We start from the raw sequence: 288,358 nt of genomic DNA, 5'->3' as shown, positions 1-288,358 counted from the left end.
GTGAGAGTTTAAAGAAACATTTGACAGCATTGCCTGCCCAGAAACACAGTCCTCAAAAATGACTAACTGCCTTCTGTTGCCAAAAAGGGTAGCTGGAGTTACTGACAACACAAAACATAACTCAAGGAGGCTCAGGGAGTAGGCAAAGGGAGAAGCTTATTAACACATCGAGACTATACACTTTCCACAAGCTTCCAACTTCACGATTCAGAAGGTTTAAGAGCTCACCTGCAAACCTATATACTGCTCATTAGAAACGTTTCTGCATTCTTGTAGCCCAGTATCAATAGCAAGGTGGTCATAAGAGGCAACTAAGAATGGAATAGTAAGGCACGAGGCAGAAAAAAGAAAACTGTATTGGTTCTTAGCAAAAACACTGCACAATCACTGAGAGACCATTATAATGAACTAAGCAGATGTTCAGAGTATTGCTGTTGGGGCATATCTAGACTTACTCAGTTTAACAGGGCTATATTCTTGAGAAGCCTGGAAGAAAACGCAGGTATAATAACCACAGGAATGTATGATCTTAATCCCAAACGAATATGTTATTAAACTAAGATTTAGAGCAATTAGTTTCAGGGAAGCTAGCACTGCCTTGGAACCAAAAGAATGTTCTGAACCAAGCACTAACCCAAAAAAACGTTACACGTACTTTAACAGCATCTTTGGCATCAACAACAGCCAGGTCTCGAAGTGCCCATGCAGTCTGCCGTTTGTAGAAATCTCCCTTGTCAGATTTTTTCACTTTTACCACATTTACTTGCACTGGTCGTTCTGTTGTCACTGTTAAATGAAGTACAAGAGTAATCTCAAAATGCAGAAAGTGACATCATTTTCTGCTGTATTTCAAATTCCAAATAGAATTACTTGTAAGGGAGTTCAGTTCCTGCGGTTTTCCAGAGCCCTCTGCCTTGAATTCTTATCAGCACTCCTTACTGCATCTTATTTACACTGATCAGCCTAGAAGTCTAACAGATGTCCCTTCTGAGCACTAAATAAAGCCTGCTTCAGAAGCTCACCAGTCTCACATAAATAGTTTTTAATCTTTAAGTCCAAATTGCATGGAGATCTAGGAGTAAAAGTACAGAGCTCTCCTTCTTTCTTAATAGAAGCAATAACACTAGTGTAAACTACAATTGATTTTCTCCATTAGAAATGGGGCACTACTTATACAGGGCAAGAATTAATGCTGTCATGTGCTGTAAATAAAACTAAGAGAAATGTAACTGAATAAAAAAGGCAAAGACACGCAGTACAGTGCAGTATTGCTACATACCTGTGGCACACAGAAAGCAGTTTCTCTTCTTTTTGCCTGCTTTGCATACGTTCACAATGCTCAGTAAGCGCTCATCATTGGGAGTGAAAATATCCCTCTGTAAAGCATGCTTGATTGCAGTCATTTTCTCTCAACTGAAAGATTTTATGAAGACATAATGCATTCAGACATTTAACGCACCTAATGCAAAACATCTCTTAAAAGTCTAGAAACTTTGGGTTTCTTTGTTCTGTTTTTGAAGTTTCACAACGACCTGTTTCAGTGCTCTCGCCAGAACATACTACTAAATGGAGCAGGTAGTTCTCAATCCCCTCTATCCTCACATACAGGCCTATCAATTGTCACAGCAATGCAGAATAAAGTACATCATTGTACCTGGCAGAAAGTTCCATTTGAAGACCTAGGTCAAAAAAAAAAAAAAAAACCCAAAAAAACCAAAAAAACAAAGCCTATGATCTTTGACTAGTTTGCCAACTTTCCCTTGGTATATGGACAAAGCTCAGAAATAGAAAACATTTTGGTTTTTATTTATGGTGTTCCTCAATCTGCCAAGGGAGCAAAAGGATATTTCACACAGAGAAAAAGAAAACAAGCACGTATACGTAGGAAAAAAAAAAATCAAAGAGATTTCTTCCAGGAATCAGATGGCTACCTCAAACCCTAACTCCAACCAAATTCTAAAAAAGCCTTCTGCTGACAGGCACCAAACAACCATCGTTTACTCATTCTCACAGCCTGTGGCAATGAACGCAGGAGAGCATACAAGGAGATGAAGGAGTGCCATTTTCACCTTTCTGTGCGGCAGCAGATACAGCTTAACATTAGTGATGTAGTCACATACAAAACCAGACCATCATGCTGCCCAGACAAACTGCACTGCCACTCACAGTCCTAGCAACACCACGAAGTTTACTCTGTAGTTTTTTTTCTTATTAAGAACAGGGTTCTGGGTTGATGGGGGGCACATAGAAATGCAGACAGATGGAGAGGGGAAGAAAGTGACACTAGAGGCTGTTCAAAGGGCTCACTTCCATTCCTTGCCCCAACACACAAATGAATCACTCTTGCAAAAACAGCAGTGAGAAAAAGGAAAACAGTTAGAAGAAGGAGAAGCAGGAAAAACAAGCTGTTCAGATACGTGGGATGCATCAACAGCTTTTTTTTGGCTGCTTTTTTTTTTTTTTTCCTCTGCTTTAAAAACACAACATTCACTAGTAGCTCTGATTTTCTTTGGCAATGACTTGCAACATGATCAGAAGAAACATTTCTCTTCAGAAGAAACATTGCTCTTCCAGCAAATTAATTTATGACACTTAACTAAACATGCACTAAACAAGAATAAAATCCTGAGAAAGTCATAAAATTATGGAAGAGACCTCAGTATAAACAGGTGATTCTCCAGCAAAGGCCGCTGTAATTCCCATAAGAGTCTAGAGAATCTGAGGGAGAGGGAAAATACACTTTTTTGGAACTTACTTATTATTAAGGAATTAGTACCATTCATCTAATTCAGAACAGGTCCTCACATTACAGATTGCTCCAGGTGGAATAAGAAGGGCAACACAAAAACGTTTCAATGATTTTAGTTAAAAAGTTAAAAAGCTTGCACCCTAAAATTCTAGTGTGCTAAGAACATGAACAACACATACTGCATGCTACTTGTACTGCTTCATCATAAGGCTGCAGTTACATTTTAGGTTGTTTTTCTCTTGGAGATACTTGGGTTGCACTCCCTAACAAACACGCAGCAAACAAAAAAGGGATTTCCAGTGCAACTGAAAGGACACTGACTTTACTGCCTACAGTCTTTTATGTCCCACCACATCTCCCAGCTTAGGGAATTTGGCAATTTTAAATATCACTAACTAAAGGCTTTGAGAAAATAGAGGCCAGCATGCTAAGCTGGAACCAGTACTGTGAAGAATACAGAAGTCACAACATTTGAACCAATGCTGTTCGTGACACCCCTATGCCTCTGCAACACTCTTGTCAGCTGCTAGCCAACAGCATTCCCACATTCCTTCCCCTTCATCAAGTGCCAGGCCAAGCTTCTGTTTCCAAACTGCACCAGGTTGTGCTTTTCTTACTCATCAGCAGGAACCCAAACATGAACACACAAAGTACTGACAACCTTATGCACTTCAGAAACATCACTTTTCCTTCCCGATTTAGGATTTTACCTCCTGTTCTAAACCACAGATTGCTGTAGCAGACCCCGCCGTTTCAGCACTGACAGCCACGACGAGCTCTGACACACAGCCCAACCTTTGCTGCAAGCTTAACCCCGAGTCGCTGCCACCAGAACCTTCACACGGAGCCAGGATGAAGCACGAGCACATTCTTTATACCCGAGCGCCGCTGTCCCAAAGGAACCCCAAATAAGCAGGAGACAAAACTGCTTCCTCAAAACAATGCTCTAGGATAACTGAAACCAAGCCAGCTTCTAAGAAACGCCCTTAGACACCGCTGTATCTTTCTCTCTATAGTGACGGTGCAAACAAGGCCACTTATACGTGACATTCATAAGACACGGCATCGCGCCAGGTCCCGACCCTCCCCTGCTCCGCCACCGCTCCCCGCGGGCCGCAGGCACAGCCCAGCCGTCCCGAGCCGACGAGAGGCCGGGGCCGCGGGGAGCGCCCCAAGCACGCAGCGCGGGGACGACTGGGGAGGGGAAATGACGAGGGACGCCGGTAGCGCCTCGCTCTCACCGCAGCGCCGTAGCTGAGCGGCACGGTAGAGGCGACGAGAAGGTACCGCTCCGCGCCGCCCGCAGCAGCCCCGGCCTCGCCTTCACTTCCGCCCACGTGACCACGCAGCACGGCTGCCCGGCCGAGGCGCGCGCCCCCTACTGGCGCGGGGGCCGCAAAGGCCGCGGAGGGCCCGCAAGAAAGGGAGGGCGGAGCCAGACCAGAGGGGCGCGGGCAGGGGCGGGGCGGCAGCGCGGTGTGAGTCGTAGAATCGCAAATCGGTCATTAAGGTCGGGAAACACCTCTGAGATCTGGTTCAGCCAATGACCCGTCCCCGCAGTGCCTGCTAACCACGTCCCTAAATGCAACATCTGCACGCTCCTTCAACACCTCCGGGGACAGTGTCTCCACCACCTCCCTGGGCAGCCCGTTCCAATACATCCCCACTCTTTCTGAGCAGAACTGTTTGCTGACATCCAACCTGACCCTCCCCCGGTGCAACGTAAGGCCGTTACCTCTCATCCTGTCACCTGCGATCCCCTCCTCGCCACAACCTCCTTTCAGGTCGTTGTGAACAGCGATGAGGTCTCCCCTTATTTTTGTATTGCTTAGAAGCTACTACCGTTTATTCTTTCTAATTCTTCTACAGATTATCGAGGCAGATGAGCGCACTTCTATTACTAACAAATAATTCCTAGGAAAACCATTATCACATCCGGATGAGTGGCACTTGATATGGTAAACAGCCACCCAAGAGAGAGCGTGATTAGTGAAGAGTACATAGTCTGGAATTTCAGAGCACACTGAAGACCAAACTGGAGAACAGCTGGAGAGATGCACAGGGCTGATGCACAAGGCTCTTTTTCACTTCAGTTTTATTTTTGGAAGCAATGGATGGCAACTATTTAGTTATTGAATAGATGTTTTTGTTTTCAAGGAGTGAAAGGATGATGAAGACATTTGGCACATAAATGAACGTAGATGATCATCGTCCCACTCCATAAAGTGCCATGGGAAAGCTCTGCAGAGCTGATCTTCAAACAGCAGCTTCTGCTGCTAGTGGGGCAGCCTCGAGTAGTTCCCACATGCATAATGCTGAAGTGAGCTGGCTCCAAGGTAAGGGAATTTGCTCTTGTGTAAACGACTTTGTATCCCTTCCAAAATTGACATGTCTTTCTTTACATAGTTTTAAATTGTTAGAATAAAACTACAGTACTTGTCAAATGCCTAACAGTCAGTGTAAGAGCACCAAAAGGAAGTATAGGCAGGAATTAGATTGAAATCTTTGCCTCTAAAATAGCATTAAGCCCAGACAGCACAGGACAGGTATAATGTAATTGAAAACACTTTTGGAAGTGGAAGAAAAGGCTCCTCTGAGCTTCTATTGCCTTAGGATCAGCAAGAGAAAAGAGAAGTTGGATCACAGATGCAGTGGGATATTGCGAGAGTTTCATTTACACTCTGCTTGTTACATTCACTTCCAAATAGTGACAGTCTCCCTAAAGAGAAGCCAGTGGGTTTCTTCGAAAAGCCTGAGCTGCCTGTTTCAATATGTAAATCTCCAGCCAAAGTGAGAGGGGGTGAGCCCTTGTATCATGTTATAGCTCCTTTGTTAATGTTTGCATCATATGAGGAAATTCCATAGCAATGTAAGGAAAACCTTCTTTCTTTTGAGGGTGACAGTACAGGAAAGTGTTACCCATGGAGCTTGTGGACTCTCCTCCTCTGAAGATATTCAAAACCCACCTGAATGCTTCCCTGTACAACCTACTGGGAAGAACCTGCTTTAGTTGGACTGGATGATCTTCACAGGTCCCTTCCAACCTCTATGATTACGTGATTGTGTGATTAATGCCAGCTCATGTTCTATAGCACTCCTGGGGCTTCCTTTTCAGCTGCAGATCTCCTCCCAGCACCCAGAAGTAGATCAAAATGATCACAACTGTCAATAGCACAACTGCAGGTGTAGGAGGAGAACAGTCAACATCCGTCTGCCAAAGCTACAGCTGTCCATGTCACTCAATACAACTTCTTTGAGAAGGGGCTGCCTTCAAAATCAAATTGGGTCGATAAGCCTCCAAAAAGAGCTGCCCATGCTATTACTGTGAAGTATTCATCAAGCTGGATCTCAGTTGTTTTGGGACCCAACTCTTGCCCAAGTCGCACTGCAGGCCTGCTGTGGCATTGGAGATACCATTGCACAGAAATCTGAGCAGAAACACTTTATTCTGTGGCAAGTTTTAGACTTGGAAAGTAAAGAGGCTTGGGCCAGGAGCAGCAGCAGGATCATATCCTACATGTATTGAAATGGCCAGGATGGTGCGGAACGAACAGGACGTGGTATGTTAGGAGGATGTGGGACGTTAAGAGGATGTGGTACTTTAGGAGCACATGGAACGTTAGGAGGGTGCAGTATGTTAGGGGAGTGTGGTGCAGCAGTTTGCATGGGCAGTTGGAGCACCCAGTGTACCAGACAGCCAGAGGCAGAAACGCAGACCAAGGGGTGTGTTGTGCACCCAGATGGGCTTCCCAAGGAGCAAGAGGGCTGTCCAAACCTTTGACTGTAGGGAGCTCTGAAATATGGGGGCCACCCATGGGACCGAGGTAGACGAGGGGTGTCATGGGTGCAGAAATGGATGATCTTCTTGAGCCAGCAGTTGAACTGAGAGAAGAGGTTGCCAGGCTGAGATGCATGCAGCAGAGAGGGAAATTGTCACCTGGTATCGCATGGCTGCATGGGCAGACAGACAGCTCTGTCTTTGGGCCCAGACAGGGGAGGGTGATAAACAGGCTGAACTGAGGATAAACACAAGCAGGCTGAGGGGGGCTGGACTCTTGCCTCTGCTTGGAGCAAGAGGGTCTTGGTGAAAATTATCTGAAGTTCATGAACTCCTAAACAGTGCCTTCACTGTGTATTTTTTGTTGATATGGAAATATATTATGTGAATGATATTGAAAATGCTTTTTTGTTTGTTTGGTTGGTTGATTGTTGAGGTTTTTTTGTTTGTTTATAGCATGGATCTGCAGGAATCTTATTTTTCAAGTATGGAGAAAAAAGACAAATGTAGCACCAACAGATCAGGAAGTCACCAATTGCAGCTGTATTTCAAAAGAATGCTCTGAGGTATCAATTATTAGAGATTCTACTTTTTTTATTACCATATGAATGATTCTTTCATCCATAAAATAATTCCTTGTGCCTAGTAAGCAAAGAATTTGTTGACTTCACAGAAAACATTGTTAACTTTACAATAATATATTCAAACAAGACAACGTGGCACAATGTATAACTATGTCCTGCTTTATACATGCTATTGTAAAATGTCTTTGTGCGGCCTGGATGTTGGGCAAATACTTTTTGTAATGATGGATCAAATGCTGGACTGAGTTATCTCAAAAACATTCTGGTAAGAACAACTGCATTTCATAAACAATAATTATAAATACAATCCTTTTCTCAAACAATATTTAGGTGACAAATGTAAGCTGTAAGTTTTCAAAAATTGCTGAAAATTAGTGTTAATCCATATAAACTGCCTTCACAACTGTCAAGGTATAGATAATGATTAAGTTTTGCGTTAGAATGTGTGTAATTTACAAGTCTGGAATAAATATGTAACTTATTAAGATAATAAAATATATGGCCTTTTTATATACAAGCAGTAGGTTAACATTTTAAAAGAAAAGTAGAAAGCTGTACATTTTATACAGTTTTTCAAATATACCCTCACTTATTTGATTTTATTTCAACTTTAAATCCAAAGTACATTTGCACAAATGTTTTCAAAGGTAGGAGTCCATGTGAAAGGCTCCCAAGACCAAGTCATGATCTCCTTCCACAAAAAAACCATGATGGCAGTTACTCAGAGAGGAAATTAATCAGCTTGTGATTTTCTGGGAGCTATTTACATTTATCAACTTTGCTACTTAGCTGGCTTAATCTAGAGCTACTCTCTCTGTACTCTCTAGGCTGCCAATAGAGAAAGTGAATTTTCTCCTGCAGGAATTTGTGACCAGAATGGCACAGAATGGGATGGCATTGCTTTCTCTGTTGTCTCTGGAGGGGGAGTAGCCAGCTAGATCATCTGGGTGACACCAAGAAATATCACTGTGCTTCTTGCTGAAATTGTTCCTCTTCAGCTCTTGGTCAATACAGCTTTAATTCATCCTGCATTTCTACTGTAATATTATACTGTCACAAGTCCAGCTGTTATTTTTCTGTTATGGGTGAGATCTTCCCAACCATTCAGTAGAATCCACCACACATTCAATGCAAATGTAAATACTAACACACATTTATGTAGTGCACTGAATATGCTAACGTAGCTAGACACTGATGAAAGTTACTCTCATAATTCTATGATTTTTGAGAAGTCCATCAGTCACCTACAAAGTAATTGTAACTAAACGCCAAAAACTACTGTTCATATAGGATTTCCAGTAGTATGTTTGTGAATCCTTCTTTGTTTTTTGGCTCAAAGCTTGCTTCCTGAGGTATTTCTTGTGATAAGACTCTGAATGATTTGTTAAGGAGGCAAGTGATGGGTGCTAACTGTGTGACAATGGATATCGCTTTGGGAACATTTGAAAGCCCCTTCCTCCAGAACTGCTTGCTCTGTAGAAGAGCAGATGAGAATGCTCAGGAGTGTTCACTGGCGGAAGATCTGGCCTGTGACTAAACTGCTCCAGTTAGGTGTGGGAAAATTGGGGAACGATACCATCGTGTTCTGTGAGAAACAGGATGCAGATGGGCATCCCTGCTCCCTCTTATCTGCTGGCAAGGCCCAGAAGATGGGAACAAAGGAGTTTCTGCTGAGATCCCAGAGCCAGAAGCTGCCACTCAAAGGAGAGCTGACTCAGCCACTATGAAGCACTGAAAAGGGGCCATCCTCGTCGTGCTTCTTCGCCGTCATCAATAGAACAACTCTGCCTGACGACCCACCACTATTGAAGATCAAAGACTGAACTACGAACCTCACTGGATCCATGGTGGTGACTATGTCCCTCTTGCTTCCTATAAAGACTCCTTGCTTCTTCTTTTCTATCGCCCTCCTTCCCTTCCCCATTACCCTAATTCATAATAGTGTCCGTCCTCCCCTTCCACATTTCCCTAATTAAGATTTGTAATAAACTGGTCGGACCAACATTTGAACGGTTGCTTCTTAATCTCACGCCGGGTATATAGATAATAAAAGAACCTCATCTCCCTCCTATAAATTGGAGCTAGACAATGTTGTTAACTTTTAGTCCTGAGGCAGAGAAGAGACATAAACAGGTGCTATTCCCTAACCAGGCCTGTTCATGTACATAAACAAGTTGCAAGAAAGAAACACTAGTGATGTAAATAAAAAAAAAAGTTTTCAAAGGTCTGACAAATAAAATAATTCTGCTTGAAAATATCCATTTTATGTTTCTATGACAATATCATAAGTAATGGAAAGGTCAAAAGGAGCACTTGATATTCGGGAGGAAAAATCACTGTAAGTGCACAGGTAAAAACTGGTCCCACAGTACACAAATGCAAAACTCCATACTTCATCAGGATGAGTATTTGATTCATGTATTTATGCAGGTGTGATCTCTTTAACAGAGTTCTGTATTTCAACATATTTGAAAAATGAAAACATGCATCATTCTTGTGCAAAATTCATTTTTCTTGCTTTATTTTTCTACTTTAGGATGTAAATGAACTGCTAATGCTCTTAAAATATTTACCAATATTTCTAGCTATTCATGAAAAATGATTTATACCTCCATAAACATATAGCAAACGGTAAACTTATCTTACATTAACAACCACCACTGAACTTAGGAATCACTCTCCTTTTTTTTTTGAAAGCCTCATGTATTTCTATTTGCCAGTAAGGCCCTTCTAACACATATAAATTAATGGTCAGATGGATATTAAAAAAAAAAAAGAGGTTCCTCTGTGGACTTATAGGTAAAATTAAAAAGCAGATATCCCGTATCATTTATTGTTATTTTCATCAGATAATTTATAAAATGCTGGTTAGCAAAATCAACCAGACCCCTTAATGTTATAAAATACATCTTCAGGACAAAGGACACAAGGAGAGACATAAAAGGTTGGAAGCATAGAAGCATATTCTCATAAGTACTAAACAATCCCTATTGTTGGATGACCAGATCGAATCATCGTTTAGGTAGGTGCTATCAAAGTTCACAATCTTCAAGTCCTTTTTAAGATACGTTTCATTCAGATTGCTTAGCGTTCGAGCAAAGGTGTATTTAGATGCACAACTGTATGCCTCCATACTGTAGACTTTGTGGAAGTGCATATCAAAATATGGATTATCCTAAAAAAAATTGAGAACAAAATTATTACATGCATTATAGACATCAGAATGGCAATTTCTTGTTTTCTGTTTACTTACTTTTAGGGTTTCTTTTTCTCAGTTTTATGGATTCCAAAAAGTATTAGCTATGGACTTTGTGTATTTCTGCTATTCCTATTAAAGAGTCTTGTAAAATTTTACTAATTAACTGTTTATAAGTAGCTGCCTTTCTTTGCCATTATGAGTTTTGCCTAAGTAAAACTTTCAGAGTTTGTCTAAGGAAGACACTGCACTTTATTGTGATTATACAATGCTGTTTTGAAGTGAACCAATTTGTCATGTTGCCTAAAACACACTTGCCTTCTGACTTGCCTGTCAGAAGAAGAATATTGATTGCTCTTCCTGCCCAAACTGTAATTTTGTGTGCTTTCAAGCTCTTGGCACAATTAATACTAGCAACAGCTAAGTTGTATTAAATTCCATGGATATGAATAGCAATATGATGAATATTTATATCAGTGCTAATCACTGTGTAATGAGGAGTTTGAGGCTCATTTATGCTTTTCTGTAACCAAAAATAAGATTCTGAACATCCTAGTTGTGGAAGGCTGAATAATTTCTGAAGTGTATTTGAATTTTTTAAAAACAAACAAAAAAGAAACCTTAAAAAAAAAAAGTTGAAAGTTACTGAGTCCATGTAGGCAAACAATAAGTAATCTTCTGGCTGCCTTATCTGGTAAAGGGATAGGAACATCTCCAGCTGCAAGATAACTTGGAGAGTACATAAAATATTATTAGCTTTGGCTATTTTCCCCTCTGGCTTAAGCTGCAAAGAGTTCGTGTGATTCGTGGATACTCTGAATCTGATCTCACCTCCACAGTCTCTTAGGTTTCTAGTTTTAGAGTTGAGAGCAACGCACAAGGGACTGCAGACAGCTGCAGAGATTGTGGCTGGTTGCCCATGCAGGAGCTGTGGAAGACTTTTTGAAAAGAGAACAGTTGTCAGGATGGAATGAGTACAACTGGAGTCTGTCATTTTTCCTTGAATCAAGACTCTGACGTCCCTTTTGTCGGCTCTTGATTTCTATGTCATCAGGACAATATAATCTCAATTCTATTTTATGTTCATTTGAAACATGAAAGGTAAAAAAGTAATTTTCTCCGAAACGACATTTTATATGCATGGATGCCTGTTGTAACACTTTATCTACAGTAAGACATTATCTTCAAAGCACTCTTATAGCTTCTGTAAAATAGAATTTAATTCTACTTTTGGTGTTTTGTATAAAATTGTATATTGTATTGCAGCCTCATTTACCCTTCTGTAATTGAATCTGAGAGATTATGACTTTTTTAGCAGTAATATCAATCATAGCTAGCCAAAGCTGTTTGATTCAGTTATTCAACTGATGCAAGTAATGTGATGAAATTTAAATTATGTGAAAGATGATGTTTTACATATTGATACAAATTCTCTTTGTTGTACAAACAACAAGATCCTAAATTCAAATGGAAGGAGTCTCCAAAAACATGTTTTCAAATACACTGATCTCAATTCAAATTCAAACCAGGAATTGAGTGTTGTGAATTTTTGTTCCCAGTTACAATGAACAAATGAGAAAACATCCAGATTGTCCCTCAGATCTCAACAGGAGAGATGAAAATTAAAATAAACAAGAAAATCTCTCTTTCTCCCCACACCTCGAGCAATATAAATATAAATGCAATCGGGAACCTCTCGCATGCAATAAACTCAAAAAACCATGGAGACTTTTTGTTTTGTTTTGTTAAAAAAAAAGATAATCAGATAATGTCCTTCAAATGCATTTCAATACTTGTATTCCAACTTGCAACATAATAGAATTATATTCTGTGTATTTAATAATACATAACACTTACAGTATCTGCTTCTTTTCCATCAATCATCTCCAGATCTTTTAAAAACCACTTTTCAACTACTTCATATTTCTCTTCTCGATCTCGAAAGTGTTTTACCATACATATTTCTACTTCTTCACTTTTAGACACTGCAAAACAAAAACAGTTATGATATGCAAGCAAATACTTCCCCAAAGTTCTAATAATAAAATACTTAAACTTCATTTAAAAAAATAATTTAAATGACAATATGAATAGAAATAGGCCAGTGTTCTCAGCCTACGAAACCTATCTGTCTTAAACAAATTGAGTGTTTAGCTTCCCCATCCTGTGAAAAGGCAATCTTTCCACTGCAAAAGCCTCTGCTTTGAACTCACCAACAGTGCAGTGAAGACCCAACTCCAGCACTGGAACCGTGGGGATAATCCACGTATCCTGATTACTTTGACAGTGAATCCTTGGGGGTACTAAAGTCAGAGAATTGCCAAATCACTACCAAGGCTCTTGTGAGTATGACTGCTTTCTGTTCTGAGGATGACGTTTTCTTACGGACTTATTTTTAAACAAAACTCTCACTTCCCTATCAAATGTATTTATGTCACTTAACCGAAGTAACACTGAAAATACTTCTTAAAGCCTCACATGGCTCAGTGCTGTCTTTGTAGAAGTAACTGTTTTCTGACTTAGACAGGAAATGGGAATAAAAAGAGTGTGCAGACATTCCTTGTAATAACTACCATTATTAATTGATTACACTGAGTGCTGTGTAGAAGATCAGACTTCTTTAACACGAAACAATTAGTGTGAAAAGCACTGCAGCCTGAAACAACTTCTGCACATCCAGCATAGCAGCTGCTGGGCAGAGCACTTCCCCAAGCCACCTTTGAGATTAACGCGGCTCTGTCACCTCTGACAACACAATGTGATGCTACAGATGAAGGACCAAGATTCTTTCTGATCTAAGTTCTGCCTGGAATTTTGAAAATCCATTCTGAAACTCAACTAGATTTATCTTATTTATGTTAAAACATGCTTTGCTTCTGACTTTTTTTTTATAAGATGGTTAAAAAATAAAGACAAACAAAGGATTATCCAGCTTCTTTCCACTGCCAATTAAAAAGAGGAAAATGTTTAAATTAATTGTAATTCCCTCAGCGCACGGCTTCTCAAACAGCCTGCTGTGAAACACACACCACTAGTTTGTTTGTTTTTTTCCCCTTGGTTCTAACAGTCATAGTTGCACAATGATTTTTAATTGAAAGATCACTGGAGTGTTGTTCACCTTCTGTGAGCAATGTTTTCACTTATTCATCTAGTAGGCTTCTCATAGAAAGTGCTTTTTTCACTTTGATTTTCTCCCATTTTGTTTGCTGCCCTGTGAAGCAGTATGTTGTCTCCCTCAGAGTTAGAAGAAAACAAATCTAAACCCAAAAGCCCACAGTCTTTTCAGAAATAGATGTCCTAGGCACCTCTCAGACCCACAGACTACCATTTCTCTATCACTCATGTAAGAACAGAAATTGTTCAAAATAAGGACAGAGGCAGATGTGTTTAAGAAACTGCTGCAGTAAGAATAATGAAGCCAGGAGCACGTTCTGCTCAGTGGTGAAACCTGGGTGGGCAGTTTTCACCTATAAAATCTTAATTTTCCTGCATTTTAGATATATCACTGGGTCCTGAATTCAGTTGACATTTTAAAGACAACTATATTTTTGATAAATAACATGAGTTCAGATCTACCATTTCACTCATTGAACTCTCGAAGATTTTCTTGTGGCAGGAATGGTTATGACAGTGCCCTCAAGAGCACAAATTATTTCTTAATGATTCCATGGATTGAAGACCTTTCTGGATTTTCTCCATTCCACTGAACAGTCTGATGTTAGTCTGCCATTGTTCTCAGGCAGACCAATGCAGACTTGTGAAAGTTCGTAAACGTAGCTGCATTTCAGCTTTGCATTCTTCCAGGGCTCACAAAGAAAGCATTTAATGAAAGGACACTCTTGTCTTCACACAAAAACCTAGATTTGCTTTTTTGAAAAAAGGAAGGGAAATAAGGTTGGGCATATGGCACAAAAATAAGATTGTTAATAAGAAGTTATCCATGCCAAGAGTTTATTTTAATATAGATTTGAAAAGGCATATATACTTCTAAACATTTGCCTACATGTGGTTTGACTAGGTTTTGTTGTTGCTGTTGTTTTTGTTTTCTCTTATGTTAATTTGAAATACAGAGGAATACAGTGAAGATGTATTGTGGGGATAAGATTTTAGAGAGTACAGAATCACAGCAGATTACAGTAACTGCTGGCAGATGAGTGCAACCCATTGTTCAGAATTAGAGTGCTACTCTACTCACTACTCAGTTGAATATGCCTGAATATATTAAGAGAGTTTAACACTGGATACTCTACATATATTTTCCTTTATGTCTTCAGTGACAATCAATCAGTCAAGCTGATTAGAGCCTTTCTCTAATGGCTTGTTCTTCTCTACCTTAGGAAGAAATTTTTTAGTTAAAATTGTATAGATAGCAAATGTTTTTTCTCCTCTTTGGAAGTTTCTTAACACCAAACTGTTTAATTCTACTATACAAATCTAATCACACTTCTACCAAATTGTTTTGTAAACTATGAATCAGGTTTGTATTTTTGTACATTTAGAAGCTCTATAATACTCAAGAATCCATATCTTAGAACTATTTTTGCAGTTCTAATATATAAAATCTACTAAATCTACTAAAATCACATCTGCTGTGAACAGATCTTGCTCAGTATGTCCATTAATCTGTAAAATACAATTGTTCAACAGATGTTTTCAAACATAAGGATCACAGAATATATTTGCCATCATCCCATATTGGCCAAAAAAATTCTGAAATACAGAGATGATTTCTATCTGCTTTGTGTGTTTTGATCACCAAGAGGAAACAGACTGCAAAAAGCATTCCCTTCAACCCAACTGCTTATATCATAGAATCGCCATGGCTGGAAAAGGCCTCCAAGATCATCTAGTTCACCTGCCCACCTATCACCAATATTTCCCACTGAATCACGTCCATTGGTACAACATCTGAATGTTTCCTGAACGCAAGATGCATGAGAATTTCTCTCTTTCCATCAGCTTCCACTAATACAAAAATAATAATTAAAAACATAACGCAAACAGCCCTAGAACCATGTTCTAAAGTCACCAAGAAACACTTGCACTTGAAATCAAATTCAGTAAAGAGCCAAATAATTAATTTTGTCAAACAATCTTGCTTTAATCACGGTTCTTGCTAATTACTAATTCAAACATGTATTTGTTTAAGCCATAAGCCCAGTTAATCATTACTTAAGTAACTGGGCAGTATGCAGGACTTTAAAGTATGACAAGAGATAGCACAGAAGCTCTGAAAATGACGAACACTTCCTGCAAAGAGGATGTATCGTTACGCTTTGTTTTATAAAAAACAACAACCTCCTAGTAGAGGAAAGAGCATTCCTCTTTCCAACAATCACTCCGAGCGCTGCCACGTCCCGCACGTTTACCAACAGCTGTGCGGAGATCCTCGAGTCTCCCCGCTGGTCAGAGCGCTCATGCTCTCAGGAAGGAGGAGGAAACAGCAGCACGGACAGCGCCAGCAGGCACAGCCGCCGCCGGGCAGCGCGGAGCCAGCCGGCATCCCGCGCCCCGCGCCCCGCACCCACCGCGGGCAGCCCGGTACCTGCGGCGCACAGGTAGCAGCGCTCCGAGCCCGAGCCTTCCACCTCGATGAACTCTTGAAGCCGCAGCCTCCGCGGCCCGAAGAGCCTCTTGGCCAGGTCCTCCTTCACCAGCGAGGACATGGCACACGCCCGGCAGCGAGCGACGCGCCGCGGGCCGCCCAGGCTGCCACCGGGGGGACATCGCCAGGCGCAGCCCCGAGGGGCCCCGCTGCCGGCCCGCAGCCCTGCGAGAGCCGCGAGGCTGCGGCACTGGAGCGGCCGGCTGGCACATCTCGCCGCCCCGCCTCCTCCCGCCCCGGGACGGCCCCTGGACGAGCGGCGGTGCAGATGTTTGCAGCTAGGGGGGAAATTACCGCGTGCTGCTCTTTACATATTGCAAATGAGAGGGCATAAAGACCCGTGCAACAGGAGTGTTCAGAGGGTGGGTGCAGTCAGGGGACGCAGGTGTGTTTCCGTGTATGAGAGGCTGGATACATCAATGGGAGCGTTTTTGGAAATGGTAGCAGTTCTGCCACGCTGCATGTGGGTGGGTAGCATCTGGTGTACATTTATTTCTCTAATTTATGGATCTGCAGTTGCCTGTTTTAGAGTCTTAACTCCTGGCTGCATGTAAAAGTTGAATGAGTAAAAAAAAAGAAAATAATAATAATGAGGTTTTTCCAATATTATTAGAATAGTTCAGCGCCTGAGACATCCAGGTTCTTTGCTGATATGAAGTGAATGAAAGCAGGTAACTGCTCCTCCATTGTGTAGGTGTGAAACTAGGGAGAATAACCCTGTCTTGTAGATACTAAATATATTGCATGGGCTTTTTGGTCCCGTGTATTTAGAGAGATACTTGTGGTTCTTGAATCTATTGATGAATTTTCATCTCTGCTTTGGGAAAGCAATATTACTCTAAGCTTTAGGTTTGGGATATATGTTATCAGAAAGCATGAGCCTGCAGCCTTTGGTTCCTCACCACTGGTGTTACCAGCATCACAGTCAAGTCAGTGCCAGTACTAAGTGCCAGAGGCCTCATTGGGAACCTGGTTTTCCCTCGATCTATAGCTCACATTGCATCTCTGATACTTGGTTGTTCTTGCACAGGTTTGAAGCAACAGATGAAGAGATGCTAAAGTACCTTCAGAAAAGTATCTTCAGCTCTGGAAGAATTATCCATCAGCTTTCCCTTGTGAGAGGTTCAGCTGATGGCAGTAAAACTGCCTGGATGGTGAGTTACGTGGCACTGGCATCCTGGAAGTGACTGAGAGAGCTGAGGTAGTGGCTATGTGGAGCTCTGCTCTTCCCCTCTTGGATGTTCCTTGGATTATCAGAGAGACATTTTGAATTAGGCTTCATTTTTTCAGAATTATATCAAACTCTAAGTCATTATGCCTCAGTTTTCACAGGAGTGTTTTTTGGTTTGATGTATTACCATTATTTTTGTCTCTGGGGATATTCTGCAGTACTGATGCTAAGCTGCTCTGGTTAACAGTGTATGTCTGGTATCAGCATGTACCTTTAACAGCTCTGTACTGAAAGCTGTGTCTGGCTGTTGGTGGGGCAGGGCTGTTCAGCTGCTATCTGAGCAGTACTGAAGGGTGCACAGCTGCTGGTTTATCTCCCTCATTCTTGTATAGGCAGAAGTGCTTGGAAGACCTTATGCTGTGATGTAACTGCTTTGTATCTCCTCTTAAATCAAATTACATTAAAAAAAAAAAATTAAAGAGATTAAATTACATCTGCAGTACGCGTTAGTACATTCTCAAATGCTACACCAGGACACTAAGTGACCACACTGAGTATGTAAAGAGATGTTACAGTGATGATTTTAATGTTGAATATTTTAATAAGAAACAGGAAAATCTGTAATTCAGAGTTGTTCTTGATGAGAACACAGCAGGACAGTTCTGGTGAGCTGACAGTGGGATGGCCTGTGGTCATTTGGACAATGACAATCAACGTTTTTTTCTTATCTTTTGTATGCTTTATAGTTAGTTTTTTTCTCTCTTTATGATTGTATTACATTGTGGAGAAACATCTGCCCTATTTTCGAGGTGACTCACAAAATAACTTTTTTCCAATTTCTCTGCTATTTTACTGACTTGGGTGGAAGGGAAGTAAGGCTTAGTAGGCTTAGGAATCCTCCCTTTCCAGCATGCACAAAGGCAGCTCTTATGTTTCCATGTCTGGTTACCAGCATATTACAGATTTTGTAGGATGATTCTTACAGAAGGTAAAGAGCATCTGCAATGTCTGCACTTCTGTACTTCTTCCCTGCTTACACATTCTTCTGTTGTTTTTGTTTCCTTGTTCTGTTTCTTCCTGTTGCTTTTCTTCTGGTGTTATTTCTGTTCTCTTTCTTTTTCCCACTCATATTCAGAAACATACAACTCTTAAGGACTTAGAGGATCTTTTTATGACTCACGCAGTCCCTCTTATTTCACACACAAACTGGGGTTTAGCTGAAAGCAGGTGAGTATAGCCATAAGCATGTATGAAGAAGCATACACAAATCATACTACTGCAGGAAATCGTTCTGTTCTGCAAATTGAAGCTTTCCCATTTGACTCAAATTTAACACTACTCAGAAACTGTCAGTAAGAGCTTTCACCTTAATGTGCCTTTTTGCTGGTGTCATTATTTACTGAGTAGAAAAAGCCATGCTGCCACAGTGTTATAGAAGATAAACAGATGTTTTGATCTATGAGGTTTCTGTTCCATCTTAGCCATAATACTGTAAGTCAAAATCCTGACAGTTCGTAACTTAAAGTTAGGGAGTAACTTACCCAGCCAGCAAGGGCACATGGATGGTGGTCCAGGACCAGGCTCTGCTCCTGCTGTCAAGCACCACTGTCAGCCCTCCCTACCTGAGCTCTTCCCACTATATTCACAGATAGAACAAGTAAAACTTTTTGTTACCAATGCCATAAACAAATTGAAATCCAATTTAACATGGATTTTTTTTTTAACTGTCAACATCACAGATATTTGTGGAAGCTGCATTCCCCGTACAACAGTCTCACTGTGATCTACAAAGGGCCTCTCTACAAAATGAAATATTCACCAGGGAATTGTGTTAGACCTTTCTGCCAAATATTAATTATTCCTGTTCCTTTCTGTGCCCTGCCATTTGCATGCAAACTTACATTTTTTCTTTACTGTATACAGGACATTAATTGTAATAGATGTAGTAGCAGATCCTAATAGGTAAATCTCACCATTTTTAATCTTTGTTATTTCTCAGATTCACTGTTCTGGGAAAAAGCAATTCAACAGCTTCAGAAGCAGTTTTTATGACGAGTCTTTATATTCCTTTGTATCTACTGATGTGCATTAGTGTATACATCTAAATGATTACCCTGGGGCTTGATCCAAAACCCATTAGGTCAGTAATAAGATTTCCTTTAATTTTGGTGGGTTTCAGAGTAGCCATTAGTTGAGCAGCACAACAGTCACCATGTTTTCTGTTCACAAAAATGAAAGGATTACCAGTGATGTTTGCAACTGTTTTTAATGAATGAACTTCTAGCATTTATGAAAACAGTCTTAAGAAGCAAATAATGACTGGGCTAAGGCAATGTAGAAAAGACCAATTTGCTACCTTGTTATCCTTCCACCATCAGTAGCAGAGGGGCTGTCCCCCAAGAAAGGCAACTCAGGAGCTGAGAGTGACATTTCCTTATTAAAAATAAGCACATTGACCACATCCTGCTGACTGGAATAAGGCATGAAAAACATATCAGTAGCTCTGCTCAAAACAGGTGGGAATTTGCTGTGTTCTGCATGATGAAGCACTCTGGAGGTGTACATTTGTTCTCACATCTTAAACTCCCAGCAAGTACCACACCCTTATAAAGCAGTGTTCACTGGAACATTGCTCCTTGCTTGACAATATTATCAAACAAAAGGAAAGAAGGAAAACAAACCTAGGCTGAAAAACCTTATTTACCATTTTATTTATATGAGGATTTATATTGCTCTAGCTATTTCTGTTTGAGGTTTCAGCCAGTTGTGGTTTTCTCAGCTTGTACTCAATTCATTGTCCAAAAGTATTCTTCACATCTTAAGGGCTCTTGACTGTGTATTTAACATCTTAAATGAGGTTTTAGAATATTTTTCAACATTTCCATTTCATACTCTACAGGGACCTGGTTGTGTAGAGAGATTTGTGAGGCAATATTCTGAATGATCATTACTTTTTTCCCTTTTTTCAATGATTTGCTTTTCTCAGGCTTGTTTTCCCACTGATGTTTACCTAAAAGATCTGACTCCAAGCCATGTCTACTTTTTGGTATGTTGTGACAGCCAGGAAACGTTGATCTCTGTGCAGTGAAGCATAAAAGTAGTTAAGTTGTACAGAAAAGTGTAAGCAGCAAAAGTGGTAACACTGTTTCATGCAGAAATGTTATTCAGTGATGTACAGCTGGAGTTACTGGTTCAGTTTTAAAGTAGAAGTGTAGACATACACATGAGAAGATAGCAGTTGGTTAAATTGCACTGTTTTTCTCCTGAATTCCTTTTGTGATCCCATTGAAAGAGTGCTATACTGACTTAATGATATGTGGATGCTAAAGCAGAGGATGAGTTAAGATCTCATCAATTCTGATAAATAGCATTAAAACTCAAATATAATTATTTTCCTTAGTGATGTAACCAGTCAATTAAAAAAAAAAAAAAGAAAAAAAAAAGTAGCATTATTCTCTTTTCTTGAAAGGAAGGAGAAAGAGTTTGGGATTTTATTTAACTAAAGCTCTAATTTGTCAAATTTATTCAGAGCACTGTAATTCATCATTCTGAAAATGCAGTCAAGACTGTTGCTTGGAAAACAATACAACAGCATGCCAAAATTCCACCAAAAGCTTTCCTTTAAACCACTTTTTCATAGAATAGTAAATAGATGCTATTTTATGGATGAAATTTACACAGGTTGAAACCTAAAATACACATAAGCAGTAACTCTATGAAAAATGTTGAGTAGCAACACATTGAATAGTACATATTAATGAGTGAAAAAAATGAAGACCTTCAGTAAGTTAACCTATATAGTAAGAATTAGTTTTGTGTTCAGGAAAGCATATAACAATGCAGTGATGAATTGGAGGCATATTTAATCAACAGCATAAAATCCTGGCATGATGGATTCAGCATTTTGTTATCCACATATATTCCATTCAACATCATACAGTTTTCTTTGTGAGTGTAAAATCCTCAAGATAGCCGTGAAAAAAAGGGTAGTTAAGGAAATTAAAAATAATCTTAGGCCACTCTAGGCATACAAATAAATGTTAGTTTTTACACAGCTGGAAGCTTTTGAGAGCTTAGTTCAGGATTTTGACATCTGTGTCAAAAACAGTAACTCCTGGTGGCATGTTTTATAAAAATATAGAGGAAAAAAGCCCAGCAGAGGGTTGTATTGACCAAGAGTCAATAAGTATCTTGATAAATATGTTTGAAACAAATTAGGCTGTGAAGCCAACCCAACTGCCCTTTTATGTTCTTATCTACTTGCATTTTTTTTAACAAACACAGTTTTTCTTGAAGAGTTACCCAGAGCAACTTCAATAGATATTCTTTCAAAAGCCTTTTCATACTTTTTAATAATGATTTTCATCCCAACTTCTGTTGTCTCTAGTAATAAATTTCATTTGTCTTGGCACAAGAGCCATTCTCTTCCCTCATGAAAATTGAACATTATTATTAATGTAGATAGTCAATTACTTCAGATTAATGTGGATTTATATTTAAAATCAATGCACCAATGTGATGCAGAGCGCTCTTAAAACACTATAAGCTTCTGCTGGATATCTAATCCATTTTTTAAAAATTCATAAAGAGCTGGGAATCTCTACAGCTACATAATTTGTATGGATATTGTATTTAGGGGATGAGCACATATTTGACAGCTGTGTGGCATAAAATACATTTTATTCTACACAGATATTTATATATTCTTATAGTGTCAGTTACTCAAAAAGGTTGATGTCAAATACACTTAGAGGAGAAATATAATACAACATTGTTGAGAATGAATTCAATTCATCACACAAAACCTTGGTAAGGGAATGTCAGACACAACTCCAGATGCTTTCAGAGGTGGCCGGCATTGTAAAAGAGTAACTTTAATCAGTTATAAACTAAAGGCTTTCAGTCTAAGGATGATTAACAGAAACGTAATGATTCAGCAATTACAGATTGCACAATCCGATCTTAAACTTTGTGGAGCCAAAACATTTTGTGATAATTAAGGCAAGAGGCAGTTCTGAATTGTTTGGTTTCATGGGAGTCCTGAGCATGGAAGGAACTACTTGGATCTGAAAGAAATCTCCCCATTCCAAATTGCAGCACTAGAAGAATTCTCAGCCACTGCTATTCGCCTCTTTGCAAACCTGACATCTCTAGGGTTCTCTGGCTGCATTGAGAAAATAATAGGTATCCAGGGAAAAGTTCTGACATCTTTGACTTGGGAGTGCAGTAATATTTATCTTAGTCTTCATTTAACTCTTACATTCCACCCCTAAATTTAAAAAGTTGCATGCTAACGCTAAATTCAATAAAATAAAACTACAGTGTATTTTTCTTTCTTGTCAGAATTTTGATATAGAACTGGAAATGATGGCAAAAAGATTGGAAAAGTATAGTCCAACCTCCTTACGTCTTTTCCGTACCTCAGTTCATAATCCAGGTCACAGTAACTTCACCTGTCCCCACTTCCCTTCTCATGGCAGGGAAGAGTCTTGACTCTGGGTAATACTTTTCAGTGAGCAAATGTTACTTTACAAGTATAGTGAGCATTTTCCTATAATTACATTTAATAGTTCCCTTTTCTCTCCTTCTGTAGACAGATATCACGATGTCAATAATCATTTTTATTCCCATTGGGATCTTGGTAAAGATCTAGATGAAGACAGGAATATCCTTGCTCCATAGACATGAAGAGCAGGACCCTGCACATGATTTGCTGTGTTGATCTCTGCCAATGAGTGGACATTGCCGAAGGCATAGAACCAAATCAGTTGACTACTGTTGACCTGGTGATTTGTGAGGAGAAAATCACAAGTTCTGTCCACTGGAAGGTCTGTTGCATCTGCAGCATCTGCTGTGCAAAAATAGATGAATCTGTCCAGTCACTCTTTAAGGATAAAATTGTCTTCACCAAAATATTTTATGCTGCTAGCAGAAAAGTTGCTGTAGTAGTGGAGATAGAAAGTTTTCAAGATTGGATCTTCAGGAACCATACTGTCAGGTAGCTACGTCCAAGCTCAAAATTCTCCAGCAATGACATTTGAACCCTTTTTCGTTTGTTTTCACTAAGAGAGGTCTTAAAAACACACTGATGATTTCATGTAGCATCTGCAGGGAATTTGTTAATTATGCTGTAATTACTTTGCTTCCATTAGAATACATATATCTGTAACAGTTAAAATTAGAAACTAACAAGGCCCTCTTTTCTGTAAGAAGCCTGAACTTCTAATTCTGTAGTTAAATAGTTACTTCAGTTCCACAGTGTTTATTTCAAGTATGATCAAATGCATGTAATTGTTAAGGATGAGTGCAGAATTCTTAGTCACATTAGTCTGAAAAACTGTCTGGTTTTCTAGCTTTTCTCCTTGCTGTGTATATGCCTCATTGAGGTCATATGTTAACTGATTCAAATTCGTATTTATTAATATCATGGCTAATGTCCCTTTGGTTTGTTGTCTAAAGCCATTCATGAAGAATAACAAGAGTAAAATTATTTTATATTGCAGACTTAATGACTACTGAAATCAAGTGTTTCCCTTTCTACTACTGGAAAATTAGAGCTTGAAAAGATTCTGCACTTCTACTTGCTCCTCTACATGCAGCATTATAAAACAAGCATAGGCTTATGTTGATAATGCTGGCAGTGGGAAATTGGTGCTGTACTGTTAAGTGGCAATGACACCTCTGTTTCTATCACATGCAGTATATGCTGTACCTGGATTTATGGAAATACTAGTTTACATGAAATTTTTCAATAAGTTATTATCTAAAGGAAGTTTTAGAAACAATAGCTATAGGAAGTTTTAGAAACAATAGCTATAGGCCTTTCAAGTTGAAAATACATGTGCAAAGTGACACGTGTATGAAAACTGTAAATAAATGACTAATGTTTTATTGTTTAAAAAACAAAGATTGAATTGTGAAGTCCAAGTATTGTGACCATATGAGTAATTGATACAGAAAAATAGGTGGCAAAACTTGTATCCATAATACAACAATGATATAAATACAGTTTTTCTGTTACTTTATTTCTTAGGATACACAGCGCTTTGTCACATTTAAAAATATTTTCAGCAAAGAATGTTAAAGTATTAAAAGAACGTTAAAAATATTTTCAGCCTAACAATATCTTTCATTCCAGCACACTTTTTTCAAAATTTGGAAAAAACAGAAGTGGTGTTCATTAAGGAAAAAAAAAAAAAAAAAAGCATTATTTACATTGGTCAGAAGGTGATTAGAAGATTAATTCAAATTTACTGTTCAGTCAATCCAAGCTACAGACTGTCTTCCTTCCCTTCCCTTCCCTTCCCTTCCCTTCCCTTCCCTTCCCTTCCCTTCCCTTCCCTTCCCTTCCCTTCCCTTCCCTTCCCTTCCCTTCCCTTCCCTTCCCTTCCCTTCCCTTCCCTTCCCTTCCCTTCCCTTCCCTTCCCTTCCCTTCCCTTCCCTTCCCTTCCCTTCCCTTCCCTTCCCTTCCCTTCCCTTCCCTTCCTTTTTTGGAACATTTTCTTAATTGTCTGGGAACAACACTCAATAAAAGTAACAAATACATTCTCCCCTTACATGATTGAAGTATATTGCAACAGGATAATGAAGTGTCACTGTGTCTGCCAGATCTAAAAACATTTCAGAATCAAGTTGTTCCATTGAACTAATTAAATAATTAATTAATTCTGGAACTAATTAAACTTAGTTTCCAGAGAGCTTCTGTCTGGTGTCTGGTTCATTTTGTAGCAGAGTTGCACGCCGGACATGTGGGAGCTATTCCCTGCTCAGACATCAGACTAAGCCTGTGAAAGCTATTGTGAATGTCCTCACCACAGGAAAAGCTGTGATTACAATTAATGCCTTATTGGACACCGGAGAATCCACACCTCTGTTTTATTTCTTCTGGAGCAGCACTCAGATAAAGCTCAAACTATTGCTCTTACTTGTGTGGGTGCATTCTCTCTTGTGTAGATTTTCAAGTGGCTAGAACATTTGCCTGCATAATTCCTCCAGGGGACCACTTAAGTCTTTAGCAGCCTGTTTTCATGAATTTTGAGTTGCTCAGTGCCCACTGGGGCAGCTGCTTTGCAGCAGTTTTCAGCAGTGTTAACCAAGAGATGAAAAAATTAGATATGTGAGAATAGTGATTGTGTGCACTTCCATCCTTGCATTATGTGCAAGCATAGATGTCATGTTTCTGAGGCTATAATGTTTCAGATTATGATGTTTTCAATAATAAATGTATGCTTTAAATAATGTACACACTGCAACACGTGTGCTCCTGCTTCCTTGGCATTCTTCATTGCTTTGCTTCAGTTCCCTCCAGCTGCCTATCCTTGAAGAATACGAATAATCTCACTGGATTAACTGTTCTCATATTTAAAATATAGCACACATACAAATGTTCAAGCCTTTTTGAAGCTTTTTTTTTTTTTTTTTTCCATTCAAGTATTCTTGTACACCTTTTCTTTTCAGTATACATTGGTTGGAGTCCAGAAGCGAGCTGGGCAACTTAGCCAAAAAAAAAAAAAAGTTCAACTAAGATTATTCCATTCTTGAAGAGATCTATTTTCAATGCCAGTGACTATTTTACAGATAACCTGGTTGATATTTGTAATGTCTAGGTATTCTGCATAGTAAGAATGCATAATATATGGTATCACTAGCTCTGATACCAAAAAGATAGAACAACCATACTAGACAAAACTGAGATTTCCCCTATTTATAGTATCCTGCTTTCTTTGTGGCATAGAGTATTATCACAAAAAATAATCTAAAAGGTTATATTGTTTTCTATGCTACACTCCTGTATAGAAGGATCTTTTCTAAGCTGTAGCTGACTCCTGGCAGTCAGCATCTTAGGGACTTTCTAAGACCGAGACTGTATTCATTATGTTCAGTAGCCATCACTAGACTTGTCTTCAATGAAATAATCTAATTTCATTTTAAAATGATTTATACTTTTGTCCTCCATGCCATCCTGTGGCAGTGAGTTCTGTAATTCAGATAATAAATCGAATAAAGAGTATTCCCTCATGTTCATTTAAAACCTCCTGTCTGATATTATCTTTGGATAACCCACGGCTTTTATTTTATAAGAAATAAAAAATAGTTATTTTCTGATTCCAGTCTGTTTGGGATTTTCTAGGTTTTTATTCTGCCTCTTAATCATTTAATCTGCAAACTGGAAGACACTAATCCCTTTAACCTCTCCTTATGTCAATGATCAGTCTTGCCACGTTGCCACATTTCTCTCAACTTTATTTTCTTTTTCTACTTCTCAGACGAGCATAGCAGTACAGCAAAATTCCATCTGTTTGTCACTCACCATCAGCTTGTTTCATCAATGCATTTTGCTACCTCATTATTTACTCCCTCTTTTTTTCCAGTTCATTTGTCCTATTTTGGAGAGCTCATGTCACAGTTCTGATCCCCAATAGACCTGACCGAGCATTTTTCACTACAAAACCTGACCATTTACTTCCACCTCTTGCTCCCTACCTGGAGAGATGATGTCGCATTCTTCTTGAGACATCATTCTCCTTGTTCTAGATCCTTGAAATAAAAAAGTCCTACAAAATATTTCATAAGAATATACGTGTAAGAAAATAACTCCAAATAATTGTTATTGAATTCCCCATGAGAATTTATAGCACTGTAAAATGACTATCTTCATCCTATTTAAAATAATTTATTACTGTAGAATTCAATGATGGTAAATCAGTAACACAGCTTGTGGAAACCATTTTTCAGTTAGGGATATTGAAAATTCAGTGCCTCTGTTAGTCTAAGTAGGGGTTTAACTACCCCCACTATAATGGGGGGGGGAAAAAAAGAAATTGTCTCAACTGGCTGTTTCTACTTGGTCACTGAACACATTTCAGACCTGAGCTCTGCAGTAGACCAAGCAGAGAGCAAATCAGCTCCTGTACAAAGCAGATGCTTATAGTGGAAGGTTGTAGATGCTGGCTGTTTTTATTTGTTGAAGAAGACATTCCATAAAACTATTTTATGTGTTACCTGTACATCACAGTATTTTATAAAGAATCTGTTCCATAAATTAAGACTTATTTCAGTATTTTTTCTGAAGCAAAGTTCATATTTAATGTGTTTCCCCACAACTGCTGTAGAATCTTTAAGTGCTCATGGAGAGAGGTGAGACACAATCCACATAAATGCATGGGCAATATTTGCATATTCTGTTTGTTTCTGAACAAAGATTTTGAAAAGCTTTATTGTTTACTGAATAGTTGCTTTCAGCAAAGAAGCCAGCAAGACTGCAAGCAGGTAAGTAAAATAGATTTCTGCTGATAAATAATTTATCTGACAATACTGATATTCATAACCATGGCATTTATGCAAATATTGTTTAGAAGAAAGAGCTTTTGCTTGTAGTGTGCAACATTAATAATTGCTCTGACATTTCAGACTATTTCACTTGAAGCTGTCACTCCTGCCCTGAGTGTAGGAATACTAATCTGGCTGAGACCAGTTTCCTGATCTTGAGGGACCTGCACTTGGCAGTCTTTGTTGTGGTATGAAGGAAGAGCAGATGACAGTATTGATCACTGGCAATATGGGTACGCAGGGGAAACTTGGCACTTCAGTATATATTATCAAGCATAAATACTGCAGAACTAAAATACGTTGGTACATTGAGATAACTGTGACTACTTATATTGAAGTAGCAAAGCAGGTTGAGTTGTTTGCTCCTATTTTAATGGGAAAAACATTCTGCAGAGGGGGAACAGAAAGAGCAAATATGAAATGATATAATTAAGCATGTATGAAAACAGTTGTTTGATTTCAGGACAGTGAACATTCAAGATGGAAGATTTATTTTAGAATACATGAGGGTTTTTTAGAGTTTCAAATTAATTCAAAGATGGTCTCCAGAGGGTTGCTGAGTATTTTCTCCCATTTAGGCAGGGCAAGGACATGCCGAGACAAGATATTTTTCTGCACTGTTTGGTGTTTTAATATCTTAGTTTAAAAGGAGCAAACAGAATCATAGAATCATGGAACTTCTTGAGTTGGAAGGGTCCCATAACAATCATTGAATCCAACTCCTGATCTTCTTATACAGTGATAAGCAAAGAAATCTAGATTCTATTTTTTTACTGGGAGTTCATAAATTTCTATTTAGTTGCACAAACAGGATAAAACTTTTCTGTAAGCATGAGCTTGCTGTATACTACTTGATAAATACTGATGCTTCCTTTAAGAGATTGTCGCACTGACTGTCTCACTCATCAGAAGAACGAATGATAAACTAAATGTCACTTCCATTATGCACCAAGAGTTTTCCAAGCCATTTTTCCTTCAGTACATTCAATTGACCATATAATTACTGTTCTACCAAGCCTTTCTTAAACTTGCAAATGTTTTCATGTGTCCATTACAAGCTCACACTGATGTGATAATTTCCAGTTCAGCTAACTCAGTGAGTGGTAGGTTGCTCTTAGGGACCATTTAGATTTTTGGACATACAAACACACTTCTGACCACTTTACTATGAATGAAATTGTCTAAAGGAGGTGTAGCAAATTGCAGGTCACAAGACAATGAAGTGGGCATAGCAGCAGATGATACAGACCCTCTCCTTTTGCTTCAGATGTGAGAGAAACCCTCAGTGGGGACCTGAATCAGGGATGGTCAAAGATGAACAAACTCAATGGTGGGTTTAGAGTGATAGGACACATAGGGGATAGTATGCTTTCTGTGGGAGGAAGGTGAAGGAAAATGTGGCAAATGAGATTTTTAAGCAAATTTACTTCCTTATGCAGTGGCTGATCTAACAATGGGGAAAAAAAAAGGTGCTGAATGAACGCCAACTCACTCTTGCACTACAGTGGAAGTCAAATGGTGCTGAGGTGCTGAGCCAAAAAAAAAAAAAGTTTGTTTGGATTCTTTTTTGCCAGTGAGTGCCTGCCTGCAGGCAGTGTTTAAATTCACAGTCTTCACAAGGTACCTTGAGGTTGCTTCGTGTATTCTGCTCTCTCCCACAAGAGCTTGCACTCTGCTTACTATAAAACAGTATGTAAATATATAAATTACTGTGTTACAGCAGACAATCTAAGATCTAGTTTGTATGGCAATTGCACTACAATTTGACATGGAAGTCTTTTTAGAGGTAAGGAATAAGACTTTATATATATTCTTATATACATATATTAGAAATAAGGAACAAGTCATACTGTCCATTCTACGATTCTTTATTTCTAAATCACTTAGTCTTCAACCAAAGGATGAGTCCCTGAAGACAGAAGTCCCTCTAAGTAAATTTCTGATGCTGTTTACCAACCGTATTCTTGTTCTAATGAAAGCTGTAGTTTTTATATCATGATGTGCCAGGTACCAGAGATAATCAATAATGTTCTCTGTAGGGAACTTTGAAGTAAGAAACCTGATTCATCTCTATTGACAATGGAGAAATGGGGGAACTTACTGACCCTATTAGAACACTGCAGAGTATCTGTAGGAGACTTTGTGGTATTCAGTGATAGCCCAGAAGTACATTTGGTTATTAGTGTGCTTAATGACATGCACAGGAAGGCAAGGAGAGACTTCACAGAATTATTTAATGGAATCAAATAGTGGTTCTAGATGGGTATAAAAGGTTAAGTATTTTGAATTGGACTCTTTTGTCAATACTAAGCAAATAAAAGTCAATATTTAATATATGTGAAGATAAATCAAACTCCAAGTAATGGCCAAGCTACATTACAATAATGTATCTCAATTTGTAAATGTCAAATGAAATATTCTGCAAGTTTTAGCAATGTGTTCATTATTTTCATGGTTTTGTGGATTTTTTTTTGAAGAGAACTTACTCAAAACACAGAAATCTAGTTTCTTCTTGTTGCAAAAACTGTGAAAGTAATTTATGTTCTACGATAATCTCCTGTGTTGCAAAGTACTCAACAGACAAAAATAAGTGTTGTTCCATATGCAAACATTTTAGGCAGGAATGGAGGAGAGGAAGCAAAACTGATCCACTGACTTTTCTTCACTATGGAGGATATTCCACTGCTAGTGAAGACAATGAATGGAATGGTGCTGATGTAACTTATGTCTGCCATTTCTTAGACAGTTTTATTACTTGAAAGATTTGCTCTGGGTTTCAATGGGTATTTATAGGTGCAATGTGTTAGTACTGCATATACAGACTTCATGTTTTATATACTGTGAGACTACAGTATCCTTAGGAAGTAATGGTTTGTATAGCCACCCAGTGTACGTTGCTTCTGTTTTCACCTTTCATCTTATTCAGCAGCGTTCACATTTTTCAGTGCTGTTAGTCCTTGCGTGTATGTATATGTATGGGAAGGAAAGAAACAAATAAATGCAGAAACAAAAGAATGAGCTCCGTCCAGGCAGAGAAAAAACTTGAGGAAAACACGGCAGAGATCATGGAAAATCTGCAAAGGCCTTGAGGCACAAAGCACATAAACTGTTTTTTTCCTTCCCTCCCCCCTTTTTAAAAAAATGAATTTGAATTTCAGATAATATCATAGTTACTGAACCAGAAGAAACTCTTCACTGTTTCACTCTAAGATTCAAAGTTGTTGGATTAATTTATGATTTTAAAGGTCTGTTTGAGACAGAACATCTCAAAGGAACAGAGGATGAAGTATCATCCCACTTAATCATGTAACAAGAACGACTAGGAGAGAGCATCCTGTCTTCTGAGATAAAGAATCATACACTTATGGATCAACTCCCCTAGTATTAACTATTTAAAAGGTGAGTAGCATTTCTGGTTATATGATTGGAGTGTCAAAATCCTTATGTGATCATCCATGGAAAGAAACATCTAATACATTCGAAACCTGGGTAGTGTGAATGAGATAATAATCTGGATGACAAGAGTATTCACCCAGTTTTCCTTTACAGATGAAAGGATAGGCATCTGCTCTCATACAGTGCACCACTATTAACACTGAAATAACTAGAGGCTCATTGCATCTACAATCTTTCACCTATCTCACAATATTATAGCTCCCAGGAGGAAGCTACCTTGAGTTTGAGAGCCACATAGTAGCTCAAAAGCCAAGATATTGTTGCACATGGAAAACAGTTTCCTCAAAGGACAAAGTACTTCCTTATGTTTGGAAGATGTGTCTCAATAGCTAACTAAAGGCTATGTCTTCACTCTAACTACAACGAGAAGCTAACCCATCTCCTCAACATCTCTATCCTTTCCTAACCACACCGTTATTTCATTCTGTGTTTAAAAGACATCTGTGCACTACGAGACTCACTCTGGGACAGTGAAAATCCTCCAGAACTCCAGAAGCCTGACTTCAGTCTTCTTTGTGTCTCTCACAGTGTTGACAAATATATGAAAAAAAAACCCCACACTTTCACAATACCACTTTCTGTTATATTTTCAAGATGTTTAGTATGTCCATAGCTAGACAGCAGTAGCTTAGCCATTTTAAAGGGATGTTCCTCATATTTTTTGCTCCTTATGAGTTTCATTATGCATATTTTGACAGTGAAAATGCCCTCCAAAGCAGAGAGTGATATCTTCCTCTCTCATGGTAGATGTCCATCTAGTTTTTATGTATTATTAACATTATAGAGTCAGCAGTACTTGTGGTTTGTTTCATAAAGAGAGAGATAGGCATTTAAACTCTGTGAGAATTTGTCTATTTACGATAAAAGAAGTAATGGATTACAGAAGAAATGTCTAAAAACCTTTTCAGCTCTTGGGATTTGGAAGATCTGGTAAGTGCTTTCTTTTCTCACCTCTCATTTCACCAGAAATGAACGCCACAGGCAATGTATTAGAGATGGGAGTTAGAATCAAAAGAAAGATTCCAAGATCCTAAAGCAATGTCGTTTACTGTAAATTCTCCATTCTGTAGTATTTTGCTACATAATCATCAGTCTAATTTGGGTCTAATTTGGGTTCTTTTATACTAAGGCTTTATGAAACAAAATTATACAAAGTTGGATATCCTACCATCATTATATAGTTGCTCTTTTTCATGTAATATAATAGATTAATCTGTGTATAGTTATGTTACACTTTTCACTAGCAAAGCTGACTAAAAATCTCCATTTGAGAAAACAGTGTGTGCACCATTATGCTAGATAAAATGCTATATAGCTTCATATGGTTTGTAAATAAATGCTAAGCAACTGTTGGGGGACTGGTTTCTTCATGTCTGTGGTCTTTATTCTGCCTCATCATAAATTTCCTTCACAAATTTATTAGTGGCATGATTGAGAAGGAATTGTCTTGGGCTGCATCTCTGAAAGTTGCTTCAAAAGTAATGCCTCTTAATTATTTATATGGAAACTATAACTGATACAAAGAGCATAATTACTGTGCCATGCTTATAAAAATCTGCCCCAGCAGAAGTAACTCACTGTCACTGTCATCACTGTGGAAATGTGTCACCCACCATCTCACTGTGCTCACATCCACTGTTAGGTCTCCACCATCACTCACCAAGCATCAGTGAATGTTAGTGGGTGCCATTTTTTTCTATGTGGAGGAATTCAGTGACACAGCTTTGCCTCATATTCACTTCCATGTCAGACATCATTTTGTCAGACTCCTCTTCTGCTGCCATCTGTCACATGGCAACAAAGTGAAATGAGATACTAGTGGGAAGATTCCACCTCTACTGCCATACCACCAACATCTGCCTCTAATATTTTTGGCCAATGTAATAAAATAAAAGGCTCTACTTTTGGAGCAGCCTTAATAAAATGTGCAATATAATTAATGTACATAAGTAACAAAACTTTTTTTTTTTTTTTTTTTAAATTAAAAAAGAAGGCAACAAAGCTATAAAACCGATGGGATGTGTGATCTTGTTTAGGTGAAACTAGCACATCAAGCAGGTTCGATTGGCAGGGGTAACAATCCTTAGCGAGCTCTCAAGGCTCTCATCAGAGATTTCTGATGAAATTTTATTCTTTCTGTGCTTCATCCTTGAGAACAGTTGTTCATAAATGTACATATTGCCAAAGAGCAGTGACGTGAATGAGGCATGACTGTGAAGCAAGGGATACTTCTCCCTGGTAAGAGAGGACTTATAGAAGTCTGGTAAGGAGATGTGGTCGGATTTTTGATTGCAAGTCTACATATTCCTTTTGAAAATGTGCAGGTAATGTATTTATGTCAACTGAAAATATAGTCGCAAATTTAAAAAATTGATCATTTTTTTTGCCACTCTTGAAACCTGTTCTCAAATTCCATTATTTCTGTTCACAGGACTGTGTTTAGAAAATATATCAAAATGCACATGCATCACTCAGGTTAGCACCACACTGCATACCTTGTGCCCTAGTTTCAGCCCAGGCAGTGCAGATAGTGCAATGGCTGCTGCTGAGCAATGGGTGCACACCCAGGGCTGGGCTGGGCTGGCTGGGGGGGAAAAGCTGCCACCATGATGGCATGGGGCATGGGGTGGCTGCAGAGCAGGTGGGGTGGACAATGTGAGGGCTGTGAGCAGTGGGTTGGAAATGCCTGAGTTAGTACATAAAATGAATGTTAGGGGTACAAAAGTGTCTATCTTGCACAGCCACTCTTCTGGCAATAGCTACACTTTAAGCAGTTCTCTGTTTGCTGGAAGTGCTGCAGTAATGCACTTTCATCAAGTGCATTTTGCTACGTTCACCTTAGTTAAAATTAACTCTGATGCAATGCTTGCTGTCACCAGAAGTGGATTATTAAATTGCCATAGGACCCCTTTGGTTATATGCTCTGCTGCCTGCTTGTGGAAAAGGAATTCCCTCTGCACTTCTTTTTGGGTCTGACTCTTAAGAGGGAAGAATGTGGTCAGTACATTTCAGCCATCATTTGTTTCAGTGGGAACTGAGAATTCAGCGCTTACAGAGCTGGCAAGCCTATCTCCAAGTATCACAGGATTCAGCTTTGGAATTTTGCAAGGACTTAAATAGCATTTAAAAATCCGAAGCATTATATGCGTGCTTCAAAAAAAACACCTTTATTAACTGTAATGATGAATGGAATAATGGAAAATAAAAATATCCTACAGCATATAGCTGGTGGGATAATGGCCACTGGGAATTCTTGTGCTTCAGATGCGTAATATGTGGGTGGCCTGTAAAATCTTGGACAACAGCAACAGTGTGTGAACTGAACTGGACACAAAACTTGATAGCAGTGTTTAAAGATGGTGACAAGTTTCAGAAGTGAGAGTTGTGTTATGTACCTCCTAATCCAAATATGTATTTCCTTTGATATCCAGATTTCAACTTTTAGCTTGGATTGAGCAATAGAAGAGAGCTGTGACTTTCAATTACTTTTTCTTTTTTTTTTTTTTTAACCCATAAAATTGTTTTTATTTATTACTGCTGTTGATTCAGTGCTGAAGATATTTGAGCACTAGCATCCCTGGCTGAAAAATCTGCTGTGGAACTGGGTCTACCAGCTTCAGCTTGGTGGAATTTATGGGCACCAAATAGGAGACTTTTCTGTAGTTCTTGGGCTGCTCTTACTTTGTTCTACCCAGCCTAGATGTAAAGTTAGCAACTTAGATATCTGGCTCAAAATACTTAAATCTAAGATTATATTCTTTGCTCTGAAATCTAACATTTTGTGATGAGTTTGAAAACAGAATGCCAGAGAGCATTGTCTGTACAGACCTTCAATAACACATTTTTAGAGAGTAATTTGTTTAATCCCAGGAGACAGTTGCAATAATCTAAGGTCATTTAAGTGAAAAAAGTCAGAGCAGTGCCACCTGGGTCAGGACAAACATTTAAAGAAGCAGCGTGTTAATACTTAAAGGATTTATTCATGCATTTTTTATAACTTCTTGCTTTTGTAGTTGAATGTAATGAATGGATCTCCAAGAGGTTGAGTCATCATGCCCGTAGCTGATGCCAGTTTCCAGGCATTAACTTTAATTATTGATGCTTTCCCTAATAGACCTGATGGCACATATTTAAAGTAAAGGTTCTGTCTTACTAAAGGCATGCCTTGCTGCCAGGCGTGCAGGCTGTCAAAGCAGAGGTAGAGAAGTTTCCCCTTGCTTTTTCTTTGTTTCCCAGTTTTTGTTCTTTAATTAGTCTGCCCAGTGCTTTTACTTGTAGGCTGTGTTTTATTGGAATAAATTTATAACTGGGAAAGCAAGCTAAGTGTGAGCGGTTTGATGGGTCTTTCAAAGCCTTTGAGTTGGCTCTAGTACTTCTGGAGGCAGCATGATCCTTGGCTTTTTGCTTCATTAGGTTGTTGATCAGCGATTTCCTGACTGACACATGTGTCCTAGGTATTTTCAAGGCAATGTTTTTGTGCTTCATAGTGCCTCACATTTGCAGCCTTGGGAATTTTCTTCACTATACCATTTTGGGTGGTAGCTGCATATTCCTCTCATTAGATTGAACAAAGGGGCAGTGGAAGGTGCAATGAGTTAACTATCAGCTTCAGAGGTAAAAACTGAGTTAAAGAACTGTTGACACAAATTGAGACAAAAAAAAATGCAGATTAACTTATAATTTCACTCCAATCAGTGCAAAGTCACTTATAACTCCTCAATTCTGCACCTGTGCAGGTGAAAACACAGGAGAGAAACGGTGCAGCTTTCCTTCTGGATCTCAGTAAAAAAACTGACCTGATACAAAAGGCTTAATAAGATAGACATATAACAAAAAGGAGGCTATGGAACATGAATAAGTCACTTTCAGATGTTGGCCACCTCACATTTGTGCAACATCAGATGGACACCAGATGGATTTTCCTACAGCTTGCTGCACAGGTTCCCTCTGTGGTGTGAGGTTCTTCCTTCCTGGTCATCCAAACTGTTATGAGATTGTAACAGCACTCTGCAAAAAGGATGATCACATGACAACTTCTTTCTGGACTTTTAGAGGAAAGCAAAGCCATGCTGTTGAAGCAATTGCTGGTACCATGAGGGAGCTGTGTGAAGGCCAGACGCTGGCTGGGGTTTTCCTGCAGCCCAGGGATACATGCCTCACAGCAGAGCCTGGGTGCAGCAGGTGTCAGCTGCCAACTCAGGTTAACACTATGTGGATCACTAACATTCGTGTATAATGGCCTGCTAGCAAGAATCAGCGCCCCTTCTGTCTGGAAAAGGTAGTCTTCCAACTCCAGAGTGAGTGACCACACGCAGACTTTCACCAGCACGATTCAATCACATGTTCTGGTTACAGCATCCTTGCACGCAAACTTTAAAACGTGTGTGTAAGCCCGTTCTCTTACTTGGGTGATTTTTTATAAAAGCTGTGAGCAGAAATGTAGTTACAGATATATTTTATTGTATCAGTCAGTGCTCAATACAATTTTGTGCCAAAGGTAAAAGCATATAAAGAACCGTGATTACCAATGAAATAAGGCAGAAAATTAGCAAAAGAGACTGAAAGGGGACAGGATGCCCAACTTCAACTTGAATCCTGCCATTACATGGTCATCCTTATCAAGCCTTTTAGCCCTGTATGTCTGTTCCCCCTTCTGTAAAAGGAAGTAATTGGTGTTCTTCCTTGGGAAAATTGATTTTTTACAAGCCTTTCCTAGGTACATCTGGTTTGTGGATGGTGGCTTCCCACTGTTTGGTCTCTGTGGTATCCTGTAGAGCCCAGAACACCTAAAAGTACATCAGCTTTGTCCCTGCTGGTACACCCAGAGATGTTTGAACAGAAGGGTCTGGGTTTATGGCGTGGATTGGTGCATAGAAGTTTCTTAGCCTTTCTCATCATTCTCATTCCAGCAGATCTGGCTTCTCACAGTTTCAGTCATTTTAATGTAACAGTGATATGTTTCTCATGTCTTGGAAAGCATTTGAGTCTTTCTGGATGTTTTTTGGTTTTGTTTTGTTTTTTAATATGCTAAACAATAGATGATAGAAAATTAGCTTAAAGGAGATATGCAGAGATTTCTCATGCTATATGACTTACTAATTGTACTAACCATTTACTACTATTTGATCACTGACTGTTGCATAAGAGGCAAATACTGATCTGATGTCTAAATCATCTTGTATAGTAAAATAAGACATTACAGAAATGCGTAGATATGTATGATATGGAAAAAATTCCTAGAAGTATTATTTTTTCTGAAGAAATTATAAAGGTTGTGGATGGATTCTGTGAGCCAGTAACTGTTTCTTGATAATTTTCTTTTTCCTGATTCTGCCTTCTCTTTTTTGATTTGATTTTACTGATTTTCTTTCAGCCTTGTTAAAGTTCAAAATATGTGTTGGGGATTTTGGCAACCTCAGAGGAAAATGTGGCAGGTGAGGAGGGTAAATCATGTGCATCCATAATGCTTAATGTACCGTTACCACATTTGCTATTTGTAGTGTTAGGTTTTTTCTAACTGTGTTAGGTCTATTTGTAATGTTAGGTTTACACACATTATTAATGTATACATGTAGTTGGAACCCTAGTGTGATGTGGACTTACTTTTTAAGTCAACTCTATCAGCCTTGGCTGAGAGAAAAGGATATGTTCTGGGCTCTGCTTTTGTAAATGTGAGGTGATGAAACCTATTTTTAGATTTTTTTGTATCATATTATTTTTCTCAAAAGTTTACCTTTTTCTTTAATAAGACTGACATGAGTCAGGTACTTTTCATAGCAGGTTATGACTGAACTTGTTTATTTACTGTTACTTTTTAAAGACAAAAGACTAGGTCAAATAATAATACTTCTGTTTCATGCACATAATGTCATAAAAACGCACATTCTGTATTAGATGCAAGATTTTTTGAAGAACCTTTATAAGTTCATTCTTGGGATATACCATTCTGGGCATAAGCGTTGAACGAGACTCAGAGAGAGATGCCACATGGAACTGCTACTGTTATTGATCCATGTAATCCTGTCCAAATCCCTTCTGTTTACAGGTGTGTTACCAGTGTTATTATCCATGTGTAGCGAATTAGTTTTCCCATCTCCACAATGCAAGGAATGAGAGAGATAATGTTTTTTCTTCATTCCCTTTTTTTTCCAGTGTTACCACTATTTTAAGAAGTTTGCTGTTTGCACCTTACTGGCATGATACTGCCTCAGATGAGGTGGCAACAAAAGCTTTTCCACTCTCCCAAAGCTTGATTTATGGTCATATTAGTGCAAAAACTGTGAAAACTGACATCATCTATAATTTTAGCTCTTTTGGCATATAACTTTAAGCTAGCTCTTTGGAGAGCCAGTTAATGAGATTTCCTAAGCAACAACAAGAAAGATTAGAAAGAGTTTTTCTCAAACATAAGGGTGAAGAGACTGAGAAATACAGCATTTTGCTTTCTCCCAAGATGTAGAACTATGAACTTGGCAAGAACTTAGTGAGCAGTCATTTAGTATTTGGTGATGATTGAGTTTCTCTCGAAACTAGAAACTAGGATAGGCAATGCTTGGATGAGGCATTTCATCCCCTGGGGGCAGCTACCCAGCAGCTGTTGTTCAGAGGTGCTGAGGTGGGCGCTGTTTGGCTGAGCTTGGTCATGCCACTGAAACATGCTACTAGAATGTCTGGGTAAGGTCTGGCACGGAGTCCCTCAGAAATACATCTCCTGTTATACTTGCAAGCGTTTATACACATTTAGGAGTTTTTGGCTCTGTTAGGGGCCCGGCGTGTGAGTGGAACGTTCATGAGCTCTATGTCTGTTGATATTTAAGATACAAAAGAGAAACACTACAACAAAATGAGGGGAATCAACATAATGGATAATCCCAATGAACAGCATAGTAATGTAATAATCTGTAGGAAAGCAGCCATCAGATGGTGCTCTGTGATACCAATGAACCCATGGCCCAGCAGGACAGGGCAAAACTGTCTGGCTTGACTTGGTGAAGTCTTTCCAAAGGGACTGACATTTAAAAAAATATCAAGAAATCGGAGCTGTACCTGAAGTAATAGCTAAAGTGAACTATTTTTTTTAGAATAAATATGACACTTCATGAACACATAGCTTTTGTCAGTTTTCTCTTTTTTTTTTTTTTTACCTATAGTCATAAATCTGCTGAAAATGTAAGTGAAAATGGCAACTATATCCAATAATGCATTTTAAAGATATTTAAACATTATATTAGCACACGAAAATGTATACTCTGTATTATGTCTCACATCCAACAACTGCAGTAACATACTGATATTTTATTAGGAGGCTGTTTCGTTCCAAAAAAATATGTGGCTCACACGTGATAAAAATTTATCATGTGTTTATCACTTATCCATTTCAGTACGATAACTTGTTAAATCCTAATGAGTATATATTTAAATACAGATATTAGTAGCAGAAACCACTTTTGTTGCTGAAGGAAGTCTGATGTAATATATGATGTTGGCATGAGGTTGCTGACTAATATGACATATGTTACGACAATCTTACAAGAACATGAATCAAAGAAGAAAAGCCTGTGGCTCCTTAGCTAGTTGAAAATGAGAGAATGGTGTTCTAATTACTGACAGGAACTATTTAGTGATAAATCAACATCTGCAATTACAACCTGTCTCCTAAGCTTTAAGTAGAAGTAAGCCTAAATGCACATTAGGTCACACATCTGTTCTGATATGTTTGTGCTTTCTAGGTCAACAAAATTCCTTATTTTGGACAGTGTTTGTTCTGCATTTTGAAAGTTCTTATGTTGAAGCACTCTTACTAACCTATGAGACCTCTTCTGATTCCTTTAGCGTTGTGCTACCTGCCTAAGAGCACCCATCAGATTGTGGTTGCCACTCAGGCTTCACCCACTGTGATGCTGAAGGGTAAGAAAATTCCATCTGGGGGACTCCATCTCTGGGTACAACCTTTCCTGTTTTACGATGAATTTGGACAGTCTCTGATGAGCATTTTTCCTGAAGAAGGTGCCAAGAAAGTCAGCTGAAGTGACCTTCTATTCATTCGTCCCTTTCAAATTTTCACTCTTGCACATTTCTGTCCTTGTGCTTCAATCACATCCTGATTTAACAAAGCTTCAGTTTGAAAAGGCTTGGATAGCCTTATTCATCTCACTAAAAGCCAAGTCATTGAGTTGTGCTTGATTTAATTATTTGTGTGTAAAGGCCCCATAGAGGAATAGAAGAACTTTGGAAGTTTTGTGATCTTTCAGCAACTAAACCAGGCTCGTGGGTCTTTTTATTGTTGCTGTCATGGTTTCAAAGAAGTGGAGGATGTCTTTTCCAAGACATCTCCTTATTGCTGGTTTTTTTCTCCTGAGAAAAGACATTTTCATTTCATTCAAAAACTCTTTGACCTTTTCTCGACTACCATTGCTACATGCTCTGACTTTCTTTGTGTCCATGTCTACTTTCACCAACATTTTTCTGCAGTTTTGAGTTCCTACTGGTTTTCAGCAAACACAAGAAGAGGAAGGATTTGATTAGAATTAGCTGTATCCCATAAAATATGAGCTATTGGCATGACATTATATGCTTCTTTTTTGTCAAGCCTTTGTCCAGATGAATTTGGCAGTCATTTCCTTTACACCATACCAAACAAAAAGGCTGTGGTTTTCATTCTTCATCTGGCATATTTGAGTGTTGCTGCCTGCTAAGATTAATAATTGCTTGCCCAAAACTTGATCTTCACTTCATAATAAATGTGAGAAAAGATTGTAATAAATGAAGAATTAGTTTCATTTATATCCTAAGACATATCACTCGAACTCTGATTTTTCTTTTGTAAGGTTGTCTATTTCTAAAATAAACAAACAAATAAATAAATAAGGAGGAAATCTCACAAAACTGAATTCAGTTTGAAAGTAAATCTGTTGATACATATCTACTAAGTTGAAATCAAAGATTAATTTTAGTTGGAGTTTGTTTCTCTCAGATGTTCTTTTTAGCCAGTCACCACAGAAACAGATTTATTCACACTCGCAGCAGTATCTTCTTGCTTTCAGTGCTCTCACACTCACTTGACTTTCCTTCTATGCAATGCATCCATGACTTTAATCACCCTGTGACTATATCATTCTCTGCCACTGGGAGTCAGCGTTACTCTTGCTATTTGTGCAGTATTTCCTAGCTAACAAATTCAGCTGTTGTACTTCTGCCTCAGCAAGGCAATGTTTCACTCGTGGAGTCTTAAGGCTTTAGTATGCTTCTCTTTAATAAATGATCTTGAATGCTCTGAGACCAAAGTTTTCAAGGAAATTCAAGGTGAATTAGTACATGGTGTCTGCTTGGTGTATGTAAGGCCTATAGAAGGAGTTAATTCAGGGGAATGAGTGCCCTGTGCTGATTCAAATGTCCTCTCCCAACTTTGCAGATTATCTGTCTTTCACCACAGTTTCTCTGGGCATATGTTTTCATATTGAGGTTTATGTTCATTTTGAAAAATAAAATAGACTTAGGTGATTATCTGAACAGTTTAAATATTTGAGCAGGAATTAATTTCTAAATGAAAAAGGCTTTGATTTTAAAAATGAGTACAATTACTCTTTTACTAGGTATAACTAATAGGTGCAAAAAGTACATGGCTATATTCTCAAGCATGATAACTGTTTATCATTAAATTTATTCTGCAGTTCCTTTCTTTATTGCTACTTTTTGACGAATATATTTACAGTAATATATTTGTACCCATCCCACTGTTATTTAATGTATATTACAGAATAAAATTTCACACAGTAGCTTATTTAACAGTGTCAAAACTAAATAAACCAATCTCTCATATGATTGTTATATTCTGTCACGTCGGTGCATTTTTAGTGATTTGTACAAGATGATGTAAAGTCAACTATATGTGTAGGTAGAACTTTACTTACACCTAAAAGCTGACCAAGGACAAGCATCACTCCCTGATAAATATACAGCCTATTCTTCTATCATTTAGAAAGAAGCTCAATGCTTGATTGCTCTGTAAATCACTTTGAACTCATATTTATGAAAATGTTATGAACTGTAGAACATCTAGCATTAGAAAATAATGAGCTTTGCGGAAATCAACATATGAACTTGCTTTTCCAACCCAACACAGCTACCACATTGCTCTGACTCTGTAGGACAGTATCAGCCTGTGTCAGCACAGCCCTGGGCTTGAGGGCACGTATCCCTTGCAGGCACAGTCAGTGCTAACATGGTTATGCAGTTTCTGGACTGGTGTCTGCACATGACTGGCTTGAAGCACAGGCAAAGCAAGCACCATTGCACCCATCTGGATAGAGCTGCCCTGAGGTACTGAAAGGGAAGGTACGGGAACAGCCTTAAGATACCAGCCAACCTCCCCTAACCTTCTGAGTTTGCCCTGATTCATATGGAACTTGTTAAGCTGATGGCTGAAATTACGTATGTTGCTTCCTGATACAGGAGACTGATCTGGATAATGGAAGATTTCCCCATCTTTTGCCCAACAGAATTTGCTATGGCTTAGCTGAAGTCAATGAGCTCAAATACAGCGAGAAGAAAGCCTTATTGTTGTGATGGCATTGATGTGTTATAGGCTCCCTGCTGCGATCAAGCACAAGTGTGCATTCTGCTGCCTTGCTGGAAGTTGGGAAGGTCTTTCAGGGTAAGCTTCCACAAGCTTATCAGTTATGTGCAGACCTCCATATAGATGTGGTTACTTGCCGAACTGAATAAGATGGGATGCAATTTCATTTCTGTGTTACAGAAAAAAAATGAGGGTAAATGCATCTGTGCATATGTGTGTAGCATAAAAAAATCAAATTTTGTTATAAGTGTATGCCTTGAGCTACTCTTTCACATCAGGAACTTTATGTCCCCTGTTCCCCTTACTACTGAAGTGGCCATGAAAGTCAAACATAAAATTATTCCATTTTGGAAGTCTCACAGACACAGTGGTCTCACAGCTGGCTCTGTATCCCACCACATGCAAGGTGCCTAGAATCAACCTCTCTCTGCATGATTTGAAAATCGTTTGCTGTTTTTCATTCCAAAGCAAAAAGCTGCCAACTTGTGCTTTCCCACTCCCTCAATTTTAACTTGTTATTGGGAGAAAAATAGTTGACTGGAAGGGAGGAAAACTTCTCTCACCTGACATTTCTTAAAAAAATCTTAATGAAAAGCCAAACATGCTCATTCCTTTCCTTGGAGGCTCCCTTTCTATCCTTTCTATGGCAGGGAGATTGCTATGCCTTCAGGTTTTGATGATTCTTTTCTGTTCCACAGGCCTGTATCTAGAAAAAGTTGTTTGGGAGGAATGACACCAGGAAAATTAACAGATTGAGTTGTCATCTTTTTGCAAAGCAATTCAATTTTGGTTCATTAAGCGACAGATGTATCATAAAATAGGATTCATAAAGCATTTATTTGGTCATTCCTAATGTCATTCCATATCTGTCTAATCTTTACAGGGAGATTTTCTTCCTCTCCCTGGTCCAATCCAATTTAAAACAAAAATAGTCTGGATTTTGCAGGACAGAAACCCTAAAAAAATTTAATTTTTTAGGGCTTCTGGACATTAAAAAAAATTGAATCAGGCACCTCATGAGCACATTGGTCCTTCCTCTGCAGATCTCCTTAAATTTGTCAGATTATACTGTAATTTCCAGTTACTGCTGCTTGCTTGGAAAAGGGTAGGTCACATGGAAACTGATATAATTATTAAGATACAGAATGTTACTGTGACGCAATTATGGGATTTAATTATAGTAAAATAGATAGTTTTATCAAATGCACACCAGTGGAATGCAGCATATTATGCACACAAACTTTTGTCTGTCTCCCCTTTATCTGATGCTCTCCTCAACTTCCTACCATTTGTCCTTATGTGTTTCAAGGACAAGAGTGGCTGCATGGAGCCATCCTGAGTGCTGCATGGAGAGGAGCAGAGTAATGGTGGTTTCTTCTTTTCTACTTCAGGAACTGCTTGGCCTCATTTCTGTGTATTTGTTAGCACACTACATACCTTGCTCTCATCCTCCCAAGGCCACCTTCCTTGTTAGCTGTTTTATGTGTTGCTGAAAGACCTAAAGGCCTCAATCAAATGTTTTTAATTCATTTTTATTTCAGTAGAAATGTAATTTCACCTAAATGCTTCAGATCAGGCTAGGAGGTTTATTAACAGGCATAATGCCACTTTTTGGTTTTCAATAAGAGATTCACTGTGTCCTTTTCAGAGTCATCTGAACAAAAGAAGGTCCCCCAGTCACTGCTCTGTGCTGACATATCGCAGACTGTTGCTAGTAAAATGCAACATAACTAAATATTAAAAAAGAATACTTTTTATTCAGAAAAACTAGAGAGAATTTGCTAATAACTACATGTAAATGTAGCCAGTACTAACAGTGCAGGAAGGATTTTATTCAGGAAATGGGAAATGTGTTGCAGACTGTCTCAGCTGTGAGTTAGCTCTCTTTACGTAAAAATTTATGTTCCGAATATGCACAAGGGGGAAATTTCAAAGGAGCCTATTGCCTTGGTGCCAAATTACAAATTTACTTCATTTTTGGTGCCTTCAGCCCCCAGGTATGGTCCAAAATCTCCTCACAAGCCATTCTGCAAATTAGGTACTTAAAAATGACCACAAAGCTCCGGACTGAGAACAGGGAATGCTGAGAATTGTGGTGAATTTGCTACTCATTTCAGGCATCAGATCTCCCTCTTTTTGCATATTCGTGCTTGCACTCACCATGGCCTCTGTGTAGTTCTGTGCAGTCAGGATGCAGGTTTTTGGTAAGCTGTCCACACACAAAGCCACAGGTGCACAGGAGAAGTGTCAGCACATGGCTGCACCTCGCCACTTAGGCTTGAATCACTCACTGAAAATTGAAAGTAGTCTTGACATCTCAATAATCAGTCATTGTAGGTTTGTTAACTAAGAAGACTTTCAAGGCTGGAAAGATGACTGACGGTGCCTCAAGAGCCATCTGAGAAGCACTGCATATTTCTGGAGCCAAGACTTATGGCTGAGATTTTACATTTTGATTAAAGTCTGATTAAAGAGCTCAGAGGATGGGAAAGACTGTTTTCTACAAATTGAAAATTCAGAGTAATCAGAGCAACCTCACAATATATTTCTTGTGTTTGTGTGCTAATGCTGTAGCTCTTGTTATGTTTATTTTCTTCTCAAGTTAATTCATTGAAAAAAAATATATATATATATATATATATATATATCTGTATTCCTTAAATCAGAACTGTGTGGATACCTGCAGGTATTAGGAGAATTCCCACAGTACATCCTGCAGAGCGATTCCTTGTCTAGTTTGGGATTTAGCTTAATGAAATGAAATAAAACTAACCTCCCAAATTTCATTATGGCGTTCTTTTAATCTCATTCTGAGGTCCATTTAAGAGAATGGATCATATCAGCTTCAGTATTACAGTCATGACTTCTGCCTTACAATCATGCTTTCTGGCCTGCTAAACTTCTAAAGGCTTTTTATTCATCTGCTCACAAAATGACACTTCTTAAGGGACTACCCAAGGGTGCCCAGTTCTTAATTTAGGGTTGACTTTCTCTTAGAAGTTCTTAGAAGGCATTTGATGTAAAGTGAGGCACATAATTTCAATTTGTTGTATTTCTCCTCATCTATCTTGTCTCAGGGTAGACGGAGATGCTTCTGAGCCTATGGTGGTCACCTTTGAATGAAGATGTGTGGAACATGAATGCAAAAAAGACTGGGATCTCAACCATTAATCATACAGTTTTGTATTTTAAGAATTACTCAGAGAGAGTTAGCATGACCTTCTTGCATATTGCTGCGTAAGTGCTGATAAAGCACCTAATTATAACAAACATGTTTTATTCAGCTCTAACCTGGTGCTAATGTGAGCAATTTGATTGATTTGGTCAGGAAGATGATCTAGTCTGGTACTGCTGAAAAAATTGCTCTTTATTATGGTGATTGATTTTTATTTGCTTGTTTATTTATCCATTTAATAGTTAATGTTGTGCATATGACCAGATGTCTAAGGAACAACATTAATCAGTTGGTACCTGCATATTAGGTTGCTGTGGAAGAACATGATATACTGTTAGCCAAAACTGAACAAATGCAAATTTTTTGAAAAGAAAACCTGGACTTCAAGAATCACACGATCATTTGGAATTACTTGCCCTAATTTTTTGCTTGAATGTACTCATCCTATCCTGATGTTCAAGATGCAGTATTACAGAGAGTGATACAAGGACATTATGCATAATTGGAAAGCTCATGCCAGAATTTATCATATTAGAAGCAAATTTAAAAAGTCAGAGAGCATGAATCATTTCCTAAATTAATTAATGCATCACTTGTTAACCGCCATTAAAATCTTGTTTACTCAATCCAATGGCAGAGCTAATGAAGAAGATGTATGTCCTTCTAAAACTAATGAATATTTTAAGCACTTTATTTCTTGAACATGTTCCTCAATTGATTTAACAAACAATGGCAGCATCGTGTCACTCTCCCATGCAGAGCAGCCAACAGTCACTTCTTTTTTGCTATAACGAGGTTCCTTTCCTGTGCCCATCTGTAAGCTCTCTGATTGCATTAAAAATTTTGCCTTTAACCAGTCAAACTGTACAGTCTCTTGTAGGCTGTTTTATTGGTAGTTTAGTAGAGATTCTACTCTGATCACTTGTCTACGTGGGATTGTTTTTACAAGAATTTAAAGTTTATAAACACAAAGATTTGTCAAAGAAGATCTCCTGCATGCAGTTCTGCAGCAAAGCCATGCATTTATAATGCAACTCTTAGAGCAAACTGACTTCCCCCTTGCTTCATCTGTACTGTCATTTAAAATCATCTTCTACTCTCTTCGTCTTTGCTTACCCTTCTCACCTCAAATTTTTTAAAAAGTATTGCAGCCTTTCCCTCCTCGGTCTTACAGGTATTACTCATTTCTTCTTGAATCATTATTTAAAGGATTGGATAGTATTTTGATGATCAAGCTGTAGGTGTTCTTCACAATACTTAATGTACCTAGAATACCTGAAAGACAATTTCTGCACATGTGCCTTTAGTCTTTAGTGCAAATGTCCTCATTAACTCTGCTTCTGATGCTTTTTATCTGGTTGAGATCTAACCAGCAATTTTGCACATCTTTGTGATTATATTGAGTTTGAAAAGAACAGTGTAATAAGGAACAAGAATAGTGTATGTTGTTCATTCTCAAGATAAAAACAACAAATCGGTACAAGAATTACAGATTGAAAAAACAAAACTTTTGTCGTTGTTTTAGTAAAACAGGAAGGATATCCTCCTAAGATACATACAAGGTAATAGTGAGTGGGATCTGAAGAACCCACATTGTCCATGCCGTACACCTGGGGCCTGGGAATTTCTGTCAGATTAAAATGACTTGACCCTATTTGATATGCCTTACCAGTTAAACCTAGAAATTATGTGCAAAGCAGTAGCTGCTCTCAGAATGAAGAGATCAGGAGAACAGCTTTAGGGACCAGACTAGCACCCAATCAGACTTTATTCTGATGGCAATCACACTGTGCTCTCTCCATAGAATCCCACAGAGCTGTGCTTGAATGTGAGGACAGAGACAGCTAATGAGCAATGCTGTAGTACCAGGCTAGAACTGTAGGAACATTCAAGGTTTGAATTACAAAGTGGATCAGAGGTTATTAACATTATCACAGTAATCATAGGTTTCCGAAAGCAATGGTTTTTATCCAACAGACTTTCTATATTCCACTGTGCAGCATTTTTACAAACCTCTAGAGTGCTACCAAGATTGCTGCAGGGCTATAAGCCAGCATTTGTAGGATTTCTAGGCTCAAAGCATCTCTGCTTTGTGGAGAAGTAAAATAATGAAATGTTTTGCCCTGTAAAGCTTGTCAACATATATTTAGGCAGATTAGTTTGGAAAATTCTTTGCTCATTAATGGAACAGAAAAAAATGTTTTTAAGTGCCCAGCTTTTCATTAACCTGTGGATTGTACTGTTTTGTTTGTCTATCATCATGACTGCTTTCAATAAAACAAATCTAATGGGCAGATTTTTAGAGATGCTGCCTATGTGCAGTGCCTAGTGATGTTAAATGGAGCTCTGGCTGCTTGATATAACTGAGAATGGCTGTTTAATCCTTCTTCAGAGATGAATAATTCTGTATGAAGGTGAAAAAAAAGAAACTGAGATTTTAAGTATAAAGTAGCAGAGAACAATCACTTTAACAAGAGACTAAAATTGTAAATAAAATGATACTCATTAAGTCATTAACATTATATGTTAATATATATATGTGTATATATATATATGTTAATATACATATATATGTGTAGAAAGCAAGTTGATGTGGAGCTAATATTATGTGATTACTATGTCACAGAATTATTTTGTAACTCCCTTGTTCTCATCAAGTTCCTTTAGGACTGGTTTTCTGCAAACATTCACTTTCCAAGTGGAAGCCTTTCACTTTTGACAAACCAGCACTGTCCAAAAAAGTAAATATTCCAGACACCAAAAAAGTGCTGTCCTTTCTGACGGTAAACATTTCAAATATGGACATTGTCTGTTTGATGTTTGTGCTGTGTCTTGGTACAAAGGATCCCTCATCAACAAAAATTACTGGAAGATTGAAAGTAATGTACCAATGCATGCAGCTTGGGAAACAAACAGGAGGAGCTGGGAGCTGCTGTGCTGTTGGAAAACCACTATAGAGTTGCCATCACCAAAAACCTGATGGGATGATTGCTGTGACTGGAGTGTGGCTATCAACAGCTACAAGATGTACAGAAGGGACAAGCAAGGAAGGAGGGAGAATTGCTATCTATCTACATCAGGAAATGAATAGAATGTGAAGAGCTGTCTCTAAAAACTGCTCATGAGCAAGCTGAATGCCTATGGGTGGCAGTCAGAGGCAGCAATGGGAGCCTTCCAATAGGCTCCTGCTACAGATCACCCATTCAAGTAGAGCTGGCTGATGAGGCCTTCTACTTCCACCTCCAGGAGGAGTTACAATCACAAGCACTCATCCAGCAGGGGAATTTGAGCAACTCAGACATCTGCTAAAAAAGAGCAAGACAGGAAGGCATCCAACCACCACTGGTGAAATTGGTCATGCCTTGGAGGACAAGATCCACTTCAGATGTATATAGGTGTGTCTCCCGGTGGGCTACAACTTCTCTGCCTATGAAGTGAAGATGGCTGTCATGCGCCTTCTGATGGTTGTCCCTTTGGAACGGTGGCGTAAGAGACTTTCTGAGAGGATGGATGACATCTTATGATACCTGCACTGCTGCCTGGAGGAGAAATGCCTGGAGCAATTCCTCATAGGAAGTGAGGCAGTACCTGCAGAGATCATCTTGCGCCAGGATTTCTGAGTGTCCAAACCACTCTTCCAATGCCTGGTGCAGGAACTGGCCAACTACTTTTGGGTGCAGCGTGAGCTGGATGAGCTGCCAGATCAACTCACAAGACTGCTCATCTCTAGGCAGTGACAGACATCCACTTGTCCCCGGACCTCATTCAGCTGGAGAGGCTACTGTAGGGATGCTTGAGATCTCTACAGGGATGTGGCTCTTCTGCCTTTTCCTTTCACGTACTGAGCCTACAGCCAACTCACTCCTGCTCAGGTCTGTATTAGTAGTGAGGATCAGAGATGAGAAAAAATTATTTCACAAATTCAAAAATATTTTCAAAATCTTTGGGACAAGGATAGGAATCATTCCTCAAAGCTGTAGCAATCCTGTAATTGTAGGGGTTATTGTCTTGTCTCCTGTGTCAGAAAGAACCGAGGAAAGCACAGCTGTGAGATTGGTCTAGGCTCTTGCAGGCTGTTTTTCCTGGGCTCCGGCACAGGACTTAGTACTGTCAGAAAGCTGACACACAGCTCTGAGTGAGGTTAGAGGTGAGCTGAGACAAGACATGGCACCAAAAGTTCCCATATGTCATGTAAGAGTCATGTATCCTAGAGCTGGGTGGTATAATTGGCCTGAGGAATGACAGAACAAGACACCAAATAATGGGCTTCTGATGGCACTGCACCTCTGGTTTGCTGCTCAGGCAGACAGCAGAGCAGAGCATACAGAATGCAGTGTGGTGTTGCTGGGTGTTGTGTGAACAAAGCCCAATGGATTGCTCCTGTGTCAGGGTGTATGTGTGTCATTTCATCATCTGGGGGTTTCTTTTATTGCATATGCTTGTAGTTTTACTGCAGTCTGAAGGTTAAGGTTGTGTCTGGGACAATGCTTCTTTCAGCTTGGAATGGGAGAAGTTTCTACTCCATCACGGTGGGTGTGAGCTCATGCCTTATACCAGATACTGAGCAGGGCTGAATCTTTCACTGCCACAGCCCAAACATAGCCAGGGTATGATTTGTTATAGCAAGCACAGCTCTCACAGTAATGTTTGTCTTCTAAAGGAGTCTTGGAAAACCTATTTAATTTGCTGCAAAATATTTTTTAATATCTTTTAGGACACAGTACCAAAGATCCAAGAAGTTAAGGTACAAATTACTTGTCCTTGTGAGCTTGGGTGCCTCAGGAGAGGGGGTCTAGGGTAAACTTAAACCAGTAATAGGTTTTCAGCTCTGTGGTTTCCTCTCCAAAATTGCAATGTGCATATGGGGAAGACAGTTTTTCTCTATTCCTATAACTTTTGGAATTTGGGTGAATATGAACATCTCTGATATCCGTCTAAATGCTGGAGAATATGAGGATTTTGCTCAGAAAATGTCATCTGAAATTTGTGAAGAAAACTCTCTTATCACCAAGCAGCATTCCTTTATTCCTCACGATACGTACCGGGTGACCTGACAAATCAAGCACACTCTCTTAGAGTTCAAGTTCTGCATTTAAACAATTAAGACATACATAGTCAATACATTGCTCCGTTCTTTTCCAAGAACTCATTAATATATGCTAATATTCCTCTGGATATGCACAGTAGCATGTAGGGTGATCATACAACTTACTTTCTCCCTATTTTTCCATCATCAGCTTCATCACAGACACTTTTGGCTGACCTCTAGCTGTTTTTCCCTAGTTTGGCAAATTTCCATTTCTTTTTAGGCCATAGTGAGCAACTTCCAAAACAATATGTGTGAAATCCAAGGAAGAAGTCATTGCACATTTTATGCAAAGATGAAAGTAGTCTATTGTGACTCCCAGTGCTCCTGTGAAGCAGAATAGTAGAGAAAAACAAGGCTGTTCACACACCAACTGTGCTGGAGGGAAACCCTGCTCGCCCTACCCCTTTTCTTTCTGTTCCTCAGGAGCCATGGCTGTAGCCTGGGAGGACAGAATGAGCTCCAGTCCCACAGCCAGGACCAGGGCTATGGTGTGCAGCAAGATAAAGTCAGCCTTATAGAAGATGTCCAGGTGCCAAGGTCTAGCTCTGGAAAGCCTCCCATCCACTAACTGTACCTTTTTACTTGAGCAGTGCTAGGTAGAAGCTCTAGGATTAGACCTTAGAGAAGTTACTAGATAGATGTTTGTTTTAAATAAAACATGTATTAAAAAACCCATCAAAGTAAATTTATCAGCTCCATGGCTGTGCACTCACTGTGAGAAGCTAGTTCTGTTTGACAAAGGGAGTTTTATTCAGGGCCAGGACATTGAGCAGGCAGGCATCTTAAAGCAAAGTGGAACCTGGCATGTTGCAGAGACAGCCAATTTAGGAGGGGAACACTGAAAGCCTGGGCCTATGGTGCTTTGTGGGATGAATAGCAAGAAAATGGTTTGTAATGATCTGGTTATGTTTGAAGCCAAATAGTCCTTAAGTAGCTGGGGAAAAAACAAGAACAACAACAACAACAAAAAAAAAAACAACAGAGAAATATTAGAAAAAAACAATACTGAAGTCTGCCTGATGTCAATTGTTACTGATATGGGAAAACAGTCTGAAGGAAACTTGGCCTTTAGAGACATTTGGAAATATGCTACTGGAATTAATATGCAGATGTAATTTTTAGCCGCTGTCCTTGTTAATGATACGCAACTGCTACCACCAACTTTGTAACAAAAAAAAGACCATCTTTGCCAAATGGAGAGAAACTAAATTGCCCCATTCTATACTCCTACCTATGATAACATTGAATATGTAGCGGGTTGGTTCAGTGTGATAAAAGGGGAGAACATTCGTCTGTAGACCCACAATGGTAGTCCTGAGATATTCTTAAGTATCCTACAGTTCCATCTCCTAACAGCTTATCTGGTTCAAAATGTAAATGGTTTATTGTTAAAATGTGATTGTGTTGTTGATATTAGGAAGGAAAGGAATTAAAAGCTGGCTAAAAGTGATTATTACTTCTATTTAGATCTAGTAGTACTAATTAAAACTACAAATCAGCCATATTGACAGGCACTTCGAAGTCTGTATTACTGCACCTAATTTGATCTTCTAGCTAAGTAAGGTAAAACAAATGGAAGTTGGAACTTGGAAGTCAACCAAAAAACAGCATGAAGTCCTGTAACAGAGTTGTGGTTTGCAGCATATAATTTTGTGGCGTTCTGTTAGAGAAGAGATGTAAAACAAGCTTTGCTAGGGAACAAGGATGGCTCTTTCAGCAAGATGGAGTTATTCACCTCTTGAAGTACTATTTGTCAGCACAACATACTGTTGTGTGCTGATCCACCATTTCTGTGGTGGTTAACATGAAGCAACCACTGCAGTACTGAGTGAGATGTCAGAAAAAGTATGGCAGCCTCCTCTCTGCTGCATCACCAGAGCTGACCCGTATTGCTCTTCTACTGGTGACCAGCACAAACATTTTGTTTCTAAGCAGAGAGAGAGTGCTTCACCTTGCAGCTTCTTCTGCCTTCATTGTTTTCTTTTTAATAACAAATTTACTCATCTAGTTGCAGAGATGCTGCATTTCTTCCTGTGCCTAATTCCTGCTGCCAGCATAAAATCAAGATCACGTACACCTATGTTATTCAGTTCTAGTTTGTTTTGTTTGATCTTCTGCAGTCCAGAGCAGCTGGTGCCTTTGAAAATGATCTGGGTTGAAAGTGAAAGATTGCAGGATGCTATGAATTAAGCAGGTTTTGCACTGACTCTGCTCTGCATCTGGATCTGGTTAAAGTTGTAAGAGCAAATACTGTGGCATCCATACTTACATCATTCATTAATTTAGACTATCAGTTCAGGATTCTTCTTACCAATAACAATGAATCCTCTTTGAAGATGGACACTTTCATACTCTGCTGCTGAAATTATTGTTACCCAAAAAACAGTTTGACTCAAAGCCACAGTTTTCTTAGCATCTTAAAGTTATATCAGTTACTTCAGTATATGGAAGTCATTAAAGATAGACAAAGGGCTGAGGTTTTTAGCAGCATCCTGATTTAGGAGGCAGTTCCAGAGAAGCTTGTAGAATTATTTTAAGTTCACAAACTTTTGCAAAAAAAAACCAACAAACATGTTTTTCCTTCTTTTCTTCTTCCACAAATCATATTTCTTAAAATTCCTTTTTTTTTTTAGTCCAAACAACCATTTTATTTTGCAATAAAAATATCATCAGGTACATTATTTTTAAAAGGTCACTGAACAATTTACTTAGGACTATACTGAGAATATGAAAGAAAACAGGTTCTTCTTTTTAATAGGAGTGAGGAGGAAAGGGCAATTCTTTAGACTGAAATAAGGAGATCACATTTCTCTGCCAGTGTATAAATGCATGCCATCATAACACTGAGTTCCAGCTTTTTCTCCCCACAAGTATTACTTGTCTAGAGATATGGTGGATGCTCCATCCCTGGGGACTTTCAAGGCTTGACCAGGCTCTGAGCAACCTGATCTAGCTGTGGATTTCCCTGTTCATTGCAGGGGAGTTGGACTAGATGGCCTTTAAAGGTCCCTTCCAGCTCTTAGGATTGTATGATTCTACCTACTTATCTGATAATATAACTGGGGTTGAAAACATCAACTCAGGGCCCTCCTGCACTCACAGGCCCATGGTCCCATGGTTTAAACAAAAAACATTTTGTTTCAGTTGCTTATTTCTAAGACTGTTCTTTAGGAAGAAGAAAAAAAAAAAAGAAAAAAAAAAAAAAGACACGTATTATGATTAGGAATGAATGAGGACCAATAAACCAAAACACATATAGAGGTTGCATGAATCTCTCACAGCTATTACCTACAGTATGTGGGAAAAAATTTGCTACTACAGAAGACTGACTTCATTCTAGTGAATTAGCTGCATGTCAGGATCATTTTTCAAGGCACCAGGACAGTACAAATAGATCTGCTTACAGAGAAAGGTATTCTCAACGTGAACATTTTAATAAAAAGAACACATTAATAATGAATTCTAAGAAGACTGAACTTAGATTAGCTATTAAAACAGACAGGTCTTTTCCTTAGCAACCTAAAACTGTTCTACATATGGCACAGCAATTTGTGTAGCTGTGATGTGAGTTTGCAAAAAAAAAAAAAAAGGCCCTTGAGCTGCAATCCAGGTTGTATTAATGTCAATAGAAAAATCAGCAAACAGACACAATTTGTTTTACATAGCTGTGGGCGTTCCATAAGGAATCTCAAAGAGAAGACTTGGTATCACAAAAATGGATGCTGCCAAGACAGGGAGAAAGCTTGCCATAGGTACTCAACTCTTTGCACAGGTATAGCACAAGCATTGCAGTTGCTTTATGACAATCATCAATACATAGGTTTAAAAAAAGAAAAAGGAGAAGGAAAAGAATAATACGAGTTTGAGTCATGCACAGTGTATGGAATTAAGCCCATTTGAGCATTAATAATTTGCAAGTGTTCTTCAGCTGGGGAATGTTTTAAGTCTGCATAAGGTACAGAAGCACTTACAATTTTTTAGAAGTCTAATCTGGAAATGTACAGTGTGGTATAAATCAGTTCAAAATGACTGGAGTGCGTCAATTTTCGTGGAAGATAATATCCCAACTGCCTCTTGTGAGTCAAGCTTCAAAAATATATATAAAAAGCAACACTTCAGTCCCTAAACAGACCAGAAAATTAAGACTGACAGTCGTGAAATAATGCTATCTGAAAGGGGAAAATTGCAAATAACTGTGATCAGTCATTCTGCATAAGCAGCTGGGGCTCAATCATCACTTGATATTACCAAAAGTGCCTCCCCTTCAAATCAGGTTGGAAGTCAGAAGCCCCATGGATGTGCATAGAGACTGGTAATGATGAAGGGAAGAAGTTGTGCATTTCTTGTCTCATTTCTCCCTGTCTGTCAGCTCCAACTGTGCTCCAGCAGCATGTATTTACTGCCTTTCTGTCCCATGGTAGGTACAGGGGGTTCAGCAGTGGCCAGTGAATGCATGCATGTCTTCTTTTCGCAGTGACCAGAGAAAGGGAAGGTGCCTCCTTGTACTGAAATAAGAATGAGGGAATTCAAACAAGGACATCTATCCTTTCAGACATCTAAGAAATATTTTCTATACATGTAATATTCTGTGCGGTCTCAATACTTGTGAAAAATAGGTAATACATACCCTGCTCACCTTCTTGGGAGATGTTAGGAATAATGAACCTTTTGAAATACCTGTTTCTGTAAGAGGACAAGAGTTTAGCAAATATGTTTGTCCATGGGACTGGAAAACATGCATACAATGTCAGAAGAATACAGTCTAGAAAAAGAAGCGAGGCAAGGCAGTGTGTTCTTATTCTTTCTCTGAGTGTATCTGGATTGAAACCAAGCTTCTGGTTAGGTAATAAGTTGTTAATAAGGTCTGTAAAGCTGGCAAATGTGTAACTGTTGTGTCTATAAAGGGCTGCTCCTAGTCTTCCCTCAAGTACATATCATTATCATCATTGCCCGAAGCCTGTTTCTCATGCTTGGCTGATCTTTGTAGTTTGATCCCAATTCCTGTTGCACAGAATTTTACATATACAATATGCAGTGTATATGCATATATGTACGACATGCTATATAGATGTATACATATATGTATATATATGCAATTTATATTGCACATACAATATTCTATGCACAAATTTTCAGCCCTGAGCAAGTAGGTAGTCAGATTGTCCAAAGCAAAACTTCTGCTGGTGAACATTCAGGTAATTCCACAGATACTTCTCTTCAGCATAACTGCTGACCAACATGGTGTCTGAACAGTTTTTCTCCTTCAAACATCTGTAAAAGTCAGAAGCTGTCACTAAATTCAGTGCTTTCATTGCAAGAAATCAATGCCAGGATCTGTCAGGTCATGGGTAGCTAATGAAGTATTAACTCTCCAAGTCCAAAATATACTGAAGTGGTAGCTTTAAAATAAAAATTTCCAAAACAGACACTAAATATATTGACAACTGATTGGGCTTTATCAACTATTAAATCAATGTAATGCTAAATCAATTTAATTGCTTCACCTGTGTCAAACCAGAGTATTATCAGAGAGAAACTCCTTTTGCTTTTGTTTTTTAACCAGGGACTGACCAACTGAAACCGCTGCATATGTTTTCTATCTATTTTAGTAATTTAACTATTGGGGGCGACAATTGTACTTTCATTATAAAGTCCATTACTATCTATATTGAAATAAATATATTTTCATTAATTGTGATTCTCAGTCTCTTACTTCTATTCCCTTTTCCTTAGTGACATGTTTTCTTGTCAAGGAAAGGTCATGACATTTCAAGGAGTTCAATTCCTGAAGCATGACTCCTCAAAGTAATGAGATTCAGCTGATCTGACAGTAAAAATCTGCCACAGCAAATGCAAAAGCAGAGCTCAGAAGCTACTCGTGGTCTCTCTGATGGTGTTGATGTTCTTGGTGTTATTACAGGATTGTCCGGAAATGATAAAAGAAACACGATTGTATGTCACTGAGTGCTGTTATCTTAACCTCTGTTTTCATGCAGCTTCTTAATTTACATAGTGATTCAAACTCAGACATGCTTAGTGTTGTTTTAACCTTAAACAAGGTAGCATAAAAAATGGCTGTAAAGAGATCTTCAGTTCCTTTGTGAGTGTATCATACAATCATAGATTTGCCAAGGTTGGAAAAGACGTCCGAGATCATTCACCTATCACCAACATTGCCCCACTGAACCATGTCCCTTAGGACAACATCTAAACATTTCTTGAACACCTCCAAGGACGGTGACTCCATCACCTCGTGGGCAGCCCATTCCAGCACCTGACCACAAAGTGGTAGAATTCAGACCACATGTGTTAGCTTGATCTTTCCTGACAAAAGTTTTGTTGTTTTTTTCGTGCATGGTTGTTGCTCAGAAAAACATGATTGAGGACTTTCATCTCAAGGCAAGCACTTTGCCGTGCCGATAACTGCATGAATGTACTACAGGATGTAGCTTTGGGCCTGATTCAGAAAGTTGGTTGTTTTCTGCCCCCATTTTTTCATAGCAGAAAAGCTGCACACAGTCTCCATTTGGCTTAGCGGTGGTTTGAGTTCTCTGGGGTGTCATTTTTACTACTCATACACTGGAAGTACTGTAAGTGTATATACTTATATAAGTAGCTAGGTAAGCAAATGTCACTTTTGCCTTCCAAGATGTAAGAACTTCCGTAAGGAGTTAATCCTGCAGCTTTACTAATTCAACATTTACAGTTTTCAAATAGTATTGAATAGAACCAGAAATATGACTGCAGATTTGTTGTGAGAAGGAGCTTGGGATGATGATCAGTGTGGAACACTTTGCAGGACTGAAGTTAATTGATCTGAACTTAGTGACAGCATGAGGTGAGCAATCTCTACTGAGAATGCTACTCAGTTTTAAGATAATCAAAGATATGATGCATATAAAAGTTTTATTTTTTTCTAAGTTGCAGGTTTTCATTCTAAAGTCAGCGAAAAGTTCACGTAGCACATCACACTGTCTGTGATCAGCTAGGTAAGATGCATTACAAAACTCTTATTATAGTTAATTTTCAAGACATCACCATGTAAGGTAATGACTGCAGTGCTGTTCATCTCATGATAATTGAAGAGTTGGCTTCCAATGTCCAACTTTGCACAGAGAAATATGTTACCTCTTAAACTGCAGAGATAGAATGAGCAATCTTGCAGGCTCCCAAACCAAGAAAAGGATAATTTACTGAGTTTTGATATTTGCAGAGCAGTTCTAAAGATTCTGTGGATTGTGTTTGGCATTCTTCGGCATTTTGTGTTCGGTTTAATTAAAGAAATGTTACAGGGTTGGCTGTATTTAAAAATAATATCCTGTGTCACATCCGTTACATCCTGTCAGGTAAGCTGCATCACAGATGAATTTATAGCAAGAGCAACTTTCCAGAGCTGGGAAATAAAAGAATGAAAAGATTGCTAGAATTGGTTTTTGTTTACCATTAGTTTGACTTAACATAATCTATTTGTTATTCATCTCTTGCCTGACGGACTAACAAATTTGATTTCTAAGTAAAATTGACATCCACTGAGTGTTCTGTTCTCGGAAGGAGAGTGAAGAAATTGACAGCCAAGACAGCAAAGTGTTGGGATTCCTCTGCCCAGCTCTTCAGACTGAGAACCTTGGAACAACTCAGGCAGGATGACACTCAACACTGAATTAAGTTTGCTTGTTGCTTTGTCCAGTTGGATGTTGAGGACAGAGATGTCACTTCTCCCATCAGCCTGGTCCAGTGCTTGAACTTCCTAATGGTAACAGCTTATTTCCTCATAATCTTTCCCTTCAGACTACCAAGCCAATACTTACATACATGCAGCTTCTTTGGAACATTTCCAAGGTGCCCTCCTCCTAGCTGGATTTCTATTGTCAGTGAAATAAACTAAATTACTGCTAAGCTACAGCACTGGTTTGTCTTTCCTTAAGAGAAAAGGCCCCAGTGTAAGATCAACTCATCTCACATCTGTGTTGAAGCAAGATGACATTTTCTCAGTGTCGGCAGTGTCACCTTTATTGCTTTTTTTCACGCTTAATGTAATCTTATTTATGAAACATGCTAATTCTGCAAGTGATACTGAGTTTTCACTATTTTATTAATTATGTGCCAATAACTGACATCATGCTCAAAATCTTTTTTTTTTTTTTTTTCTTCCAAGTAGATCTGATCATCCTGTTTTTAAAGCAATCGCATGCATTGATGAGTCTTAGGTTTTATTTAAGAAAACTGTGATGGAGGAACTATCTTGGAGATCAGCCATTTTCATTAAATTTTTACTTATTCATGAGGAAAGAGCTGAGGTATTATCTTGGCTAAAATAAGAAAACAATATTCTGGGAAAATACAGAATTAATTATGCCTCACATGGCTTGTTTGTTGTTTTGTCTCTTATTTGTAGGGAAATAACTTTAAAGACTTCTACGAAGTGGAAGTCTTTATGAATTAAGGCTGTGATGAAAGTCTGTTCAGAGAGGCTGATTCTTGAAATTAAGTCCCTTCATGGATTCTTGTTCCAGTACAACTATCTTGCGCATTATGAGTCAGTAAGGTATGGAGAGTGTCCTGAAGATGTGCAATGCCTAAGTAGACATTAACTGATTATTGAGACTTCCCTCCACAAAGTTTAATTCCCCAGAATACAAGCAAGAATCCAGGTAGCAACTTTTTCACTGCACAGAAGAGGAAAGATAATCTGAATTGTGAGAGGCATCAGTACACATTAGCACACACTGAGCCACTTCACATTCTGGACTCTCTCGGTGCTTGGGTTCATATGTAGATGGAATGATTCCTCATAATTTTTATTAGATCTAAAGTCTTAGAAGAACCATCATGCACTTTCACTTTGGGCAGCGTGTGCATGTGCACAGCAAGGGAGTGCATTCGGTGTTGTGCCTTCTGACCTTGGCTTCTAGGAAGACAGAGAAGCCGATGGTTCCACATACTCAGCTGTTTGACTTCCTCTGCACTGGCTGTAATTAACATCTATTCAAGCAACATTAGGAAGAAAATAAATATTTCAAAGCAGCTAATTACAGCATCCAAAACATCCTCTAGGCTATTTTTTAGGATGTGCTTTGTTCCTGCAATAGTGTAACATTAATTTCATCAAGCAATTAAACAAAACAAAAGCAGACATGATACACAAAGATGCATTTTTTTTTTCCTGTTTGCAAGAATGCTCACTTGTACTTCACAGAATCATAGAATTGTTTGAATTGGAAGGGACCCTTTAGGCCATTTAATCCCACTCCTCTGCAATGAATAGGGACACCTACAGCTAGACCACGGGCTCAGAGCTCCATCCAACCTGACTTTGAATGTCACTAAGGACAGAGCATCCACCATCTCTCCGGACAGAGTTACAGTGCCTCACCACCCTCATCAAGAAAGCTTTTTCCTTATATCCAATCTAAATCTCCCCTCTTTTTCATTTGAAGCCATTTCCCCTTGTCCTATCACAAAAGACAGTTTTAATGTTTTCATGCAAATGGATTCAGCGTAATAGTTCAGTCTGCAATCTTAAAACAGATATCACATAAATTCAACCCCTATAAATGCAACCTCTGCGCTAATCTGAACTCATCTGAAAATAAGTTTAATTCAAGTGGTATCATTTTTGTGCTATACATAAAATGTTATTTGCACCAGTAGGCAGGATAAGAATGTTGATTGGTACTAAACTTTCAAATTTGTAAAATACTGGTATTTATTTTTCTGAGTAATCTTATAATGATTCGAGTTTGAAGGGACCTTTAAGATCATGTAGTTCCAATCCCTGCTATAGGCAGGGACACCTCCCTCTAGACCAGGTTACTTACAGCCCCATTCAGCATCTTTTGAACATTTTAATTAGAAGGTATTAATTAGCAAAATGCACAACAGATTAAATCCCTCCATAGGCCAAGGCTCAGGGTGCTGATTTATGTATTTGGATCAAGATAGATTAGGAAGATATATTTCAGCTCTAATGACTTCCAGTTTATGATGATTTCTTCTAAATAAATATCTTCTGTTTTTATTAACAGAAACCTGAACCACAGGCAGTTCCTTGTTTTGGATTAAATCAACTCTTTGGACCACATAGATGTAAGTACAATAATAAATACAAAATGCAGGCTTTTTTGATTTCTTTTCTGATCCAATAAATGGTTTTCTCATCAACACGGGGATTAATTCTGTCCCCACTCATATCAAGGAAAGCTTTGCTATTGAACTTGATATAGAAGGTCCTCCTATGACAGAGACACAGGGCAGGCGGCACCAACCCAACACCCTGCTGCACTGCTTGTGTGCTGGTGGCACTGCCTTGGGTTTTGAATCCTCAGATGGGCTGTACCACTGTACTGCTGAGTTTTGCTACCTGGTGTGGCATTTCATGTGTGTGTGCCTTCTCTGCTGTCCTAGGGTTCACCCAGTGTCACGATAGGAAGCTGGTTTCCATTACAATTGCCAAATTTGGGCTGTGCAGAGCTTCCCCTGCCATCATGCCTGGGATTAAATGCAACTGCACTGCTCTTTCCAGCAAATCTTCTTTCCCTATTGGAAAGAATCACAATTCTGCCCTGGAACACACGTAGATGGGGAAGCAGAGTCAGACATAGGCACATCTGGTGGCTTCTTTACCACCTGGCTTCATCCTCCTCTGGATCAGAGTTGCCCGCACCTCTCCAGCTGCCAGTTGGGTTCCAGTTATAGCATCGGGCAGTGCCCGAAGCCAGGCAGCCGGCCACTTTGCACTGGTCGTGAGCCCACTACCATAGCTGTGGATGTCAACACGCGTTTTTTTTTTTTCCCCGAGGAAGGAGGTGAAGAAGTAAGGGCCGTCTGGCCGCTGTCCCGAGCCCGAGTGGGGCCACGCAGGGCCGGGAGCGGGGCTGAGTCACCGGCGATGCAGAGGGGGTCTGCCCCGGGCGGGGGGAGGCCGGCGGGGCGGGCGGGGCGGCTGACGTGCGCTCCGTGAGTCAGGGTGATGCTTGTCCACGTGTCAGAGCGATTTAAAAAGTTTGGGCAGGGAGCGGGGGCACGGACAGCCGCGGGCAGGCAGAGCAGGGCACCGCGGGCATGGCGCAGCTCTGCCAGCAGCAGCTCCCTGCGGCCATTCCCCCGCGCGGACCGGGCAGCGGTGGGGGGCTGCCGGGGTCCCCGCTTCTCTTGCTTCTCTTCCTCCTCGCCTCCTCCGTGCGTGTCTGCAAAGGTGAGGAGCATCTCCCCGCAGCCCCATCCCTGCAAATTTGGGGGGCGGAGGGGTGACCCCGGCATCCCCGCGAGGGGACAGAGGTCCCGCGAAACCCAAAGCCTCGCAGCGCTCCGTCGGGCTGCTGAGCGGGGTGGCATTCGCGCGGGGGATGCGGAGGTGCCGAGGCCAGGGCCAGGAGGGGGCTGGTCCCAGGACAGGGGGTGGGGTGCGGACTGGGGCCCCTCCACCTGCCCTGGGGATAACTCCGTCCCGGCCAAACTGCGCTCCGGTAAAGGGGGGGAAAGACTATTGGTCAAACTGATGTCATCGTAGAGTTTAGTGGGGAAGGATGAAGCTAATCAGCAACTTAAACATGGTTATCTTTGATCTCATTGGGAGTGCTGTGTTACACCTGGAAGCCGCTAGTTCTATACGAGGGAGCACTCTGTGAAGCGAGAGCAGCTGATGGGCAATGTAACAGAACACACTGCCTTGCCTATCGCTTTGCCTGTGCTGCTGTCCCACTCTGTGTGCACGGAATGCTTACACCTTGTGAAGCACTTTACATCATCTGCCGCTGTGCACTGAGCAGTTCTGTTTGCATGTACTGTGGATGAGCGAGTCGCTTTCAGTTACTTTTTTGTTCTGAGTATTTTTAACACACTGCATACTGCGTTAGAAATGAATTCTGGAGATAGGAGAGGGAGGAGGGAGAAATGAGGAGGGTGAGGAATGGCAGCAGCATGCCACGTTGTTCTGCTAGAAATGACTGGACCTGGCACCCTGCTGCCCTGCAAGAAGTTGAGGTTTTTAGCAGCTGGCAGAATTGAACAAATGGTCAGCATCAATCTTGTAGGAGTTCCTTCTATGTTCTTTTTGGTTAGGATTGCTTTCCCAAAGAGCACTCTTCTCCCACCATGGCTACATTGCCTATCTTACCAGAAAACCTGTACACGCCATTGTGCAAATTACTGAAGCCCGTGTAGATTCAACAGCATTCTGGATGGAGAGAGGGAGGGATGCTGCCTAGCACTGCTGGGAGCTCACAAAGAGGGACTGCACCTGCCCTCAGAGTTCTGTGAGTGAGCTGAGAAGGGTTAAGGAAATCTATGAGGTGGTGAAATAATTCTCTGTTCAAAAGTTTTGTTTCACAAAAAAATCTACTGTGTAATATTCAGGCTTCTCTGCCTGCTGCTCCACAGGCTGTTGGATTCCCCCTGGAAAGCCTGGGGAACCAGAGGCTGTGGGCAGTGACAGACAGGCAAAGGTACAGCACTGAGCGTCGTCATGGTGCACTCTTGCCTACCAAGGCACCAGTCCCAGGCGACACTCCAACCTGAACACTCTGAATTAAGAACAGAAAACAACAACAAGGTAAATTAAAGGTAGCACCTTTATTTGGAGTTGTTCCTTGAACTAAAGTACACATCAAAAAAGCATGGTTTTCATTGAAAGGCAGTTTTACTGCCATGTAAACCTGGCAGAGTTTTCAGAAATAAGCAATTTCTACACAGTATGAAGTTAAAACCCCCCTCTATCACTATCCATGCTGGTTACACATCTCAAGCCTGTGCCAATACCAAAAAGAGCTTTTGCAACTTTAATGCTTGGAAGTTATTGTTGTTGCCATTTGTGGTACTTGGAGAAGCTGGGCTCACATCCTGCTCACCTGGCCATGCTCATGAAGACTACCTTCACCTTTTATTTATTTAATTTGGTACAATTCTTTGGGGAAAGAAAAAATTGACCACAGGTAACTATGGACTTTCTGGGAGGCTGTAAAATCTCCGTTCACCAGAGATCAGTAAAAACAGAGCATGAACTGCTGGGCATGGTCACAGGCAGCAACCTTGGGCACAGGGATAAACTGGATGACTCCTGGGAAACCTCACCATGCCCAGAGCAGCAAGTTTCCTTGGGACTTGGGCACTGCTTTTCGGCTTTGCAGTAGTTGGGTACCACAGCATGTTCAGAGTGTTTTTATTTCCATCACTGCCATAGGATACTCACAAGAATGACCCCTGCTGCGCAGCATCACTAAGCAGTGTTTGTGCTTCCAGGTGTTCCGATGCCATCCCAAGTGTTGGAGGCAGAGCAGGAACTGCAGCTGTGGAAGGAGGTGAGCTCTGCGGGCAGGCTGGCTCTACCATGGCTCTAGGGTGAGGGCTGAGAGTGTCCTTGCCAGCTTACTCCTGGTAGGACAGGGATACAATTTTAACACTATTTCTAATTCCAGGCTTTTCTGTGGTCACACTTTCCCTCTTCACGCTTTCTCTTGTATGGCATTCAGATGCTTCCTCTTCCAGTCCTACTTCTCCCACATATGACATTGGTGAAGATGTGAAATACGTAATTTTCCGGATTTCTGAACATTATCCAGAGACTGGATGTTGAGATTTCATTCAGGGAACAGACTGCTTCGTCTCAGTGGGAGCTATGTTTGGTGACAGTTATCCTCTAGCTGTCATTGACCAGGAGGTTGCTGTTCCTGGAAGCAGTACAGTGTTCCAGTTGATACTTTTATAGTTTGTGTATGATAGACACTAATTGTTTCAACTCATTCAATCAGTCTCTGGCTTCTTCCATTCTGCAGACAGGGCTGGAACACAGTATTCAATCACATTTTAGCATTTTAATTCACTAGGTAGAGGGTGACATCCCATTGCAGTTTGGCTTTCTAACATTTTTTACCAATTGCAGCTATAACTTTAATTCTCATCTCTGAAATTTACTCCAGGATGTTACTTGTTGGCATGAACTCTTTTGTGCCCTTTTGGAGCAGATGGAGAAGCAGAGCATAACACAGAGAGAGGGTTCAGCTTGCAAGTTGTGTTCCCTGCCATTGCTGTAATTTTTCAAGTACTCTGTTGATATTTAATTTTGTAGCTTCTGATAACATTAGAAAGCAAGTGACTCACCCTGGGTACAGCTGCACAGTGTAAATTTCTTCCTTACTGTCAGCGCATTTTGGAAGCATTGACTCAACCACTGTCATGTTCCTAGCACAGCACTTGAACAAGCCCTGGTGGTACTTTGCTCCTGGGAGAAAAGTGATCTCTTGGGAATCCTAACGGCTACAAGGAGTTTGTGAAAATGAGTTATTTAAATTCCAGACTGAAAACCTGCTGTTTTATGTGTTTCTGCATTTATTGTTGGGATTTGTTATTTATAGCATTGGATTAAGGTCAGTGATTACAGAAGGGAAAGGCAAGGTTACTGTTGATTTCAGTTAACAAAATATATGTGTATGGACACTAAACTCTGTGTAAAATTATTTAACATGAGTGGTGTAAAACACTGCTTAACAAGAATAATACAGGACCAGGAGAGCCTTAAGGTCTAAGTAAAGAGAGTTAGATCCATAGGTACCTACTTCTGCTCAGCCTGGCAACAAATCCATACTGGGGTTCCTTGGAGTTTTCTTCCCTGCTTGTTATTTGAGTAGTTGATCATTCAGCAGAAGCTCTGCCTCAAAATCAAACTACTATTTTCCAGGAATGATTCTGAGCGCATAAATAGTGGAACTTTCTAACATCCTTCAATTTCTTTGTTATTTAACCAGCACCAAATAACACACACGCTTCCAACCTCAGGCCACATTTCTGAGGAAAGAGAAAAAATTACTGAGAAGATGCATCAAAGGCAATAGGAATTATTAAATTCATATATGCATTTTTAAAAATAAATCAGCACGAACTGTGGCTTTTCTCTAGCTCTTGTTTTTCCCATGCAGGTTTTAGCTGAGAGATATACTGCCTTGTATTTATTGAATACAAAGAAGTCTCTGGATTATCCTGCTGTTGAATTATGGTGATCACTAATAGTTCCCAATAATAGTTCTCTAGTAATAGTTCGCTAATAGTTCTCCAACTAAAAATCAAGTAGATAAACCAACAAATAAATAACAACAAAGAATCCCTCATTGAGAAGAAAAAGCAGCTTTTTATCTTAGGCTTCCAAAATGAATTCAGTTTGGTTTATGTCCTTCACCGCAGATTTCTCCCTTTACATTTTTTTTTTCTCTGAACTAAAATACTAGAGACAAACAAATGCAAGATGAAGGAAAAAGAGACAAGGGAGGTTGTGTTACAAACAAAAACTACTTGAGGGGGGAATCCTGTGAGCTATTAGCTTTCCACTCTATCTGAAATGCTTTTTCATAGCCTGTCTCTAGAGAAATGCATCATCTCTTGTCTTGAAGTACTGATATGCATTATTTGTTTATTGCTTTTTTCATTGAGTGTTTTCTTCACTAAAGAGTGCTCTTTAGGGCTTTTACATACAATAAAATCACAAGACCCATTGCATTGCCCGCTTTATTAAATAACAAAACATTTTGATGCAGTCTGTGAACAAGACAATGGTGGCACCTCTTCTAACAATAATGAACGTTCAAAGGAAAAAAACTAGTGCATATCAGATGGGTCACAAAAGATACAATTTAAAACTTACATAATGAAAAGTTAAGCTTTCCTTCCCCCCTCCTCCACCCCCCGTTATTTTTAAGCTGTGCAGATTCAGTTTGAGCTCTGGAGACATTTTCTCTTCCTTACAGAATACATTTAGCTCTCAGCTGGGGTAAAATTTCTTCCATGATTTCAAGTGTCCTTTATTCCACTTCTTCTCCTTCCCTGATTAAAAGCTCCACTGAAAATAGTTTAGTACAGTGGGATGCTTTCATTTGAAAAAAAGAATATAGAAAGAATATAGAAAGAAAAGCAGGTAGAGGATGAGTGGGAATCACTTCTTTGTTACTTCTTCCAAGGAAAGATTGTGATAGTGCTAAATGAAGTGAGCTTTGGAAGGATTGACCAAGACAAACGGAAATGGTATTTTGTGGAGTGTTTAGAAGAGCCTTACCATAAGGTGTTGTAGACGCTGAAAGTTTACAGTGGTTCAGAGAGAGATTGGTCAAATTCACAGAACAGAAATCCTCTGAGCTTCCTTACAAATTGCCTACATCCAACTCTATGTACTTGCAATACATTGTGCTGTTGGATGGGGAGTATGGCTTCCACTAAACCACAGGTCTCTTCTTAGGCTCTTCCTCAGGTGCTGAGGTTTGGCCTTTTGGTGGAATAAGACAAAGAGCTAAACAGCCAGGGGGGTTTTGGTATGGTTTTAAACAAAATCTTGTAAGGCTCCCCATGTGCCAAAGAAATCGTTGCGAACCTCAGACATAAACTGCTTGGTGACTCACACAAATTGAGTAGCATGCGTAAGAGGTGCTGGCACATATCATCATCACTCAAGAGATGTGTGGGTCATACACCTGAAGGGATGTCGGAATGCAATTTGCAGAGGAGTGTTTGAGGACTGAGCATTGAATCACTTGCAGTAGCCTTGTCATTTTCTTTGCCATTTTGTATAATCCAAAGATATCACAGAAGGTTTTGAATTTTATAGTCCATGCCCCAGATACTCACAACATGTCTTAGCTGGAGACATTTAGATTTAGTAGGGACACAAGTGGTGTAAGAGAATACAAGACGTGATAGCTGAGATCAAGCACATATATATGTGTTAATTTGGTGGTTTGCTTTTTTTTCCCCTTGAATTCAAAATATTTCATGAACATATATATAAGTATTACTTCTGGAATTTGATGCAGGGCAACCTTGCCATGCCTTTGGCTGAACAAAATACTTCTAAGAATATAGTTATTTAACTTGTTTACATTAATTTGACTTAATGAAAAAGGACTGTGTGAACTTTTACAGATAGACGATGCCTGTTCTACCTACATGTCCACAGAATCTCAGCCTCAGGTGAGACAAAGAAGGGTTGCTTTACTAATTATGATATTTATTTTACAATAAGAATGAAAGTGTGATACCTGAGTTCATGTTTTCCTTTCATTAGATGTCCAGTACACTGGAAGAACTTTGTTTTTTGGTCATGGGATTTCTCCAGAAGCCACAGGTAACACGCACAAAAGACTACTTGGCATTTCTGAAGCAAGATCTCTCAGTGCACCAGTACCTACAGTGGATTTTGAGGATCCAGTAAATCACATGCCACTCAGTGCTGAAAGTAGCATGCCAGTTTTTACTCTGAAATGTCCTAATATAGTGCCTATTAAGGAAAACTGGGAGACTCCCCCATTTGTAAAATGATCTCCAGCTTGGATACAAGGTTTCAGCTGGTTTTATTGCTTTAGATTAGAAAATTTATGAGCTCTGAATGGGGTAAGAAATTTACTGATGAGAGACTGCTGCTGTCACTGCCAGGAAGACAACAAGGAGCACCCACAAAACCCATCAATTCTTCTAATTGAGAGTTATCGTTTCAGAAGAGTGATTGCATTGATAAGGAAAGTCATACAGTAAATCTGTCAAGGAATAATGATGATATTTCAATCCAGTACTGAAAAGTTTGAAACATCATTTCAGCTTAGAGTAGACTGAGGAGTGGGCTCATGGCAGCCCACAGCTCCTCACAAGGGGAGCGGAGGGGCAACACTGATCTCTTTGACAACAACTGGACCCAAAGGAACAGGCTGGGAATGGGATGGAGCTGAGTCGGGGTATGGTCAAGTTGGATGCTAGGAAAAGGTTCTCCACCAGAGGACAGTGGGCATGGCACAGGCTCTTCAGGGCAGTGATAACAGCCCTGAGCTGCTGGAGTTCCAGGTACATTTGGACAGTGTTCTCAGACAGAGTTTGAATTTTGTGTGGTTCTGTATGGAGCCATGGTTTGGACTCGGTGATGCTTGCAGGTTCCTTCCAACTTGCAGTATCCTGTGATTCTATGAAATAAAATCATCAACAACTTCTTTTTTAACAAATAAAAATCTCTCTACTGATTATTATTCCCACAGGATTTAGATGAAAAAGACAACATGAAAAGGGTAAGATTTCTATGTATGCCTTATGATCACTCTAAAATTAATAAGAAAATCCTAACTCTTTTGTCCTATTTTGTAGTAAAACCTCACTTTTAATTTTTTTGAACAGTTCTTATTTCATTATTCTAAGACTCATGACTCAGGAAACTCAGATGTCAGGGTAAGTGGCCTAGCACCTCCATGTGAGTACACGTGTACCTTTCAGTAGCATCAAGGCGATGTTCCTTTCCTCAGTAGTTTCTGCAGCTGTAATGGCTCAGATAGGAGGGTTTCAAATTTTATACACAGGCTGTATTTTAATAACATGGGAGACAATCACTGATGATGTGCAGGTGTGCAAATGGAAAACAACACATATCTTAGTCTTGTAGAATCAACATTTAAGAATAAGATAAAACACTTGCTTCTGGTAATGGAACATAATAGCCAATGAAACAATCCTGATTCATAGAAGTTGAGAACATGATCATCAATTTTAAGAAGCATTTTTATTAATTAAATGGTTTATTAATTATTAATTAAATGGTATGTATCTATTAGTGCATATCACAAATATCTATCAGGCGAAAGAGTACGCAAGTCTCATTCACATTTTGGAGTACACTATGAGAAACATCATCATTTAAAAATAGTCTAGTATTTCTGCTATAAAAATATTCTCAGCAGCCAGCAAATAAATCACGTGATCCACTCTTGCTTTTAAATTTCAGTCATCATCTGTTGTTTCAGCACATTTATTTGTTTTTTTATGTACGCTGTAGGATTTTGAGAAAGTTAAACATACATGTGTTTGCTCATTTCTTAACGATCATTTTTACGTGTTGATGTCCATCGTTGCCTTGTTCATTACATTCCTTCAGAAATAGGCTATATATTCCTTGGAAAGTGAAAATTTTCTAAGACTCCTGAGAGTACTGCTGATGTTGCGGTCAATATTTTCACAGCAGAGCTTCTCTGGAGCTTTTAATGGTAATCAGGGCACTTGGAAATTAGCTATTTCTATTCCTACTCCTGCTTAAAAGGTTACTGCATTCCCCTTCCTCTCCATCCTGAATCTCTCTCCACAAGCCCGGATGATTCTGTGCTACCAGTTACTGCCTTAGGGGACTTAGGCTGCACACATTGCCACTGTGCTTCCCAGGCTCTTTGTGAGCATACAGCATCTCATCAAGGACCAGGGATTTCAGGATTGGAGCTTATCTGTTATGGAGAATGACCAGTGTCACAGTCACAAATTTTACTTCAGAATGGATCCCTCCTGCAAACTATTTTCTAGTAAAAAATCGTTTTTCTTTCTGTGAAATAAGTTAAAGTAAAATGAATTTTCAGTACAACAGAGAGTGAAGATGTTAACCTCTGCAGCAGTTAACCATAAGAAATTAGGGATAGTGTATGTGAATGTTCTCTGTACCACACAAAGAGGCTGATCAAGGCCTGAATAACTGCAGTTACTTGGGGAGGTCTGTAAAAAGTTCTGATCTCCAGGGAATAAAGGTGAGGATTCATAGCTTGTCCTTCCACCTCCTTGCAAACCACATTCCATGCAAATATAAATGTATGTTCCTGTTTGTTGTCAACTCAGAGTGTTCAAAATCACGTTTCTCAAATAACATCTTCAGTCCTTGGTACCCACTGGTCCGTAAGCCACAACTGCAGGAAGAGATATTACTTTTGCATCATAAAATCAGGATTTCATTGTTGCTCATGTGTCTGTGTTCATGTCCTCTCAGTCGTCTGTCCTGCATCCTTTGCTGCAACTCGTTCCCCAGCTTAATGAGAGAAGACTGAAGAGATACAAAGTGGACGTATGTAATCTTAAACTGTGCATGCTTGCATTCTCATATTAGGCAAATCATTATCACACCTAAAATGTCCTTGTAGACCCTCCCTCCTATTCAAAGCATTTTTATTTTCAGTGTTTAGTGTCATGCTGATGTGTTTTCGTTAGAAATGTGCATTTTTTTCTGCTTTTTAATTAGTGAAAAATGATCCTGGTGATACTTAACAATTTAAACATGAAGTAATAAATGCTTAGCATAGAATATTGGTTCAACACTGAGCCTACATTCAAACTGGACTGAGTAGTTGCTTTATAAAAAGAAAAATACTTTCAGATTATCCATACATTATATTGCAGTTGAATTGTACTTTGTAGAAAGGGCTCTTCTTTTTCCCTCCCCATTTGGAATTCAAACCATATTCACTCCTTAAACATATGTTATTTATGACATACAGAGCTAAGGATTTCCAAACAAGTACAAGCAATATTACTGTTCAAGTTAAGGTGCAGATAAGAAAGTCCTTTCTTTGTTTCAGTTTCTGCCCAGCATCTTAGTTTCCTGAACAATAGGCTACAGAAATGGGTCTTTTGAGAAGAAAATGACTTCTTTTTCTATGGTGCTTTTATTTTTCTTTCATTCCCATATCCTTTAGTGGATGTTGAAGTGCTATTGAATTAATTTACGGCCTGATCTAGCATCAGCAGATCCTTAAGAAAAGGAATACATCTTCTCCCTTCAAGTAGCGTATACTGAAAAACTTTTGATAAAATAGGTGGTAATCAGAGGGACACAAAATTTGGAATATTTCTTATTTTGGAGTTTGCAGTTTGAAAATAAAGAGTGAGAAGTCACTGGCTGTTTTGCAGATGGAAAAGCAAAAGTTTGCTTTGAATTTAAGGTATTTTTCTATTACCAGCAAGTACAAAATCAGGTTCCTATTTTAAAAGGTGCAAAATAACTTCATGCTCCCATGAAGTCAGCTAAGCAGTTCAATAAAGTTTAACCCTTCCATGCTTACACATTATTGAAATCTGGAGGCACTGTAAAACTAGTTTTCCATAGAAAAACAGCTTATTTGGGAGCAAAATTATAATATATATATATATATATTATATTATATATATATAATTATATATATATATAATATATAATTAATATATTATATATAATATTATATATTATATATTATATATTATATATTATATATTATATATTATATATTATATATTATATATTATATATTATATATTATATATTATATATTATATATTATATATTATATATTATATATTATATATTATATATAATTGTAGGTATAGGAGGTTTTCTTTTTTTGAAGAACCATTCAGAAAATCATGTAGCCTGTGGCAGTGTTTTGTTTTTGTTTTTGTTTTTGTTTTTTTTAAACAATTGCTTGGATGATTTGTTAAGACAGAAGCTTAAGAGCATACCTCTTCCAACTATTCATTGTTGTATATTGAATCACTTAGAGTATCATCTTTTTGAATCGCACATAACAAATTAGTGGGATGATTAAGGAACTATGCCAGCTGGATTCAGCAAACTCCTTAGTTTTTACAATGAGGAAAGCTTTGCACAGACATAGTACCACACCACTGTGTACATTTTATTGTCATTGTGTAAGAAGAGGAACAGATATCTATGCTTACAGAGCTTTCTTTCATTAAGAGACAGTGAGTTGTTTTGGAAATTCTTTATTACGCCTATTAAATGTTTCTGATCCACCCGAACCTGTACAGGGAGAAATAGTCCTGTCTAATATTGCTCAGATCTTCTGGGTCCTTCCATTTCCTAGTCTGTGACTTGTGGAGACTGCTAATCTGGTTGTCACAGAAACTTCATTAATCATCAATATATTTTTTCGTTTTCCATAATCTAACATGGGGACAAAGAGAAAGCAATTATTTTCTAAGAAAAAATAACACAGGTAGAAAAACAAATACGTAAAATGTAAGGCACTCCAAGTATCTGAAATGATTAAAGCAAACAAACAAACAAACAAAAACTTGCAGAACTCCATTACAGATGCCTTTTTATTAAAAAAAATAAAGCTGATAATATTTAAGGGTTTATAGATCTGAGATAGGTATCTCAAAACTACGTAATGAGAGAAGGAAGTTGACGATATAAATAAAAATCACACAGGTGTTATATGTACAGCTAAGAAACTGAGCATAATGACACATCTGATGAACTGATGTCAAAATTAACATTGAGACTCAAAAATGATGTACAGTTTAAACCTACTTCCTTTGAAAGTTTCCTTGAAGCTATTCCCGTGTTTGTAAGTGATGGGAGCCATGCTGCTTCACACAATTCTTACAGTGTTAGGATAGAGCAAGCAGCAATTTCTCTCTATGATTACTCTGGCTGTGATCATAACCCAGGAGATTACACAAGCTCAGTTTTTAATTGAGAAACACTATCATCACTAAGAGAGCATACAGTAAATACATTCCATCTAAATCCTATGTGCTGCTAAGCTCAAGATCTGAAATATTTCATTTCTGAGTTGGTCTGTCCCTCCCTCTGCAAGACAGACAGATAATGAAAATACTGTGATTAAGCTTAGTATGTTTTCTAATGAATGTCTCATTAAAGCAGATGGATACTTAATTCTCTGTTCTCACTATTTTCTTTACTGATGTTTTCTTTGCTCCTTGCTGTACAGATTAGTAGCAGTTGTTTCTCAATGTGTACAACATGAATAGGATAGAGTATGATAAGTATTAGTCTTTTCTTTGGGAATTATTCTGAGAGGGGTTGTCAGAATGTACCTCTGGGATCAGTCTGGGACCTCAGTCCCTGGCTGGGCCCAAGTACGTTTTTTTAAGCTTTGAGGACTTGATGATCTTGAAGGTCTTTTCCAACCTCAGCAATTCTGTGTTTTTTTCCCCATTGTTGTCCTTCTATGAGGTACAAACTGTTTCATGCATAGAGACTCCAAGACTATGGGACCAGTTGTGTTTTTGTGATGAAACCTGTCAAAAACAAAGACTAATTCTAAAACAATCTAAAATGAGTCAAAACTTAGAGTGGATTTTGGCCTTCATTCATGTGTTTTCTACAATTAGCACGTGAGAGCATGAGCTGCATACAGAAATATGTACACAGTATGTTTTAAGGGGCAAGACTGTATAGTAGTACTGAAGAAATGTCTATTATAAGTACATAAACAATATCTTTGAGGGGATTCATTCACAAGAGTAGGTATCATCTAAAATACTATTTTTTTTTCAAGGAGGATCTTCAAGGAGCTGGAGGGATTCAAAGCAGAGGATACTTTTTCTTCAGGGTATGGTTGTTCTACTATTTTTTCCTTTATTTTTACTCTCTAGGCTGTTTACCAAACAAAAGGTAGAGAAATTAGTGGAATAAAATGAAAACTACTGTGTCAGAGAAAACTTGTCTCTTAAGAGTCTTCTGCCATAAGCGATTCCATTAGAAATGTTCGTCTTTGCAGTAGATGAGAAATGCAACTTCCAGTGACTTCAGTTACTTACAGCACAGACTATATGCTTGTAAAGTAATCAGGATAACAGAACCAGATTGAAACTTCTTGGCGATACTTCTAGTAAGTTAAGATATGTCAAAATAAGAATTTCTCAAGTCTTTAGATTATTTTTTTTAGGAGTGTAAAACCACTGTGATGGAGACTTACAGATGTCTCTGGCTACATAGGGCTTGAAACAAGGTTAGTGGTGTCAGGATGTGTGGGACTTTGTTACTGAAACCAATCAGTTTTCTACGGTGTTTATTGGATGTTTGTCTTTCAGCCGCGTAATGGGAAGAGATCAGTGGATTTTCACTAAGGAGGTATTTATTTAACGATTTCATCATCACCTGTATTGAAATTACTTTATTTTTATACAAATATGCCACGGTATTTACGATTAGAGTTCTGCAGACAGTCTTCTTTGAGATATGCTAAATCCACATATCTTTGTTTAAAGTGAGTAGAAGCTATGGATACTCAGTTCCTAGAAGAGAGAGCAAAGTGTTTCTGGAAGCAAGAAATGGAAAAGATCCCAGATCTGTAGACAGTTTAAAAAGTTATCAATGACAAATAAAAAGTGTGTGTGTCAAGAAGTACCAACTCAACAACCTGCCACAGTGTGGGCATAATCCTGCTGCTCTTATTCTGAACTAAGATCTATCTTTACATTGAAATTAAGTGTAGACTTCAGATTTTAGTTTAAAATCATTCAATTCCTTGGACAGAAAAAAAATAAAAATAAAAAAATCCCGCCCGTGCTAATGTTATGATGCTCTGTTTCCTAACGTATCTTACACTTCTGACATATTTTGCTCTATACCATATCTGTAGCTAAAACTTTTTCTTATTTTTCAGGATTTCAGATTCCTGAAGTAGAACTTACACTACAGGAATGCTGAGTATGGACATAGGGTTATCCTCACAGAGATAATTCCTTATTAATGTACAATTAAAAATCACTAGAATGTAAATGCTCTTACATAAGATTCACTGAAGAATTCAAATGTTTCTTTAATTCCTTGATTATATTAAAAGCATATTAAAATTATTTGTTTCCTACTGTTATGATGTTTATAACTGTGTCTAATGGAACCATAAAAAAGCCTCAGTGTATGCATGCAAGAGATACTGTCCCCAACAACACTGCAATGTACATTTATTTGCCTGAACAAATAAAGGCACTGAGAGAGTTGTTTTAATGCGAATGTTTGCAACGTAGAGTATCATATTTTTTTTTCTGAATATTCTTCAAATTTCTCATGTAGTCTTTATAATGGCAGCTTGCTTTATTTTGTATTTGAGACGGCATTTTTTTTTATAATGATGCAAATTTATGTAGTGTTACATTTGCAAATTATTATTTTGTTCTCATATTTACTGAAAATGCACATTCTTTCATTACCTTGGTATGAGGAAGCTCAATCCTACAGAAAAGACATACGCTGAAGCTAAGCTTTCAAATGCCTTTTTGGCACTAAGTCCAGTTCTTGTGATACTTTACTTCGTTCAGGGTGTCTCAGTAGTGTTTCACTGTCAGAAAAAAAGAAAGAAAGAAAAAAAAAGAAGCTCCATTAGCAATGAATTGTATGTTTTGGAGAAAATTCTTGATTTTAACTCAGCTAAAGCATTATGAAAGCTTTTGTGATGTTGTCATTTTTTTTACCTTTTAAGAGCAGTGATACAGTACGGCTCTGATTCAGAAGACTTCATTACTTACATTCTTCTAGAATTAAGGTCTATTGAGAACATAGCTGGTTTTGGTGTAGTTTTAAAGAAATTTATACAAAAGATTAAGTTAGCCTCTCCGTCTTCCAAGCTTTTCTCACCAGGGGTTGGCAGAAATATTTGAGGATATTTGAAGTAACTAATGGGGAGCTGTAAGAAAGAAGGAAATAAGAAGACTTCTTATTAGCAGCTGTTGTGACATGGCAAAGGGAAACGGTTTCAAACTAAAAGAGGGGAGATGTAGATTGCAGTTTTTTACAGTCAGGGTGGTGAGGCACTGGAACAGGTTGTCCAGAGATGCTGTGGACGCTCTGTCCTTGGAGACATCCAAAGTCAGGCCGGATGGGGCTTTGAGCAGCCTGACCGAGCTGTAGGTGTCCCTGTTCGTTACAGAAGGGGCTAAATAGCCTTTCTGGGTCCCTTCCGACTCAAACGATTGTATAAAATAGCAACAGTGCAGACGAGGGCTGCTGTTGACACCGGCTGGTCACACACAGAGTGAGCAGACCTCAGCACCCCTCCCGCTCGCCCGCTTGTGTGAGCAGCCGAAGGGCAGAGCTCAGCCTTTCCACACGCCTTCGCCTCCCCGCGCCGTTACCGGTGCACCGCGAATCTCGCTCTGCACCAGCTGCCTCCCATAGAGATACATGGAGGGGGGGCCGTTAGAAACGGGTCCTGCCCCAACCGCCGCCGTGAGGAGCCATGCAGGTGAGAGTGAGAGCGGGGGCCTGAGGGAAGGCGGGGGAGACGGGGAGCCGCCGGGCGGGCAGGGCGGGACAGAGCGGGGGAGCGCTGTGAGGCGGGCGGCCTGCGCTGTGTTCCCATGGAGGGGGGCTCTCATTGCCCAACCTGGGATCTTTTGTACCCTCACTGTGCAGCAGTCAAAACTCGTATTTGATGAAGGATTGAAAGCTTGCAGTGAGACTGTCTGTAAGGATATTTTATAGCATTGGGGAATTACACTGTAGCAAAACCTTCCTTTGGGTTTTTCTAGACCCATGATCATCTGATTCATTACTTTATACACAGAGCTTCCCTTTTCTTTCCTTTTCTTTCCTTTTCTTTCCTTTTCTTTCCTTTTCTTTCCTTTTCTTTCCTTTTCTTTCCTTTTCTTTCCTTTCCTTTTCTTTTCTTTTCTTTTCTTTTCTTTTCTTTTCTTTTCTTTTCTTTTCTTTTCTTTTCTTTTCTTTTCTTTTCTTTTCTTTTCTTTTCTTTTCTTTTTTTCTTAATGGGTTACATCCACTACTTTTCAGCTTACTTTGCTCAAAGAATGAGCAAACTGCTTGTTTTAACTTTATTCACGTATGAAAACATAAGCAAAGAATTAAGTTTGCTAGTGTACTTCTAAGACTTAGCAATAAAATCAGCTTCTCAGTGGTAGAACACCGCAGAAAATACTTCTACAAATAACATGACTGCTTATTATTTAATGGAGTTGGCGTTCCTAGTTCAGAGCATGGATGTCTGAGCGTTGCAGAAGGAATCAGTTAAAATGTTCCAGTACAAAATTCCTTTCTCTCAGCACTAAGCACTAGATGTTTGCGAGGCCAGAGTGCTGCAGCAGCAAGGAGCAGTAGCCCTGCTGAGCCCATGCAGGACTGGTGCAGGAGCTGCCATGAGCTGCTGACATCTCCTTCCCACTCCAGCCCTGCAGAGCATCGATTCCTCACCTATGCCAGAAGAAACTGGGGGAGGTAAAGGCTTTCTTGCAGACTCACTGTGCTTCCCAGTGAGATAAAGCATGATGCTCTGTACTGTCTGTATGGGAACTACTGAGTCACAGCCTGAACCTCTGATTGATCACCTGAGGCGAGCCATGAGTCAGCCAGAGGAGCACAGGTGAAGGCAATTCACCTGTGCTGCCGGAAGGAGTGGAGCCTGGCTCCACCTCTCCTAGACCTATTTAAGAGCTGGCTACTAGTGGGGAAGGATCTTGTCTGGAGATCCCCTCTTCTGGTGTTTTTTTTTCTAGGTGAGCCTAGCATACGAGTAAGCCTTCTATTTATTCTCTCTTATTATCTTAGTCTACTTTGCCTAACTCTTTTTTTCTTTTTTTGTGATTATAACATCTTAATATCCATTGATTATACACTGTCTTAGTGGCTTTCCTATTTCTTTACATCTGAGATGCAGAAGAACTTGTTTTATCATTACAAAATTCCTGGGAGCATGTGTATCTTAGCATTTGCTTTGCGGTACCATTAGAATTGTGTTCATGCTAAGCTCTGTAATTTGTTGAATAAAAACAAGGCAGCTGCTTGCTGCCTTGCTGAAAGGCAAACGTATCACTTGCAGGCATGGTAATGATATAATGCAAATCTTAGATGTTTTCTCAGGTGACCTTTTTGTAATGTAATGTTTGTTCATTTGATGCTGCATTATTATTACTAATGCCATTAAATATTTCTGTTATATAAAAATCCAGTCAGGTGTCTCTTCATGGAGGTTTTCAGACTGTATTTCAAGGCAAAAAATACCACAGAAATTAACAACCTGTTTTAAAATCTGCCTAGCATTTCCAGTCCTTGTGAAAGATGTCCTTATGTGTTGCAACACAGTTAAAATGAAGATTCTTTTAATGTGATAATTTGGGAATAAATACAGCCTTATAAATCGATGTGGTTCCTTTATCTTAATGCCTTAATTAAATTACTACAAATGTAGGCTTAATACCTACAACAGTCATACGCTATAAATAAGGTTATGTTGACATATTAACAATAATCATTCATTTAAAAAGTCCTTTTTTTCCCCTTCATTCTAGTCATGTTTTTGTATGTTTATACAAAATGTCTGTAGTTTATTCTCACTAGTAACATAAAAATACCAATACAAAAATCTAGCAGTATTTGTTTAAGTAAGCCATTGGTGGTTCTGGGTTTCTGAAGCAGGTTTCCAAGTGTCTCCTAGAAAACTTCAGCAGATGTTTTGGATACTGATTTCTTTGTCTATGCCTACATTTTGAGGGTTTTTTCTTTCCCATTTTCTTCCTGACTTCTGTTTAGAACTGAAAAATGACAAATGGAAAAGCATGGTAGACAGTGGTCCATTAAAGTATTGCAGTTACTCTAAATAATGATTTCCAGTTGTTACATCCTTAATATGTGCCCAAGTGAAAAAACAGCTGTGCTTGGTCAAAATCAATCAAAAGACTGATTTTTTTTCAATTTAGTTTTCTTCCATAATACCAAAATAGGACCCAAATGAAGATACCGAATGGAATGATGTATTAAGAAAGTTTGGAATTCTTCCTCCAAAAGAAGAGCCAAAAGATGAATCTGAAGAAATGGTTATACGCTTGCAAAAAGAAGAAGAAGGTGAGTTGAATTAAAAATACATGCTACTAGAATAACAACATTTGGAATGCAGATCTGTGTAGTGTGAGGTTCATCTCCATGGTGGGAATCTTTGCTGCTGCAAGGGCCATCCTCTGCTATCTCTTCCAATCAAAATTAAGAGACGTTCATAGACCACAGATCACAAGGAAACAAGAATGGAAAGAATATAATCCAGCTTGTTTTCCCTCAAAGCAGAATCAGTTATAAATATCCAATTCTGAGCAAATGTTCATTTAATCAGAATTCTAAAAACTGATTTTTCACAGAGGCCATGAAAAAAAAAATGTCTTTTTGCTTTCTTCGCAGATACCTGTAAGTACTACAGAATTGTTACTGCAGCTTCCATAGAATCATGGAATGGTTTAGGTTGGACCAATCGAAGGCCATCCAGTTCAAAACCCCCTGCTGTGAGCACGGTTGCAGCCCATTAGATCAAGTTGCCCAGGATCTCATCCAACCCAGCCGATTTTTTCCAGCCTTGACTTTCTGTAATTCCATTTGAAGGATAGAAAGCATTAAGGTGTAGGAAGTGGCACTACAGAGTAGTGGACTGGTTTCCACTACTTTCCTGCAGGCAAACATTTTTGCGCAGAGCAACAAAGGCTCTTGCTCATATGTACTGTAGTAATTCTCACTTTCTGACAAGTTTTACCCTTGAGCTGAAAGGCAAGTTACAGCTCATTCAGTTTTCAGATTCTACTGAGTTCTGCTCACTATTTCAGAGCAGAGAAAGTTGTGTCTTCAGTACACAACTTCTGCCAAATTCTCACAGACAGCATTGATCAGGGTATTGAAAAGTACAGTTAAATACACTAAAATAATAAAAAAAATGTTAGCATGACATACCACTGCATACTGCATCATTTTAGTTATTGTTATTGAATGATTTGGGTTGGCAGGGACCATAAGGATTAGCTAATTCTACCCTGCCTGCTACGGGCATGGACTAGATCAGGTTAATCCAAACCCCGCCTAGCTTCTGAAATCAGCATATCTCTTACTTTTGTCAATTCCATGTCTGTGTACTAACTTTCATGCATTTAAGATGTACAAGCACTTTAGAGAACAAAACTAGTGGGTTGTTGGTGTTTTTTGTTTGTTTCTAGTGAAACCATATGAAAGAATGAGTCTTGAAGAATTAAAAGAGGCTGAAGATGACTTTGATGAGGCTGATAGGAAGGCTATTGAGATGTACAGGTGTAGTAAGATATACTAAGACGTCCTTTCATGACATACAGATACTGTTCCTAGGCATAACTATAGTACAAACCAAGTTCTCATGCAGCTATTGAATAGTATACCAATCTGTTCATCATACCATGAGGAGTTGGTGAGTTTTCTGGCTTTGAGTTCAGAAAACTTGGGTGGCTTGTTTAGAGACTTAATAATTATTTCAGTTGTCTTGGACATTCACATGTGTATTTTACAGGGTACCCTGTGATATTCTGCAGAGCTTAACACTGTAACTAAGAAAAATCAGGCATAAACAGTTCCGACAGAATAAAAGTGGGAATGTGATCAAAACACATTCGTCTAAGATTCTACCTATGCTTATTGCTTTTGTGCTGTTAAAATAACTAAAATCTATGTATTTAGTAGTGTATTCACGTAGAAAGCTGATCATTCACATAATTTAGGGAAAGTTATGAATGTAAATTATGTTGTATTTGTTGCCAAAGTATAATAATGTTGTGTGTACATTTAGTCTTGCCATCCAATGGTGGCTTTCAGTCAGTAAAATTAATAGCTTCTTGTAGTTCAACACATCTCAGGGAGGCATTTTCATTTTCTACTCAGCAATTATTTTTATAGATGAAAGCTGCCATCTACTGGTTTTGCATTCCAATTTTCATGAAATATTGTATGAGTGTGGTATTGCGTTCACACGTGACGTACTGGTAGTCCATGCTCAAATTACTGATGTTCAGAATGATGGAAATGATTTGTACCTGTACAGTTTTTGTGCTTTTTCTCAGATGATTAAGGTGCTTTGCAGTGTGTTTCTTTAAGTTTCCCAAAGTTGATGCTGATATAAAAACTTTCTTAGTTTTATATTCACATTCATTAACTTTATTCAATAAGATTAGCTTAGAAACCTTTCTAGCTCTGAAATGATACTAGAAGACCTTGAGCTAGAGTATTATTCAAAATGGGTTTTTAAAAGGAATAGAGCAAAATGTACTAGATTTTATTAAAAATGCATTTTAAATGTTTCAAATATACTTATTTTCCTTACTGCCTTCTAATTAGGCAGCAGCGCTTGCAAGAATGGAAACGTCTTCAGAGGAGGCAAAAGTATGGGGAGCTGAGAGAAATCAGTGGAGAGCAGTATGTTAAAGAAGTTACAAATGCTCCTGAGGATGTTTGGGTCATAATTCATCTTTATCGGCCCAGGTAATTATTTTCTAGTTTACGGTACTGAGTACATCAAAACAGGGAATTCAGCTGGGGATTACACAGGAATACCAAGAAAAATGAAACACAGCAGACTATCAAAATAGCAGTTGGTTGGAGGCAGTGGAAGTGATTCCACTGAGCATGGGGCCTCCTTGACTTTTTTAATTCGCTTTTAAGATTAGTTTGCTTTGATCATTTGTGTGAAAGATTCCTTTTGCTGTATATGCATATCAACAGGTACTAAGTCTCAGATTTCCAAATTTCACTGAAAGTGTTCTTTACTTTCTGTTCTAATAGAACTTTCTTTGAAGCCCCTCTGCTCAGCAGGAGGCCTCTCACAGGACTTCTGTTTCTTCTATAGTAAATCAAATATAGCAGCACTGGAAAGTCTCAATTCTGAAAATCCAGGAATGCTGAGGGAATTTCTTAGTTCAGCAGTTGCCCAATATGTTCTGTAATAGTAGCAGAAGTTGTGACAGAATGAAGCAGAAATTTCAAAGGGCTGCCAAGATTAGTTCACCATGTGTTAACAACCATCAGGTGTTTTGCAGAAGCACTGTGAATAAGAATGGAATGTTCAACATTTGTTTAGATTCAGACCAGCTTTCAGCTTTCTCTATTCCTTCTTCTTAAGCACCTTGGGAGGAAGTTTATTTGATTCCTTTCAGTTGCCAAGAATTGAGCATTATTTCCAGGAGCAACAAATAGGGCAACAAATCAAATGAAATTGTTCAAATTACAGTAAATTAAATTTACAAACCTGAAGAATTAAAAAAAAAAAAAGCATCTTTTCTTCCTCTTCGTTGTTTTTGTTTACTGGAGAATCACTTCTTTACTAGTTCGTTATACAGACGAGACTGTGAGAAACATGTTCAGTTCCTTAGGACTGAATATGAGATCTCTGAGGCGTAGCGAATGAACAGATCCCATCCCCTGACTGTGACCGCACGTGCTTTTGGCCACCAGGGCGCGCCCGTAAGCTGTACCCGCTGGCGCTTCGGTCCCTTCCAGCCAAGTTCCCGACATGTAAGCGGTAACCGGGCAGGAGGGAAACAAAACCACCGCGCTTTTTTGTTGTCGTCGTGGAGGCTTACATGGCGATTGCACTGCAAATACTGTGAAAGTGATGAGCAATCCCGTGGTGGTCATATGGCTATACAAGGATTTCCCTGTCGTTTAGCTTTCACTAAAAGAGTTAAATGTTAAATTGAACACCAATTCAAGTGAAACATGTATCATAGACTTAAAATTTCATCTAAACTTGCGATAAATGGACAAGATAGGCTTTCAAATCTTTGCATGTAACGAAATTGAGGTACAGTGCTTGCTTGAAGCACCTGGTAGCTTTACTGACCTTCTAGGAACTGTGGCTATTACACGCATTGAAGGTCTTTATTTGGGCAAATCAAAGTGATCTTAGAAGCAGCTAAATAAAATCTGTAGTGCCAACCTAACTACAACACGAAGAAGAAACAGAGTAAGCCAAAGTGCACTTGTATTAGTCAAAGGTCTAATTATAGTAGCGTTAATTATTTTATACATCATTTATACTGCAGATATGATCATGTCCTCATATCTTCTCCTAGCATCCCAATGTGCCTACTAGTCAATGAACATCTCAGCCAGTTGGCCAGAAAGTTTTCGGAAGCCAAGTTTGTCAAAGCCTCTGTGAACAGCTGCATCCACAGTTACCATGACAGGTGCTTACCCACAATACTTGTATACAAAACTGGGGAAATAAAAGCCAGGTTCATCGGGGCAGCTGAATGTGGCGGGATGTATCTTAAAGTGGAAGGTAAGAGAAATACTTCTGAATAATTCACTTACTAGAGAAGAATTATGTTGTTTGTAATCGTTAGATCTAAAGATTGCTGCTTAAAAGAAAAAAATAAAAATATTTTTGTAGGAAAGCTGACAAAAAGTAAAGAATAATTTATGTAATCCTGCAGTGCTAAGAATTTTTGGCAAGCATAGATATTTTACACTAACACAGTTAACATTTAACAGCTTTTTCTTGCTGCTGAGATAAGGGCTTTTGTAAACCATGCTCTAAGTGAAAATGTACTGCAATCAACAGCATAAATTGTCATTTGTTGTTACAGAGCTTGAATGGAAGCTAGCAGAAGTTGGAGCAATTGAAAGTGACTTGGAAGAAAACCCCAAAAAGGACATTATAAATATGATGACATTATCAATGCAAAACATTTCTGTTCATGAAAACATCAATATAAAAAGCAGTGATGTACTGAAACCACAAATTACTTGAGGATGAGTTTTCCATGTGGGTAACCTGTTCAGACTCAAACTAGCACAAAAGTAGCTTTCTATTGCTTTTGAAAGTCTCAAACAATAAAAAGGGTGTTTGTTTCACTTGTTTTTTGTTTTTCATTTGATTTGGTTTTGAACTAACGTAGTAAATGAAAGCCCTGCCTGGAGACTGCTCCTGCGGACACCGACAGTTTGCATTCTTCTTTTCAAACAAATTGCTCAAATGGAAGAGGGAGGAGGCTGTTAGCAATTAGGATGTAATCCATACTTATTCCTCTTTTTCTCTATCAGAGGTGCATGCTTGACTCCTTTAATTCACAGTGAAATGACTGTAGTGGGATTCTGCTCTAAATACTTTCTTAGTTCCCCCCATTGAAAAGCTGATCTGAAGAAAATGATGCGTACAATGATATAAAAACAGGATTTAGCCCTGAATGTAATGACCAATACTTTTGCTTGGTTGACAGGTATGCAAGAATTTTCTCTAGTGGCAGGGATTCTCTTTGCACTCTTCTAATGCACATAGTTGGATCAGTTGTTCCTTCCCAGTAAAAATAAGGACATACTTCACAAAATAGTTTATGTTCCATGTGTATATAAGCAAAACAAAACTATGTCAGTGAATAAAGTGACCACACTCCTGATTTGGCATTTTTATTTATTGCAAGCAGTGAACCAAATTGGATTTCATAGTTAATTTTTCCAATGACTCAATTAAAAAAAAACAAAACAAAAACAAACCCTGTGTGCTAAAGATTATACAGATTTGACATGGTTTATTGCATCAGTATGCAGAAACAGAACAAATGGTTCACTTAACACTTGGCATGAAGGTACCTCAGAAAAACAAGAAAATAAACATCAGTGTTTTCTTTTTAGTCAGGAGGAATACAGTAGATATAAGTAGGTATGTGATGTCAGGTATTACTATTGGAAAGTTATAGTTTGCAGATTCAAACAGAATGGATAGATGCATTTTAGAGTTAATAGCTTCTCTGCCACTTATGTTAGTTCCTTTCTAGTTTTTAAATGCAAACAGGTCATCAGCGATGTCTGATATCATTCCCTAGGCAACGCTGGTATTCACCTTAGGTGACTGCCATGAAAAGGGTGCTGCCACCACTTCCTCCTCACAGCAAACCTCCATTATGCATTAAGGGGTTGCAGTGTTAGAGGAGCACAAGCACAGTACCCACCCTCATCATCTGACATCTACACTCTGTTTCCCCTAACTGAACCATTGCAGCAAACTCACATTGACAACAAGGATTAGGAACACAGTATTTCTAGGTGGAAATAACCTCACAGAACTGCTGTCTGTTCCTTCAGAAGCCCTTATAATGTTTTCTAAGGTAACACATTAAAAAACATTGCCTCAGTTAGGCTACGACAGGCAGAAAGTGCAGTGGTGTGTGATCTGCATGGCCTGGCAAATCTGCAACCATAAGACATGGAAGCTTCAAAGGGAGATTTGATACTGCAGCAGGCTGATGTTGCTCTCTGCAAGGCATATTTTGAGGGAAGAGATACTGCGTGTATCTCTAGCATGTTTTCTTGAAGGATTACTACTGGCACTACTTGTGTCAAATTCCATACATGCAGCTAGATGCTAACTTTAGTCTGTGGGTTTCTTGGCTGTGTCCCAGTTCTGGCAATAACACCTTTTTGTTGAAAATGGTTCTGTGTCTTCTCCTGGAGTTTCCATTCCTGCTGTGTCCTATTGCCTTTACTGCATTTCCTCACAGAAGCAACACCCTTTACCTAAGTAACAATATGATCACTTTATTCATATCGATTTTCTACAAACAAAAGCTAGAACTGGAGTATTTTGAATCTGTAAATATTCCAAGTGTTCTTACTCATGCTGTTTACAATTTCACAAACAGAAAAACCCAACAAGCTCATGGATAGCTTTTTGGCAGCGTTACCTCTAAAAGGCTTCCTGTCCCCACACTGCCTGGGTACTGTCACAAGGCAGCTCAAACAGGAAAATGAATTTACCTGAAAAGTAATCCAGAAATGAATACCTCTGAGATTTAGGAGCCAAATCAATTCCCTTCCCTCACTGCAGGCACCTGATTAACGGTGGCCGCGTTTGTGGCTACTAGTAGAACAGTATTCCACAGCACGTTCTGCAAAGTCCACCACACGATTGCATCCTGAAGTTCATATAAGCTTTAAAAAGCACACACAGGCACACACAAAAAAGCTGACTTTTATTATCAGACAGTCTTGCTGCCTCCAATCGCAGCCGCATGTTCCTGCGCTGATATAACATTTTCTGAACGCACAACACGGAGGGTTTCTATAGGCGTCGGGATTTCCAATACTGCCAGGGCCGATTCCGACGTCTGACAGCTGAGACTGCCTCGCGAACCGGCGCTAACCGCGAACGTGGAGACGCTGAAGGCCGACCCGCGAGCTCCGCCCGCTTACCCACACCGACGGCAGAAACCGCGGAGCGGGACGGCGCGGCATTCCCCCGACGCGCGGCAGCAGTCCTCAGCGCGCCCTTTCCGCAGGCAGGACGCCGCGCCCCAGCTCCATCACCCGCGCCACGGGCTGCGGCCGGCCTGGCGCTCCGAGCCGCAGAGGTGGCGCTGCGGGGCCGGGATCCCCGCTCCCCGCTGAGACAGCGCCCGCCGCCATTTCCTCCTCGGGCGAAGCGGGGTGAGGCGAGGCGAGGTGAATCCAGGTCATGAAGGCGCGGCACCCAGCGCGCCTGCGCGGCTCCCCCACCCCACCCCGCGCCCGGCTCCTCGATCTTGCGCACGCGCGGAAGGGCGATCCGCTGGCTCGGGCGTTCGCCCGTTCGCCCGCCGCTTCTCCGCGCACGCGCAGACGTGGCGCTCCGGAGCGAAGGGCCGCCGTGCCGCGGCTTGCAGTGCGCTGTGACGCACGCGCGGTGGCGCGAGGCGCCGCGGCTGCCGGCGGTGGGCTCGGCGGCGCAGGCGCGGTGGCGGGGATCGGCGGGCCCGGCTGCCGGCGCTGCTGCCGCCGGGGAAGGCTGCGTGCCGGCGGCGGGCGCGGGGCTGCGCGCGGAGAGCGGCGCTCGTCGGGAAAGGTCGGGCGGGCGGGCGGCGGCAGCCGCGCTGGGAACGGGGTGCGAAGCGAGGTGCCACGCGACGCGGGCGGCTCCGACGTGCTCGGATCCCGAGGAGGGGGCGAGCCGGGGGACTGCGCGGGGTGGCCGCCGAAGTTTGACGGCGCCGCCGGGTCCCCCGACGCCGGGGCGGCGGCGGGGCGCGGGGAGGGCGGCGGCCGCCCTTGAGCGGGGCGCGGGCAGCGGCAGGGCCGGGGGGCGCTCGCGGGGCACCCGCTAGGCCCGGTGACCCACTTTGCTCCTGTCACAACTCCCGGGCACGTTTGGAGCGCTGCCCGCCTGGCCCGCCGCCCGGCCCGGCCGCTCCCGGCAGCGCGGCGGGCTGTTGCAGGCCTCGTCCGGGCCCGGGGCGCTGCGGGGCGGCGGGCGGCGGCCCCGCGGCAGGTGGGGCGGCCGCGTTCTTCGCGGGAAAGCGGCTCTCGAGCCTTCGGTGCTTTCGGACGTTCCCCGTTAGAAACTCGGTGGCGATGGCCGCAAGTGCGCTCCCGAGTGCTGCCGCGCGCGCTGAGGCTGAGCGCCGTTCCGCGCTGCCCTGGCTCCGGGCGCAGTGAGAGCGCCGCGGGTAGGTGCGCAACCCGGCGCCGGGCCGGGCCGCCCTGCTTTCCACGCGTGTCCGCTTAAGGCGGCCGTGGGGTTCCGGTTGGTTTCGGTTTCAAATGGCTTGTACCTTGGGCCCGGGACATAAACTCGAAATGTATTTGCGTCAGGAGCAAGGCTTGTAAACTCCCCGGGGGTATTTACACTGACATCTTCGTAAGGGCTGGGCTTTCCTGTAGGCGCTGGACGTTGACCTGCGGAGAGGCAGAAGGAAAGCGAGGTGCAGTTGTGTTGGGATGCACAGAGGTGGGAAGAACCCTAGTGACCTATACGAGCTGCTAAATGCTGACAGCAGGTGTGCTCTCATGGCACGATTTGACAAGCAGCACTGCAGACTGGAACTGCTGGTCCTCTTGTCCCACTGCCCTCAGCCCCACCAGCACCACACTACATGGAGCTGCATCCCGCAGAAGGGTGGGAGCGATCCCGGTTAAAATTAACCACTTTTTTTTTTTTTTTTTTTCTGATGTGGTTATATTTAACCTCGCTCATTGCTCTGGGTGACAGGTGTGTCAGAAGGCAAGAGGATTGTTAGGGCAAATGCGCTAGTGAGGGAAGTGCTTGAGAAATACACCACGACTGGGGCAGTCCTGGCAGGGCTGTTTGAGCAGCTGGGTCGCACTTCCATCATATCACACAGGAGTAAAACTGGTTTTATCTATGGATATCTGCAGGTTTGAAATCGGGCAGCATTTGATTGTTTTAGTAGGGAAATTCTACTCGACAGACTGTGTGCTTTGCCAGTCTTGCTACTGACTTTTATGTATGTATCCATTCGTGGTCCTTTGATGAAAGCGCTAAAGACATTGCTTTCAGATAGATAAAATACTGAATGTTTGGGTTGGGGTTTTTGGTTGAATGCAAGTGGTAGTGCTGTCAAGGGGTGAGAGTTTTGTGAAGAGTTAACTCTTTAAGAAACAGTCCACATGGTTAAAAAACAAACCTGAAAGCCTCTCAGGTTTGACGCTTGATACTTTAAGATGTTATTCAGGCATGCCTTGTTTTTTTAATTCTTCTGCATCATGTTCTTACGTCAAAGAGCTTAACTTACATAGGTAACATAAAGGATGTGAGTAAAGCAATGAGTATTTTTTTAAAATGCTTGAAAGAGCTCAAGTCTCTCCTGTAACTAATTTTACTGTTTTTTAATGCTCAACAATATAAAAATGGAGTGGTAATTACTTTAATTTATAGTGTTGGTTAATTATCTTGTTAGCATAGAATTTCATTGAAGTCATAAATCTTCATAGATTGGCCTGGTTGAGGAAATTGCTGCTTTCAGAAGCTTTGTGCTATTGCTACTTTTTGCCCCTAGTCAAACTCTGGTTGGAATATTAATAAATTAGCAATAGAAATATCACCCTCTGTGATATTTATACAAAGTGGTTGTATTGGGGTAGGGTTCTTGATTTTTACTACATGCAATAGACTTGTGTTGAAAATAGTTGCGAATCTAAATCGGTGGGTAATTTCATCGTATGGAAACAGCCCCTTTTTAGCTCTGCGCCCTTCCTTCACAGAGGGGGCACTGTGTCCAGAGCTGCACAGAGCTTCAGCCTCACTTAGCAGTTGTTGAATACAGGTACAAATATTTGGCTGCCTCCTATTTTCTGTTATGCTGAGAAATTGCTAGCAGCATTGTTATTCTGAATTCAGTAGTACTTCAGAATAGAAGGAGGTGTAAGAAGTGCATCTTTGGTCATGTGGCAGAGCCTGAAGTGAAAGATTCCAGTGCCTCTGTGTAATGCTGGCACAGGGGAACACAGCCATTCCCATCAGGATCTCTCATTCCCTTCTGTGTGGTTCACCTGGGGAAAGCAGCTCAAAATTACAGCTGGGTGCTTTATTAGTTCAGATAATGGGCTTCAGTGGTAGTTTAAAACTGTTAGGTGTTTCCCAGTTCGTTTGTTGCAGGAGTTAAAGATTGAAGCACAAGGAAGAGAGGAAGAACACTCATGGTTAATGCAGCTGCCTGCTGCCCTGAAGGATTGAATTCTCAGCCTCTACAGCTGCCACAAAATGCCTTTGTAATGCAAAGGCCACTTTAATTTTGGCATACCTCATGCCTGAGTGTTTAATTTTATGGCCTTAATGTTCTCTTACCGTAGTGTTAATGTATAATATAAATTCTTAAATATAGCTGCTTTCAGAATATGTAATCGTATACTTAAAGTTTCTGCACTTTTCAGTTCCCAGGTATTTAATACTCAGTAGAACGAGTTCGTCCATGGAGTCTTTTGTCACCTTACTGTTTGCCTACTTTGGACTCTTTCCAGCTGTTACATTTTGTCGTTGAAATCACTGAATTAGTTTTCTTACTCTGCAGTGATGTTCTGAGGAACAATGCTGACTCTATCATAAAATCAGCTGTAGTAATATTGATATTTTATTCAATATAGATCCATTAGAAGTGGATACGCGGTGTAAGATTCAGAACTGCTATTTTGGTAAAATCTTATGAAGCTTAGGAGATACTGTGGGCATTCCCCATCTTCCCAATAAAGATGTATCCGAGTGAAGCTTTAGAGTGGTGACAAATGCTTTGTCCTTGTAGTAGTGTTTAATAATCTCTAAGTCAGTGAGAAAGCTTCAGTTCTAGAGCTAAAACCATTTGACTCGTGACAGCCTGCTACCACAGGACAAATGGTGTTGGAGTTATATCCTTATGTTAAAGCAGAATGAAATGATTCTAGGAGAAAGATCCATCTTAAGTGAATTTAAAAATAAATACTGGAATGTAAACACTGTGAGGTTCTGTAGATGTAAAAAGATATTTGCAGGTGTTTCTGAGGAGGTTTTGATGCATGTTATTTTGGTATCTGGCCAGACCCAAAAGGAATAGAGAGGAGTGAAAACTGTGATTTAAATGGGTTCTGAATACCTAGTCCAGCATGAACTTTTAGCCATATGTTGGCTGTGTTTTTGCAGGTCTCTGTAAAAGTTCTCCAGGCACCTTGAAGCTTTGTTCTCACTCAGATCCTCCATGCTCTTGTCAAAACGGAGCATCTTGGCACCTCTGCCTGTTTAGTATTCATAAATTAGGCAATCTGTAAATTAGGCATTCACTTGTCCGAAGGCATGTTCAAACCGCACCTGAGTCACACCTATGGGATTGGACTCGGGCCGACCTGGTGACTCTCTCTTTGGTTCAGAAGCACAAAGGAGGGACAAGGTAGAAGGGTTGTTTTTTTTTTTTTTTTTTTTTTTTTTTTTTTTTTTTTTTGATGTCTCTTTCCAAAAAAAACCCACAAAACTCAGGTGCTCCCAGCAACAACGGAAAACCCAAGCACAAAAAATCCACTTTTCACTGCTTAGAAGGTGATTGAACTGGGCAAAAGAAAAACACTACATTGCTTGTTTTCTTGGAGCTGGAGATGAAGGAGATAGGCAACTGTGTTCTGGCTTCTTCCAAGAGCTCTTCAGTTTTTTCTTCCGTATAAAACTTTAAATGTCATTAGGGAATGGAAGCCAGAACTCTTCTCTGTCATGTTGGGACCCAGAGAGTCTGCATGCTGTCCTGCAAGCCTTTTACTTCTCAGTTTTTCTTACTTGCTCTGAGGTCTGATGCTGGAAAGAGAGGTCAGGAGTTGATCCAGCTTCCAGCAGAGCATGGAACCTGCAAAGAGGCTGTGGTCTGGACCCCTCTGGAGAGTAGCTGTGATTTCTCTGTTCTGGCTTACTGTGTTGTAACTGTGCTGCTGGACAAAAATCAGAACACTTATTTTCCCTCTCTCTGGTGTGTCTTGATGGGAAAAGCTTAGCTATATACACCAGGATTGTGAATACTAACCTTACCAGTGTTCCAGTCCTTCAGAAACAGGTGATGTTGAAGGCTTAGTTTTGTATTTACTAGTTACTTTTAATGTCTGTGTACCTTCTAATTTTTTTAGAAGTATTGCTGAGCAATGCAGCTTTCCTTGGCTTTGGTACTTTTTTTTTCTACAACTACTTAAATGGAGGTTGTAGTGAGATGGGGGTCAGCCTCTTCTGTCAGGTAATGGTGACAGGATGAGAGGTAACAGCTTTAAGTTGTGCCAGGGGAGCGTTCAGGTTGGATGTTAGAACTGAATTACTAACATCTTGTGGTAGTTGTGGAGCTATTGGACACCTAGAAGAGGAATGCCTGAGAGTAGGCTTATCATCCAGCACAGCATCTAACTTTCAGATGCTTAATGCTTAACCCTGGCAGTGTTCAAGAGCTGTCTGGATGATGTGCTGCGTGATATGGTTTAGTGCTAGTGGTGGCAATGGTGATGAGGAGACGGTTGGACTAGATGATCTTATAGGTTCTTTTCCAACCTTGTGATTCTATGATTCTATGAATAGTGGGGTACAGTATTGTTTACAATGTAATGCCAACATTGTAGATAAAATCTAAAAGTTTTTAACATGCAGCTCTCTAAGTATGTGAGAGTATCTCAGGTCGCTGATCCCATAAGCATCCCATTAACTGCTGACTTGACAGTTATTCCTAAAGTTCCAGCACTGCCTTATGAGTACCATCAGAAAGAGTGTTTGTGAACGTACTAGGAAAAGCCTTGTAACAAGCTGCCCTTGGAAGACAGAGGAATGATAATGTATGCATTTCTTAATATGCATTAACAAAAATCTGAGAAGAAGCACGCAGTTTTACATATTAAATGATTAGTTTGGAGAATATTTGAGTATAAGATAGTAAGATGCATAATAAGGAAGAAAAAACACTTTAAAATAAATTGCATTAATAGAGCTAACTTCATGTTTCCAATTCTAAGAATTCCACTGCTGCTGCTGTGGTAAATAAAACATAAGTTACCATTTTTACACTTTGTGAAGTACATCCAGGATGATAAAAGCTTTTATTGGTGTAGTAAATATTAGTTGCTGGCATTTAAGAGTATGTGACGATTCTGGTGGCTGTTTCACTGCATGTTTAATGCAGTGTCAGAGACTGGTATTGGTCTTTTGAGTAGTGGATGTTACTCACGTGCACTCTGACAAAGCTGTCCTGGAAGAATAATGTTCCAGCAGCTTGGTGGCTGCTCGCAGCAAGGTGGTTGTGAATTCTGAGAGGGGAAGCTCATGCTGATGTGAGCAGGTGGGAGATGGGGAGTTCTTCCAATGGAACTTGTCAGAGAAATACCAGAGGCTTCAGCTGGCTTGGTTATCCTTGATCATCCAAAAGCTGCAGACTATGTTAGGGGGAAAAATGATGGTGTGTGGAGGGACTTTTCCAGCCCCTACTCCATGAGGGGTGTGTTTTATATTTGAAACGTAGGTCTGAAGATGTGAGAAATCAGGAAACATTTCACCAAAATCTGCTTGGCTCAGGAAACAAGCAACAAGGGAGGTGGCTTTTTGTTTTTCTTTTAAGCCCAGTTTCCTACGGAAAGTGATTGATGCTGTTTATCCCGTTCTTTCCTTAGATATTTGCCAGTAGCTTTTGAAGTCACAGACCAGTTGCAGCCGTGATTGCAGGAAGGACAGAGATCTCAGACTGTCGCATTCGTACAGTTTTGGGGAAGAGAAACAAACTGGGTGGAGAGAAACCTGTCAGTGCCCTTTCTTGAGAGAGAGAGAGAGAGAGAGAGACCACGCTGCAAGTTTGGCGCTGATTTGCTTTTTAGCATGTGCAGGAGGTCATTGGGTGTAGGCTGGCTTGTTATGCAGGGCAGGGGAGTGCTGATGGAAGGTAAAACTATGGGAACTGTGCTTTACTGTCTGTTAATGAGTATTTTGATCATTAACTGAGGAATTACTGTTCTGATCAGAATTAGTTTGCTTACTTTGAATTCCTGGACAATTTTCTGCTCAGTAATGCCGGATACTCTTTTCAAGTCTCTATGACAGATGTAGTGTTTATAAATCTTGTAAGATGCAGAAACTTCAATTATTACAATATGTCAGTTACCAAGTAGCATAATAGATGTAAAATAGTTATGTGGCTTTGACTTGTGCTTATTTTAAAGTAGTTTTCATAGTAACAAGTATTCTGAGGGAAACCAGCTTTTTCTCTGTGGGTAGAAAAGCAAGTAGCAGCATGAATCAGGGCTTCCAAGAGCTGTCATTAGGAATGCATGTTTTCCCCCTATTCACACACTTTCCTCACTGTCAATTTTAATGAGGTAATATGATTTAATAAAGCTTTTCTTGCCATTCACAGCAGCAGCAACATTCATTACATGTAATCAAGCTGCTGTTAGTGAGTGTGTGGCTGAGGATGAAAGTAGAGTGTGGAACTTGTGTGCTGCTTTCAATGGTAGCTTGTTATCATCTCAGTAACCTTGCTTAAAATACGTTTCCTTATCTAGCTGTAGCAAATGCAGATTTTCAGGTGAAAATATTTTTGTTGTTTTGAGGTGTTTTTTTTTCCAGATTGTAAATTTTTTTTGCCAGCCTAGCAGCGTTAAACGTTTTGTGCTGCGCTAAAGGTTTGCATGATGTTTCCCGGATAAAGACACAGTTCCGGCCTTGAAGAGCTTGTGATCTAAATGTCAGTGATAAAGAAAATGAGGAGAATGGTTTCAGAAAAGGGGACAAGGATTCAAATGGCTGGAAGTCATAGCACGTAACTTAAACAAGTTGTGATTTCTAAGAACAGCATAAGGTACCAGCACAGAAAAGGGTGAGAATATAGAGGCAGAAGACAGCATAAAGCAAATCCAAATAGTATAAAGATCTGAAGGAATAGAGGGAAAATATGTTACTGAGCAGGATTTGGAAAATGTAACATCAGAAGAGTAGGCAGAATCAAGATGAACAGGAATGGGGATGTGGTAGGAAACGGAGACAGGAAAAACATAGAAGAAACTTCTAAATTATGGCTTTTATGAAAAGAAAAAAAAAAGGAAGGAGACAGGAAAAGGGTTGGGGAATGTGCTGGTTTGATCGGTTTGGCAGGAAAGCTGGGACACACATCCTAGTGCTAAGACTTTCCCTTACCCCCTGTTCCACCCTGACATTTAGCTGTCGATTTCAGCTGCTTTTAAAGGGAGTGGTGGAACAACAGCAGTGGGCCTGAAAACTCAGGCATGTGTGTTCTCCTGACACTGTCTCCCATTCCATGCAGGTTTTGTGTGAGCTGGTGGACTTCTGCATGAGTTTCAGCACCACTGAGGTGGGGTTGTAGAAGCAGCTGGCATCAGAGGTGATCTGGGCAATGCTGCTTAATATAAGTCAAAAAGGATCCGAAATGTTTTTTGCTACGTTATCTGAAATTGCTTTTTCAAATGATCTTAGTTAAACTGATACTACCTTTAAATGGAAAGTTAAATGTGTGGTTGGTTTACATTGAGTTGTTTGAATCTTGTTTGCTTTGCTGATACAGGAATGCCAAGTAATCTCATACATTTGTATGGAATGTTTTTAAAATGTCACCTAGACACTTCTCCAGCCCTATAAAAAAAAAAACATAGTTGGTCCTTTCTTGTCTATATGTTATACTGGGATTTGATTCAGTAGATTGATTTCTAATATTAGATTGTTCTTCTGAAAAGTAGATAAATGGATGATAATCTGCCTTTCTTCTTCTCACATTAGACTTTTCTAATGAAATATATTTTTGAAATAGCCTTGTTCAGTCCCTGGCATTCTTTGTCTCTGTTGTGACATCTTCCAGCTGTGTTGTATGTATGTGGGGACAAGATGGGGAGGAATAGGGATTTTGAAGTTCTTTTTTTAGGTCAAAAGAAATTTGTTTTCCTTGCGTATGTTGGAAGTAGATGTATGGATGCCTTAACAGATATAGTTTGCCTCATGTAAGTGTTCACTGCAAGGTATCAGCAGTGATAACTAGCAGTGGTTTTCCATGCAGAATTGTCAGCAGTTCCATATATACAAAACTCTTCCCTATTTGTAGGAGTACTGCACTGATACTTGTAGGAAACAGAGTTGTTTTTTGTGAAGGGAATAGTGTTTGCTTCCGTAAATATTTGGGGTATGGCTAGTTTCTACTCAGCAGAACTCACTGAAGTTTATGTTCCTCCTTAGTGAGGGGAAGATGGCTTTTGTTCTTTCTTGTGCTGTCATATGCTGTGTTCCTTAGGAGTTCTGACGTGGATAACACCTGCTGTCTGAACCATAATGCAAAGTTAAGATTGTATCCGTGTACTTCTTTCCTAGAAATGTGGCTGGTGTGTTACTGATGCTATGGAAGAAGGGCGTAACTTGCTGCAAAGCAATTGTAACATTTAGTAGGCACTGTTAGAACTGTAACTGTGGTGCTACTCTTAGGCCTTTGTGTTAGGCTGTAGGTTGGGATTTCAGAGTGGAGGAAGTTCAGACTTCCGAGCTAAGTAAAGGGAGGAATGTACATCTGAAGTTCTCCATCCTCACATGTATTCCAGTTGTGTGGAGTGAAGAGCTGGAGTGTGAAGTTGTGAACACTTTAGGGCTAGAACTAAAGTGACCGTAATAGTAGCAGAGGAAATAGGGCAGCAATCAAGGGCTCATCCACAAGTTGTTTCAACTAGATTCATTTTCATAGAGCTGTTGTGTTTTTTTTTTTTTTTTGTTTTGTTTTTTCAGAACACTGTGCCAAAAAAGACTTTTGCTCAGATGACATCATACTTGGACTACTAAAGCTATCCACCCACTCTTCAAGGCATAATGGATTTCTAGGTAATTTAAGTAAGTATGTAGATTTTATTGCTGCTAAAACAGTACTGGTTTAAATAGAAGTGTCTCTTTTTTCAGCCTCAGCAAGGTAGACGTTCCCCTTCAATTTGAGATTGAAATTAATGTTGTGTGGGTGCTGGAATAGACTTCAAATAAGCTTTTAATAAGCTTCCATCCTGTAGACAGGAGCACAGAATAAAACAGTTGTGCCTGAGAAACCAGAAGGAAAAGAAGCAACCCATGGTAGCACTGTCCTTAGCAATGACATATGCTAATGTGGCCCTGCTGTTTTAGGAGCCTGAATTAGTGTCTCTCCCAGGGATGTGTTGCAGCAAATGAGCGTATGTATTGCTATGCTCACAGCTTGTTGGGGTCTTCTTTCACAGATGCTCTTGTGAAAGTGGTAATGATACTCCATTAATGTACAACTACATACAAAGCAAACAAATGCATCTTAATAGGTTCCAATTAGCAGTCCCTCTGTTCACTTGTCATCATCTTTCTGAAAGGGTTGCATCTCCCCACTGCTTTGATTTGATACTCTGCTATCCAGCTGAAGACGGGCCAGGAGGAGCAGATTTCCATCTTTGCAGGATTCATTCGTGTCTTGTCATGCAGTCTGTTTACTGATTGTATATCCATGGTCACGCAAAGAGGAGTACACGAGACTGGGAAGATAGCTTGAGGAGCCTTTTGTGAGCAGCTTATATTACTGTTAAACTTTTAAGGTGACTCTGTCAGTAAAATAAACAAAAAAAAGCTCTCCAAGCAATGTGGATATACTTAGATATAGCAGACTTTGTGCCAATCTTTCTCAAACTAGGTCGTTTTGTCTCACTGACAGAAAACCTTTCTGTATTCCTGATATTTTATCATGCATTGGAAATGGTTGGTGTCCTTATAGTTAATGATGCTTTAGGCTTTCTGTTTGAAGACCTCTTTTTTTTTTTTTTTTTTTTTTTTTTTTTTTTTTGTAATTTAACAGGATTCAATGAGCAGAAGTTCTTTTTATTGTTCAAACTTGGCCAAAAGTTGCTTCAGTTCAAGCCTTACCAAAGATCAGCTTGCTTCTGAGAATGAGATGGAAGGAGAGGGCAATGCTGTTTTCGTGACTTGAGTTGCAGTGTTAATCTTAGAAATGGAAAGATATAAGACCTGTGTATGTTAGAGCAAGCACTCAGGTGCTTAGGAGACAAGTAGAATTTCAGGAGAAAGCTACAAGAGTTATGTTGCAGTATTGGGCTACTTGCTTTGTGCCATCCTACATAGGCAGCATGATAGATTTCTGAAAAAACCGTTTCTACCAGCTCATTGATTTGCCTACAGCTGTTTCATCTGTCCAAATCAGATGAGGAAGGTCCTTTTATTTATAACCAGATGGAGCAAGTGGGCATACTCTAGCTGGTTTGTGATAGGTAAACAGACCTCAGCTGCTCTGCTCCTTTGTAATGTCAGGTACCAGCACTGAGTAAGGAGACTTTCTTCTGTGCTCTCAGTGCTTTTCCTTAGCACACCCCCAATATTGTGCTCATTCTACTTGTGCAACGCACCTTCAGTAGGATATTTCCATAATTATTGAGCTTTTTTGGTTCAAATTTTCTTTATTATGATTATCTGTTGCTGCTTTTGTGTTCAGAAAGTTTCATAATAAAATGGACTGCTGCAATAATGTGTTCTGTACAAGGTTATAAAGTTACAACAGAAGATTTTTTGAGCATCCTGATTTCTTATACATGGTGTAAATCATAGATGTTGCTTTTTTCAAAATGGCCTTTTCAGACTGTGAAGGTTATCAAGAATTTGTGTTTTCCAGGGCACACTTCAGCTTAATTTACCATTTTTCTCTCCATGGGCTGTTTTCCTTTGCATTTACAAAAATGAAAGGACAAATAAAAATGTTACTTTCTCATAGCCTTTCTTTTTTTTTTTTTTTTTTTTTTTAAAAGTGCTGAAAATCTTCAGTTCAAAACTGTCCTTAAGCAACAGAACATTTTGTATTTACTCTATAAATATTAGTTACAAATATATTTTTATATATTTACTTTATAAAATAAAAAACAGAATATTCATAAATGTTGTCTTAATGCTTTCCACACAAGCAAATGGCTAAGTAGAGATGAAAATATTTCTAATGCTGATTTGTAGAAATAGGAAGAGAACAGAGATTTGAAAGTTGTTATTCTCCTTGATGTGTGTGCATATGTAAATGCATGCAGTTCAGCCTCTGCTTTTCTGGAAATGTGCCTGTGTCACCACTTGTGGAAAAACCCCTTTACTCAGGAGAAAAATCAAACCACTATCATTTAGATTTGTTCTGACTTGCTTACTTCCATAGCATAAGAAGGAATGGCGGTGCGTTTGGAGCCCATCCACAGGAGATGGGAAATGTAACATTGTAGGGCAGGTAGCTTCTCTTTGTCATAGTTTTTGGGGCCGCTCTATCTATCACAGTGAAGAAAAATCTCAGTGTATTTAGTAGGTTCTAGAGAGGTAATGATCTGCAAATGGTTTCTTGGTACCTGAAAGATTTAAAGAGAAAGAGATTGCTTCTGAGCCAGTTCGGAGTTTATCCCAGGTTTTATCTTTGGATCAGAAGAGTTGACTGAAATTAAATAAAGAAGTGAAGTTGCTCACCAAAACAAAGCTATGTCCTGGGCAGGCAGTAAGGAGGGAGAGGAGCCGTGTAGGATAAAGCACTGCTCTTTGTCAAATTATTCCAATCGTGAAACAAAGTAATGCAGATTTGCAAGACAGGCAGGAGGCTGTAGTTCCACTTTGTTTTGCTGGAGACAGACCGTGTAGCGTGGAGGACTGTCTTAAAGCTTCCCCTCCCACCTTTTGCTTATTACAGGTTGGTGCTGAACTTTTTTTTCAAGATTTTGGACTTTGTGTTGAACCAGACCAAAAGTTTCTGGTGTTGATGAGTTACAGAAAGAAGGAATTTGTGTTCCATATAGGAATAAATGGGATGACTTCTTACTGCTTCAGTTTTTATGGATTTAGGATGTAGCGTTCATATTTCACAGATGCTTAATGATGCTTACAGTCATTCAACTGAATTTTTATTATAGTTGATGAAAATTATTATTACCGTATTACTCTGTTATTTTTTGCTTTGAAGCCCAGGCCCACACAGAATAAATCTTCTAAAATACACATAATACCTCAGCTCTTAAAATTTCAACTTAAGAGAAGGTTTGTATGTATTTAGGCTTTTTTTCCTTAAAAGATAATTTTTTAGGCATTGTTTGAGCATTGTTTTCTTTTCATCTCAATTTCAGCAAATGCAGTGTGAAGCCCATTCCTTCATTTGCAAAAACCTCTGGAAAGTTATTTGGATGATATATATTGAATGTTGGTGAAATTAGGTGAGTCTCTGTGGATGTTTTAATAATTCTAAGCAACAGGATGAGTTAATCATGTGAAACCAAATCCTATTTATAACTTACAGTGCTAAGATACAATCTGGCATTTAACTTAAAATCTGGAAGATTAAATTATTAGATAAGCAAATGACATAGCTCAGAAAAAGAAAGGTAAATGTTATGCAGTGTATTCCTGGATTTTCCCTTTGCTCATGTACAAATATATTTGTAATGCAGTTCTTTTATAATGTAAGTTTCTTGATTCATTTCCATTGGCATATCTGCCACAGTGTTCCTGTGGCTGCTCTCTGGGATGATTGAGGTCAGGCATTTCAATATTGGCATAAACAAATATTGCTATATCATTAATCCATTTTCTTTCTAAATTCCAACAGTCATTACTGCTCGATGTTGAGATGAGTTTGAATGACAGAAGCAAGCACATTTTCATTTTCAGCTCTTTTAAATTTAGTTTGTTTAGTAAGTTTAGTTTGAATTTTGGTAGTAATGCTTACAGACGTGTTTTAGTCTCAGCCGTGTGAATTGCAAAGTGAGAAAAATACTGCAAGGTTTATCTGAAAGTTCATAGATGCCAACAACTTCAGTTTTCACTTGCTGCATTTAGTAGCACAGGTAATAAGAGGAAATAAATTACTGAGACACAAAATCTGAAAGATACGTACCAGTAGGTTGGCACATACTGTTTTCTGTTTAGTTTTGCTTTTAATACGGTGAGCAGTTAAAAGCAAAAGCTTCAGTTCTTGTTGAATCAGTGCCTGTTCTGTTTTGTGAGATGATGCCTGTTTTTTGGAAAGGAAGAATATAATTGAAGTATATGTATTACCATTTTAATTTGTGTCATTAATATGGTTTTGGACAGATCTCTCAACTAATTCCTCTTAGTACCTACTGGTACACTGTGATTGAATTACATTCCCTTCTGAGAAAACCAACTTGTAAGTTCTGCTGCAGGTGTGAGGTGCTCTTGTGTCTCTGCTGGGAACATACAGGCCTGAATCAGTTATTAAATTCTTGGAAAACTTTGAATGGCCTGTGTAATGGTAATGTTTGCTTCTGGAGGCTCAATGAAATCTAACCCAAAATAAACCTGCTTGAGCAGTGTCTGCACACGCTGCTTTTGTCTGCTGATCCATTTTACTTGCTAGTGGTGACATGGACAAAATTGTTAGCTTTGATTAATAGTGGGAAGCTGAGGTTTTCTTTGCAGCAGCTTCTTTTTATACAAACTGTCAAGGAAATAGGGAAAAAAAAACTTGCCAATGACAGTAAATCAAATGACCTATATCACAGCTGTCTTTTGTAATTGATTGTTCTTTAATCTGTTTTCCTTCCTTATTTATGTTCTTAAATTGTGAAAAATAGGAGTCATGATTTTTTTTTATAATTTTATGTGCAATACTGAAATTTGTGTACTTCCTGCTCCAGATTTTTCCTTGAATTTTTAATCAGTGTTGATTTAAAAATAAAACAAAAAGGCACTGAAGCCCAGAATTCTGTTGCAGCCATTGAGTCTGAGCAAGGGGAAAAGAAAAAAAAAAAAAAAAAAAAAAAGAGGTGGTCTTCACAAATGTTTGCAGTTTGTTGGTTTTTTTATGCATTGATACCAAGAATCAGTATTGATTTTATTATTTTTTTTTTTTCTGTATTCCTCAGTTTGAGGTTAAAGATGGCAGTTGTTAATGCTTTGAAAATTTAAGTAATATTTGGTTGCCAGTGTTAAATCACTTCATCTTGAACTAACAGTTGTGAGAGTTCTCCCCATCTGTGCCTGTATGGCTTTAATTCTCCTGAGTCCCGAGAACTTGTGAACATTTGCTGCTAGGGTGATATTCTGCCTGCCTAAGCCAATGATTAGGAATAAACTCATTTATATTTTCTGTTTATCAGATTTTTCCATGTTTCAGCTCTTGATTCATTTTTTTTCCCCATAATTACCAGATTGCCATTGAGAGCATCAGTTCTTTAATGTGCTCATTAAACAAATCTGAAGTTGTAGCACCACAGATATCAACGCCATTTTGGAAAACTTCAGGTTGTTATTTTTGGGGTGGGTTTTTTTTTTAATATTAAATGTGGTGTGGGTTTTTGTTGGTTTTTTTTTTTTTTTTTTTTTTTTTTTTCTTCAAACCAAGTTATTTGCAGAGTAATTTAAATTGGTTATATCCACAACATTATTGCGTATTATAACTAGCATGAAAATGTTAGATGTCATATTTTGTTCTCCCAGGCATAAAGCATCTCTCTGTTCAAATTGTATAACCCTTTCTAAAAAATCTTTATATACATGTTTCAGAGACTTCAGCTAGCAAAAAAACCCAAAAATTAAGTTAGAATCAAAATTTAATACTCTGGTGCTTCATCCAGCAGACTCAGGGGGAGGCCTTATTGAGGCAAGAACAAGCCTTTAAAATGAAGACAAATGTTGGGAGTCAGAACTTCAAAATTGTAAGCCAGCAAGTTATAATGAGCCTTCATTTTTTTAAGTAACCTTGTCTTTGGAATATTACTCTCTTCTGTATTTCATTCTCACTCTGTTAGTAAATTAGTTTATGCATTAGGCATAACTAAACTGTTTCAAGCCTCCATATATGCTTAAGTAAAGTATGGCTGTATTCATTAGCCTTTTAGCATGTGGCCTCAACATCTGATTTATATTAGTTCCAGTGTTTCTTGTGAATGCTGATAACTATTGGTATCCTATTCCTTGATACCAGTGTTCAATAGGAGCCTAGCAAGATCCTAGGAATCTCTAAGGCTTTTATAAATACTTTCTTCATGTTACTTCTCAGGTCTTCAATACTCAGTCTGAATCAGATTCTGTTAAAAAGTGGAAAAAGAGCCTAAATGGAATGTTCTACCTCATTTGCTACGATTTCAGCTATTAGCTGTAGGACGTATCTAGTGCAACTTGATTTTTAACTAGATCCTCCTTGCTATTTGAGATGGCAGTCTTTTAAGCATTGCTAATTTTAGTATCTTCGGGAATGACCTGGAAGGAAAGGTTGTAAGTGTTTGTGAGTAAATCACAGTGATGCTAATTTGGGAGCTGTTGAGAACTTGAGAGAGCAGAGAAGACTTTGAGGGGGCAAGAAGTAAGCGAGCTGAATTGGGTTTAGGTAAATAGAAGTAGTTCACCTTATTGTTCTGTAAAATAAAAGCTGGAAAAGTTGCAAAAGAAAGAAAGCTAATGGAAGCCTAAAAAGGGCTTAAGGAATCATGCTGATATAGTGTGTGTGGTACCAAATAGCTGATATCATTTCATGTTGAATATTATAGGCAGTGCAAAAGAGTAATGGTTCTAATGTAAATAACTTGGAGCACTCATACAAGCTTTTAAAAGCATATAGAGAAGTATCAGGATAGAATCTGAATTTCTGAAAATACAAAAGGAGTTTAATTTGAAAAATTACTTTTTTTCCCCATACTGTTTTGAAAGTTCTTATCTGAGCAGCAAAATTTAAAAACACTAGCCTTAAAAAAATCTATGGTTGTATTATATTTTATGACTTTCAGTAAGTATTACGATTTTTAAAATATTTTTGAAAGTGCTTGCAGAGTGGAAAATGGTTGCATCTAGTTCTGCTGCAAGTGCTGAATTGCTCTGCAAGCTCCAGAAAATGTTCATTAAAAAAATACCTGATGTTTGAAGAGGAATTCTGTCATCATCATCTATCAAACTAATTTGCTATTAAGTAGACCAGACTCAAGGCTTTGGTTGTAATTGTAGTTAATGGGAACAAGGAATTTGTTGGTGTGCTTTGGTGACCCCCTGAAGGTGAGAGAGTGGAATTTTTGAACTCCACATACTGAACACAAGTTCTGAAGGTTTCTGTTAATGTCAGTAGTCACAGAGCCATAAAGAAGGAGTGCATGCTGCTGCTACTCAGAAGCATGAAGAAAGAAGTTGAACAAACATGACATTTGCATAAACTGATAGGATATCAGAAGATAAATGGCTAAAGACAGTTGTTTAGAACTTGCAGTGCTTCTTCAAATTACAGTGGTATTCCTTTTAATAGCATTAATTGAACATTCAGAAATTCAGTTGTGCTCTTTACTCTAATATTTGAATGTTTAAGCAGAGACTTATTACCATGCATGTAAGGAATGATTACAGTAAAATTACGTTACATTTAGAGTTTATACACTGTTGCTGTACTGTGTTTCTGCATGCTTTGTGCAGTACCATTCTTTAAAATACACCATTCTTCCTGCCTGAGCAAGTCCTGCTACTTGCTGAATGTTGTGATGTTCCATTTCCTTTTGGTCCTTGTTTATAGCATTTGAAGTGGCTAAAGGATACCTTAAACTTTATCCCCAGTGTGGTTACAGATTGCTCTGCAGGGGTTTCTAGGAAATATCTTTTGTCTTGGATTTGTCCATTTTTTTTATCTAAGACAACAGTTAAGATATTTCGTCTGAGCAGCAATTGTAAAGCTTTTTAATTTATTTTGCCTTTTTATTTTCCCCTATCCAGTTAAGGTATTTCTTGCTGTTGTAATGAAGCATGTGTCCTGTGTCTCAGGTTTTGCAATCACTGTAATTCCAGTTGAGCCTGGATCGTTGTGCTGACAGTTCTGACAAATGACAAACTCTAATGTTTTGTGTAATGAGATGAAGGAGAGCACAACAATGCAGGTGTTCAGAATTCTGTGACTGTAGTGTTGAGACCCTGTTCGATGTGTAAACTTGCTCTTTCAGTAACAGGTAGTTGTACTGGGCAGAGGAAACACTGAAGGACTTAATGGCAGATGCCAGAGTTACAGAAAAGTCCTTGCTAAATCTCGTTAATCTTATGAATATAGCAGGAGCTGTGTGCTAATACAGATATGGGGGAAGAGAGGGAGCTGCAGGCAGGAGAAGCTCCTAGTTTGGTATTTTTGACTTGGACTTTACTTGAGTGTTTGAACAAAAAGTGTTCCTTCTCTTTTTTTTTTTAATGGTAACATGAGCATGAAGTTTTAGTTCCTCTTTCTTTTCCAAGACAGTTTCCAATGAAGTGTTCTGCCACTCCACAGGCAGTCGGTCTGCTCTTCCCAAATGCTTTACAGGATAATTTAGTTGTGCATGAGTCATGTGTGCTGGGAAATCTAAGCATCAGAAGCAGTTGCACAGCTGCACAGATTGAGGATTGTGCAATCAAATTAGAAAAAAAAAAAAAGGCCCATCACTAAATATTTTTGAAGTGTTGTATTTATCCTTGCATTTCTGAATGAGATGAATAATTAAGGTTCAGATTAAGTATTAGCTTCCTACAGCACCTGTCACTTATTTTTGAGTTGCTGTTTTCAACTATCCTTGTTTGTTTTTTATGTTTGTCCATTTGGTACTCTTGCACAACTTTAAGAGTTGTGGTCTTAGTATAAGTCACTCTTTCACTTAAATTTCTGTAGCTACAGGTGAATAGAGTACATAAGTATAATATGAAGTATAGATACGTATGTGCTTTGCATTGTGAGTTTCCTATTGAAAAAGCTGAATTCTGGAATTCTTTCTATATCAAGAAACTAAGCTCTGCATTATTCTGAAATAGTGCATGTATACAAACCTCATTTTGAAATTTAATTTGTTCCATGTTGTCACATGCTATACTGCAATTCATGAGAGAGTGCAAATGTTTGTTTCATCTAAAATATGGAGCAGACTTCTCAAATAGGAACCACAACACTGTCTTTTCTGAGCAGAAACTGAAATCTCATTCCTTCTAATTTTATTCTCTGGTTGTAATTTAACACATGGTATAGATCATCATGAGCTGGCATTGTTGCCAGAATATGTCTAACCTGGTGATTGACTGCTTCCCCTTCCCCGGTGCCAACATCAGGCATGCTGTATGGTGAAGAGAATGTGGATGATTTTACCTGAATGAAACAATGTTTGGGTTGCCCTTAGGCTGGTCTGGCTTCGGGCTGTGTTGACTGTGTGATCACAGTTACTAATGCTAGCAGTAGAGAGGGAATTTAATACAGTTGTAGAAATGAGTGGCAAAAATAATAATTTGTAAAAAGCTAACAGTATCTTGGAAATGTTCAGCTTTACAAAGGAATTTGGTAAAAGTGATTAGAAATAGATAGTTTCTCTGTGAAGTCACTTGTATCTGTAGCCACGTCCTTATCTTCAGAGCCTATGCGTACCCTGTCCCTGCTATCTTATGTGTGGTAATTTTCATGTATGCACTGATCTGAAGGAGTACTGAGTCTGTCTGTCCTTATTCTAGATGAGTGCCCTATGCAGGAATAAGTCTTTTGTCTCCTATAAAAAAAAACAAACAAGCCAGCAACAACAAAATCCTTAAACTTTCACAGCATAAGTTCTTAGAGGCCTTCTTGGCCATCTTTTTGACTGCAGTGATCTCTAAAGAGTTTTAGGATGCAGTAGTGGTAACAGAGCGAGAAATTTTGAACAAAGGTTTTTATTTGGGTGGTTGTTTTTTTTTATTATTAGTTGGTCTGATTCTTCGCATACAAACTATGGGAATTCTTTTGGATTATTTGAAGTATTAAATATTCTTTGGATTAAATTTCTTGATCTGGGATAGAATTTTGTAAAGGTTCATTTGTATGCATTTCATTAACTGCTTTAAACTACCTCTTTCACACTTACAGTACACACATGCATTGCTACTAAAAGTCTGGCAGGTAATGTCAAGTGAGCACATGATTAATTGTAGTGCACTGACAAATGCTTTGTTTTTTGTTGCAGTAATAATAACTGTAAGGTCTCATTTTTTGCATTTAAACATGGGTTTCTATCAAAACAGAGCAGAATTGTTTTATGGAATGGAAGAAGAACCTAATCTACCCTACCTTGTTTTGAATGTGTAGTAATTACATCTGTTGAATTTGATAGTGGATGATTTCCAGGACAGTTTTTACTTGCTTGTAAACATTCTTCCCCATTGTTTTTTGGGACAGAGAAAGAAGAATGCTTAACTTGTTGACTTGTCTCATTTCTCAGTGTAGTAATAGTGTTTTAATAAGTTTTGTCATTGCATTTTTATTAATCTTGAGAAATAAAGTGAATAGAACATTTTTGTTTGTCTGGTAACTTTATTCTGTAGAAAATAATTATCTTGTACTAAACAGATAATTTTCTGCAGTAGGAATTTCAGTATTTGAGCACATTCATGGTACTGTTACGTCTTCGAGCTTCTGGAAAAAACGCCTGACCTGTCAATTGCATGCATTCTCCTTTGTTTTTAAGAGAATAAAGGACTGAAGGTGGGATTTTCTTCTCTGTAAAGTAGACCAAGTTTAGATCCCTCTTGTGAGAACAGCAGAATGTCAGGATTTTGCACAGTTTGCTGTACTTTCTGCTCTGCTAACTTCAGTTTCGAACCTGTTACTGAGCTGACTGTGTAAGCTATTTCTGCCCCAAGTCTCATTAAAGTAGAGATTTTCAGGGACATGAGGGTTTCTAGTGTTGAATTGTAGCATTAACGAGTTAGCTTGCCTTGATTAAAATTCATGCAGTGAAGTGCTGTTTTTAAATACTCAATAAGGACGTACTAGTTGCGTGTTTCAGATAGGCAAAGTTGGATTTCAAATGTGAGAAAACAGCACATACTCGGAAGACTTAACCCTTGGTTTCCTGCTAAAAAACCCATCAGTCACAGATTTATTTAATAGTTTCCTCCTTCTCAGCTATGCGAATTTTCGAAGGTACCTAGAGCCACAGTTTTTAATGAGAACAAAATAATAAAGATTGTATTTGAAACTGTGAGTGTGATTTGTGAGTTCTTTTTAAACACATTACTTCACAAATCTGCTTTCTGTGGCCAGAGTCAAAAGGATGCAAACCTCCAGTGAAAGTCCAATAAAAGTGGCGAGAGGCAGGGAGGAACCTTATAAAATAAAAACTGGTGCAAGAGGAATTGAAACCTGTAGCTGCAGCCTCCTCTTGTGCAAACTAGTTTCACAGGATTTACAGGCAGTGTTTGTGTCATGCTTGCATGGCTTTGTTATTGAGGGAAGAGAATCTCTCATAGGGAACTGTGAATGCAAAGGAATGAGAAGATATTTTGCATGAGAATATGGAAGAATATTGATCTAGTGGCCAAGTCGTTAAGCACTGCCCTTTGTATTTATTGTATAAATCTGCTTAGATTTATATTCTTCTTTGATTATTGTCAGCAGGTTGAGGGATGTCCTTCCTCTCTCTACTCAGCATTGCTGAGATCTTACCTGGATTGCTGGGTCTAGTTCTGGGCTCTCCAGTGCAAAAGAGATCTAGAACTGTTAGAGAGTCCGGTTAAAGACTGTGAAGATGATGAGAAGGCATGGAGCAGCTCCTTTCTTATGAGAGGAGACAGCTGGGACTGTTCTGTCTGGAGAAGAGAAGGGTTGGGGAATTTCTGTAAAGAGTTGAAGGGAGATTGCAAGAAGAGAAGGGAGTGGTGCCCAAGGACAGGTCAGTAGGCACAAACAAACATCAGGAAGCACTTCACTGTGAGGGTGACCCAGCACTGCCTGGAGGCTGTGGAGTTTCCTTTTTGGAGTTCTTCCAGAGCTGCATGGCCTTGGGTGCCCTGCTCTGGGTGTCACTGTTGGACCAGAGGCACCCAGAGACCCCTTCCAGCCTCAGCTATTTTGTGATCCTTTGACAAACTCTGAGAATCTGTATTGTAATCAGTTTATTCCAGTATCTTTGGTAATGATATGAAAGGGTGCATAAGCAACACATCAGATTATTTCTAGTTGTGGTTAATTTTAATTCATATCTGAGAAATTAAAGATAAAACAAGTAGCCTGGGGAGAGATGGAGGGGAGGAAAAGAAGACTGATATGCACTTGAATGCTAAAGAAGGCCTTCAGGTCTTCACTGTTGAAGACCAGCTGCGTATGAAGCTTTGCAGCTACTAGCTGAGTTCTTTCTAGCCACGGCAGGGAGCCAAAAGGACAGGCTGCTCATCAGAGTGTGTAATCAGGTTCAGGCAAGAGCCCAGATCATCAGGCTACTCTGTGATATGAAGTCAAGTCTAAGAACGAGCTGGGAAGTCCAACTGCGAGTCAGAGCCTGAACCCAGATGAGAAATCAGCATTGTGCTCCAGGCCAGTAATTTGATGCAGAACTCTTCAGAGGACAGGAAGCTGTGTGCCAGGCTTCATGCTGAAGGTAGCAAAGGGGAAGTAGACTCCAGAGAAAAGTGGAAGATGATAGCAGATCAGCTGGTTGAGAAGAGATCAGTCCAACTGGTATGGAACAGGGAAATGATGAACAGAAGTGCTTTCTATAACCGTGGAGAGATGGAAATCTAATTTAGAGAACAGGTCATGGCTCACCTATCTTAAGCTCTCTTGCCCTCTCCAGAAATCCATAGTTACTTAAAACTGAACAAAGCAAATTCTTTCTCTTCTTCTCTCTACTCCTTCCTCCAAAAAGATGAAGAGAAAAATGATTGGACTGAGGAAGGAAACAGGAAGGAAGGAATGAAGTGAAAGCGTTGAGTGATAGTGGTGTAGTATTCTGGACATGAGACAACAGATGGATCTCTGTTGGCCTGTTATGTTGGGAGGTCTCTCTAGAGTAAAATCTGAAAAGTTTGTAGTGCAGACATAAGTGTTTCTTTGTTCTTGGAAAGTAGTATCAAGATGGTTTATAATTATCTTCAGGGTCTGTTTAGTAAATAAGTTCTTGTTGCTCTGCTTGTGTTGGGAGTCAGGTACTGGTTTGACTGTTCACTCACAGTGTGACTTTTCTGCTCCTTGGCTTGCTTACTGTGCTCTGTAACCCAACAGTATCCTGCTGTTCTGTGGCATCAGCTGCTGTGGAAGTGCAGACTGTTGTCCCGTGATTTTGATTCTTTAAACAAGATCTCTAAAGCTAATCCTCAGTGATTGTAATCACTAGTTTGTTCCCCTGGCAAAATAGGATTATGGCATAGAGATCAGGTTGTATTAATGATGCTAATCTGATTCAGTTTGCAGACACTGTATTGTTGGACAACTGAATCGTTTCCTGTATTTTTCATAAAGTTTTTCCTGGTTGAAATTATTTGTATTACTGGTGCTTGTCATCTCTCAGTAATTCCATCTGAGAACTGCAATCTGGTGAAAGTGATGAAAACATTACTTATAAAATTAAGATGTATGTAGATACCTCTTTCAGTACAAAGACAATATCGATTCTTTCTCAAAAATATTTAGCAATGTTATTGTTGAAGTGTTGGAGGAGACATAAAAGCTTCAGTCACTGACTATATACAGAATTGGCTGTTGCCTCATCTGTCATACTTGTCATGAGCAAGATTGTGATGTAATTTCCCAGTGTTCCCAGTTTTTGAACTTGTTTTTCTAAGATTTAATACTGTCAGTATGCAGACCAGTCAATGACAAAATCGGATTGAGGTTACTGAAATTCCTTCAGCCTGTAACATGGAACATTTTGTCAGATGGTGCAGATTTTTTTGTTGTTACCTGAGGTTGGATTGTGGCTTTTTACCCTAGGACTTATTCAGAACTGTTTCTTTGGCTGTGCACTAATGTGCTATCCAGTAACTGCATGTCACTCTCAGAATGATAAGTCAGCACAGCACAGAGGCTGCGGTATTGCTAGCTTTCCTGCTTTTGCTGTAGATTGAGCAATGTTGGGTATTAATAATTTGTACATCCATGGCAGCAGCTGAGGTTTTTGATTGAGGAACTTAGGTTTTCCTAAAAATAGTGAGTCGCTATTCTTCTTGATCAGACAGAAAAATTTGAAAGCATGCACTGAATGTGTACAGAAGATAGAAACAACAACAAAAGAATTGATCATATTAAAAATAATTTTCAGAAACAACAGCAAAAAAAAAAACCCAGCACTCATGATTTATAGAGACAGACTCCTGACCTTTGAACACTTGTGGCTGAAAGAGCTGGTGTGTAGGCGTCCAGACCTCTCTGCTTGCTTTCACATGCATGCCATTTCTACTGAGTTAGAGATCTGTGTGGTTTTGGTTACAAAAGCTTTTCCACTGTGATTAGCTTTCCTTTTGGTCTGGTTTAAGCTTGCCTATGTTCTTTTATAACATAAACATATTCTTGTCCTCTTCATCTTGAAATCCCATTTTGAAATATTCTTAAAAACTTTGGGTTTTTTTTTTTTTGCTTTGTTTTAGACATTGATGTGCATGGTTCTGTGCTTAAGGTCTGTATTGTTAATGGTGATCAAAAGCAAAAAAAGCCCAAACTTCTGCATGTTGCAGAGATGAAGTCTAAAATTTTCCTTTGCTAGGAGCTGGGTGAGAGTTGGCGGAGTTCTTCAACTCCAAGCAGTTTAAAAACATGGGTTTCATGTTGCAGTCTCTGTAACCTAGCCTACATGGGACTCCTTGTCACTGTTAATGTTTGCACTTGTCAAAGGGAACAAAACAGGAGAGGAGAGGAGGCTGTAAGCACCTAAAAAAGTAGGTCAATGGGGCAGCAGGTTATTTGGCCAGAAAAGAGTGAGTGGCTTCATTGAATCATGCCGTAATTGTTTTTCCTCTTTTTGGCAGATTGTTCTACTGTGTTTTAACTTCCTATGTTAATATCTGTGTCTGGTTTTTAACCACTTAAGAGCCTCTGCTAGGTGCAAGGGAAGGAGGAATTTAATTTTTCTAATCGAAAAAAGTGCAGAAATAATTCTGATGTTTTCAGTAGCATTAATGAATCTGAGAGTAGCATAAGCTTTGTTTTTAGATCATGACGTTCGTTTTAGAATTTAATGCTTTTTATAGTAAGATTTGTAGAAAGTTTTATGAACACGTTGTTCAGTGAATTCATTTTATTTTAAGAACAGAAAGCAAGGCAGAGAGAAATGAGATAAAGGCAGGAGGAAAAAAACAATTTCAAGTAACTTAGAAACGTAGGAAGTAGCATGGTGTGAGGGAAAGACTATAAAATACATTCCAATGAAAAATAGTAGTATAATGGAATCAGAAATTGAGGATCACTTAGACTGATTTTCTTAATGCAAATACTGCATTTGTGGGGTTAGTTTGGAATATGTTTTTGGAATGGTTTTTGAACTGGGTATTGAAAGAAGAATTTAATGTCTGTCTGAGGCAGCAGCAATAATGCAGCTGGATGACTTTTCTAGTCACTAACAGCATTCTATACATTCTGCAGTCCTGAGAGTAGCAATTCTGAGAGTTTGAAGAAGAAAAGGCATCAGTGAGAAAGACAGTGGAGGGCCAAGTAAGAGTTTTAGCAGGAGGGACGCTTAAATCATGGTGTGGAGAGCTGCTTTGCAGGTAGCAAATGAAAGCGAAGATGTAGGTGGTTGATACCACATTTAAAAGTAAAAATGATGTCAAGGTTAAAGATAGACATAAAGTGACAGCAGCTTGAAGCAGAGAAGAAATAGTTTTAGTATACACTGTTTAACAAGGAACAGAGCTTTTAAGCAAGGTGAATTCTGACAGTGAAAGCAGGCAGAATATGGCATTAATAAATCACATGAAGACTTTTTTTTATTTAGAAAATATTAATTCTGTGATTAATTGACTTAAAAACTCTCCTTTGTGATTTTTTTACAGTTCATAATTTAATGCTTTTCTGTAAAAGAGGATACTCCACATTGTTCTTGAGAAGAACCAGCGTTTCATCCCTAAACCATACACTTTAACAAGTCCCAAAGTATAAAAGGTAAAATAAAAGGTATTGTTTTAATTAATAAAATTCCTCTGGCTTTCTGTCATCAACACGAAAGGCAGTGGCAAAGTAGTGTCTTTTTTGCTGTAGAACATGACTGAATTTGATTTTTAGAAATACACATAGTCCTTGATTTCTGTGCTGTTTGCATTAAAGTTGCCTGATTTCAGTGTATGTGTCTCTGCAGTCTTTTCCACTGACACGTATCACTGACAGTTGCAGTTTCTTGCTACGTAGGATGCAAAGGGTCAGACCTTGAAAAGAGAGAAAAAAAATTCACTACGTATGCATTTTAGATAGTTTTTAAGTTCCTTTAATTGTTCTGGATGCCAAATCGAATCGCCAGTTCTGATGGAAGATCTGTGTACTGTAGTAAGGGAAACTAGAAACTGAGCACTTTGTTGAAGTGAAAAATATTGACTCTTGAGCTCTGATTCTGCATAAAGAAGATGTCAGCTATGTCACAAGTTGTATTTAGTGACATATGCTTAGCTGTATATTTTTCTTTTGTATATTAATGGAACAGTGTATCATTTAGCCAATGGAATTACATGTTACTCTTGATCCCCATGAGTTCCCAAATTGTTTAAAAACTGATACAAGGTTAAAATTGCAACTACTGCATTCCTCTATCAGTGTTGTATAATCTAAATGAATTCCAATCATCTTTAATTCTGTGCTAGTGATGGTAGATTGCTTTTACAGCTGAGCAATGTAACCTCTGTGCTGTTGCTTACTTCTCACAAAAATTTGAGCAAAAACTTTCAAAATTTATTTTTCTCTTGCCATTTCTGCCTTGTTTTCAAATAATACAGCTTTGTTACTTTATAAACCTTGGTCAACAAATGTAGGGAATTAAGTCTGTAGGAACAGCCAATACAATTGCTGTTTTGAAGTATTTGAATAGTAGAATGGTTTACTTCAAGTGCCTCTACAGGGCACTGGACTTTGGAGAATAAATGCAACACAAAGCTGAACCTTATTACTTGAAGAAGTGGTTAAGAGGGCTCTTAGGCAAAATTGCATGCGCACTCTGTTATGTACCTTGAAGGAGACTGTGCTGCAGCCCAGCTTTCTCATTTATTTTTCTCATTGTACTCAGTTCTGAAGTTTGGTTTGAACATAAGCTTTCTTCCTCAGTTTCCCTTTCTGTCAAAAAACTGAGATTAGCTCTTCCTGGAACATTTTGTTGACTGATTGGATCATGAAGTAGCAGCTGCCATATTTCTTGAGGTATTACCGCTGCTCTGCTGGATTTGGCACTTTCAGAAACAAGTAAATCCTTCCTTCTCAGAAACTGTGATTTACTGAAGTGACTAAAATGAGCTCCTTTGAAATAGATGTAATTCCTGTTTAATGTTAAGTTCATAGCATTTAAAAAACACCTGAAAATCTGCAACTGTAGCTCTTATATAAAACTTTTTGTTTCACACAGTTGTTCCTTAATCTCTTAAATTCCAGTCCTGCTGCTCCATAAGCAGCTTTTGACTACTGACTTTTTTTATGTCAAAGAGAGATTTTACTGCACTGTTTTATCTTTGGCATTCAATCTTTCTGTACACCTTTGTAGATCTGTAATGTTTGGGTACCAGCGAGTAGATATTTGTTGAAATAAATACTTTAATTTTAAATCCCCAAATTTGGAGCCAGGGAAAGGCTTATATTGGCTTTGTCCAAATTTACTGATTATGACATTTAATGAAGCAGTGTTCTTTTAAACTCTGTCATGTAAAATAAAATATTAAATTCCAGGTTATAGTGGTAATGGAGACTAGATTAGAGAAGATGTCAGTACAGAGCAGGAGACTGAGAGGAGATTAAAAGCTGTTTAAAGAAAAAATAAAGACAAGTATTCTCTAGTGAAGTATGTGGTTATTCCTCCAGAGTTACATTTTGTTGTTTTTTTTTTCTTTTCCAACAGGCAAACGTACAAATGTCTACCACAAGACTAAAGTGTGCTATGTTATGTTTTTTACCATAAGCACCCATAAAATGAGCTCCATTGCAGACAGGTATGCTTATAGAAACTGAGTTTTAAGGGAATTACTGTTAAATACTTTCTTTACTGACTTTATTCTTACAGTTAATATACAGAGAATGATAATTTATGCAAAAAAAAAATAAGAGGGGTGAGGTTTTGGCTACTTTTGGCCACTATTTTGATTGTCCTTAAATGTATTGTGTTGTAATAATTGGAAATGGTTTATTTTGTTGCTTGAGATGAATCTTAAAATGTACGACTATTTTCAGACATGGAACAGCATCTGTGCAAGTTGAGTTGATTTTTAGTGCTTACTTGATTTATTTTTTTTTTAAATACTTCACTATTTGATTAAGGAAAACAAATACATTTAAATGATTAGTGGTGCTACATGACAGTAAACTGACCTGGTAACCTATTTCAAGGGAAAAGTAATAGCTGGGGCATGGTTTCTACTTGATTCCTTGCCCTAGACTTTCTTAGCAGCTTGGGTGAACATCTGTCCCTAATGTACTGCTTGTTACCATTTTTCAGATTTCAGGAAATGAGACTTGCATAAAATTTACAGAAAGTTAAGCCCATTCTGAATAAAACCCAATAAATATAAGGGATAAATGTTTTAAAGTACTTACGACTTTTTATTTTTTTAGTGAAGTTTTGCTGAATCTCTCTGAAACTTCAGCATTTTGAATATGTGAATTCTTTCTGAAAGTTTCATGCTAATGTAGTGACAGAAGATAATTATTTCCTAACATCTCTGCTTATCATCATGTATGATTACTTGATGATTTATCGCTGTAAATCAGAGGGATGAAGTAAGCTTTTTGAATGGACAGTTACTTGCCTCAAGGCAAGGAAACAGGTGGTTAAAAAATTAAGGTTGGACATGCAGTAGCCAGTGGGTGGACAACACTAAATAAACTGAATACAGACAGAAGAAATGGGAGAAATAAAATATGAGTCAATTATACAGCAGTTCTGGAAAACAGAAGAACAATTTCATCTTGACTTTTAAAAGGAAATCAAATAAAGTATTGTATAAAGTATACTGAGGCTTCTTAAAAGTAAAATGTTTTCATGTTGTTATCTTAAAACCTCTTTAGCAATACATGCACAATTTTCAAGTTGAGTAAAAATTGTGATACTTGTTTAGGAACCAAATGTAATGAATAATTAGTGCTACTGTTTAGAGTTAACAATATATGCATATATTCATATGCATAAAATTACTTGCATGGATGAACTATAGCATGTTCCCGAGCTCTCTTCTATTACTGACGTATTTAAGGCAGAACAAGTACTTTCTTACTGTAAGTATTTCCAATATTGTAATAGATCCTATGAAAAAGTTGAAGCAACAAATTTCTCCTGTAACATTTTAAAAAGGATAGGGTAAATTCATTATTTAATTAAGAAGATGGAAAAATAGAATTAAATAATTCTTAATTAAATATTTGTGTAGAATTTTGAGTTCGCATTGGAAATATCCTAAAACTAGTTTGGGCTGTGTCAGAAATGTCAGTCTTTATGCTGTCTGTTTAGTAAACAGTCTACAAAAAGTTAGAGCAGCTTGTCTTTGGGTTATTGATGGTGGTCCTTGTGAGATGTTACAGTAATAAAACAGTGCTTCAGTTTCTTGATTTAAGGGAAATGATGTATAATGAGCTCTCTCTTTTGTGTTGTTTTTTTTTTTCCTCATTATTTTTGGTTCTTTCAGAAATGATGGAAGCATTTTTGATGGTCTGGTGGAAGAAGATGACAAAGATAAAGCAAAAAGGTAATTTTTCAGTTCACCTAATTCTAAGAATATCCTGTGCTTGTACCTTTGGACCAAGATTTCTCAGTGGAATAAAAAACATGAGTAAGTTGTAAGTTAAACATTGTAAGTAACCACATTTTACAACATTATTCAAGCGTTTCTGTTGCTGTTATTCTCTAGATTTGTGGCGTATTTGTATTTTTGTCCAACCGGGGTCTATTGCAAAGACCCAAGTGCATCCTTCCTTGAGAAGGATACCATTCTTTCAAAATGTTGCCTGTGGTTTGGAGTAAATGTGACAGTTCTTCCAGCGGGGGTTTGTAATATGTATCTTATTGTAAGTTCTCATAATTGCTATAAAACATTTTCTGTTTCATTTGTCAGAGTGTCTAGAAACAAGTCTGAAAAGAAACGTCGAGATCAGTTTAATGTTCTTATCAAAGAGCTGGGTTCCATGCTTCCAGGTAATGCTCGGAAGATGGATAAATCCACTGTACTACAGAAGAGCATTGACTTTTTACGGAAGCACAAAGGTAACTAACAACAAAAAATACGTTTGTAAGTTACGATAGTATTTATGATATGCACTAAGTACATAAAACATTAACAGTTGTGCAGCTCCTTTAAGGGTATTGTCAAAAATCTAAAGAGCCTCTGAAGAAAGATATTCATGCGATCGTAATTTAGGTACCAGACATATTGCTATATTTTTGACAGTATTTTTCAAAATCAGTATATATATATTTTTAATCCTATAGCTGTTGAACAAGTCTCATAAAGAGAAGCATTTATTTTCTAAATAACCTTGAAGTTGTTTGAGCTGGGCCAATGGAGACCTCTGTCATACAGTTGCTTCATAAGGTGCAAACTGTTAAAGTTATGCTTGTCAAGAGAGCTGTGCTGATCCATTTTAGTTCATGTATTTGTTGGAAGAACTTATTTTGATACTTAGATTCTGCTTTGAGCAGTTGGTTTGTCTCTCCTGCTTCCATATGAAGCAAGATGAATTACTGAAAAAGCTAATCCAAGTGAATCTAAGCCCTCTCTCTGCTATATGACATCTACATGGCTGTCAGCTTTAACTGGGGTGACAGAGCGTTGTGTTCCACAGCAGGCTTTATTGGGCTAGTTTGTTTGATGAGGGAGAGTGGCGTGCCTTGAGAATTTAGGAATGCAGATCTGGAACCCAGGCATTTTCTTTTTACCTTCTAGCTGTAGCACAGAGGGGAAAAAAAGGCAGGAAATCTATAAATGCTTTCAGCTGAACTTTCTCATTTTCGAGACATATCCACTTATATATAAGCCAATGAGTGTATGTTTTGTGAACTTGAATGTGAAATGTCAAAACTAGAAATATCTTTGGACATCTTTGCTGTGCTTTTGTTTCTCTGTTTGTTTGCATCAGCTGATGGGGGGGGGAGTACATTAAGATGAACTATGTTGAAATTCATTACTGATTGTTTTCTTTTAGCCAAAAAAAAAAAAAAACATCTTCTACCAAGCCTACACTATTTATGGCTGATATTTCTGTAAATGGCAAATCCCTATATGTGCTTGTACACTTGTTCTTAATATGGCACCTTGTGGTTCACACTGCCAAAAACAAGATTAAAATTGAAGAAACAAGCTCTTTCCCTAGTTAAGCCATTTCCTTGAGTAGTTTCTTAGCTTGTATGCTAATTAGAAAGCTGTAGCAACAAAGGAAGCAGCTATCAGTTAGCTATAAAATAAAATAAGTAGGCTGTTAAGTGTGTGAATAAGTATTTGTTTATCCCACAGTGTATGAGTTCAAGGTATGTTAAGATATGGTAAATATTCCCTTAGTATTATTAACACAGTTCAAGCATCACCAGATGTGTTTTGCATAGAGCCATAGAATAAACTTAAACTTACTTTTTTTCCTGTTGCTGTTTTCATTCTATTGTTGGTTTTTTTGTTGTTTTTTGAGTGTGTGTTTTTGGTTGTTTTTGGTTTTGAGAATAAAAGAAAAAATGTAGCTGTAGGAGTGGGTATGTTTTAAGGTCTTGGGCATTTGTCCTTGACCTAATGGGACAGAATATTTGTGTGACTGCAGTTATCATATTAAGGTACCTAAAGCTCTGGCAGCCAGTGCCTACCAACATTGTTCTGCACAGGTTTACATTACAATATTTTGCACAAAATGTTGGCTAAGGTCAGATGCTTGCTTTGTCTCCTGAGGTCCTTGGATCTGTTCATTATATTACTCTAGCAGTGAATAAATTGTTCAGCAAAGATTGCCTGCTTTTCTGTTGAAAATCCTACTGTGTTCAGCCACCAGATTTAGATTAAGTATGTTGCTTCTGGCTCTTTCTGGACCACTTCCACTTTGGCTAATCTTGGTACTCTGGGAACAGGTCCAGATGAACTATCTGATTTGTTTATTGGCAAGAGTGGATTCTGCTTCTTATTGTAAACAAACAAACAAACAAAAAACCAGCAGGCTGAGCATACCGGAATTACTCTACTGAGAGCTTGTCACTTTGTAATGCTGCTTTGAATACCTTGAATTTGTAAACAAGAAAAATTTGAAAATGCTAGAATAGTGAAGAATTGATAAATGAGCAATATCCACACTGTGAGGAGACTGGAGAAGCTTTTGCTATTTCCTGCTGGTAATGTGTGACTTAGTGAAAAAGAAAGCGGCTTCTAGGAGTGTGAATCCTTATATTGTATTTTTGTTTTGTTGTAGAAATTACTGCACAATCAGATGCCAGTGAGATTCGACAGGACTGGAAACCAACATTCCTTAGTAATGAAGAGTTCACACAGTTAATGTTAGAGGTATGTTATCTCTACTTTTCTGGAAGTAGAATACTACCTCCTAGGGAGCTGTGAGTCCATGGTGACATTTTTTTGTTTGGTGGCTTATCTTTCATATGCATATTTTAATTCCATCTACATGTTTTCTTGAAGGTAAACAGCTGAATTTTCTATGTACATTAAATGTGTATGGTAGTGAAATAGTTGCTTCTGTTTTAAAAGATTTTGCTAGCTGTTTCTAGTATTTCTCAAGTGTTCTTACAAAGTATGTGTCCACAACTAGTGACTTACAGTTAGAAGAAAATGATGTAAGATTTTTGAATATCTGACCTTTAAAATTTCCTATTTAGAAATGCAATTCTGTTTGGTAATTTTCTACCAAAACTCAGTTTTTTTTTTTCATCAGGAATATGTTTGAGTTAAGTAGAAGATAAAGCAATCAGAAGTGTGTTCACAGTATTTAAGCTTAAGTAAGATCTTGCTACAAGTTTCTCTTGTTGAAATTGGAGACATTGAGACTTTAGATATTGAAATGTGTTGATTTCACCTCCTCTTTCATTTGTTCTTTTTATTATTTCTCCTCCTTTTCTTTCTTTTGCTGCTGGCTCATTTTCCTGAGCTTTCTGGTGTTTAAAATGATGCTGCAATTAAAAATAACGAGCAGACAAGATGGCATGCCACAGAGCCAACCTAACAACAGCTAGATGCGTCAGGACCAAAATCTTGCCTGTGAAATCATAGATTATTTGAGAACAGAGCAATGTGGAAATTGTAATGCTCACAGTGTAAAAGCAAGACTGAGAAGTTTAAATACAGAATTCTCACTGCAAATTCAGTTAAAATTGGTCTAAATTCTTTTCAATGTTGCATATAGCTTAGCATTTTTAATATGCAGTTTCTTTTTATTTAACTGCCTATTATGTTTAATTTCAGGCTCTTGATGGTTTTTTTTTAGCAATTATGACAGATGGAAACATAATATATGTGTCTGAAAGTGTAACTCCTTTACTTGAACATTTGCCAGTAAGTATGGATTGCTTTCAGTAATGTGCTGGTTTGTCTGTGGATAATACTTTACTATCAGTACTAATAATTTCTGTTCTTTTGGGCATTATAGTGCAGACCTGTACAGTATTCTCATGCTTTTGCACAAATCCTTGCTCCTGGTTTGTGTCCTATATTAAACATTTCCTTTGAATATGCAGAATGCAGTCAGTGGTCTCTTGTGCAAGATTAAGAAGTACCAGACTAGCATCAGTTTGTGTTCGACATGGCTATAACAACAGATGTGACTGTAGGAGATCCTTTAGAGTTGGCACCTATCATGGCCTCTACATGAATCAGAAGAATGTTGCTGCAGAGCAGTACCTTGGATTTTTTTTAACTAATTTTTTACTGCTTATTTGCCAAAGAACACTCATGGGAAATTCATCATTGCTGATTCTGCTTATTAGGCTGGGTGAATACTTTGAATTTTATCACATTCACTCATCTTGAATTTTGGTGACATTGCTCACTGCTAAATTAAACGTTCTAGTTTTTAAAAATTACCTTTGAATAATGTTACTAAGAAATGAGAAACATTATTACTCAAAAATGCACAGTTGATGAGTGGAACAGAGCTTTTTCTAGAAAAAGAGGGGGACAAATTATTGGTACAGGCTGGTTGCCTTGTAGTGGTAAGAGAACTTTGCAGAACATGGAGTGACATATTTTAAAAATGGTTCTGCCAAACAAATTCCTATAAAGTATGTATGGTATCAGCTTAAAAATTTTGACAGTTGTACAATTGTGGTTTTTAAAATCTATAGTTTACCTACTTCTCGGAGGCATAGTTATCCATTTCTGTTAGATGTGATTTATATATTCTTAATATATGTTCCTGTGATCTTTTCTGAATACTTTATCAAATAGATTTATGCATATAAACATGCATCAATTTTAATTGAATTCATCTGCACACTCCTAGCACTGTCTATATAGTTGTGAAACTGATGATAAAACACATTCAGAAATCCTTCCCAATTGGATATAATTATTGCAAATATTGTCAACTATGTGTTACAAACTACTGGTTGGATGTGCTGATTGCCACTGACGGATTACAATGCACGAGACGGCCGCTACGTAATTTCTCATCTACATGCTGCTTTATTTACCTCCCAGAGAGATTAATAGAAGTTCCACTGTACTTACATGTCTATGCATATCTGATGCATTCATGGCATTTTCATTAAACGATTCACAGTCTCAAAACAAATGACAATGGTGGATTTTTTTACTTGCAGAGTGTTCGCATGTAATCCAGCAAGTGACGTGAATGAGTTACTAATATTTTAGTGATATTTTTCTGATCTGTGGAATTGCTTTGCACTATAATAGTAACGTTTGTGATTTTCTATGTCTTGCATTATTTTAAAATGTATAAAATGTTTTTTCTTTCAGTCTGATCTTGTGGATCAGAGCGTATTTAATTTTATCCCAGAGGGGGAACATTCAGAAATTTATAAAATTCTGTCTTCTCATCTGCTGGAAAGTGATTCATTGACACCGGAATACTTAAAATGTAAGTAGTTGCATTAAGAACAATCCACTTCATATTGTATGTCATTAGTTCTTTTTTCCAGTGCTGTATAAGTGGAAATGTGTGGATGAGGCATGCAGAATGAAACGTGCAACTTGAATGGGAGCACTTTCATGCTGCGCTGTTCCTCTTTTCCATGAAGAGTAATTTTGTGTTGCATGGCATTTCACTCTATGACTTTGTTTACATGGCTTCTATTTAGACCATTCTAGCAGCTGACAAGAATGAAAACAGGCCATGGGTGTTGGAAGGACATAAAGTTATGTTTTGGGCAGATGCTTGTTTAAAATAGTTCTATTTTTTTCAAGGGATCTGTATGTCCCTGGCATTCAGTCCTTTCATACACACATGCCAAATGAGTTCTCCTTTTCTTTAGCTTAGCTAATATCACACTGGTTAAAAACAAAGGCTGTAGCTATTTGTAATCACCATATTTACAGTATCTTAGTAAAGTACGCAACTTAATTGTTCCTGCTTTCCATTTCTAGTTGCCTGTGTGTTTCATCAACCATGCAATCTTTTAATTTGTTCGTTCTTTTCTCAGCAAAAAATCAGCTAGAATTCTGTTGCCATATGCTGCGAGGAACAATAGACCCAAAAGAGCAACCTACATATGAATATGTAAAATTTATAGGAAATTTCAAGTGTTTGAATAATGGTAAGTAATTTCAGTCACATTAGAGTGGAATACTTTGGGACCTTCATACCTGAACAAGCTTAGGGTGATTATGCAAAACATAAGGAAAACTAAAATCAGTCTTTGAAAAGAAGAGCGTGAAACAGAGTTACATCAATTTTTTGTAATGAAAACAAAGACTGCCCATCAGATATTATATGTATTTGAAGGCAAAATATGAAGTCTTTCAGTTAAAGAAAGCTGCAAAACATTTTTAAATAGTGTAAGAGAAATTTAAGTCGACACTTTAAAGTAAGAGCCTGAATTAATTTAAGTATAATCCATATTTAAGTGGGTGACTGAGTAACTTGAGGATACTAAGTATCCGCTGTTCTCATTATTCTTGCAGTGAGTGAGCTGACAAGTAAAAATGCATATTCTGCACTTCCCCCTCCATTTCTACTTTCAGTTGCAGGAGTTGCTATTCAGATCAGTGGATGGACCATTACAGAATTTCACTTTTCTGCACTGAATGACTTCTCTCATCCAATAAAGTTATTTTTATTCATTATTTCCACTTTTGTATACAGTATCTTAAGTTTGTTTGGGCAACCTGTGCTGAGTAGCTGCTTGAGAGTCACATCTGTTTGGTTAGTCAGACAGGTGGATTGTGGGCTGTGCTCAGTAGATCACTTCTCAAAAAAAAAAAATCATTAGTTATCAAAAACTGTGTCTTGCAAATCAACTGACTTTTTTCATAAGATGAGGAGAGATTGAGTGTTAGAGCCGAAAGCAAGTATCTAATACCAAAGAAAGCTAGAAAAACAGGTCTGTAGAGATGAAATATGGTGTTAGTCTCAGAAAGAGGAGCTGGAGAGCTGTGGGCTTATAAGTTGCAGTTCAAGATTGGGAAATCATAGAATCATAGAGTCAAATACTCCCAAACAAATAGCTGAACTGACTAGGAGCTCAGGAAGCTGACAAGGAGTGGAGTAGCAGCCATTACGGATTTTTCAGTTACAAACAGCATTCACATCCGTTCAGTTTTCTCTACCAGAGTAACACACTGTGTGGATAAGAAAAATAAACTGTATGCTTTGAGACAGCTTTTGACCATGATCATAGTATATATCCATGAACATGTAAGGGAGCACGTGTTAACTGAAATTGTTAGGAGTAGCTGCAGGAACAGGTTGAAAAAGTTACCACAATTCACTGTCAAATGGAAGTTTTGATTTTTTTTTTCTGGGTTTCGTCAGTATTTTCATTTATATTATGAATAAGGGAACATAGTTTGCAGTCATCAGTGAAGCAAGAATGCTAAAAACATTCAAAATGCCACAAGGATAGAAAATAAATTGGTTTTGGGGAGAAAAACAGGCACATTTGTTAAGAACAAATGCAAAATGCTGCATTCAGGGATAACCAAGTATATAGTGGAAAAAGGATTATAGACAGTTAAATAATATTCCTTTAGAAAAAGTGCTTACTGTGGAAGGGAAATTGAACATGGCCAAAGTGCTGCGACCAGTCATCAGATTATGAAATTTTAGTGGTGAAAATTTCTCTATGGTTGTGTTCCTATTAATGCCTTTTTGTATATGTGTATGTATTCTGTGTAGCAGTTTTCACATTGGTGACAAATTCAGAAGAAACGACATTAGATAAATACCGATCCATTTGTCTTGTGACGTGACGTGTGTTGTAACCTCTGTTGAGCTCTTCTCTGCCTTCCCTCAGTTCCCAATTCAGCACACAATGGTTTTGAAGGAACTATTCAGCGATCGCACCGGCCTTCATATGAAGACAAAGTTTGCTTTATAGCCACAGTTAGATTAGCTACACCTCAATTTATCAAGGTATGCACATTTCTATCATATCACCTTTATATTATTTTAACTCTGAACAGGAAAACTTTAGAGAAAATGCATATGGCACTTCAGATATTATTGATGAAAGTCATGAGGGATTCTGTCATATGAAACTGAAAATATCTGTGTTTCTTACTATGGGGTACTGTTGCAAGCTCCTGCAGTAGCTGAAGTAGAGATTTAGAGTACTCTATCCTGTTTGTAGAGCTGCAGTGAGGTGACCATCTTCCTAGTGGTACTTCTTACCCATTATAAACACATACGGCTTGTATTACTGTGCTTGTAGATGCTGAGCATGAATGTACTGGCTGCATTTAAATCAGCTGAGTTTCAGCCTAGCATAACTGACATTAGATTCTACCACAGTGCTATGCATCTAGCCAAAAATCTCAGTGAAATTTACAAATCTTATACCTGTTGTGAAGTTACCCACTAACTTCAGGTAAGCCTGAATTTAAGAAGAGCTTGTGAATTAGAATAGAGCAGTTTTGAAAGAGATGATTTTTTTTTCACTTTTTAGGAAATGTGCACTGTTGAAGAACCCAATGAAGAGTTCACATCTAGACATAGCTTAGAATGGAAGTTCCTATTCTTGGATCACAGGTGCTGCAATTCTTTCTATATATAGCAGCAATAGTAGCTGAATCACTTTTAATGGCTATAATATGTAGAGTTCACTAATCAATATTAATTAATCATAGCTTATGTTGGGTTTAATTTTTTTTTTCTCAGAAAAATGAAAAATAAAAAATGCAAATGCAAAAAAAAATGCAAAAAATGTATATAGATTTTTTTTTCTTGTGAAAAGAAAATGACTGTAAATTTTCTATTAAATTAGGGCACCTCCAATAATAGGCTATCTTCCATTTGAAGTTTTGGGAACGTCAGGCTATGATTATTATCATGTGGATGATCTAGATAATCTGGCAAAATGTCATGAGCATTGTGAGTATGACCAAGTTGCTAAATTGAGTTAATTTGCTTTCTAGATGTTCAGTTTAAAGTTTGATAAGGGTTGAGTGAAGTTTTCTTGTATTTACGAGTGCAGTTTCCCTACTCCTATTCACTTGATGATATCATACTACTGATATTGGTATTTTTCTTTTGGTACTGAACTGGAAAACAGATTCAACTTTTAATTTTAATTTAGATTTTTTGTTGTGGTGAATCGGTGTGCACAGCACTCTGATTAATACTTCTCCCATTCTTCTAATAGCATTTAAAAGTCTCTGTGACATTTAATAAATACAAAAACTGTCTAGGCATGTGATAGAATAAATTTTCTGTTTAGCTATGATTTTCTTCAATTTTTTGCATATGAGTATTTCACTGTATATAAAAGCTCTACAGAAATGGTAAATTGAATTTTGCATTTCTCAGACAAGTGCAGATTCTTTCTGGTAGAAAACTACAATTTTGATTCTCTTCTTAGCCTTAGTATCAGATTGAACATGAGCTTGGTTGGGAGTTGAGAAGAAGAGTTGGGAAGTTATGCTTATTATATAATTTAAGTATTTATAGACTGGAAAGACAGTAAAATTTATTCCTCACTTTTACAGTAATGCAATATGGGAAAGGGAAGTCATGTTATTACAGATTCCTTACAAAGGGACAGCAATGGATTTGGCTGCAGACACATTACTATATCACATATCACCAGTGGAATTCCAGGCCAGAGTTTATTGTATGTACGCACACAGTTGTAAGGTAAGTTTTCCGTGCTAAATCCATAGAGATATTTAGATTACATGGAAGCTGTATTGCTAGCTAGTATTTTTTTGAGATAGAGAATAATAAATAGTAAAGAATTACTGGAAAACTTCCTGTGGTACTTTGTAAGGAAAATACTTTGGAGGAGTTTGTTTTCTGAGATGTGGTTTTAAAATCATCTATGGATTGAGCAGTCGTATTTGGTTTGTTCTTCTAGTTATGCAGAAGTCAGAGCAGAAAGGCGGCGAGAGCTTGGTATTGAGGAGTCTCTTCCAGAGATAAAAGCAGATAAAGTGAGTAACAAACATTTTGTTTCACTTCATTTCATAGCAATAATAACATGTAGTAAATACTTAGCAGCAAGAGTTATTTGTCCTTTTAAAGTAATTATTTCAATTGTTAAATAGTATGTCTATTTGAAGTTCATAGTTTATGATAGTATGTATTATATAATAGTATAATATTCATAGTTTATAATAGTATGTCTATTCAAAGTCACTAAGGAAGTTTAGGAAGGATATTTAACTGTTATTCCACTCCTCTTCTCAGCAGTTTATATACCTGTAATTATAGCATGTCAATTTCCCTAAGTCCCTACTATGATCTGATTTCTGCAGTTAGGTTCATACATAAATATTCTTCCTTCCTGGAAGGATCTGTAACTTGGAAGAACAAGGTCAGCACACAAAGGTGGTAAAGGAATTCACAAGAAAGTAGGAATTGTTTCCTTATGTGACTCTTCTATTTCTTAGATGTATGCAGGATTCATTCTAATTGAACATCCTTGGAAGCTCAGCAAGTCTTAGTTGAGCCAGCTTGTACAGATACTCCGTGGTGTTTTTTCCTTGGCAGTTTAGAAAGTTTAATCTGGCAGTGCACCTTCTAGTGGAATTAACTTTTCTTTCTTCAAAAGAATAAGCAGTTCACTCCTAACACAGGTGTTCAGACTTAACTGAATTGCTGGAGAAGCAGGTCAGCTCAGCAGTCAATTTGTGACATGTCTGCATGATTTTGTTTTCTAGGCTTCTGTGGCTTTGTTTTGTTATAAAAATTGTTATAAAAGAGTAGAAGTTACAGAAGCAAAGCAGGACGCTACTTCTGTGCAGTTAGCGATGAAAGGGGTTGATGAGCTGCTGTGTGGCCTCAGATACTTTCTTACTGAAATGTACAATGTGGGCTGAATCTGATAAAATAGCTGTTGTTTCTGTGTGTCTCTTCAGAGTCAAGACTCTGGATCTGATAATCACATAAACACAGTGAGCCTCAAAGAAGCTCTGGAAAGATTTGATACCAGCCCCACACCTTCCGCTTCCTCCAGGAGTTCAAGAAAATCTTCACATACTGCAGTATCAGATCATTCATGTAAGCATCAACTACTGAATATATAATTTTCTTCTTAACGAAGACTTTCTCTGCTTTACTTAATGAAATCCAGCTCTAGCAGTTAATCATCATTTTATTAAGAGTGTGCAGATGAGAATGTCCTTTATGATGGGTCACAGATACTCTAAGATTTCCCACTAAGATTTTCAGACGCTGTGTAATGGTTTCTGCTTCTACAACTGCAATAGCAGCCCCTATACAGCCCTGTTTCAGTCCATCAGATTGCATTATTGTTGGATATGCAAGGAAAGGAAAAAAAAAAAAGAAAAAAAAAAGAGTCCAAGTCCAAGCCTTAAGCTTTTTCTATTCTGGAAGATCTTCCTATGATTTGAATATTGCATTGCAGAATTGAGATTACTATTAATACATTTCATCTTCTTGTAACAACTTTGTCAGCGACACCAACTAAAATGACAGTGGACACTAGCACTCCCCCAAGACAAAGCTTATCTGCTCATGAAAAGTCTACACAAAGAAGATCATCTCTGAGTAGTCAGGTAACTCTTTGAAGAAACATTTTTATACTTAAATCAGTGCATTTTTCCTTTAAAATGTGTTATTAAATTCATGTGACCTTCATTCTATTTCCTCTGAAAACACAACATTTAAACTATAAGACTTTTACTTGGGATATTTGGCTATCATTTCTATGTACCTTCAGTATACTACATTTTAAGGGAATGCAATAATTGAGCATGTAGGTATTTATGTTTTGGGCTTCAGAATTCATAGGAATTGTATCTGAGTCTGTGCTTTCACTCACACATAACTTCTTTATATGACTCTGCATTTTATTTGTATCTGTGTGTGTGTATAAAACTATATAATAATTTCCAACGTAATGCTGTGTGTCCCTATAGGTTATTCATATAGGCTTATACCTCTGAGAATATCAGCAAATACTGTAGTATGGTTTCTGAAATCGTAATAATGTGACAAAATACAATGCTTCGTGTGCTTAGTGCTCGTATTGCACTGTATATATATGATAACACATTTACTACAAAAATAGAATAGTGTATCAAATTATGTATTCTGCTAATATGCTGAGTATTAGTTTAAGAACAGAAGTGTCAACTTCCAAACTTGTTGGAAAGTTTTTGCCCTTATTGTGAAAAAGAATTTTGAAGCAGCCTTGTTTTTCCTGTTTTATACCTGCTACTACTTATATATTTTTATCAGGGAAGCAATTATATAGAGATTATGTATATTACAATATTTTTGTGTGTGTTCTTAATTCTTTAATATTTAGTCTTAGGCATTTCAAGAAATACACTTGTTTTTTTCATATATTCACGTGATGCCATTTTGGAATTGAATTTGTGTAAGGAAATATTTCATGTCAAGTATGAAGTCCATTCTCTTCTAGTTATGGAACAATTTTTTTTTTAATCGTAGTCTTTAAGCTCCCAGTCTCTTGGACAACCAGTAACACAGCCAACGATGTCTCAGCCTGCTACTTTACAGCTCCAGTCCAGCATGTCCCAGGTATGGATTAAGTTGGTTTGCTAAGTTGTTTTATTATTTCTTTAACAGTCTTGATCTGACTGTAAAGTTAATTTCTCTTTCAAAAACTGAGTTCTTAGATGTCAGAGTTGCCTTCAGTGTTTTTCTCAAAATGAGCCAATTTCTGTTTGACAGAACAGTACCATGTGAATTACTAAAGTCTTTATAGGGTCTTAGTGATTTGAGTGCCAGTCAATTTCTTTTGCTGTGATTTGTTTTGTTTTGTTCTAAGCAGACTAATTCTGATGCGTCAGTTAAACGTGTCGACATGAAGTCTGTGACATTTTTGTACTGATGATTTTGTCCTTGGTTGATGACTACTAGCAGTTTAAAAAACAGTGCCTGATTTCTTCGCTAGTCTGGAGGAGTGTATTTACTCCTTGTGAATTAAATGTGATTATTTTTGCTCAGCTTATAATTTATACATGGCACTACAGCCTGTCTTTCAGTTTTCAGCTCAATTAGGAGCTATGCAGCACCTAAAGGACCAGCTGGAGCAGAGAACACGCATGATAGAGGCAAATATTCATCGGCAGCAAGAAGAGTTGCGGAAAATTCAAGAACAGCTGCAGATTGTCCACGGTCAAGGACTTCAGGTGAGTAAGTGTAACTCATACACATTTGATCCGTAGAGAATTTAGAGATCTAAAATGAGATTTAGGCACTTTATTCCAAAATGGGATTCTCTGTACTCCTTGTCAGCTGTCTTCTGGATTTTGTGTGCCTGAAATTCATAGAACTAATGTTATTGTTCCTGAGGTATTTATAATTTTGCTTCTGAATGTATCCAGTTGTGCCCCTCTGTATTCATTCAATGTTGAGTGACTTGTGCTACCTAAATGTAAATGAATGTGTTGTAGTGGTTATTACTTCTTGAATAGCTCTGCAGCCATTAGAATATTCATTCTAAATGTGCAAAATGAATATTTATTTCCCCTTTTAGCTCAGGGGTGTAAAAATCACTGGATTTTTACATTGGATTCATCCAGCCTCTTGGATGAATATATACCTCTTAGAAGATTGTCCCAACTGTCAGGCTTACAGCCTCTATCAAACTCTTCTTGTGAAGTGGTTATACACTGTGTGGCATTCAGAAGTAGTTATTCAGCCACAAAGACAGGAAGTCTAGAGGACTAGAGGGAATGGTCTCAAGTTGTGTCGGGGAGGATTCAGTCTGGAGGTTATACAATGCTGCTTTTCTGAAAGAGTGGTCAGGCAGTGGAATGGGCTCTCCAGGGAGGTGGTGCAGTCACCAACCCCAGAGGTGTTCAAAGAATGTTTAGGCATTGTCTTGAGGGACGTGGTTTAGTGAGAGCTGTTGGCGATAGGTGGGCAGTTGGACTGGATGATCTTGTAGGTCTTTTGCAGCCTCGGTGATTCCATGATTCTATGCATTACCCAGTCTAGCAGCTGAGAGTAACAAAGACCTGACTGCCTGACTTCTGTATTTTAACCAATATATGTATTTGATGGATTTTTAATTTTGTAATTCTGTTTTCAGTATCTATATTGGGAAGAAAAGAATTGTTTGATATGATAAGAATGATATTGATTGGACTTTTCTAGCTTAATTAAAAAGTGCCAAAGCAAACAAACAAAAAAACTAAACATCATAAGAAAGAATCTTAATATTTTCAGCGTGCACTGTGAATAAAGAGTAAAACGATCTATACTTCCTGGAAGTATTGAGTATGTTGCTTAAATTCTGTTGTGGAATAAGAATTTCTGGCATGTGCTTTTTTGTGTTTCACTGTGATCTCATGTAAGCCTTCCAGCAGTAGATTGCTTGGGAGGTGCTTGGAAGGAGAGATTCACAGCTATCATCCCATGCACTGCAAAGGGACCTTATTTAGGACTATGGAAAGTAGAATACAAAATTGAAGTGCTGCACATTCTACATTATTACACTGAGTCATTGTAGTTTTTAGTCTAACATTGTGTAAAGACTCAAAATCCTTTCATGGTAAATTCAGTTTATTGAAATGAGGTAATATTGGAAAATACAGTATAACCAGTATGGCTTTGTAATTGCCAAGGAAGCACTTTCTTGGTGCTATGTCTGTATCAACTGATACTGAGATTTTTAATTAGTTTCACTTCTAGAGGCTCGACAAGTGGAAGCAAGATCTCTAAAGAATTTAATCTTTAGGTAGTTACAGCCTACATTGTAAGTAATATTTACAAATATTGCTTCTAATTTAAAACCAGATACTAAGTGTCAGTGTTAAGGGCTTTAAAATTCAGGATTCTCATTCTTAGCTGTTAGAGTCTCTGAATACAGATCCTGTATGGGACTTAGCCCTTCGCTCTTGGTAATTGCAGTGCTGTTTGGACATCTAATAGCTGGAATGAAGCTTTATCTTGTATTAATATCATAAGAAATTAATTTTAGTTTTTGTGTAAGATATTGAATAATTAACAGAGTTTTCATAAGAACTAATTTTAGAATTTTTTTTAAGATGTTCTTGCAGCAGTCAACTTCTGGACTAAACTTCAGTTCTGTGCAACTTACATCTGGAAATTCTTCAAGTGTTCAGCAACTTGCACCAGCAAACATGCAAGGTCAGGTTGTTCAAACTAATCAGACTCAAAGTGGGATGAGCACAGGACATACAAGTACACCACATATGATCCAGCAACAGCCTTTGCAGAGCTCTGCGTCACAGGTAAAATTCTCACTAGTGAGAAATGCAGTAATAGCTTTCCTGACGTCTCCCCCTCCAAATTTTTTGTGACTGTCCTTCAAATCAAGTTTATTTCTTGTTCAAAGTTTTACAATTGAAATGTACTTATGTTCTTGCTAATGCAATTTCACGCCTTGCTTTAGTTTTAAAACTTAGAAATGTGAATAATTACAAGTATAAATAATTACAATTTACAAATGGAAATAATTCCAAATGCTTTTTGGAAAAACCAATATACAGAAAACAGCTTGCCTTTTTGTGCATTTTTATGAATTTTCTACTGACAGAACGTACAGCATGAGAACATTTGTACTAATTGAGGTTGAAATCCAGACACTGATCTCTACAGTAAATGCCTAGAAGAACATAAGAACAGGAAAAGCATATATTGATGATTCTGAAGTTGACTTTTTTGCTCCTCAGCAATTTCAGTCAGATGCCATAACTGATACCTTTTGCATTTTAAATGCCTTTGATGGATTTTTCTTCTATGAGTTTATCCAGTTTGTTTTGACTGCATCTAAACTTCTGAAATACAGAGTATCTTGCAGTGAGTTCTACAGCTTTAGCTGCTGTGAAATTTGTTGTTTGTTTTTTAAACCTGCCACCTAGCTTTTATCCTGGGAAATACACTGAATAGTTACTTTTCATCTTCACCATGCATAATTTTGGAGTCTTCTGTTGTATGCATATAAGTCTTTTTCTCAAGCTGAGGAGTTTTAATGTGCTTGACAGTTTTATGGAGAGGTTGCTTATAATTGTGATCTCTGTGGTCATCCTCCTCTTTCCTTTTTTCCAAATCCCATACTACTTTTTAAAATTTGTGATGAGACAGAGTAATGGTGGACAGTTTATCACTTTAGCATTAAGTTAGTTCCAGACTTTGAAGTATGAAATTGATTGAGGTAATGTGCGTGTTTTAATGTGGCACAGAGATGCTAAAGGAATGGAAGACAGGATCTTGAACAAACAGTATGCAAGCAGATGAAATATTAAGGAAAAAGATATTCTGAAGAGGAGAAGAGATTAAGAGATTTTCAGATGCCCTAGAGCCAGTCACACCTCCAAATCCTCAATTGATAGGAAATACCTGTCTGCTTTAAAGTAAGAATTCATTTGTAATAGAAAAACATTAGCAGTTGTAAAGCATGGGTAATTACATTGAGGAAGATGACTGTAGTAGCTGGCTGTTTTCAAGTGACTGATTCATTACCTATTCTTCCTTTACAGCATAATCAACAAAATGTGCTTAGTGGGCATGGTCAACAATCTTCTCTTGCCAGTCAGTCACAGAACACAGTCTCAACACCTCTGTATAACACTATGGTGATTTCTCAGCCAACAACCGGCAATGTGGTTCAGGTTCCTTCTAGCTTACCACAGAACAATAACCAGAATGCTGCTGCAGTAACTACTTTTACACAAGATAGACAAATCAGGTAAGTTTTCAAGACCACATTGGGATGACTTGTAGCTATGTAACCACAGCATTTATGATATCATGTATGGAAAAGTAGCATAAAACCCATAGTATTTGTTACTGTAATCACACAGCTGTTTAGGTAAACTTTACCCAAGACAGTGCATTCATAGGCTTATCATAATCAGTAGTGCTACAACAAGGCATGAGCCTGACAAAAGCTGCATTTGTCAAGAGCACCTAAGGCTTGATGCATTTTTCCTAAAGTGATGCCAAATGTCTTTTCTGTTGACAGATTTTCTCAAGGTCAGCAGCTTGTAACAAAACTTGTCACAGCCCCAGTAGCGTGTGGAGCGGTAATGGTACCAAGTACTATGTTTATGGGACAGGTGGTGACAGCTTATCCCACTTTTGCTGCCCAACAGCAGCAGCCACAGACTTTGCCAGTAACACAGCAACAGCAGCAGCAGCAGCAAAGTCAGCAAGACCAGCAGCAGCAGCAGCAGCTCACTGCAGTTCAACAACCAGCTCAGCCACAGCTGACCCAGCACCCGCAACAGTTCCTACAGGTAGTGTAGCATTCTCTAAAAATTTGTCAGTCCTTTCAGCATGCTTATTTTAGGATTATCTTAAAATACTTAGGCTGCCATGAAAGTAATGTCTTGTATTTATTTCCATGGAAACTGCAACTGATACAGAGAACAACAAAGTAACACTATTTGATTGAGCAACCTGTCAGCTACAAAACAGTTTCTCAACATGGTCTGTACCATTAGCTGTGCATTTTCACCAGCAATGGACAAGAGCCTGAATGCTATGATTGTAAAAATCCGCACTGACAGAGATGACCCACTGTTACATAGCTGCTATAATGATATTGTTGCTAGAAAGATGTTGCCCATGCAGTCTATCTTTCATTGGTCCAAATAGATGGAAGTCAGAAGGTTGCAATCCAGACTATATGGTGGTTGTGGTAGAACAGTGCAGTGAAGACTGGCTGTGTGTTCTATGGTCTTTGAGCTGATGTGGGACCAGAGATTACTGTGTTGCAAGAGAAAGATTGTCTTCTTCTGTAGCCTTACTCTGCTGGTTTGGGTCTTCAGCTTAGTCAGCATTGTGTTACATTACTCAGAGTTGATGGTTTGTCCAACTTCCAGGAAATCCAGGATTGCACTGTTCTTATCCTAAAAGTTAGTGCACATCACTTTACCTGCTGAGGGTTGTGTCTGGAACTACTTCTTCAGTGGGAAATTCATGCATCACCATTCCATGGACTGTCATTTTAACTCCAGCTCATAGCAGTGACACCATGTCTTGTCACCACTTAATGGTGCAATCCAGTAAACTGTCACCTGCAGCATCATATTGGTTCAGTAGGTCCTGACAAGCTTGCATAAGGTGCTCTTTCTGTTCCTATGTGAGCATTTGTGGGACACATCTGGTGCAAACCTTGCAATATTCTAGCATTGCCACCATCATTTCCAACGCAATGAAGCTGAACTTCAGCTCTGCACACAGTTCCCTGGTCATAATCTGCTGATTCTTGTGGTGAGCTGATCAAGATGCTCTTCATTTCATGGTGTGACAGCTAGTGGCCATCTAGAATGACCACTAAGGTCATTTAGTCTAGTGCCAACCCATCATCCCATACCCACTCTAACCATGCCCCTCATTGCCACATGGACATATTTCTTGAACACCCCTAGGGACAGTGACTCCACCAACTCCCTGAGCAGCTTGTTGAACAAACTTTTTTGCTATGTGCAGTCTCCCTTTTTCAATAAAAGAGGTTTCCTGGATAAAGGTGGAATTTCTACAATGGAGTAAGTAGCTGGAAACTCAAGCTAAGTTTATATGGACAAGGAATAGTTAAGATTCCACTTATGGATGAGTAAAATTTTCTTTACCTGGGCCAGTGGCAGAAAATAGTAGCTTGTTAAAAAGAAGGAAATGGAATTTCCATAAGAAATGGAATTTTCCATAAGAAAATAGAATTTCAGCCATTCATCTGCAAAGGCTTTTTAACTGCAAGCTGAAATCTCTGATCAAAAAGAGAACTGAAGAATATCTAGTTACTTGAATTTCAGCACTCATTCATGCTGTTTAGCAGGTAGGTAGTGTCTGTCCCTGCTTTTATGCAGTTTTGCCTTCATTCTTTTGAAAACAAGGTTTGTGAAAGATAAAAATCTTCAATGGTCTGTTCCTGTCCTGGCATTTCTTTCTAGGCAACAGTTTATGGTTTTTAATATAAACTGGTCAGCTCTCTCTCTCTGTTGAAGTGCTAGAATTTGAAGAAAAGCACATGGTGTGTTGTTGTTTGCTTTTTTTTCCCTCGCTTTAAAGAAGAGAGAAAAGGAGGCTTTTCCTGCTTGCGTTCAGAATAGAATAGAATAGAATAGAATAGAATAGAATAGAATAGAATAGAATAGAATAGTTTGGATTGGAAAGGACCTCAAAGATCATCAAGTTCCAAACCCCCTGCCACAGGCAGGACCACCAAACTTCCAGATCTGGTACTAGATCAGGTTGCCTAGAGCCTGATCCAGCCTGGTGTAAATACCTCCAGGGACGGAGCATCCACAGCCTCTCTGGGCAGCCTCTTCCAGCAACTCACCACCCTCTCAGTAAAAAACTTCCCCGATATCTAATCCAAATCTTCCCTCTTTTAGTTTAAAACTAGTCCCCTGTGTCTTGTCACTTCCTACCCATGTAAAAAGTTGATTTCCCTCATGTTTATGATCTCCTTCTCACAGTCTGATTCTGCAGGTGAGAGAGTGATGTAGTTGTTGTGGATTGAGATGTCCAATTCCTTTTGTACCCGTCCTTCACTGCTTTTTCTTCAGCACCATCATCTTTTGTTTCTAAGAAGAGTGACATTAAAAATAAGTGTTACTTGCAGTAATGATTAATCCCCTTCAAAGGAGATGTTTGGGTCTGCAAAAGCAGCAGCTTCCTTGGTTTTCTTCCTTAGATTTTTATCCAGGGATAAATTTGATCTTTGCGAAGTCATGCTTTGGTATGCCAAGGCACTGCTTTCTATGTGACTGCAGTAACAGATGTGTATGGTTAAAATAGATTCCTTAAGCCCCGTTATGCTCTTGTGTTCTGAAATGGGGACAAATTGCCATGTGCTGTACCCATTGTCACAGGAAATTGCGAAGACCAGCTGCTTTATCAAATGCTCTAAGTATCTCCATTAAAGCCAACTAATCTTTGTGGTGTTGGTTCAGCTTCAGTGACCAAATCAGAAGTTTATTTTGACTGAATTCTTCCACAAAGTCAACAAGCAGCCAGGCCTGCAGTTCTCAGAGCAGCAGAAAACATGATTTTCTTCTGTTTGCATGTTTTAGACATCCAGGTTACTTCACGGGAATCAGTCAGCTCAGCTTATCCTCTCTGCTGCTTTCCCACTACAGCAAAGCACTTTTACTCAGTCCCACCACCAGCAGCACCAATCGCAGCAGCAGCTCTCACGGCACAGAACTGACAAGATGACGGATCCTTCCAAAGCGCAGCCGCAGTAGCTGGGGGCTCTGCCTCTCCTGGAAGCCAGCTCCCAGGAGGGGGCTGCTCCATAACCACTCGCACTCAAGTTGCAGAGGTAGCAGTACAAAGCCTTTCTAACGCTGCGGTGTCGAGACCTACAGCTAACTTCTGGAATCTGTTGAGGAAAACCACCAGGTGATGGCAGGGACGCGGCCAACTTTGATCGTTGTCCCGGTTTCTGTGCTCTAAAAGGTTTGCTGCCATGTGTCGATTTGTCCAGGTGAAATCAAAAAATGTGACTGAAATGAAAGGAATGCTGAAAATATTGGTATTTTTTATCAGTTCTGTACATTTTTAAAGTATTAAAATGGACACAGAGCAATTGTTTGATTTAGGAGAAAAAATGCCAGGAATATAGTCCGACAAACATCTAATTTTTTCAGATGATTATGGGACAGTAAATATTTTGAAAATGTTGTGTGAAATCCAGTTCTCTGTTGTACAGATGCTGTAAAATATTGTGTATATGTCTGCATAAAAGGAGAAAGAGCAAAATATTTTATATGATGCATGAAATGTAATCTGTTATTTGTAGGTTTGAATATGTTCCCCTACATTTTCACACCATACTCAGACTGACGTTTTCCTTTGTTCTGCCCCTTTGTTTACAACATGCTGCATCGTTACTTTCACCCTCAGTGTGGGCACAAGTCTCTCGTTTGTGCTTCGTGATGTCACAGTCTGCTCTGTGAGGTATGGTGTGTTGGTTCGTTGACTTCTCGAGGTTAAATTATGGATGAAGCCGTTTGAACTGGTGGTCGTGCATCAGGGTTCAGGGTGTTCAGATTCATGAGTATCATCCATCGTTTCATACCTAATTCATTTTATTTGAAAAAAAAAAAAAAACAACAAAAAATAGGAATTTGCACTGCTTCCTTGCGGATGGTTTGGAATTTTATTCCCCAAAGCTATCTTTTGATATAGTTCATAGTTGGAAATATTTATGTAAAATGTTAAAAAAAAAAAAAAAGAAAAAAGAAAAAAAAAAAAAAGACGGTAATTTTCAAGAATGTTTCAGTTATAGGAGTAATTTGCACAAAAAATATATTTACATTTAATAACCTTTTGGGCACTTTTTAACCACTTTCTCTGTGGTGAGAATTGTAACTTGTTAAAATATGTTGGAATCTTTTTATTCTCATTCAAAAATTAGATCTTTCTTTAGTCAGAACTAATTCAGGGTCATTTTAACAACGACAGAAAAACCCATAGTGCCTTGATTTTAATTCAGGTGATAATGTTGAACATCTTGACTTGCAGTGTCTCGAATCTGTAACCATTCTCGATTTTGAAGTCTTAGTACATTGTCAGCCAAACTCGTGTATCTACTTCATAGCTGTTTCTGCATCGTGATCATCTCAATAACGATCTGAGTTGAGAACGTGAGCATTTTTGAGTGCTGCTCCCCCTCAAACACTAAGTCAGAAACTGAGGAGTCTCTGCAATCTCAGACCTTGAAGGTATTGTTCTTGAAGATGTAAAAACAGAGAGTGCTCCTTCAGTGGGAGCAGGGAGGGTAACCTGATCTGAAATAGAGTCAAAAATCATATTTGTAGTGTTTAGAGTATGTCTTGGGGGAGACCACGGTCGATTTAGGAGATATCACTGAACTAAGACTTCAGAAGGCAACTTCACTTTATAAAGAAAATAAAAAGTTCCAACAGATACGATGTGCTATTTTAGGTAGGGTTTTATGGTACTAGTTTGTGAAAACCACAACTTTAGAGGAAAATAAATAAACACAGATAGATCTGAGAATTAAGATAAAACAGCAAAAGCAGTTAAAATTAGTAGTAGGGAGAGAAAGCTGGATTAATCTTGAATACTGAGGAGGAGTTGAATGAATGTAACCAAATGGTGATGGACTGTTTTGTTCTCTGGAACAGTTTGATTGTATTACTGGGTGAGCCAAACCCACAGGAGGGTGGCACCAGTTCAGCGAGCGCCCCATGCCATCGATGGCATTTTGGGGCTGGCCTTGGCCTCTCCGGGTGTCCCACCATTGCATCTTTGTTGTTCCCCACTTACAAAGCAAGAGTTTGGTACCAAAAAGCACAGTTGTGAACAAGGAAGGAGTGTGAGAAATACAGTACCAAAGAGAGTTAGATTGCGCTCTGCTCCAGGAGGCCTCTCGCAGCAAGGAGCAGGTGCCAGTGCCAGACATTGCAAGGGCAAATTCCGCTTCTCTGAAAGGATTTCTGCCATTCTCTGAGCTGGGATAAGGGTCAGAAGCCCACTGCTGTAGAGCTCTGTGTAACGAAGTTTGCCTTGCTCTGCTCTGCTGCTGCATCATTCACCTGTTTCTAAAATAAGCTGTGTTACCAGAGGTCTGCGCTAGCAGCACTGCTGCTTAATGGAAGTAGGTTAGAGAAAAAATGTTACCCGTTTACGGTGATAACAGCACTAAAAAAGAAACCTGGGAGAGCTTTAATGGTGCTGTTAGAACTACGGAATAGTGGTAAAATAGGTTTATTAAGCTATTATACTGAGAATTACAAAAAATAGAAATAACAGCCAGCCAGTTAATGATGCAGCTTTTTATATGAAGCTCCATTTAAACTTCTCTTCCCATTCCCCCCCTCCCCGATACTCTCTTGTGCTGCTATAGGTCTGTTGGTAAAACGCTGAACTAGGTGAGAGAAAATAGATGACAGTGATAGCAGGGCTGCTGAAAGAGAATAAAGAAATGTACGCTTTGATCAAGAAGCTTTTTGTAACCTCGGAGAGAGCTCATTCAATTACGGAGCTACCAGCCAGTAGACAAAGCATGGAAGGTGGGGAAATTCACAGAAACTGGAAAAACACAGCATCCATTTGAAATATACTTACCGTGAATCAGGCAGATTTTATACAGAAGTACGCAGAACTTGTTCCGTGTTCTGTGCAAGGACGCAAATGCTTTGTTTCACAGCTGCTGACTCAAAGGTGTGTATTTCAGGTGTCTGCCGCTTCCCCCTTGCTGAATCAGTTGCTGAGCTGCTCTTGATTTTAGTGGGAAGAGGACCAGGCTGTCGCCTCTTTCTTAATCAGCCTTTTGCTTCTGACTGACTTATTTACTACAGTCATAGATTTTTTGCAACATCCTAATCAATAGCATGATAAGGAATGCTGCGATGCTGCAGGGTCTGGGGTGCAGATGTCACAGAATGACTCTGACAGAAGGGAAGGAATGTTAAGGAGAGGGTTGTATTTGTGAAGGCGCAGTCTGGTGGTATGGAACGGCGTGAAACAGTTGCATGGAGTTTAGAAGACAGACATTGTTTGCCAGCGATGGGTGAGGATTTGAAGAAAAGCTTCTAGGAAAATTACAGAGAAAAAGAATATATAGCTATTTTTATATTATATTTAATATATATTTGTATATAAATATGAAAAGATTCTAGTAGGAGCTCTCCATATGCCTTCCATTTCATCTAGAAGATTTACCTTCTGCACTATGGTTCCGGTGTGTCGCCACTTGTGTGGGCATCCTGCCTGCTGCCAAACACCAAAATCAGTAACCCAGTATCCTTACAACAGGTAGGTTTCATTTCAGCTTTATGTAAAAAATTAATTAAAAGAAAGCTATATCAGACAGTTTTTCATGGAAAAAGAAATTCTCTTTAAGATTCAAATAGCACTTTCTATCTTTTATTTTATTTTTATTTTTTGGAGTAATAAGAAGCACTTTACTGAAAAGACTATTTGAAAACCAGTTTATTTCTTTAGTCAGTGAAACTGTTAAGGGGGGGGGCATCAAGGAATGATGTGTAAAACTGTCAGAAACGTTTCTGGAAAATGTTTCTTTAAGACAGTGATCCTTTGAGGCTCAAAGTGCAAGATGAAAAAGGCTTCTAGAACTGATTGGCTTCATTGGTTTTACATGGCGTGGGGAAAGGTTGAACGATTATGGCTTCGTAGGGAGGAGACCTTTTACGTTGCACAGTTGCCTATGAGAGAGTCATGTGGAGGCCCACCTACCTGCTCAGTAATTCTAAGTGTCCCTTAGGATTATAACGTGTGTGACAGTGTACCGCAGGGTTAAAGATGTGGCCTTTGGCAGATGTTGAAATCAATTCAGAAACCACGCATACGTTCACAGAATTTAACCCGGGTATTGTGATGAGTTGCAGATGGCACGGCGTCAGGAGACGTCGGACGTCGCAGTCATGAATTTCTCTATTTGAAATCATTATTAAAATCAGATGTGCAGTCAGAGGACTGGAAAAAAAATGGTTATTTTGATTAAAAGGAGAGAGACTAGTTTTAATAATTTTTATTTTTTTACTTATCCCTGGTGGAAAAAGTTGAAGAGTTAAATGAATTTGAATTAAAAAAGACGTATTTAAGCCAATTAGAGTAGGTGAGACAACTGTGAGCGAACATTTGAAATTGTGGTCGTCCTGAGACTGGATGGTTGCTTTGTCAATATCACAATTTGTAACACTACATTCCTTGTCTTTTTTTTTTTTTAGCCAGGTGATTTAAGCTCTGTTATACTTCATGCTGCGTCATCTGCATGAATTGTGCCAGCATGATATGCTCTACTCAAAGAAATTGTACCTAAATAAAAAGGAGGGGAAAAAAAACAAAAACACAAAACAAAACACTGTGTCTGAACAAAATACTGTGTGGCCTATACAGAGACCCTAGCTATGACTGAGAGATGCTGCATTAACAGACAATCAATGGGTAAATTATTTATGAAACACTTTCGGGAATGGTCTTAAAGGTGTCACTGCTTTGAAAGCAGCTGGTGAGTTGTGTTTTCAAAGAAGGAAGGTAAAAACTATTTATTTTAAAATACATCGGATTGAATGTTGCGTTTTTAAGCAGTGTTGATTTTCACAGTGTCTCGGGTTCCAGTTTTGTTTTGTATTTTTTGAACTGGCATTAGCTTTGTATTTGTTCACCAACAACCCCTAATGCCGCTCATATTGATGTCAGGAAATGTAGATACAGTTCCCTGGTGTTCGTGTGACCATTACTAACTGTCAATTTTTTTTTTTAATTGAATAAATGTAAAGTTTAAAATTTTGCTTTTTGTAGCTTCTAAGGTTCTAGAATTATTTTTTTTCCTGAGTTCCTTAATGTCACTTCGATAAGAGTTTCACAGTGAAGTGCTCTCATACCCGTTCCACAGATGTAACAAAGGCACTCTCTACCCCCCAACAACTGACGTGTGAGAAGTTGCTTGATGTCGATTTTACCTTCTCTCCCTCCCAAGAGAAATGACTTGTGAGACTTCAGTAAAAATGCATACTGTACTCCTTTCTTGTCTGCTCTCTGTATCTCTTCATAAACTGCTGGCCCATGCTGATGGCCGGAGACCTTCAGCTTGTGTGGTTACATTGCTGCTCTTATAGGCTGCTCTAATCCTCTCACTGAGCAAAGTGGGAACGCCAAGGGCAGTAATTTAATAATTCGAAGTTAACCAAATGTTTAAGGGAAGGTGAGAGAGAAGGAAACCCCACAGTTGAAGCTGAATAACTGGAGGAATTGATAAATACTCTTTACAGTCTGCTGTTCTCTCTCTGTATCATCATCACAGCAGATGCTCATGGTAAAACTACTCATCCTTTGCCTTGGGGAATTAAAGCATCCTTGTGCAAGCTGTGTCCCACCTCCAGCCCCTGAGCAACTCCACATACCACAGGAAACAAAACAAGTTGCAGAAGCACCAGTTAAAAACTGCCAACACCCACCAATATTAAGGCTGATAGCACGCAGCACAAATTAGCACTTTTCTTAGATCTGAACTTTAGAAATATCAATATGTTTTTCCATAAGCTTATCAAGAAGAGCTATAACTATAAATGACTACTGCGGCACCTGATCAATGCTGCTCAATGACACTTCACTGTTGTGCAAAGCTCTGCTTGCAGGAAAATGTTAGGTAACTGGGAAGATTAGCAATCCAAAGGTTAGCTACCTCAGCACCCCGGGCTCAGTGTCAGCGATACAAATTCCAGACCTCAGCAGTCAGAGGGCAGTGGGTAGCAACCCAGAATTCCAGTCTTAAGCAGTCACGGTACCACACAGTCTCTTTCAATCACCTTTGGCAACTCTGTTTTTACATAGCAAGTATGTGTAAATCAGCCTGAGGGTATACTTGTGTAGCACATCACACAGATGGGTGCAGCCATTGCTGCACATCAGCACAAGGTTGTAGTAGCAACCTGCCACAAGCGCTGGCTTCTGGGACACAGCAAGGTGAGCTGCAAGAAAATGCCATGTCACCATAGCCTCCTACACAGCATCCAGAATCACAGAAATACTTCAGGATAACTGGGTAAATTTGGATGAAACTGCACAATCCATTCAAGAGCCCAGTTTGTTTGATGCAAAGGAAAGCTGTACAGCAGCAGGCAGCTTTTTAGAGAGCTCTGAGTACAGCCACTTACTTGTTAACCAGCAGATTTCCACAAGCAGCATCTGCCTATCACACCTCCAAGCAGCAGCTCATGGGACCCAGGCCTTCCTGCAGTGCTCTGAGCACAGGCTGGTTTTTGAGCCGGACCTGTACTTTGGCTCACTGAATTCTGAAAAACTCTGTACTGAAGATTACAAGTTTACCTTAATCTCTGCTTAGCGCACTTTGCCACATGCAGTGTAATGAGGGCTGTGAATCAGTTAGGAACCTTGAAAAGAACAAGCACCAGTTTCCTCATTTCAAACAACTTGGACTGGCCGGAGGTTTTTCTTCCATCCCTGTAGAACTGACCATACCATCTAATTCTGTTTCCAGTGTTCAAGCCTGGAAATGAGTAGTTGTAGGTGGTTTGCACTTTCAAGTTTCCACTGCGTTCACAGCCTGAGTTGCAAATTCTTGCTTTGGAAGCTGATGTGGAAATTCCCCTGGAACTGGCAGGGAAGTCTGCTGGAACTGAGAATGCATCCCACTTCAGGAGGGTTGGAAAGTCCGTGCTGGGTCATTGCTTATGTTCATATTGCTGGTACGGCGATTTGCAGTGCCTTATCTTCGCTGCTTAAGTATCCACTCATCACATTTAACATCCTCCAGCCACAAAAGGAAACAAAATATCAGATAACCATCAAAAGTTCCAGCTAGTTTAGTCTGTTTCTCATTCTACTCTGCAAGGCAAAGTATTTAAAAGGAAGAGTACTATTTACATTGTATACATTTCATTTCTGGAAAGCAGGGCCTTGACTGGCCAGTGCAACAAGCAGCTCCTTCCCCCCAAATACCCTTTTCTTCTAAGCAGCAGTTACACCCCAGGACATAAGCATGTGTAAGCCCAGGCAGGCATGTCCCAGCAGCACGGCATCAAGCCCGCTCTGCCGCCTTGCAGCCAAGGTTTACAAGATTTTGTAATTCCCAATCCTGAAAACGGCTCCTTCCCCCCACCTGAGAGTTGCTGCAGGACTGAACTAGGCAAGCATTGCATTTCATCCTTGTGAGCAAGCTGACATGTCCAAAACCATTAAATCAGACCCATACCTGGCTCTACTGGCTATTATTCACATTTTTATTCCCTGCTAATCGGCATTCTTGTTTACAAGGCAAAAGCAAATCATTCTGGACAACTTTAGAACTGATCATTAGTTACTGACTGCTTCCACACAACTGAGAGAAAGCCAATAGGGATGCTGTCATAGTACTGTCAGCTGATTCACTACCCTACTTTTTCACCAACACTCCTCAAGTGCTTAGCTAGTTTCACAGCTTGTGCATCTCTTTCAACATTACATTTCAGGTCAGCCCCATCTGCTTACCCACCCCTCTGCTCTTCTCAGTGCTGTAACTTGCAGCCTGAACACTCCTGCAAGTTGGTGAACAACTTCCTACGTCTGCATGTCCAAAGAGCAATAGCAAGTTAGCTGCTGAAAAGACATCATTTTCCATTCTCCTATGCTCAACTCCACTGCTAAACACATTACAACTCACTGAGTATGATGGAGGAAATTGGACCAAGGTGCAATGAATGAACCACTCATTCAGACAGACCACACACCGTTCTCCATCTCTTGGCTGAGGGAGAATCAGAGAGGCAGTGGTTTATTTTTCTAATTAGAGATCAGTAACTTCTTCCAAATCTGAGGGCAGAGGGGAGGATGTGGAAATAGCCATGGGGAGCAGAAGGAATTACTGCTCACTCTCCCAGCACTGCAAGCATTAGCTTAGGATGCAGACTGCCCATAAGGGTAGGCCACCTTAGGTGTGATATCTATTCATCTATACACACATGGCAGTAACCTGCACCTCAAGTCTACAGGGATTTCAAGACTGAACAGTGCCACACCTCTCCGAAAGCAACGCATCGGAAGTATGAGAATGCAGTAAGGAAAGCTGCTAAAATCCCAGCCACTGAACCAGCCCATGTGCAGTTGTCTGAGCCAACAAAGCAGACAGCTAGAGGCTGGGCACTACAAGGCTGTATGGGAGGACACTGTTTCTGCTAGAGGCAGGGCAGCATACAGTGCTGCTAAAAATACACTGGGAGTCTCCAATCACCTTGAGCAGGCTTCAGTTATACAATGACTGGACTACACCAGTCTTGGAACGGTGAAAAATTCCAACAGGCAACTCACAACATTAAATCTCTACAGTTAGTCCTATCTGCTATAGTGCCTTCTAAAATTTTTGCTAAAATCCAAGAACCCACCTCATTTTATAATAGATTTCCAAGCGTAAGTGAACATTGGCTCTAAACAACCAAAAACAGTAGGAGCATTTTCTAACTCAATGAGTATCTGCCTATGTATTGCCTATTTTTGACCAGGCAGTGGTCAAAAGCAGTAATTTGCATCACATGAGTTTGCAACAGCAGAATGTAAATGTGAAAGTTGCATGGATTTGTTCTGCAATTTCATATTTACCTCTTAAAAAAAAAATATATATATATATATATATATTAATGTCTTCATTTTTTTCTGTTGATCACAATTGTTTTAACACCAGAACAGTTTCAAGCAGTGCATAGGAAGTTCAGAAAGTTTCTACCCTAGGACACAGCCAACTGATTTGGCTTTTGATCAAGAATTTTCAGCAGGATGAAGGGCAGGCAGCCTGCAGCACTGTGATTGCCCAGCACTATCTAGCACATGTGTAAGAAAACACTGTGCTGTAGCACCACACAACAAGCAGTTTCCCAGTGAGCAGTTAAAGTTCACTCTTCCCTGCTTTGGGTTCCCTGTTCTTTCTTTTTTAATGTGATCCAGGTAATGCATCCCCTGAGGGTAAAAGGTTAAACAGACTACAGAGAGGGCGTTCACAGGGTGTGGAAAGAAGAGGCTGCAGCAATTGGTTACAATGCTTGCTTCAAAACTGAACAAATCAGTGCATTACCCAGCAATTAACAACAGCACTGCCAGCAGCTCCTTCCTTCAGATCAGGACTTGAACTTCTAGGCCTGGAGCTGTAATCTGTTTTCATACTACTCTGCATAAAAGGAATCAAGCGGCTGCAATCTTCGGGGTTTGAGAACCTCAGCATTAAGGGGTTTCTATTGGCAGCAAAATCCAAGAGGAGGCTTCCTACCCTCTGTTCTCAAGCAACAATTTGGACAATCTAATTTGTAGCACTTGATCTTACTTTAGCTTCAGGCTAAAGCAGTAGATAGATGCTATTAGAAACTCTATCTTCTGCTTTAGAGAAGCTCTTAACATCTTATTTAAGCTATTAGCTCAGAATCTACTAGCTACCAAGCAGCAGAGAAAACCACGTGTTTCAGTATCCCATATCTTAAGCGACCAACATTTTCAAAGTTTTTATAACTGGTACTTATAACAGCATCCAAAATAAATTTAGTAAAGTTTAAATAAATCATCACTTTAACCTCTGTGGCAGGAATTATGGAACTGCCAAAAAACAATACTGAAAATGACTCAAATTGAGACACTATGTTTTATTAATACTCTTCCAGATTACATTTCTATTCCTAAAAAGAAAAATATGAACATATCTAAATCTAAAGATTCCATTATTGTTCAGTCCTGGGAATGAAACACCGTTAAGTTGGACCACTTTATTACTTTCCACGTACTTTATAAAGTTTAGAAAGTCAAAAAAGAAAAAAAAAAAAAAGGAAAAAAAAAAAATCAAATACTACTAGCTCCAGATTGCACATTGAACTTGGTAGGCTGCTAATCAGCACACAATTTCCTGATAAAAATCCCTGATTAAGAAGTTTGCCCTCTACATGAAATTCATAATATTTTCTGTTGGTGGCTCAGCAACTAAAAGGTATAGGAACGGCTCCCCAGCTTTTTGTTGCTTACATTATCCAGCCTCAGGAAAGTCCTGGAACCAAAGTCTTTGGAAATGGGAGTCAACTGTTATCTCTTTAATATTTTGTTCAACATTATGAAACAAAACACTCTGGTCTGCTTCAGAGAAGGCGTAAGAATTAGCTCTTGAAGCAACAGGAAAGGGGGCCATGTGTAACAGTGGGGGGGAAAAAAAAAGAAAGCTCCAACATTTATGGACATAGATTCTCAAAACTCAGCTGAGCCAGGTTCAGCAAACAGGAAAATCACACAAATCCTACCACAGTAGCAGGTGCCACAGAACATACAAACCAGACAGCAAACAGATCTCCACCGCAGAAGCTGTCTATAAATGTCTCAATCCCACCAATCGTTTGCTATAAAAAGTTCAGTGTCTCATCTTCGGTGCTTGTTTGAACTGTAATTCTGTACATTTATATACAAAACCACACAAGGATAGCTGCTAGATGCTTCCAATCCTTGTCCTTTCGCAGTGATGAAAAATATTTAAAAACCAGAGTCTGGACTTATAAATAGTGCAGAAAATGCAAAAGCTAAGAAGACAATGCCTCCTATGATTGTCACTGGAAAGGAAAAACAAATAAAAAATGAATTAGACATTGAGAAAGTTAAGTAAATTCATAATGTGTCATGGAAGGTATTTATTTATTTGTTAAGAAGTCTGATTACTGAAAAATCTTTTTAAAACTTAATGCTGCAAATAGTGAAGCAGTAGATGCTATTTCTAGCTCAGTGTCAGGATGCCCATACACCACCCCATTGTTTAATCTTATCTACAAATTCTGGACCTTAGGAAGGACCATGTGTATTACTTCTATTACTTCAGCTAGCACAAAGCTGAGGCTGATGCCTACTGTTGTGTGTTTGGCTACATGGAAAAAAAATAAGATACAATATTATCAGGCTGGAGCAAGTCATCAGTTAGGAGTGGCACTGCAGATTAGCAATTCTAGCACAGTTCAGGTAACCATACTGAATGAGCCAGTATTAAAACCAGTAACTGCTTGCAATGGCCAGAAGCTGCTAGAAGTTGGGGCAGTATCACTGCATGTGGCCCATCCTTCTCTAAACGAGCTAACAGGTTAGATGGATCTTTGACAATAGTTATTGCTATTGCCAGACATCCATGCTGGGCTTGTTGATAGCACATTAAATTATTGCTAGATTAGCAGCTCATCATCTATGGCCTTAACAAACAAGACAGAATACACATTTCACCTTTTCCATTGAAATTTACCCCTTCACCTCCTTTTCTGAAACTGCAGAAAACACACACAGACCCAAACACTGAACTGATCTTAAAGAAGTCTCAAGAAACATTCTTCCTAAACACGCAACCACTGACATCACAGACATTACCAGCATTAACACATTTTTCAGTTGGAGTGAGTTTTCACTTACCAGTCCTAACAGAAATTTTTTGTGCTATCATTCTCCCTCCAATAACTGCTAAACCAGTGCATAGACAATGTCCCACCGTTCCTCCTACTGCCACACCATAAGGATCCTGAGGAGAAAACACAGAAGGAAAAGGAAACATCAGCACAATGGAAAGCCTGCTAGTTCTGGAACAACCTCCTACCATGATGGAACCATAGCTTGGCTCTTTGATTACGCAGAATCAAGCATGTGAATACTATCTAGTGTTTACTCTGCACCACCACCTATCACTGTCTTAAAGAACAGTAACAGAGCCTTCAGCTAGTAAGACAGCCTTAATGTCAACCTGATCAACATAGGAGTATTTGGGATGTTTCAAACAAAAAGCATTTTCAGGTGGTTAAGTGTAGATGCAGAGATCACTCTGCTGCACTTAAACAATTAAGTAACACTTAATGGGAAGATGGCTGCTCTTGATGCACACCAGCAGGAAGAACATCAGCTTAACTATAAAGGAAGAAAAAACATGTAAATAAACCTAAGAACCGCAAGTGAAAGCTTTCAGTAGCTAAAACATTCCAACTTTTTCATCCAGCTCAAGTTTATCAGCAAGTTTGTGCTTCATACTTTGGTGCCCCAATAGAAAAGTTAGCCAGAGGGGACTATCGTAGAATTTAAGTCTAGAGGATAATAAACTGCTCTCAAAATGTATTCTTACAAATACATTTGTAAGCTGTCAACAACAGCTTTCACACAACACTGCGTAATGTTCATCACCTCACTACAGTAACAAATCCACAACAAAAAGAAGTTCCCAAGACCTTCTCACAAATTACAGAATATGTCTTAAGCACCTCATAAAACAGAACAGTTTAGTATTAGAAACAGAAAAAAAACGCCTTTTAATGACAGATGAAGAAGGCAAGGTAAGACCCTGATTTTCCACTGCACTAGGATGAACTAGGGAAGGTAGAGTTAAGTCCTGCAAACCTCTCTTTTAGGAAACAAAGCAAGACTTCCAGCTCATCGGAGAAAAAGCTACTGCCTTGCTTCATGAGGAATGCATGAAATCTCTAACATGAAACAAAAGAAACTGTCCAAGAAATGATCTGATATAAGGAAAACACAACACTGCCTGATCAAGACAACCAGAAGCACAAGCTACTGAGAGAAGCTAAAAGCAGTGGACAAAGAACAGACAGAAAACTACTAAGAAGGCCAGGAGGGAGGCAGAGCTGTGCCAGCAGAACACATTTGCTTCCACAATTGGGAACAGAATCCGGTATTCCTGGAACTCCTCATTTCCATGCTGACAGCAGCCCACTGGCAAAAGGTGGATCCTGCCCTCTGCTCCATTGGCAACTGCTGCCCCTTGGAGGGAATAATTTACAACTTCTTCCATGAGTTCAGTATCTTCAGCAGAAGTGCTCAGATACAGCCAAGAAAATCAGTCTAACATGATGTGACAGAATTTCAGCTCCCTTTCCAAATATTTAGGCAGATGAGTGTTTCTTACACACAGAAAACTGCTATGGTGTTAATTCTAGTTCTTAAGGATTGCTGTCAGGATTAGGTTCATTAAGACAGACTTAAATCTTTCTCCTGGTGTATGTTCTGAGACAGTGTACATTATACTTTTTTTTCCTCCACAGAAACCATGTTTCATTCATTGTGACAGGATGGATACTATTCACTTAATGAGCAGTCACAGTACTTTCTTTTCACTCAAGTTCACAGTTGACTTACCACACTACTGGCAATCTCTCGCTATGTAAATTATTCTTTGTGAAATATTTAGTAAGGTATCTGAATGTAAGTAGTATAAAATAATTCCACAGATAGAATGAGAAAAGATTATTTTTTGTAGTACTTTTGTAGCACTTATACGTTTCATATGTTAAAAGCTTAACATCCACAGTCTTCTTTTACAATCCTCAGTACTTCACGGACTGCACCGCAGAGTCTGATGGACATTTCTTAATGGGACACTCAGAAAAATGCAAAAGAGAAGTCAACCTGTGATAGGATGGGCATAAGCAACTTATCCAGCACCATACAAAATCTTTGGCAGAGGCAGTAGTAATAATTTCCAGTTTGCCAAGATGGCATGTTGCTAACTGAACAATGAGATCCTCCTCTCTAACCTGCTCCCTGCCTCTCTAGCTCTCAGTGCCTTCCCTACTCTGTAATAAAGGCAAAAGGTTCCTACAGATTATAGCCTCCTTCATTATGCAGCCTTGATTTATTCCTGGGGAAGGTCTGAGAGTGCACTGAAGGAAGCACGAGTCCTAGGAAAAAGATGTAAATGGTCTCAATGAATGGAAACAACACAGGGCAACTACTGAAGGCTTATAGTCAGCCTTTTAATAAGCCTGATCTTCCTGTAAATGTATAACAGTTACGCACGCTGTGATCATCATGCTGAGTATCATTTCATTTATGGTACTGCTTACTGCACAGTGGTTCAGAATTTTAGTTCCACATACTTTAACAAATTCTTCTAGATTTTTTAAAAAGCAGTATCTTATCAACAGTTTCAAATTTGCTAGGATTAAGGTCTCCTTTTAAAGCTGCTGTGTTAAAGCTGCATTATCTCACAGATCAAAGAAAAAGTAGTTCTGTAACATCCTTATCTTTACACCTTATCAAATAATTGTATTCAGCTACATGATGTCAAACAACTCTTTTCAGAAAGGCCCATGCAGTTCTAATCATGTGGCCGTAGTTAAAACGACACGCAGAGCCTCCGTGCATTGATTTCCACATCTCTGCACAGCTGTGACATTAAGTAAAGCACTATAAAGCAGCAGGTGTGAATGTGACACCTTACACAAGGGCATTTTGTCTCTTTCACCTAGCTGCAGACAACCCAAGGAGAGCAAAAGAAGGGGCATTCTGCAGCACTCACCTCTCTGGCTGCCAGGACGATGGTTGTTAGCTGGGAACGATCACCCCACTCTGCTAAAAATGTTAAAGTGAACGCTTGTACAAAGATGGGAGAAATAAAATGGAGCCATTTCTTCTGAGGTATAGTGGCAGTTGATCCCGTTTCCACATCCCCTGGCCCATTTAACAGTTTAGTTCTCTGAAGCTGTAGAAGACAAAGGGAATTAAAAAAAAATATAAGATTAGAAATGTCAACCAAACAATCCAAATGAAATACTTAAACTGTAAAGCTGTTAATTTAACATCTGGAATGCTATTAGCCACTGATTGTGCATACTAACATATTATTTATATTAGATGATATTTTTTAAAGTCTGCTACGTATATATAGTGTTTAATATAATATATAAATATCACCTCTGATTTCCAATTGCTGGTAGTCTCAAATCTTGCAATCACAAAGCAGTTACAACATGAACAATATTTAGTTTCAAATGACAGATTGCTTCTCATCTATTCTAAAGCAGAAGTCTCTCTTAAAAAGGGGTGGCTCTCAAATCAAAAGTGGATAAAATTGTCCCAAAGAAACAAGATTACTATTTCTTAGAAATGGACTTGAACATTTATAGAGTCTGTTAGTACACACCATTAAAAAAAGAAAAAAAAGAAAAAAAAGGAAATTCTACAGGGAAAAGTCCTTTTCTCCAGAGAAGTAGGATATGCCACAGGTCTGGGATCATCTGTTGAAATAGCACCCATATGGCCACTTCTGTCCAGCTGACCACATGTTTGTTGTGTTAGACTTATTAATTGCAGCCATGGCTGAACATCCCAAACATGAAATGTAGCACTGCTCTGCAACTTCAAAGCCATAACTGTTTCATTAGCTGTAATTCACAGAGAGAGTTTATGACTTACTTCCTCATCTTTTTTTTTAATTTCTGCCTGAACTTCCTCCAGCTCTTCCTGGCCCTCATCTGGACTCATTTTCAAGCCTTCTCGAAGCATTCTAATGCCAAAAATGGCAAACAGTGCAGTCGACACATAGTATGTATACACACGAGGAATAACTGTTGTGGCATAGCCAAACAAAACTGAAAAGAAAACAAATGCATAATTTCAAAAATAAGAATGAATATAATTATTTTCCCCATATCAGTCCAAGCAAATTTGTTTTTCCACTCAAGGTCAACACAAATTCTGCTCTTTCCCAAGCACACCAAAAGATTTCATCTTTAATCACATTAGATTGGTTATGACATATAATATCAACTCACTCTATTTATTTACATGGCTGTATGCTGGATGACATCTTCTTCCAACCACTTTTTAAAATTAATTTAAGATCTGTCTTCTTCATCAGATAAAGGCAAAATGAGATTTTCTACAAGATAAATTTTCTAGACGCACCCACAGCCAATTATCTGAATTCATGCCTTTCTTCTTTGGCTGAGTGCAAATACCTGAAAGCCACCATTCCTCACTCTCTCTCCTACACTCCACCAACTTCATCCTTTCTTAATCCCACTCAAAGACTAAAAACTACTTCCACAGTACACCTACTTTTACAGGTGTTGAAGGTGATCAGACTCAGCCAAAACTACCTCTCAAATAGAAGAAATACGTACCCAAGACTGACTACTCCACAAAGATCACAGTTACAGACACAAAAGGCCTGTGCAAATACAAGGAAATTAAAACCTCACATCAAGTGTTCTCAGCTGTTTGGACCACACTGTCGTACTGCATGTGCAATGAGCCAAGTGGAAACATGCTAACATATGCATACATCCTTCCTTACTTGCATCCACACTGCCACTACCAAAGTAAGATTATCAGATCAAAATAAAATTAGGCTGCAGCACACATGCAGAATCACTATATCATTGCATAGCCAAATAAAACAGAAGAATGTAAAATTTGTTTGAAAGATTGAAAATACTGCATTATACAGAATGCATACAGCATTACTTGCCACGTACAAAGCACAAAAGCAGTGAAATAATCAGAATGACAACGCAGCTTGTTATATCACAAGGGCAAAAATGTTTCTGGGCACAGCTTGAAAATAAACAACACCAAAAACCAAACATCTACATACTGATTATTTGGATATAGAGAATTTAAATGAGCAGAAATTCATGAAATCACGGCTGGAAAACAACAAAAACAAAAACTCCAGGAAGTCCTAACCACAGTTTCTGGGAAACAAGGACAAAGAAAGGGAAAATCCCAGCTCCTTTCCTAGGGAATACATTGACTTTACATAGAAAAAGGGAGAGCTGTAATGGGCAGACAGATGTAGTAAAGAGACCACAGGGTGCACCCTCACCTATGATCCTAAATAAAGGAAGCACACAGTGCAAAAGTGGAACAAGTCTCACAGACTAATGTTATTAAGCAAGTAATGGAAGAAACTTTTACAATGCTATCTGAACAGCACAAAGGGAAACTGCTGTAAGACTGCAACAATAATTGTAACAATGCATTCACAAAAGCTATCATCTCCATCTGAAGGCGCTCAGATCAACACTGAGACCCAATACCAGTTAGGAGGCTGTTTGCAGCACGTATAAAACACTGAACATTATTTCAAGTATTTCTGTTGAAGAAGAAGAACTGAGCACACACACACAACCAAATACATGCTGCATCCGATGTACCTAAAGGCTGCTTCATTCTATGGTTACAGCTGTGTAAGCACCCACAGCTACAGCTCCCCAGGTGCCATCTGACACCTTGATCCCCTTCCAGCTCTTTGCTCTGTACTGTGCACCACAAAGGTTCATGACTGAATGTAATCCTCCACTTTTACAGCCAGATATATATACAAAGACACAAGTCAGTCAAGAGGAATGTGACATCCTGTTAAGCATCTTTCACTGTGGGAAGATAAAGACCTCAGCCCTACACTTTCTTTAGGTATACTAATTTAACAGGAGCTAAAAATAAAAAGGAATAAAGAAATCTAAAAGCTAAGGGATTGCTTGGGCACTCCAAATTCCTTTTCCTTAAAAGCATACAGATGTCTAGGGAGTGCGAACACCTAATTGGAGTTTAGAGTCTAATGCCACAGCCCCCAGAAAAAAACCTTCAAGGTTTACACAAAATAGAAGACTGCACACACCTGCTGTCTACCTTCCATTTGACTACCTTCCTACACTACCTTCCATTTGACTTCAATTAGGGTTAGTTAGGGTTTACCAATAAATACAGACTTATCCAGCACATTTAAACATACAAAACAAAACAACATGAGGGCTAACCTGATAAGCACGTCATCAGTCCTAAGGCAAGCATAGCACCAGCCAGTACAGTCAAACGGTTGTATCGCATTGCCATGATGGCTGCAATGAAGAAGGTCTTATCTCCAAGTTCTGATACAATGATGACTGATATAGCAGCCACAAATGCATGAATAAAGCCCAAATTAGTCTTGTCAGTTGAGTCTTCATTGACAAGATGAACTGGAGCAACTGGCGAGGACCCCTTCTGTAGGCACAGGAGGAGACAAAACAAAATAAACACCAATTAATTAGGCTTGAACATGTAATTCCTGGAAATACTGAGCTCTCTGTTTCTCCTGTCACATTGCATTGCCTATGTGGCATTTTAACTATTCACCCTCCACGTGGTATTAGCTATGATTAACTAGTTACTGGCTGCTACCTACCTCAAATTAATAGGTGGTCACTTCACAAGAAACACCTGCTCTGATTATTAAAGCAGTACTTCACCATGCATGCTACTACTGGAACATGAGAACCACTGCCACAGCCAGACAGGGGAGAAGCAACTTTATATTGCTGTTGGTACAGCTGTTGTCTGCTTACATTATGACGCTCAAGCAAGCAAGCAATTTTGTGATAGAAATAGTAAGAACTAAACTCTTCAAATCTTCAAGCAAAAATTGAGCGATTATAAGCACTCAGGAGAAAAGGGAATCCTTTAAAAATCTGCCAGGATCTCCTCGCAGAATCTTTGCATCTCAGCTCCATTAAAGTTTTATGCAACTTTTCATGAACTGTTTGTTTTGTACACACTGTTGAACACCAGCTCTAAGACTCCCCAGTGCTCAAACCAGCTCAGCACATTCCAGATTTCCCTCAACAATCAGTGTTTACTCTCATGAAGATTAAGACACCTATAATCAAAAGCAGACACAAAACAACAAAGCTGCTGTTCACGTGCTTGACCAGAGATGGCCAAGAAAGTTAATACCTCCATGAACAGAGACAGATTGCAACTTGTTTCATAAGGAAACTTGCCAGAACTCCCTCAATAGTGCTGGGAAGTCTGAGGTTTGATGTTTGAAATTTTCATGCTCCCTATTGTCTTGCATCAAGCAGTATGCTGACAACTTTTTTTTTCCTATATGTGATCATTTGGCAATGGAACCCCCTAACCAAGAATAAAATTTTAGAAGTTTGAATACAAACAAACTAATCCTAAATACTGATACAAGCTGAAGAGTCCTGAGCTGCAACAAGATAGGCTTTCTTCTTCTTACACGCAGAAGACTTTCCCCTCATCAGCTTGTAAACAATGGGATCTTAGTACAAAAATATTTATCTGTTGAAAAACATTATCTCATTTGGCCAAGCTCTGTTGTCCAGCACAGCATCAGGTACCACCTCCCCAGTGTAGTTTACTGAGAGCGAACACACAAGGTGCTAAAACAAGCTCTTTTCTTACAATAATTGAGTTTGTCAATTACAGCTTCTCAGATAATGAATCAAAACCATTTTATTTTTTTTTTTTGTAACACACCCTTCAATTCCTTTCTTTTAGCATTAAAAAACAGATAATCACAACTTTTCTATCTTCAGCTTGCCAAAAAGCTGACTTTTGTTTGGCATGTATCACCGAAGCAGAAAACATTAAATTACTTAAGAAAAATCTCCTCTCTGCTCCAGCTTTATCAATATAATGCCTACTGACATTAAAATAAATAAATAAATAATTCATTGCCAGCTTTAACCTCAGTAACTTACAATCACTTCATTACAGCCAGTGGAGCTCTTCAACTAAGTGGTGAACAGAAAAGGATGATGAAAAATAACACTTCCACAAACTTTCTTCACCCTTTAAAAATCACCAAAGCTCAGACACTGGTGGCCAACCAGAACACAGATGACAATAGGGATGCTTGCTCAACTACAGCAAGAGCAGCCATAGGAACAGAATCACACAGAATATCCTGAGCTGGGAGAGCCATGACGATGGGAGTCACAGACTGGTCTGGGCTGGGAGGAACTTTTAAGCCTTGTTTCACCCTCATGGGCAGGGCTACCTTCCCATCAGCTTAGGCTGCCCAGGGCCCCATCGAACCCAGCCTTCAGCGTCTCCAAGGATGTGGCGCCCACAGCTCCCACCTGGCAGCTGTGCCAGCACCTCACCGCCCACAATTCAAACTCCACGTCAGACAACGCGATGCAAGCTCTTACCGAGTGGCGCTCCGGAAGGCGGGCAGCCCCCAGCAGGCTGCTCGGAGCCGCCAGGTGAGGGCCGGGCGGCCACATGGAGCCACACGGAGCCCTGTCCACGCTCCGTTCCCACCGCCCTCCTCGCAGCGCTGCGCTCAGGCCGGGATACGCGCTGCCGGGAGCGCTCGTGTTACCTGCAGCGCTACAGCTGAGGCTTCACTTCCCCGGAGGCTCCAGAAGCAACACTCCGGCCAACGTTACAGCGCTATCTGCTCGAACGTTACTTTTGCACTTCCTGTTTCTCCGCCCTCGCGCTCCCCCGTTCTGGAGCAGCCTCCTTCAGTCGCAGCCTTCGCGCGCACACGCGGTCACTCCGTACGGTTCACCTTGACAATGTGAGCGCGGAGCCGCGTTCCCATCCCCGCCCCTCCCTCCCTCGCTCCGGCCCCCGCTCTGCCCCGGGGCCTCGAGGGAAGCGCTCCCTCCCGCAGGCCGGCTCTGCGCGGCCCCGCCTCACCTCGGCCCGCGGCTCGGCTCCCTGCCCCGCTCCCTGCGGCGCGGCCGCCGGCACCTTGTTCCTGCCGGGCTCTTCCTCCGGCGCGGCGCGCAGCCCGGCCGGCGCCGCCAGCAGCACGAGCATCGCCAGCGCGGCGGCCCCGGACAGCGGGGCCGGGCCGCGGCGGCCGCGCTCCGGCGGGGAGAGCGGCGGGGAGCCCATGGCGGCCCGCGCGGCGCTGAGGGCCTCTCACAGGCGCCGCGTCATCGCCCCTCGCCGGGGAGCTGCCGCCGCGCGCCGCCCGTCCCAGCCGCTTCCTGCCACGGCCCGAGCGCGAGGGGTGGCGCCGCAGCTCGCCCACCCGGCCCGCCCGCCGTGACGGCAGCGGCACGGCCCGCCCACGGCGCAATGAGCGGAGCGGGTCGCTTCGCGGCGCAAGCGGAGGAAGCGCCCGAGCGCTGCCTCGGAAAGAAGGCGGCGAGGTTCGGTGCCGGGAAAAGGCGGCTCCACGTCCACAGCTGGGCTACGGGTCCAAGGAGAGCGGGCACTGAGGTTTCGGGGATGCATTTATCGCGATTTTGAGAAATCAGACCAAATGGGATGGAAAGGTATCAAACATCCTTTAATTAACCATTGTGCGTCATAAGATATACCGAAGTACATAAAAACTCTTCTCATATACAAAATGTTGTTAAGTATACTCAAAGAAGTGAGAACGCGCTGGAACACCAGCGGCCCTCTGCTCACACAGACCTCAGCCCCTCCCGGACCACGAGGAGGACACACCGTCCAGTTGCTAAGTGCAAAACCCACCTCGCCCAGTGCTGAGCGGCAGCACCTCCGAGCTGCAGGCCCCTAAGGAGCAGGGCAGGCTGCTGTCACCCCACGAAACACAAAGGATGTCAAGGACCTGACCTTAGGATGCAATCTGCAAATTCTTTAGACAGAGAACCTTCCACGATTTTCCCAGATTAAGGATAAACAAGGGGTGTTTTTTGTGCTTTGCTTATTGCTGCTGCTGAGTGAGTCACTGCTCCAGCACAGCTTCCTCCACCACTCCTCTGTGCTCACAGTTGCAAGGCACTGCCTGGTTTTCATTACCACCAGGGAAACACAGAAAGCCAATGCATCATTTGCCTCCCTCTGAAGAGTTGCAAAGAAAAGAGAACGCGTATAAATATGCTTAAGTATTAGGCATGAAATACAGCACTTCAAATGATTCCCTGCACTATCATTTCTCTTCAGTTCTCATGTATATATATTGTGGCTTTGCTGCACAATAGTGAATGCTTTCTGCATAAAACAGGACTCTAAACATGGAAAAGACCCTGTTAGCATCTCATCAGTTCATTAAGGGCTTCATTAAACTTTTTCTTTGCTCATATGATACACAGAGACCTTACGTTTCCCCACATAAATTAGCAACTCTTATGAGATAAAACAGTTTTTAACCTCTATAGCATAGAGAAAGTGTGCAATTTTGCCTTGACTTTAGTAAAACATTTCCCAGTTTGCACTGAATACGCTTTAGAAGGCATATTCTAAAAAATAAACGGTATAAATGCTTTTCGATGCTTTGGGTAGGAGGCAAATTTTTCCTGATAGAACTCATGACACAAAACAGCAGCCAGTGTCTGGTTAAAAAAGACATACATCACTACAAACCACCATGTCACATTGTGAAATCCAAATGTGATGGCCATAGATATATAGATGAGTAGTTCTGCAAAATAATGAGGGCAAGAAACTCTTTCAAACCAGTCTCCAAAAGGTATACTGTGTTTCAGACTTAAAACTTCTCCTGCAAGCAAACAGAAAGAAATTAATTGAGAACAATGCATTAAATGAGCTTTTCTACTCAGAATTACATAATAACACTCATTAAAATGATCACATCATTCACTCCACCTGACCTGGCAGCTTTGCATGTCTTAATGAAGTAAGACATCACTCTGTGAAAATACAGAGAAGGAACTGTATTTTTACATTTTTTCTTTCTCCATTTGTATGGAGAAAGAAGCGATGGTTCAGAGGAGTGGTACAAGTCCTAAGCATTATTATTCACCTGTTCTTAGGATGACAGAAGCTAGACCCTTCAGTGTAACTTCTCAAAAAACATACATATGTATGTAACGTTCAGCTGTCTGATCCCAAATGGTTTCATTTAACCTACTGAAAATCTGAAGAGTGCCACACTATGAAAAAATACTGGTGTTTTAAGGTGGTAGAAGCTACAGAAGCCTATTGAAACAACCAACAAATATTTACATAAGTAAATTGTTCACAGAAACGAAACACCTTACCTGATTTACTTTTTCTAAGATTAGCTAGAATCACAAGACATCTGTGCTGGTGAAGAGAGGCCCAAACATACATCACAATGCCTATGATGTGATACCAGTAGATCTGCACAGAAAGTCCTTTTCCTGAATAAAATACGTTTCATTAAAATATGTTTCATCTTTTTCTGAGCATTGTCCCAAAATAGCACATACACATGTTGTACGTGTCTTACAAAATTTGAGTAGCAAGATGCTACTTTGTTTTTTCATCCAGTATCTTTAGGTACACTATTACATACAATTGATACATAATTCAGTCTCAGATCTCAGTCCTGAACTCTGTTCATAATTCTTACTATCCTATTGAAAGACACTGCTATGTCTCAAGTCAACACACAAGTACAGTTTGTCCTGTTCACAGTGAGCTGTATATATACACACACTGTAAGCCTCTTACCCCAGCAAAAACTCTGTATTGAGGATGGTCTCCCCTATGTACAAGTGGATATATCATATCTGAGTATCCAGCAGATAAGTAGAAAACAGGTCCAGATTAAAAAGGCTTTACCAACTCATACACAGTCTGAAGGCTGTTTTAAACATAACTTGATTAAAGTAGACCTGATGTGGTGCAAAGTGGTTAAAAGCTTTGCTAACGTCACATACTGGGTAATGACCATACTTTTATGCCATAATGACCATTGGCATAAAGCAGTCACGGGAGAAATGCTACAGTCAGCTCAAGTGTTGCAGAGAAACAAGCAGCAGTTCAGTGGAATGTACTGGCAGAAACAGGTCATAAAATTCAAATTTCTGCTTTATTACATTACAGTACCAAAAGAAAGAAGGGGCTGACTGATAAAAGGCAGAGAAGTGGGGAGTTCTCAATGGAAGGCAAAGAAACTGACCAAGACGGTCCTGCAGGCTCACCTGAAAGGAAAGCCTATGGCAAAAAAACAATCTCCAATTTGACAACTGGAGTTATCTAGTGATATTTGAAACTGGCAACAATTATTTTTCTTCACAAAGCATATATATCTCAATGACAATTGATCCAAAATAATTGTAGGAGTATTTACAGTGAGATGGAGTAATGGTGAATTTCATGGAATAACAGTGGTGATTTAAGACAGAAATTATTGAACAAGCAAGAGCGTGTCTGTAATACTGCTTGATAAAGCAACATACTGAAATGTTACTTTGGAATATAGCAGCAAGTTATTATTACTTCTCATTAATTAACACACTTGTCACACAAGTCCTCCATGAAATCAAGTGAGCCACTTGCCTTGAGGGAACGAAATGGGAGGAAAAAAAAAAAATGCATCTTTGGTAACAATGAAGCAGGTACTCACCAATCCTAACACTCGTAGGCACTTGACACAACACAGTTGAGCCAACAGCAACGTAATAACCAAGTCCAAAGCAATACTGCACAATGTGGATGACGCCATCGGAAAACACGCTGGTATAGAGGCATTCTGCAAGTCTCTGAAAGCTATGCAGCCAAAGGAGCAGGAGAACCAAGAGTGCAGAGAAGTGTTCACTGTCTGCTTACAAATGAAAAATAGTGACTTAGGGAGAGATAGGACTAATTTAACCCCAACAGTACTTCAAAAGAGCAAATTTCCCCTCCCCAAAGCAAGATCCTTACCCTCTTTTTAAACTAACCTAGCACTGGCAAAAGTATTTGTACATTTGATGCACTGCTGACTGCAAAGACTGAGCATGACTACACCTACAAGGAGCTAATAGCTGTTCCTGCTAAAAGAACTGCTGAAATCTACTAAATGCATAGCATAAAATGATTTCCACCTTGAATAATGCCAAAGGGAACTGGTATTCCAGGAAAATCACTTGGAGCCTAGTTTAAGAGCAGCTTACAAGGTAGCATATGAAAAATATATATTAAGCCAAGGATGGTAACACAGTTTTGTCATATTTATGTGGCTGCTTCATAACAGCAGGAATACCTACCCGTATTCTGGTTCTGCAAATCTCTGCCAAAAGCACTATGGAAGATCTGAATCCATGGGGGTAATGACACTCCAAGGAACTCAGCTTGAAAAAGCCTCATCAGTAGAAAGCCATTCCAGAGTACAGAAACTACATAAAAATGAATAAACCACCTGTGGGAACAAAAAACGCCTTCATTAAACTTAATGTTCTCCTCATTTTTCAGATGGAAATGTAGCTGAAGGAGATGCTTGTCTCATGGTGAGTACATGCCTTTTTGGCTCATTTATCAACAAGATTACATTTTCTTAGAACACTCAAACCTTCTCTTTTGGAGAACTAGGGGGTGAGAAGACAACTTCATTAGTTAGTGAAGCAAAATAAAATAACACTCTCCAAGAACAGCTCACGTACATCTCAACAGCAATAAAGAGGCCAAGTAAGAAACTCAAATGCACGTTCCAATACAGCTTGCCCATTAGCAGTTAGTAACCCCTCTGGGTGTTCACTCCTCAGTTCTGTCACCTGCCAAGCAGAGGCAGTGATGTTTGCTCTGCAAATTTGCAACAGCAAAAAGAAAAAAAAAAAGCTTCCTCCATTTTCTGCTTAAAAGACAAACCAAATTTATATATAGACAAAACTATATATCTCCCTTGAAGCTTCAAGCTCTTTCTCTCCCAAACTATTACTTGCTAGACTTATGTGTCATCAGAAAGTTTAACAGCTGGAGAACTTTCCTCACAAGCAGTGGTTTTTGTCACAGCAAAATAAATAAATAAATAAATAAACAAGCCCTGCCAGCTTAGCTGAGAAATACCCTGTGAGATTTCAACAATCTCAGTTATGCATGGTAACGTACAGAGAAATCCAGCACTACAGTAACTGCACATGTCCTTCAAGGAAAGAGGAATGCTGTGTTTGCCAAGCCAACCTGAAATTATTCATAACATTTGACAAAATAGAAGAACAGAGTTAAAAACCAGTCTGGGCTGGTGAAAATACAATGTTTGTTCAAAAACAAGCTGCAGATGAACTGGACAGAAAATGTCTCAACTGCTAGCTTCAGGATATTCTCACCTAGCAGGATTACAGGTTCAACACTGCAGTAACAGAATTGTTTCATACATTCTGAGAGCTTGATATCAATTCACTGAGAAAGCTGTATTCTTTAGTTAGCATATTCCCTAAGAAGTGGTGGGAAACTCCTGATGGAGAAAGGTTGATTCAGATGACACCCTACCACAATAATACCATACTTTGCAATGCACTGCAACTAAAGCCAACGCTTATATGAACCCTTCTCACTGTGGCTACTGCAGAGCTTAGGTGCATCCCTGGGAAACTGGAGCCAGAAGCTTGATAACAAAGACAATACATGATAACATCTCTTTTAATGTGTGTTGCAATTATTATTATTATTAAAACATTTTCTTTGGAAGCAACTTACGTAAACTGTATTGTTGACAACTGAGATAGTGATATGCTGCCTCATTAGGGATGACTGAATTTTTGGGTTACATAGCACCCTAATCACGTCACACCCGTGTTCAAATCAAAGGCAAGTTCTAGCCAAAAGTCTCAGCTGAACAATACAATGAGGTCATGGTAACATATAAAAAGCTGTATTTTTATTTTTATTTTTTATTTTAATTCCCTCTTTTATTCTACTGAACATAACCCATTAAGAAGAGGTCTTCAGGCAATTTGATTGCTGCAGTAACTATTTCAGAAAAAAAGTTGTGCTTGGGTAGCAGGACAGTTCTTTTGCTTTTCTTAGAGACTGTTCACACAATGTCCAGATATTTGTACTGACATGCTATTATCAGCACCCTGTGGCACGTTTTATAAAGGAACTCGGAAGGAAGAAGACAATGACAGAACCAATGATCCATGCGGATCCCTTCAAACTCAGGAAATTTGCACAGTCACACTGACACGCAGAACTCCATCCTTCCAGTCCCAGATCCAGTCTTGCTTTAAGGTTTGTTACACAGATACTGCATGGGACTGGGATTCAGGAGTAAAGAACATCAGAGCCTCACAATCAGCACCTCATGCGAATCATATCCTTAGCCACATCGTAGTTCTAGAGCACGCAGCGGCGCTGAAAAGCACACAAATCAGCTAGTAATGCACTGAGTGTTAATCTTCCAGATCAACGCAACCCTCCTGGTAGCCGAACACATCTGCAGGCACCGAACAGGCACCAAAACACCTGAGGGCCTTCGACGCCCTCAGCTCGCAGTCGCTGCCACCGCTCGGCCCCCCTCACCTCTTAGGCACCTGCAAGCGGCGCAGCCAGGCAGCCTGCTGCCCGCCTCTCTTGGTCTTCCCGTAGCGGATGAGGTCCTGGAAGAAGGCGGAGGCGATGTCGGTGCCTCCCCCGGGCCGCCGCGCCTGGGCCCGGTGCAGCAGCAGCAACACCAGGAAGCCGGCGGCCAGCAGAGCCCAGGCGGCGCCCAGAACCGCCGGCATGTCTCCGGCACGGCGCCTGCGGAGCACCGCCCGCCACAGGCCCGCCCCGCCCCGCCCCGCCCCGCCCCGCTCCGCCCACCGGCGCGGCGCGTGGGGGGCCGGCCGGCCTCGCGCTGCGCCGGCGCCGCTGTCTGCAGAGCGAGAGGTTTTCACAGCCGTCGCTGCTTTGCTTTCTTATTTCTGCGGAGCTAACATAGCTAGGGATAAATAAAGTGTGTATTTAGAGTGTTATCTAGTGCCTTTCTGTGTGTGCAAACGGGCACGTTCGCTGTTTCTCTCATGTTTTCGTTTGGAGCTGCCTCTGCCTTGGGCGCTGCGGCACATTGAAAAGCGCTGGGGAACCTGCCAGTTGCACCGTGATGTCTGGGGCAAGCCGTGAACTGCACTGCTGCAGCCTGGGACACCTGCTTTTCATTTTTTTCCTAATATTACCCTCCTCTACGCATGCTGGAGTCCTGTCCTTCACTTATTGTGGTCTAGAGTAAAACTACATCTAAAGTCAGGAGAAAATAGCTGAACAATATTTCAAAGTCTTTATAGAATCACAAAAAAGACCGCTCAGATTGAGACTAGCATGACATCATGCCCACTAACCATGTGTCTCAGTGACACATCTACACATTTCTTGAACACCTCCAGGGAGGGACAGTGACTCCACCACCTCCCTGGGCAGCCCGTTCCAATGACTCTTAATAGGGAGAAATGTTCCTAACATCCAACCTGAACCTTCCCCGTGCAACTTAAGGCTATTGCCTCTTGTCACATCACAGTTATCTGGAAGAAGAGGTCAACCTCCACTTCCCCCACAACCTCCTTTCAGGTCATCATAGATATCTCAAGCCTTCCCCGAGCCTCTTCTTCTCTAGACTGAACAATCCCAGTTCTCTCTGCTGCTCCTCATAAGACTTGTGCTCCAGACCCCTCACAGCTTCCTTGCCCTTCCCTGGACACACTCCAGTTCTTGGTGACTTTCTTGTAGTGAGGGACCCAAAACTGAACACAGTACATGAGGTGAGGCCTTAATAGAGCTGAATATAGAGGGTTGATCACCTCCTTGCTCCTGCTGGCTACTTTAAATACAGAGCAACCTGATTTTGTTAGTTTTTAGTGCTACTTCAAGCTGTCCTAAAGTCAGGAGATTTTAAGAGCTTAAAGGAGTGGCAACTGTCTTGTAGCTCACTGAGACTGAGGTCTGTAGTACACACAGGTATTTTCAGAGGAACTTTTGTCAATACAGCTGTACCTCCACAGCACTTAGGTGAGAGTAGAACAGTACTTCATTTCCTGTATTGGATTGAATTATGTCATTACAAGCACCATATTTGCATTCCAACCAAATCCTAAATACATATAATATGTGTGGGTTTTGTTGTTGCTGTTGTTGTTTGTTTGTTTTTTTTCTTTCTTCTGTAGATCAAGCTTGATTCAAACATATTCTTGAATTCTACCCAGGACATTTCCTAAACAGAGGCATAAACCTTGCCTAAATGATTTTGAGGATGCATTTATGATTGTGTCAGTCCATCTTAACAGTAGATCCTGCGAGGCAGCACACTCAGCTGAAGCATTCATGGCATCAATAATATTGCTTTGTGAAGAAATAACGAATACTCTTATGTCAATGTTTTTTGCCAAATTTCAGGGCTGAGACTAATGTTCTTGCAAATTCAGTAAAAATGAACCATAAATCTGTTTCAGGGATTTCATGGCCAAGCCACTCCCATGGTGTATGGTGCACCAGCAGCACGGGAAACCAGGATCTGATCTCAAAATGTCGTCATGTTTCTGGCAGTTTCCTCGAGGCTTAGGTAACTGGAGGAAGAAAGGGAAGGAATACAGCTGTGAGGCTGGGAAATGCATTGGAGGAAATAGGAACTGATGGTTGGCTGTTTTAAGTACACGTTCTATATATTTGCAAGTTATGCTGAGGAATATGATACCTTTTCAATATAACTTGAACTCTGCTACTTCTTTCAATTGTGTATACTTCTTGTATAGTGGTAAGGACTGCTCTTTTTAGGATTTTTCCTTAGCACTTGGCATCTAAGGCACGTTATTGCACCCTGTGCAGTGACTTTTTATGCGATGGTTCCTCTAGGTGGCACCAGCACTCTGTGGTTCCTCGAGCGCCAGAGTAGGCAGCCCACTTGCCCTCGTCCTGCTGCCCGCAGAAGCTCATGGTCCTCCTTGGTGGATATTTTCCCAATGGAAATAGAATCCTGAAGGATTCCAAATAAAAATGTCTGTCAAACTTCATGCTCCTGGAACCAGAGTTGTTTCAGTGAATTTCATGCAAAAAGATTTGCAGCGACATCAGAAGAACGCAACACATTTTCAGCAAGGTGTGGAGCATGCAGGAGAGTTATCTTGAGTTACAGCAGTGAGACATCAGTTACAGCAAACTGTTTGCCAGACTCTGAAGAGATGCTGTGCAAAAGTTGAGCAGGTGTTTCAATCACTGACTGAACTGTGCTGATGATGCCTGAGAGCTGATGTCCTTTATGTTCCACTGCGCTGGACTCATGTGACCACAGCAAGACTACCTATGAGAGTGCTTTGTCAAATGCCTGTGGGGTGGGAGGGTGGAGATTTGCTTGAGAGCTTTTCAGCTTGGGCCATTGTATTACTCAAAAGAATTTGTCTGCTGAGAGACAAAAATCAGTAACATTGACTGGCCAGCCCAAAACAAATTTCACAGCAACTCTGGACTTGATAGACCTATGAATTTATTTTATGTGATGATTTGAATTGATTTTATAATTTATTAAGAATAAATAGGGAAATTATGAAATTACTCAGATAGTTTTTTTGCCGGTTGGTTTGTTCAGATCTTTTCCCAAGGTAGATTTTAACTTGCTAACAAAGCCTGAAAAGCTTTGTGAGTAATATAGCTATAGGTGGTATCCCAGTGGTCTGTATGGGAGACGATTAGAATTTAGGACAAGAGCAACCTTGAAAGTATCAATTGAGGCCATGTTCCTTCAGACGATTATGAACATGCTTAAAGGCAGTGTGAGGGGAGAACCTAAAATCTAGATACTTAATTATAGGACATAACAACCTCTGTTAATTAAGTTGGCTGGTACCAGAGGGTCTGAGGATCTTATTTAGTAAGAATGTTCTTTGATTCATCTAATTAGCATCACTTCTGGGATTTGTGGGAAAATAAACCAGAAAAGCCAACAGATGTCAACATTTTGAAGCTTAAAATACTAGCCTGTGCTCTACTCGTTTTAATCATTGGAAGATAATACTTAGATAGTGGGACCAAGAAAACATAAATCACAGAGCACAAAAAAAAGGGTGCTTGGAGATCTGGGAAACTTGCTTCAAAATGCACTTCCCATAATTCAAGGATGACTGCATGTCCTTGACTTTCCAATTAGAAAGTAGCTGATGGAAAGCAGGAATTGCTCTCTGATAAGACAAGAGGTCCCATGCTTGTTGGTGCTGGGCTTACTGGAGGGCAGAAAGCCATACGCACATCACGCAGTATTGGCAGCATGCTGTGCAAGCAGCACCATGAAGAGGTGGAAAAACCTGCCACTTCCACATCATCTACAGTCTTCTCTAAATCAAAGTCACTCCTGAGCAAGGAAATAGCTGTAGTGTTACGTCTACATGACTCTCAATACATAATTAATATGCACAAATTAACGGAATTCAGGGTGTGACTTCTACAACTTTCAGAGCTGTGATACTAAAATACAGGATTTGCTCTCTGTTCTGCTATTTGCTGAGCTTTCACTGATCACAGCTAGTAAGTTTCTAGCCAATATAGTAGACTTGGAAACTGAGAGGTACTTTGGAGTTTCAACTTGGAGAATAAAATCAGCTTTATTCCTGTTCTGAAGATGTGTGATATGGTATTGGTCATGGGCTAGTTTTATGCTGTGAGGGCTAAGTCTGGAAAAGCTATCATTTGCTGTAGAAACCTGTATTTGAGGTTTCATAACATCATTAAAACTCTTTGCCAAAGGGCATCTGTCCATGATAGGGACAACAGGAGCAGAATTCAGGCCCTGAATAGTAGCAAGGGTTCAAATGATAGTTTTATTGCACAAAAATCCTCAAGCAATAGATGGAAGACATACTCACCTGCCTCTACCTTCTGCATATTGCTTTACATTATTTTAGAAAAATGACGGAATGTATGTACTTGCAAAATGATAAGGGTTTTTGAAGAATAGACAGACTGCATTCAGACACAGGTTTAAAATTAAAGATTTTCTCTTGACATTCCTGCTGAAATTTTTAGATTCACGTACAAAAGTTCAGGGACACTGTTTACCAAAGGAGAAAGATAACTGTTGATAAAAGGGAGGGCAGTTACCTTTAACAGGACTGTCAGCTGATAAGGGAAAGCTGCAAGTAAATCTGGCAGGCAAAGAGAAATGTACTATCAACATTAATAACTTACAATTGAAGAGGGTCAAAATTTCCTCAAGGAAAGAAAGATCTTCTACATTCTGCTTTATGAACTCTGTGGAAACAACTGTCCTTAGTGGCCTTTTCCTACTCCCTCCAGGACTTTGAATCAAAAGTGATTTAATACTAGTGCCCATTTGATAAGAATTAGCTGAGAAACAGAAAGGGATACTAGAAGTTGTTCTAGAAGGATGAAAGTTGATTCAATAAAATTTGCAGAGAATGAACTTGTCTGCATCACATCTTGAGGACCACTCCTCAGTGTGAGGGAGACTCTTTCAGTTTTGATGCTGCTTTTCATTCAGGAGGTGAGCCTGAAAGCTCAGCCTGCATGCAGCCACCCTCTGGAGCACCAACCTGTAATGTGCTTACACATGACTGACAGCTTATCTACTCACACAGCTTCAAGAAGCTCTGCAAAGGCTGTCTTAAGGGGCCTGCAAGATGGTCCATAGAGGTCTTGGAGAGCATAGTTCTGGAAGCAGCTCTCCCACCACTCACTAGCTAAAGGGAGTTATTCACAGCAACAAGGAAAGAAAACTACTTTTTTTCTTTTTTTTTTCTTTTTTTTTTTTCTCATTTTGTAGAATAATCTTGGTTATATATTGTCTCTTTATTACGTAGGACCTGCGTTCAAGCTTTGAGATGTCATCTCCCATGGGGAAAAAAGGTAATAAGAAGTCCTGATGCTGTGCGCCTAGACAGAGGCCAAGGAACTGGCTGCATTTCAGATATCCATATGACTTCGTTTGGAATACATTTTGTATTGTAATGTTGTGAACACAGAGACCTGGGAATTAACTGAGTTCATTTTTAGGTGTCCGATCTGTACATGAAATCCCGTACCAAGACATTTGAATAACATCACCCATATTTACTATGGGCTATGGGAATGCTATTACTGAGTAGCAGAAGCAGTTTCTTTAATGACCATCATTCAGAGTGGGTACTTATCCCGTAGTATGGGAGCTAAAGAAAGTGCCTGCATTCCAGAAAAATACTACCTGCCTCAACACAGTAAACTGCTAGGTTTGAAAGTGGACTAATTTCCTATTCCGGAATGCAGATGTACATATACATATATTCATATGCTGCCAGTCTTTTGCTGCATTGTGCCATAACATGAAGACATAGGTTTCAGTCTTACATCTACTCATACTTACCAGTGTCCTGCCTTGGGAAAGATAGAGGCTCGATGAACACTTGCTGCCCATGACTTGTGACTAGAAAGAAATTCAGGTCTTAAACTATTAAGTACAATTAACAGCTGTAGAAACGGGTGTTGAAAATCATTTGTGTTCCTAAAATTATGTAGTTCAAATATGACTTTTTTTTTGTAACAAACCCTTAAAAGAATTTCTTTTCTAGTGTGCTTCCTGATAAAATATCTGTGGCAAATATTTATCAGAAAAAGTATTATGTCAATCATTTTCTCAATAAGTATTTGTTAGAGACTTACCACTACAAACCTGCATAGAAGTGTGATAAATGCATCCTGCTACTGCAGAAAGGGTGTCTGCATACTGCAAGCATGTTCAGAAGTATTTTATCAGTGATAAATTTCTCTGTGATGGTTTGTAGTTAGGGGTGCTGAGGTTGATAGTTCAGGGTTAACTCCTGAGCTGGGGCACAGAATTAAGAGGCAATCTTAAGGAACTGGGACACTGCCGCATGTAGCCCTCCTACTCAAGTTTGCCTGTGATACATCTGGACACAGATGCCAGTGCCCATTCCGTTCACATCTAAGGGCGCTGTTGGGAAAATGATTAAAAAAGAAAAAATCTGGAGGGGGTAAAAGCAAATTAAAGGTCATGTGTGAGTTAATTACTTGTAGTGCTGTGTGTAAAGTTTTGCACTGGCTTAAACTACTCTGTTGCTCTCTAAACTAGAGGCTAGAAAAATAAACCAATATGAATGAGCAGATATGATTGAGGCGTGAGGGGTCTCCAACAATAAATAATCTCAGCCTTTGTGTTCTGATACTGCAAGCAGCTTTGGCTAATGTCACATCTTGCTTGCCAGATTCATTGTGTGTCGTTCAGCAGCCAGAGCACGCGAGACAGCAGTTAATAAATATTCACATTGTCTGGACTCAAAACAAAGTTAAGATCATGTGGGACTGGCTCTATTACATAGGAGAAGATACAGGCTGTTCTCTCCACACCTTTGACTTCGCTGATAAAATGAAATCTTCTCAGGATGGGCTTCAAAACTCTTGGAATGAGAGTGACAAGAAGACTGTTGTAGCAGTAGGGACATGCTGTTTGTGCACATTCCTTTGCCCTTTGAGAGCTCAGAGCCACTCATAACTCTGCATCCCCTTGCTCCTAGGCATTGTAGACAGGTGTCAGAAACACCGGTATGTGGTGGATGAGGGACAGAGCTCCACCCTCAGCATCTAGTCTCCTAAATTCAGTCTGTTTATTACGCCATAGTGCTTATCTGCATTGCATAAAAAGCAGCAGCATTTTGTTATACACACAGAGTACTATTCGTACTGAAATAACTCTCAGTTCTGAAATAGTTAAAGGAAGGAAAAAAAAAAGAAAGATGAAAAGGCAGCAGTTTGTACCAATGCGTAAACCATTTAGTTTTTCCTATCATGGATGTGAGAAAAAATGGCCAATATAGGATCCCTAAACTTTCTCCACTGGCTGATCTGAACCAGTGTTCAGAGCACAGGGCAACAAGTGTTCTACTTGGTGCTGGTACAGTTTATATGACAAAATATAAGGTCATAAAATATAAGGTCATAAAACTGTTAGAGTGTGCTCAAAGGAGGGCTACAAAGGTGGTGACGGGCCTACAGATCAAGAAGTATGAGGAAAGAGGCTGAGTTTGTTCAGCCCAGAGAAGGGGAGGGTGAGGAGAAGCCTCATGGCAGCCTATGGCTTCCTCATGAGGGGAGTGGAGGGGCAGGTACTGGTCACAAAAGTGGTCACGGCCCCAAGCTGCCAGAGCTCAAGAAGCATTTGGACAGTGCTCTCAGACACAGTTTTGATTTTGAGTGATTCCATGTGGAGCCACATTTGGACTCAGTAGTTCTTGCTGGTTTCCTTCCAACCTGGGATATTCTCTGATTCTGCAATTCTAAGTGATAAAGAGCTCCGCTGCACTGCCAGCCTTTTACACCACTGTGGCAGGTGCATGGAGCAGTCCTGTCTCCTGCTCCCCTGTCTGAGCTGTAGGGGAGAGGACATGACTATACTTGCTAACTCTGTGCCTGGGCAAGGTGCATGGGCACTCCTGGACAGAGCATGTCATGTCACAGCTCCAAACAGCAGCAAATGCAACCTTCTTTCCTCTGCAAGTCAGGCTTAGCAGCATCTCCACTGCCTGCTGGTACTTGGGAAGCCAGATGGAAGTCTTCAGATTATGGATTTTTAACCTTCTTTTAAATTCAGCCCTCCATCTGCTTGAAGGACTGCTCTGAAATTCCTGCTTGGAAATTTTACCTCCTGAACTGGAGGGGCTGCTGTAGAGTTTGTCACAGCTAAAGATGCAGTGCTGCTGGATGCTTTTCTCTACTTACTTCCTTCCTTTTATCTGCATGTGGGATTTGTTCTCACTTACATCTAAAGGGCCTTGGAAACTGATCTGATGAGTTAAAAGAGGCTACTTAGGAGGAAATGAAAACTCCGCAAAGTTCTCTGTTGTTTCCTCAAGTCTCTTGGTGGCTAGTGCTAAGCTGTTATGATACAGGATTTCTGAGATGCCAGAGAGGAAGAACAAAGGGGTTTCTGTGTAGCACTCATTTTGGAGTTGGATGTTGGATCCCTGCTTGTGGGACCAACACAGAGCCACCCTGCTGCTGCTCACCAACAGTGCAGAGATAAAATGGTGGTGGTAGATCCTGCTACTATCCTGTGGCTTCACTGGGGATGGCGTGAACACACATTTACTGGGGATCTGATGAATTCTGCTACTAAATCCTTTTTTTCTTTTTTTTTAAATTGAACTGTAATTTATTTCTTTTCCGTGCAAAACATTTCTCCCTCTTCCTCCACCCCCCTCCCCCCCCCCCCCCCCTTCCCCTTTTCTCTCCCTTTTCTCTCTCTTTTCTCTCTCTTTTTTTTTTCTTTTTTTTTTTGTTTAAATGAGCAGGAAATGTTTTGGAAGGGAGAGTCAAGAGACTTAAGTCTGGAATTTTTATGTACACCAGAAACTTAAATGTGTGGTTCAAGCTGATAAACTTACCACACCTCTTTCTGTTTTCTTTATAGACTTATTACAAATATCTGGCTTGGAACTTAGATTTATGGTGTGAACAAAAGAAATATAGACCATTGGGACGTGAACAGATAAATCTCAGGAGGAGACATAAAAGGATTTGTTCAACTTTTAAACTGCTTCTTAATGAAACAAAATAACAAAAAAGATCAGAACACTCATTTTTAAAAACTGTTCATGTTTAGAGAAGCTGTTAAACATCAGTAATGCTGCATATAAATATCCCCTCTACTGTTTTATGCTTGAGTCGAAATGGATGCAGAGAGTCCAGCCCTGAGTTTTTGATTGCATCACAGTTTGAATGACCCTCAACTGTACAAACTTATTTTTGTACAGAAAAATGAACACTGAGCACAGTGCTCAAAATATTTTTTTGAAACTAGAGCTAGAAAAAGTTCCCAGTGATTCATTTTTAGGAACACTTGCTCAGATTCATTGAATGTGCAATGTATGGTGAAAATATGTACACTTTCATGATGTTGGAGAAAAGAACAAAGAGATAATTTCTGTGGATTTCTTTTTCCTTTATATAGTACTTATTTTAGAATAGCTCTGATTGGGTGGGTTTGTATTTCAATACAGCAGAAAGTTCTTATCATTTTGAAACAAAATTTAATGAAGAATTTAAAAAAAAAATAATCTTCCACTTTGGAAAGGAGAACTTTTAAAATCAATCTTTTTTCCTGTGAGGCAGAGAAACTAACAGTGAAAGCTCTGATTTCTGATTGCCTACAAACAGGAGTGTGCAAGGTGATTTCAAAATGACTTCAGTTGTTACCTCTGTTCTGGCAGAGTCATGAACTCTGAAACCCTGTGATCATTCAGGCAACTTCTTCTCCAGCAAAAATTCTAGTTCCTTGAAAGTTTGAACTAGAACATCTTTTAGGTAATAAAAAAGGAGATTTAGTCTTGACTTGTTAATTGCCAGTGGTGGAGATTTCTCAAAACTTCTTGTTGTTCCAGAGATTGGTTACCCTCACAGGTGAAAAGTTTGCACTATCTAGATTGAATGTATGTGGCTTGAGCTTCTCCCTCTCTGGAATTACTTCTATATTGGTCTCCCACTGTGAGGAACTTTTTACTCAAGAACTAGAAGGTCTTGGAGGAGGAACTTGATTGCAGGTTTACTCCTTCACGGTATCACTGATGAGGTCAGTGACCATTTAATGGTTACGTGGTGTCTTCTGTGAAATGAGTTCTTTAAACTTCGTGCTGCAGGTGTCCACACCACAGTTCTGCCACCTCAGCTGTTCCTAGAAAGCACCTTTCCCAAAAGTTACGCAAGTGTTCCAAGTCCAAAATGAATATAGAGCCAGATCTGTCTACCTACTCCCATTAGAATGACCCTCAGGAAACAGGCACCTCAGCAGGAACAGACGGGGAACTTATGCTGCTCCTACCTGAGCTGTCATTTCTCTGTGGCTAAATAACATATCTGCTCCTGACTCTGTGGAGCTGATCCTTTTCTGGAACACTAAATTAACTTAAAAGAGAATCAAGTCTGAGTCCAAATGTAAACAGATTAACTATGGGCTCCAAAAAATGAGATTGTTGTGAAGAATTATATAATTCTCAAATTAGACCTCCACTCACAGTAAAAACTCTAGGAGCAGACACATCTTCACGGGGATATGCTCAGAGCTTTAAAACATCTAAGGCTCTGTGGTTTTGTCATGTGCACATAGTAAAAGTGTCTAAACATTGCTACTGCGATTGTCTGGAGGTTACCAGCTAAGACACTAATTGAATACAGCACCAGCAGGCTCAATAAATGTGCACTGATTCTAATGTTATGTGAAAGATTTAATATTCAAGTGAATACATTACTATTAATTTCATTGCTTATTCTAAAAAATGCAAAAGATAAACAATTACTAAAATTTATGTTAAGTCAGCTCAAGCAAAATGATTTAAAGTAGAATGAAAGAAAATGAAGCATTACCAAATTCATTTACTTAATCTGTTTGTTAAGAAAGATCTTTCTGTGATTCAACTGCTGACTAAAACCGAACAGGGATCATTTTAATTTATTACAAGCCGACTAAGTATTTTTCATTTGAACGATGATTTTCACTTAGCACATTAATGTTGACAGAAGAAGACCAAAGACACCCTTGTGACTTTACTGGCATGTCATAACAAAATGAAGGCTTAACCTGTTTCTGAAGGATTGGCTTTCAAGCAGGAAACTGGGCTATTTTGGAAACTTAGCTAATGACACTGTTATTTTTTCTCCTGAATGATAAGGTTGATGGATACATACCATTTGTATTTTGCTTAATCCTTTTTCTCCCATGCTCAGAACTATCACTTACACCATACTGTTGATCAATCAATGTGTATTAGTATCTAGCTCTGCTGAGAAATGCTCTTGATGTGTCATTTGCAGCTGTGAATTTATTTCAGCAGAATTATCTAACACATAGTATGCTTGTTTTTCTTGGGAGCACTGTAGAGATCAACATTTTTAAGTGACCAAGGAGAACTCCATGAGTGCTGAGCAACGGGTTGCCAGGTCAGAGTCCTGGAAAACTCACCCATAGGCTGAGTCAGTCGCAGTAATCTAACGTCTAGAGATGTAAAAAGTAATAAATATACAGACTTTGCAGGCTTAGAAAGGTAGCAGTAACAGTAGCTACCACAGGTGTTCAAGTGGCCAGGTTTTTCCAAGCCAGCTCCCTAAAGTAAACTCGTACATTGAGCACACAGTAAAAGATACAATTAGATTATAGATATCTACAGCATCAATCCCTGGCTTCCTTATAGAATTTGAAATCTATTTTAACTGCTGATGGAAAGTTTTCAGTTAAAGAGAAGAGATGCTCTATAAAAACATGATTTTAACATCGCCCGACACTTCTGAAAGGTCATGAGGGCAGATAAACAACTTCCTGCAGCTGTGGCAACATCTGGCACACGACCGAGGCAGAGAGCGTGCTTCACGAAGATAAACATATCAGGTTGTATCTCCATAGTCTCCTACTCTTCTGGATAAAGCTTAGGGAACTGAACTTGGCCCTGCAGTGCCTGCAGTAATTAATGTCTGAAACTGCTTTGCTGCTAACAAAACTTGGATAGCTTAAATTTGGCTGCTTTTTTTCTTTTTTTGAGTGGGGGGGTGGGGGGAAGTGGGGGGTATATTTGAACACAGGTTGATGAACTTTTTCTTCCAACAAAGGCTGTTACATTACTTACATTACTTTTTGATGTGCAGAGGGGCACTTTTGTCTTCTAACTGAACAAACTGGAATTAGTAAATGATTTTTTACTAACGCTAGTCTGAAACTTTTGGCATTTACAATGAGGCCAGACAACTTACTTTTAAACTAGATGGGAGAACCAAAAAGGAATCAATTACATGCTCCGACATTTTCATATTTGGACTGAAGACTAGCATCACACAGCTGGTAAGGCATTTTAAGGCATTTCCCTTGTAGCCCCTTTGGTACATTACACCTCTGGAGAAAAATTGAGGTCCAAGGCCCTGCTCTTGTGGAGTCCTCCTCTCCCATAGCACCCCTGTACCATGAGCTATAGGTTACCTGCACCTCTGCAGGACCTCCTTTTTGAAGCTGCTTCATTTCCAACACTGCGCTCTCAGAAAAGATGCCTTAATCTTTGAATAGCACAAGTTCTTGCTGAAGTTTTCCTTCTTTTATAAGGGAATAACCACATAGGCAATCCTGCTTTTGCCTACATTGCCTTCATAGGAAGCTGAGAGATGCAGTCACCTCTGAAGTTTTCTGGAGCGAAATCCAGTCTTCCTAAAAAGGTGCCTTCCTCTGTCCCTGGATTACTCCAAGAAGCCAGTCATCTCCAGAGGCAATACAGACCCTTCCTCAGGCTGGAGATGAGCAGGCTTCTCTGGCAGGCTAGGTACCCTGGCATCTAACGGGAAGGGCAGGCAGCACTCAGCATTTAGATTGTCTTATATATTGATATTTTGGACATTTTGAATATTGGTTCTATGGAGGCTAAATCAGTATGGTCAGAATACTCAGCTGTGGCTGGGAGCTGTGGGCCTCCAAGGATGGAGGTTTCCAGCCCCAAGAACCTGTTATTTCCCATATGGAAGCATACATGGCCATACTCTGTAGCCAACTCACCAGGCAGCAGAAATGCAGGAGTTTCTGTACAGGACAGAAATAAGGGTGAGAGGTTTCCAAGCCTGCCCATTGGTCGTGCCTCCAAAGCTGACATGGGAAGCCTTGGCATATGCCATGTTTCTCAGTAGGTCTGAAGAAGAGGCAGAGTTTTCCAGATTCCATGGTGAGGATTCCAAATCTTTGAAAACTTTGAAAACCTGCACACATTATTGGCTCAGCCTGTTGGAGACTGGCACCTGGAAAATGTCCACCACAAAAAGTCCTCACAGAACATGCATTCAAAGCAGTGCCTGGACAAGTCCGGTCATTTTCTGTGTGTCATCACTGTAAAAGTAGTTCTTCATGAATGCACCACAGCAGAGATGCTGGGCAGACAAAGAGCTTTGGTGGTGGCTTTTGGACATGCTTTATTCCAAGGACTGCCTTAATAGCAATTGGCCATGGAAGGGTTATGTTATTATCTCTTCAACCAGCGAGATTCCCAGCACATAGTGCTCTGTCCCTTGAAAGGACTAGAAAATTTGCCCTTAGCTTGGCAATTTGCACTGAAGAACAGCTGTCTGGGTGTGTAGCTGCTGTTTTTGTGAAAGGAAATTGCTCTCTCTCTTACCTGTAGATGCTTGAAGTATCTTCCATGAGAAAACTATGGTTACTGGGATCTTGGCCCTGAACAACACGGAAACAACATAATCACAGAATCATCTTATCATCATATCATATCATCACACTGAATTATCATATACTGAAAATAATTCAGTTTGGGAGGGGGAAAAAAAAAAGCAAAGAAAATTAATGAGTTATAAAACATTTGTTTTCTTTGCAAAGCTGTGTGAGGTTAGCGCTTGCCCACATCTTGACACATCACAGAGAGAGACCCGCAGGAGCTAACAATATCCAAGCTATTTGATGTTGTACTTCCTGGCAGACACCTATCGGGGATGACAGGGGAGTATCATTTTTACATTACGGTGTTTCTACCAAACTGCTGATAGAGCCCTTCACAAGATCACAGGAGGGTCCATATCATCTGATTAGCATTTAGAGAAGCTGGTGGGCCAGGAGGGAACCACAGGAGACCAGAGCCTGCCACCCTCAAGGGCTGAGAGAGGAAAGACTCAATCAGTGGTTGATAAGGCTTAGCAATGATAAATCACAAACAAAACTTCAGGCTTAGGAATTCACAGCACAATCTGTCATGAATTTCCTTCCCTTCCCTCCCTCCCCAATATCTGATGAGGATTTGCCTTTTGAAATGGTCTCTGGCAGTACAAGAAGCAAAGTTAGCAAGAATTAGTGAGCAGTGTCTGCCTTTTGGTAGTTTTGTTAGTACTCTTTATACCTGTATCTTTGTGTGTATATGTGTGTCTGTGCATCTTCATGCAAATTTGCCTGCTTTTAAGTGGTAGCAAGAGGAATTTTTAAGTTCAAAAGTTTTTTTTTAATATCAAAATGCAAAAATCTATTGACACCAGACTACTGACACTTCAAAAAATGGAAAATGAAAACTGCATAGAAGTGCCAGCTCCCCATTGATATGCCCTGCAAAATCCTTTTTTTTTTTTTTAAATATGATTGATAAGAAACTCTTCTCTACAGGAGGATTTGGCCTGACCCGTCTGCTGGAAGGAGGGCTCTTTGCATCCAGTTGTTTCCCATCTGTTCTGTGAGGCTAGAACACCTCAGCCTGCTAACTGTGTGTATATACATAAGTATGAGAGTATCAACATAAACCAATGCATGAGAACAGTCAATGAATATCTTCCTATGCTGTGACTATAGTAAAGTGGTAGAGAAATGAGATAACACATTTACTGGATGCACATCTCAGCGCTCAGCTCTGACTGTTGACAAAATTGTTATAGGTCTGTCCAGGATGTTGGATTGTCATGTTACGGGCTTGTCCCTTTCTGCTGTGCCCTCTGTTACCCTCATTCATTAATTAATAAATGGAAAGGGTGAGTGCAGAATGCACATGAACATGTTTGGAAGTGAAATCAAACAATCCAAATGCATCCAGAAAAAAAACTAAAAATGAGGAAAAAAACCCCAAAAGATTGCTAGAATGGACCAAGTGAAGAGGAAGAAGGAACAAAAATTTGAGGGAGAGTGATGGTAAACAAGTACTAAAGAATGCAAAAGGGCATGAAAGAGAAAAGGAAGGTACTTCAAGAAATATCCACCATGTTAATCATACAGAAATTGCATGTGTGCTGCTGCCTAGCTTGAGGGGTGGTAGGAACTGTGCTGAGCATCCCACAGAAGTATGCTTCAAAAATACATTAAAACATTGGCTCATGCTCTTCACACAAAAATCTATGGGTTTTATCCTACACCTCTCTGTGATCCTCTTCCTCTGCTATGACAGATATTGTGGAGTACTGTTGCTTTGGATTTCTGTAGCAGTTGATGGGCTGAACAAAATATAGATGTTCTTTGCAATCTGGTGAGAGGGGGAATTGTTACCAGAGGGGAACACTGAGGATCTGTTTCAATTTTTCATCTTGCTAAAAATCATGCTTTGCACTATTGTAATAGTATGCTTTTACATCTGTAGCAATTCCTGTCCTGGAAGAGCAGCACGATTCCTCCAAGGGATGCCCAAGCATGCAGAAACGCTGATGTTAGCCTGAAGTTGGTGCTAACAATGTGCATGGCTTACTGTTATTAGACAATAACACATACCCTGGGGTGTCCTCTGGCTTTTGATTAAGCTCCCTGGGATTCCAGCTTTGTAGATTGGCCATTGTAAATGTAGAGGCAGAAGAAAGATGCAGTCGCCCCTGCTCCAAGGGTGGTGCAAGTACCTCTCCCGGCAGGAAGTGTTGGGATGCCCTTGATGACAATGGGCTAACAGGCAGTGTTTTTGTTTATTTTCTCATAAAGTGCTGATGAACAAATGAGGCTGAGGCATTAAGAAGCTCGTGCTGTGAGGAGAGATTTGAGTTTATCAGCTGCTTCTTGGCAGGGTAAATTTGACATACAGCTAGCATATAAAACGATCCCTCCCTTAGGGGTGAGACTCTCAAGTTTTATTTCATAAATAAAAGGGAAAAAAAGTGCTTCCCTTAGAGCTTTTCTCTTCTCTTGAGTCAAGTTGGAATAATACCACTTCGTTTATTTTCTCTGAACTTTAATGCAATATGACCATGAACCAGATTACAGCTAGTTAATTTATATTTGAGGGTGTTAGAACACAAGAGAAAGTGTCCATGGATAAAACACAGACTGAGAAATACCAAGGAAAACCTTCTCTGACTAACAGGCAAAAAATGTCATCAATGAACTTTTAAAATTTGTTGTCCTAAGCCCCATAATATGTATTGTTCAAGACTTGGTATGGCTCCTGCTCTCACTGAAGGTATCCCAAATAACTCAATCTGCTATGAACAGGTCTGTGCCCTTTGGAAAGAGGCAATAATAAACCTGAGTGATCACATGTAGAGCTCTGTGTGGACAAGCGGTGAGAGCAGAGACACTAAAACTCACAGCTAGCAAGCAATTCTTCCTTTTCCTGGTACCCTCATGTAGGACATCTTTATATATTTCAGCACAGAACTCACATTACATAGTAGATTTGGGGAAAATAAAATATCAAAATTTACCTTATGAAGCTAAGTATTATCTTCCTTCCAAAGCACCTAGAGGCCAGTGGTGAGGTCCACACAGTCCCTTGTGAAAAGGTGATACCATATGGCAGGAAATGGTTTATCTGGCTTCATTGCTGTAGGGAGTGAAAATTGACAGGACAATGCTATCTGCCCAGCTCATGGCGCTGGGCCAAATCCTGCTTACCTTATGTAAATAGTACCATGCATCTCAATAGCTGTATGTTGTTACAAACTCTCCTGATTTGCACTTAGCAAACTGAGAGCAGAAACTGCTTCCAAATTTTCCAAAAGGAGCTTTTTCTTCAAACAGAAAAAAGCCCAACAGAGTTGTCTGATCTACTGCAGAAATCCAGTGGCATTTCACAGGGAGTGTGCTTTTGAAGTTACGTTGTTTAAGACGGGAGGAGAACCTTCCCTCCCGAGTATAATCCTGGAGCATAAAATCAGCTTTATATTTATTTATTTTGACATTCAAACCATTATTTTTAACATATATGTATAAGCTCTGAGGGATTTAGGTCTTCATCACTTAGAGATTTGCCTAGCATTTCTCCCAGTCCCTGATACAAGGGAGTTATTTTTAAGAAACTCTGCAGTTCCTACTTTGCTATTCCTTTGTAATGGTTGGAGAGGGAAGGCTGGAAATAGGGGAAGCATTTGAATAAAATGTTGAAGAGAGATTTTATAGTCTCGATGGAACCCACAAACGAATTCAAACCCACGAAAGGCTTAACAAGACTTAATACGATTGTCAGCCCCAATGCCCAGGAGCATAGTGCTCAGCTCTGAAGCACCTCCAGTTTCAACCATCACACTCCCACAGCGCCCACAGGGCTCCTTCTGCAAGTGTGGGAAAGGGACTCAGTCCTGGCAGAGCCATGATGCCCATGTCTTACTTGTGAGGCTGAGAAAATAAAGATTTCTCTTCACTGGTCTAAACCAGAAGGTATGCTCTGAATAGATAAATCATTTTTCTAGGCAGGCTGCCCTGCTGAACACACCAGGAGCTTTACTCAGAAGACAAAATTCTCCCTTCTTTCTTTTCCTTTGCTTCTTCCCTCTGTCCTTCTCTACTCCTGACAGCAGTGTCTATAGAATCTATAGGATATGAGACCCACGTCCATTTCTTCCATTGCCTGATGCTGTTCAAGATCAAGATCCTTAATTCCCCCTTGTACCAGCTGACACAGACTGAGGAGCGATGGGGGGAACTCACACATAATCTTGGACCCACAAGAAGAGATATTAGCTAGAAACTCCTTTTGAAGTGTTTTTCTTAGTTGTTTAAGAATGCAAGTCTTTCTTCTGAAGAAAAAAAAAAAGCAAAATATTATCATAAGATGGAGCATTTCAGATGTGCTCTTCTGGAATTAACTGCAATCTTGATTTGTTAATTTTGGCATTTGTGAGAGCGTGTGAAGCTGGACGAAAAGGGATTCCTGCAGATCTGTGTATAGGCCTGGCAGGAGACTAAAGAAATAGAAATAATGTAAGACCTGGGGTAGGGTTCTGACTGTCTAAATCCCACACTCATCCTACTCTCTTGGATGGACTAATCTCTCTTCTGAAGCCAGAAATCATAAGCACTGCGTTAACAATCCACAGCCATGCTTTTAGCTCTATCCCCTTATGAAATAATCAAATTGCTGGAGAACCCCTCACACAAAGAGAACATGCCTGCCTCAGCCTGAAGGAAAGCAGAGCCCCTCTGCCCGCATCCAAGGAGGACATCCCTGGCATTCTGGTAAAGAAGTGGACACCAAACCTGGTCTGAAACCATTGTCTGCCAGGTGCACATTCTTTCCGAAGTACACACTGAGTTCTTTGGTTTCAGTGATCCCCCCTTTGTCTCCTTGAGCTTTCCAGCAGCATCCCTGATACACGACACAGCTTTGAAGGAAGGCCAGAAATGGGCTAGAGTAATTACACTTCTCCATTTCTCGTATACCTGAATGAAGAAAGTGAACACAAGTGACACAAGCATATTTCCAAGTATACATAAATCCACACTTACATGTAAGAAGAATATCACCTTCATACTTTGACACCAGTTTCTACATCACTTTAATCTTCTGCGTTCATGATGATGAAGTCTAACATTTTGCAGATCTTAACAGTTAGACTTCAGATTAAAACATATTCCTTCGTTATATCTTTACCTGCCTAAAATTATGCTCTCAACATGGACACTAAGGTCTTGACTGAGTTTTCAGGTACAAGATGCCATTTGAAATGCTGTGCAGTACAAAGAGAATTCCCATAGGTGAGCAACTGTGACACTTGGTCCTCAAAAGATTGACCACCATCTGGAGAAGGCTACTGGTATTCTTTAGAGCATCTCCAGAGGTACTAAAAGCCATTTATAGACAGCTGAGTCAAGCCTGCAGTAACTCAAACTGTGCCTTTTTGATTGTTGTGAAGAATTTGGTCCTGAGTTGCTCAGCTTCCAAACTCTTTGTTTTATAAGTTGATATTAGTTGAGGGACCCTTGCTCTACTGCTAGCACTTTGGCTTAATGAAGTTGCTCTGTAGAAAGGTCTATCATGGCTTGTTGTTCTAGAAAAACATTGCCTATGAATAATAAAGGAAAAATGTATTCAAAGGGATGCCATTTCTACATGATAATTTATGTCATTTTCATTATGTTCTGTTACTCCGAAAAAAAAAGTCCCATTGTTTGGTGTTATCAGGAATTTCAGTGGGAACTCCCTAGAGAAAGGTGCAGTTGGCTCAGTAAAAAGCTTTTCATTTAAACCATCATTGTAGACAGGCCCATACACAAGATAAGAAGGAAGAAGGGTGGTTAACAGGAAATAATAAAACATGACAAAATGTTCTGAAATGATGGTGCTGAGTTGATATTATTTTTTCATTTCCTTTTTTTTCTCCATTATCATATGAAGAACACAGGTTATATTTTCATGTTTTCATCTAGTGGATAGTATAGCTCTGGGAGGAAGGGGAAGACATTTTTTTTCATTTTCACGACCTAAGATCTGTCAGTAAAGGCAAATGCATTTGAAATAGGGTCATTAGTTGAAATTTTATTTACTGCAGAGACTTGCACTCCCACTTTGGAGTCCACACCCTGTGAAACAACAACAGTTTTCAGACAGAGATACTACTGTGGCTCTGACTTATGTTAGTTTTGATCAATCCATTCCTTTTATCACTTTTTTTAGACGCTTGTTTAAATATAAGCTGCCCCTGCCCCAAACAAAACAAAACTCAGTGATTTTCTTCTCCATTTTCAGCTCCATTTCCTGGGTCATGCAGCTCCATCCCAGTCCTTGCAGTATACCCACATTTTTAAGGGATGCTCTCTGTTTCAAACCTGTTCTCATCCTTCATGAGCCTGCATATTTTACACATTTACTATGTGCAAAGGAGAGGGATACACCCCCTTCAGTTTGATTTCAGCCACGTCTCAGCTTATCTGTGTGTTATGAAGCTGAAGGGATAAAAAGAGATTGTGTTAAAACTCCTTGTTTAATATACTCTTCAACAGATTCATCTTCTACACTGAGAGTTTCAATTCTTCATTACTGTTCAAGAAACTCTTTCTCTGTTCTGCCTGAAAGACTGAAGCTTAAATGCAGTGATATTAAGGTCAATGTCACTTATGCTTTAACTCAGAAAAAATCTTTGAGTCTTCTTATTATGGCAGGCTTTGCATAGCTTTACACACACAGGAGGAAGCGAGCTGCTGGTCTTAGTATTTTTCTGATGAGAGCAACACTTCAATTTTGTCTACTCTGATTTGTCTACTCTGCTTACCCTCAGACTTTAACAGGTTAGAACAATACAATTTTACTTGCTTGGTACTATTCATTTTTAATGTCACTTAATATTTATTGTTGTAGATGTTGACTCTTGGAATCAATATTGTCTGATGGTAGCCCACTTTAGGATGAGCTAGAAATAGGTTAATTGTTTTCAAGCCTACAAAAACAATACACTTGCTTCCAATCTTAAAATGCTGAGTTTTGTTTGGAAAATCATCACTAATAAACTTAATAAAGACTAAAAATTTGAGGTATATATTGGTCCAAAAAAATAATTTAAAAAAATCTGCACATTTTTGAGCAGATTTTGTGAAAACGTATCTCATTGCCATGACCTGCGAATTTCATCTGGGATTCATAACCAAGTTCTCAGAGGAGCTTTTTCTCCTTGATCTGCCCGTGTTGGCACAGACCATCTGCACCCAACACCAGTGGCCCTTGGGAGTCATGGTGCAGTGTGCCCACTACTGCTGCCTTGTGAATGTTAAGAATTACAACAGCTGTCTGAAGAAGGGGAAAACTGCTGCTCCCAGCAAGGCCCAGAGGATCTCTCTTGCCCACAGACTCCATCCTTCCATCAGAATTCAGACTTCATCTGCCTCTTCTTGCACAGACTGAGTAGTGCTTAGGGGTGTCACCAAATCACAGAGAGAATTAATATTTATTCATCACAAGATCCCGTGCTGGAGAAGAGCATTTAATTCCTTGGCTTTGCATTAAGATGAGTGCTCACTGTGCAGGTTATACTTTTTGTCAGTAAAGCAGTCTTCTCCCCCAGAGAGGTTAATGCTTTCAGGGCTCTGCTTGAAGAGTTTTACTTTTTCAGTGTCAGTAACACTGGTTCCTTCTTAAACTCAGGAAGATAAATGTAAATGGGAAGGTCAAAGATCATTAGAAAAAACAAATTAAAAAAGCATGCTTTTCTTTCCAAAATTTCCATTTTTGACTTGTTTTTGCATGGTTTCTTTTCTCCAGCTGTTTCTCCAAGCAGACTTCATCTGCATCAAAGAGCTGCCTTAGGTGTTACTCCCAAGAAAAATCAAAATATTTCTTTTGCAGTTTTTTTTTGTGTTAAAATCAGCATGAGAGATAGGAAATGTACTGAGTCGAATGGAAGGGAGCAGACTGGCGCTTGACCAGCCGATGTGCAACAAGGGCCGGCTCACAGGGGTATGCAGGAAAAACAGGAAGGCGGACGCATTCACTTTCATTAGAAGAGCTGCAGGATTTCACCTGTAACACTATCTTCCCTGGCTGTGTTTGTGTAACTAACCGGCTCCATGTGAGCAAACAGCCTTGCCAGTGCCTCACTCGCAGGGTGTGAGCAGTGAGGATTTGCTCCTTAAGCCCATATCCCGCGTGCTAATTGATTCCACCTTCCCAGTGAGGAAGGGTTGGTGAGGCGGCGTGTCCCAGCGCGTGCCTTAAAGCACACCGGGGGACACGCGGAGAGCTGGGAGGGCTTCTTCCAGTCATCTCCCGACCTTTGTTTGTTGTTAATCTGATAAGTGTAAAAAATGCTCTCTAGACTACTTGTGAACCCACTTCATGCTTTTCATGTGCTGTTTCTGTGACATTATCACTCCTGTACCATCTCTCATCTCTGTCTTCCAGCAGGTTAGGTCCTCAGCTCAACAAGCCTCTGTGGCTTTATGGTAACTGAAAGTGGTAGCAGTCTGGCCGTATTTGGGAGCTTGTATTCCATAAAATATTTCCTTAAAATATTAAATGTTTAAATAGTGGCACTTGAAATGGTAAATCTGACACAGGACTAAATGAATGACTCAGTTTTGTTAGAGATTTGGCTCAGATGCCTTCATTTTATGGGGCACTGAATCTGTTTCTTTATCTAGCAGTCTTGATCTGGTAGACTTAGGGCATAGAGCTGAAGGCCCTGAGACAAAGACCAAGGGGAGGACAGGCAATGTGATATGTCTCCACTGTGCCCTTTGCAGTACATCTCAGTGAGTCAAGACAAAAGCATTCCTATCATCACCAGGATTGAGATCCCTCATGTCTTCCTTCTGGTTGGACTTCCCTCCTAAATGCCAGTTTCCAGAGTCTCATGAAATTCAGCTAATACCAAATACAGTTAATAAGCTTTCCTGCGCTTTAATACAGAAAATGTGGCCAACTCTGGCTGTAGATGTTACTGTTGTTGGCAGTGCACTGCCTGAGGTGGTGAACTTTGGAGAGTGATTCTCTTTCTGCTATTTGTTTGCACAATACCTTGCTGAAAGAGAATTTAAGCCCTGTTTGGACCCTTGCACACTATTACATTAGAAATGGGAATTCAATTGCTTACTCAACCTGAGCTCGTTGTTATCTGTGCAAATTGTCAGACATTGTTCAGTGGCTTCTTAACTACACTCATTAATTGTGTGTTTAATTAGCAAGCATGTTTTCTGACATAATTACAATAATGCTAACATAAACTATTTCTCCACCAAGCAGTGTATTTCATGTTGAGCACAAGGCATGAACCTGGGTACTCATTCAGTTAAGCAAAAATTGAAGTGTCTTGTTTTTTATGGAATATCTCTTTATAAAACCTTTTTTTTTTTTTCTGTTAAAGACATGTTATATATATGTTATATATAAGATATATTTAAACCTGGACTAGACAATACCCTGAGCAATGTGATCTAACTGAAAAGCTGACCCTGTTCTGAGCACAGGACGATCTGCAGATCACTTCTAACTTAAGTTATTCGATGCTTCTGAGCATCTGTGAGCTGGTTTGAACAGTCACAACAAAATTCTGTAAGTATATCAACAACTGTGCTATCAAACAATGAATCTTTGCATTCAGAGGAAGGAAGAGACTTCTTCCCAAGTTTTGTGATCATTGGACTTTCAAGGTGGGACATGTTTTGTGTTTATCTGCAGCATGACAGTCACTAAGAGGATCTGGAAATATGTTCAGCTGTACACAAAAGAAAAATATTCTATATATAGAATCTTCCATAGTTAAGCTCTTCCTGCTGGACTTAAATTAACCCTGTTTTGAAAAGAGAAGGATTCTGTACGCTTCCCATCATCAGATCCAAACATACAGGCAGCTTACATAAAACACAGAAATCTCAAAGGAGATTTGAGCATTTTCTTGAGAAAATACTGCTAGTTTCTAATTCAAATTGAGTATGGCACAGAGATGAAACCGTATTGTAGAGATGCCAATGGCACTTTACTGCAGCCTTGATAGCTGCCAATGTAAGCACCTGGGAAAAAAGTATGCGTTTCTGAACACAGATTTGTTCTCAAACTATACACTGGGGTCTGTGTGTTCCATCAGAGGCAACAACCTGTAAAATGCATTCTGCTAGGCAGATACCCTCTTCGTGGAGCTTCATGATATGCTAGCAGCATGTGGAGTAGGAAGGAGATGGATTGCAATGTTATTCACTGTGCAGTGCTATCTCAGCATTTCCAGCCCCTGTGCTGAGATGAAGACTGACTCAGGCTAAGATGCTGTGGTTGGCCTTGCACTCCCCATGGAACATCTCTACATCACTGTGCTCTGACATCTCACAGCTACAAAACAAAAACTAAGTTTTTGGGGTTTTATTTTATTTTATTTTATTTTATTTTATTTTATTTTATTTTATTTTTTAATTGAGATCTATGGTACATATTGAAGCAACCAGTTACATCAGTAAATTGTTCCTGTAAGAAAGACGCCATTCCACCAGCTAAAGGGTGTAGCTGACCAGACTTCAGGCACATGAACATTTCCCACAGGTAAGACATGTCATGAGCTATTTTTAAAGACAAGCTCCCTATTGAATATAAAATATTTTCTATATGAAAGAAGGTTGGGGAAGAGGAAGCTACAAAAAATGAAAAGAATGCCTGTGCAAAGTTCATTCCATGTTGTGCTGAAGCACTTGGGTTTTGGGACAGCCACTGTCTGGGGTTGAAGGCAGAACATCGCCATTTGAGAAAAGCCTGCTTCCAAGATAAGTCTCTGTATCTCTATCGGGTAAAAAACAAATTTGAGTCATATGTCCTGGCAATATTGCCAGGTAGAAAAAGAATCACTCTATGCATTTGTAAGTGAAGCCCTTGAATTTCCAAGCCTGTAAGAAAACTTCTCACCATCCACCATGGATTATTAGATTGCAAGCTGACCTTCTTCCTGTGCAAAACAAAACAAAACAAAAACAAAAACAAAAAGCAACCATGGAATTATGTGCTATGGATTCCATTTTAACCAGATGCATGAGGAGTGAGTTCAGCTGAGGAAAGCCTGCAGCGAATCCTCTCCTAGTGCCACTCTGACTTGTCTTTACATCTGAGGCAGATCTAACATGTGCAGAGGATTTGTGCCATGTGACTTGTGTAATCACTTCTATCTCTGCTGCTATCCCACCTAATCTAAAGAGGAGCTAAGAGAAAAAGAAAGAAAAGAATTAAAATCCCAGAAAGAAAAAGAATTAAAATTAAAAAGAGGCTGGGAAAACTGTTCTGAGTCTGCTGTCTCTGGCAGAGAACTGAGTGAAGACCATCTGCAGGCAAGTTATCTCAAGAAAGCAGTGTACCAGCTGCCCTGCAGAAGTTTTTCATGCTTGTGCTTTGTCTCTACAGTAAACAGAAGTAACTTACCCCATTTTGGGATTACTCCAGGGTGAGAGTATGCTCCTATGGTGAAGCTGGTTGGTACCCTGCCTTGGCCATATTTTAAATTTGCTTTCTCCATGACACACCTTGGTTGGGAATACGTGCCCACAGTATGGAAGTAGCAGTAGCCAGGATGTCTGGAGAACATTCAGGAAAATCTAGTGGGGAATATCATAAGCTAAAAAAAAAACCACCTGGATTTGTACTGTATGAAAAATATGGATGGTAGTACAAGACTCATAATAACGAACATGAAGGCAGTGTTCAGTCCAACTACCTGCCAGAGCTGCAGCATCTGCAGCAGCTCCTCCTTATGAAAACAGCTGAAACAGCTCATTTGAGACAACTTCCCTTCCACCAACAGTTTTTTGCCTGATCTGTAATTCCTTTCTGTGTGTGTGAAAGGTTTGCATGCCCAAATACTGCTGAGTCACTGGACATTGTAGCTCACAGAGATGGTGAACTGTCTCTCCTGCTGTCCGGCTGCTTTTTTTCATTTATCTCTGTCTGGAAAGCCAACACCTCTCAGCACCTCATGGAGAGAGGAGAGCCCTGGGAGTTGATCCAAGTTCTGCATCTGTGCTGTCTTCTCCTTGCTCCTTGTGGCCTACTGGCTTCAGCTGGATGATGAGAGTTAACGCTAACTCACCTTTGGCTGGGAAACCAACAGTTTATTTTTGTGACAGTCTCAGAAAAGATGGTATAGAAACATCTGAAGTGAATCAGAGTTACACACTGCACAGCGTTAATGCACACAGTGTTATTACCATGGTTCTCCATCTTTATCCCATTTATCTGGAAGAAAGATTTAAATTTGAGCAAAGAGAAAACAAAGGATGCTAACAATAGGTGACTAAAAGGCAGTAGAGTTCTGGGCTCTTACATTTCTGCTACAAAATTCATCTGAAGTGTATCTTTAAATCCGAATCAATGCATCTAATAAAATCACTTCTAGAATCTTCAGTGAAGAAAAGCTCTTCCAGCTAACCCTTCACAGAATCTTCATCCACAAAAATGGTTCTCACAATGGAGCGTGCTTTGCACTGGCTCATACAGAAAGATGTAAACTGCTCAGTTACTCTTCCAGTCACTTTTCTCCGTTGCTGAGACATCTTCAGAAAGTTTTTTTATGTAACAGTGCAGCTGTTTTGCTCATCTGTAATAGAGGTTGTCCTACTACAGTGCTATTGGGCTCCACACAGTCAGTACTGGCACTGAATATCGTTTTGAAGAGATCCCTCAAAGATTCATAGCTGTTAGAATAAAAGAGGTTCTTTCTGTTGCTACACATTTGTATATGGTTGTACCTTTGCATTTTCTAACAGATATTTCTAACAGTTTAATAACAAGATTATTAAAGGAAATCCTTCACAAATTCAAAGTTGCATAATTACTTTGCAAGAAGGTAAAATAATTGTTTTCAGTGCAGCAGGAACTCTTTCCAACTGCACTGACTCTGAGGTTTTTCAGACTTGAAACATGCAGCTCTGCACAGCTTCAGTGCTGTCCTACAGACTTGTCTGGCATTTCTACCAGCCCTGCCTATGAGGCAAGCAGAAAACTCAGACCATGCTGTAGAGGTGCCCTGTTACACATTCAGCTGGTTCAGTCGGTGCGTATGGCTTATCAGGTAAATATGTATTGACATTCAGCAAAAGCAATAAAAACTAAGCCCCGAGCTTAAATCTTATCCCTAAATTTCCATTCTTCCTCCTGTGTCCTGGTTCCTGCCAGCCATTTACTGCAGGAAGCTATACACTAATCAGACTGTAAACCGCTGCCCTGGGGGAGACATGATCCCAGCCACAGGCTGGGGCAGATAATGAACTCGCCTCACTTGACAGAAAGATAAAAGAGTGCATTTTGTTCCTCATTATTTGGCTGGTTTGGGGAGGTGGGTTCTCTCTTTTGTTTCAGTGACATAAACAACATGGAGCACCACAACAGGAGTGGGAGCCTGCTGATGAAGCCTATAATTAGAACATTTCCACATGTACGGCAAAAGGGGAATCTTCTGCCACTTCCCAGCCCACTCATCTGTAGATCAAAAACCCAGGGAAGACACTGATAAGACACTAGCCAGGAAGTGAAGCATACTTGAGGCAGCCTTGTTTTTTGTAGTGGTGTGTCTGCCTAGGTATGCATCTGCAGTGGATTTGAAAAGGTGGCAAGGTGCTGCCTTCTGGGCGCCAGGCATTTTGTCTTCCTTCCTTTGCTCTTTTTTCTTAACCAGAGTGTAACACTATGGACTCTGTGTAGCACCATGGGAGATGACAGTCTTGTGCTCATACAGCCAGGGTGTTCAATTCTCTGACTCCTGCTCAAAGGACACAAGCTCACCTGTCCCCAGAGGCTACAAATACCTCCTACACTTGACTCAATAGCTCCTGTTTTCTGCTACAGACTTTTCTATCTTTGCTTCTTTTCATTGCTAGCCCATATTTCTCACTTAAAACTTCAATTTTTAATACTTTCTGTCTGCTTACATGCCAGGGAGGTTCAGGTTGGATATTCGGAAAAATTTATTCTCAGAAAGAGTGGGGAGGCTTTGAAACAAGCTGCCTAGGGAGGTGGTAGAATTGCCATCCCTGAGGTGTTCATGAAATATGTGGATGTGGCAATGGAGAACATGGTTAGTGGGCATGGAGTGATGGGGTTGATGGCTGAACTAGATTACCTCAGTAGTCTTTTCTAACCTCAGTGATTCTTTGATTTTATGAACCTGGCGTCTCTCCTCTCCTCTCCTCTCCTCTCCTCTCCTCTCCTCTCCTCTCCTCTCCTCTCCTCTCCTCTCCTCTCCTCTCCTCTCCTCTCCTCTCCTCTCCTCTCCTCTCCTCTCCTCTCCTCTCCTCTCCTCTCCTCTCCTCTCCTCTCCTCTCCTCTCCTCTCCTCTCCTCTCCTCTCCTCTCCTCTCCTCTCCTCTCCTCTCCACTCCACTCCACTCCACTCCACTCCACTCCACTCCATCACTTTTTGGTATGAAGAGCAGATAGCTGACAGGCTGTTGCAAAGCCCAGCTGCTGGGACTAGGGAAGGCAGTGGCAGGATGAGTGTGGGATGAGTTCTGTGCAGTATGATGCAAGCTGAAGCCTAACTCAGGGGGTTTTAATTGTGATGGCATCCGAGCTGAGCTGACTGATGAGACTGATGTCTTAATTCTCATGAAAAGACCATGGGCTCTGCAGCAAGGACTGGAGGCCAAGACCTTGGGCTCACAGTTTGGCAGAATGCATGCAGCAAATTCTCACAGGCCAGAGAGTTAAGATCATCTGTCAACAGCTCTGTCCCATAATGTGCTGAGAAGTCTGGCCCAGGTCCAGGACTAATTTTAAGCATGTGAGTAGCTTCTTGCAAGCCAGAGGGAGTGGTGTGGTAAGCTGCAGGCTCAGGCAGCAGGATGCTGGGCTCTGCTGTAACCGGATTCCAGGTGGCCCTCTCCAAATGTGAGCACACAGGGTAGCAGACCAGAGCCACCATGTACACTCCCCAGCCCCTTGAGCAGTGCCAGCAGTGGTGGACTGCTTATATTGCATAGGATTTCCTGTTCTGCATGGTCAAATCCCATGTGCTGTAGGACAAGCATATGGGATATGTCTTTTCCTGTATTTTTGCAGTGATCTGCCACGCTTCCGGATGCTTGGGAGTCCAGGCTGATTGTTGTCTGAGAGAATGGCCATTGCACACGTACAGATGGATTGTGCTGCGTGAGCCAGAACTGTCGTGCTATGCTGTTCACTGGTATATGCAGTGCTGTACAGATGCTCAGTTATCTGTCTGGGACAAAATACAGTTAGAACCATTATCTGGGGCTCTAAAAGTCTTAACACAACAAACCCAGGCAACAGTACTATCCTCAATCCTGGAGGGAATTGCTAACCTGTATCAGTGAAAATACACAAGGCAATGCTGCTTGTTTACGACATTACTGTAGCATTTTGCTTGACATGAACGTTTGTGAGTCAGTAGTTTTCTGCAGCTGTCATGTAGATCTTATTTTTATCAACCAAACAGCTTTCAGCCGTTACATTTGCAGTTACCTACTGAAACGCTCCAGGAGACACGCAATTATTAGGAGAGTAGATTAGTTTCAGTCGGCAGAATTGTTTAATGAAGTTTAAGTCTTCAAAGTCAGTAGCACACACATCTTTTATCCAAAATCTCTCATTATGTCAGTGAAGGTCACATCTATTAGGGAGCAGCACTTATGTGCAAAACTCTTGTTATCTGAGCATATTTAACTAGTGAGATTTCATGTACCTAGGGTCATCCAGATAAAGAAAGCTACTGTATATTTAGGACATAGCCTGCAGAAAAATTCTTAATAAAATATAGTATCACATGAAACTCTGCTTTATTAAAAATGACTCGTTCTTTAACATCCTTTTCAGAATCCCATCAAATCTAATCATTTTTTTAGTTTTTTAGTTATGCCTCCCCAGCATTCTATCTAGAGTTTGTTGCTCTGTACTCATTTCCTGAAGATGCAACCTCTTTCTTTGCTAGCAAATGCTATATAATGCTATATGTAGCATTATAGATACAGATATGATGTTAAATAATGCGAGATATATTAGCATCATAAACCATACCAATGTACTGAAAGGGTACTGACAAGTGATTGAATGGTTTGTGCTCCATACTATGTTGAAGCAGGCAGCTATTGCATTTATGAAGCTGCACCTCTGGGAACCAAATGGCGCTCCAGGCAGCAGTGGGTTGTGCTGGTTGCTATGGTTGGGGCACTTTTTCTTTTTGTGAGGTGCACCATAGCCCTGCCCTAAGAGGTGCACTTAAATTCCTCTGTCTGCTTCAGGGGCTATGAATTCAAAAATCAATCCAATCCACATAGGATAAAGTCAGAAAACACTGACAGTTGCAAATTAGAATCAAATGTTTTCTTCAGAGGTGCTTCTTTTTTTTTTTTTCTTTCTTTTTTTTTTAAATTTACGATAAGTATAAACTCAGGAACTCCTGTTATCAACGAGGAAGCACAGGAACAATAGCTCTTTCCTGTCACTATCATTAAAGTGATGGACTAAACAAGCACTCAATAGCAAATCTACCTGCACTGGGCATGCATTGAAGGTAAGGATGGCTGCTGAGAAATGAAATTATACAGATTTACTCGTATCTCCTGTCATGTGGCAAGAAGGGGTAAATGATCATGAGGGCAACAACATACAGTGAGTGCTGGTGAAGTGCAGTGAGGCTGTTTGGTATTCAATTACAGCTCCACACGCCTCCCATGCAGCTGTGCCACAGCTGCATTTCGAATTATGGTCTGGAAAAAACAATCACTGCTTTCTGCTCTGGCCTTGCGACCTGCTGGAGATAGCAGTTTTGTGTTTGACCCAGGCTCTTAGTGGCTGTCATGCCTCACATGGGACCTGCATGTGTCAATGTGCATCAGACTGTTGTACGGCCCCTGGCTGCTCCCTTATCCTGGGTGTGAGAGACCCAGCACCAGTCACCTCACTATGGGTTGAGCATGGAAGCATCGGTTGCTCTCACTTAGTAAAATAAAAGCAAGATTATGAGAACTACGCCTTGAGAATATCATCTTGCTAAGTGCTTAATGGGCCCGCACTGAATCCTGGGGGCCTCTTTTCCTGCAGACAGGAGCAGATATGGACTGGCTGTCGCCGTGAGACGGAAGTAGCTCCAGGAAGAAAGCAAGACTGAGAGATGTGGTGAAGAGGAAGCTAGGACTCCATGGGGAGGAAGGCAGGATCTCTGGGCTGCTGTATAAATGGTGCTTTGCAGTAGTGACGTAAGGTGCCTGTAGGCAAGCCTGTGCCTCTGCATAGCTGGGAGTCTTTAGGTAAAATATGTGTTAGGGTCATAGCCTAGTTGGAATCACTGCAGTTTGTTCAGTTTGTCAGCTCAATAAAATGCTGTTCCTGTGTCACAGTGAGTGAGTAAGGAAAACCCCAACTTATTTCATTGCTCCAAGTCCGTCCTTCTCATCATGACTTTCTTCCATTTCCAATGGTTTCAGTGAAAATTCTCCTTCAGGCCCACCACACTTCTGGCTCATCCTGCATCTGTGCAGAGGTGTGCTCCTCTGACGTGTGCTGCAGGCATTTCCACCTCGAATGCCCATGATGACAGCAAACAGCTTTTGCTCAGAAATAAAGCTAGGCAAATTCATAGGGAAAACTTGTTGAACTTGGCCTCATATTTCCAGGAGAAAGGAGTAGTAAGCAAATTTATTTATCATAAATTCTTAGTTGAGTGATTTCGGCAGATAATTTTTTAAGTTTTTATTTAATATTGGAGATTTGCTGTAGGGTGCATGAGAAATTCCTTGGCTAATTGAATGTAACTACTAGAATTAGGTTTCTTGAGAAAATTATTGCGTACAAAAATACGTATTTGCTTTCTGAGATAGTTTATAATGTACAGATGATCCTGCCAGGAACTTAGAGGACTGTCCCTTCTCCAAAACGCCACTTATACCTGTGCTTAACTTTAAGGACAAGATTAGTATCCAGAAGTCAGGCTAAATGTAATTGGAGCACGTGTAAGAGAAAAAGCAATGAAGTTGGTTTAGGATTATATGATCATGAAAAAATGTGTGTCCTTTCTTTGTCCTGAAAATGTAACAGACTTTCATTTTTTATTAAATTAGATAACTACTACAGGCTGCAGAAAGATGCTTCTCAAGTCCTCATAAAAAGCCTCATATTGTATGCATGTTTGAAAATGCTGGCTACATTTTACTTCTAGCAAAGCATCCTTTAGCAGTCTGCCTTTAGAGGGGAGTCTGTGACTTTAAGACTAAAGCTTTGAGGTGTGGTGATCCAAGGAAATGAGAAACCTGGAGACCAAGTGGGCACTGATAGAATTTTGCAACATTTGAGAAGAACTTCGTTCTCACATCAGGGTAAAGAAAAAGGCACACAGGGGTGGTAAAGGAACTCTGTTTATGGTAGACCTATCATAGGCCACCACACTGTAGCTGATGCTCATAACACAGAATCACAGAATCACAGAATCACCTGGGTTGGAAGGGACCTCAAGGATCATGTAGTTCCAACCCCCCTGCCTAGCAGGGCCACCAAACATCCACATTCAGATCAGGTTGCCCAGGACCCCGTCCAACCTGGCCTTGAACACGTCCAAGGACGGGGCATCCACAACCTCCCTGGGCAGCCCGTTCCAGGGCCTAACTACTCTCCTTGTGAAGAACTTCCCCCTAACATCCAACCTAAATCTCCCCTCCTTCAACTTGGATCCATAACACAAAACACAGCCTTATTTTCCTGGAATTGGTGGAAGAAAAATATTAAAGCAACAACTGATTTTGAAGGGTCCATGTTTCCCTTTAAGGATCTGCTCATCAGAAGGCAGTCTGGAGCATTTTGCACCAGACATATTTCACCCATCGCACAGCTCCAAGATGCCAAATGCTCCCTGACTGCTACATGTGACTTGTAATACCAGAACTGTAGGCTGACCTCCTGCAACCTAATGTTCTACTCAGGGGCAAAACTCCCTGCTGCCCTGATTCATCCTCCATTTGTTCTGTAGGAACAGCAGTCACACCTGGTGGTGCTGTGTATGTATGGATCTTCTTCCTGTTGCAGGAAGGCTCCTGCCTCCCGCAGTGGGTTGGAACAATGCAGCAGGACCACAGCTTGTGTAGGAGACATCCCCATTTCCTTTTTGTCCCCTTTTCAAAATAAACTAATCAAACAGCAGGTACACTCACCTTCTTCCCTCTCGCAGGAGAGATTTTGGATAACCTAAGCAATTTTTGTACATTTTGCAGGAAAGCATTTATGAAATTTTTATTTAAAAAAACCTCTCAGTAGGACCTTGAATCCTCAGAATCACAGAATCACAGAATCACAGAATGGCCAGGGTTGGAATGGATCTCACGGATCATGAATCTCCAACCCCTCTGTCACATGCAGGGCCACCAACCTCTCCACTTAATACTAGACCAGGTTGCCCAGGGCCTCATCCAATCTGGCCTTGGACACCTCTAGGGACGGGGTGTCCTCAACGTCTCTGGGCAGCCTGTTCCAGCACTTCACCACTCTCTCTGTAAAGATCTTAAACCTTAGAGCTTAGGACTTGAGCCTTAGCACTGAGCTAATCTTGCAAGAGAACTGAGTCTTCCCTTTCTGGAAGTGGTCCCTGGGATGATGTCTGGAAACACTGGCACTGCAATACAGAAAAGCTGCCCTTTTCTCTGTTAGGAATCAGAGGGATTCGGATTCTAAACTTCACAATTGTCATCTCACCCCCTTCTGCTAAAGCTATTTCTATTAATAAATACATAAAATTAAGTGACAGCTTGAGTGAGGTCCCACCAGTCTACCTCAGCAGTTGTGGTCAAGCCCCATGTGAGAAATGTGTTCTCACAGCTGCTATCCTGTTCGCTTTAGCTATTTTGTTATTTTGGCTAAGTTGTCAAAGTACTCATTTCCTGATGTCTGGGAAGCTGATGGAGCGGCATCGACAGCGCAAGGCTCTGCTGCGGGCTGTGAGATAGAGGGAGGTTGGTACTGGAGGGCAGGCCCTGCACAGGCGGTAAGGCAAAGAAAGAGCTGCTCTTAGTTCCTTAGTACAAATTTTATCTTATCTGCACACACTGCTCTTTCCAAATCAAGACCAGCTTTTTCATTATTATAAACAACTGCAGAGTGGGAAAATATTCCCTGAGGCAAGGAGCAGTACTTGAACTAAAGCACTGTAATGGAAGCTGTAGAATGCAGCAAAATAAATCACTCCTTGAGATATGCTTCTCCAAATGACATGCAGCCTGGTGTTAACTCCATGAATCAGTGAGACCCTATGAGAGGACAACAGCTTTTAACAAAGTGAGGCTCAATCTCACAGTGTTCCTCTTCTAAGTGTCCCAGCCCCAGTCCCACAGTGTCTGCCAGCATCTGCCTCAGCTCCAAAGCTCTTCTCCATTTGTGCAAGGCACAACAGACAGTTGTGCTTTATACTGAGTACTTCTCTTGGGAGTAGCAGGACCAAGGTGAGCCAAGCCATTAGCAACTGGCCCTGCAGTCAGAATATGGCTCCTGTTATTCAGTTCCCTTCTTTAGGGATTTTTGTCGATGAACCCTGTTGCATTTTATGACCTTTCTCAGTACTTCAGGGTAAGAAAAGCAGCTCAAAGATTGTAAGACTGCCTCAAGTTGCACCAGAGGAGGTTCAAGTTGGATATTAAGAAACATTTCTTCTCTAAAATAGCGGTGAGGTTGACCAGAGAAGCGGTGCAGTCATCACCCTGGGAGGTATTCAGGAAACATGAAGATGTGGCACTGAGTGACATAGTGGGCATGGAGTGATGAGTTGGCAGTTGGACTAAATGATCCTAGTAGTCTTTTCCAACCTTAGTGATTCTATAATTCCTCCTGCACTGTGGTGCTGCTATTTTTGTTAGTTGTTTCAGTCATTCCATCATTAGCACTTTTACTATGGGTCTGCTCGCTTGTTGTTAAATGCTGACTGGGTGTTTTGCCGTGCTCATGTAGGTATCACTTCACCTGGTATTTTCTCCAATACAGTGCCTGAGCCTGACCCTAATCAGGACTCAGTGTCTGTGAGAGTGTGGTCAAAGTGCACTGCACAGCACAGGATGACAGCCTCAAAGTCAGCCCCGCAGCTGTTGTACTTCTCTGAAAAAGGTCTCAGTCAGCTCTTACAAATTTGCTGATGTTACTTCATTTCCAGAGAACAGGCCAGGAGCCCCAGAGCTGTCTCTTTCCCCATCTGCCCTTCCCACCCACACACCTTGCTGAGAGCTCTTTGTTTCAAAGCCTGACTGCACTCAGTCAGGTCACTGGAGTGAGGTGCTTGCAAGCAGTCAAAATGCTCTTAAAGAACAATTCCTTCAGTCAGGACTTTGCTTTTTAGTTGCATGTGAACCCATTTTGATCAACAGCTTGTGAGTATGCAGGATGGTCCTCCAGACTCTGTGCCCTCAGGAAGGCAAAGGAAAGTGCAGGGAAGGAACAGTAAATAAATGGATCTGAATTCCCTAAGGAAAGTGACAGTGCTGCTGATGCAAGTTCTGGAGATGAATTTTTGCAAAACAGGAAGCTGGTGCAGTGTACATCAAACACCAGCCTTGGTTGGGACAGCAGAATTACGGTATGATTTCATGCTTTAGATGATCTAGACATAACTGCTTGCTGCCAACAAGAGGAGGTACTTTTGCATTTTTTGTCGTACATTCCCTACCCTCTAGCAATGACATAGTTATGAAGGAATTGGTGTATTGGGCTGATCTGTTGCCTGGAATTGTGTTCATTTTTTGCCATACCAGCTCTGTGGAATGACTCACTGCAATAAGTTATGGCTGTAAGATGGATCAATGACAACCCATGGCTGTGAACACGGTATAGGGTTCATCCCTTTCAGATCATGCTGGAACAGGAGACATACTCAGCTCCACTTTCAGGGGCTATACATGAGCCATCAGGTAGACCAGCAGTGATCAGATCTGCCTTAAAATCACTGCCAGATTTGGGGGTGGGAGAAAACTGTGTTTCCCATAGAGCCGCAGCATTAATGTTGGTCCAAAGAAAGCCATAGGGATGCGTGGCTGAGGCTGGGGCCATCCTTCTAAGAAGAAACTCTAGCTCATCCCATTGGTCAGGATACACTTTAGAGCTTGAACATACATTTGTGAGCAATGCAGGTGAAAGCTTCTGTACCCAGATAAGATGAATGATATGAAATGCATATTCAAGACCTTGTGTATTAAATACAAGGAAGATTAAGGATCAAGCCATGGCATCAGGACACTTAAGTGCCCAGTCTTCTCTTTCACATAGGCTCTTGCCTTTACTGTTATGAATCCACTGCCATTTGTATTTGTATCCATAAAATAGGCATTCATTTTGAATTCTCTTATTTTGCTGGATCGTAAATGGCAGTGATTCAGAAGCTGATGAGATTTCCTACAGGAACAGCAGCAAATTTGAAGGAAAAGGTGACAGAAATCACCGTGATTTTTTTCCAGGTCATGAATCAGACCTTCTATCAAAATAAAACTACTGCCTTCCTGTTTTCTTAATAATTCAAATTTCTTTTAAAATAAGAGACCTAAAATTTGTAGACATTTGTGGTCTAGCATCCTCCAGACAAAGGTACTGAAAGAAATTAGTTAAGGAGGAATCAAATGTTAATATATATAGAACTTTATCTTTCTTTTTCCCCTCATAGACAAAATAAAGGAAACAGTAACTTCAAAATGTAGCTTAAAAATAGCAGAGCTGCTTGGACTCAGCATTAGGAAAGTATCAAAACCAGTGAAATCAAAGGCGGGCTTTCATCTTCTTTCAGCACGAGCAGAATTGAGCCTATCATCTGTAAGTGGTTGACAAAATTTATCATGTACTGGATTATTGGTGCTGGATTATATGTAAAGAGCCTGGTGTTTTCTATAAGTCTGGTTCTGTATTAGAGCCCTAAGATGCTTTCACTTCCATTGTGCCCTATTAATTAATTGCTGGCAACTCTTAATGAAAGTTCAGCTAAGAGAAAACTATATGAGCCCTCTTATCCAATGTTGATAAATAAAGAAACTTCGCTATAAATTGTGTTTTCACTTTCCCCATAATCTTCAGACTTGGAAGTGCAGTGTGCTTTGGATGATAAAGGACAAGTTTACAGTAATTTTCATGGAGCTGGGGTATAAAGCAGTTCCTTCTCTAAAATACACTGAGGGAAGTGGGATGAAGTGGAACTGTGAGTACAAAACAAGAGCTCTGCTCTCTGGCAGTATGTTTTTCTATTGTTTTAGTCCACCTGGTTCTGGGTATATTTGCCACTTTCACTGGAAATTCATATTCCACTCTGAATTTTCAGAAAGAATTCAAGAAATAAAAATCAATTGGAAATATCCCCTCAAAGGAAGGGGTCTATCAGAGCCTTTTCTACAATATTTGTAGAATTTTTATTTGTGGAATATATATTAGTCTTTGCCTGTTTGTTATTTGAAAGGATATTTGAACTGCTGTGTCCTTAGGGAATCCTGAGGGGAGCAGAGAGAATGTTTACAGTGAAAATGGTGCTTAATCTCCAAGAATGACAGGAAAAGATTAAGCAAACTACAGATAAACCATCTTATCATTCAGTAGTATACACGCTGAATGCGTTGTAAAATAAATACACAGCTGCTCTTTACATCCCTTGTGCATCAAAGGACCAGAACCCTAAAAAGGATTTATTCACCTCCAATGGGATTTATGTGGACTCTCTATCCAAGGCTGAGATCTAAAAAAACTTCTACTGCACAGCTTTGTCTCTACATTGAAGGCTTCAGCAGCTCCACATTCATCTCCTTCAGCACGATTCAGAAGCTAGGCAAGGTGCCTCTGTCCTTAACCCATTCCCATTGCATTGGACAATTATAAAACATCATCAGAGAACCTTTGTTATTGAAACATCTGCCCATGACAGCCTGTTTTATGTATGCAGGAGTATATATTTTGTGTACACTGGGGTAAATTCACATATCCAGTAAGTGGGAGGCTTGGGTTTTATGCCATTTCTCATCAATGACAATTCAAAACTGCAGCTCCTGACACTGGATTATAGCTGTCGGGAATGAACTGAACCTTCAAAAAACCTAAATATTTAGAGAATGTGACCTCTTGATTGACAAGTAGCATTTTGAGAAGAATTTCATGGAAGGAAAAATTTCCATGCCTCTATGGCTTTTGTCAATACGGTGAGAGCTCATGAGATATTTTTCCCACTGATGTGTCCAGAAGGTAGTTCAACTGTTCAGATATGGAGTTATTTTCCCACCATAATTTTCTTTCCTCACAACTAGTTTTCTTCTACCACTGATGTACCAAACCCAGAGATTTCCAACGTTCATCCCAGTTCACTTTGCAGAGCCCTTCCTGATGTCTGACATTAAAGGGAAAGCTCTTCCTCGTACAGTCCATTACAATTCCTCTGAGGCCTAAAAGGTACATTTTTCAAGTGCTATTATGGCTACCATTAATGATGATTGCAGTGGTGGAGCTAAAGTTTTAATCTACCCCTGGAAGTAGAGTATGTGCCAAACCTTCAGTTGGATGGGTAAAGTGTGGAGCTGCCTGACTTGCAGTCATGCCACGCCACATCCAGCTCCCTTGCTGGAAATGCAAAATGCGAGACAAGGATTTTCCTGCATCAGAAATTCATCTGTCTATCTCTGCAGATTGAGAGTCATGTGGAAGAAATTGGTCTCACTCCTCTTAGTATATAAAAGTACTCCCATATTTACAGTAAAGGTATAAGTTTTCTCTGCTTTGGTTGAGAAAAGTACTGATTTTAGGAGGGTACTTGATGAAAGCCAGTCAAGAATACTGTCTAACCTGCTCTGAATTCCAAGTATTGTCTCTGTGCTGAGAACCCAACAAATTCTGGTTCCTCTTTTTATAAAAACAGTAGATTTCTACCTGCTCTGCAAACACCTCATGACAGATGAAAGTCAGTGCCCTTCTTTACATAGATCGTTTCTCACACATAATATTCAGGATTGCTTTTTAAGGAAACATGTCTGATACCAGCTCACAGGTGAAATTCTTTCTACTAGTTGGTGAAAGTATCCAAGAAAGGACTCCAAATATTGCAACCAAAAGCTCATATTTCAGATGAATAATTACTTGGTGTTTCTTTCATCATGCTGAAACAGAGAAATTAAGGATTACTGAATTTGGGTTACTGTCCAAAGAATGATACAGCAGAATGAACCTATGAGAAAAGTACAGGATTTTTTCTTTGGCGCTGTCAGGAGGACATAGTTTTAAGTGACATTTTAAGACATGCTAACAGTAACCATTGAAGTATTTCCATATGAAGTTTTCCAGTCTCTATCAGTGCAAAGGAGAGCAGAACTGGATTCACATACCCATAGTTCCTTTGAATATATAGTTATTTCTGTTTGGAAGGCCTTTCATCTGGTTATGATGTGAGATAAATGCTCTGGCACTTGGCACCTGAATTACATCTAAACATATCAATGCAGAAACACATTGGGCTTTTGAGCAGTAGAACTAGCAAAGCTTATTTCCCATAGATTGTGTCATTTCAGGAATATGTAAACCAGCTCTCTACCCCTAGGCTGAAGCTGTACTTGAGCTGGGGGAAGTCTGAGCTAGGAACAAACTGGCAGGCAGGATGATGTCTGTGTACCCTTTACTATCTATCTGGCCGCTGTCAAAGAGATTACCTGCTCCCCTATGGAGAGTGAACTGAGTCTTTCTTCTCTGCTTAGCTGCCAGTTTCCACAAACATAATTATCTGTGCTATTTCTAACCCTCTTTCAACTTAAACAGAATTTGGCCACTGAATTTAAAAGCTCGTAAAGAGAGTGGGGCTTACACATGGACAAACAATGCCATGGCACAGTTTATTTCCTTTGGACAACAGAATCCATAAGGCTGGAAATTTCTCCCAAGAGGCTGAGCTATTTTAATTGTTTCCCTTTTCATCTGGGTACGGAAGAAACAGCAAGCCAGCATATACTAGATCATTATGAGTCCTGTTCTGGAGACAGATCCAGCTGTGGGCAGTAGGATTTTCACAGTCAGAATGGAGAGACTTGGCTAAAAGTTCCCTGTTCCTATCTGGCCCAGAAGAGACGCAGAAATATATTTGCTTCAAAAACCTTTCTGATGGCACATATAGACTGCTCCTCTGCTACCATCTGTCACACAGCAACAAAATGTAATGATTGGTGGGAAGGTTCAGCCTCTTCTGCCATACCACCACCACCCGCCTCTGATGCTGTGGGCTAACATAATAAAATAGGAGGCATTATTTTCCGAGTAGACCACATATTTCTCAACAAAGGAGTGTTGTGTGTGAATCACTCATCAATATGTTCTGAGCTCCTGTGGCTTTCCAAAGCCACCATGCAGTGAGATGCTGTTGTGTTGCTCTGTTCTTTTCTCTTGAGGAATGTAGCAGTGGGAGCTCCCCTTGAAGCACTCATCTGCTTGGTCACCATCACTGCATGGTGTGGACAGAACAACATCATTTGTGGTAGCACCAGTACAGACTGTTTCATGAGTTAGATCAATCAAGGTAATAAAAAAAAAAAAAGCATGTTGAATTCTGAGGGGACTGAAAAGACTACTTTTTCTTCCAAGACTGAACTTTCGGGTACAGATACATTTTTCTACCTACCTCTGCTTTTTAGGCTTTTTTTAGGCTCTGTTCGACTGCCTCCTTGGCCCTTTCAGTTGGGGCTATTTTCTTCTGTTTTCTTAGGAGAAGCACCTCAGAAGAGACTCATCCTGGAAGGAGAGGCTTGGAATGAGAATATAGGAGAAAGTGCAAATTACTTTTTTCTTGCACTCACAACAGTGCATCTGTTGGAAGGTGAGGACAGAAGTATTTGGAGGAACACTGCTCTGTTTTTTCACGCATACCATCACTTCTGTGAGGCATTTTGCAAAGGCCAAGGTCCTTTTTCCCATGAAGCACTTATTGGCCTACCCAAAAAGGCAGCCAGCCTTTTTGCAAGATGGTTTTTGGTCCCTTCTCTACCACCCAGCTGGTGTGGCACGCATCATGATGAAACACTGCTTTGTTTTCCCATTGCAAAAGCGATTTGAAACCAAACACATCTCCATCACACAACCATCCCTGTGGGCTGGTGAAAATAATGAATCCTGGACACAGAGAAGGTACAGGATGTCTCTGTGATCCCAGAACTGGTGTGCAGGTGGCAAGCCTTCTTGGAAGAGGAACCAGGGGTCAGGAAACATGTGGAACCCCAGGGGCGGAAGAGAAAGTAGTGAGCCCAGACTCAGCTTTCCTGATGACATGCATGTCCAAGAGGAAGGCTAGAGGCTTCGGCAAGCAACTTTCACTATCTGCACCAGGACAGTATGGCAAACCTCCCTATGCATCAACGTGTCCCAGAGCATGGCTGTGCTGTGCTGGCTGGGCCCATGCACAGTGGGTCAAATGGGCTGAGGCAGGGAGGCAGAATGTAAAGTCTTTTAACAGCTTTTAATTAGGACCTGCTTTTCTTTCTTCTTTTTTCCTATTGGCTAGAAACCATATACCTACATTTTCCCACTCGCTTCCTTTAATAACTGGGTAATATTATTATATATCTTTAGGTGTGTTATTCTCTTAGTATATTTTGACATCCATATCTTGGGCTTGCCTGATATATTTTTGCACCACTTCAATCAAAATATTTTCACAGGTTTACATGAGAAAAACACCTAGTGACAGAAATGGTGATAAGAGCATAGAAAAATCCACAGTTAGACTCCGTGCATATGGTAAATGACATTATGAATGAGTCAGAGGGAAAGCCGTGAGCAGACAGAGCATTGTTAATGTGGTGAATGTTCACATGTGTGCAGGTTAGAGAGATTCCTTTTTCACTGGTTCCAGTTGCTACATTTTTGGAGTAAAAAGGAAGAAAGTGATTGTGATTTTTAAGAATTTAGAAAATCTTAAATACTATGCTTGGATTCTCTTTCCTTCTAAAACAAGTCTTCCTGTATTTCTCAGTCATCAGCAATAAAATAAGTCTTGTTGGCAGGTAGCAGTGACCCAGAGCTCAATGTCTTCCTTCCTTGAGCTGCTCAGTTACCTTTTTCTTGGCACACGACAGTCAGCAGATGTCAAAGAATAAGGAGAAGTTTGGTGCCAACGGCTCAGTACTGGCATACTGTTTTCTGCAATAAAGACTCTAATTTCAGTTATATAGAGAATTCCTGCTGACTTTTGTTCTGTGGCATTTTATGGATAAAAGTCCAAAAAATGGAGAATCTGAGGTAGTAAAAATTGTACAAAATTTTCACTCTATGCAGCTGATTGCAACACTCATTTTTTAGTGGTGATAGCTGTGGCTTCAGGAGAAAATTCTTCCTACCGACTCAGCCTTGTGGATTTGGCATCCCTGCCTGCTTTTGCACATGTTCAGTTTGTGCTCTCTCTGTCTGCCTGTAATTCTTGGACACCCAGTTCCCCATCTCACCTCTCTCGTTACTCAACACTACTCTGCCTGAATCCAGTGGAAAGAACTAGCAAAACACAGTCTCTGCAGAGAGTGCAACACCCCTGGCAGCCTGGCAGCTCTCCATCACGTGCCTCCCATGTATCAGTTGTCCTGGTACTTTGCATCCAGGGCTTCTCCGGAAAATGTGATCCTTATGATAGAAAGGAACAGAGCTGGGCGTTCTCCCTTGGCTGCAGGATGGGTCTCTAGGAAACCTCCAGCCCCTCCCAAGGTCCGGGCTTTTCTGAGAGCTTCCTTGGTGGTGTCAGCCTTCATCATCAGCCTCTGAGTCTGGGCAGGAGAAAAGTAGTGCCAGTTCTCCCTCCTTGTTGCTTGCTGACAGTGCTTCTGAGAAGGGTCCTCTTGGTTATTCCCTCTAGCTGAAAGGGCTGGGGTGGTGATGCACTTCTTGCAAACACTGACAGCAATTCAGTGAAATGAAATAATTTCAAAATGTTTATACATCAACTATGTTATTAGTAAATGTTACACTAGTGGAATTCCAGAACTCTTCCTGAACTCCCATGGAGCACAGGTATGCATGTATATATGTGCATATATATACACATGTGTACATATATATATAATACTTCCCCATATATAAGTCTGTTACTGTACAGTTACTGTTGTCTTTTTACAGCTAATTCAGTAGAGTGCTAAGGTTGTTACTATATATGATCCCTAAATACTCCTGGATAACATGCAGGCCCTGACCCCTTCCCAAACTATACTCTGTCTGTCTCTAACTTTAGTTAGGCTCCTGCTACTCCTCTTCTAGCAGAATCTGTACATAAGTAACAGCAGGCGCCAACAGGCTCCCTATATTTAAGGGTCAAACTACATCTGATATATTCTTTTGACCTTAATTTTCTGATTTTCTGAATTTTGCACATTTCATCCTGGCATCCCCCTCCAGAAAACAAACTGATATGTATTTTTAACCTTCTCTTTGTCTGGTAGATGAGTCAAACTCAATGTACAATATGTACTCACTTCCTTTCCTTTCAGTGCTTTCCTTCTAGAAGCCACACTGCCACTCATCAGGTGCTAAAAGTTCAGAAAGCAGTGAAATATTGATATTGTATTTTTTATAACACTTCTGCTTGGGTGAGAAGTGTGAGAAAATAGATATTAAAAAAAAAACAAACCATGTGATCTAACAATCTGTCAACTTGTTCACAAAGGCAAAAGTATGTAGAGAACAAGCTTTGTGGTTAGACTTTCTGGGTTTGTTGTCTGGTTGTTAGAACAGAGGTACTCTGCTTCCCCGGACTGCAGAAAGCTGATTTTTGGCTGGAGAAATGGAGAATTTTGATCAGCAATTGAACCGAGATATTCACCCTGAAATGAGGATTTAGCTCTTCTCCAAAACTGATTGATTTGCTGCCTTGAAAGGGAGTCTGGACAGAAACAGAACATGTCACTAGTGGAACAGTTCTCTACTTTGGGACAAATGATGAACAATATCTGATAGATTTGGCTACGAAGTAAAATGAGAAAAAATATTAACCGGAAAGTAGGGAATTCTTTTTTATGAACTTTTGTACTTTGTAAGAAAAAGTCTTAAAAAAAAAAGGTTTTAAAAACTAATTTATGCTTTAGAATTTTAAAGTGATTCATCACTTTTAAGGTATCTGCTGTGCAAACAAATATTGATTGTAGGATATTTTAGATAAGGCTTCCTCAGTTCTGGAGTAAAAATAGCTCTTTGGAGGAACTGTGGTGGCCAAGTATGCCCATACCCTGAAAAGACTTCAGGACGGTGGTAGAGTGATGGAGATGCCTCCTCTGTCTTTAGGAGGGAGTCCTTGTTGTGCCCTTTTCTTCATGTATTCTTACACTGGGGAACCCTACGTAATGTCCCATAAGAGCAACAGCTCCTCTGTCTGGGAAAAGCTATTTAGTTCCACTTCTACTGGCTGTGAAAATATTTGCAAAGAAAATTAATTACCTGGAAGAAGGCAGTTTAGACATTTCCCCAAGAGCTGCCTAGATGGACCAGCAAATATTAGCTGAGAAAGAAGTCATCATGTGCCTTTGACATGTGTACTATGCACAGCCATTTGTGCTCATCTGGGAAAGATGTTCTATATCACTTCAAATCATCAGTGCTTGTATTTTGGCAGCTACAGAAGAACATGTTCCCCATCAACTTCTGCATTTCTCCTATCTCAGGAACTCCTACCTGGTGCTAGGGCTGTGTGAACAATTGTTTGGACATTGCTGTGTTTTTTGACAGTTTAGTTGCTGGACACACACTCACCAAATGACAAAGAAAAAAACAACAAAAGCACTTGTTCTGAGATGCCTCCCCCCAGAAAGAAGCAGAATAGGTATCAGCTCAGAGTGATGAAATATGATGGCACAAATATTGTGCCAAATATGAAATATGCTGGATGAAATATGTCTTGACCCAACAAAGTGCTTCATTTTCAGGCTGTTTTATTAAAGCCCAAGAAACCACAATTATATTCCAATCAGTCATGAATTCATGGACTTGAGTAAATCTGAGAAGACTACATAATCCCTACTTCTGTTGTAAACCAGAATTGCATTTCACCCTAACAGAGATCTGTCAGACTTAAAGTCCTCAGCTGATGACAGTCCCAGGCTCTTCAAACATTTTTCAATGCTGGACTGCCAGAAAGGTCAGAAAATGTTCCACATTTTCTGAGATAAATCTCCTGTTCAGAAAGTTAGACTGATTGTTTCCTTTCCTACCCTTGGTGATTAGAAAGGTAATTGATCAGGTAATAACACTGGAAGGCTGTTATCATACCCATCTGTCTGTTTGGAATAGATGACTGCCAGGGATTCCCTTGATTCCAAACCATTCTGCATGATCTCTTTGTCAGGATTGAGCAGGCTCGATTCTTTCAGCTTTTCGTCACAGGCTGGATTTTTATTTCTGACAGTGCTTTGCTCTCCTTTGTGTTGCCTCCAGTTTGTCTTGTTCTCTCCAAAAACATGATGCTCACAGATGTCTTCATCCTCATCAGTGTCAAATAATCATCTTGAGTTTACATTTACAGTTAATGGCATTGCAAAGTGGTGCCTTTAGCATCTTCCTCTTGCAGCGCATGGACCCTTTCTGCAGTGACTGATCAGCTCTTCCTTGGTTTGCTTTACTTGCTTGCTAAATACTTATTTAATGCATTTGATACTCAAAAGCATTCTGTTGTTCTTCAGTTGTTTTTAGCCAATGTTGTCTTACTTGTTTGGGACAATTCTTATCTCTGTTAGAATAATTTTATGTTCTAATCCTTCTGTATGAAGTGCTGCCACATTTTTCCTTTGGATATGATCTGTAACTTTTAGGCTGATTTCCTAAGGAAGTGAGACTTGCCTAACCACGTTTTATGCCTGCCTATTCATTTTTAACTTCTTCCAGCAAATATGACAGCAGTCCATGTACCTGTAATTTTAAAAATGGTTGGATATAGGAGAGATGTTTTATTAAAGCTGTCACCAGGGAAAGGCTACAGCCCAATAAAATCCTTATTAGACACTGAGGAACCCCTGTTGCAGAAAGAAGCTACAGATGCTTCATCCATAACGAAACCCTGGAGATTGTTCTGTGTGGGATATGTGGGACACAAATCCACTGAAAGCTGAGGCATGTTGCTGCTATTCCTAATGCAACCACTTATTGTAAGACTGTGATGAACAGGCTGGCTCCCAGTGAGATATGTTCATAATCTTTATTTCCTAACAAGCCAGTAACAGATCTTTTTGGCAGGCAGTTTTTCAAGCTGCTGGACCTTCATTCTAAGTAAATTGCCCTGTAGGAGGCCAGTATAATCTGTGTGTTGAATGGCACCTGGGCAAATGAAGGGCTGCTGTCCTGGCATAAGCAGCTACTGATACACAGAATGAAGATTTAGGACATGATGGAGCAAACAAGCAAGAACTGAAAAAACGGAATTTTTGAAAGTTGTGTCCTAAAATGCCACAGGCCTCCAGCCATAACAAGGTGCCAAGGAATAGTGACACGTAGTCAAAGTGAGTTAGCCTCATATGGGACTTGGAGCAATAAGCCCAATCCTCCAGGTTTGTTGGAATCAGTATCCAGCCAGCCTTGAATTGAGTTTCCATACACACCACACTCACATCTTTCCTGGACACAGCCAAACACAAGTGACATGCTGTCTTAGTTTCAGCTGGGATGGGAATTCTTTTCTTCAGAGTGTCTGGTATGACGCTATGTTTGGTTCTAGGAGAAAAACAATGTTGATAACACACCGATGTTTATAATTGATGCTATGCAGTGTTGTACAGAACAAAAGCCATCCCCAGTGAAGGGCCTAAAGAGCTGGGAGAGAACAGAATTAGGACAGCTGAGTTAAACTGGCCAAAGGGATATTCCATACCATATGACATCAAGTAGAAGGAGTTTTGAAGGGAGTGGGAATTCATCTTTCTGTCTTCTGACGCTCAGGGGGCTAGCTGGGCATTGGTCGGGGGATGGTAAGCAATTCTTTGTGCATTATTTGTCATGTACATTTGTGTATACATATAGAGAGAGAATTTGGGGATTGGAATTATCTTAAAGGTGTTCTCAGTGCTCTAATCTGAATGAAGGCATTTCCCTGAGCAGCTGCACACTTGAGGCTGCAAAGGACCACTCACAGGCTTGCCAGCTCTGTGAGCAAGAGAGCACGTAGTGCTGTCCTTATCTGCCCTGGCTGTTAATTGAATAATTGAGCAAACAAAAGGTGGCCGAGTTGTTCTGGCTGGGCTCCTGGCCACTGCCCGGAGGTGCTGACGGAGCCGGAGGGCCCGGGGGAGTCGTGACAAGTCAGGATGGAGAGGGAAGGGGGCTGCTTTTCTTTGTGCCTTGTTTTCAATGAGCTTTAGCAAGTTGGAGACACGAATGTGTAAATAAAAGTTTGGCTAAGGCAGGATTGAGTGCCCACTCTATCCACAGTGGTTGTTTCCCTGCTCAGAGGCTGAGGCAGAGAAAGGTGCAGAGAGGAAGGAAAACAAACCCAATGAGATCTGTGCTGTGCAAGGTGTGCTGCAGGTCTAAGGAAAGGCACCACGGCTGTGCAGAGATGGTAGCCTAAAACAGGATAAGAAAGCTACCACCACTCAAATCTGTGCAGTTTGGGCTTTGTAACTTCTATCCCTTTGCTCCTTAGCCTCACAGACATCTGTGGTTCAATGCCCTGTAGCCATCACAGCAGCAGTGCACTTAGATGAGTCTTTCATCTGAAGTTGGGTGATTGTCTTCTGTGCTCAGGTTGGTTTTCCTTCCAGATGTTTCCCACAGAACCTTCCAGTGACAAACCACCTGAGGCAGCCAACCCAAGGCTCAAACCAGAAAAATTAGTGTAGCAAAGCACATATCCTTTGTGTCAGTAAAAACTTTGCATACTGTCCAGGTTTCACATATACCAACAATTCCAGTGATTTTACTTGACCTTAACAGAAGACTCATCCCACGACCACTATGCCCATAGGTACTTTGATTCAGCCCCACATCCATGGAATGACTCCAAAGTGAAGTTGTTCTTGTGCTTTGATGTTGATAGGGCCTCACTGTGGAGTGTAAAAAACCTATCTTCTCATTTTCTCATTGGTGTCTCAACCATCCCTGGTGCAATGGGGACAGAGATTTGTGCAGCGAAGCAGCACTGCCTGCAGCATTATTCTGGTTAACAAGATTACACTGGCAGCAAAGGACTGAAAGATTGTGTCCCAATTGGGAAGCATAGTTTAAAGATTGAGATCTCAATAGGATCACTGGGGGAAGCAAAAGTGCTGTGTGGCTCTGAGCTGTGTCCTTTCCAGAGGATGCCTTGCACTCAGTCTGCATTCTCCTGTTGTTGACTGTGTCTGAAGGCTCCTTCTCTCTCTGAGTCTTGGAGGAAAGGCACATTTTTTTCACCTTTGTGCCCCTTTGGGTGTGTGACTTAACAATATGAGGTTTGGAAAAGCAGATGTAGCACTATGTGAAGAAGAATTCGTATATCTTTGCTCAGATCTGCTTAAGTCAAGCTGTGGGTATTTGTTCCTACGAAGCTTAGGAACCAAAATAATTTTTAGTGACAAAACCAACTGCCCTCTCCTAACTTAAGAGCAATAACTCTACATGAAAACAAGGTATAAATAAAATTACAGCAAGCTATTGTTGTGCATCATCTGACGGAATTTTGGAAACACTATTTGTTAAGGCCAATATAGTGGTATATTATCTGCAGATAGCAATTGTGGAAGCTGTGGTTGGAGTGCAGAAAGCACTGAAGTGAGCTACCAGTGACTGCATTGTGTTTTTGGGGTCCTATGGTGCTTTCAAATGGCACTTTTTTAGCTTTGTTGGCCAGCTGAACTGCTGTGGAAGGCAACGTTCTTGCACGCATGCCTTTCCCTAATAGAATTTGTTCTTTGTAATTAGAAAAAAAGACACCAAGAAAACCATAAGACCAGCTTCACCATACAGTTATCAAAAGCCACTCTTTAGCAACAGGTAGGTTTGATGCTTCTCAGAGCCACAGGCTCTCATGCAGCAGCACACAAACCTCTCATGCAGCCATCTCAGACAGAGTCAGCTGAGCAATCACAGCCAATTCATTTAGAAACACCACTGGGCCAACATACAGCACAGCGGAGGTGGGAAAATGCTGATTTTCTGGTTGTGGAGCTCATAAGAATAACAAGAGTACGTGTTGTTTGCATCGTGCCAACACACAACTGTTCAACCACATAAGTCCTCTGTGAGATATCGTGGGATTTATTGGATCTCTGGGAAAAATCATCAGAGAAATGTGGCTTCTTCCACTCCTTTATCTTTCTGCATGAAACAGGACTGTCATTTCAAACGGAATTACACTCATCCCCAGCCCAGCAAAACAGCCAGAATTGCACAGTGTGGAAAATAAAATTGCTGCTTCATTAACTGAAGTCATCAGTGGACACGTGCAGGGGAAGGCAGCACAGAGCAGCACATGTATGCACACACAGGCACAGCTCTGAGTACAGCGTGTTGCTCCATCCCTGATATCATCCACCTGCCTGTGCGTACCTCTGTCCATGCACGACTATTTATTTCCAACAGGGGCATCATGTGCACGGACAAAATGTTAACCTATGTTTGCTTCCCTTGCCTGGTCGACAATTTTACCTGAAAATGCATTATAGTGGGGGGTTGGGTCGGAGTTGTGTGGGGACAAATCCAGCCCTCGCTGCGAGTAGGGCGGGGCGCGGGGCGGGGCTTCGGTCGGCTGGGCGGGGCGTAGCGGCGGGTCCCGCCCCAGGAACAAGAGGGCGGTGCTGCCCCAGGGATCCCGCATCCCTGCGTTCGGTACGGTGTGGCGCGGCTCGGCTCGGCTTCGCGCTCCGGGATGGAGCTGGGGTCGCTGCGGGTGCTGACGGTGCTGCTGTGCCTTACTCCCGGTAAGTCGTCGGGGAGCCGTCGGGCAGCCGTCGGGCAGCCGTCGGGCAGGGCTGTGCTCGGGTCCGGATGCGCCACCGGCGCAGTCCCGGTGAGCGGGTGGCGGTCCCCGGTTTCCTGAGGGCTGTCGGGGCAGGCAGAGCGGCTCGGTGCGGCATCACCTCCTGCTCGCTGGGATCCTGCCGCTTCCCAGAGCTGAGCAGAGCTTAGCTGAAGAAAAGCAGTCATCAGTCCGCCCGTGAGGATGCCGGCGGCTGCAGCACGGGATACCCCGGGGTTCCCCGGGAGATAGCGGGATAAAGGGGGAAAGCTCTACTCCGGTCTTGCTGTCTCGTTACTCGCCCCATCTAACTGCGCTGTGCCGGCCGGGCTGGGTGCTCGCCGTGATGCGGAGCTGCTCGCGGCACGACGGAGTGCTTGGCAGATGGGAAGGCTCTGCCCATGCCCTTCACCTGCCTAAGAGCAGCGCTGGCACCGGCATGTGTCCCTCGGACAGGTGGTCCGGGGCGAGCTGCTAGCAGCAGGTTTGTGTCACACTGCTTGGGAAGAAAGGGGAAAGCAGTATAAAGAAAAGTGATGCTGAGCTCCTGGGATCTGAGATTTGTGCCAAAATGTGTAAAGTAGTTTTTCACATAATTCATTGATCAACAGTATCAAAGAGTACGAGCGTATTCAGTTTATCATGAGAGAAGCTTGTAATCCCTTTCCCCAGGGAGTGAGGTCATCAGATGTAGGTTCACTTTATTTCAATGTTCCACATCCTCTTGTTAGACCTTGAAGTTGGCAGCGCAAGGAAACAGGAACTCCACCCTGGCCGGCTGAATTGTCGTGCTCTGCAGCCAGCTCCTGACCATCTGCCTGGCTTTCCTGTTATGACAGAGTTTTTGACCTTTCTGTGATGTGTGAAAAGTCATTATTTACCTTTCACTGTTAAGTAGATGATGTGAAGGTGTGTGCTTAAAGCATAGCACGTATTCTTTCCTACAATGCTGTTCTGGTCGAGTAGCATTTCTTTTTGTTATTGTATTTGTCTGAGGGCTGTTTTTTTATATCAGTTTTTGCAGGTTTGTTTATTTCTATGGATCAGCCAACCCTTAGCATCCAAAAAAGTGTTCTCACCATAACCACAAATGACACTTTGAACATTACTTGCAGGTAAGGGCCAATCTGTACATTCATTTTGATAGGGGTGATTTATGCAGTGAGTTTTTGGACAGAGTTTCAGGTGGTTCTGTCTCTCCCCCAATAGTGCTCATTTCCCCCCTTTCCTTTGCACCCGTCATCTGATTTTTCCCTGGCAAAGTTTTGAAACAATCTCTAAACTTGCAGCAAGGAAAGACTGCTGAAGAAAAGCACATCAGCAGGGCAGCCAAAGCAAAGCAGGCGTAGGATGGCGTGGGAGGGAGCTGGGTGCTCTGTGACAGATTCGGTGCAACTTTGTTCTCAAGTAGCTTCCTTTGGGATACGAGCAACGTGTCAATTTATGTGAATTTATCCTGATGCTTCATAAGGTGGGATGAAAGCAGTTCTCTAGGGATCCTGCAGAGATTAGCACTTACCCCTTTTGAATGTTTGCCTTCCAGTGGTCAGAGAGCCGTGTTCTGGTCCTGGCCCAATAACCAGAGCAGTGCTGAGAAGCGCCTTGCTGTGACGGGCTGCAGTGATGGCCCTTTCTGCAAGACCCTCACCCTCCTCAGAGTCATAGGCAATGACACCGGGGACTACAGGTGCCTTTATGGAGACAGCCAGGCAGCTACAACCATTTATGTCTACGTTCAAGGTAAGTTCTCACGTGGCTTGTTTTATAAGCTCATTTTTTGACTGATTCCAAAAAGGGTGCTGCCATTGGGGGAGCTAGTGTTGCATGTCACTGCTTTCAACTGGTATTTCCTGTAATACTTATGCAAGAAAAGTCACACTGGGGTAAATCAGATTTGTGTCGGCACGCAGACTGTGGTGGCAGGAAGCTGTTCTCCAAAGTGTGTACTGCTGTCGATAAATGTTTTGAGAATAATGATACTGTCAACCTGGGGGGCTGTCAAAACATGTTCTTCCTTTTTAGTCTCATTGCTTAAGTGTTTAACCAAGTAGAAAAGAACAAAACTGACTTGAGATAAAATAAATAGGGAAAGATAATTTTAAAAAAATTTCCTTGGTAATCACACGACTAATTGTATCCTCTTACCAACTGAATATTCTTCTAGATTACCGATCTCCATTTGTGACTTCAGTTGGTGATCAGCTTGGCATTGTGTATATCACTAAGAATAAAACTGTGGTAGTACCATGCCTTGGAACTGTGTCAAATCTCAATGTATCTCTGCATGCGGTAAGGAAAAAGCTTATTATTATTTTGAGAGTTAATTGAAATCACTGTGATGTAAATATTTTGCATGAGGTATAAATGTGTTTCTTGAAAACATCCCTTGTTGGGAACTTTGCAGCCTGTGGTGAGTGCTGTGACTGTGTGTCACCATGGTCCTGTGCTTCGGAAGTGTGGGGTGATTGCCCACAAAGGGAGAAGTGCCTGAGCTGAGATGCTAAAACTGGCTTCTGGCTGATATGGAAGATGTTGCACTTGAAAATTCAAAGTTGTTTGCTTTTGAAACCTGACGATGCATTTTGTCACTATTTCAAACAGAAATATCCAGAAAAGGTATTTGTTCCTGATGGTAAATCAATTTCGTGGGATAATAAAAAAGGCTTCACTATACCCAGTCATCTAATCAACTACGCAGGCATGGTCTTCTGCGAAGCTAAAATAGATAATGAGAGCTACCAGTCTGTGATATACATAGTCGCAGTTGTAGGTAAGCCCAAGTTTTTTCTGTATAGCTGATGTTATTTTGCTTCTACAGCATGCTGACACAATTATATTTGATTGGGCCATAGGTTACTCAATACTGACGATGTAGCTAATGCAAAATGGATGTTGTGATAAGCATTACTTTTCTGTTAAATACAATGCATTGTGTTCTTTCTAGTTGATCACTGGGTTAAAGGCTTCTATTTTTAGTTTAATATAGATGCCAGGCATTTTTCTTCCCAACAATGCAAGCCTTTCTTCCCCACATCACTCCCTTCTGTACTTAATTTTCTTATCTAGGATCCAAGTCATTGTTGAAGGGAACTAGAGGCAGGCACCCATCAGCAGCAGATGGAAAGAAATTGCTCTGAGGTGTACTGAGGGAATGGGGGATCGGAAGGTCGTATGAGGAGTTGGGTTGTCTTGTCTCACTTCAGGCTGACATCCTCACAAGGGAATTTGTGCTCTCTTGGTGTATGCTGTCAGTTGTTCAGCAAAGTCCAGAAATGCTGTAGCACTGTGTTGGACAGCAGGATTTGCCCTTGTGCTGTTATAATGTGATGGCTACTCATCAAATTTCTTCTCTCCTCATTTGGAGCTGTTCCCTTTCCATGCTGAGATGCAGGACATAGGTGCTCAGATTTAGTGCTGCGTTTGTGGGGGCTGCCTGGCTTCTAGCCACCTGGGGGTGAGTGGACCTCACTTGCCACTCTCTGGAAAAGACCATGTAGGCCACCATCTCCTGCTTGCACCCAACACCCGGGAGGATCTGAACAAGCACATACATCCTGTTGTGACACTGTCTTACATGGTTCTCACGTCACATGTGGGAAATGCTTGGGACTAGCAGATCCCCTTCCCTCCAGGCTCCTTTGCACGCTAGTCATCGTGCTATGCTGGAGCATTGAGGTGCCTCTTTGTAGCAGTGGGTTTGGTGGGAGTTTTCATTAATTCAGCTGGGAAAGTTGGTACTGAGTGCTGTAACCCAATGTGTGCCTTTTTCTTCCTCCAGGTTATCGGATTTATGATCTAACAATGAACCCACACTACCAAGTTGAGCTGGCAGTAGGAGAAAAACTAGTTCTCAATTGTACTGTAAGGACAGAGCTGAATGTGGGAATTGATTTTAAGTGGGACTACCCTTCCATCAAGGTAAAATCATATTAAGTGAAAGGTGCAGCAGAATTTAGTTTTGTTACAGTGTTACTCTGCATTTAGGAATGTTCACAAGACAGCTGATAATACAGAAAGAAAATGCTTGTATTTATGGGTGTGAGGAAGAATAAATTGAAATTCCCAAACACTTGTGTCTTCTATTGCAGGAAAAGCGTGCAACCATAAGAGATTTAAAAACCACTGCAGGAGAAATAAAGACGTTTGTAAGCACTCTTACCATTGACAGTGTGAACTTAAGTGACAAAGGTCGATACACATGTGCAGCATCCAGTGGTCGCATGAACATGAAGAACAGCAGCTACTTCATAATCCATGGTACAGCATCTTCCACTTCAGTTCTGTTGGTTGTTCTGGCTTTGGGGTGGATAAATGGGACACAGGAGGCATCATGGTAATGAACTGAATGATGGAAAAGAACCAAAGTGCAGCTGCAGCTGCTCTCTTGCACCCATTACCATGTTCTTGAGTAGTTTTGTACCACAAGCTTATATGTTTTTAAAGAATAATTAATTGTTACTGAAAGCTGTAAAATCCCATAGGAAAATGGATACTTAACTAAGGTAAACCCCTCGTGCTCTTCTGTGTAGGATCTCAAGGTCCTACAAAGCTGGCTTTGCACAGATGATGTTGTGTAAGAGCTACCTGTTCTCATGCCAGGTGAATGTAAGCGAGGTTCTGGTGGCTCTGTAGGACAAGATTCTAGGTCAGCTTAAATGAAGCTAGGCAAAGAAAACTTTTGGCTTCCAAGTTACGAGGAACTGAATCAAACTGGTCTGGTCATACAGATACAATGCAAATGAAACAACTTTGACTACCTGTATAGATAAGTATGAGGCCACATTCTTACAGCCTTCTTTTTCAAGCCCCTCTTGAGCACAGCCATAGTGACTCCACTGGCTTACTTCTAGAAAAAACAGAAATTGCCAGCATGAGAATGGCCCTTTTTTATCACTCAGTCAAACAAAGGACTTTGTATCTCAAAGGAGGTTGGTTTTCCTGTATTCTGTTTTCAGAGGCCATACAAATATATAAACATTCAAAATTACTCTGTAGCATAGTGCTTCAAGATACTCTTAACTTTCTCTTAGATTTTTTTCTATTTCTCTTGAGGAGCCAAAACTGGATCATTTGTTATTCTGAGCACAGTAGATACCAAATTGATAAAGTCTTAGCCAAGAAGCTTGTTGTTGTTTTAGTCTGAATGCAAATTTAAAGTAGTAAAGCATTTCATAGTATTCTGCAACTGCAGAGTTTCAAGTAGATAAATTCAGCTTCTTCTCAAGTGTGTAATGATGACATTGTAGTTTTAAACACTCTTTTTTTCCTAGAATGAGTCCGTCAAGCCAGTTTTACACTATATATATAGAAATACTGAGAAGGCTAAAAAGGGGATGCTATGCAGCTGAGCACTGCCCAGAATTGCTCCTTTTGCAACATCACAGTGGCTCAATAGACCACGGGGTCTGAACGTTGGCATGCTGAGGTCCCTTTGGTCTCTGCTTCTCCAAGCTCCCTGGGAGGAAACTGGTCAATTCCTCTGTGCAAGGGAAAGGACTTGGTTTTTGTGCTTCTTCAGAATTTAGAGATTACTGTGCTTTTACAGTGCCTTCCTGTCACCAGCCTCTGGTCATCTAGAGTTAGATGTTAACCCAAGCAGAGACCACTGACAACTTTTGCCTCTGCAGAAAAACCTCTGTATTTTTTATCTTTTTTTTTTTTTTTTTTTTTCAGAAAGTCCTTTTATTCATCTAGAGAAAATGGAGAATGTGGTTGAGATGAAGTTAGGTGATACAGTCAGTATTCCTGTGAAGTTTAAAGGATATCCTTCTCCTGAGGCAAAATGGTAAGAATCTGGACAAAATGAGTTTGAAAAGCTGAGCTATGGTTGGTTGAGGCAAATCTCTAAAGTATTCAGAGCACTGTGTTTTTTTCTGTAGGTACAAAAATGGAAAAGTCATGAATGCAAATCATACAATTAAGCTTGGCTACACATTAGTAATCACTGAAGCAACTGAGAAGGATGCTGGGAATTACACTGTTGTCCTTACGAACCCTACCAACAAGATGCAGAGGAAGCATACATTCACCCTGCTTGTGAATGGTAAGTGATGTGCAGGGATTCCACCCTGCCATGTGTAGACATCATGTGTTACTGTTCTTCGGATTAATTTCACATCTGAGCTATGAAGCCTTAAGCAGGGGTGGGGGCTTAGATCAGAGTACTTTATGCTTAGCTGGGGTGATGCAAGGCTGGGCTGTCTCTCTTGGGCCCTGCCCTAGGATGTTCTGGTAGAGGCTCCTGTTGTTGTTGTGGTGCTACATGGTGGGTGTGTTTTTGTTTTCTGCGTATTATTTCTTTGCCTGTGTGTCCTGTCCTTTTCCTGTCCTCCTTGCTCCCCGGTGCCTCCCCCACTCCGCTCCATCCTGACCCTGGTCTGCTTCGCCCATCCTTCCTCCTCTATGCCAGCTGTCCCTCATCTTCTGCCCTGCCCTGCACAGCCGCCCTCCTCCTCTTCCTCCCCTCTGCTTCCCAGGAAACAGCCTTTCTCCTGTGCTTTGAAAACAGCAGGTCTTGGAAAGGGCAGTGAGGTTAAATTCTGGAGTGTAACAAACCTTTAATAGCTGGGGATAGGGGCAGGACCTCAAGGGCTACCTTCTAAACATGAGCGTAGTGAAGGGAGATCTCAATGGAGATAATGAGCATTGCATCTTGAGATCCTGATCCTCAAGGCATTGGGCAGGTTCAACACTTTCCAGTGCATATTGTTCCTTGGAGAAGCTCTGCTCTGCACTCAGATGTCCCCAGCTTCTATAGGGACAAAGTGACATGGAGTGTGTGTACAGAGTGCCATTGGGAAGCCTTGAGGGAGGTGTAATTTCTTGCTCTCTCCTCCAGTACCCCCCCAGATTGGTGAGAATGCGCTGATGGCCCCTGTTGACTCCTACAAGTATGGCTCAACACAGGCACTCACCTGTACCATCTATGCCGTCCCACCGCCTGCCGCTGTCCTGTGGTACTGGCAGCTGGAGGAAGAGTGCACCTTCAGCCCCCAGTGAGTAGCAGTGGTGGGGCCAGATGCTCATCGTGGTTTTGCTTTGTGTCTGGGCTTTGAGGTGAGCTCAGCTGAGCTGGGCTGGTGGTTTGGGGCCTCGCTATGCTATGCGTGCTGGACAGAGAGTGGTGGACACTGAAGGGTTCCACTCTAGGATTTGGTTTTGCTCCCTCTTAAGTCATGAGAGAGTTTCTGCTGATGGCACCTGTAGGCCTCAAAATGACTTCAGTTGCCAACAAACAAGATTGTTGTACTCAGTAGGCACTCAGGCTCTGCTGACTCATGGGCAGGGAGTTGAGAGACAAGGGCCACCTATGGTGAGGAGCTGTCAATGCTGGATTGTTACCTTCAAGCCTTCCTCAAGGGCATCTTGACCCATGATGGGTTTCAAATACAGCTATTTTTGTGCCCCCCACCCCTGTCAGCTCTCCCATTGGGCTCAGTCCCAAACACAGGAAACTTGCTGTTTATGCTAATTGCAGACCTTTGTGGTTGTTTTTTTTTTCTCCTTATGCTCAAGTGCTGAGTGTGACAGTGCACTTTATCTGTGTGAAAGTGTATCTCAAAGGAAGTGCACTGATTGATGTTGGGGAAAGATAGAGAGAGTGCCTGACTGAGATTCATGCAGCTTCCCTTATCTGGGCCTGCCACAAGCCCAGATTTCCTTTTAAAAAAAAAAAAAAAAGTCAAGGAAAAAAAAAGCATTCTTCTTTCCTGTTGTTGTTTTTAAAGTGATTTCCACAAGTTTCTTCCTTTGGTGCCTGGTTGCTTCCTACACAATGGCCACTGTCCTCAAGAAATTCTTGTAGGGAGTTCAGTGATTTCTATGTCTCTCTGTCTTCCTTTGAACTAAATTAACTCGAATCTTGCATTTATGAATGGAGGTTTGTTCCCAGAATAGCCACTTCCCTCCAAGCATCCTGATGGAGCTGACACAGGCAGATTAATTAGGGAATTCACCTTTCAGCTTGGGGGCTTGTTATTTTACAAAGCACAAAGGTTTCAGAAGGTTATGGGGTTCAATTTAATAGAAATATTTCAAGAAACATACTTTTTCCCTCCGAAATGTAGGCTGTAGCCAATGATCCATGTGGTTTGTTGATTGGCATCTTCATGTTACAGAGAAAACAGAAAAACACACTAGGAAGGGGCTAATGTTTCCTGTGAGCTAATACATCTCTTTTCTTCTTGTTTTAGAAAAGTTCGCCTGGGAGCCAGTCCATATGCATGCAGAAAATGGAAAGTGATCTCAGAGAGAAAGGGTGGGAATCAGGTTGAAATCAAACAGCGAGTTGTTACTATTGCTGGGAAAACAAAGGTGAGCAGAATTTTTTTTCTGTTGGTTGGGAATGACTAGCCCTGCTCAGCAGTCCACATATCAGAAGTATATCACTAGAGATGAGAGTCTTAACCTAGTGTTAAACTGGAGGATCTGGTCTCTTGTCATATAAACTCCTATTGAAGCTAATAGGTAGAGATGGACACTTATGTCTTTAGATAATCTCCCCAAAGTGAATCTTCATTGTGAAGCTTGCTTACATTTCATTACTTCTCTTTTAGGGGTATGAATTAGGTGAGTTAATTTTGTCAGTTAACAAAGAAAAGCTAGGAAAACTGAAGAGCAGAAAAGCAGCGGGTCCGGTATTTATGGGCATGAACACCGTAGCCTGCTTTTCGTTGTTTTCTTTTATCTGATTGTCATGCACTTATGCATGTGAAATCAATAAGGGACCGAATAGCCACTATGCTATGGAGGGTGTTTCAGTTTGCATAGCAATTTGCTGAGCTATTGTGGTGGTCAGACTCATGCAGGAACCTTAACACTGATGTGGTATGAAATTTCTTGTTTGTTCTCTTGTAGACTGTGAGCACCCTTGTGATTCAAGCAGCAAATGTATCTGCTTTGTACAGATGTATGGCTACTAACAGAGCTGGATCAAGCGAAAGAGTTATCTCCTTTCACGTGACCAGTAAGTATACCTTTCTGAGGAGTCATGTTAAATTAATGTTATTTTGTATTTCTCACTACTTAGATGTGCTTCTGCACTATGATCTGATTCCTGTCTTTCGTAAATCCTTTAATCTTACTGAAGGTTTTCCTAAAGTGGTTTTTAAAGTCACCAACTAACTTCAACCAAGACATTAGTTCTGCTGGCGTCAGTGGACTGGGTCCCATGAAAATAATACAAAGTGGGCACTAATATCCAGAGAGTGATTGCTGCTGGCTTTTTGCAGTCTTTTGGAAGAGTTAGAGAGAAATTTGTGTAGTTTCACAAAAGGAGTAATATGATATCATATTACAAAAGCTACGGCTAAAATTTTCAAAACTGATGGCAAAGAGCTTCTGTCTTTTTGAAAATTTGTTCCCATGTTCATGTGAAATAATATTTAAATCCATATCAAAAAAGAAGCTATAAGATAATGCTAAGAATCATCATTGCTTGCCGGAAGTTTCTGTAGGAAGAGGAACTGTAAGAAAGATATTGAGACCCTGGAACGTGTTCAAAGGAGGGCAACAAAGCTGGTGAGGGGTCTGGAATACAGGCCATATGAGGAGAGGCTGAAGGAGCTGTGAATGTTCAGCCTGGAGAAGAGGAGGTTCAGGGGAGACCTCATTGCTCTCTATAACTTCCTGAAGGGAGGTTGTAGTGAGCTGGGGGTCGGCCTCTTCTCTCGTGTCATTAGTGATAGGACCAGGGGGAATGGCTTCAAGCTACGGCAGGGGAGATTCAGGCTGGACATTAGGAAGTATTACTTTTCAGAAAGGGTGGTCAGGCACTGGAATGGACTGCCCAGGGAGGTGGTGGAGTCACCGACCCTGGGGGTGTTCAAGGAAAAACTGGATGTTGTGTTGAGGGACATGGTTTAGTAGGAGCTATTGGGAATAGGTGAACGGTTGGACTGGGTGATCTTTTAGGTCTTTTCCAACCTTGGTGATTCTATGATTCTATGATTCTAATTAGACAAGCCTGTCTTTCATCCATATAAATACATTGCTTTTAATGAGATTGTGCTCCTTACCTAAGTGATTAATTGATTTTTCAGTGATTGTTCATTTATTTAATAATAGACAAGATGAGGATAATGCTATGTTTGTAAAAAGGCTTTTCAAGTTCATTTGACAACAAAATATACAACCCGATAGGAATTTATTTCCTTTTTATTATTCTTAATGTGCAGGAGGTCTTGAAATTAATCTCCAGCCTCGGAATCAACTGACAGAGAAGGATAACACGTCCTTACAGTGCACAGCTGATAAATTCACATTTGAGAAGCTATCGTGGTACAAACTCAGTGCTCACGCCTCACAGACACCCTTTGGAGGGCTGCCCATGCCCGTTTGCAAGAACCTTGATGCTCTTCAGAAGCTGAATGCAACTATTTCAAATACCAATGGTGAAAATGTCACCTTAGAACTCATCCTCCGTAACATCTCCCTCCAGGATGGAGGCGACTATGTTTGCATTGCTCAGGACAAAAAGGCTAAAACACAGCACTGCCTGGTGAAGCACCTCACTGTTCAAGGTATGGGTCTCTTGCTGTGAGCTATGATGAGGGGCTGCAGAAGAAAACAACTCCAAGAGCACAAGGTTTTGGTGTCTGCCTGCCTTGTGTATGTGCGTTCAATTTATTAAGTAGATTTAGACTATCTGTTGTAAACAAAGGGCATGTTAGTTGGAGATGCTGATATCTGCTGAATGCAGGTCTGGGTCTTATCCAGATAGAAAGGACTGACCACTTCATCTGTACAAGTGAGGAAAACACTGACTGTAGCACTGAGCTCTTGCAAGGTGATAAATTTTGCTTTTGCACAAATGATGACATGTATTTAGATTAATAACTTCTCAGTTTTACTTTTCCCAACACTTGTTTCTCTACAGTTATAAGTGCCTGTGTGTATTTATGGCATTAGTGCTACTGCATTTTGTCACTGAATCTTGGGTCAGAAGTACCGTCTATAATTTAAAACTGTCATGAAGTAGCACTGGAATTCAGGTGCAAGCAGTAAAAGCTAGTAATCAATTAGCTTTTCACACAAATAATGATGACTTTGTTTCAGGGCCTAGATGTCTGGTCTCATTAAGCAACTGTGGCGTTGATTCAGGAAAATACCTACATATGTTTATTGGCTGTCTTAAATGAATGCCTGATGGACAGACAATGTCAGCATTCTCATAATGAGCCAGACACAGAAGTGGGAGGGAAGCAATTTCTCACCTATCCCTCTTTGCATTGCAGCCCAAGTAGTTACAAATTAAATGATCTAAAGCTGCTAAAATTTTCTTAGATACTATGATCGTTTTGCATCATGTGGAAGATTAACTATGATTTTAATTTGAACTCTGCAGCTATTGATTTTATTGAAAAAATTGAGACTTCATTTCTAAGTCAAATGTGTAGAGCATCATCAACAGCTGTTTCTGTAAAAATAGATGCTTTTTTAAACTTTCATTGACCTAATCTTGTTTCCATACCAACAGAGCCCATGGCACCCACACTTGTGGGAAATTTGGAAAATCAAACAACAAACATTGGTGAAACCATAGAAGTGTCATGCACAGTAAATGGCATTCCTCCTCCAAACATCACATGGTTTAAAAATAGTGAAATGCTTTTTGAAGATTCAGGTGAGGAACTTTTCTTTTGTTACGGATTTTCTGTCACTCAGGAGCTTTGATTCCTAGGGTTAACTGTTAATTTTCATTTCAGAAAGCTTCATTTTGCGTTGTTATCACAAACCAACATAAAAACAACCAAATTAAGTATGATCTTTTTTTTTTTCTAGGTATTGTTTTGAAAGATGGGAACAAAACACTAACAATACGTAGAGTGAGGAAAGAAGATGGTGGTCTGTACACCTGCCTTGCCTGCAATGTTCTTGGATGCAAAAAAGCAGAGGCTTTTTTTTCAGTGCAAGGTCAGTATCTGTTTATTTTCAGTTTGTGCATGAACTTGTTATGATCACTGAAATAGGAAAAAGGGTGAAGTCTTTGTGCACTCTATTGTGTCTGCTGTCCCATTTCACTGATAGGAACAGGTAGTGTTTTTGGGTTAGAAAACTCCAGGCTTCGTCCACCAAGATCTGAAAGTGTTTGTGAGGCCCATTTCTCATTTGCATCAGTCCTATTGTAGCCCACCAAAATGCAGCTTGCAATAGGAAATAATAAAACCTAACAAGAGGTTAGTCTCCAGTTTGAGTAACTGGAACTATGATGGACTTTGCACCAAGGGTTAGGATTCTGCAAGTAGAAAACTTCAAGTAAAAAACTCATTGTTTTTGATACTGGTATATTTATGAAAAGTAGTTACTGAATAATTCACTAATCTCTGTCTTATAAGTTAGGATGATTGTCTTCCTATTATGTTAAGGTAATTAAAGCACTATCCTGTATTTTCATAGCTCTCGTTAGGATATTAAGATGAATTAAGAGCAATAACATTTATGTGGGATGTTATCTGCAGATGTTAATTTCAGCTGAGTTGGTAAATGTAGTTGGGGCATGATTTAAAGGTCTGTAAAAGTTGGAAATCTGTGTATTGCATACTGTTTCTCTTCAAGTAATGTACAGTGCAGTTGGGATTATGAGGTGAAGTGTGCTACTGTGTAGGAAAATGAGCGTGGTGCAAGGTGTGACACACAAGACCATGATGTGTGGAATGAGTGCTGAAGAAAAGAGAGCTACTGCTGTACATAATCAGATATTCAAGTATTGTTATAAGTCCTCATTTTCATGTGTTGCTATAAAACCTCATTTTTTATGACCCAGCTGAAGCATGTCTAGAGACAAGAGGGAGAGTGCTCCCTAGGTCATTCTCAGTACTTTATTTACTTTTTCTTAACACATAATTTTTCATTCGGGGTATTCTGAAACAACCATTTATTTTTAAAATATGAAGTTTCGCTTTATATTGGTTGCTAAATATCCAGATTCTGCCCATGGAACAAAGCTGGTGCTAAGAAATTGTGTGGCGTTTAAAACCACTCTGAAATAAGCATAATATTCTAACATTAAACCCAAGCTTTTTGTTTCATTTTGCTTTCGTTCCCTTGCTCCATGTTGTGCTTTTAAAATGAACCTTTAGAACAAGAACCTCCATTCTGTGATTTAATGAATGAACAAAACCAATACACTTCCAGCTATCACTCAGATATTCATTTATTTCTTCCCAGGCGCTGAAGAGAAAACAAATCTGGAGCTCATTATCCTTGTTGGCACTGCAGTCATTGCCATGTTCTTCTGGTTGCTTCTTGTAATCATCCTTCGGACCGTTAAGCGGGTAATGAAAAAATTCTTGTACTGTCCTATCAGCACTGGTCTTGCATGACAAATGAAAGCTGACTTGAATCCTTTTGTGTTGTTTCTTTCCATTGTTCTTAAATCAACAGACACATTTTTTTCTCTCCATGCTGTAACATTCTTGCCTGGAACTGAGGGCACAGAAATTTGTTTTTAATTGAACAGGCCTTCATGAGAAAAAAAGTTCTTCAGCTGTTTTTGTTTATTAAAAAAAAAAGTGCAGTAATTAATGATGATCAAACTCCCAGTGACATTGTGTAGGGGAATGGTAGCCAGGCATTTCTGGGAAACAGCAGAACGCTTCAGAGTGACAAACTGGTACTTTGCACATCTCCACCAAAAAACCTATGCATTTAACAACTAATGCCATTTTCCAGGCCAATGGAGGTGACATGAAGACTGGGTACTTGTCAATCATCATGGATCCTGATGAAGTCCCCATAGATGAGCACTGCGAGCGGCTTCCATATGATGCCAGCAAGTGGGAGTTTCCCAGAGACCGACTGAAACTAGGTGTGTTTTCCCTGCACTGGCCATTATGTGACCCTGCAGCCAGCCCTGCTCCAGGATTGGCTTCAGGGTGGGTGGTGGGACTGCCCTGATGCACAGCCAGCAGGAGCAGGGAGCGTTCCAGGGTCCCATAGGATATAATACAGCCTCTCCCTGCTGTCAGTCCTCTGTTAATTTCTCATATAGAAGTTCTGTTTGCCATTTATTCTGTGTCTTTTGACCACTGTACCAGGGAAATGAATCAGTCTGTTCTTCTCACTTCAAGGTAAACCTCTTGGGCGTGGAGCTTTTGGCCAAGTCATAGAAGCTGATGCCTTTGGGATTGACAAAACTGCTACCTGCAGAACTGTGGCAGTCAAAATGCTTAAAGGTAAAAAAGATAACTAAGACTTCACCTTGAATGCTGAATATATGGGTATTGCCAATCCTGTAACAGCAGGGATGAAAATGAACCAAAAACAATCAAAGCATTCATATCAATAATGTATTAAAATTTATCTTATCAGTTGGTGTAAAATACCTTTATCAATAATTGGAGTAATGCAACTGTGGTTTTCTAGCCATTGCTTTTTAGACTTACCCACATTAATATGATAAACTTGCACCAGCAAGCAATTTTCAAACGTCTATATTTGACTGGGTGGCTTTCTGCAGAATTCAGACATGTTCCAAAATTGGGGAGAAGTTTTGGGAAGCTGGGACAACAAAATAGGATGCAGGGAATTCAGGGGCTGTATCCCACCCTCTGCTGTGATAGAGGTGGATGGGAAAGCTGACAGGCTTCTGACAGTACAGTGTGAGCAGTTGCACAGTTTCTAGCTCTAGTCAGCTGTATGGGCTGGCTGCTAGGGTCAAATGGCAGAGTACAGGTTGTTCAAAAGCTATGTGGGGAAAAAAAGGTATTTGACAATATATGTTTGTGTCTCTGGTCTAATATGCTGTCCTTGGCAAATTTTGTTCAAAAGCAAAGCAAAACCAACCTTGTAATGCATATGGTTAGTTTCCATCAATGTCCTACAGCAAAGCTGATCCAGGATGCCAGCCAACAAGACTTCTCACTAAATGGGCTAGAAAAATAATGGTAGAGGAGATAGAGGAGAGGAGAACCTTTCTGTTATGCTCCTGATTTGCATTGTTTTACCTCTGCAGAGGGTGCAACCCACAGTGAGCACAGAGCACTTATGTCTGAGCTGAAGATCCTCATTCACATTGGTCATCATCTCAATGTCGTCAATTTACTTGGAGCCTGCACAAAGCCAGGAGGTGAGTAACTTCTCAGGGAGTGGGAAAGTACTAACAAAACCCCTATTTCTGCCATTTCTACTGCCGAGAATGTTGAGTTGCAAAATTAAGGTTTGAAGAAATTACCTTTTTTTTAAAAAAAAAATTCCTGGTAAATGTAGCAGATCCAGAGATGGAATAAGAGCTCAAAGTCTTCTGTAGTATGTACAGCTCCATCCCTTGTTCATTTTTGCAAAGCCTTCAACACCCCTGTTCTCTCACTTCACTTTTCAGTACCTCATATCCACTTTCACAGTGGATGCTTTGCATATAATGGGCTCTGGATCTAAGTCTAATAGGAGATTTCACAAGTTGGTCTTTTTGTTTCCACTGGCTACAGTGCAACTGCAAGTAATGGCTTCCCTGCTTGGCTTTGGACAGGGAGTGGGTGCATCTGTGTGTGAGTGGGAGCGGAGATTGCATTTTGAAGTCCAGCTCTGGGTGGATGAACCTATTTGACTTTATAATCTAGGACAGATGTTTCATTTAGCAAATTCAGCAGTGAATGCTAATTTGGAAGAAATTCAGTGTGGAGTAGGTCGGTAATAATTTTTCAGGAAAGCTGAACTGTTGACTTACTGTGTGATTAGAATTTAATTTGCAAAGTTCTGTGAAAAAGTGCAGTAGTTGAAGGAAACATAATACATGAATATTTCTTTCTTTGTTTATCAAATAACAAAATTGATATGTGCAATATTTGGAACTTAGGGTGAAAATCTGTCATTGAAATAAATGCTTATATGAGCATAAATTACCACATTTTGATTGTAGATTAAAGCATCTATATTTGAAATTGAGTTTCTGATTTAAGTTGTTAGAACTTAAACTACCTAGACAAAAACTAGATGATCATAAATGCCTCTTCCTACCTAAACCCTGCTATGATTCTGTGATTATATGATTCTATAATATATAATATATAATTCCAAGTAATTGCTTTGTATGTTATGCAGGTCCACTCATGGTGATTGTGGAATACTGCAAGTTTGGAAACCTCTCAGCATATCTACGGAGCAAGAGGGGTGAATTTGTCCCGTACAAGGTGCAGTATAATGGTCGATTTGGTGTTTTTTCTCCATACACAATTTTTCTGTTTCTTGGGGAGAATGTCATGGCAGTTCTTGTGGATGCTGGCTATTCAGTGCTTCTCATGGGAATGAGAGATGACAAAGACATCAGAGGTCATCTGGTCTTTCCCCTGGCCCCTGAAATGTTGCTATTTTGTTATTGTTAGCTTGAAATGTGCAAAGGAACTGGGCTTCCAGTATTTCCCTTGGCAGATTGTTCTACACTTGGCTGTATCTGTCAGGAAGTTTTTTTCTGATTATCAGCCTGAATTTTTTCCTTTCTTAGTTAGGCTCCAGACCACCTTAAATAACTGCACTCCCTGCTTAGTATATATATCCATCACATCCATAGATATCTTTTATCGCGTAATCCTTTCCACTTTCCCCTTGCCTCATTGCTGAGCCAGATTACCCGTATTTTGTGCTGTTAATCATGTTGTATAAATGATATATCCCTTGAGTTTTTGCTGAGGTTTTCACCTCCCAAATCATTTGGAAAGGAGAACTCTCATCGCAACACTTCATATTTGCATCCTGCTTTAAAGGAGAGGGAGGATGGAGGTTGGCATTTTCAAGGTCATTTCTGGAAACCTTTGTAAGGAAGTCTGACGCAGGATCCATCCACTCTGAGGGTCAGATGCCAGCTGAACAGCATGGCTGTAGATGTCCAGTACTGAAGAGCATGTCTGGGACTCTAAACTTTTTTAACCACAGCCAAGAGAAAGGCCGCTCAGTGCTCTGCAGCGCTGATAGACCTGTTCTTCAGCCTTCTTGCAGTGCTGTGTTTAGATCAGAGCTCCTTTAATCTGTTTGTCAGTTCTCCAGAGGGTTATTTTTCTTCATCCTTGGAGTCATTGTTTACTATTTCATATTGGCAAAGGCAGCTTGCTGTATCCTTTTGCGAGGTAAAAAAGATAAATATCTAAGGGAACTTGAGGAAAGAGGCAAGGTTTCACAAGAGTGATGACCCTTGCTCACCAAAGTGATGGGGATAGGAATCAGCAACAAGAAAATGCAGCACTGCCATGGGAGCAAAGTAACCAGACCGAACCAGACTGAGAAAACGAAACTGTAGTGGAGGAAGACAGCAGGTGTGGATCTTATCCAGGGTAATTTGAAGGGTCTGTGGAAGAAGGTAATAAATCAGATTTTGAGGGCAGCTAGGGTTTTGGCATGGCTGTAGAAGCTTAGTCAAAGGGCCTTTGCAGCAACAGAAATTAATGCAATAGAGATGCTCTACAGTTTGTGCGGAGATTCAGCAGCACATTTGCTTTGTGATTTGTGGGGACCAGGGACTTGGTAGGAGGCTGTGAAAACCAGATTCCTGAGACCTGTAAGAGCAGGTTTTCTCTAAACAGTGTAGAGGTGGCAGTGAGGGGCAGCTGGGAGGCCATGGGAGCAGGCCACTGTGGTGCTGTGAGGGGATACTCATGACGTGCACTATAGAGAACTTTGTTGCCTGTCCTGGTGAAGTTTCTGATATACTTTCTGTTTCTGATTTCTCACTCTTTCTCTGTCCTTTCTAGACTAAAAGTGCCAGGTTTCGGCAAGGTAAGGAGAACTACATTGGAGACATCTCCACGGACCTGAAGCAACGGTTGGACAGCATCACGAGCAGCCAGAGCTCCGCAAGCTCCGGGTTTGTGGAAGAGCGGTCCCTGAGCGATGTGGAAGAGGAGGACGGTAGGATATGTCTTCTTCTAGTTTTGGAACAGCTCTCATTGGTAGAGGCTGATAAGGGGTATCAGGGACGGGGTGTTTTCCAGAAATCCCTCAAAGCTGTGTGCAAAATATTTCTTGGATGACCAAAGTTGTTGAGCTGTGGATCACTGTAGTTCAACATCTCAGACCCCTCAGCCCATTCCCATTCCAGGATAGAAAAGAAGCATTTTTACTGCACTGCGTTCTGAACATCTGCCTGTTTAGTATCCCAGTGTCTTCAGAAAAGATCAAGGGACACAACCTCCAAAGGCAGCATAGAGAGGATGCGTCTGAAAACTAAATGAATTTCCTCAATGTTTACCCTGAAGTTAAATACCATGAAAAACCATCTGCTTTGGTGCTTATTCACAGAGAAGTTGGTTTGCCTTCCCTATGCGCAGGTGGTCCACCAGGAACAGGAAACCTAAATTTTCCGCTCATTCAAAGCCTCCCTTGGTTATACATACTCTCTGCAACAGCTTCACATTTACCATGTTCTCCTTTGGCAGCAATAGTACAGAACACTCAGTGCTGCCCAAATGTTTCAGAGAGCACTGACTTCAGCAAGTAGTGGGATCAGACCGCTCAGGAGGGAAGCCATAGCTCAACTGTGTCTCAACTGATACTGAAAATCATGTAATGCAAAGTCTGCACTTCATTATGCATTTCTGCACCATTTTGGACCTTTTCAGACATCTCTGGAGTGACTTTATGAGTTGAAGTGTTGTAGAAGTGTCTAGGCCTAAAGAAGGCCTTGAGATGAGGGTTTTAGCCAGCAAGTTGTAGTTTGTGGCGTTTCTTCTAAAAGGTTTAAGGTTTCTTTTAAAAATTTAGAACTCTACAAGGAACTTGAAATATTTCTATCAGCAGGAGCTAAGTGCTGAAGTATCTTCGTTAGATACTTAATTATGTTATTTCTCAGGGTCACTAGAAATGAGGTTAGGTTTCTTCTACCTGAAATTAGCAGTGCTTTTTGCCAAACTTGAGTCTTTCCCCCTGTATATATTACTCCCCCATAAGGACTAGGTGGCGCTTCTCATCGGTTTCCAAAGTCATCTGCTGAAACCATAGCAGGCCTTTCCTGTCCTAGGAGTTAGTGAGCTAGAATTTTTGGTAGTGTTTCTTTTGTGATTTTTTCACAAATCTTTCTACTGGTGAGAACTCTGCAAGTAAGCAAGGAAGTCTGGGGTAAAACTCATCATCTAAAAGTTAAATTTGCACAGGTCTGGTTTGGTTGCTAGTGTTGATTATACAGCCAAAAAAGAAGGGCTTGATTTGCTCTTTCAGTTTACAGTGACATGAAATTAAGATGAACATTTACCTACAAAGCAGTCATGGGTAAATTAGTGACAAAGGGCATGCTTGACTGTTGTCTGATTCTTTGCAGCTGGTTCTGAAGACCTTTGCAAGAACCCTTTGACCATGGAGGACCTCATCTGTTATAGCTTCCAGGTGGCGAGAGGAATGGAGTTCTTGGCTTCACGCAAAGTAAGGAACTTCTCAGGAAGAATGGCATGTTATTTATTTGACTGTAGGAAATAGTGCTGTAGGTCTGTAGAAGGAAACAGTGTGTTCATCTTTGGACTGGCAGTCATCCACAACATTTTCTTTTTGCCCTAAGAGATATCCAAATCATAAATATTACGAAGTGAAACAGCCCATGTGTTTATTGACACAAATGTTAGTGACCTGTGTAAGGTTTGTGGGTCACTGAGTCATAGAAGAATGATTAAGTAGTTGGTGGAAGGAAACTGGCATATGAGGATGACTGAAGGAATTCAAGACAAATCCCTGGAAAACGGCTCTAAGCTAGAGTAAAAGATCTTGCTCTGAGGAAGTTGCCTGTGATTTGTACATTAGGATTGGAAGGACAGTGCCAGGAGAGAGGATGCTCATCTATGAAAATTTGTGGATGTCTCTTTGATGAGTCTCTTAGCAAACAATGCCCTGGGGACTAACAGCACCTCAATTGCACTTTAGCTTTATATAAGTCCATCTCTTTGATTTGATCCTAAATAAATATAGTGCATGTTTCAAAGGATACAAATGCCAGTAAGAGTGAGGAATTGATTTCAGTGTTATAGAAACAAAGTTACTTAGAAATGAGGAAAGGAAATAGAAGAAGGGAATGTAACACTGCTCTAGGTGTGCAATGCAGACATCAGAGCCTTTTCTACAAAAAGTTTTTTTATATACTTTTATACATCCTGGTTGGTACGTATATGTAAAATTATGCCTTTCCTTAATCTGTATTTCTAGTCCATTCTAAAAGCAAATCTGCAGTCACTTGCAGAACATAGCTTTTTTTGTTTTTAGCTATCGAGGCTTGAATTTTAAAGTCCTTGGGTTCTTGGTTAAGTTCTCATTCTGCATAGGTAAAAACACAGACTTTTCTTTCTCCAAGCATGTTAGTTTGTGTTGGAATCTAATTGGCATTTTAGAATAGTGTATTTTTCAGAGAGAGAATGGAATATAGAGATTTTAGTGAACTTCAGAAAATCTAAAGATAATCAGATCTGAACCTGCTTTGTGTCAGCTTCTTGGGATAAATAATTAGATAACTTCAAAGGACCTCTTTGCGTAGTGGATAAACAGATGTATGTTTGGACTTGGAAATACAAGTATTCCTGAGCCAAATCAGTTGTGACCATCAAAAAAGCACTTTAAATCAGTAACTGTTAATGCTGAGGTTTCTTTTTCTTGAGAGGTTTTAAGAATTATCTGCCCTTTGAGGGTAGGAGAGCACATATGTGAAAGAGATCAGCCCCACGGTCAGAGCAGTGACAACAGGCAGCGCTTGAAGTTGTTTACTTCTCTTTGCAGTGCATCCACAGGGACCTGGCTGCTCGTAATATCCTCTTGTCAGACAATAACGTGGTCAAAATCTGTGATTTTGGCTTGGCTCGAGACATCTACAAAGACCCAGATTACGTCAGAAAAGGAGATGTAAGTTTCAGACTCTCTATTTGAGAGAGAGTTAATGTGAAGTCAGAACTCAAACCCTTAAACAGGTGTTTAGAAAATCAGTTTTTAATGAGCAGTGATGTATACATGTTTTTAAATTAAATGTTTTCAGGCTAGGCTACCACTAAAATGGATGGCACCAGAAACCATTTTTGACAGAGTATATACCATTCAGAGCGATGTATGGTCATTTGGAGTTCTGCTGTGGGAAATATTTTCATTAGGTGAGTCACTTTAATTTCACTGACCATCTTAAAATCTACACAACAGTCTGTTGAAGAAAATAGTCAAAATGTTCTTGGATTCCCTTCAGTATTTTTTACTTCTTGAAGATTTCCTGTTTATTTTCTCCTTCAAAGTGAAATACTCAAATTTCTTTAAAATGCAAATGTTAACGTGGACTTAAATGCATCTTCTTGCGATTTCAGTATGTGATTATGTGCCTCATTTACTCATTCACTTGCTTCTGCCATTGTAAATATAATTTGTTTGCACATCCAAATGTACTGAAGTACCTTATTAACTCAGGCCACAATGAATTATATATTAGAAAATTAATTCCAGAAATTAAGAATCTAATGCATTAAAATTACCATTGCTGTCATTTTAGGTGCATCACCATACCCTGGAGTGAAAATTGATGAGGAATTTTGCAGAAGACTGAAGGAAGGAACAAGAATGAGAGCACCAGACTATACAACACCGGAAATGTAAGAAACCATAATTTCAGCTGCCAGAGTTATCCCACAGTAAAGGCTGGTGTTTAAGAAAGTAGTAGGTTCTGTTTTCTTTATGCTGGTATTTCACTGGGCTTGTCCTTCTAGGTACCAAACTATGTTGGATTGCTGGCACGGAGATCCTAAGCAGAGACCAACTTTTTCTGAGCTAGTGGAGCACTTGGGGAATTTATTGCAAGCCAACGTCCGTCAGGTATGTGAAATCTTCTAAACTTACTAAAATTACTAAAATTACCAACCAAACCCATCTGTCTCACTAGCTACCATAAAATGCCACGGATGAGTACTAGAGCTGTGGGAGAACCCATTCTTCCACTTCTCCTAGCCAGCAGCTGGAACAACTGGCAGAGAAGAATGATTGGGTAGAGGGAAAATATCACTGAAATCTGTCAAGATGACCGAAATGCACATTGCCTGGCCAGCAAGGGTTTCTCATGTTGCCACTGGTATTGCTACTTTGCTGTTGTGTATGTAATAATACGTAATAATTCAAAAGAAATGAATGAAAAACAAATTAGAAAAGAGTTGTAATCTATTAAAGGACTTGTTATGGGACTATAAATGGATATACAGTACCAAAGAATGCATAGTCTCATTTTCACATTTAAGAGCAGAAATTTAAGCAAATAGAAGAAAATTTTTAAAATGTTAGCCTAACTTATTCATATCAATTGAGATGCTGAAGTAAATATATACATATATAGAAAAGTTACTGTTTTTGCAATCTGTATTTCATTCCTTTTTTGTTGACTTCTTATGCATAATTTAGTCCTTATATGCTGTAGTCCTATCTCATCTTCAATTTAAGGTTGTTTTTTTTTTCAGATTCATGCACTTCATGTTATTGGGATTCAAAAATTACTAAAAATTATGTTTTTTATTTCAAAGATATCAAGAAAAAATTCAATTTACACATATTTTGTAGTACATCATATAAACTTCTCATTTTTTTAGTAAGAAACAACTTGGCAGTAGATCTTTACATTTTCTTTTTTTTTTTTTTAGTGTATCTGCTCCTACAGAGGCAATATAGTTCTCACAATTCAATAAAACAGCCAACATATCTCTCCTGGTCTGATGCATTCTCCATGTATGTGTGTGAAACTGTGTTTCTCTGTAGCACTTTTCATTTTTGTATTTTTTTCGCTGCATTCTACAGGATGGTAAAGACTACGTTGTCCTTCCTTTGTCAGTATCGCTGAATATGGAAGAGGATTCGGGCCTCTCTCTCCCAACTTCACCTGCTTCCTGTAAGGAGGAAGAGGAAGTCTGTGATCCTAAATTCCACTATGACAACACAGCAGGAATTAGGTATTTTATATGATCGACATCCTACTGGGCCTCTGGGCAGTTTTTGTTCATGCTGGGGGCAGGGAAAATGAAAGGAAGAGACTTCAGCTGCTCTGGTCCATATTTAACCTCCTCCATAGGGATATAAATGAATCTGTAGAGTTTCAGTAGGCCAAACCTGTTTCTTACCTCCCCCAAATGCTAATGATAGATCTTTAGATTTCATTCTCATTCAAAAAAAAAAAAAAAAAAAAAAAAAAAAGCAAGAGTATTGAAGAGCATTGTTAGTTTTTAAGAAATAGAACAAAGTTGTACTGACCCAAATCAGGTGTGCTCAAGCTCTGGTATTGCAGCACCCTCAAATATGAACAGTAATAGATCTACTACTAAGACTTGTTGGACTGGATGATCTTTTTTAACCTTGGCTGGAATCCTGCCTGGCCTGAATCCTCCTGAATTGGAATGTTGGTAAATAGCTCACGAACTGAGAGCTAAGGGGAACGTGAGGCAAACAGTATTGTCACTGGGATTATTGTCACTGCTTACGTCTGTTGTGCTGCAGGAGCATCCACAGTAGACCTGTAGAGATAGTTGTTGGATGTCATAGCAGGGGTTAGTCCCCCAGTAATGAATTTATAGTAATTATAAAAGCACTTAAGTAGGGGCTTATGCTGGATCTTGTGAGAACTTTGGGCATGGGGCCTTTGTGGAGGTTTCATTCCATAGTATGTAAGGGAGAATGTCATTTTCTCATCAAATGCTGCTTAAGAGCAAATGGAGCAGCTTAGATTCTGAATGTCCTGGGGTGCTTGCTGCAGTGTAGGAAGAAAGAGGGCAGGACACGGATCCAACCACCAGCGGAGAGAAGGACTCTGCTGGCAGGTTTCATGTGGTTTCCTTAAGGTGCTGTCTGAGCCTCTCTTCCTCACTGTTTGTGTTACACTCATCAAAGACAGACAGGGTTCCCAGTAACCTGGGGTACTGCAGGATCACATTTCTGTGTGGTCCTGGAAAAAACTAAGTAGTCACAGTGCATTTCATACCTCAGCTGAACTGAGGATCCTAGAGCTGAACCCTAAGCCCTATGTTTAAATAGTGTTGCACTCCAAAATACAAACTTTTAAAATACCTGAATTGTGATTTAACACTGAAAATGTTACACTTATTTTCCACTTCTGACACTTCTTACATGGCTGTTCCTGGTCCCTACTTCTTGTTATGAACAGATGTAAAATCTCTCCATCAAACTTTTGAAGAGACTTATCATCTCTTTTTCTACAGTGTGACAGAATTAATGAGAAAGCACTTGTGGAAACTGTGCTAGGAGAAGCAAAATGGGGAACATAAGACTTGTATTGAGTCTTTGTTCTTCTGTTATTTGAAAAAGAATTTTGTAGACATGGCTCTTACTGTTCACATAGTAGAGAAGATTGATCTGTTCAATAATGTCTCTTTCACTCTCCACAAAAATAATAGCTTTGAGTAGCAAACTTCGAATCAAAGCTGGAGGAGGAGAGGCAAGCATAGGGAAAATCGAGAATATTGAAGAATACTTGAAGCAAATTAAAATCGACAGGAGACTGGCAGGATTTGACGTAACTAAAGTCAAAGTTGGGAAATGGGATGAGTATTGCTTCCACCTTTGCAAGGTATATGCAGATTTCTATTCTCAATCCATAGTGCCCAGAGTGTTTTTCTCCATAAGGTGTTAGGAACATAAATTGGAGCTATTTAACTGAGACAGCATTCATTTTATTCCAGATTCACTTAGAGAGAAGGCTGTTGTGTTTGCTTTATTAGTACCTCCATGAAACTGCAGTTTTTCTATTTGTTATTTTTTGGTCCGTATTTTTTATGGATGTCATCCTGACCAGAGGGCTTCTTTTGGAGAAGAGCCTTCAGGAGAGATGCAGCCCTGCCTTAGCCGATCCCCATGGTTTAAGGGCGTCAGTCTGCTGAGTCTGCTGTTGTTGTCCTGAGTCCAGGCAGGGGTCCCAGAAGTTCAACCCAAAGAAAGAGACACATGTCTTTGTTCCAGGCTCCTCTGTTTATTATACTTCTGAGCAAAGCTTGCAGGAAGTGAAGCCCTCCAGCGTAACTGAGGAAAGGAGCTGTTTTCTCAAATCTGTTTCTTAGAATTTGTTCAGAGATCAAGGTTGTCAGGAGCAGAAGGTCAGAAACTTGTCACTTGTTAGGCAGTTTGTCCTTTTCAATAAATGGATATTTTGAGGTTTGCAAAACATGTTTTGACAAAAGGATTAATTTCTCTGTAGAGAGATAAAAGGATTCTGATATCACTGTGCTGTTTTCAGCCAAGTTGTGGATAGTGGACACAGAGTGATTGTTTTTGTTTTCTTTTCAGTCAGTACCGACAAGGTAGCAAAAGAAAAAGCCGACCTGTGAGTGTGAAAACTTTTGAAGATATCCCATTGGTAACCACTGTAAAAGTTGTTCAGGAGGTGAGACTGTCTGCTCTTTGCATGTCTTTTCCTTTTATTGAGAAGTGTGTTTATTTTTTAAATTTTTTTAAAACCCTTTCCATTTAATGCATTTTCACCATTTTTACAGGAAAACCAGACAGACAGTGGGATGGTTCTTGCATCTGAAGAGCTGAAGACACTGGAAGAGCAAGATAAACAAGTCAAAATACCCTTCAGGTAAGGTTCAGGTTGCAAATAGGATTGAATAAGAATTTTTTCTTGCAGAAATTCAGAGCACTGATAGGTTTGTAGATTTTATTAAAATACAAAATTTTTCTTACTGTTTTTTTTAAAACCACACAAATAAAAGTTGTTTATTCTATGTCTGGTCATCTGCATTTGGTACCAAGAGAAGGAAGATAGCACAACATAGAAGGGACTTGTATTTACCAGCTGCAAAAGCATCAACCACCCCTTGAAGGAACTGAGCCAGTACACACAACTGGGATGACAAAGAGCTCTTATTTTTGTTATTCTTTCTTTCTTTCTTCTGAAACCAGCGCTCAAGTTTTCAGGATGTACCTGGGTGTATTTTCAGAGCATTGTACAGGGATTCGATTGTGCAGTTCACAGGAAATACAGTGGCATTCATCTGACTTATGCTTTCTGAGAGCTTCTCAGAGGAATTATTTTGTATAAACAAAGGTGTATAGCAGTTACAACTGCACTGTGGCTGTATTGTACAAAACATATCAAAGTTTTGTCTCATCTACAGTTGCAATCCAACTCCCTACTATCATAAAATTAAATATTTTCCATTCATTAGGGTTAGTTAGGACATATAAAAAGATCTCTCCTTATAATCAAACACACGTTTAAAAGGGCTTAAAGCCAGCTTTGTTGAATTGACTGCTTTGCTTTTATTGTTGCTGTGATGTGAAGCAGTTGCCCACAGGAGTCACCCACTTGTCCTCCGGAAGACAAATCTGTTTCTCTCTGACTTGACCTATCTGGTCTTTTTGCAGCACACTAGCCCCCAGCAAGAGCAATGAGTCTGTCATGTCCGAGGCATCCAACCAGACAAGTGGCTACCAGTCGGGGTACCACTCAGATGACATGGACACCATGGTCTGTTCCAGTGAGGACACTGAACTTTTGTGTGCCCAGGAGGCCTCCCCCGTGTTGCCTCGTGCGCACGGCCTGGCATATGACAGCCCTGCACCTATGGCGTCCCCACCACTCTAAGCCAAAACCGGTGGCTCCAGATCCCCTGGGATGTGCCTTCCTTGCCTTGGCTGGTGGTATTCACATTTGGTGTGTACAGAGACTGCGGCTGTGGGCCTAGGGAAAGACATTTATTTTTTCAGGAAGAAGATACAGAAGCATCTTGCAGCCCAAAGGCAGTGCCAGGCTGTGGGGTGCTATCCTCCAGAGACACTTGTGGCTGAGGACACGAAGCTGTGGTTGTGGTGTGTGGGTGCAGTGCCAACTCTATGGCAGAAGCAGCGTGATGGCTTTTAGGACCTTGGTGACAGGCTGAGCCCAACACGGACAGTGGCATGGCATTCAGCTCAACTGTTTGTAATTGTACGAAATAAAGACACATCCTTGCTCTCTTGTTTTTCCCGGCTGGACTCCAGGAAGGAAACAGCACAGCGCTGGCTTCTTGTTTCTCAGAGTTATCCCGTGCCTGCACCTCCGCAAACAAAAAAGGGAACCTCCAGCTCAAGGCTCTAACACTCACCAATAGCCTAAGGCTAAACATAGGCTGGGCTAAATATAGGTGGGGGAGGTGATCTCTATCCTTTGTGGAGAAAGATGTTGCTGTACTAAACCTCGTGATCTCCATTTCCTTGGTGAAGATGTACTTGTTGAGATTAATGAGGAGGAGCAGTGTGATGATGGAACACGGGGTGCATGGGGCACATCTACCATGGTGATGTCTCTGCCCACACCCTCCCCAGCACCCTCAGCCCTTGACAGGCACCTGATCACCTGTGAGCTAGTCAGAAGTGCTGCAGAAAATTCCCCTCTGAACTGCCCCTGGGGCAGAGGTAGAGAGGGAGGGTTAATTTACATTGGGACCATAGACAGCCCTGTGGTCTTGATGGGTTATCCAAAAGGCACTCTGCCTTCTCTTCTCATCTCTCTTCCCCAGGTATAAGTCACATCTGTCATTGACAAACCAGAAGTTTGTTTACACCAGCAGAGATTGTGATTTATGTAGTCTTGGGAATTTGTGACTGGTTTCATGGCAGCTCCAATCTTCTCCAAATGGTGAGATTGTAGATGTTGGACAACTTCTTACTGTGCTCTTGTAGTCCCAGAGCTCTACTGATAGACACAATGCAGACTTTTAAAATGTAAAGCTATTTCTACTGAGTTCTTTTTTGTATTTTTATACTGTTGGGTTGTTTTGTTTGTTTGTTCTTACTATTAAGTCAGATGCTGGGAACCATGAATATAAGGCATATACAGTATTTATAGCCTCCTTATGTAGAAATAAATGTAATATATTAAAATATAAATATATATATTATATAATGGATATTGTACTATTCATATTTTATATCAGTGTTCTGTAGCCTTATGAGGGTCACAACATTTTTAATAGATAAAACTTTTCATTTCATTATAAGAGACTAGAAACTTAGAGGGGAGGGGTTATAAGGTAAATCTTTTCTGTATTTACTTATATCCTATCTACTGACAGGGAAACTTATCAAATGCTAGTTATTGTAAGTGCCACTTAACAAATCTAGATATTTCTACCATTGTACAGGTCCATGAGCATTTCTGAGGGTATCTATAGTAAAGAAACTTCAGTAATTTTTAATGGTTGAAAGTAATTGCATTTAAAGAATGGCTCATAGAAGACTGCTTACACAGCCTGAATCTTCTCTGAGTTTATAGAGCTCGGTTAGGGAGTGGTTAATCTAATTGTATTGTGGCTTTTGCCTGAGGAGTAGCAGTTTTCCTTAAAGCCTTATTTGTTTTTTTCCCCACTTGTCTTTCTTCCATCTCACTTACATTACAGCTGAAATGTTGGCCCTTGCTCTTATGTAAACATGCATCATTTTATTTTGATTCCATACTTAAACCTGCCATCTTTTCACTCTGTTTTCTACTTTCTGACTTTCTCATCTGTTCTGTGCACACCTGCGTTCTCAGTTTGACCACTGTTAAGGTACTAGTTCTCCAAGAATCGTAACAGTTTATGTTAACAAATGTGCAAGAGAAATTAAGACACAGCATCAGACTTGAACTCTCCATCTCTTTATTGCAGTTTGGAATATGATCTTTGTAGACTACTTAATGAGATCACTTGCCCAGCAAGTGGGAGATATCACCAGTAAACTCTACCCGAGCTGAATCCAGGGCAAATACCTTCTTTGTACTAGACGAATTCCCCAACTACATAGTTGTGGGCATCCAGATTCAGGTGTTTCTCCATTACTCTCCTTGAAGCTAAAGCATATTACAGCTGAGAAAACAAAAGCTGGGAGATCAGACAGTAAAATAAGTGAGATGCTTCTCAGTTTTGCCGTGAGGGCTCCCAGGAAGGATGTAAGTTTTCATGTATGTATTTGACATTTGCTTTCATTGCCAGGCAATATTCTGGCCAGTAGGCTACACTTAATAGGATATGTTGCATTCCTCAACATCCTCTCTCTCTCCCCCCAGTATTCTTCAACATTGTTTCTTCTGTCTGTTATTATACGCTGATATAACTACATGAAGGAAATTCCTGGCACAGGAACAACAATGGAGACAGTCATCAATATTCATCTGCTCTAGATCTGAAGCTCCCCCGAAGTTTGAAATGTTCAGCTTAGATGTTCAAATTTTTTAGTTTTGGTTTCTCTCCAAGATGGTGCAACTCATGATATGTGCCACACGTACATAATCACATGCTTCCCTGTGTGTTTGCAGTACCTGTAAAATGTATCCACCGTAATGCAGACTGATGAAGTTGCAATAGAGCCATTCCGCTTAATGAGCTTTCATTTACAGTGCCTGGGAAATCTGGGAACAGGCACACACCTGGTTTAGAAGAGGAAATTAGCTTAAATTAAAAAAAAAAAAAAAAAATCATATATATAGCTTCAAGAGCAAGCAGAGCTTCTATAAATACATTTGTGTATTTGGCACCCTGTCCCACAATTCTTTTCTTAGACCATGGCTTTTACATCCTTGAAAACACCTGGACTTTTTGTTGTATTCTGAATACAGCATGTTCAGCTAAACTCCAGTCAGGCTATATCTCCTGGTGGATGTTTTACATTCCAAAATGGCTATTTTCTGTGAAGCAGCAGACGCAGTGCAAATCTGCAAATGCTTCACAAACATATTCTTGGCTTTGTCTCCATTCTGCAGCTATGCAGCATGGTTCAGTATTATCCTTACTCATAAAATGCATGGGAGATTCCATGGATTTGAACCCTATAAGTTGCAAACTAAAGAGTCATTTGTGAGATTAGGGATAAACATACTGGTATAAGCAGCTAAGTAGGAGTGAGGGAAAGCTTTGATGGGGTTGACTCCTCCTTTTCAGAAGAACTACTAGAACAAAGTAGAATTGCTGCTGCGTTTGAATGTGAGAAATCAAGCAGAGTAACACCTGAAATGGAAATTTTGGAGCTTGGAGATGGCTCTGTGTTAGGTCTCATCAGCAGAAACACGCATAACTGGAGAATGCAAGGGCACTCAAGCACAATAGCTAGGTCCTTCTTCATGCAACACATAGTGTAAAAAGGATCTTACTCTTTTCATGAACATGTCTTGGCTCTGCCTAAATTTTTTGTACTCATAGCAATTGTATTTTGCACGCACATAAAGACATAGAAGTCTTAAGCTGATCCTTCTGATGTGATTATCCCCACATACCATGCTGGACTTTTGGGACCAACTGCTCACTGATTCTAAAAGCAGCATGTAACTAAAAAAGGCTACAGTCCTAGAGCCACTGGAACTAGGGACGGAAATTTCCCCCTACTTGGATCTCTCTTTGGTGGTTCTATGTCTGGAAAACATGCTTGGATATCATGGGTAGCCTCCAGATATAAAGCTGGAATTTGCTATTTTTGTGTGAAACATTCCCAAATCATGAATCATCTGAGGTTTCCCCTCATCACTGATACTTGAGTACACACCCTGCATTACCGCGCAGCGTGGGTCCTAACAAAGCAACAGCAAGGGCAAGGAAAACAAAGTTAACGTTTGTTCTTACTAATTGACAAATTTATTAGGGACAGAAGTTAAGCAACAGAGACCTTTTCTTTGGACTCTAGCCCTGAATTTTTATTCTGCCTGGCTGAACGCTGCAGTTTGTGTCATAATATATGTCTTCAGCTCCTGAACCCCTGACACTTGGGCTGATTAAGTCCCCGAAGGTCATTGGGAAACATAGCAGGAGCTCTTAACATATGTTGCTGATAAGCATCTCAGCATCAGAGATAAGGAGCTGCTCAGAGTAATCTTAGGAAGCCGGAGTTTTGTTACCATAAAACTATACAATGTAAAGCCTAATCCCTACACAGATTTAATTAGCTGTTAAAGGTATCAGGTTCATGATGAAGGGTGTTCTGGTTACCTAGATGTTATTCGCTGACTGCTACCAGTTGGTTCAAAGGCGAACTATCTCTGCCTTGCAGCTTGTTAGAATGACATGTTATGGTGAATGATGAATGCTTTGTAGATTTAAGAAGAGGGGGGGAAAATGCAAATTAATATAATTTCTAGGCCCAGCTCCAGACACAGGCTCTGGTGCCAGTAAAAATGTCAGTGTCATGTCATTTCCTGAGTCTTCATCAAAAAAGGATTTTTTTGAGGGGTTGAATATGTGAACTGAAGCTCATGAGGCTTAATTCTCTTTCACAGGGAGAACTGGAGATGTTCAGCATCCCACAGGGCTGCTTCTCTGGGCTCCATGCTGTTCTATCTTGTGTAATCATGCTAAGCGGATTCCAAGCTCTAGCAATGGTTTCACAAAAGTGAGTGGAAATGAAGCTACTATTAGTTTTCTTTCTCTTGGTCTGCTTTCCCAATGCAGTTAGAATTCTGACTCAACACTTTATAGAAATACCTAAGATAGTTTAAATCCTGCCAATTTAAGCATCAGTTCCAATGGGAGCTCAGCAGACCAAGCTCATAAGCAGAAAGCTGGCTGCCTTGTATACCTCTATGTGTGCCACAGTCCCACCTTCAGCTGCAGTGTGTTCACTTTTGGTAATAACCACAGGTGTGCAAGTAGCATTTGATGACTGGAGCTTCTTGCACCTCTGGGTGTACTGCACTAACCCTTGGCTGTATCCATGCCATGCACCATGGCAACAAAGACTGTATGTGATGTATCATTTTTTGGAGTTTTATAATACAATTCTCAGCAACTCTTACTAGATTTATTTCAGGCTGAAGACTGCTGTTTGTTTTCCATCATTTGCTCGTTGTGCACTGATCCCTGCCGTCTGCACGCTGCAGCCAATGGGGCTGATGGGCAGCAATAGCCTTGGGTCTGACCCTGCCCATACTCAGCAGTGTTGCGCTGGCATAGGGCAGGAGACAGGAGAGAAGCAAAAGGCTGAAAGAAGTTATGTTAATTGCATATATTCCTTTTGAGTATACATCTGTCCCTATCCTGGAGAATTTTACTTTAGCACCAGGAACCAAGGAAGAGCAAAGGGATTTTACTCACTATGGTTGCATCACTGGTCTGGAACACCAGCAACACTTATAGCTGTCATCTGAAAATTGCTTTTTCATTTGTATTTCATGCAGAAAAAAGGCCTCTTTTTCACAGTGATTTCCTTGCAAAATTGCAAGCAGCCCATTGCTTATTATTCTGTCCTCTCTGTTCAAATTTTGCTTGAACTTGGTGGTGTCAGCTGTTGTCCAGTATGCTGGCCAACTATTCTCTTCTCATTTTCTCCATGGCATTAGGATTCGATGAACATCTATTCCCCTGCATCATCACCCTAATAGCCTCAATATTTGCAAAAAGAGTAAAAACTCTTTGTATTTCCAGCACCTATAAGGAAGGCCTCATGATGAGGAGTGCCAGGTTTGGCAGGATGCCCAGTGCATATCCATGAAATGTTCAGCTCCCTAGAAAAGGAAGAAGGCTGTGGGCTGGCCAGCAAGAACGGAGCAACTCCAGCAATTTGCATGATGGATACACCACAGCCTTCCCAGCATCAGTCAACATCAAGACCCTTCTTGCTGGTACTGTCTCCACTTTGCTATTTTGGGCTGATGAAAGACTTCCAGGGGCTGGGCTGGACTCATCTCCTGCACATCCAGACCCATTCCCAGGCTGTTTGTGCAGCTTCTGTCTGGCTCCAGGGAGGGATAAGGTGCAGAAGCAGAGGCTGTATTGCTCCAACACTGCACAAGCAGAGGCTACACTTACTGGCGCAAGCTAACAGAATGGAGTGAAAGTATGGCCTATCTTATCAGTGACTTAGGGAGTTAAGACTTGAGGATATAAAAACTCTCTTTAAACTCAGGGCAGTACCCATAAATGGAGCCCTGAGGAGATAACTTCACAAGTGGAACTTTTTGGGTGCACTTACATGCAGATTTAGATTACAATTGCAAAGACATCTTTATGTTTTCTGATAAACTTCTTCAGCTGAAAATAACTATTTAACATTACAGTTTAGTTAAGTACTAAAACAGCAGGGAGAGCGCAGATAAAGAGGTACAATTATTAGCATATGGTTTGGGAATGCTATCAAAACAATAGCTTTAGGGCTTTCAAGCTTGGTCTCAGGCTAATGTTGCTAATTTTTCAGGAAGATTATTAAGTTTTATTAGCAATTTACTTCTCAAAATAATTATATGGATATTAGAGAAATCAATATTGTATAATGTAGAGTCCCCTAATGACTACACAGTTTGTTGAGTCTGTTATGGGATCAGCTTTAAAGTAAATTTAAGGAGGAATCTTTATAATTCTGCCAGAATTGGGCTTTGCATGATGAGGAGATGCCTCGGAAAGGGTTGGAAAACATGCCCTTAATCTTGAATATTTGAATGTGAGTGACAGTTCTACAAATAGATTACAGAAAATTGTTGCTGTATGTTTAAACATATTTCCCACTCTCTGACTGCTGTTGATTAATTGATACATTCATTCATATTCCTGATCACTGCAAAGCTTTCATATATCATATGTCATAAACACATTTGTCATCCATTAAACAAATTCACTGACCTGAGGTGCAGAACTGTTGGCTACACTAGCTCTTGGGAAAGATTTACCATTAGACTTCAGGGAATGCTTGTGTTTCTTTTATTACATGGTGTTTTCTCCTCTTTCTTTAAGGGCTTTTTAGAGGTCTGGGCTTATGAGAATGATCAGAGCTTAAGTATCATAACTTTTGCCTGTTGAAAAAAAAACCAAGATGAACTTGGATGAACCAATAATTCATAAATGTCATCTTCGTTAGTAGCTATGAAACTTCAGCAGAGAATTTGGAAGAATCTCCCATCCCAGGAAGCTAGGTAGACTTAAACAGGCAAAGGTATACTTCTCAAGCAAGAAAACCAAGTTGGGATCAGTGTTTTAGAAGGAGCAAAAGCAGAGATGGGGCTCTGAAGAAGGAATATTGCAAGAGCAACAACATTGGGAAAGTAAAATCCAAGGCAGAAATCACCGGGGACAGGATGGGAGCAATGGAAACACAGGAAGAGTCACTGGAAGCTGAGTTGTTCAGGATGAAGAACCTGACACATCAGTTAGACAGTGATGAAGACAAGTACCTCCCTGGTCCTGTTGACTACACTGTTTCTGAGACAAATCATATGCCATTGGCCTTTGCCCCAAGCCTGTAGTACCTCGAGAGATTGATTTGACCAAAATGTGGGACTTGACACTTGATCTTCTTGAATTTCATACAATTGGCTTCAAGTCATCAATCCAACATATCCATATCCTTTTGTAGAGTCTTCTACAGAGGGATCTGCAATCTACCTTAAGGTAGATTGACGCTTCCCCCCAACTTGCTGTCATTTGCAAATTTACTGAGGGTACACTCAATTCCCTTGAACTAAATGTAAAAACATAAATTCAAAATCAAGAAACCTCTGAGCTACAAATCTTGGACAACTGGGACAGGATGTTTGGGAGAAGTTCCTCTGTGTGCTTATCCGGCTCTTTGACTCTTCCTTGGACTTCCACTGTTGACTGCTAAATTTGCCAGGATGGTTTCTGGTATTCTGTGGGCTTGATAAGTTAAGAAAAATGTTGGCTTTACACAGTAATTCTCTGCATGAGTTACATCTCTCAAGATGCACATGAAAAATTCTAATGGAGTCTTTCAAACATACACTAAAGCAGTGACACTTGGCTAAAATGCTCTGCAATGAGCACAGTTTTTGTTAATGAAGGGAATTCTGTAAGTGCTATAAGTGATTTTGAACCTTTGGAAAATACTGTGTCTCCAAAAAGAGAATGAGCAGATACTGGTTCATACACTGAACCACTGGGCCTTTTCCATTGAGTGCAGCCTGCAGTTTGTTCCCAGAGCTTCTTCAGTGCAGTAAGGACCAGCGGCACAGACTATGCAGCTTGTGCACAGGTTGTGCAACCTTTGGAAAAGAGACTCTAAGCCCAGATTTTCAGCCCTTTGGCTGCAAATAAGCAATGCATTCCTGATGTTTCAAGTACAGAATATCCTCAGCTCTGGCAGGCTGATGACAGGTTGTGCAGAGGAAATCTTCTACAGCCTCAGGAACTGATGGGTTTCCTACTCATTCTGAACAGAGTGACTAGTGCTAAATATATATATCCTGCGTTTCCACACAATCTTGGCAAACAAGCTGACATGTTTACTCTCTTTTAAAGATAGCAAAAAAAAAAAAAAAAAACAAACCAAAAAAAACCCCAAAAAAAGAACAACAAAAAATAACCATAAGGTGAATGTAAAGATGTAATTAATCAAGAAAAAACTAAGTTACATTTTTTCTTAACACTCCATACCTCTTCATGGAAAGAAAAGCATGGAAGTTGCAAACAACTTCTGAAAGTCAGTGAGATATGAATGATGTTTACTTCTGTGTCATGATGTTCCTCCGCTATGTTAACCTTTTTGAGATATTCAGATACTTTTGTCATGAGATCCAGTGACAAGACACAGCTAAATGAAGTGTTCTCAGCTCTGGAGATGCCGGGAATCCCACATCCACAGTTCCTCTGCAGAAAAAACGACCACCTAGAATAAAAGTTAGAGCAGAAAGGCCCTCAGATGTGAGGTCTGATATTTAAAGCTTTCAGCACCACTCTGCTGGTGCTACAGCTCTGCCACTCTACACACAGGACATGGTTCAAGTGAGAAGATGTGGATGCAGAGATTGTATCAGTTGTGTGCCATGCATGCTAGCTAGACCTTCACAGGACTTCAGTGCAGCAGTCATCTTGTCTGACTCGTTCCAAGCCATTTCCATGAGGCCAAAAAAACCCTTATAAGGCTTATAACTCTTATAACACTGCACTCTGTAATGTCCATTTGGCAACCCAATGTCTCACTGTAAATATTCTCTCGTGTGAGAGAAATAAAGTTTTTACAGGCTTTCTCTGCAAATATTCCTGTACAAAAAGTTCAGGAAAAAAAAAAAAAAACAAAAAACAAAACAAAAAAACCCCTTATTTTAGCTCTCTTTACCACGCTTTCAGAGTTTAAGATTTGCCCTTAAATGTTATATATTTAAAAAGCTTTCTCCTTTCTTACTCCCTTGTTTCACATGCTCACTGACATCTCAATATTTCAGTCACCCACCCACCAGTCTTTAAAGCATGGTTTGTATGAATTTTGTATTTTCTTTATTGCTGGGGATAGATGGAGATGAGCAAAAAGGCTGTGACTGGAATTGTCAGAGCTTTGAGAGATTGCTTTCCTTCAGCCTTCCTCATATTCCTCCTCCTCACATATATGAACTTTGAGCTACAGGTCTCCAGGATGGCTGGTGTGGGTGATCCCTTATCAGAAGTACCATCTTGTCTGCCCCCTGAGCATGGAATGGCCCCTTGTGATCATGTTTCTTAGTCTCCATTAAGTCAAACTCTGCTTGAAGCCCTTCTCCAACACTGAAATATACATAAAGTAAAAGAAAATGCAAAGCTAATGAATTTAAATAGCCAATAAAATTAAATTTACTGTTAGGAGAAATAAAGGACTAAGAGACTACCTTAGAACAATCTCCTGGCTGGGATCTGCCTAAATCATCAATATTATGCAAAAGGTTGAATGCCAGAACTTAGATACACAACATGCCACAACAACTTAATATATTTTTTATAGATTTCAAGGAAACATTCAGTGTCTTCTGTGAAGTTCACTTCATCCTTGTTTTCAGTCAGGCCTTCTCCCTGCAAGGAATATCATCTAGTAAAAGGAACTGGGTGAAACTCAGTCCTCGTAGGAATTTGATTGTTTCACCTTTCATTTTAATCCAGCCATTGCTGTCTCATTGATGTCTCTGCAAGATCTCACAAACTGTGCATACAAAAGTCACTTTTCACTAATCTCACAGTTTTTGAAGCCCATGGGACAGTTTCTGTGGAAAAGAACAAGAAGGCAAATTGGACAACAATAACCTGGATTTCACCCTACAAAGCAACTGTCCCCTCCCAGTGCAGTTAAAGGAAGCAACAAGTCCGATGAGGAAGGTAAACTTGGGATCTGAGAGGAAAGATCTTCTGGTATTTAGAAAAGTCAGAGGTTCACACGGAAACTTGGTTACAGCACTGCTCCTCTCCCATCTATTTCAGGACATACAGTCCTTTTTTGACTGCAGTACTTGACTCATACGTTCTGGAATATTTCTCCTCTTTTTAACTCCTTTGAGCCCATACTGATAGCTAGAATATATGAAATAAAAGCTGAACATTGACGTTCATTGCTTGAATAGAGAGAGTAAACTCAATTACAGCTTCAGCATGAGGTCTTCAATGGAGTAATCTGACCCACTCTTTTCTGTGATTAACAAACCTACAGCATGGAGAAAGAGGAAGGAATGCAGCTTGCAGCTTACACTGTAATGTAGTACAAAGAATGCTGATATATATTGCATTTCAAATACCAATAGGCTTTGCAGGAACAGCATAGGCTTCATTTAATGCATTCTCACAGGATCACAGGGTAACTCTAGAGCACTGTAGAAGACCTCTAGCTCTGTCTCCCACTGAAGCACGTCCAGCTCTGAGATCAGATGAGATGTACTCCACTCTCTCCTCTGGGTCACTGATAAACACAAGACATCCCAAGATAGATCCCTGCGTTATTGCACTTGTTACCAGTCCATTCACCCTATGTAACAATTGGTTCTGAATTATTCATTACTTTTTTGCACTGACCATGATTCTTGGATTAGCTGCACTGCAAGATTGGACTCTGCACTGTTCTTGCTCTGGCTCTTGCAAGCTTTCTGCTGCACTTACTGCAGAAAGCAGCAGCCAGCCCACAGAGACGTCGCTATTACACCCTTATGTATACTAAAATATTACATACCTATTGCTTTTCAGCTGCTGATAAGTAAATGGAATTTCATATTTAGATCCTTGGAAATCTCAAAACAGGTGCCTGGATCCTTAGAAATACTTAAGCTGCTATGTCCAGCTGAGATCAAGAGAAGAGATATGTCAGCATTTGGCTTGGTTCCAGACAATTTCTGAGAACTGTTTTCCTTTTATGTGAGCTGTCATCCTGGGAAGGACAGATGTAGGTGCAGCCAGAGTTGTCCAGCATAAATACCATTCTTTTTTGTAGGAGTCTCTATATCACTGTTAGTCTCCACTCTGCCCAGATCTTCCCTGAGACTTGTTAATGTAAGCCTTTAGGTTTTCTTAACAAATTGGTTAGAACACTTTAACCTCAAAGGTTAAGCCTGCTACTCAATGAGTGTCTTATATTATCTGTCTTTATAAACTGGAAGAGGGCCTGTGTCAGCCCAGCTGTAGATACTTGCCTGATTCTTGGTGGGGTTTTAACATTGCAGGATACACCTGTTTATTATCTGGAATGAGAAAAGCAACGTGACTCTCTTTGTAGCAGTCCTCTGTTTATCTGAATACTCAAGCTCAGGATTGCGAGATCCTCAGGAGGCCACATTTCAACTTGGTATCCTGATTTGTGGCCTCTAATTGTTTGTTTTCAAAACAGAACTGTCACCAGCATCCCTTGAAATCAGAGCTCTGGGCTATAACTATGTTGTAGAGGTCACTTGATAGTGCTGCTAAAATGAGTGCATGTTAGTGTTAATTGAGGTCAGCATCAGATGTTTTTTATTGGCTTCTGATTGCTACTACTACAATCATTATTACTACTGCTTACCTTTCTAAAACATCTTTGCTCTTCCATCAGGTAGAATATTAGGTAAGTGGGAGTCTTCCCATCACTATAAATGGTAAGGTAAGCTTTTTTAACTACTGCAAATTGAGATGGGATATATTATTTTGATTGCTACATTTCTATATAACTATAAACATTTTATAAATTTGTACCATAATGAGATACGTTTTCTATTAAAACATTAAGCTATTAAGCAAATGAACAAAGTCTGCATTTTCAAATACTTTTGATAAGGTCTTGCTGGTGTATCCAAATCCACAAATTTTGGAATCATTTCTGCAAACTTTTATTGTTTTTTGTTTTGTTTTGTTTTTTTCTCCTGAGAAGACAGGATAATAGATATCCTATTATATACTAACTCATAGAAATGCTAAAATGTGTCTCACCAGAAATGTTGCCTCACGTAGAAGCCACCTGTATTTTTGTTCCAGTCAGAAAATATTTATTGTTATCACTGATTGCTTCCATTCTGATCTCTGTATTATCTGACTGATAAAACAGATGTGCCCCCAGACTACAGCAGAAACTTTTCCTGCTTCATAATTCAAAAAAATTTTCATCAGAACCTTTTTCTTTCTGATTAGGAAGTTCTGACAAGTGCCCTTTTCAATGCCTTTGGTGACATTATTCAAAGTAATGGGATCTTCTTTTGTATCAGCTGCCAACAGTTCAGGAAACCATCCTTCAAGGAAAAGATGAACTCAATTATTTGTAAGCTGGGCAATCTGACCACCCCTAGATTTTCGGTACTGGGTCTCTAATAGTTAATCTTGGTTCCAACATTTAGTGTTCCTCATTCAGTAAAATAGATGATTGTTTCTTTTTCTGCTCTTGCTCAATTGTATCCATCCAATTAGCTGTTTTTTCTTCCTTTTTTTTTTTTTTTTTTTTTTAAGCCAAGCGCCAGTTGTGTTTTTACTCATGGTGTTAATCTTGATTTATTTTGATTATTTTTTTCAAGATTTTATAAGTTAACATAAGGGAGACAGGTTTTGCAATAACCCAGTTCACATTTGCAGGGGTGTAAGGGAGTCTGAAATCACTGTTTGAACATTCACTTCTCTCTGCTTGCTAAATGAGGCTGAAAAGCCACCAACCATAAGCTCAGAGATGGAGAGAAATCTGACCATATGACTGATGTCCTTCAGCTCCTGGATAAAGTGAGGACATGTAAAGATAAGAAGCATGTGTAGCAGATATGTTTCCACCTAGCTAGCCCTATAACCAGAGAGAAGTGTAGTGAAAAGGAGTCTAAAATAACAGCAATGAAAGGGCTGTCTTGTTACATTGGCCAAGACGAATGCTGTGGTTGGGGCAATCTCTTCAAGAGGCTTGAGAAGAGATTAAAAAAAAAAAAAAAAGAGAGTCTTCCTCTCCTCCAGCTTAATTGGATGACTGGAAAGCTCTTTTGTGTGTGTGTGTGTGTGTCTTAATTTTCTTTTCTTGCATAGAACTAGCAGAGAAGGACAACTGCAATGGAAATAGCAAAGGCTAGCCAGGGCTTTCCTCCTAATCAGTAGGGACAGGTTGTGGAGGCTGAAGGGCATGAAGTGAGATGTGCTTGGAGGGACAAGGTTTGAACTGTATGTAGACAAATCATTTTTACCATTGCCATTTGGATGCCATTTGCATTCACTTTATCTGTTCCAGAATGAAGCTGTATGCATCTAAACAAACATATTGTGTTTGTCTAGTCAATACAAGTGACTGGAATTGCTCTTATCTTGAGGTGTAATATTTTCACAGAAAAATAAATTTGACCAATAAAAGCTTGTTATTAGCAGCAATAAAAAAGGGATTCACTCATCTAACACTTGAGCATGACTTAAGAATGGCATTTTAAACCGATCTGTTGAAAGACCAAAAAGAAAAAATCACCATTCATCTTTGCACTTCTCTTGACTGAAGTTAGTTTAGGGATCATCTTTCTGAAGAAAAACAACCTCAGCATATAAACCACTTTGGTTAGTGTTTATCCAAGCCAAAGTATGAGGACACAATTTAGATGTACGTAAACGCTTAATTTCCTGGGGAGACAGTCCATATTTCAGGGAACAACAGAGGCGGTAAGGCACAATGGGCTTCAAACTGGCATTGGAACTCAAAAATGTTGCAAAAGTTTAAGTAGAATATGCAGTGTTACTCACAATATTTATTTCTGCAGCTATTTCTTCCACTGTGATGGAAGTTTTTTTATTTGCAATAACACTAGAAAACAGATGAGGTAATAACAAAACAAAAACAAAACGAAAGCCAAACCAAGCAACAACAGCAAAAAAGGAATAATCTGTACTTGCGCAGGCTCATGTGAAGGTTTAAGACTGTCCTCTCCTCATTTTACAGGTGGGAAATCTGAACTGCTCCTGATATGTCCAGAGCTAGATGTATCTCAGTGATGGAGTGAGAAGACTCCCACACGCCAATATTCATTACGTTTTTAGTGACAGTTGCAGGCTGTCAGATTTCTTAGGCTGGAACACACTGGAGCAACCAGTGTGTGAAAAGCCCTGCACTCAGAAAAAGCTTCATGAGAAATGTCTTTGTTTCCTCACAGCATTCATTTTGTACTGGGATATCACTGGGAGAAAGAGAGCCCAAAGTCCCTCAGTGACCAGAAGGAAACTTAGAAAACTTACCTTCCTTGCCTTAAAAAACCTGAGAGAAGGATCTTAGTGGAAACTGAAAGAGGAAATGTTTCAAATGAGCTAGAATTATTTTTCAAAAAAAATTCTAAAGAGAATCTTATTGCAACAGTATCTCTTTAAGGGGAAAACATCCCTCAATTCAGTTTTTCATAAGAAGCAAAGTACAGCAGCATTAATAACGCCTACTATGATTTTTAGACAAAAAGTGTATTTAAGATGTAAGTTTATTTCTGAAGAGATATCAACCGGAAAATTGCCTTTTCTATCTCAATCTTTTCAGAGTATCAGCAGAAGCTGATGAGCATCAAGACCAAAAACCACTTCCAGATTTTGCCTCTATCTACTCTGTTTTAGGTTATAAGTTTTGAAAGCTGGACAGACAAAAATAAGGACAAGGAGGTATCAATGCAACCAGGAGCATTTGGGTGACTGCTGCTCATTGGGTATTCATTCACTTGCTGGCATGCAAGTCCTCATGCAATGCTGATTGTCTTATTTTATAGCAGATTCATCTGCTGCATAGAAGTTATGCTAATGAACGGCTGTGGAATGTGATGTTGCTGTGGTCTCAACAGCTTCTGGCAGCAGGGGTGTCACACTGTAAGGTGATCATGACAGAGAAAATATCATGACAGTAAAATCATCACAAATGAGGTTGCTGCATGTAGGTGGATGTATATTTCTCATGCGTGTTTTAGACAGGACTGTAGCCTGTAGGTACGTTTAAAGTTGTCTGGGGTGCTTGTTTGTTTGTTTTAAATCTCTGCCTTTCCCAGTAATATTTTTTATGGGGAGTCCCCTGTAAAATCCCAGCTCTTCAGAATAACACTTATTTGCCTGGACATTAATTATGTACAGGAATATTTGCCTTGTTCCTGCTTACACCCTACAGTACTCATCTGTGGGCTCTGAATCCACATCATGGCCTGTAGCTGTGTTTTTTTCTGAAGCTTTTGCATTGAAGCATATTAAAGAAAAATAAATATTTTAAAAAATCAAAACACATGATAAATTATATCATTTAAGTTTTGTTGTTCAGGTAAATTTCAAATCACATGGGGAGCTGGCTTGCTGTTTCTCTGCATGATATGCATTTAGTGTGAAAAAAACAAGTCAACAAGACCATCAGGATTCTTACTTCCAGGAAGCAATCTATTTTTAATATTACAAATGCCTTCCTGTTTTCTTTTGGCCAAGATTTCTCCAATGCCTGTGAAAATCAAGGGTTTAAACATTTATTTTTTCCTTGGACACGGTATGCAATCAAGGAGAGAGATCAACATTTGTTATTTATTTTAAGAAAGTCTCTGCGCTACATCAACGGGGCAGGACAACACTGATATGCTTTGTGGTTCACCAGTGTCACCCTTGTTCTAGGTGAAAAGCTACTGCTGCTAGAGGGCCTGCACACTGCTGTGCACCCAGTGTACGTGGGATGTATGTTCCAAGACTGCAGTCAGGATATCTACTGATCTTCAATTAGATTACCCATGTTATTATTTTTAGTTCTTATTGAATTGGACGCAAAGTGAGCTCAGAAAGAAACCATCAAATGGCTCCAACTGAGATCAGCGATAAACAATTTCTTTTTTTCAGGCAGCAAAAAGCAGTGTAAACACAGTCTAGGCATGACTTGGTAAATATGCTTGTAATATAGCAAGAACATCCTTTTCAGATTCTTGTCCAGACTGCTGCCCCATGCAGGGTGCCTCCAGAGAGACTTCCCCAGGTTTTACGCAGTCTCCGTGGCAGCTGCAGCACAGTGTGTGGGGCCCTGGGAGCAGGGAGCAGTGGTTACGTGCATGGCTGCATGTGGAACAGATTCTTTTCTGGGACAGGTGGCTGATCGATGCATGGGTCCAGCGTATACCAGGAGGAAGACCCAGTGATGGAGCTGATTGCTTTTGTGGGACACTAAATATCAACGAGAAAATTATATTCCCTCTTTCAGTTCCATAAGAACTTTAAAAGGTGAAACTAGCCAGCTTGCTGGTGCCAGAGCATGGCTTGGTCTTTCCCTGATTTTGCTCTGCACAATACCTTTCACAGGAAGCAGACATCACAGTCATTTCTGAAAAGAGGTTAAATAGTTTAGCTGAAAATTGCTCATATACTACACAAACTGTGTTGTAAAAATAGGCACTGCCTTTGGATTTGCCAGTGCATTATACTACTCCTGGTTGTTACTACAAATTCAGAAGCTGGAGTGCTGTCTGAATGGATTTTTTGTGCTGTCTTCTCTGTGCAGTGAGAAGTCTGGTTTTCAGCCTTTTTTTTTTTTTTTTTCCCCTGTTTCTGAAACAAGATACATTTCTTATCTATTTTGAATGCAAAAGATGGCTTGGTTTTTGGTACCTCTTAGTCTCCACACTGCCTTGCATGTCTTGTCTTATAGTGTTTGCTATTTCTGTACATTATGTACCTAGGAGTGAAATTACTAAAATTGTTCCTTATGCGAGACTTAACCATAAAGATGATTTTCATATTCTTAGATGCTTCTGTTTCTGCTCAATATCCCTTCCCTTACTTACCTCAGAGAGTGAGCTGTATTTGCAATGTTCCTTTCTCATCTGGTTTGCACCTATTTTTGTGACAATTTCTTTATTTTTGAAACTGAATGAGTGCCCTCGTCTAGGCACTCCAGTGATTGACTTTACTAGTTTCACAAACTGAATTTAACTGTTCTTTGGTTCTTCATATGTTGTAGTAAGTCATACTAGAACAGCTGATTCTCAGCAAGATGCAGAACTGAAGTTACTTGACTCAGTGATCTGCACCCATCTTCCTTGCTAACACCTGCTTCCTTTTCTGGCATACCACTACAACCGAAAAATAATGTAAGATGGCAAATTCCAGAGCCATTCTGAGCTGCTTGGCTTCCGTCCACTGACCTTGGTTCACAGGTTGAAGACAGCTGAATGCCTGTAAATCGGTTCATTGCCAGTTTATGCTGGAAATCCTTGGTAGATTTCTTATCCGCTTGGGGGTCCTCCAACAGTTCAGGTAGAGTCATCTGTTTCCCTCCCAGCCCAAAGCCTGCATGCCTTTGTCTTCATTCCCTGCTGTTGCCCTGCACTGCACATATTGCCTATGAGGTAGAAGAGAATACCTTCTCTCTGCTATTTTTGTGAAGCCTTCAGATACAGTTCGAAACACTTTCACTAAACATCCAGTGATTATCTGGTTTATTCTTTACATCTGTACATTCATGGACCAATTTTAAGGTATCTGAGCACCACTTTTTTATTCTTAATTCAAGAGAATGACCAGGTCATCCATGAGAACCATTAACTTTCCATGAGAAACCAGTCACAATCTCTGACACTGGCTAATAGCTGCTGAAGTTCAGGGCTCCCAGAAAGACAAAATCAGGGAATGGAGTCAGGAATTACAGTTGTGTATCATCTTAGCAAATGCTTTATTTCTTTTTCCTGTTTTTTTCCTTTCCTTAATTAATATTGGAGGAGGTTAGTTCTTTTACCCAGAAGTCCTTCCTCAAATGTATGTATCACAGAAACGTTAAGGTTGGAAAGGACCACTAAGATCATCTAGCCAACCATGCTTCCTCTCAGCTTGAATTCTGAGGGCACTAACATGAAAGTACAGTGTTTATTATTCCCATACTCTCATTTTAAGAACCTCTTACCTTTTTGCTACTTTTCTCCCAGTATCAGTTCAAACAAGCAATGATTTCCTAGGACCCAGGAAAAAACATACAAGGTGAGCTATTAAAAAATATAAATATATATATTAAAAAAAAAAAAAAAGAATGCTTTGGTTAAAAGCTTCTGTCACCTCTTGTTTTGGGCAATGGCTTCTTCAACTGAACTGCCTTTATATCATCTTTATATCATCTTTAGGTTTTTCTTCAAGGAAAAAAGTCAGGGAAGTTGTCAACATGTAATAAGATGTAACTTACTATCATGGACCTGGGCTCGACAAACATTGGACTTAAAAAGACTCAGATGTCACAGGCAATGTTCTATTCTCCGGAGCTTACCTGTGTGTGTAGCACCTAACAACCTCCAGAGATACTGTACTTTCAAACAAGAAATCGCCAACCACTAGGTACACAAAACATTACTGGACAGTGCAGGTGCATTCCAAACTAAAATATACTGAAATATATGAGTTATTAAGCAATAACCTATGTTTCTTCTTTTCACTGCTCAGGAACTTATATTGTAGATACAACCCAATTCTCTAGCCAATACCAAACGCTGACTCCCAGACTTGCAAAGATGCAGGCACTCATCATGGCAGGTTAATACAAAGTACTGCTCTGCACTGGCATTTATTAGTGTTTGTGGCTGGCATTCTCTGCTGTATTAACTTTTAGTTCCTTCACTTTCATTACCAGCAAATAGTGATTTTTTTTTTTCCATAATTCGTAAAGGTGCAGCCAAGAAAAAAAATATACAAAACAACAAATGACCACTGGGCAGGAAATGAATCACCCTGTCTGTGAGCGTGCTGACTACAGATACTGCAAACATACAGAAACACTTTGAAAACTTTCCAAGGACAATGCTCTGTTAAAACTTTAACATATATTCTGGGGATCTGGATGTATTATTACAAAGCTGTTTGAAAACAAACATACTAAGCACACAGTAAAAAAATCTGTGGATGTATTTGGATGGAAACATTTGATCTGAGTGGACTGAGAGATAGTATTCTCAAATAGCACTCTGTAGCAAGATATCTGCTCTCTTTTCTAGGAAGGACTCACCAGGCTACTGAACAAGGCTGACATTAATTCTTGTCGTTAACTCTTTTTTTTTGTACACTGGTATCCTGTCCAAAGGATGCTACAGTAACCTGCTGTCTTTGAAGAGAGAGAGAGATCTGTTTTGTCACAGAATATCTGACCATTTTTTTCCAAAAGGAAATGTAAGGGGTTTCTCCATGTCCTGCTGGGCTACATGGTGTTTTTCAGATCTTGTGTCTGTTCATTTGCCATTTGTCATCTTGACAGTTTACGTAATGTTTCTGACTTCATTTGCTTGATAGGATCCCACTTGCTCAAAAGGGCTGAAGAAACATTATTAGGATCAAAAGTTGTCTCTAAAACTTTTCAGTCTCCTTCACCCTTAAATTGAAGCAGGAACAGAAGACAAAATTTAAAGACAAGATACAAATCATGGGCAAAACTCAGTTCTTAAGCATCCTCATTTACTCCGTTTCAGTCATGGGGAACACAAACAGTTCAGATAGGATCCATTGCTTCCCAGATTTTATATAATGTCATTAGCAGATATTGTGTTTGTTTCCTTATCTTTTTAGGTACGTGCAGAAGATGACTAAAAATCAAAAAAAAACTATTGACCTTTTGGAGAATTCTTCATTGTGATTTCTGTTTGAGTTGTCCAGATCTGGCCTGAATAATAGGTGACTCAAACAGGGGGGAAAAAAAGCCCAAAGTAAAACATCTGTGGTTAATTTCGAAAACATCATAACAAACAATATAATGTGAAAGTTCATGCAGCTTTATAAACCAGACCAAGCTCACTGTGTTTCTTCTTCTTCAAACTGCAGCACAGAATTAGGTTGTTCACAGCCACTTGGCCTTCAGTTGGGTCTGCAGCTGGCTCGGCTGTCAAATGTGGAGGTGCTGGAAAGTTTGTTATTCAAAAAAAGTTGAAGGGGAGAAAAAACAGTAAGTAACAGCTGTTACTTAATCAAAAGAAAATTCAAATGGAGATATTTTGGCCACATTTCAGGCACAAGTATAGCAGCAAGAGTAAGGAAAATGCAGGTTTGGTGTTTACAGAACAATCTCCCTTTCTCACTCAACTGAATGCTCCTCCATCCCATGGAATGAAGAGCACAGTGTTCTGCTCAGCCTGGATAGAGATGGCAAAGCAACATTACATAAACCCTCTGTCCAACTGACAACCTTGCCTACTTGGTAAGACACAATGACTATGGTGTCCCAAGGATCTCTGATAATTCCACTGCAACCAGCCTGCCTCTGCTAAAGAGTCACAGAGGATAATTCCCTCACTGTGGTAATTCGACATACATACAAGAATATCACATATCACAGCTTCTGCTCTTGCTCTGCTTCTGGGCCCTTTTTCTCCCTGTAAAGGTAAATTCAGCATAACCAAACCACCTTTCACCTGCTGCCTACTGATCTTCTGCAGTTCTTATATTCTCAGGTGAAATTCATCCTGGTGAACTGAATCATCTAAGATCAAGGCAGCAAAGCAGGGTCTTTATCAATTGTATTGCTTTCAGCTCATGGGAATTTAAAAAAAGGCTAGTAACAAACATACTTTCATCTGATGATGTCTCTGCTATGCCTTGTGGAGTACTGTGTCCAGTCCTGGGTCCTGCAGCAGAAGAAGGATGCGGACATGCTAGAGTGGGTCCAGAGAAGGGCAACAAAGACAATCACAATGCTGGAGCGTATCTCCTTTGAAGAAAGGATGAGGGAATTGGGCTTGTTTTGATTAAAGAAGACTTCATTGTTACCTTTCAGTACTTGAAGGGAGCTTATAAAAAGGAGGAGAACCAACCTTTTGTATGGTGTAATAGTAATAGGAAAGGGGGAATGGCTTTCATCTAACTAAAAGAGTGAAAAATTAGATTAGATGTTAGAGGGATATTCTTTACTCAGAGGGTAGTGAGGCACTGGAACAGATTGCCCAGAGGAGCAATGGATGCCTGGAGGTGCTCAAGACCAGGCTGGATGGAGCCATGTGCAGCTTGATCTGATGGGTGGCAACCAGCGCATGGCAGGGGATTGGAACTGGGTGGGCTTTAAGGTCCCTTCCAGCCCAAACCATCCTATGATTCTGTAATTCTATATTGATATGCAAACAGGGCAGTGTACAGCTTTTGGATGTAGGGGTTGTGTTTCACTTGCCATTATGTACAGTGTTTACTTTCTGCTAAGTGATCCTACCCTGCTTCTAAGCATTGACACATAAACGCAAAATAGTAAATGAGGCTAATAAATGGGACCAACAACTCTCTATCATCTGCTTCACATTTTTCTTCCACAGCATCAAGGGGAATGGGCTGGGCCTTTATCCTGCAGTGACAAAACTGCAGTTTCACAGGATAGCACAAGAACCTGAGTACTCCAGGAAATGCATAGCTATATACTATTTCTAGAAATATAGAACTATTTCCTGGTGCAGGAAGAAGTTCATAGTGCTGTATATGGGATTACAGACTATAGCTGAAATCCAAGGAAGAGGCATTGGATATTTATTAACTAGTGGAATCTTTGAACAACAGCATTGTGGAGAGTACTAATCATAGAATCATAGAATCATTCTCCTATCACATCCCCCACAAGAGCATGCTCTATATCTAGACTAGAATCTGGTACTCTCAGCAGGGATTTCCCAGCTGGTAATGCAAAAACAGGAGACGGTAGGTGGATAGGAGGTGACAAATGTAAGCAAGTACCTACTTAAAGAGAATCATCTGACAAGAAAAGAGGGGAATAAATGAAGTACTCTCTCTCCTGAAATTCGTGTTTATGATGCTGAAGAACACTACGAAGCAGTTGCAACAGTTCCATGCTATTGCACACTGCTCTCCTGCCCAGCTTTGTGCAGCCTCCTTCTTCACTCACATTTCTCCTGGCCTATTATTAGGCCTTTTCTTCTCACTGATATACAGCATGAAGCCCTGAAAATGGGAAAACAGATTAAATATGGTGCGCCAAAAAAGAGAAACCAATAACAGCTCTCATAGAGAAGTAACAAAGGAAAAAGAATGTAAGGGAAAGTGATCTTTCCTAGCAGTAGTTTTCAGCACAGATTGATAAACGCATATTCCTACTGGGAAACCAACAGAAATATGGAAAGGGAACTGGAAAGTGACCAAAAAAAAAAAAAAATAAGGCAATTTTTTAATGGTTTACTGAAACTTGCTGAGATAAAAGGAACAATCTCCGTGCCAAGTGAAACCAAATCCTGAATCTGAGCTCTTCTCCTCTGATGACCTGCTACCTTCATGTTAACAGATTTCTGAGCACTGATGCTGTACAACAGAAAAAAAAAAAAAAAAAAAAAAAAAAAGAATCATAGAATCACCAAGGTTGGAAAAGACCTAAAAGATCATCCAGTCCAACCGTTCACCTATTACCAATAGCTCCCACTAAACCATGTCCCTCAACACAACATCCAGTCAAAAAAGCTCTCTGAAAGCATTCAGAAAGCTCTCTGAATTCAGTAGGTCTCCTTTAGCCTCTCTGATATAAACACACTTGTGTTCCCTACACTCATACTGTATTGATCTTCCCCAATTTTCTTGTACCACATCAGTTCACCGAACTCAAATCACATTAGTTCCTCTTACTTAAATGTTACCTTCTTCCAGTGCTGTGTAAGAAGTGCCATGAGTTCCAAGTCATCCGCGCCACTTCAACTCTAGTAAAACAAAGGAAGCAGCTCCAGCACAGCAGGCTTTTCTCGGAGTTGCAGAGCCATCTAGTGTCTGAAGGAAAAATTTTCCATACATACCTTTTCTACCTATTCTAGATTCTCCAATCGTTTCCCTATTCCATTTGTTAAGGATTTTATCACAGTTTCTCAGGATCGCTTCTGTTCTCTACATTACCTTCTTTTCTCTTCCTTCCTTTTTTAGTCTTTAAGGGTCTTTGGGTGTGAAAGAACTGCCTGACCATACTGACTACCTCATCCTTGGTAAAAAATTATGGTACATTCAACTTCGTATTTTCTCTATTGCTTACTTCTTCAGAATATAAAAGCTGTAGAAACAGAAAACAGGGAAATAAAGAGACATAGGTGAGCTAAGATCCTTCTTTTTTCTGACATTCTGCAGTATCTAAGGAGTAGCCTGTAGAGAGGACATCTGATAGTAGATTGTTGTTTATTCTGTCCTACAATACCCAGAGCAGCCCTGTTCCAAATGTAAGAGTTTCATACTCTCTCTGGACACATTTTCCCTTGTGCTTATTCATTTTTACTTGGGCAATTTTCTCTGCAGTCTGGCTTCTGCTTGTTTCTTGTAAATTGATGGTTTTTTGTTTGTTTTTTTTTTTTTTTCCCCCGCCCTACTGATTGCAGAAAAAATTGATAAAAGCTGTCTTAAAGTAACTTTTATCAAACAGTGGAGATGCCTTTTCCCTTGCTTTTTCTGTCTACTGGATCTATAAAATTTCATTTGAAGAATAATGAGAAGTTTGGAGCTGGAAAGCATCCTTATTTCAAACTTGCATTACTGATAATGTGTTTTGTTTGTATGTATGGTGCTGTATGTTATTCAACATGATCTGCAACAGAGAGATAGCTGTATTATAAGCAAGACAGGATGTCAAAGAGATGACTTTGATATCAATTCCAGATAGAGTAGGTTTCAGAAATGCACTTTGGAAGCGATGAGGAAGTAAAGATCAGGGCAAACATGCAGAGCTGAAAGAACCCAATGACAAGATGCACACTGTTACATACAAACATGAATATCCATGTTAAATAAAGAGCAACATTTATCACTCATTCTTTTGTTATGCATCTGGAAATACCAGGTTCAACAGAATTTTGAAAGACAATCTGGCAGAAGGTGGATAACTTTGATTTCCACTGGAATGGTTTATTTTTAGGCTGGTTTCTTAAGAAAGTATGTGTGATCCCACTGTCTGTCTCCCACTAATAACTTCTGAAGCTGGTCAGTTCTGATGGAAGGCCAGAAATTGCAAAGATAGGAAATTTCTGTATATTCCATGAAAGTCAGTTGGTGGGTAGTGGAAAGAGAACTAAGTGAATATTCTTGTGGAGAGACAAGTCATCTGATGAAGAAGGCTACTCATTATGTTTGGCTTACAAGAAGTTTGTAGGTGCTGGACAGCCAATAAATAAACAAGCATGTACCCACTGCAGACCCAGCGACAGCACAGCACTGGCATATTGGGTCATCTTTGTCCAGTTGCTGGCCAGGATGACAGCATAGAGATGATGGCACTGGAAAGCAGAAGATTTGCACACTGGAGTATGAATGACTGTCACTGTTGCTGGTGAATGGAAGATGCTGGACATACACTTGACAGGAAGCTAAGTTTTGTCAGCTCAGTGTTTGTGGTAGCATGGTATCAGAGGCTTACCTAAACATTTATTTCACCTTCTCTTACTTTCTCCCTCTTTCCTTCTTTTCTAAATCCCTTCTGAAAACATACCACAAATACCATACTTTCTCACCACTCACAGCACTGCTGGCCAGAGCCATGGCTGCTTTGCATCAGGGTTTCCAAGACAACGCCTGTGATTTGCACTACTGCCCTTGATTTCTAGCTTCACAGATACTTCCTCAAAGTTTAATACATTTTGTACACCAACAGCCCATTCTTTGGCAGTGAAGTATTTGAGTCTCCAAATGTTATGCTAGATCCCATGAAATGATGTAAATAAGAAACCTGCTTACTCCACTTTTCCAACAAATGGCATTACTTATTGAAATAAAATATCATTTCAAGGCGGACAACTGCCTCAGCAGAGTGCAGAAATGGGCAAAACCATGGTATTTTGCACATATGTCCACTGGAGGACTCCCTTGATGCATGGTGAGACTACTGCTGCAGCAGTGAAAGATCAGCAGGAGTGCTGGATTTGGGGAAACTCATATCACCAGCTTTCTGGCAAAAGAAGCAGCAAGCCAAAGGCAAAAGGATACTCATGGTAGCAAAAGAAAGCTAGGAGTCATGTTCATACGGAGCTGATTTTCATTTCCATGACACTAAAGTTGATGTGAATGGACAAAACGTGGAACGAACAAAGATAATTCCTGTTCAAATCTACCCAAACTTTGCTAAGGTTGTTTGGCATTGTATTTGCCCAACAGTAGGATTATCTTTACGACTTATGTTTCTTGGTGCACCTTTTCACAAAAGATTGGTCATATTACAAAATTCTACCTTATAAATATGATATGGAAGAAATAGAAAAAAGAAACCATGCCCCTGAATAAAACAGCTCCATTAACAAACACTATAAAGAAGTGGAAAAAATACTGCTGCTAATGGAGCATTTATTTTTCTGTACTGGTATGTGTTACACTTACAAACAAGTTTTACCACCTGAACATTCCTTGTCTCCTTGTTTTTCTGAGCAAAGAGGATGCCTGTTCAGGTGAGTAGAACAGCTGTGTTTGGGGAACCTACTGCAGCAGAAGCTGATCCACCTCTACCATTTCCAAGATACTTCTCCCTTGGTCACTTCTCTTTCATTCTCCTCTTTTCTCCTTTTTTCCTTTGAAAGACATTTCTGTTGTACTTTCATTTAAAGAAGAGACGGTGAGCAGCAGTATAACACATTGTATGCATGTGACAACAAAATGTGCACAATACATCAGTTTTGCCACAGTCTGATCTGTGGCACAGGCAAAGCCAAACTGAACAGGACACAGAAAATTGGACTTGGTGCAGTCCTATTTTTTTTTCTTGTTGGAAAACAAATATCATTAAAGCTGTCACTACAACAACAGTCTTCAGTGTGAGTAAGCACAAGAAGAATTACTCTATCAAACTCTATCTTTCAATACTTCACCTCCCCGCCTTGCAGGTTTGGTGTTTTTGCCTGTTTTTGTGGATTCCTGTCTCATCTGGTCAGGATGAGGTAGAGAAGGCATTATTATATCCTCTTTTTCCAGAGCCTAACTTTAACGTACTGCTGAAGAAAGACCAGAAAGCAAACTTCAAGACCACAAAATGAGGTTAAACTGCAGGGCTGTTATCTGTAAAATGTACATGAAGAGTTGTTGCGATTCTGAGAGAAGTGTATGGATTGTTGCAAGAAGATAACAACAACAACAAACACTATTTTCACCCTTATTCTTTTCTATCCTGTGACAAACTGGAGGGAAGTAAAAGTAAACAATGTAAAATTTCTGCACATCCAGTACATTCAGTACCCTTTCTCTTCAGTATCTAAAGGGGGCTGTAGGAAAGAAGGGGACAAGCTCTTTAGCAGGGTCTGTTGCGACAGGACAAGGGGAAACGGTTTCAAACTAAAAGAGGGAAGATTTAGACTGGGTAAAAGGAAAACTTTTTTTTTTCACTAAGTGCGATGAGGCACTGGCACAGGTTGCCCAGAGAGCTGGTGGAAGCCCTGTTCCTGGAGACACTCTAGGTCACACCCGGCAGGACTCTGAGCAACCCGATCTAGCTCTCAGTGTTCCTGTTCACTGCAGGGGAATTAAACTAGATGACCTTTAAAGCAGCTTTCCACCTCAGAGGGTTCTATGATTCTACATACAGCATACAAACATCAAAACCCTTATTCCGAATCACCTCCCTCTTGTGCCTTAGCATAGCATCCAGGAAGATCTGCTCCATGGTCTCCCCTGGCACTGAGATGAGGCTGACAGGTCTGTAGTTCCCTGAGTGACTCTTTCTATCCTTCTTAAAAACGAGCATTATACTGCCCTCTCTCCAGGCACCAGGGACTTTACCTGACTGCCAGGACTTTTCAACAGTCATTGAGAGTGGCTTGGTGACTATATTAGCCAATTCCCTCAGTACTCTGGGATGCACCTCATCTAGACCCATATGCTTATGTTATTCAGGTTCTTCAGGTGGTCATGAACTTAATTTTCACTTACAGCAGTTCCGACACAGCTCCTATCTTAATAGATATTTATTGCATGGCACCATGTCACACGCTTCACTGAAATCAAAACAGAACAAATCTGCAGGGAATCAGCTGTCTTGTCAAAGGAAGATATCAAGTTAGGGTGTTACTGTCTGCCTTTCAGTAAGCCCATGCTGCATTTTCCTGTTTGATGAGGGGAAACTACCCCATCAAACCTCCAAGTAGTTTCCTCTCCATCAGGGTGACAGCACTTAGAAGGGAAGAGCCCAAAAATTAATTCACCACAAAAAATCCATGCCAATCTATTATTATGAAGCTCCGGGAGTCCTTTCCCCAGGAATCAACTTCAGTTTGCAAGCAAAATCTGCTTGGTCTATGTGGGATCCTTACAGTCACATCAGCTGCAAGTTTAATGGTTGTTTTATTTCATAGCACCCCATGAGTCAGCTCCATTTCCCTTTTTTCATCAAGGCACAATTATCACACCCAACATTGCGCATTTCTGCAGAGATGTGAGGTGATGTAGCCAAGGCTGCAATTCACCCTCCCGCATACATCCCTGAGATATGGGACTGTGCACTTTTTTTTCTTTTTTTTTTGTCTGCACCTGAGGGCTGGTCACAGCCACGTGACACACGGAAGCCTGGTTAGGTCATAAAAGATGACCAAATGCCTTTTGGCTGATTGACAAGCCTTGTTTCCCATGAAAAAGAAACAATGTCTGCACTGTGCAGGTTGCAGGCTCTCCTCCTGCCCTCCACAGGGTATGGTGTAGATAGCAACAGAAAGGATATGATAGCAGATCACCATTCATTTTTAGTAGAAAGGTCAGCACATTGCAAGTTATGTCTTTTGTTTTTCAAACAATGCAGCAGCTAGTGCATGAGCAGTGGGTGCTCATTTATCCCAGTACACTGAAGGTAAGTGATTGTTTCTGAATAAGCAAACTCAAAGCCTCAAGCCCTTCTGAATTAATAAAGACTCATTGTCAGCAAGTTTCACTGCCATTCTTCTGAAGATTTTGAGCTGCCATTCTGCAGTAGGGAGATAGACACAAGGCTTAGGAGTCTCTGACATCTTTCCCACATACAGTAATGCATTTTGTAGGTTTTAGAATAACAGAATGAAGTGGGACTGGGCAGCACCACAGAACTGCTGAAACTAGGGAACTGGCATGGGACTGCCGCTGCTTCTCCCACATTACAAACCTGTAGGTTTTACACTGCATTTGAACATATTTAAGCAAACAGATTTCCCTTTCTTTTAAGCAAACTTGAGTAAATAAAAGCTCTGATTTTAAAGTATGTGTCAGCAGTCAGGTGACAGTTACGTGCCACAGGGTCACAACACAAAGATAGCTTAGAAATAACTTTAGGTGTCTCTGAGGCACATCTGCTGTAGCTTGGTGCCTAAGCACCCTTCAGTGAGTATAGTCAGTAAGACAGAGAGAGTAAGTATTCTAGCTCAAGTGGACTGGATCTGACCAAGTGAGTTAGATCTCCACTGAGATACTGTCTGCTGGCAGGATGGGCACTGGGGCACCAAGAGTGCAGTTTCCACTACGACAGACCTCTAACACTGGGCAAGATGAATGAGTCCAGAGGTCTAGCCCTTCCTTCAAGGTCACCAGGGCAACTCTATGACAATAATAACATAGATGCCACTAGAAGCAACCTTTTGGTGCCAAAGCTTTTCAGAAAGAGCTGAGTTTTCCCCTGCTCACTGACAGGAATACAAATCAGAGAATCTGAGAATAACATAAACCCCAGAGAGCTTAAATAGAAAGAAAACTGAAGGCCTTGTCTGAAAGCAGAATTAAATTATTTATAAACCACTGAGAAAACATGTCTGTGGCAGCACTCATGGCATGCCTTCATTTCAGATCCAGCATAGAGTGAGGGACAGCTCACCCTGACTGGCAGTGCCACTGTGATCAAGCCCACTATGTGTTGGAGCCATGTTCCCAGGCTCCCTGGGCCTCTGCAGGTTGTGCAGGGCTCATCAATCACTCTGGAAGGAGAACAGATATGGAAGAAGGAAGGTAGCCAGTCTGAGGGTGAGATGAAGCAGCCACTGCTCACCCACCACCCCCAAGCCTGGGGAAGTTGCACAGCATTGGGCACTGCCCAAAACACACTTGTGGCTGCTCTGCTTGCATCCTGGGAGTATCTGCACCAACATGAAGACAAGAATCCTCATTAACAGTAAAGAGCAACTATAGACTCATAAAATCATTAAGGCTGGAAAAGACTCCTAAGATCACCTACTTCAACCATTCACCTACCTCCAAGACTGCAACTGAACCATGTCTCTAAACTTTACATAGACCCTTTTCTTAAGCCTCTCCATGGAGAGTAACCCCACCAACACTCTGGGCAGCCCATTCCAATACATCCTCGCTCTTTCTGAGAACAAGTTCTTCTTAATATTCAACCTGAATCCCCCCTGGCACAACCTGAGCCCGTTTCCATCTAGTCCTATCACTATTACCTCAGAGAAGAGGCTGACCTCCACCTCACCACAACCTCCTTTCAGGTCATTGTAGAGAACAGTAAGGTGTCCCTAAGCCTTCTCTTCTCCACTCACAATAAGACTTGTGCTCCAGACTCCTCCCAGCTTCGCTGCCCTTCTCTGGACATCATCCATTTCAGTCCATGCTACATTATGCTTTTCGTTCCTTGGGGCTACACTTTTCTCAGTTGTTTACCAATTGAAGCTCATCCTTCCTTTGCTTGCACTTTCCTTTCATATGGCTTGCAGGTGTTGGCTTTCAGGTTATCAGGAAGCGTGTTGACAGAGCTTTTTTAGCCATGGTGAAGGCTTGTTAAGACCAATTGCTTGTGTCGGCCCTGCCCCATGGATTTTCTCCAAGAGAAACTCATGGAGAAAATGCTGGCTCAAAGAAGCTTTACAGTTTTTCTTTTTGCCAGGCTGAGTCGTGTACGTTTTGCAAACTTGCACTACTCAGAAGCCATCTGGGAGTAGTTTTTTACTGGAACAGGTTGCTTAGGTGGTGGAGTCACTTACTGTCCTTGAGGTGTTCAAGAATTGTATAGAGATGGCACTGAGGGACATGTGTTAGTGGGCATAGGGGGGATGGGTTGATGATTGGATTCAATGATCTTAGAAGTCTTTTCCAGCCTTAATGATTCTATGAATCCCTGCTGGCTCTTCTCAGGAATCCCTTTCCTTTCTGCTCTGCTGATGGTGGGACTGACACGAGAGCTGAAATAGAGATGCTCTGTAGTCATGAGCAGAGGGCAAAACATTTTTGAGATGAAAAAAGAAAAAGAACAAGAACAAAAACAAAAAACCAAACAAACAAAAAAAGCCCTCAATTCTTTTCTTATGTGCTTCTCATTTGTACCCTACTTTAAACAAAAAGGCTGTATTATTTACAGATGAACTTGTGTGGGATCTGTTGAGTCATGGCCTGAACCACTGATTGATCACCTGAGGCAAGCACTGAGTCAGCCATGGGAGAACAAGTGGAAGTGATTCACCTGTGTGACCAGAAGGAGTGGAGTCTGGCTGCACCTCTCCTAGAATCCATTTAAGGGCTGACTGCCACTGGGGATGGATCTCTTTCTGGAGATTCCCTCTTTTGGAGTTTTCTACTGCGAGCCTAGGATATGGGTGAGCATGTCATCTTTGATTGTTTCTTTCCATCACAATAATATAACTCTAAGCCTGTAAATTACTATCCTAACCACACTACTTTTCTAACTGTACGTTTGTTAACTGTATAGAACTAAATTAACCAAGGGCCATACATTTTATATGTATAATATCACAAATTATGTGTGTTTGTGTGCATGTTCTAAATCTGGAAATACTCTTCCTTTGCTTTCCCTGCTGAATTTTTTTTTTTTTTTTTTTTTTTTTGTTCATTCCAGCAGAATAATTTAAACACCCATAGTGACTTTCTATGGTCCAGGAAGGACAGTATAATCACTACTGGCCTGCACAGAATGTACATATATACATCTATCTACCATTTATGTCTAGGATATGCATTTAAAAATATACTTAAAACTGCATTCAGTTCTGTCTGATTTTTTTTTTTAAGAGTAAGTGAAACCAGACCTAAATTAGCATATGCTTTAAACAATATCAAGAAATTTAATTAAAGAAAATTACCCCATATTGTGAGCAACTCTGCATGATTATAGGACTGACAGGCTTTAGCAATTCTTTGATTAATCCTGCCTGATAGGTTACTAATGTCAGATGAATAAATAATGCTGTCCCGTGCTCTTGAAGCCTCATTTCTCATCAAGGAGGCTTCTGGAGTGAAATGTTACAGACAACAGTTAAAAGATTTACATAGGTCAGGATGTAAATCTCAGGGGAAGCAACAGATTTCTCCAAGCAAAGAAACAGGAAAGGGAAAAAAAGAAGCTTTCCTTCTTCTGAGTGGGGAAAACAGATAAAGAGCCCTGGTGACTCCTGCCAAGTCCTCATCCCAGTGTGCTGCGGACAGCCCTGCCTTTCACAGCCTCCATTCATGATCAGACAAGAATTAACAATTGCTTTTCCCGCTTTTCCTTTTGAAATTATAAAAACAGTCTTGTGGAAGAATCTAACGGTTATGTTGGCTGTGTCATGTCAATTACAATCAATGAAGAGTAGACCAATAATACATTTTGTTTGACTTGGCCTTCTTTCCCATCCCCTGATAGTACCCTGATAGCTAGCCACTGTAATTGATAATCAAAGATATTTGAAACTAAAGATAGAGAGGGCCTGCCTGTCCTGCTGCTGTGGGAGCCCATGAGGCCATCAGAAAGATGTGGTACAGCTCTGACAAAGTGAGATGGCAGAATGGACACATTTCCTGAGAAGTTCTTCCATCTTGATATTCTGGCACTTTCCCACACAAGACACTTCAGTGGAAATTTGATAATTTTTTTTTACAGCCATATTCATCTCTATAAGGCAGATGAAGGTTAAACACCAAAAAGCTTCATTTGGCAGAGATAGTTTTTATTGCAAGGGCAAAACTCTTTGATGATTTGGCTGCTCTGAACTCTTCAGCTGCTAAAATACACTGCAGTGGATGCAGATAGGAGGCCCCTATTCTTCCCCACAGCATCAGTGTGTTCAGTGTTCCATTGCAGCCAAAAAAAATTATCAGTTTTATAATCCCAGAGAGGACTGAGGCTACAATGAAAGGAAGATTGAAATGCTCAAAGCAAAGTTTGGAGGGACTTTAATCACTGGGGAGGAAGCTTGTTATGGAAATTTTGATCCCCAGCCTATGTGTGGTCGTTCTGGGTTTGCACCTCACTCTTCCTATTCACAAAAAACTGCATGGGTGTCTGCATCTGCTCCTTGCATTTCCGTCCTCTTATGAGATCACTGAGAAAAACAAGTCTGTTCACACACTAGGCAAAGCGAAACTGAAAAGCTTTAAAACTAGCACATACTGATTCCTTTTGCTAAACTAATATATTGGCCCTCAAGCTAATATATTGATCACTACTGCGAAGCCAACTTACATCAATACTACGCGTAAGCAGGCTATGCATCAGTGATATTTGCCTTCACCAAGGCTCCATTCCTGGGGTGGATTCATCATGGCTATGCAGCATTCCTGCATCTATCCTCAGACTGCAAACAGATCAAAGCCATTCTCCTGCTTTCACCTGAAACATTTTCCCAAAGTTGCTGGAGAGACTACACTCAGACGCACTGTTCCCCCTGTTCTGCTTGCTTTCAATGCCGCCTGTGTCTCGATTCCTCTTATAATGATAAAATCCACGTGTATTTCTCTGTGTCTTTGTGGCAAGCACAGTGCACGGTGGTTCTGCATAGTTAATGAGTGTGTGATGTGCAAGCCCTCAGTTCCTCAAAGTGCAGCATCTGGGAGGGGAATTTCTAAGGTGGTTACCAAGCTTCAGTTGCGAGTTCATGAAAAATGTCCCCAGAGTGCACTAATTCCCTCACACATCTCAAGCAGGAAGATTTCAAAACCTTCTTGCATACAAGCTCTTGCCACAGAGAGGCAGCCTCTGCCAGTAAGAAAAAAGATGCATTGAATGAGAAAAAGGAACTGAAACACCAGTAAATGGGAGAGTAGGGCGAATATGGTTGGGCTGTGAGTCTTTGCCTAATCTGTTCCCAAAGCACCTGTGCACCCGTGCTTTGTGCTGTGGATGGAGCTAGCATTTCATCCAGGTGTTCCACGTGCAGTAACAAGGTGCACTTTCTCAAATCTAGTAGGAAGATAGGTGTGAAACGATGGTGTTTCTAAGGCAGCTGGTTCTCAGGACAGGGAGAGCAGTGGGTTGCTGTGCCCTCACTGAATGGCTCAGGGGATTCCTGAGCACAATTGCTGCAATTAAAGGATCATCCCAGTGGAGAACGTTCTATTTTATCACCGAGTGCACAAGCAACAATTTAAAGCAGGTAGAGGTTTACTAAAAACACAATAACCGTATATGGATTTTGTACCTTACATTAGGAGAACAAGTTGAAGACTTACTGACTTCTTTCAGCTGAATATATGGGCCTTTGCTCTTTTTATTTATTTATTTATTTATTTATTTATTTATTACCTGGGAACTCTATGATATCAACATTCCTGAAGACAAAACTTCTCAGCTTTCCACCTGCAAGTCAAGGATGTTTTTCTACTACGGTCATAATTGTATCAATGAGGCTTATTCATTGTTTCAAAGCCACTAGTAACAATTAGCATGCTGATGTTCACTGATTAAGAGAAAAAAAAAATGCCCAAGGTAAATAAATCAACTTAAAAATTATCCCTTTCTGCAAACAACAGCTGCACAGGAAAAGGAAGACTGTTAGCCATCTCTCACTGATGTGCTGGGCTGAGCCAGTAGATGCGTTTCAAGTGCTCTGTGGCTGCAAATTAATATATCCTACACTCCACAGGAAAAACTGTGCAGGAAAACAGAAAAAAAGCAGAACAATTGTGTGAACTGAACACCCCCATCTTATTCTGAAAACATCTGGCCTCTGAACATTTCATTCATTCATTTGGTTTATTTGGTGAAAAACCTGCCCAAGCATTAGCAGCCTTTCTCAGTAATAAATAAAGCAAATGTTGGTGTAGAGGTCTTTTGCCTTTCACTCAGTAGGATGTGCTCTTAGAAGACAAGAACCACTCAGGGTCTGAAATTGTATGGAGATCAACAAGACTCAGTAAAGGGGAGGACCATAGGATGCTCAGTGCTGTGATTATTGAGGGGATAAGTAATGGCAACTCTTGGAAATGCTGGCTTACTGAGCTCAGCACAGCGCACAGGAGTTCAGAAGAAAAAGGTTGCAGGGATTGAGGATATAAATGGAGGATGAAACACAGGCTCAAGGAGTCTGAAAAGGTTTGGGGACAAAAAAAGGTCAGGATTTTAGCAGTCAGATTATTTTAATTTCTGTCAAGCTCAGCCATGGGAGTTTGTTTCAGTGCTAGAGAGTGTGCTGTGAAGGGTTAAGCAGCAAAAGAGCAACTGCTTCATTTTAGGTAGATAACATAACAAAGCCTGGAAATGCAAATACACTCAGAAAAAGCCTTTGAACATTTTTTTTTTCCTCTCTCAAAGTTGTTACGTATGAAAGGTTTAAGAAAAGCCCTCACTGTTTATTGCAGAGTGTTTATTTCTGCAGACGTCAAGAATGGCTGATGAGTTTATATAAAAAATTCCGGATCTTACATTTTCCCAGTTGTTACTTTTCCTTTTCTATTGCTTCATCTTCACAGAAGAAAGGGATTAAAGTGATGTATTTTGTTGCACTTTTTCCTGCAGTGAATTAACCCTTGACCAACAACAAGAAGGAAGACAGCACAGCTATATGGAAATGAATTTGACAGCCCATACATGAGATCCTGTTGTTCCCTGGATTTCTTTTTAATAGGCATTAACAAGGCATTTGGGTTAAATAAGCAAACAGAACTAGCCCTGAAACTATCATTTAATTTCATAGCCCTTTTTCGCAGAGATTAGCTATCAGTTTGAAAGTCCTGTGAGGCTTCATCTTGCTTTTTAATTCAAATTGCACTGAATCCATAGTAATTCTCTTTTGCTCCTATAATGCTGCAGACAATGAAACACTATTCATTGCAGATGCTTATGTTTCCTGATATGTGTCAGATTTTCTAATGAGAAATCTGAGGTTGGAATAGTAGATATTAGCACCACTCTATCAAGGGCACAGCCAAACCTGTTCCCTGATCTTGAGTTGGTGGAATGCTTTTTACTGCAATGATAAGGAACTATCACTCTACAAAACTCCAGTTTGTGCCTGGACTGAGTTTTAGTTAATCAAAACCGAAGTGACATTTCTCTGCAAACTTATATGCTGTCATTCTACTCATCCTCCTTAACTGTCTCCCTCTCCTAGAAATAATAAAACAAGCAATTGGGTAAGATTAGAAGCATGCTATGCACATTTTGCTTGGGGAGTAAAAGAGTGTCCAGTATTCACAACATTGAAGAATCAAGATCATTAATTACAATATTTGTTTCTGACTGAGATCGGTGTAAGGGAAATAAAAATAATGCTTTTGTACATTCTTGGGCTGAGCAAGTCTCCCAGTTACGGTTAGCCACAGGGCTGTTCCCACTGGAGACAGTCAGGAGCTCCCATAGAGTCTATTGCTGGTGACGTTGGTACCATATGTACCCCTCTTTCCACAGAGGCACAGAATGCTTTGGTGATCCTAAGCAGCTTGATAGAGGTTTACACTGATTGCATCTCTCTGTGAGCAGGAAATAACGAAGATCAAAGTGTTCTGCAGAGAAGTCAGTTGAAGCTGCCACCTACTGTTGGACTGTACTGATGGTTACTCCCTGCTCTTTGTGTGGTGCAGGAATACCGCTGAAGTGGTGCCAAAGAATGGTAATAAGAGAGTGGTGATGTGTGACTACGTGACAGGTGGACATGTTCTGCAGCGGTACTCAGTGCATTGAGACAAACTTCTCAAAGAATTGAGTAGGTTGTGTTAGGTGGTTGATGGAAAACTCATTATCCAAAGATTTATGATTCAATATGCCATGCTTCCTTCCTTTTCACTGGCTTTCATGAAAATATTTCTGTGTACAGATACTTGAGAAGAGCTTTTTATTTATATAAATATGTATTGTTCACACACAAGTGAGTGCATTGACATATGAATAAATGTATTCCAGACACACATACATGTTCTCTCTGGAAGTGATCATCCTGCCACCTTATATGTACATGTTTACATGCTGTGAACGTGACTGGAGAAAAATGTAGAACATGCAGGATAGCCAATATATGTGGCTAATATGTCCCAGTCAGGAAGGAAACCAGCTATTTTTAAAACAGAGATTTATAAATACAGTCAAATGTAAGACATGCTCTAAAGAGAACAAAAAGGAATTGAAGATGCTCTGTAGCTTTCCTGGAGCACACAGCTTATTCACCATCACTCTTATTGGCCTGGACTCAAATAAAGCAGAGCCTTCCTAACATCCTGTTAACGTGAGTATCTTCTGCTCTTTTAGTTAATAGCTTCAGCCCATCAAAAAGAATCTTTAAAAATACATATAGTTTGGGACTTAGCACTTCTGCATTGCTCTGTTTCAGATTTCTGATTCATGAGCAGCAAAAGGGTTGAAAGTTCCCCTAGCTGTATTTGCTGCTCTCCTGCTTACTTACAAAAGGGGTTTTGTGGTCTTTAGTGATTCTTCTGAGAAGGAGAACCAAATTTCTGTTCTGTGTCTGCCTCATGCTTCTGTGTGCAGACATGCATCATGTCTTGTAGAACACATAAAACACTGATTTTTCCCCATTTTATTTGCTCTTTTCAAGAATTCAGAAAAACTCCAACAAGTTAACTTTTCTAACAAAATCCTAATACAAGCACCTGTATTCTGCAATGCATTTAACCCTTTTGAGTTTCAGACAACACTTCCTCTGGGGGATCCTGCTGTGCAGCCCTCATAAGGATGGACTCACTAAGTGAGGTGCATGAGCAGGATTCTTGTCTGAGACTCAGGAAACCATGAAGCTCAGTTTCTGGAAAAGTCTCCATTTCTATGGTTAGGAATGTAAATATTGTGTTAAGATCTTGTATTCAGTATCTATGGTCTTAACAAAGGAGAGAAGAGGAGAGGCTGACATGAAGAAACAGCGGAGCTTACTACTCCAAGGTTTCTACTTCAGAGATAGTCAAAAATATTTCATGTGCTATTTGCAAAGTTGTATACTAATTAAAGCATGCATTGAAATATTTATTAAGATAGAGCATTTCTCTCTTGGCTCCCTCTCTCAAACTGATGAGGAAGAATTGTATCAGCTACTTTGGGGGTTTGTGTACAACACATAGCCCAGAGGCTTAATTTTGTGCAGCACTTTGGAAAAGCTATGACTGCAAGCTGTTCTTCAGAAGAGTGTAAGGTCGAAATGTAACAGGATATTACTGTTTTAATGCTCCTACCACATAGATGTGTAAGGCACGGGAGGTAATCAGTAGCTAGTTATTAAAAATCAATCTACTCTGGTGTTCTACAGTACAGACATCTACCATCATAAGTATTATTAAAAAAATATATATAGTGAATCTCCCAGTATACAAATTACCTTTTCAGTCCCGGGAGGGAAAAAAAAAAACAAAAAGAAGAGGTCTTTTTTTCCTTTTCATGTAGTATGTATAATTTAGTTCCAGTTCTCAAGCCTGTTGGGGGGAAAAAAAAAAAAAGGATTTGGAAAGGTATCACACAGAAGCATCAGGAAATTTCTGGACTGATGAATAGGACACATAATGAAGACTTGATTTTATTCTCAGAAGATAGTTATAGCCATCACTTTTCATGGAGCCATTCAAGAATAGCATTTTTAATATCTATCTCTTTTCAGTTGCTGAAAAACTATTAAATTTCAGTCAGTTTGAGAATGTTAATTTCCACGTCGGAGTCCAGCTTCTTCATATGAATTCTGAGAGAGGCTGGAGGAAGAAAGGAAACGTTTGCCCTTCTCAAAGAAAAGAACTGTCCCTCAAGAAAACTTATTGCCTTTGTGCTCTGAAACCACCCACCACTCCACACTTAGAAGTCATTATTCAGATTTCAATTTATACTTCCAAAAGACTAGAAATGCTAGAACTACCACAAAATATCTTGGCTGGAGTCCTCAGCATACTGTGATGTGACCATAGAGACAGGTTTGTATGCTCTTTCTCCACAGGTGCCACGTCTTGCTTAGCAAGCTTTTTTCTCATGACTTAAATATTTTTTGACCCAGTAACAAATTGTGGAAAAGAGGAGGTGAGCCTTCTCCTTGTTCTGTAGTGTTCTGGATGTCCCTTTATGTTATCATTACAAATATAGTATTAGGCCTTTCTGTTCCTTGCACAAGCCCACGCAATGCCATGGAGGAACCATTTGTTTTGAAATTACAGGTATCTACATCAAGAAGGTCATTCACTATTTTAAGAGCTTGGTTTCTACCAAGGTCAGTGCAATTTCTTTCAAAGCTATTCTGGATTCACACTGGTGACAGCCTAGGGAGAGATGAGCCTCAGCTGCCAGATTCTTTGAGGCATTTCTGCATCCTCAAGGCTCCTTGTATTCAACTGCTATCAACTATCTTCTTTAGCAATCAGCAGGCACTGTAACCTCTGGCAACACCTTCTTTCCCTTCCCCTGCCATCCTGATACATCACCAATCTGGCAGCTGGCTGAAGATTACTGTACACATTGTCCTCTACTCATAAGTCATCTTTTGGCTGACTGCTGCTTGCCTGAATTGCTAATTTCCTTAAAAGAAGTTGTGTCAACTTAACTGCTATACAAAGAACATCACCAAAAAGGAAACAGAGAGAGCAACCTGTCAGGACCAGGATCCAAGGCAAGCACGATGCTCTTGTTTAGCATGGTTGAGTGGTTATGTGTTGTTTTGTTGATTTTGGCTTTTTTTTTTTTTTCCAAAGGCTATTTCAGACCAATCACCAGTCTGAATAGCAAACTCAAACCAGACAAGTTAATGCAGGAACAACAGGAAACTCATTTAGAGTCTTTCGCAACTGAAATGCAGCAAGCCCAGCTCCCCCAGATTGTGCTGGCAACATTATCATATGGGCACACTGGTTATAGCTGCACTTCTTCAAGGAAGACTTCTTACTTAGCTTAGTTAAGTAGCAAACAAATGCCAAAAAGATAATTGGAAAATTTACCATAATAAAAGTACTCTCCAAATGCCTTATGATTAGGACAAGAAATGTCAGTGAAACAAAGTGAAGTTAAACTTTATTCCATACTTTCTACCATACGGTGAAACACTGCAGCACAAATGTGTGAGGCTCTTCAAATTTCGGAACTAACTGTGCTAACAATTGGCACTATTGAAAATAAATAACTAAAATGCTGTTGGTTTTGTGGTTTTGTTTTGTTTCTGTTTTTTCACTTTTATAAGATCTCATTTGAAGATTTCTGGTCTCAACATAAAAATCAGCATGAGCATGCCACCTTGATGGGATGAATGAGCTTAGACAATTCGACAGCAAACAAGCAGAAAACGGGGAGATACTGAGCAGACCAGCTCCATGCCAAGAGTGAACAGAAAGCTGCTGTGCCACCAGCTTCACTTGAATATTCAGGAAAGTTATTTAAATGATGACACCTTGTCCTGGCACATGTCCCCATCACTTCCCCTAGAACAAACCCTGGCACACAGCACATGTCGTGTCACTCGCCTTATTTTTTTCAACTGAAGAGCGAAAAGATTCTGCACATTGGTGAGACAGCTGCGTTTAAAGCCACAATGACAGGGAACGTAGAAGGCTGTGCACTTAAAAAATTAAAATTGAGGATGTATTTTTACTGAGTGTTTTGTGCCCTGCCCCTTCTAGACCAGAGATCAGAGCATGATTTCTAAATAAATCCTTTGGCATGTCATGGCAGGAACTGTGTGCCACCTGACTGGTCAAGCAAATCAAGTGGAGAACCTCATGAGATTCAACAAAGCCAAGCACAAGATCTTGCATCTGGGTTGTGGCAACCCACACTACCAATACAAGCTGGATGACAGAGCTTGGCCCTGCTGAAAAAGATCTTACTGGTGGATGGGAAGCTGGACATAAGCCAGCAACATGCCCAGAAAGTGAACCGTATCCTGGGCTGCATTCAGTGTGTGTGGCCAACACACTGAGGGAGGTGATCCTGTCTCTCTGCTCTGTGATGGTGAGATCTCACCTGGAGTACTGCATCCAGATGTGGAGTCCTCTGTACAGGAGAGACGTGGATCCGTTGGAGCATATTGACAGCAGGGCCACCAAGAGATCCAAGAGACAGAATACCTCCCTATGAAGACAGGCTGGGGGAGCTGAAAGTGTTCATCCTGGAGAAGAGAAGGCTCCGAGGTGACCAGATAGCGGCCCTTCAGTATCTAAAGGGGGTTTGTAAGAAAGAAGAGGATAGATGCATTATCAGGGTCTCTGGAGAAACAGTTTCAAACTAGAACAGGGGAGATTTAGATTGGCTGCAAGAAGAATATGTTTTATGATGAGGGAAGTGAGGCAGTGGAGAAGGATGCCTAGAGATGTAGTGGAAGTCCCTGTTCTGGGAGATGTTCAAGGTCAGGCTGGATGGGGCTCTGAGCATTCTGATTTAGTTGCAGATATCCCTGTTCATTGCAGGGGAGCTGGACTAGATTACCTTTGAAGATCTCCTCCAACTCAAAAGATTCTGATTCTGACTCCAGAAACAAGGCTTGCTTTGCAAATCACAGGTGAAATCAGAAAAGATGATCAAAAAAGACGACTTTTCCAAACTAAAAGTTTGTGTCCCTAGCTTGACTGAGAAGCAGAATTGTCCCTAGTAGATCATAGTTATTCTTCTAGAGAATACAGATTTTGTGAAACATCAAAAAGCACAATCATATATCAGAGAAGACTGGCCCCTAAAACCTTGCATTGGAGACATGGACTCAGGCTTCTCTTGGAAGCTCACCCCTCTGGCTTTTTACCCAGGCTGAATCCAGACTGAGGAAGTGCCTACACTAATCCGTTTAGGAGGGAGGATTGCAGCAAACATCTCATGACAGCTGCTAACCTGACAAGAATGCCTCACTGGGGATGACAGAAACTTGATGTAGGTGCCTGAACTTGCAAAGTATTTGTCATTTTGACCTGCCATGTAAGGACAAGAGTTCATAATAACCTTGAGAACACTAAGCCCTGTTCTCTAATTGCATTTCAACCTGAATACAATAATATTGTACCGCATATTTTACTGTGCCTAGTAGAGGCTTGCTAAATGTGAGAATTAGGCCCAGAAAGTTCACATTAATTCAGGAATTTGTTGTTTCTTCAAAGTGTAAAATGGCAGTTATGCAGCTGAAAATCCCAATGGTAGCACTGTGGCTTCATAAGATGAGACAAAGAAAGCACCCACTGTTCAGAAAATACCCTACGGACCCATCTTGGTGGGTCTGCTGATCTCCCTAGCATCTGTTCAAAAAAGCCTTCTCAGAAAAAAAGGACTCGTGTCTGAGACCTTTCATGCATCTGGCGGCTGGGGAGTGACTCCCCCATGGGGGCACTGGTGTGGAGTCAAACTGGCACTTTTTGGCAAAACCAGTAGTGAGATGAGAGCCAAGACAGCTCCCTTGCTATAGCCCTGCCAAACGAGCCCCCTTCCAGGCTGGGGGCATTTCTGTGGGAGATGGTGGCTGTATTCCTTTGCCTCCTGCAAGAAAGTGTGAGTTTTCACGTGATTCGTTTTTCTCACTCAAGGAGCAGCTGTATGGATCCCCACCTGAGTGCCATGGGGCTGCACAAGCATCTCAGACTGCACAACCAATAGATAACAAGGGCATCATGGGCAAAGGTGGGCAGGGTCACCATGCCTGGCATCACCTCCTCAGAGTTAGTTAGGGTCCAGTGTGTGCTGTCTGGAGCAAGGAGAAAGATGTCCACAAGGAGGAATGACCTAGCTATCAGCCATACCAGGGTGCATTCTGAGTTCTGATACTGCTTCCCTTGCAGCATCTATTTAACTCTGCTTAGTCCTCCACATCAATAATGTTGATTACAATTAATAGCATTTCTTCAAAGTGTGCAGGCAGACTGCGCTGTTTAACAATATATAGCAGTAAAGCAAGATAACTAGTATTTATTTTCTTAATCTTACATTAATCCATGAATGCATGTTTACATTTAGGATTTCTAAGTATCATGCTTCTCATGTGTGCCTGATTTTTTTTGATCTCCTGAATAATTCATTTTAAAAGCCTCTTTATTTTCCTCTCACTAGTTTAATTAACCTCTTGGTGCTGTTGGGATTTTGCCATAAAAACATAATGCACTTTGCATTAGTGGGTAGCTCATGTTAGAAAAATCTGTGTTCAGCCACTAAAGAGTTAATAACAGGCTCTGGCTTAATGCCATTTTATTACAGATGATGAATAACAGAGGTTTTCTTTATATTCCTGAATGATACCTTAGGATAATCAGGATAGATTACTCATCCTGCCCATGGAAACTGACCACTTGCTCCTCATGCTGAGATTAGGGCAGTATCCTGAATCAGTTTTCTATGGAATTCACTCCATTGTTCCCTGAAGACTGAAGAAGGGTCTCGAATGTCCCACCTGGTCCCATGCCAGGTGACAAATGCTGTGGGCTGACGCTGGAAACCCCATGGGAAGGAAAAGGGTAAGTCTCCAAAGTGGTGAGCAGCTGAGGCTGGCTTTTCTCTCCTCACATGGGATGCAGTGCTTCATGCAAAACACAAACCCGGCAATGCAGTGTCAGAAGGCTCTTGACTGAAATCTGTTTTTGACTTCCCAGGTTGAACTTTTTTGGGTTCAGCATCACTCTGTCCTGGGGTTTGTAAGTGCCTGCAGACTCATCTGCCTAATTTCACACAGCTTGGGATGAGGAATGGGCATTAGATAAATGCCCATCTCTGAAGATCAGAGAATGACTCCTGAAGCAGCCAAATGATTAAGTGCCAGCTGTTTCGGCTGCCCTAACACAGGTATGGACTTTAGCTGGGAGAAATGACACGGGACTTAAATCACCCATGAGCCATCTCAGGAAACAGATCCTCCATGCTGTTTTCCCCTCGTAACTACTGTCCGGGCTCAGACTGTCAGAACACGCCGTGGCAGTTACTCACTTCTCTTCATCCCACCCTTTCTTAAGACCCTCTTATGTAACTGTGGGGTTGTGCAATGACACAGCAGCAGGTTGCCACATGCCAGGCAAGAGTGAGGAAGCTGGCCCTACCTTAGATAAGCAGTGGGGGTTAGGATGGTGACACGAACTGGAGACGGGGACGTGGAGGACTAACAGGGCCCCACGGGAGGCAGCTGGCGGGCACCGCTTCCTATGCACAAGCTGCATGGGCGCTCAGCTTCCTGAGCATCTGTAGCTCACGGGATCGGTGGGCCCCACAGCCTGCTTGGCAAAGGCTTTCTGGCTTCCTTTCTGCAGAGCCAAAAATATAACCAACTACCTACATTTTGCAATGGACTGGGTTGGGGGGGCTAAACTGAAACTGCCCAGGTTGGGGAGTTTTCCTCCCTCTCATACATGTGCTTGTCGGAATACCAACGCACAGCAGTGTTTTTCTTTGCAGCAGTAACTAATCTTGAGAAAAAGTAGTCTTGTTCCTACAACACTGTTCACAAGATTCCTTGTTTGAAATCTAGTGCAATTTGGAATTTGTAGATGTTTACTCTTTCTTCAGTGCAAACCTTTGCTCCAGCTTTGCTTAGAGGCCCTGAGGAGGGAATAATGCCTGTTCAGTACTTTGCTTTCCCCAGATGCTGCAGTCATTCAGGTGACTCACATCCCTGTTTGCTCTGAGTATGGATGAAACTTCAGCATTTTCAGAGCCTTTGGTATTGAGGCTGCAAAGAGCCCTGCAGACAACTCAGACAAGACGGACAAGACGGTGCTATTGAAACAGTTAAAAGTTGAACTATGAGTAGGAAAAAAAAATTAAAAAGACTATTTTTTCCTCGCTAATTGAGAAAAGATTATGCAGCCATAATTCAGGCTCTTTGTGGTTGGATTTTTTTTTCTTGTAATAGCATCTATTTTTTCCACAACATATCCTAACATTGGAAACATATACCAAAAGTACTGCTTACATTCCTGTCAAATTAGTGTTTGATCTTTTTGCTTCCAAGCTTCATTCTCAGTCAAGGAAGATTTGTATGTCCTAGAAGCCTATTATTATCATTTAGAATTATTTTCACTAGATGAAAAAAAATGCAGACAAATAGCTTGGGGGCTCACTGCGTTGGAAATCCCTTCCCCATACAACCTGCCTTTCCAGCTGGAAGTTGCTGTATGTTGAAACTTTTATATGCTAAATATTCAGAGTACGGTTTAAGTCTCTTCATTCTATGGGCAATGCACCTTTGGAGCCATGGATTAAAAATGTTCCCTCCTTTGGGAGATCCACCAAAGGTACGTGCCTAGCAGCACTCTATTGGGAGCACTGTGAGCTGACACTCACTGAGCTCCCAAAGAGCAAGTTTTCCTTACAGCAGCATTAGTGTCAGAACATACACAGCAGTGTTGTGTTTGTAAAGGTTTTTCAGATAACACCACATACATCATGAATGTGCTTTCTGAGTTTTCTTTCTGAGGACAAGCTTTCCAAAATCGCTAACTACCTCATGCCATTTCTTTATGGGATAATGTGATGATGTTACCAGAAATCCCATCTGAAGAGCATAGCATCATCCTTCACCATAAATTACGTTTGTCAGTCTTCTGTAAAGCTGAATTGCCTAGGGCAAAACATCACCTCTCTCCGCCTGTCAAAACAGAGTAATAATGCTTACCTATATCACAAGAGTACATTTAGACTTAATTACCCCTCTTCATGCCAAGGATGAATTTATCCCATGGCATTTGGTACTGTCACCCATTAGTGGCAATTTGTATAACTAATTCTTGTGATGCCTGCTTGCCAGTGTTTCCAGACATGCACACACAACATTTACATTTTTGTAGTAGACTTCCTGGCACTGGTAGAAGTTTGGGTCAACTCTTTCACAGCTTGTTTTTGCTCATGTTTTCTTTTTAAAACGTTTATCTTTAAAACTATCTTGACTAATGAGTCCCCAAGCAGTCTGGGCCATGTGTCCATAAGGCAGCAAGTATTTCCTGTTGGCATTTTAGGATATGTTTCCAAGCACCTTTCAGAAAAGGAAGTAGAGTGGGACCCAGAAAGATCCTGCCCCTAACCTGGGCTGCAAATGGTTCTTCCCATTGTTGGCATTAGCTTTTGCAGCTCAGTGAGCAGTTAGCATGTGGCTAGCTTGGCTAGCTCAGGTTAGGTTTGAGGTAACATTCACTTTCCCAAATTAATTGGAGAACAAGTTTCCATTTCCAGAAGTCATTTGCAAACTCGTTGAAACTGTTAATGACTAAAGAATCCCTGTCCTATAACTTTGGTGGCATAAATCCCAGATTTCTAGGCTTGAGTGATTCATCCAGTCACAGGGTGAGCATCCAAGACAGGTAAAGTAGCTTCTCTCTGTTAGCTGCAGAAATAATCTGGGGAGACTTGGATGGGATGCCTAACTTTCAGACAGCTGAAATGAACTGCAATTAATCCCACTTTAAGATGCTTTTGAAGATGGGAATTATTTTGTAAAGTCGCTGCAGCCCAGAACTTCAAAGGTCAACAAGCACCTAATTTAAGCCCTTTTCCCAGTTTTGAAAATATTGCTCCTATTCTGCTTGTATCACATGAAACTCTGGTGGTTGGCAAAAAATGCATGCTCGGTTCTATATCTGAACTTCTGAATACAATGCACTGTATATAGCACTGCATATAGCACAGCATACTATACTGTTTGCATTCATTAAATCCTCTTTCACTGGAAAATTGGCTCTTCAGTCTGGGATATGCATGACACATAGGAAGGATGTCTGTAATCATTTGCACAAATGCCCATATCCTTCTGCTCTTCCTGCTCCTTCTTTACTGTCATGCCTAACCAAATTGAATCTTAAACTGGGAAATGACAAGCTGTGAAGTCTTTTCAATCAGTTAGAATTACGTTTGGTCCTCAAGCATCATAAAAGTCAGAAAAACTGCATTTACTAAAACCTTTTTCTCTGAAAATGTATTAATAATGTATGATCATACTTTGTAGATAATGCAATAATTGCTTGCTTGATTATGTAGCCAAAATAATCATTTTCAGAGATGTTTGATTTTTGCATGGTGTCTACATTTTGTATAATTTTCAGGGCAGCAGATGCTCATCTGTTTGTTCTGGTTCAAAAGCCAGCTCTAAATTGAAAGTGAATTACTGTAAATCTTCCGCAGGTATCTAATTTTACTTTAGAAACTCACGCAGTCTAAATGGTCTTATACTCAGGAGGGGAAAATCCCCACACAAAGTCCACAATCAGAAAACTCAGCACACTGCAATTAGCATCACACCATGCCAAAAAGGACAAATCATGCTCCCAGAGAGCTCACATTTGTATGCATACATGAGCACGCGTTCTGCCTTTCAAATCTTTTCAAATGTTGATTCTGATTCTATGCTCCAGCATGATGGTGTTGTACGCATATTTTTTAAGTGTGTGCCCATTTCGCTTAGGTAAATAAACACAAGTTATGATCCTGATTACACTAACATCTGAAAACATTTTTGGGCAATGATTTGAAAACTAATGGAGTACACAAAGGCTGGCCTCCAAAATGGAAACAATTTAAATCTGCATCTGGGGATAAGCAAGTGTTTAATAAAGAAGAAAAAAAATTGTCTTCCTTGAATTTTTGTCCTAAAGATCAGGGAAAAATTCAGCAGCAGGAAGCAGAACAAAGCTACTGCTGGTTAGCTTATCTGCTTCACTTTTGGGGCTATTACAGGGATTCTCTGCCTGAGGTTTCCAAAGTCACCACCTTGCCATTTCCACGTGCTTTGGTATCAAAAAAACAACTCTCTGTTAAGACAGCCTTATCTAAACCAGCTTTCATTTTCAGTGCTCCCTTGTATTTTCACTGCCTGAATTCAAGAGTGAAGCTCTTCTCTCCTGACCTGGTGCCATGCAGCTCTCCAGTGCTGGGACATCACTCCTTCAGGAGGGCATTTAAGAAGGTAATTTAGAAACCAGACTACACCACAGTCCATTGATTTCTTTATTAAATTGTGACAATTCCTGTCCGATTTTGACTTTTTCACACAAGCAGTAAACTACTTCATCTTTTGCATAGCTATGATTAAGCTATTTTTCCCTTGACTGCTTACCTATCCCAGTGTATCTTCACCGTGGACAAATCTGAAGGTGGAGGCACTTCAGAAACTGTGTGGTGAGCAGATGCAGCAGGCAGCTTAAATGTGTTCCCTTCCCCTCCACTCCACTTGTGCTGAGGATTATGCCTAGATCTTCATTCAGGGCATTGCAATTAGATGAAGTAATGTCTGAGAGGGAGAATGATCTTGTTTTGGAATTATTTTTTTTTTACTTTTTTTTTTTGTATATCTCACAGAAATGGAAAAAATGCAATGTTGTGTTGGAAGGGGAGGGGGGACTGCAAGAAAGAAGTGGTCGCGAGAAGATTAGCAAGAAGCTACTTAAGATCTCTTTCTAAACAGGAACTTGGGCTGGAAAAAGGAGAAGCAAGTACCCCAAAAGGTGTGGTCAGTCAGGGCATGCAGAGTGAAGATAAGAGCATCAAAAAGAGAATTGGTTCATGGCTGGTGGAAAATGCTGGTGCTCAAAAATGACATTTTGGGTGGAGGAGAAGAGGTGTAGCTCCCAAGCCAGGCTGCTCCTACTTTTGGACATAACCTCCTGCCTCCTTCTCATCCTGCCTCTGCACAGGGTGGGTGTTAGGCCGTATTGCATACAAGCACTGCCTCATAAACTGAAACCTTCTCTAAACAAAGTGCAGTAGCAACTATCTGTTTCAGTAAGGTCTTTAATGAAATGGCATAGGCATCAGAGTTAGACACGGCTTTATTTAATATATTTCATTATTCATGATCTAGAATTTTATAAAGGAGTCAATTAATTACAGTTGCAGGAAAAAAAAAAAAGAAAAACTAAACTGGAAGGTACGTTAATATGCTGCTGCCAGTAGTTAAAGTAAGCCAACTACTTCTTTGCCAGGAAGACATTTTTCCTTCCAGCCAAAACTGCCATTGCAATTATCCAAAATTGCTCTGAGAATTGGAGCAGTCTCACTGCACACCTCCAAACGCCATCAGTCACACAGAGTCTTCCCTTGCAGCCCACCACTGTTTGCACCCTTTCCACCTGCCCACTGGTAAGCAGCAAGGCATGGGGAAGGGAGCAGATGTACAAGGATGGGAAGTGGGTGCTGGGAAGCCTGGTGAGGATGTAACGAAGAGAATGTGTCAGCAGGAACTATTCTGGTACCTGAGAGCATCCTCGGAGGCAAATGGATTGTCTAGCAAGGCTCTCTGCCACATCTGTGGGCATTTGGGTACATGATTCTCTCAAAAGGCTGCTCAAAAATAATCACTTTTTTTTTCATGACAAAAGCCTCTGGACACCACAGTGAAAAATGTTGCACAAACACTAAGTAGGAAAACAATGGGAATTCTGAAGCATTCCTTTTTTTGTAGTTTCCACAGTAAGGCTGCCATGCACAGTCATGTCATAATATGCATGATATGCATAAGTTATAATTCGTAGTCTCATAGTCGGCTGTCATAGCAGCCCTGTACAGCCCACTTTCTACACTCTGGGAAAAATGTTAAAATATATTGCAAAAGAATTATATTGAATGTGTCTGGGTGGAAGTGATAGACTTTCTGGAGCTGTACTGACGTTCAGGAATGGTCTTTTCAAGTTCAAATATACTTTGCCGTGAGAGAGGATTTTGACGTTATTAGGCAAAATGAACCATATCCGTATGGTGTTTATAAAATACATTTGGTTATTTCTCACTGCAGCAGATGGTACCCAAAATAAGAAATGACCTGGAACCTCATTACCAACTGCATACAATCTGCACAAAACTGCTCAGGGAAGTGGGAGAATATTGGACTAGTTTTGTTTTGAAAGAGGCCTTGCTTACTTTTGGTCTCTTCAAAGAGAAAATTCACAGAAGATATCCATCACAAAGAGCCACAGCACCACGGGGCAGGATGGAAAGCTCAAACGATCCAGCTTCATGCTGCAGGGTGCTAACAATCACTTGATGCCTGGGTCAAGGAGCCCTCCACGAGGCAGCTCTTCCCAGGGTGCATGTGATGGGTGACTTGTTCCCAGCCTCCCCTGGAGCAGCTGATGGAGCTGCTGCCCAGGTCTGCAGCACTGAAAGACATCATTCATTCTTGCAAGAGAACGTCTGGAGTTTCAGA

The 288,358-nt window shown here is 40.2% G+C and overlaps 9 protein-coding genes across 32 annotated transcripts in view; 5 read left to right on the top strand and 4 right to left on the bottom strand.

The window, feature by feature from the left end:
• Positions 1 to 4,124, bottom strand: part of EXOC1 (exocyst complex component 1) — a 25,779-nt gene extending 21,655 nt beyond the window's left edge. For all 7 annotated transcript variants that reach the window (XM_052681893.1, XM_052681896.1, XM_052681897.1 and 4 more), the window contains exons 1-3: positions 3,991 to 4,124; positions 1,280 to 1,413; positions 656 to 786 (exon numbers count right to left, since the gene is read on the bottom strand). In XM_052681893.1, coding sequence (XP_052537853.1) covers positions 656 to 786; positions 1,280 to 1,403 — 255 coding nt within the window. In that variant the 5' untranslated portion in view covers positions 1,404 to 1,413; positions 3,991 to 4,124. The remainder of the gene's footprint in view (positions 1 to 655; positions 787 to 1,279; positions 1,414 to 3,990) is intronic.
• A 5,491-nt stretch (positions 4,125 to 9,615) lies between these two features.
• Positions 9,616 to 16,125, bottom strand: EXOC1L (exocyst complex component 1 like). 2 transcript variants are annotated; one of them, XM_052682530.1, is made up of 4 exons: positions 15,853 to 16,125; positions 12,521 to 12,610; positions 12,165 to 12,292; positions 9,616 to 10,286 (listed from the first exon to the last, which is right to left on the bottom strand). In XM_052682530.1, the coding sequence occupies exons 1-4, from the start codon at positions 15,971 to 15,973 to the stop codon at positions 10,023 to 10,025; spliced, it is 603 nt and encodes a 200-aa protein (XP_052538490.1). In that variant the 5' UTR covers positions 15,974 to 16,125; the 3' UTR covers positions 9,616 to 10,022. The 2 variants fall into 2 exon arrangements, with proteins under 2 accessions (XP_052538490.1, XP_052538491.1); XM_052682531.1 differs by lacking the exon at positions 12,521 to 12,610.
• A 45,596-nt stretch (positions 16,126 to 61,721) lies between these two features.
• On the top strand, positions 61,722 to 75,088 carry NMU (neuromedin U). Its single transcript, XM_052682102.1, has 10 exons — positions 61,722 to 61,901; positions 63,944 to 64,002; positions 67,604 to 67,651; positions 67,746 to 67,805; positions 68,704 to 68,733; positions 68,840 to 68,890; positions 70,461 to 70,535; positions 73,774 to 73,827; positions 74,309 to 74,348; positions 74,884 to 75,088. Exons 1-9 carry the CDS (start codon positions 61,769 to 61,771, stop codon positions 74,342 to 74,344), a joined length of 546 nt encoding a protein of 181 aa, XP_052538062.1. The 5' UTR covers positions 61,722 to 61,768; the 3' UTR covers positions 74,345 to 74,348; positions 74,884 to 75,088.
• A 1,312-nt stretch (positions 75,089 to 76,400) lies between these two features.
• PDCL2 (phosducin like 2) lies at positions 76,401 to 83,863 on the top strand. The gene is made up of 7 exons (XM_052682311.1): positions 76,401 to 76,683; positions 77,567 to 77,742; positions 78,950 to 79,070; positions 80,198 to 80,288; positions 81,342 to 81,485; positions 83,075 to 83,283; positions 83,591 to 83,863. Exons 1-7 carry the CDS (start codon positions 76,401 to 76,403, stop codon positions 83,752 to 83,754), a joined length of 1,188 nt encoding a protein of 395 aa, XP_052538271.1. The 3' UTR covers positions 83,755 to 83,863.
• A 2,591-nt stretch (positions 83,864 to 86,454) lies between these two features.
• LOC128080265 (uncharacterized) lies at positions 86,455 to 87,027 on the top strand. The gene has a single exon (XM_052682310.1). It carries the CDS (start codon positions 86,455 to 86,457, stop codon positions 87,025 to 87,027), a length of 573 nt encoding a protein of 190 aa, XP_052538270.1.
• On the top strand, positions 86,715 to 141,139 carry CLOCK (clock circadian regulator). 14 transcript variants are annotated; one of them, XM_052681472.1, is made up of 24 exons: positions 86,715 to 86,820; positions 95,962 to 96,054; positions 99,333 to 99,419; positions 111,937 to 112,045; positions 113,973 to 114,063; positions 115,750 to 115,809; positions 116,176 to 116,324; positions 118,502 to 118,593; positions 119,506 to 119,595; positions 121,018 to 121,138; positions 121,701 to 121,814; positions 123,513 to 123,631; positions 124,164 to 124,246; positions 124,482 to 124,588; positions 125,203 to 125,350; positions 125,571 to 125,646; positions 126,574 to 126,715; positions 127,133 to 127,233; positions 128,135 to 128,224; positions 128,680 to 128,838; positions 130,702 to 130,908; positions 132,157 to 132,365; positions 132,642 to 132,915; positions 135,697 to 141,139. In XM_052681472.1, exons 5-24 carry the CDS (start codon positions 114,017 to 114,019, stop codon positions 135,868 to 135,870), a joined length of 2,562 nt encoding a protein of 853 aa, XP_052537432.1. In that variant the 5' UTR covers positions 86,715 to 86,820; positions 95,962 to 96,054; positions 99,333 to 99,419; positions 111,937 to 112,045; positions 113,973 to 114,016; the 3' UTR covers positions 135,871 to 141,139. The 14 variants fall into 14 exon arrangements, with proteins under 14 accessions (XP_052537432.1, XP_052537425.1, XP_052537426.1 ...); XM_052681465.1 differs by having other exon boundaries at positions 95,962 to 96,063; XM_052681466.1 differs by having other exon boundaries at positions 86,744 to 86,859; positions 95,962 to 96,063.
• A 4,586-nt stretch (positions 141,140 to 145,725) lies between these two features.
• Positions 145,726 to 156,547, bottom strand: TMEM165 (transmembrane protein 165). 2 transcript variants are annotated; one of them, XM_052681480.1, is made up of 6 exons: positions 156,332 to 156,547; positions 153,655 to 153,880; positions 151,307 to 151,482; positions 150,411 to 150,593; positions 147,524 to 147,629; positions 145,726 to 146,685 (listed from the first exon to the last, which is right to left on the bottom strand). In XM_052681480.1, the coding sequence occupies exons 1-6, from the start codon at positions 156,530 to 156,532 to the stop codon at positions 146,609 to 146,611; spliced, it is 969 nt and encodes a 322-aa protein (XP_052537440.1). In that variant the 5' UTR covers positions 156,533 to 156,547; the 3' UTR covers positions 145,726 to 146,608. The 2 variants fall into 2 exon arrangements, with proteins under 2 accessions (XP_052537440.1, XP_052537441.1); XM_052681481.1 differs by lacking the exon at positions 156,332 to 156,547 and adding an exon at positions 155,836 to 156,229.
• A 364-nt stretch (positions 156,548 to 156,911) lies between these two features.
• SRD5A3 (steroid 5 alpha-reductase 3) lies at positions 156,912 to 163,052 on the bottom strand. Of its 2 annotated transcripts, none has more exons than XM_052682496.1 (5): positions 162,821 to 163,052; positions 160,570 to 160,721; positions 159,948 to 160,145; positions 158,614 to 158,736; positions 156,912 to 158,111 (listed from the first exon to the last, which is right to left on the bottom strand). In XM_052682496.1, exons 1-5 carry the CDS (start codon positions 163,021 to 163,023, stop codon positions 157,852 to 157,854), a joined length of 936 nt encoding a protein of 311 aa, XP_052538456.1. In that variant the 5' UTR covers positions 163,024 to 163,052; the 3' UTR covers positions 156,912 to 157,851. The 2 variants fall into 2 exon arrangements, with proteins under 2 accessions (XP_052538456.1, XP_052538457.1); XM_052682497.1 differs by having other exon boundaries at positions 159,948 to 160,142.
• A 49,017-nt stretch (positions 163,053 to 212,069) lies between these two features.
• Positions 212,070 to 240,038, top strand: KDR (kinase insert domain receptor). Of its 2 annotated transcripts, XM_052682893.1 has the most exons (30): positions 212,070 to 212,188; positions 213,242 to 213,341; positions 213,770 to 213,966; positions 214,391 to 214,515; positions 214,828 to 214,996; positions 216,005 to 216,144; positions 216,315 to 216,483; positions 217,900 to 218,011; positions 218,106 to 218,269; positions 219,065 to 219,221; positions 220,419 to 220,539; positions 221,083 to 221,191; positions 222,402 to 222,746; positions 223,703 to 223,849; positions 224,008 to 224,139; positions 225,394 to 225,500; positions 225,898 to 226,033; positions 226,296 to 226,400; positions 227,180 to 227,293; positions 228,265 to 228,353; positions 229,905 to 230,061; positions 231,467 to 231,567; positions 232,903 to 233,025; positions 233,156 to 233,267; positions 233,654 to 233,753; positions 233,868 to 233,973; positions 234,940 to 235,091; positions 237,433 to 237,529; positions 237,639 to 237,727; positions 238,516 to 240,038. In XM_052682893.1, exons 1-30 carry the CDS (start codon positions 212,137 to 212,139, stop codon positions 238,733 to 238,735), a joined length of 4,047 nt encoding a protein of 1,348 aa, XP_052538853.1. In that variant the 5' UTR covers positions 212,070 to 212,136; the 3' UTR covers positions 238,736 to 240,038. The 2 variants fall into 2 exon arrangements, with proteins under 2 accessions (XP_052538853.1, XP_052538854.1); XM_052682894.1 differs by lacking the exons at positions 234,940 to 235,091; positions 237,433 to 237,529; positions 237,639 to 237,727; positions 238,516 to 240,038 and adding an exon at positions 234,786 to 234,894.
• Positions 240,039 to 288,358: the final 48,320 nt, after the last annotated feature.

The sequence above is a fragment of the Tympanuchus pallidicinctus genome, unplaced genomic scaffold (assembly GCF_026119805.1).
Source record: "Tympanuchus pallidicinctus isolate F22 unplaced genomic scaffold, pur_lepc_1.0 scaffold2, whole genome shotgun sequence".
Taxonomy (NCBI): Eukaryota; Metazoa; Chordata; class Aves; order Galliformes; family Phasianidae; genus Tympanuchus; species Tympanuchus pallidicinctus.
This window is presented reverse-complemented; position numbering and strand designations above follow the sequence as displayed.

Excerpts from the sequence above, each read along its gene's own strand:
- EXOC1L (XM_052682530.1), bottom strand. The coding sequence starts at position 15,973 with ATGTCCTCGCTGGTGAAGGAGGACCTGGCCAAGAGGCTCTTCGGGCCG. Across the intron at positions 12,611-15,852 it reads CTGCTACCTGTGCGCCGCAG|TACCCCCAAGGATTCACTGT; the intron begins GTACCGGGCTGC and ends CTCTGACTTTAG. Across the intron at positions 12,293-12,520 it reads GGGTCTTCACTGCACTGTTG|TGTCTAAAAGTGAAGAAGTA; the intron begins GTGAGTTCAAAG and ends TTTGTTTTGCAG.
- NMU (XM_052682102.1), top strand. The coding sequence starts at position 61,769 with ATGGCGCAGCTCTGCCAGCAGCAGCTCCCTGCGGCCATTCCCCCGCGC. Across the intron at positions 67,806-68,703 it reads GATTTCTCCAGAAGCCACAG|GATTTAGATGAAAAAGACAA; the intron begins GTAACACGCACA and ends TTATTCCCACAG. Across the intron at positions 73,828-74,308 it reads GAGGATACTTTTTCTTCAGG|CCGCGTAATGGGAAGAGATC; the intron begins GTATGGTTGTTC and ends TTTGTCTTTCAG.
- PDCL2 (XM_052682311.1), top strand. The coding sequence starts at position 76,401 with ATGGAGGGGGGGCCGTTAGAAACGGGTCCTGCCCCAACCGCCGCCGTG. Across the intron at positions 76,684-77,566 it reads AGCTTGCAGTGAGACTGTCT|GCCATGAGTCAGCCAGAGGA; the intron begins GTAAGGATATTT and ends CACCTGAGGCGA. Across the intron at positions 77,743-78,949 it reads TAGGTGAGCCTAGCATACGA|GACCCAAATGAAGATACCGA; the intron begins GTAAGCCTTCTA and ends ATACCAAAATAG.
- LOC128080265 (XM_052682310.1), top strand. The coding sequence starts at position 86,455 with ATGAAGGCGCGGCACCCAGCGCGCCTGCGCGGCTCCCCCACCCCACCC.
- CLOCK (XM_052681472.1), top strand. The coding sequence starts at position 114,017 with ATGTTTTTTACCATAAGCACCCATAAAATGAGCTCCATTGCAGACAG. Across the intron at positions 125,647-126,573 it reads CAGAGATAAAAGCAGATAAA|AGTCAAGACTCTGGATCTGA; the intron begins GTGAGTAACAAA and ends GTGTCTCTTCAG. Across the intron at positions 132,366-132,641 it reads ACACAAGATAGACAAATCAG|ATTTTCTCAAGGTCAGCAGC; the intron begins GTAAGTTTTCAA and ends TTCTGTTGACAG.
- TMEM165 (XM_052681480.1), bottom strand. The coding sequence starts at position 156,532 with ATGGGCTCCCCGCCGCTCTCCCCGCCGGAGCGCGGCCGCCGCGGCCCG. Across the intron at positions 153,881-156,331 it reads GAGCCGAGCCGCGGGCCGAG|AAGGGGTCCTCGCCAGTTGC; the intron begins GTGAGGCGGGGC and ends CTGTGCCTACAG. Across the intron at positions 146,686-147,523 it reads AAAAATTTCTGTTAGGACTG|TGACAATCATAGGAGGCATT; the intron begins GTAAGTGAAAAC and ends TTTCCTTTCCAG.
- SRD5A3 (XM_052682496.1), bottom strand. The coding sequence starts at position 163,023 with ATGCCGGCGGTTCTGGGCGCCGCCTGGGCTCTGCTGGCCGCCGGCTTC. Across the intron at positions 160,146-160,569 it reads TTTGCAGAACCAGAATACGG|CAGACAGTGAACACTTCTCT; the intron begins GTAGGTATTCCT and ends TTCATTTGTAAG. Across the intron at positions 158,112-158,613 it reads TCTTAGAAAAAGTAAATCAG|GAGAAGTTTTAAGTCTGAAA; the intron begins GTAAGGTGTTTC and ends GTTTGCTTGCAG.
- KDR (XM_052682893.1), top strand. The coding sequence starts at position 212,137 with ATGGAGCTGGGGTCGCTGCGGGTGCTGACGGTGCTGCTGTGCCTTACT. Across the intron at positions 223,850-224,007 it reads AATGCTTTTTGAAGATTCAG|GTATTGTTTTGAAAGATGGG; the intron begins GTGAGGAACTTT and ends TTTTTTTTCTAG. Across the intron at positions 228,354-229,904 it reads GTGAATTTGTCCCGTACAAG|ACTAAAAGTGCCAGGTTTCG; the intron begins GTGCAGTATAAT and ends TGTCCTTTCTAG.